At 55.9% G+C, this 277225-nt stretch overlaps 8 protein-coding genes and 2 long non-coding RNA genes across 38 annotated transcripts; 5 read left to right on the top strand and 5 right to left on the bottom strand.

The window, feature by feature from the left end:
- Positions 1 to 10026: 10026 nt before the first annotated feature.
- Positions 10027 to 16304, bottom strand: CBX4 (chromobox 4). Its single transcript, XM_032456686.1, has 5 exons — positions 16027 to 16304; positions 15837 to 15880; positions 14634 to 14699; positions 12480 to 12546; positions 10027 to 12213 (listed from the first exon to the last, which is right to left on the bottom strand). Exons 1-5 carry the CDS (start codon positions 16093 to 16095, stop codon positions 10807 to 10809), a joined length of 1653 nt encoding a protein of 550 aa, XP_032312577.1. The 5' UTR covers positions 16096 to 16304; the 3' UTR covers positions 10027 to 10806.
- Positions 16305 to 76354: 60050 nt separating this feature from the next.
- TBC1D16 (TBC1 domain family member 16) lies at positions 76355 to 151172 on the bottom strand. Of its 5 annotated transcripts, XM_032456681.1 has the most exons (13): positions 151065 to 151151; positions 136576 to 136815; positions 133043 to 133640; positions 91856 to 92017; positions 90704 to 90851; positions 89624 to 89791; positions 89021 to 89169; positions 88250 to 88384; positions 87323 to 87509; positions 85232 to 85411; positions 82567 to 82713; positions 81438 to 81686; positions 76355 to 81285 (listed from the first exon to the last, which is right to left on the bottom strand). In XM_032456681.1, exons 2-12 carry the CDS (start codon positions 136751 to 136753, stop codon positions 81438 to 81440), a joined length of 2301 nt encoding a protein of 766 aa, XP_032312572.1. In that variant the 5' UTR covers positions 136754 to 136815; positions 151065 to 151151; the 3' UTR covers positions 76355 to 81285. The 5 variants fall into 5 exon arrangements, with proteins under 5 accessions (XP_032312572.1, XP_032312573.1, XP_032312574.1 ...); XM_032456682.1 differs by having other exon boundaries at positions 76355 to 81686; positions 136576 to 136811; positions 151065 to 151172; XM_032456683.1 differs by having other exon boundaries at positions 76355 to 81686; positions 89624 to 89788.
- Positions 116769 to 122484, top strand: LOC116656705. 2 transcript variants are annotated; one of them, XR_004311601.1, is made up of 4 exons: positions 116769 to 117345; positions 120287 to 120479; positions 120682 to 120912; positions 121545 to 122484. It is a non-coding gene; the product is annotated as an uncharacterized LOC116656705 (long non-coding RNA). The 2 variants fall into 2 exon arrangements; XR_004311600.1 differs by lacking the exon at positions 121545 to 122484 and having other exon boundaries at positions 120682 to 120951.
- Positions 151173 to 151309: 137 nt separating the features above from the next.
- CCDC40 (coiled-coil domain containing 40) lies at positions 151310 to 188095 on the top strand. Of its 4 annotated transcripts, none has more exons than XM_032456653.1 (20): positions 151310 to 152092; positions 156581 to 156644; positions 157091 to 157528; positions 159669 to 159792; positions 160792 to 160955; positions 161781 to 161864; positions 161938 to 162157; positions 166152 to 166309; positions 166447 to 166569; positions 169460 to 169581; positions 174305 to 174548; positions 174622 to 174804; positions 178630 to 178875; positions 179765 to 179978; positions 180426 to 180595; positions 180743 to 180834; positions 182054 to 182174; positions 183929 to 184117; positions 185537 to 185695; positions 186713 to 188095. In XM_032456653.1, the coding sequence occupies exons 1-20, from the start codon at positions 152064 to 152066 to the stop codon at positions 186956 to 186958; spliced, it is 3390 nt and encodes a 1129-aa protein (XP_032312544.1). In that variant the 5' UTR covers positions 151310 to 152063; the 3' UTR covers positions 186959 to 188095. The 4 variants fall into 4 exon arrangements, with proteins under 4 accessions (XP_032312544.1, XP_032312545.1, XP_032312547.1 ...); XM_032456654.1 differs by having other exon boundaries at positions 185494 to 185695; positions 186713 to 186894; XM_032456656.1 differs by lacking the exons at positions 183929 to 184117; positions 185537 to 185695; positions 186713 to 188095 and having other exon boundaries at positions 181733 to 182170.
- On the bottom strand, positions 168868 to 172048 carry LOC116656704. Of its 2 annotated transcripts, none has more exons than XR_004311599.1 (5): positions 171130 to 172048; positions 170750 to 170821; positions 169956 to 170310; positions 169709 to 169834; positions 168868 to 169273 (listed from the first exon to the last, which is right to left on the bottom strand). It is a non-coding gene; the product is annotated as an uncharacterized LOC116656704 (long non-coding RNA). The 2 variants fall into 2 exon arrangements; XR_004311598.1 differs by lacking the exon at positions 171130 to 172048 and adding an exon at positions 170994 to 171093.
- Positions 188096 to 190850: 2755 nt separating the features above from the next.
- GAA (glucosidase alpha, acid) lies at positions 190851 to 203797 on the top strand. Its single transcript, XM_032456672.1, has 19 exons — positions 190851 to 191414; positions 192259 to 192404; positions 194026 to 194191; positions 194275 to 194371; positions 194876 to 194995; positions 195069 to 195187; positions 195272 to 195403; positions 196363 to 196473; positions 196903 to 197016; positions 197114 to 197198; positions 197678 to 197795; positions 198162 to 198295; positions 199011 to 199162; positions 199318 to 199466; positions 200469 to 200610; positions 201051 to 201200; positions 201614 to 201778; positions 202113 to 202265; positions 202693 to 203797. Exons 1-19 carry the CDS (start codon positions 190884 to 190886, stop codon positions 202750 to 202752), a joined length of 2844 nt encoding a protein of 947 aa, XP_032312563.1. The 5' UTR covers positions 190851 to 190883; the 3' UTR covers positions 202753 to 203797.
- A 1722-nt stretch (positions 203798 to 205519) lies between these two features.
- EIF4A3 (eukaryotic translation initiation factor 4A3) lies at positions 205520 to 216472 on the bottom strand. The gene is given in 13 exon segments (XM_032456680.1): positions 205520 to 205725; positions 205907 to 206034; positions 206333 to 206440; positions 208262 to 208377; positions 209002 to 209140; positions 209548 to 209689; positions 211262 to 211342; positions 211561 to 211693; positions 212517 to 212579; positions 212980 to 213046; positions 213882 to 213954; positions 216303 to 216453; positions 216455 to 216472. Coding segments are annotated over 13 exon segments (1236 nt in total). The 3' UTR covers positions 205520 to 205708.
- Positions 216473 to 216600: 128 nt separating this feature from the next.
- CARD14 (caspase recruitment domain family member 14) lies at positions 216601 to 248610 on the top strand. Of its 15 annotated transcripts, none has more exons than XM_032456658.1 (25): positions 216601 to 216715; positions 219042 to 219265; positions 222018 to 222391; positions 226455 to 226651; positions 226779 to 226950; positions 228528 to 228754; positions 229982 to 230119; positions 231174 to 231499; positions 234322 to 234489; positions 235570 to 235689; positions 236322 to 236447; positions 236852 to 236995; positions 237997 to 238098; positions 238611 to 238753; positions 238842 to 238936; positions 240213 to 240273; positions 240498 to 240690; positions 242130 to 242247; positions 242418 to 242655; positions 243627 to 243690; positions 243962 to 244076; positions 244951 to 245124; positions 246856 to 246977; positions 247637 to 247752; positions 248368 to 248610. In XM_032456658.1, the coding sequence occupies exons 5-25, from the start codon at positions 226871 to 226873 to the stop codon at positions 248573 to 248575; spliced, it is 3078 nt and encodes a 1025-aa protein (XP_032312549.1). In that variant the 5' UTR covers positions 216601 to 216715; positions 219042 to 219265; positions 222018 to 222391; positions 226455 to 226651; positions 226779 to 226870; the 3' UTR covers positions 248576 to 248610. The 15 variants fall into 15 exon arrangements, 14 of the variants coding, with proteins under 14 accessions (XP_032312549.1, XP_032312554.1, XP_032312557.1 ...); XM_032456663.1 differs by having other exon boundaries at positions 216608 to 216715; positions 219148 to 219265; XM_032456664.1 differs by lacking the exon at positions 219042 to 219265 and having other exon boundaries at positions 216615 to 216715; positions 221935 to 222391.
- Positions 248607 to 256074, bottom strand: SGSH (N-sulfoglucosamine sulfohydrolase). Of its 2 annotated transcripts, XM_032456678.1 has the most exons (8): positions 255927 to 256074; positions 254608 to 254768; positions 252983 to 253088; positions 252541 to 252691; positions 252031 to 252187; positions 251613 to 251694; positions 250551 to 250754; positions 248607 to 249892 (listed from the first exon to the last, which is right to left on the bottom strand). In XM_032456678.1, exons 1-8 carry the CDS (start codon positions 256021 to 256023, stop codon positions 249333 to 249335), a joined length of 1518 nt encoding a protein of 505 aa, XP_032312569.1. In that variant the 5' UTR covers positions 256024 to 256074; the 3' UTR covers positions 248607 to 249332. The 2 variants fall into 2 exon arrangements, with proteins under 2 accessions (XP_032312569.1, XP_032312570.1); XM_032456679.1 differs by lacking the exons at positions 254608 to 254768; positions 255927 to 256074 and adding an exon at positions 253358 to 253863.
- Positions 255422 to 274201, top strand: SLC26A11 (solute carrier family 26 member 11). Of its 5 annotated transcripts, none has more exons than XM_032456673.1 (17): positions 255424 to 255637; positions 257260 to 257495; positions 258042 to 258234; positions 258675 to 258760; positions 260692 to 260771; positions 262076 to 262218; positions 264139 to 264314; positions 264730 to 264802; positions 267028 to 267078; positions 268150 to 268210; positions 270108 to 270163; positions 270357 to 270497; positions 271370 to 271497; positions 271803 to 271902; positions 272341 to 272474; positions 272741 to 272813; positions 273377 to 274201. In XM_032456673.1, exons 1-17 carry the CDS (start codon positions 255475 to 255477, stop codon positions 273466 to 273468), a joined length of 1986 nt encoding a protein of 661 aa, XP_032312564.1. In that variant the 5' UTR covers positions 255424 to 255474; the 3' UTR covers positions 273469 to 274201. The 5 variants fall into 5 exon arrangements, with proteins under 5 accessions (XP_032312567.1, XP_032312564.1, XP_032312566.1 ...); XM_032456675.1 differs by lacking the exon at positions 255424 to 255637 and adding an exon at positions 256111 to 256238; XM_032456674.1 differs by lacking the exon at positions 255424 to 255637 and adding an exon at positions 256117 to 256200.
- The last annotated feature ends 3024 nt before the right edge of the window (positions 274202 to 277225 follow it).

Genomic DNA, 277225 nt, shown 5'->3' with positions numbered 1-277225 from the left:
CATTACTGGGAGGCAAGTCAGAGAACTGACAGGCTTGATTCTTTTCTAGAAGGTTCTGCAGTCAAGATGGGAATCCCCAGGTCAAAACGAAGAGGGCGATCTGGGGTCTAGGAGTGCTTTACTTTGAAAATCTCTTCATGAAAAACGTGAATGAGTGTTTCTGGGGCCCACGTAGTCTCTGGGAACTGGACCCAGCCTTGCGCATCAGCCCACCTCTTTTCGCCAAGCTCCCGGCTTGCGAGGTCTGAGCGCAGAGGCCAGGAGACCTGAGCTCCAGCACTGCGCCCAGCTCAGAGCGCAGAATGAAACCCAGTCACACACACACCCAGAAACCCAAAAACAAAAAAACCAAATGACGACAAAATAACTCACCCCTTCCAATTTACCCTCCCCCAGACGTAAGAAAAATGACCAGGTGGCTGGATTAATTACCAAATGACCAAGCAGGAATGTGTGGGCTGTGATTAGGCCTGAGACAGTCATCGTAACAATAGAAAATTCTCCCTGCGCCTTCTGGGCTAACACCACCCTGGGGCATCCTTAAGCCTATATCCAAGCAAACCTTACCAGGAACCGTCACCTCCAGTTTCACCAGTGAGGCAACTGAGGCTCAGAGAGGTGCAGGGACTTCCCTCACCGCCTCCCCCCACCCCCTTCCTTTCCCTCTTCCTTGGACAACTAGCTCTGGTGCACCGGCCACGTTCGAGGACCTGAGAATGGAGCGATGAGTACGACGCTGATTTGCTGTCACTGCGCTTTCACTCTGTGGGGGAAGCTGGGAAGCAGACAAGCAAACAAATCAAAATTTCAGCTAAGGACTCCAGTTCTCAAAAAGAAAAACAGGGTAATAAACGGAGTCATTGGTCAGGGAAGGCTTCTCTCCAGAGGTGGCATTTAAGAGACCTAAACTGTAAGAATGAGCCAGCCTTGGGGCGCTCTGGGGGACAGAGCCGCCGGCCCCAGGGCACAGAACTGGTGAGTGCCGAGCGGCTGGCACAGCGGGCCTGCCCTCTGCCTAATCCTCCCTCTTTCTGCCACATCCTGCTTCCTCCTGAGGCCACAGTGAGGCTGGGCTCTGCTGTGCGGTGTCAGCGGCCCCGGGCTGAGCTGGGTGCGGGGCTTGGTGACTGTGGGCCCACCCTCCTGGACCCCTACTCATTTGTGTCGAGGTCACGGGGTGGAGAGTTGGAAAAGAGCCCTTGAGGTCAGCGGTGAGGGGCGGTCCAGCTGCCCGGGTGTTCTCAGCTGCTGGAGAGCCGGGTCCCAGCCTCGCCCCACCTCGAGGCCGGTGCCAGGCAGCACCTGTCCCCAGCCCTGACAGGGAGGCTCCAAGGACCTCTTTTTAAGTCTCAACCCAGCATTTTTGGCCAACTTACAGAAAAATTGCAAGAATAGTAAAGGAACCTCCGTTTATTCTTTCTCCAGATTCACCAATTATTTACAGTTTGCCCCATTTGTCTTATTATTCTCCCTCTTTCTCTCTCTCTCTCTATATACACACATATATATTTTCCCCCATATTTTTTCTGAGCTATTTGAAAGTAAGCTGGAGGCCTCGTGCCCTTTTATGCCTAAATACTTTAGAATAATGTGTTTTTCCTTAGAGCAAGGACATTCTCATACGTAACTACTGTATGATTATCAAAATCAGGACGTTTACCTTGGACCCAATACTGTTGTCTAACCCACAGTCTGTATAAAAATTTTGTTGATTTTTCTCACTGATGCTCCTTAGAGCCAGGTTTTTTGCTTTTTGTTTTCTATTTTGTTTTTAGTTTTCCAAAAGCCAAACCAGGATTGTGAATTGCATTCGGTGTCATGTCTTTTTGGTCTCCTTTAAGCGGGGACAGGGCCTCCGTTTTCTCTGGGTTCCTCAGCCTTGGCGTCTCAAAGAGCGTGTGTCTGGTACTTCTGCGTGGTTGGATTCAGGCGCTGCATTTGTGGCAGGAATGCCCCGGAGTGACGCTGCGTTCTTCTCGGTGCTTCATGTCAGGAGGCACAAGTCAGTTTGTCCCCGTTTTGTCCAACCCAGTGTTTTTGAACCAGTTTCTCCCAGTCTTATTTTGGCTCTTGTCTCTCTCTCTCTCTCTCTTTATCTGGGGGCTTTCTCTCCTCCTCTGCTCTCTGTCTCGCTCCCTCTTTCTGTTATGATCATTCTTCATTTCTTTGTCCTGGTCCTTTTGTCTGCGCCTGTCTCTCTCTTTTATCTCTGGTCCTCTCTGATTTCTTTTCTCCCTGCTGCTGCCTCCTCCCTTAATTTTGGTCCCATGTCACCATTCTCTCCCCAGAGAACTGAAACATATGCAGGACCCCTTAGGCCTGCCACCAGGCTGACCCACAGCTGAAGGCTGGTTGCTTTCCTTTTAGGAACGAACGAGAAGTTAGACTGTTGAGGCATCATATTCTACCCAGGTGGCACCTCATTGTCCTGGAACTCATCTCTGGGCCCAGGAGAAAGGGAAGGCTCCAGAGGAAAAGAGATCCTGCTGGAAAGTCTCTCTCCTCACTGTCCAGCTCCCTTCTGCCCACCCATAGGTCCTCTCCCATGAGACAGTGCACAGACCCCAAACTGCCCTCTAGACCCAGAGCTGAGGCTCACTGTGGTTTGGCCAGGGCTGAGCAAATACCATCTTTCTGCCAAAGCAGAGCCAACTCAAAGTTCTGAGGTTAGCAGGTTTCTTGCCACCTCAGAGAGCTTGCCACCACAACAGACTTCGTCCCCACTTGGTGGTCACTGGGTTGGAAGAAGCCCAGACGCTCCCCTCTTCTCTCTGGGTTAGGCCCCAAACCACAGCTGGAGAATAGAAGCCAGACCATGGCACTCAACAGCAGCCTGCGGCCTGTCCCTCACAGCTGCGGCGCCGAATTTTGAATTGTGTTATCATCATTCCTGCTGATAAATCCAGCTTTACGGTGGGTGAATCGGTGAGCACTGCTCCTTGCTGGGATGCACAGACCCACACGGGGGTAGAGGACAATCAATAACTCACCTTGGTGTCGGCTTTGGTCTTTGAGGGGCCCAGCTTCTCCGTCTGCAGAGTGAGGGTCTTGGAGCAGGGACTGCCAGGCCCCTCTCTGCTCTGAGCTTCCAGGAGCCCACGGCCCCATCACCAATGGGCCAATCTGTTCCTCTCTGGAGGCCAGGTGTCCCCGTCCACCCGCCGTGGAGCTGACCCTGCTCTGGCCCCGTTCACCACCAGGAAGGTTACTCCAGGTGTTGCCATGTGTTTCTCTCCTGGACCAGCCCCAGGGACTTTCTGCCCTGGCGTCTCCCCCTCAGACATTGGTTTTCATCCTAGTCTGTGGAACTCGGCTTCACTAAGGATCAGCATGAAGCAAAAGACGAAGGGAGGAAGCATGACTGGCTGCCCTGCCGCCCCGTCTAGTTCTTCCTGTCGGATCAGAGCCGGGCAGTGCCTTCTCCACCCTCCAGCCCTCGGCAGCCGCAGCATTGCCAGGCTCAGGTCAGGGAGCAGCGAAGAGGCTGGCGCCAACCTCGTCTGTGCCTCTTTGGGGGTCACAGGCCCAGGGGACATCAGAGCCACCAGGACCCTCGGCGCTCAGAGGCCACCCAACTCTCTCATTTTGCAGATGAGAAACCAGAGGCCCGGGAAGGGGAGGTAATGGCAGGGCAGTGGCAGAGCTGGGACCAAATCCCAAGGCTCATGACTTACACCTCAGTGCTCCTTCTGCCATTACCCCTGGATGTCTGAGCTGCCGGCTCAATAACTCTCCCATCCCCAGACCTGTTGGCAGGCGAGAGGAGTAAGTCATGTGAGTCAAAAGCAATTTGCAACATAAATAATTTTCAATGCCAGGAGAGGAGACGGTGGGAAGACACATTGAAGGCTGAGAGGAGCCGGGCCAGTCCTCAGCCTCCATCGCCCTGCCCCGTGCTTCCTCTCCCAGCTCAGCCCTGGTGGGAGAGTCGGGGAGCAGGAAAAACAAAGCAGGAAATGGCCATAAGGATGCTCACTTCCGTTGCTCATAGGAGAGGTTCTGCTTGCCAGGCTCTTCTCTCCCCACCCCCCCGACTTTCACATGATTTTGTAATCCCACCTCCTTTAGAGAGTCAGAGGGAAATAGATGGTCCCCTGCTTGCATCTGGAATAGCCCAGGCCTCCTCCAGCAGGGCTGTATTCCTCCTTGTCCTCCACCCCCAACAGCACGACTTCAACAAAGAATGGAAGACATGCCATTATGCTGTAACATTACTATAACCTCAGCGTTACAGGACAAAGGGGCTGAGCATGACAGACCCTTTGCTCAGTTTGGATGCAGCTTTACAGAAGTGACCATCCAAGACCATTCTTTGATTTTGTGATCAGCATTTGCTCATCTCCCCAAGGTGTGATGGCTTATATTGCCCTGACAGCCAGCGAAGCTCCTTGTAAGAGGTTCTGGAGGATGGTGGCGGGCGTGGGGGAAGAGCCCGTGTCATTTTGAAGGGCTGAAAGCATGAAGCACACCTTTCCTAAGCCCACCCCAAGGGGCTGTAGAAAGCAGAGAGAAACAATGAGAAACCAGACACCATGGAATTAGTGAAGAATTCCTCGGATGAAACAGGAAAGGGAGGAAACGCAGGGAGGTGTACATTACACCTGGCGCAGGTTGAAAGGACTCAGGGCCAGTTGTTGGCAATATTAAACTCTAGGGTGTGTTTGAAAGGATCTTCACTCGAGCAGCAAGTGGAAGGCACTCCTGCCAGTACGGGATGCGCTGCCGCCACCCTCCTCCAGCCCTAAATGCACGTGCACACGCACACTCGCTTGAAAGCACGTGTGCCATGGACATCCTTTGGCAACACCAGCTCTCTGCCCCTGCCTAGATTTGAGAACTTGCAGATAATTGGTTAAGCAAAATAACAATTACAGGCAACATTTGGTGAATTCTTACTATGTGTCAGGTAAGGATCCACACAGATTACGCAGAGACCACATACAGATATAAAAGAGGGGTGTGTGCTTTGTCTTCTGCTTGTCCTTAATAGAGTGTGTGTGTGTGTGTGTGTGTGTGTGTGTGTGTGTGTATGTTTTGGAGTCACAGACCCATGTCTCTACTGTTCCGAACTTCACGTTAAAACTGATACATAAGGATGAGGAGGTTGCTGTGCTGTCAGGAACCTCATAACATGTACCAGTAGCTAAACACGGAAATTAAACCATGAGTCTTCCTGGAACTGACTCTGGGATTATCCTTAGGGTCTGTTTCCCTAAATTCAATTACCACGTAATTACCTAGAGTCTCCTGAAACTCACATAGATGGATCAGGTGACGGGTGAAGGGGCAGAAGGAACCCAGAGCAGCTGAGTGCCCGAGTGTCTGACATCCACTGGTGGCAGGGCAAAAAGCAGCAGCCTGAGTGCGGGCTTCTGCGGTGCAGCTTCCGTGGCCATGGGAATTGAGCCCCTGGGGGCAGCTCGGGGGTAGCGTGGGGGAGCTTTCTTGTGAATCCTGTCAATGGCTTTTAGTGCAGAAATCAGCATCATTGTCCAAAAGCCCCCATCCCCTACACACACACACACACACACGATTCTGTACACATACACATCAAGACCTCTGCTTCCAAGCTGTTTATCTGGAAACTGTGCGCAAGCTATGAGAGCGCATGAAATACACAAGACACACCCCCTGCCTTCCAGGCACTCAAGTTTTGGGGGGCGAGGGCAGGAAATACTTCAGGAGTTCAGGCATAGCTGGCCCTGGTAAAGGCTGGAATAATCTAGAACAACCTCAGGGAGGGGATGGAACCTGAGCTGGCCTTTGAAGGACATGCAGAATCCTGGAAGCTGGGAGCATGGCCCCTGGAGACAGACAAGGCTAGCTCAGAACCCCTGTCTTTTCCCCTGTTTACTGATGTTTGACCTTGGATGGGTTACTCTAAGCCTTCATTTTATCATTTGTGAGATAGGGACAGGAACAGGACCTACTGCATGGAGACAGAGAGAACTAAATGAGATGACGCCCTGATGTGCCCCACAGGTAGTGGGCACTCAACCCATGTTAGCTGTTAGCAGTAACTACAAGGGGGAGAGGAAGAGGGTGCAGGGGTGGGGGTGGGGTGGGGTTCTAAACTACGGCTGCAGGAAATGGACACTTGCATCCCAGAATATCCACCTTCAGTATTATTTCCTCTTCAGTCTTCACCTTCTCAGATGAGCAGCAAACATAACGTGGAACCACGGGAGAAACTCAGTTAAAAAAGCACGAGCATTTGGTTCTGTCCAAGTGCAAGCTTAGCTCCTAGCTCTCTCCTGTCCCAGTGTCATCCTGTCCCAGGATCAAGCTGAAGAGGCTGAGGCTGAGGTCCCAGATCAACTGGGTAATCCACCAAATGGATAGTGAGGACCGAAGGCAGGGTGGGGCCCGCTGGGTTATGGAGACGGAGGGGTTGGGGAGGGAGACCCAGCAGTCAGTTCAGAGGTAAACATCACTGGATGTCTGTCCCTCGGTTGAGCTGAGCCTCTGGGCCAGAGTTGTTAGAAGGCATTTGGATCTGACGTGGGATGTTTAATGTTCCCTGGTAAAAAAAAATAACTCATGTGTTTACTTAGGGGGTTTTCCAGAAGCACTCAAGGCTCTTTCCCGACCCAGTTCACCTTCACTGTCAGGGCATGTCTTTGAAGGTGCTAAGGAAACTGAGGTTCAGGAAGAGAAGGGTTTCGGGTGAGGGTAGTGGGCACTGCAGCCGGAGCTCTTCTGCCTTCCTTGTATGTTCTAGACTTTGCTCTGGTGGTGGGGAGGGCAGGATTGGGGAGGAGCCTCAACTCAGGAGCCCCAACTCAGGAGCCCAAGGTGGGCCAACAGATGAGGGGACTAATTCTGGTCTTTCATCACCCCTTTGTCGAGGTCTTGTCACATGTCACACCACCCCCACCTTAAATCACAAGCGAAGGCCCCCTGGCATCCAGCAGCCATTCCGTGCCATGCCACCATACTCAATATCACTACAATCACTGCCCTCACAGGACCCATGGGGCTCAGTTCTCTGCACCTTCTCTCTCCTATGGGACTGAAACTTCCCTGAGGGCAGAGGCTGCCCAAGTGGACTATTCAGGATCAAAATAGAGTCTCCAGATAAAATCCAGGATGCCCTGTTAAATTTGAATTCATACAAAGAATGAATTTTATTTTATTTTTTAGGATTAGTGTATCTCAAGTATTTCATGAGACATACTGAAAAATTGTGCATTGTCCATCTGAAATTTAAATTTAACTGGGCATCCTTGATTTTTATGTGTTCAATCTGGCAACCCTAGCTCCAAAGCACCCTGGTGGGAGCCAAGGATGGCGCAAACACTGTAGGGCTGAACTTGGCTCTTGTGAAAATGAATTGGGGGAGGAGGTACAGGGAGACCAAAGCTGGAGTCTGGGACCTGGCTGGTGCAGGAGGGACAAGCTTCTGAAGGATAAATGGATACACAAGTGCCTCTCTTCGAAGATGAATCGGCCCCAGCCTCTATACTCATGGCTTAGCCTCATTAGAAAGGTTCATTTGGAGAAAAATCAGAGAAGTCTGGGTCTCCTAGTATGCAGGGTTAAGATCCCAGCTTCCCGCTTTCTTTCTCTCCCCTAAACTTGGGCTCAGAGAGAGGGTTTTAGACCCTTTGCCTGTGAAGTGTGGGGCTTCGACAGACACCTTGATCCCATGTTAGGAAGAAGCAGTCTGCACCCGCAAGACCTGGAGCTGCTGGACTCTCCTCCTCTGTCCCAATGTCAGGGCCCTTGGCCTCCTTTGACTGTTCCTGAGCCTTGGACACATCTGCGTCTGAGAGGTTGGTGTGGGACAAGTGGTTGTGGGGTACCTCTCTGCAGGATGATAGCAGACCACCTAGTTAATTCTAGAATCAGCACAGAGCTGGGCAGTGGTCTCGTGACCTGGACAGGCTGTTCTGCCATCAGAACCTCAGGTTCTCATCCCACAGGGAACCTCAATCCCTGTGGGGTCTGAATGGAACGAGAAGCTCAGGGGGCCCCTGGCATGTCCGAGGAGCCCAGCTAACAAGAGTTCTGTTCCTCCTGGGCCAGAAGGGGCCTTGGACACTTTTGAGTCTGATGCCAGGTGGGCGTCTTTGCAGCTCCTCCCGACCTACCCACCAGCCTCTGCCCCACTGCCGACCTGACCTCAAGTTCCAGGCTCTTCCTTGGACCATCCTCCTTGAAGACCCACTCCAGGAGGCCCACCACCAGGCCCAGTTTTCAAGGCCTCAAGTCACCTGAAGTCCATACCTTTCTGCAAGTGGTAGCAGACCAGTTTTCTTTCCTGCCCACCAACAGAGCCCCAGGCTCAGCCTGGCAGAGGCCACCCACTGGGCAAAAGGGGCACTCCAGGGGCTAAGTCTCAGTCCCAAGTCACCAGCTGTGCAGACCTGAGAGCTCCCCTTCCCACCCCTGAGTTTTTAGTTCTCCTCCACCAGAAAAGCAGGGAGACAAAATCCACGCCTGGCATGTGCCTTTGTGCACCAGCCAGTGAAGGACAGGCCCAATTCTAGTGCTGAGCAGGCAGTTTGCCAGGAGCAGTCAAGATCACCCCTCCCTCCACTCCCAGGGTGGCAAAGGGCATTCATTACATTGAGGGGGGGAGGGGGAGTGTTTAACTCACTCTAAAGGGGGCTGGGGTGATGGGGGTAGTGGGAGGGACAATTCACAAAAGCCAGGGCTAGAAACTCCCAACGGTTTTTTTTAGACCTTCCCTCTCCTCCCTCCCCTCCCCCCCGCTGGGCTCCCCTCCCCCACCTCCAGCCGCTGGTGGCCTGCAGCCAACACTGGCCACACTGTCCGCTTTCAGGCCTCCCGCCCTCCTGGCCCTCTATCTCTTCGCCTGGCCTTCTCAACACTGCGCTCCCTCGCCACTTCTCCCCCCGACCTTCCCCCCATTATGAACCGCGTTGACCTCTTGAGTTCCGACGCCCTGCACAAGCTCGATCCCTCAGGCCCGGACGGGCAGGCAAGAGGCTTGGCAGCCGGGAGCAGCCCCGCGCCTACCAGGCCCTCCGTCCCGTGGCCCCTGGCCGTGCTCGGCCACCCCGGCCAGGAGGAAGATCGCTGCGTCTGCAGAAAGCTGGCCACGGCCACTGCACACCCCGGTGGCGGCTTCCCGGCCCTGGGGAGCAGCACCTCGGAGTTCGGCCCACTCCCTTCGCCCCTTCGGGGCCCTTAACTCCTTCCTGCCCGGCGAAACCAAGGGGCCCAGCTTTGCCACCCAAAGCAGGATGGGTGAGATGGGGGTCCCACATTTTCCGGCTCACTAAGGAAGTGGGGGCAGGCAGGCCTTGCTCGCCAGGCCTGTTCCCCCTCCCACTCCCCATCCACCACGCAGGAAGCCACCCCCTACCCCCGCCCCCTGCCCGGGCCGCGCTCGCGGCGCCTCCAGTCGGAGCCTCTGGCCTGGTGGTTTCCGGGGAGAGAGCCTGGCAGAGAAAGAGCCTCGGCAGCTTCCTCGGTGGGGCGGGGCCAGCGATGCCAACAAGGGACGCTGGAGAGGGTGGGAGGGTCCCCTCCCTGCTGAACCTGCCCTACCGGGCAGGGGTTATTAGGAAGGAATACCTCTGCCCCACCAGGGCCAGCGCCTAGGTGTGTTGCGCCCCGGGGGGTTGGGGGGCGAAGACCAGCAGGTGCGGGGCGGGCTTGGCCCAGGGGGCTAGCCCCACCCACGTCTCCGCGCCGCTCGCTCCCCCGGGCACCCCTCCCCCCACAGGTCCCGGGCTTGCCACTGCGGTGGGCACCGAAGGCCTGAAAGCCCTGGGGGCGGGAGCGACGCCTGCACACACCCCCCCGCAGGAATTCCCCTCTCCTTTGGAGAGCCTCTCGACTTCCGGGGAGCGGGGTCACTCTCCGGGTGCGGGCGCCTCTGCCCGCGAAACCAGTCCCCTGTGCTTTTGCAAAGGTTTAGCTCAAGGCATGATCTGTTCTCCCCTTACCTCCACCCCCATCTAAGGCGGAAGTGGGGTGGGGAGAGGGGTCCAGTCGCCTCCGAGCCTCCGGAGCCTCCGAAGTTCCCTCTGCGCTAATCTCCAACAGCGAAAGTGCACCTTCAACATCTCCATTTAATATTTACATTCAAGCAGGTAATAATTGGAAGCTTATAGTTTAGACATTTCTAGTAGCAGCAGTTTCTAGAGAGCTCGTTTAGCCTTTTAACAAACTTTTTTTTTTTTGCACATAGAAACAACACATCCATGTGTACAGTATCAAAAAATATATACCAAGGTTACTGGTATTACAGTTCCTGGAAGGGGAGGAAATGAAATCAACTGAAATACTGAATGAATGGGTAGAAAGGTCAACAGAAAATAGTTTGTCTGATATAGAATATAACATGATCTAGAGGAAACTCCATAAATCTAGGTTTTTATATTTCAATATATAAATACCTACAAATAAATATATATATATCAGCCCGAAGGGGGTGGTGGGCCTTTTGAGCTCAAACAATACATTTCAATAATAACACCACGTACAAACGGGAGTAAAGTCTGCACTTGACAAGTTAGCACGGTTAAAATATAATACTATAACTCTGAGACCACCGAGTGTGGCTGCCCTGTCAGTCCCGGAGGTCCACGGGAGAGGGGATGGGGCAGGTGGGGGGCGAGACCCGCAGGCACAGCGTGGAAGGCGCCAGTGCGGGCCGGGCGCCCCGGCCAGGACCCTACAGCGGGACGCAGAAGGACGCGGTTGCTGCGGCTTTGGGCATTTCGTGCTGGGGCCGGCCGGATCTCCCGCAGTTGGAGAGGGAGGAGTCCACCCCCAGGCCCCAGGTGCTAAGCTCCCAGGGACAGTGCTTCCCCTTCCGACGCCCTCCGGCTACACTGTCACGTACTCCTTGAACGTGACGGTGAGGCAGTTCGCGGTGACGTCGGTGATAATTATATTCCCAAAGAAGGGCTTGAACTCGCTCAGAGGCTCCTCGGGCTCGTCCTGGGCCTCGGCCGGAGGCTTCTCGGCCGCTGTCGCCGGCGCAGCTGCCACTCCCGTGGTCGCAGGCGCCTCGGGCTTCACATGGAGGGCGCTGGGCGGCTCCCCGGCCTCGCCGCGCGTCTTGACGCAGCGCAAGTCTATGGGCTCATCCAGGTCCGAGTCCAGCAGGATGACCTCCGGCTGCGGGAGGGCGGCAGAGGGGGGCACGTCAGCGGGGCGCTCGGCAGCCGGGCTGCCCCCCAGGCAGGTGGGGGTACTGATGCTGCGCGCCGTCAGGCGCTTCTTGCAGGGCTCTCGCTCGCTGTTGGTCTCCGAGAGGCAGCGCTTGCGCGCGTGGGAGAGATTTAGGTCGACAGCGTGGTGGTGGTGATGGTGGTGGTGGTGGTGGTGATGGTGAGAGGGCAGGTGGGTGCTGCGGGTGGGGTCCCAGGCCAGCAGGTCAGGCTTGGTGGTGAGCTGCAGGGGCTGCTCGCTGAAAGCATCCTTGGTAGGGGAGAGCTTTCGGGAGCCGGCCTCCTGGGGCTGCGGGTCAACGGCTCGGGGCACCTCCTCCTCCCTCCTCTTTGAGGGCGCTTCTGCTTTCTTTTCCTCAGCTCCTGCAGCCTTTTTGAAAGTCCTGTCGGCCGGGGGGTGACGCTCCTCAGCAGCTCGTTTCTTGTGGCTGGGGGAGCGCGCCTCGCCCTCGGCTGCCTCACCGGACTTGATCTTCACCGCCTGCATGCCGTTCTCCATGTACTTGCTCATCACGATCACGATGCGCCCGTTCTTGTTCTTGTTTTTGACGATCTTCATTTTGCCCCCAATCCCGTTGCCCGTCACCGCCTCCTTGGGGGCGGGCGTCATCCCGTTGGGGGGACCCTTCTCGGAACCCTTGCCTGGAGCCCCGGCCGCACCGGCCAGGGGCTTCACAGCTCCCAGGTAGCCCTTGGCCCCCCCGCCGTGGGCCCACTTATCGGGTGGGTGGCTTTTGGCGCCTAGGTCCGGGCAGGTGGGGCTGGGTGCCTCCTTGTGGCCGCCCTGGTACTGCAGGTCATACATTTTGGGGTCTGGCTGGTAGGGGTGGTGCTTTTTGCTGTTGAGCTGGTAGTAGTATTTGCCGCTCTTGCCGGGCGGTGGGGGCTTGCCCGCCCGCTCCTTGCTGTGCGGCTGGTACTGGTGGTGCTTCTTGCTGTTGAGCTCATACTGGTGCCCTTGGCCCTTGCCCTGACCACCCAGCTCCAGCTTGGCACGGTTGTCAGCCGAGGAGTCCTGGAGTCCGGTCAGCACATTGGAACGACGGGCAAAGGTAGGTACCTGGGGGAACGGGGTGGGATGCAGGGGGAAGTGAGAGGGGTAAGGCCAGCCCCAGAGCAAGTCTCGAGCATCAGGAGTGTCCCAGCCCTCACCAGGTCGCCATCTGCGTTATGGGGAGGGGGCGGGGCAGGGCATGGGAGGTCGATGAAAGGAAGTGGAATTGGGTGTGTTCTGGAGGAACCCCCCACCCCCGCCTTCTGGGCCTGGTGGGAGTTCAGGTGGCACTGTCAAGGGAAAGACTTGCCAGGGCCAGCGAGTGTATTCACCTGCACCACCAGCGGTTTGGGCTTCGGCCCTCTCTTCCGATATCCCATCAGCTGTTCCTGCCGTTCCCTGCGGGGAGGGAACAGAGGGCAGCGCTTTTAGCCTCAGGGTCATCTCCTCTCTCGCTATACCCCAACCTGTGGTGACACTCCCCCTTCGGTGAAGCACAACCCGGAGGAATCAAGAGCTCAGGACAGAAGGTCGCCTCTGCTGCCAGCTGGGCACCTCGGTCCAGTCCTAGAGTCCTGCTTTATGCCAGCACCAAACCTTATCTGCCCAAAGGGCTCCTCCCCTCGGATGTCTGCACCTGAACTGGCGCTCTCCACAACCCTGCCTCTGCCTGCAGCCTGGGGCTGGGTCGCTGGCACTGGTACCCACACCCTTGGGCCCGAGGCCCTGCACAGAAGGGGTTCAGGGGTTGCAAGCAACTCCAAAAGAGGTGTGTGTGGACCCGGTGCCTCCCCGTCAGAGGCAAGGGATGCTAATGACCTCATTAAGATTCAGATAACGAGTGCCGCCGGCAGAAGGGAGGACTCGTTTTCTTAAAGGCCAGTCTCTAAACAGGGGGAGGGGCTGCGCCCTTGTTTACACAGCGGCAAATGAGCCAATTAGGGGCTGGGGGCGGGGGCCAGACTCCGAGGCCGGGCCTGGCCAGGTTCGCAGCCACCTGGTGAACCGGCTCCGGCGCAGCCGGGGCGGAGTCGCTGGCCGGGGCGGGGCAAGGCGTGGGCGCGGGGGGCGCAGAAGCACCATCTCTTGTTTGAACGGGGGCTCCCAGACTCCTCCATTTCCAAATTATTAATAAAGCCCACGGGCAGTGGCGCCGGTCAACAACGGTTGCCAGGCTTCCCCCTGCGGCCTGGTGGAAGGTGACCTGAGGCTGGAGAAAGGATGGTCCCAGCACTGTCCAGCCCTCCGTGGGAGATGGGAGTGCCTTTCCAGCGTTGGCCAAAGTTGCAGCCCATTCCCGGGCCAGAAACCCGCTCTCCAGCGACCCTAGGCATCCCCCCTGGACCCTGGGGGACCAGGCCAGGGCCTGACTCTGAAATTGCATGGCATTGCAACAGCCTGCGTTTTAATTCTTCAGGGACCCATTATGCAACATGGCATCAGCCGCTGACATGGTTACAGGGTGGGGAACTCCCAGGTGGAACCAGGGCAGGATCCCTTCTCGGCGCCCCCCTGCGTCGCGGGAGAGCAACTTCCTTACTGGTCGCTCGCTCCAAGGGTCTAGGGTTTACAGTTTTAGCGCCAAACGCGCCACAGGAAATAATGCAAAATAAAAGGGGGAGGGGGGATGGAAGGCAGCGGGGTGGCCGAGCTCTGCGGGCTCCTGTCGCTCCTCCCCTCCTCGCTCGCCCTTCCCCCTTCTCCCCGAAACAGAGAACCACAGCCACCGGCGGTGTATCCAGCTGCAGCAGCTGCAGCGTGACAAGCATCTGTGCACACGAGGATGAGCCCCTCGTCAGAAGCCACCCCTCCACCATCAGGCAGCGCCCATCTCACGCCCTTTGGGCCAAGCTTCCCCTGCCCTGAGGATGGGAGCCAGACCCACCAAGTGGCCTAGTGGGAGGTGTGAAGGGCAAGAAGCACCAGACAGAATCTGCCCCCTGCCAATCCCAAACTCCCTGGGGGTGAGGGTGGTGGCTTAAGGCCTCGTCAACTTTTCTCCAGTCCCCAACAGGTTAAGTTCAGTTCCGTGACGTCCGGCGGTTTCACAATGCCAGCTCCCTCGGAGCTGCCCCGAGAGTTGCCCGTGCCAAGTGGTCAGTGGCTGCAGGAAAGCAACACCTAGGCTTGGAGGTGGGGCTCCAAAGTAGCGACGGCAGGGGCCCCCGCGGGGAACCAGGCGCAGTCCCGACTTCTCCGCGCAGCTGTGGGGCCACTCACACGCACTCTTCCCGCAGTTCCCCCCAAACACAAGCCTCTCCTTCTCCGGCCCTGCCCCGCCCCCACACCCAGGCTGCAGCAACCGCCAAGGACGTTGGTTAGAGGAGCCGAGGCCTCAGCCGTGCCCGTTCAGGCCCGTCGGGGGGAGGGGACTCCCGCGGGCCCCCTCCCGGCCCTCTCCCCCTTTCCTCTTGCAGCGTTGGCCCACTCTCCCATTCCCATATACGGTCACGGCTGCGGGCGGCGGCTGCTTGGGGGACGCTCACCTGTTCTGGAAGGCGATCAGCAGCCGGGGATCCAGGATGTTCTCCTCGGGTTCCCACGTGTTATATCTTGCAAGGGAAAAGGGAGGGGGACACGGCGTAAAAAAAAACCGAGCCAGCTTTGCGGCCTCCAGGTGGGGAATGACATAAGGCCCTACTCTGTCTTCATGAACCGAAAGCTATTTAGCTGTGGATGTTGGGGGGGCGGTGAGGGTAAATTTCTGCAGGCCTGACACAGTCCCTGATACACCCTCCCCAAGTCAAAATAAACACACAAGAGCAGGAAGAAAGGGGAGGGGTAAGGAAAATGAAACTAGCAGTTTATTTTGCAGTTGTCAAGAATTTTAAGCATGTTACTGCGACATGTTCCAAAGCCACTTTGCTCACCAGGAACCCTGCGTGCAAAGCAGCCTAAATGCAAAGTCTCAGTCCCCTCCTCCTCTCCCCAGCCCCGAGTCTCCGCGAGGGCTTCAGCCATTCTCCATTTGACCCCTAATCCGATAACCGTCAGCCAAGCTGCCCCCCCACACCCCCTCGCGCCCTGGAGCCCGCTGTCACGGGCAAGCACCCCCAAATACTCAGCAACACAAAAATATGCCTCTCTCTCTCTGTGTGAGTGTGTGTGTGCGTGTGCCTGCGCGTCTGTCTCCATCCGGTGCCTTCGCATTTCAAATTAAAGAAAAAAAAAATCCCCCACCAAAAGCGCCGCAGTGACAGTTCCCAACATTTTCAGCCTTTTTTCTTCCTCGCCCTGCACCGCTAGGAGGGAAGAGGCACACAATTGCATTTTCGTCGCTTTCTAATTTTTTTTTTTTTTTTGGTTTTGCAATATGGAGCCGTTCGGTGGAGGGAAAGGGGAAAGGAGCCATTTTCTGCTGCACATCAGTCAGTGCCTGCGCCCTCCCTCCCTCCGCCGGCCTCCCCGGCTCGGCCCCGCGTCTCTCCAGCTCCTCCGGCTCCTTTTAGTGCATAAATTAGTGATGGCATTTCCCGGAGAGCGGAGCACAACACAGGGCGCCGGGCTCGGGCTCGGCGGCTCGGCTTCCCCAGTGCCTGCCACCGACTTCCCCACCCCCTCCTCCCTCCACCCCACCTCCACCCCGCCTCCCGTCCGCTCCCCCCACCACCCCACCAGCCCGGCGGGTCCGGAGCCCGGGAGCCCCAAGCCTCGGCACCAGGCTCCCCCGCCCCTCGGCCGCTACTTACTTGGGGGACCAGCCTCTCCATTTCACCAGATACTCCACTCTGCCCTGAGGGGGGAAGAGACAGCACTCCATCAGCTTCCGCGGGATCCCCGGCTCCGGCCCGCAGCCTCCCCACCCCCTCTCCGCCTCCTCGCGGGCTGCTCCGGCTGCCGCTCCCCCGCCGCCTCGCCGTCGCCCCCGCGCCTCCCTACCTTGCGGATCCGCTTCTTCTCGATGCTCTCCACTGCGAAGACGTGCTCGCCAACAGCTGGCAGCTCCATGGCCGAGCCGGAGCGCGCCGGGGCGCGGACGGCCGGCGCGGCTGCAGACGCTGCTAGCTCCCTCCGGCGCCCCGCTGCCGCCCCGGCCGAGGCGCCCCCGCTGCCCGCGCCGCCGCCGCCGCCGCCGCCGCCGCTCGCCCAGCACAGCCCGGCCGCCCGCCACTGCCCGCGCCCGCCCCGGCTCCCGGCTCGCGCTCGCTCAGACAACTGAGCCCGGGCCGCGGCTGCACAAGAACTCATGCAAATCCGGACGTCAGCGGGCGGGGCCTCGCCAGGCCCTGCTCGGCGTCAGGGGGCGGGCCGCGGCCGGGATTGGCGCAGCCGGGCCTACCGGAGGCCCCGGGCCTGGGCGGCGGGGAGGGGTGGGGGGAGAGGAGGAAGGGCGCGGGAGGGGGCCCGGAGGAGGAGGGCGCCGGGGAGGTGCAGGGGGGAGGGATCCAAGAGCCTGGGAGAAGGACGCTGGAGGGAGGGAGCGGGAGCGGGACCGGGCCGGAGAGGTGTGTCGGCCGCCGAGGGCGGAGGGGGGAGTGGAGAGCTTGACAGGGCCGCAAGGGTCTGGCAGCGACCCCTCGCCTGCGGCCCAGCGCCTCGGCCTGCCCCCTCGCCTCTCAGTCTCTGTGTGCACTGCCCAGGGACCCCTGCCGGGGGCCACGGAAGCATCCACTGCAGTTTCCATTTGCACCGAATTGCGTCCTGTGCAGACGCCGGGGGAACGGCCGGCAGGGGGCGGAATCGGGGCAGGGGCAGGTCGCACCCCGACCTTCTGTGTCCCGCCGCCCTGCCCCGCCCCACGAGGCTTGGGGCATTTAGGAAGGCGAGGAATGGAAGAGAAAGGGCAGGGAGAAGAGAGAGGACTAGGTACAAAGGATCCCCAGGGTGAGCGCGGAGAGGAGAAAGCGGACAGACGAGCAGCCAGCCTGGGGCCCAAGCGTTCAAGAACCTTACCAGAGGATTCTCCGACCCCATCCCGGATCCTGATAGGATCCTAATTTACCCTTAGCCCTCTCCTTGGCGGGGCGAGGGCTGGCTGTCGTTTCCAGCAGCACCTCCCAACCCCCACCCTGAAGCCAAGCAGGGCGAGAGGCAGGGAGGACAGCGAGGAGGCGAAGGGGATGTCCAGTCAGCGTGGGGGCCCGAAGGGACTTCGTAGGGTCCCAGAAAGGGCTTCGAAAGAGGGAATGGGAATGGCCAAGAAGAGGTTGAAGCGGAGCAGGGCACAGCGGGGCCGCACGAAGGGGAGGTGAAAGGAATGGCTTAGGAGCCAACCATTCGTCACGAATTCGCGCTCCCTGGTCCCCGACAGGCAGCCGCGGCCCAGCCGAGGCCCTCCCTACGCGGCCGGAGAAGCCGCCGAGTGTGAAGTTTAGCACCTCCGGCGGCGAGACGGCGCGTTCCAGCGTGCAGCTCTAGCGTCCGGCTGGGGGAGCTGCTGCGCCCCACGCGGCCTCCCGAGGGCGCCGCCCGCGGGGCCGCGAGCTCTGTGGAGTCGGAATGAGGAGTGAGGGGGCCTGGGGAGGGGGTAGGGAGACCCGAGTGGCAGGGGCAGGGGCGCGCCTCTATGGGGGTGTGTCCGGGCCCCCAGCTCGGGGCCCTTGAAGGACTGGGAGCAGGAAGCTTGCGCAATCCTTTGGCTGAGCGTCCATGGAGAAAAGAAAGGAGCAAAAGTCGAGCGAGAGTGGAAAGAGCGAGAGGGGCGGGCAAAGAGCCATCCGGGTCTCCGCTCCCGCCTGGACACACGTCCCGGAATGCTGGGTGGGGACTGCGCGGGGACTCGAGGGAGCGGGGGAGGGGCGAGGTGCGGAAGCGAACCCCCAAAGCATGCGCCGGGCTCATTTTCTCCTAGGAATCCTGGGGAAGCCTGGAGACGGTCTGGTGTTTAAAGGACGCATACGTTGACTACCATTTCACCACTGCCTCGCAGCTCCCGCGGCTCGGTGGCTCCTGCTGCCCAGGCGGCTGCTGCCCAAGACGGCCCGCGTGGCTCCTCCCCTGGAGGGGTTCTTAGGGGTGGGGGGTTGTCTTCTGGCAGCCCCAGAGAGGGTCTCGGTCTGCAGCGACTGCCCTCTGACAAGCTTGAGGCACAAACCCAAGATTCCTCCGAGAAGGGGTGGGGTGGGGGTGGGGCGGGTTTACCAGCCTGGGTTGGGGTAACCAATGTCTGTTGTCCTGGGGGACAGGGGCTGTCTGAGTTTATAGAACTCGAGGGAGGAGAATTCTTTGGGAAGGGGACACAGGAAAAAGTTTTCCTTCTCCTGCTGTATTTTGGGCTTTTTTCTGACACTCGTGTCCAGAGCTAGGAGCTCTCAGGTGGGACAAGCCGAACGTAGAAGGGGAAAGGTCCCTGAGGCTGGCGGGGAGGGGGAAGCGCTGTCAGCGCGACGGTCACATTTCCATGCTGATCCTGCCAACTGCCAGGCCGTGGACTCTGTCAGTCTGTCGGGAGGTCTGCAGCGACCTTGTCCTGGACATCCCCTTCGTCCAGGGAGGGTCTGAGCTTCCCGACAACTCCGCCTGCCCCCTCGCTAGAAAATCCCCCGGAAAATCTGTTTCCAATGGGTGTTTCCGAGGCGTCCCGGACTAGGGGCGCCGAGCGGCTGCTACAGCCTCCGCGCCACCAGGGGCGTCGGACTCTGCAGGCCTTGGCTCCTCTGGCTCCAACCGCGCCCCTATGGGGCCCGCGCTCCAGATCTCAGGGGCCACGCGGTGGCACCTGGTGCCCCGACGGCGAGTTTGCGCAGAAGCCGGGCTGGGCCCGATGCCAAGCTGGGGAGGAATGGTGGCTCCCGCCGGCCAATACAGCGGGTATTTTCTGGAGCGGCCGGTGTGGCCGTGAGAGCAAGCGCTGGCTCCCCAAGACTGCAGGAGGGGACGCCCCCAAGCTCCTCAGAAGCCGCGGGAGTCCCCGGCCGCCCCCGCTCCCAGCCTTTCTATGGAAAGTGGCTCAAATACACAAGTACCCCCCGCCGAAAGCGGAGACTCGCGTTGTTACTTATTTTGTCCTGGTGGAGGTTGGGCCGATAGGGAGAGAGGCCAGTTCCCAGGACCCTAGCCTCACTTCGCGGCTGGCCCTAGACCACCCTTCACTTTCAAGCGGGTGTAGGGAGTAGCTCAGGTCCATGGGACGGTGAATGGGCTGCAAGGAGGAGGCAGAGACAGAATCTGAGGGGTGGGGAACAATGAGCGCCCTGGAAGCTCCCCTGATGCGCCCAGCGCGCCCCTCCTGGGAAGTCTCCCATGGGGCCTCCCCTACCGCCCCACCCCCTGTCTTGGTCCCTCCTAGGGAGCTGCAGGCGAGTGGAGCTCTAAATTCGGGATTCCCAGAGCCTTCAGCTGGGGCCCCTGCCTCCGACCTGGGATATCCCGAGTCCCAAGGGAAACTCCCGAGAGGGGTCGCCCGTCTGCGCATTTGACGCTGCCCCCTCCCAGCCAAGGGCAGATTATGCCCTTAGGTTCTGCTGAGGGGCCAATCCTTCTGGGTGCCACCTCAGTCTGGGGCCCCTAGGGGCCCTCAAGGGCCCCAAGAGAGGAGCGATGCTCTCTCACCGAGCCGAAGGCTCCTGCTGAGAGGGGAAAGGGCCAAAAGAACGGACCCTGGAGAAGCCAGGAACTTTTTAACGTCCCTGGACCCGAAGCTGGTCACTGACAGTCCGTGTCCCCAAGGGGCCTGACCCGCACCAACCTGGGGAAACAAACGACTTCTTAAAGAAACTCTCTCCCTGAATGAATGCTGCCTGCCAGGAGATGCCACTGCCCGCCCACGGAGCCCAGGTCTGGGCTCTGCCGGGAAGGGGCCGACTGTGACCTCCCCGGGCTAGTCCCTGACTAAGAAAGCTCTCGAGTGGTGTGGCATTTTAGTCCCCCAGAGGTGGATTTTAAGTGGCTGAGGGAGCATTTACTAGCAACCACTACAAAATCTGCCCAAGCTTTAACAAGAGCTCGCTTCTCTCCTCTGTTCTTAGTATGGGAACTTGTCTTCCACTTAAGCTCTGGCATATGTAATTTTGCATTTTAGCGCTGGCTTAAGGGAAGCTCACCTGGTGGGACTGTGGGGGAGGGGGAGAGATGGGGGGGCAGTAAAGGGGGTTGGCTGTGTGGGAGCCCCGAATGCCACCCCATGCACCTCTGATGGCTTTGTCCCTAAGGGTGCCTCTCTGCCTTCTGTGTCCCCACCCCCATGTTTCTGCTCTTTGTTACACCTCCCGTGAAGTGTCGGCTTTCATTTGGGTGGGAAGCCCCTGACACGCCGCGTGCCTTTGCAGAGGGCCGCTTGGGGCTGATGCTGGGGTTCCAGGTGAGAGGGCTGGGCCGGGTGCGCGGGCGGGAACCGGTCCGGCGCGTCGCAAGGCCGTGGCCCCTTGGCAGATCCCAGGCAAGTCTCGGGGCCACACTGGCGCCCGCAGGGCCGCGCTTCTGAATTGCGGCACGCAGGGGTCTCAGGCGCGGAAGCGGGTAGCGTTTTTTTCTACGACGTCGGCTGGTCCACCCACTCCCAACGTCAGGGCAGCTTCCCAGGCTCGCCCGAAGCCTACCCGCCTCTGGCCCAGGCTCGGTCGCAGGGCTTCCGCAGGCCTGGAGGTATGCGCCCCCAGGATCCGTATTTCAAATATGATCTTTGGTGTCTTTGCCACCGCCTGCCGCCGCCGCCGCGCACTCACAACGGCTTCTGCGTACTGTGTGTTTTTCATCTGGGGTTCGTTTGCCCAAGGCCTCCCCGCGGGCCTCCTGTGCCTGTGAGGTGCGGCGTGCCACGCCTGCCCCTACATTTTGCTCTCGGGTGCTTCCCTTGAGCCCCTCCACCCCCCCGAACCCGGCGGGGCCCACACACAGGGAAGCTTGCTTTCTTTCCTTTTTCCAACCAGGAGCTGCTGCAGCAAATCCGGGAATAAAATAAAAATCGCCAGGCGGACCCCGAAATGGTCGTCAGCCGACGCGCAACTGCCTCCCCACCCTCCCCACGACCCAATGCGCACCCCCCTCCCGGCCTCGCGGCGCGCCGAAGGTTAAGCGCGTGCCCGAGTGGGTAGTTGGCGACCGCGGAGGAGCTGGGGTTGGGGGGGGGGTGCCGAATGCCGCCAGCGGGGGAAGCTGGGCTCGCTCGCTCTCGTTCCCCACGTCGCCCCCGACTTCGCTCCAGCCAACCCTGGAGGGGCGAGAATCGGAAGGGCCCAGTGAGCCTCCGCCTCCCCGGCTGGCCCGAGCCGAGTCCGGCCTTGGCCCGGAACCGCGAGGACGCTGCTCGGAGGCCGCGTCCTGCGTAGACCGGGCGGGGGAGGGGGCGCTCGCTCCGGAGCCGCGGCCGCGCGTCGCCAGCCAGCCGATCGATCCCCAGGGGCGGGAGCACAGCGAGCTCCGCTGGACGCCTGGGGTGGGGGTGTCCAGGCAGGATCGAAGGGAGAACGGAGGGGGTGCTCAGGGATCCAGCGACCGTGGGATGGCGGCCGGGAGGGCCCAGCCAGAGCACAGCTCGGCCTGTGCTGCGGGGCCCGGGGGATACGGGGGGTAATAAGGCCTCGGACACCCCCCAAATCCCATATTGTCTATGTTGGGGTGGCTTTGGCCACTTCCGGAGCTGAGTCTGGCTGCCCTGAAACTTCGTCCCTCCCTGTTCAGGCCCCCATCACCGCCCAACCCCCACTCCCGATGACGAGGTCGTCGGATATGGTCACCTAGTCCATCCCCCTCGCCCCGCCCTCCTGAATCCTGATAGAAATGGGTGGGTGTCCCATCGACCCCACCTCCGGAAAGATCCCCCGGTTTTGCCCAAAAAGTGCCCCTCCCTAGCTTCTTCCGGTGGACCGTTTCCTGGGATGGTCCCTAAGGGCCCCCCCAAGGGACCCACTTGGGTTCCCCGGGGACCCTGGACCCCACCTCACCTGCGGGCTCCGAGTACCCGGGCGGGGCCGGGGCAGGGGCGCCGAGGAGCCTGCACTCGCTACGCCCTCCCCTAGGGGGCGGGCTCCCCTAGGGCTGGCAGGCCTCTGGGCCCTGCTGGAGCGGGCCGCCCTCCGCGCCTGCTGGATTGGGAAGGTGTGCACGTGGGGCAAAATGAGGGTCTCGCTGCAGTGGGGGGTGAGCAGAGGAACCCGGCGCCCTGCCTCTGGCACAACCCCACCCCTCCCCCTCACTCTGCCTCCAAGGAGGCTGCAGCCTTTCCAGCCAGAAACAAACAGCCCCAGAGCTGACTGAACCTTAGGAGTCCCTGCACACTCAGGACTGAACACATCTCAGTGGCCAGGGCCATTGTTTCCCAAACCGGCCCCTTGCTCAGCCCCCTTTCACTCGCAGACAGAAGTCGACAAGAAAAGCATATATACATTTTTTTTTAATTTGAGGTTTTTAAAGGACATCTCAGGTCAAGAGCATCACAAAGCCCCTGTTCTGCTATCAAAGGGCCAATAAGACGTAAACTGATGTTACAGTGCCAGATTTCTCCAGAGAGCCAGCTGGCTTCATGGAGGAGTTGGGAGTGGGAGATTCAGGAACTCTCTTCCCTAAACTGAAGTTCACTAAAAAAATTGGGCTTGGCTGACAAATTCCACATCTTAAAAGTGCTCTGACACGTCCCTGTAAGGGTTACTCTCCTGGGTTGCTGATGCTGAGTGTAGCTGTATGAGTGTGGGATTGACGAGGGGCCTGAGTGGGTGCCCAGTGGCCAGCCAGGCCATGTGCTTATGGGCAGGGCCACTTCTCCATCAGCCCGGGAGGCTCAGTGCCAGGGCCCACAGTACTTTTAGGGGCCCACAAAAATGTTCTAATTTCTTTCTGTTGTCATTTTTAAATTGTGGTAAAATATACATAACATAAAATTTACTATTTTAACCATTTTAAGTATTCTGTGGCATTAAGTCCATTCACATTGTTATGCAACCATCACCCCCATCCATCTCCAAAATTTCTCATCTTCTCAAACTGAAACTCTACCCATTAACCAATAACTCCCTACTCTCTCCCACCAGCCCCTGGCAACCACTATTTTACTTTCTGTCTCTATGAAGTTGACTACTCTAAGTTCTTATCTAAGTGGAATCATGTAGTATTTATTATTTTGTGTCTGGCTTATGTCACTTAACATAATGTCTTCAAGTTTCATACATGTTGTAGCATGTGTCAGAATTTCCTTCTTTTTAAAGGCTGAATAATATTCCATTGTATGTATATCTAATTTCTTTTAAAATCAAAAGAAAAAGTGGACCTGCCACTTCAGGGTTCCTAGCCCCACCTTCTAGAGAAGAACAGGCTTAAGGTAGAGTGTCTACCTCTTAAGTTCAAAGAAAATATTTTAATACAGAATATTAATGTGTTCATCTTTATATCAATGCAGTGATAAACTATAATTTTTAACACTTTTTTATGGAGGGTGGGGTCCACAAAGACAAGAGTGGCCAGGGCCCTTAGAATGTGGTCCTGCTTCTGAGAGAACTTTCAAGAATGGCAGGTCTGGGGAGACTTGGTATGTGGGGACCACTAGCTCTCCCTGTGGAGGGGTGCAGGTGCATCAGCTGTTGTCCTGGGGTGCATGGCACTGGGGGTCCAGAACACTCACCTGCATGTGTGCCTTACTGTCTGTAGGCATCCTTGGGCCCCTTCTCCTGCCTTGAAAATGTAGAAATGTCTGATGCTACTGAAGTAGAAAGCATACAAAAGTAACAGGGAACACCAGGAAAAAAAACACAAGGCCTGCCTTTCTTTCCTCCTTTGATTTAAAGAGTTCAGTTCTGCAGGGCTTAGAACCAGCTCTGCCTCTCTGGATTCCCCCCGGATGTCCATCTGGCCTGTGTCAGCGAGTTGATTGCCCTTGATTTGACAGTAATGATCATAATGGGGTGATTTTGTATTCTTTGACTCATTCAGATCGGAAGGTTCAGGAACGGACCTGTACCTCCCACCCCCCACCCCCTTGCTTGAAACTGATGTTTTCTTTGATTCCAAAGAAATGGCAGAGTCTTAGGGAGAAGATCCGTGTAGAGAAAGGGTCCTTCTCTTTTGGAACCTATTAGGGATTATTGGTTTCTTTTTCAGCGTGGAGACCAACAACAAATGCCACGGAAGCCAAGAATATTCCCCAGGACCGGAGAAATATTGCCGCAGAAGCCTCCGTGGGAGAGAAGTCTTTCTCAGAATTTTGAAAGCCAGCTACAGCTGTTCCGTGCACGGAGCTAGCTGGGGCTCGCTCCCTCCCACACGGCTGCTGGGACTGCTTCACCTTCTTCTCAGCTACCCACCGCTGGCAGAGATCCATTCCCACTGACACTGAGCCTGCCTTTCGCCTTCTTTCTCCAAATAGGCCCTGACAGACACACAGACACACAGACACACAGACACACACAGATGCAATGCTGCCGGTGTTAAAGCCATTGAACCGAGGGTAACTTGGCCCCTGATCACTTCCCACTTGCTTCTCAGCCTGAATCCTGTCTTGGCTTTTGCTTGTGAAGCAGGAATGACAAAGAAGCCCTGTGCTCCTCGGTGGGACCTGTGTGTGTCCTGGATGACGTTTCCCAGCTCCAGGGCAGCTCTGGTTTTCAGGAAGGCCAGGCTGGTGTCTGTGCACAGTCTGCAGAGCTGGTGCTCACTGCCCCTGTTCCACATCGATTATGCTGTTTTTCACGGCGCTCATTAGACGCCGGGTTATTCGCACACCAGCGATTTCCCCCTAAACTCAGACCCTCCAACCTCCCAGAGGAGTGCCCAGACCTGCCACTTCAGGGTTCCTCAGCCCACCTTCTAGAGAAGAACAGGCTTAAGGTAGAGTGTCTACCTCTGTCACCCCAGCCCCAGGGAGCCAAGACTTGCAATTTCCTGGGATGGGATGGGGTGCATCCAGAAGGAGGTCCCCATGCAGCATGGAAGTGGGACTGCTGGCTGGATGCAAGGAGGCCCCCCATCATCTGCTCGTGTCATAGCCCAGTGCTCAGCGCAGCCCTCTGCCCTGGGCCCTGCACCCTGCTGGGAGGGAGGGAGGTGTGCCTTTAAGACCAGAGACAGGCAGTGAGGGAGAGGTGCTCACGGAATTGCGGGCTCCAGGTTGCCAAGGTGAATCTGTCAATAGAGTATTGAACAGGCTGGTCTAGTGGCCGGAATTGTCTCTGTCAAAACATTCAGTCTCTGGCCTCCCTTTCATGGGCCAGAGCACTGCAGACAGGATCCCAGCTGGACAGCAGTCTCCCGGGACAGAAAGCCCTCCCACCCCCAGGACACATTAGCCAGGAAACCTGGGTTTCTTTCCTCCGACACTCCTACGCGCACGTGTGGAGTGGCACAAAGCACGTTCTTCACCCAGAGAGCCACCCCTGGGAATGACCCCCTTGTCAGACCTGCCTGCCAGCCTGTCAGATGCAGGCAGAGCTGGTGGACTGCTTGGCCACTTTATGGGGCAAACGAAGATGTGGCGCTCTTCGTTAAAAAGTTATGAACAAATTCAGGATGGAGCATGAAACCAGTGTGGCGCCCTCCTGGCCCTGTCCCCACCCCAGTAGCTCACTGCCCAGTCCCTGCTGGTTCTCCACAGACACCCATTTCTCTAGTCTCTAGTTCCCTCTGGGTCTCAGTCTCTGGTCCCCCAAGCCCACCAGACCAGCTCACTCCAACAGTCAGAGCCTGAAAGGTGGCCAGCTGTCCAGGTCGTCCCCCCATCTCCGTTCGGGGAGGCTCTCACGGTGGCCCTGTGGCCAGGTGTCCAGCTCCGGCCAAGATGACCAGGCTCTAGTGGCAGAGGGAGTGTTAGGAGGGGGCTGGGCCAAGGCAGGTGTCTGGGTGCGCCCTGTTAGCCCACAAGCCTGCTAAAACCCTTCCAGCTGGCGTTTACACACCTGGTCGCCCTCACCCCTGACACCTGAGGGAATGTGTCTCCTCCTCCCTGCGCGCCCCGCAAGCTGCCCAGCCAGGAGCGCGGAGATTCAAGCGGCTCCGGCTCACGGGGCCCTCAGACATAGCCGGTTAGGGCTGTTGGGATGGGGAGGGCCCCGGGCACCTGCTGCCAGTCCCTCTGCCGTGAGGAGGGAGGAGCGCAGAGCGACCAGGACCGGACACGCCCTGGCCTCTGCTGGCAGTCCCACCTGCTACCTGCGTAACTCCAGGTCTCAGATTCTTCATCTGCAAAAAGGAGACCTCGGCTCAGCGCCCCTGCAAAGGCTGCCAAGGCCCCGTGTGACCTGCCTCCATCACCTCCTGCCTTCCTCTCCTCCCGTTCTCCTCTCTGCACATTCTGCTCCAGCCACAAGGACCCCTCCACTGATCCTCAAACACTCCAGGCACGCATATGCCTCAGGGCCTTTGTACTCGCTGTGGCCACTATCTGGAACATTCTTCCTCAGATAGGTGCATGGTTTTCTCCTTTTCCCTCAAGTCTTTGCTTAAATGTCACCTTTTCAACATGCTGATCCTGCTCCTGACCGCCATGTTTCTATGTGCCCCTCCCCCCACCTGCATTGCCAGTCCCGCCTTTTCCTGTAGCGCCCCGTTCGCCCGCCAGCAGGCAATGCCCTCTGTGTATCGGTGATGCCCCTTTCTCTCTCCTGCTGGAACAGAAACCCACAGGGGCAGGGTCCTGCTCAGCTGCTTTCTCTGATGCATCTCTAGCCTCTAGAACATGGTCTGGCACATAGTAGACGCCAGGAAACATCTAAGTGACTTAAATAAATAGGATTTTTTCCAGGAATAAAATGCTGCCGACAGTGGCGTGCTGGAGCTGGCTCGTACTGCTCTTGAGAGCCAAGGGTTTAATTTTCAGAAATTTTGTAACCCAGTTGTTAAACACAGGCATTATTAAAAATTAAATTATTTAAATGTATAATGAAATAAATTATGTTAAGAACAAAGCCAATAAATGCGTAAAACTGATTTCTTTCTAATGATTTCACTCCACTGGCCACTTACCTTGTTCTTGGGGTGATTCACATCTATTTGCATCTGATAGTGGAAGTGCTGGATAATCGTGGCTGCCGTCACATCTTGTCCCAATTCCCTGTTTGGTGATTTCCTGTCGGCAGCTTGAAATCAGCCATGGTGGGAGTATTTACACCGCAGAAACGGGCAAACACTGCGAATCACGGCTTGCTTCACTGTTTTGCTGATGGTCTAGACTTAAGAAAATGATGGGAAAAAATGTTAATTATGTAGATTAGATTTATAACTGTGTCATGTCTGTAGCCATTGCATTATGAATGGCAAAAAAATTGAGGAAATATTCTTCCAGTATTAAAAAAAAAAAACCTCTTATCTGATTCAGCGATGAAGTTGCTCACATCGCTATGAACCAGTGAAGTTTGATTTTCTTCTTTGTTGTTTCACTTTCATTTTACTGGTTGGCTTAACTATTAACTAATGTTCGTGTCAGAACTCCATTCATTCATCCACTGCAAGCACAGGTTGGCTGCCTGTTTGGCCAAAAATGATGAAAGCGTTCTGTGGATCAACTGGTTATGCAGAGTTTACAGTAAAGAATACTGTATATTGCATTATAATTTGTAAACTGTATGAGACACATCCTTTATGTCAGTAAAATTATATCTATCTATGTTCCATCCCCCGCTCTGGAACTGGGTGCCAATACTGAACATTTATCAGGACCTCATACAGGGACCAGCCCAGAGGAGGCATTTAGCTTATTGTAAATAAACATACATTTATTTAATACATATATTTAATAAAATGGGGCTAAGGGGAATAGTTCAGCTCCATAGGTCACCTTAAAGAAGGCCAGGAGATGGGAGGAAAGACCCCGGCCTGGGACAGGGGCTGGTAGGAGCGGGGACCCTAGAACATCACGAGAGGACCCAGATGGGTGTGGGACCCAGGGAGACCTGGCACATTGAGAGGACCGTAATGAGGGAAGGCCCCAGGGATGGGGAGCCAAGGCCTTTCGGGAAAGCAACCCGGGAGCTTCTCCTCCCAGGACGTCCCCTCCCCCTCATGTAGGCTGCACAAACCCCCAGGATCTCAGACCCCTAAGCCATTGTCCTAAAGGCAGATGGCCACAGACTGCTGGACAAATGTTTTCCTCAGGGCTGCTCCATCCTGCTCTCTCTGTCCTTCCAACTTGTTAGTGGACCTTGTGTCCTAGAACTGATCATGTCCACATTCCCAGCCTCAGTATCTGCCAAACCCAAGGAGGGGCTGTTCCAACCCCAGCCTTGACCCTCCTCTTGCTGGTGGGAAACAATTATCCTTTTGTTTTGTTTTGTTCGGTAACTGTGTTTGCAGAAAGTGTGCTTCAGACTAGGGGGTCGGGGAAGGCCTCACTGAGCAAGTTGCTTGTCAATGATGACCTGTATGTTGAGAAGGAAACAGCATGTAAAGATGGGTAGGGAGGTTCACGTTGTTCCAGGAGAGGGGGAAGCAGGTGCCAAGGCCCTGAGGCAGCCACAGTCTGGGTTTGTTTGAGGACCAGAGGGAAGGCAGGAGACGGAGACAGTGTGGACTGGGGGATCAGCGTGGGAGAGCAAATTGGAGAATGATGGAGGCTGTTTGCCCTAGTGGCTGTGAGGAAGAGTTTGGACTTGATTCTAATTGTATGGAAGTCCTTTGGAGGTTTTAAGTGGGGAGACTGTGACATGCTGGCCAGATAACCAGGTCAGGCCTAGACCCTGGGGACGCCGAGCAAGTTCCCAGGCCTTGAGGAGAGCTGCAGGATTAGGCTTCACCCGTTCTCCACCTGGTCATCTTTTAAGAAGCATCCAGTCATGGGGGAGGGCATAGCTCAGTGTTAGAGCACGTGCTTAGCACGCATGAGGTCCTGGGTTCAATCCCCAGCACCTCCATTAAAAATACATAAACCTCATTCCTGTCCCCACCCCAAAGAAGCATTTCAGAAGTACCCTCTCTCCCCAGTAAGCAGCACCCAGGGCAGCCCCGCCCTGACAAGTTCAACACTTCCAGCCGGAACACGAGCTCCAAGGGCCTTTCCTTCATTCCCTGGTCATAACCAGGCCCTGGGTCCTCACACCTTGTGCCCAGCCCTCAGGAGGGGGCTGAGGGCTGGCCGATGGCACCTCTGGTGACTTGGGCCCACCAAGCGGTGGGCTGGGGCCTGGTGAACACACGCTTTCCTTATCCACGTGATGTCACTACCCTCGGTTCTGCTGGGGAAACTGAGGGAGAGAGTGAAATGATTGACAGAAGGCACAGGAGGTGAACGTGCTCTGCATGTGGGATGGATGTAAATTTGGGGGGATAAAGGGTAACATAGTAGCCCCCCCATGTATGTCGGCCGCAGCCCCCATAGTGCCCCTCTAGACACATGAGCCCAGGGAAAGGTCTGGAAAGATACACCTCTTGGGGTTGTTCTCGGTCCTTCCCTTCCCATGGCTCCTGCCCTGGGCCCGCCCTCACCTCCAAATGCCAGGCTTAGAGCACGCGCCGTAGCTCTGGTCTCTGTTCCTGTCTTCCCTCCCGAACATGCCCACATACCCACTTCATTACTCATTCTCGCCTGATCCACCCCATTCCTCTCGTCAGAGTACCGAGGGCCTTCTCCGGGCACCGGCCGGCTGCCCGGCCCCTCCTCCTCAGCCCTACCCGTCGCGATGCCCCCCTCAGGGGACACCCCCCGTCCCAGCAGGCAGCCTTCCCTCACCCCCGAGCTCAGGCCATGCCCCTTCCCTTTTGGGGGTGAGGAGAGAGGGGAAACACTGACCGAGCACTCCCTGCATCCCGGGCTCCCTTCACTCACAGGCTGGCCCCTCCGAAGAGCCCTGATGTTTAATCTTATCCTCATTTCACAGACGAGAAAACTGAGGCTCAGATGCCAACTAAATGGCTTCACACAACCGCTATGCTCCAGGCTTGGGGTGCCAAACGCCCGGCAAAGCTCTCGCACCTACCGGGCGCCGGGCCGTCAGATGGGGCGCGGCCGCCACGGAGGCCTGCCCTGCGGACGGCCCGCAGACCGGGGCCGCGCAGACCGGGGCTCCGCCCCGGGCCCTCACATCCGTGGCTCTGTGTTGACACTTCGGCACGCGCGGCGCGGGGGCGACGTAGCGCTTTCACGTCTGTGCACATGCAGGCCTCAGCTCCCCGACTTGGCTGTGAGTTTGGGGCTGGTGGGACTTGCCTAGTTTCCTCAGCATCTCCAGTGTCCCCTGCAGGCTTCAGGCCCGTCGGGGGAGATTCATTCTGAAGGAATGCGTACAATGTGAAGTAAACAGTGACACTGACCTCTAGGGCTGAATTTCAGGCCCAAATGCCTTCACAGGGCGTTGTGGCGCTTGGTGCGGAGAACCTTACGAAACCCCTCATTCCTCGTCCCCGGGCAGAGCGGGACCAGAGGGGCCCGGCGAGCCCACGCCCGCGGCGCCCAGCAGGCGGCGGGCTGGCGCCCGGAGGCTGGCTGCTCTCGGGGAGTCCGGACGGCTTCCGGGCTTTTCTATGTATCGCGAGGGTCTAGGCCGTTCAGCAGAAGTGTCGTGGGAGCCACATCTGTAGTTTCATGTTCCCTGGTGGCCACGTGAAAAAAGTAAAAGGAGACTTAGTGAAATTAATTTCAATGATATATTTTATTATCCTTTTATACCCAAAATATTGTTTCATCATGAGGTCAGTACAAAAGTTATTAAGGAGATACTTGACCTCACTTCTGTGGTTGTTCTCCGTCCTGGAAATCAGGCCTGGATTTTGCACTTTGGGTGCCTTTCCACGGGCGCTTGCTGCATTCTGAGCACTTGAAGGCCCCGTGTGGCTTGTGGCCCCGTACTGGACAGTGGGCCTGGGGCCGGATGTGGTAACTCCTAAACTCTGGCTGAGCAAACCCCTCTGGTACCGACCTGTTAGAGCTGTATGATACTTCTGTCCCTGGCTTACGTTCCTCGAAGCCCTGGGGGCCTGAGGCAGCACCGGCGGCTGGGCCCAGTGTCAGTGGTCCTGAGGTCATTTGTGCGCCTCGTGTGGTCAGGCCTGGAACCAGGCTTGGCGAGGGGGCTTCCTCTGGGCCAGAGCAAGTGCCGATCAAGAGCACACCTTCCCCTGGAGGGCCGCCCAGGCTGACTTAGAAAATGAGGTCAGAGTCGTCGGGGTGGGTGGTGGCCTTCAAAGACACCTGTGGGGCTGGAAGTGCACATCCACGATGTGTCCCCTGCACACCCAGCCCACTCTGAAGGCCCCTCCGGGGACACGGCAGTGTTCCAGTGGCTTAGGAGGCTGGCTGGCCGGCGGGGGGCGCCTGGGGTGTGGGTTCCTCTGGGGAGGGGTTTCTTCTTCCCGGGTGCTGGTCTGGGCTTCTGTTACAGGCAGGAAGCCGCTGATGTCAGCGGGACAGGGTGCACTCCCAGGTGTCTGTAGGATGCTGCCCGGAGCGGACCCGGGACGGGCCGTGAGCATCTGCTTATCATTTACGTGGATGCTGTCTGCTGGCAGCTGAAGGTAATTACGGGGCTGCATCCTTGAGGATGGGTCTGCGCATGTGTCTGCTGCAGGGCTGGTGGCTGTCAGCTGCTCAGTGAGCTATGAATCGCTGGGACTCCAGGCAGGGCCTCCCTTCGCTGCACCCGGACACCCGAGAGGAAAACACCAACTCTGTCTGAGGTGGAAACATCGCTCCCCTGCAGGGCCGGCGGGGCGGGGCCACCGGCACACAGTCCTGGTGGTGGGCACCTTCTGCCTTCAGCCACGGCCTCTGCCCCCAGGATGTCCTTCCCTGCCAGCCCCCAGCTGTCCTTGTCCCTCTGCCCTCTCCCACAGTTTCTGTCCTCAGTTCTCTCTCTGCCCTCCACTCACAAGCCCCAGCCTCCTCAAATTCTCCCCACCCCCTCCCTTCTCTGGGCCTCTCCTGGCCGTGTCCGTGAGCCTCGTTCCGGGCCTCCCATTCCGTTGCTGGGGCAGCCGCAGTAGCGATTGAATAGCGTTCTCCCCCCCACCCCCACAACTTTGTGCCCATCTGGAACCTCAGAATGGGAATGTGTTTGGAAATAAAGTCTTTGCAAATGTAGTCAACTTAAGACAAGGTCGTTAGGATGGTCCTAACTTACTATGACTGGTTTCCTGATAAGAGGGAAATTTAGAAACAGATGCACACATAACTGGGGAGGAAGCCGCCTGAAGACAGAGACAGACACTGGAGCGATGCAGTCACGAGCCAAGGACTCCAAGGTTTGCCGGCAGCCACCAGGAGCTGGAAGAGGAAGGGAAGGGTCCTCCCTAGACCTTCAGAGGGAGCCCAGCCCTGCTGACACCTTGATTGTGGACTTTTGGCCCCCAGAACTGTGACAAGCAATTTCCGTTGTTTAAGTCTTCCAGTGAGTGGTCCTTCGTCACGGCAGCCCCGGGACTCCCTCCGGCCCTTCGCTGGGCTAGACCCCAGAGCAATAGGGGAGCCCCAGCCAGCCCCACTCTGGGGCTCCTCCAAGCCACAGCATGTCCTTTACACCCAGCGCTGCCTGCAGAAGCCTCCAGCTCGCACACATTTTCAGGGATAATGGGCTTCAGAATTCCAAAGGGTTTCTTTGAGCTCACCAGACGCTGACCACAGCCAAGCCGCAACCCCACACTTGACAAGTGATGCAATCAAACGCCTGACTCTCGACAGTGTTTTCGGGAGATTAATTGGGAGCAGAGGGTGGGGTGGACAAGAACAGGCAGACAAGAGCAGGTTATTGCAACAGTGCAGACTAAAGCCATCCTGTCTGAGCAGGGTGATGGTGTGGGTAGCAGGCCCTGGGAACCATGCTGGCAGAAAGGGGTGGCAGGGAGGTCACCAGGAGGGCACGTGCCCTTGGGTGGGTGGCGTTGCAGTGACCGGGCAGCCAGCAGTGGTCAGCGGGGAAGGCTGTGTGGCAGAATGGTCAGGAATCATCTGGGTTGGAGTCTCGGCTCTGCCCTGACCACGGGTGGGGGTCCCCAGGCTCTTGTCTGTAAAATGGATGGGATGGGGTCCACCTTCCAAGGGCCCTGAGAGACTGAGAAACGGGAGATGGTAAGCCCGCGGGCCCCTGGGGACTCTTTGTTGCTCTATGCTATTGTCTGAATTCCTGAGCAGGTTGAAGCTCTAGACTGGGTCACTTTGCCAAAAGCAAGGAAAGAGGAGACGCCAACAGCTGCTGGTGGCCGGGGCCACCGGGCCTCAGGATCTCGTTCCCTCTTGCTCCTCCGAGGGCTTTGCCCTTCGCCTACACTCTCATCTGCGTCAGCCGTACCTCCCAACAGAAGGACTCTCTGTTCACAAGCTAACCTGCTCTGGGGGTCTCCTCCTGTCACCCCATGACCCTCTCTAGCCATCTGCCCTGATTCCTCTGCTTCCTCCAATTTCTGATTCAGCTCATCTCGGGGTGGGATCTGGACTTTGGGATTTGATAAGCACTCCTCAGGGGACCCTCACATGGAGTCAAGGTGCAGACCCACCAAGCTCACAGCCTTCTAGAGATTTCACCCATCCTCATTGCCTGAATCAATGATGTGCCCGTAAACGTTTAATAATCATCTCCGAGGGAGGAGGACAAAAATCCCAATTTATCACGTTTGCCAGTTCCTGGGGTGTGAATATTTCCACATGGCCAGTTCCAAACTACCAACGTGAAGTTAACCAGCTGGCAAATTCCTGGAAATTTAACCTGTGGGACGGTATCTCCCCATGGCCTGACTTTACTGGGAGCTGGCTCATCCTGCCCTCTGGATCCTGGGTCTGCAATGAGTGGGAGCCAGGCAAGATCACACAGCGAAGGGATTACAGGGGCAGCGACAGGCCCAGGTGCTCTGAGCAGCAGCCCAGGGCCGCCCCCACCTCCTGAAGGTCGTTTTCTGGACTGGTAGATGGTCGACTCTGTCTCTCAGTCCTGCGCTCACCTATGCCTCCTTTCCCAAACCTCTGTGCTGGATGTGCCGGCTGGCTGTCTCAGAGAGGATGCTAAATGTGGCATTCCCAAGGTTTCTCTGCCACTCAGGTTTGGCCAGTCAGATGCATTCCTGGGAATTTGGAAGCGGGAAGCAATGGAGAAGCCACACTTGAGCTCGTTTCTCTTGGCGGTGGGCGTGCTGGGGGGTCAGTGGCCCTGGGGGTATTGAGAGGCAGGTGAGGGCTGCCTAGCTTCTGTCCAGGGTGGGGCTACCAGGTGTGGCTCTCTGGTGCTGCAGGTGCTCTGAAGCCAGTGGTCCCAGAGCTGTCCTCTTGGTCCCCCACCTTCTTGATGGAGAGGGAGAGGTGATCAGTTTGGTGGTGTCCTGGGACCCATTTTGGAAGCCCCGGTTTATAGATAGCCTGCTTCTCCAGTCCTCCAAGGATTGTAGAAGCACCTGCTTTCATTTTTTGTTGAAAGTAGCCAGAGTGGCTTCTGTTCTCTCCATCTGAACCCTGACCGACACACCTCCTCACCTCGGTCACCTCAAACCATGTCCTGTGACTTTCATTCAAGTCTGGGACTCCCACCCAGCTCCACAGGGTATGTCCAGTGTGTTTTCATCGCAGTGGGATTTGGTGATGCATCTAAAAAATGCAGGCTCTGAGGTGGGGCCTAGAAATCTGTTCGTTATGTCCACATATCGGGCAAACACTTCCGGAAAAGCACAATGAGCCAGCACCTCAGAGAACTCGGAGCCTGCTGAGGCGGGTAACCGTGGCGCTGAGTGACCGCGGAAGCCCAGAAGGGCCCGTGAAGTTGTACCCCCCGCTCCCCGACTTTTCTCCTAGGAGGGCAACCATGCTCCCACTCTGAGCCCGAACTTCACACACCGTCTTAACCACAGAGTTCACCAAGGGCTGGAGGGAAAACACAGAAGTGAGTGTTGGGGGCCGGCACGTGGGCAGCAGTGAGCAATGACAGTTAACAGTCAGGGAGGAAACTGAAAACTATAAAAACAAAACAAAGTGCAAGGCTCAAAAGGCACAGGCAGGCGTGGGAACGAGGGTCTGGGTCTGGGAGCACAGGGTGAGCCCCTCGTCTTCCAGGGGCCTTAGGTCTTCCGCAAGGACCAGACCCATCAAGGGCAGGATGAAGCACGCTGGTGTCCATGTGTCTACGGTTGGGGCGGCGCCGTGCATCTTATAGGGGTGTTTAGGATGTGCCAGGGTGAGAGGACGCCGTGAGAATTTCTTTCTTCTATTTGCTCACCCCTTAACAATGCAATAGCAATTTTAAGGTTCTCCAAATAAGGGATGGACTTAAAATGTACTTTTTTTCAAGTAATACTTGTTTCCTGAAAAGTGCTGGAAAAATTTTAAAAAGTGAAAGCAAGAAATCAAGATTGCCTAGAAACCTGCGATCAAGAGGTGGCCACCGTTAACCTACCAGAACTTCCCTCCCAGCCTTTCTTGTGTGTCTGTCCGTCTCCTCTGTCTCCGTCTCAAGCTCGGTTGGTGTCTGTCTCTGGGTTCCTCTCTCTCTACACGAATAAACATTAAAATTTAAAAACATGTAATGATGACAGTGTATTTATAGATCTGTATCCAGCTTTTCGCTTAACTTTCTTATCTTGCCTCCTCCCATCCGGGGATTTAAAAAACTAAAACCAAACCCCTTGTTACTGGAGATCCCTCAGTTAAAAATGGGCAGATTTTGCAAATAAACCTCTAGAACACCCAATTAAATTTGAATTTTGGGTCAACAATGGCCGTCGCAGTCACATCCAGGACATACTTACACTAAAAACGGGTTTGTTGTGTATCTGATGTTCAGGTCTAACGGTGCTCTCTGTCTTGTCTGGTAGCTCTGCCTCCTGGGTGCTGGGCGACTTCAGACACTGGGGCTCAAGTCTCCTGGGAGGACCGAAGCTGCCGACACCTGGAGGTCAGATACTGCTCACACCATCACTGATTCCAGGGGGCTCTTTGCTTTGGCCTTATACCTGAGTACCTGCCAGGGGCCAGGCCCGGGTAGCACTCATTTAACCCTCACAAGGGCTGTGAAGTCTGTTCAGTAGAAAAGGAAGTAATTGCCCAGGGAAGTAACTGGGCTGAGTAATTGCTCAGGATTTCTTGGCCGAGGAGGGGATTTGGGTCCAGGTAGGCCCAACTGGGATCCCCTGGATTGGGCCAAAGAGAATTAGAGAAAGCTAAGCTGGGTGGACACTGAGTGGGGCCTGAGAAGCCTAGAGTAGGCTTTGGGGTACTGAGGCCCCCTCCTGGGAGAGCTCCTCCCCTGGCAGGCAGGGCCTCTGAGCCATGGGAAGGCCACTGGAGACAGCCTGGAACCCAGGGCAGCGGGACAGAAAGCTGCTGACTGCCTTCAGGGTTCAGGGCTTTTGAACTGCTGGCAACAATTTCTTCTAAGCCCTCAAGGGCTTATTTAAATGGAGTTGAAGTGCCCGGCCCCCGGTGGGAAAGGTTAAGTAGCAGAGCTGAAGGATTAAGTGCTGGCTTGGGGGATGGGCAGAGCCTTCGGAAGGCTCTGGAGTCGGTCTGTCTCCCAACTCTTCCCCACCCCCTGCAGCCCCTCACCCTGCTCCCCCCAGCAGGCAGACCCCTGGGGTTCACCCCTTTCTCTCTGGTCCTCACCAAGGTTCTTAAACACAGGCGTACCTGTGGATCACCTGCAGAGAGGCAGGTACAGTGCGAGCCAGGAAAGCCCGGAATTCTGCGTTCACAGCACCAGGGAGATGCCAGGCAGACTCGCTTCTTCATTAAGAGCTTGTCCCTGAGACCCTACCCCACAGAGCAGCTCTGGGATGGGGTGGAAAGAAAGAAGAGGGGGTTACCTCTATACCTCCACCCACCAGCCCACCTGGCTCCTTCCTCCCTCCTTTAGGGACATGGCCACCCGCTTCTGAGGACTGTAGGTCTCGGGGAGGAGGGACGGCTGGGTGGGTACCTCCTGAGGAAACCCTGGCCTGGCAGTGACTGGAGCTGGGCTCTCCTCCCAGCAACTGCTAAAGAGGCAGATGGAGGGGGTCTAACTGTGTCAGCCTCTCCCTGCCCCACGCCCGCCCCTCAGGCACACACACGTCCCCGGCCCTCTGCCAGCCTCAGCCTGGAGGAGCAGGGCAGGAGGGACCTTCTACAGGTTGGAAATCAAGGAGCCAAACAGCCCAGCTCCAACTGGGGGTCAGCATGGGGTTGGGGCACGGGGGATCGGTCCTTTGGTCTGGGGCCATGTATCTTGGATCTTTTCATCCAGGGCCCTGAAAGTGAGGTCTGTGTCAAAGTGCTTGGAGCCGGAGTGCTACTGGAAGACATTCTAGAGGGATAAGTAAGGGAGGTGGTTAGGCCACATGGCAACAGCTCGGCGTGGGAGGCTGCTGGCTGGGACCCAGTGTGGTGGTTGGGGGTGGAGACGAGTGCAGGCGGGTGGGTCCTCCTGCAGGGTTTGCTGATGAGGAGGTGGCGAGGAGGTGCGGGGGTGCTGCGAGCTGTGGGCGGGGGGGGGGGGGCCCTTGTGCGCTGGGGAGGCGCTGAGGGCTGAGGTCCGGGCTCAGGACGAAGTGGCCTGACAGGCGCGGTGAGAGAGCCCCGCCCACCACTGGGGACGCAGCAGAGGGTGGGTGTTGCAGCAAGAGGGATTTGAACGGGGTCAGGGAAGGCCTGGCGTCCTGGGCCCCTGTGTCTAGAAGACGGGGCCCAGGTGTGGTTTTCTTCTTGCCAAGTCTCCTTGAGGACCGTCAGGGTCTCGAGCGCGTCCGTGAACAGCTCCCCTCTGTGCCGCTTACACTGCGTAAACCAAGAGTGAGAGGCAGGGCTCTGAAAGGGGAGGGGGCGCCGGGCCAGAGAGGGGACTGGCTCTGCTTGTGGCTCTCTCTCCGCGTCACTGGCTGAGCTGGACCCCTGGGGCTCCCCCTTGGGCAGGGCGGCCTCACTGCAGGCGACCCACCCAGCGGTACAGGCACCCCCGCCCTCCCCGAGCCTGCTTTAGTGCTGGGCCACCCCTGTCTTGGAATTTTTAATAATCTTTGAACAAAGGGCCCCAAACTTTCCTGTGCACTGGGCCCCACAAATCGCTCAGCTGGGCCTGCCCTGAGGGCTGGGCCGGGCGGGCGAGAGTCAGTGCCTGGTGCAGCTGGTGGGTCCCGCAGAGGGAGGGCGGAGGGAGTCAACAGCGTTCCTCTCTTTCCTCCAGAGTCACCAGCCAGACCGCCGGCTGGCGGGGAAGGCAGGCCAGAGGCCCCGGGGGTTACCCCAGAGAAGGCTATCCAGTGGAAGGTGAGGCCTGAGCAGCCCCTGACACCAGCCATGCCTGAAGGCCACCTGGAGGCAGCAGCTAGAGCCCCAGAGGGGGCAAGAGCCTGGGGAGGGGAGGAAGTGGAACCCTGCTGGCCTCGCCTGTTTCTGCCTTTTCCCCTTGAGGCCCTTTCACACCTTTGGCCTCATTTAGTGCTGTGAGGTCATTGCTATCACCCCATTTCCCAGAAGGGAAAACAAAGGCTTTGAGCTTTAAAGTTGTGGACCCCAAGCAGAGGGCATCTGGCTGACTGCCTCCAGAACCTGGTGTTCTGGTTAAAATAGAAATGCTAGGATCCTGCTCCAGGAGAATCCTGACTGAATAGGCCTGGAATGGGGTGTGAGGGTCCTATTTTTAGAAACTCCCCAGATTTGGGGTCTCCTATGGTCTTTGCCCAAGGTCACCCAGCTGGAAAACAGCATCGAAGGATTTGAACTCAGGGCCGTAGGTTCCAGCTCCACTATAGCATAGCTGCCTCAGAGGCCAGGACGTGCACAACACAGGGGAAGAACTTTCGGGGGACGGGGAGCTTGTTATGGGGTCCCTGCTGAGGCCCAGACCCCACCAGGGTTTTCCCACTTGCTCCTCATGACATCCTTCTGAGGCAGGCGTCGTGCTCCCATTTTATAGATAAGCATGTGGCGCTCCGGAGAGGTCATGGGTAACGCGGTACCAGGAGCTCCCACTGCGACGCCCCAGGGGATGGGAGCAGGGTCACCGCCTGGGCTGCGCAGTAGAACCAAAGGGGAGATTTAAAATAACGCCAGGCCGGGCACCGCCCAGACCAACTGTTTCAGAATCTGGGTTTTTTTTTTTCTTTTCTGTACAGAATCGCCCAGGCGGTTCTGATGGCACTGAGGGCAGTGAACTGTGATTCAGATGAACTAGAGGAACAGATTCCCCATCCCTACGTGAAGATGGGGGTGGGGCGGCAGTCTAGATCACCACCTGCACCCCACCCCCGCTGTGGCCTTGGGTCGGGACTCTGGTTTCCTGGTGGCCTGAGAACTCCACACAACCCTTCTTCCTGGGTTTGCAGAGAGATGCCTGGGGAACCCTGGCGCAGCTGGAGCCCGGGGTGGAGTAGAGGCCCCCTCCCCTCTCAGGACACACATGCCCACCCCGCTCATTCTGGATCAGGGCCAACTTCACCAAGCTCCCCAAGCCCTGGTTGCTGTGCTCTGGGGGACATGGAGTCTGGAAGACACCAGGCCTAGAGACAGACTCGTAACAGAAGCCCGAATCCTGCTCAGCAGGGCTGGACACCTGCCACAACCATCCCGGACTGGGAGGAAGGCCCAGGGCTGTGACCTGTGACCTGGGGGGCCCCCAGGCGCTGCAGAGCCACCACCCACCCTCATCCTAGACTGGTACACCTTGTAGCCAGCCTTGAGGGGAGGGCTTGCCAGACAGACCACGGGCGGAGGCTCCCGGGGTGCCACTGGGGGCTGAAGAATCGGAGGCTGGAGGCGGACACAAGCCCCTCCCTGGACTTGGAATTCTGGCTCCTCTCCTTGCTGTCCAAGGCAGGGGAGCCCGGGGAGCCCCTCAGCACCCAGGCAAGTGCACCCACAGGTACGCCCCTCAGAGTCACCCTTGACCGATGGGGTGTCGCTACCAGCAGACGCTTCTCCCCTTTGTGCTCCGCAGACCCCCAGGTGCCCGCCCCGTCGCTCACAGTGGTGGCAGCGCCACAGAGCACCCTCTCGCTGCTTCGCCTCCTTCCCCGTTTCGTGCTCTCTTCTCTTCACTCCTACTCCCTGGATCATTTCTCCAAATAAACCACCTACAAATCAAGCCAACCCCGTTGCAGCCTTTGTGTTTGGGAGAATCCAGGATAAGCCATAACCTTGAATTTAGTGCCATACTGTAGTCACTGGGGGCTGGAGCGCTGGCTCTGGGAGTGGCCAGGGTGCGACGCGGGTGGGAGAGTCGGGGAAACAGCCTGACGGCAGGACTGAAGCTCAGCGCAGTCTGGGGGGAGTTTGGTTTTGTTTTGTTTATTTTTTATCCATTTATTTTTTTAAATAGACCTTTTAATGTCGCAATAATTATAGATTCTCATGCTGCTGTAAGAAGTAACATAGAGACATCCTGTCTGCCCAGGGTCCCCCAACAGTATGATGTCGCAAACAAGGTATCAACGTGGGTATAATGCCCCACCTGACGGATGCTTCCCCAGTTTTGCTTGCGCTCATCTGTGCGTGTATTTGTTGTTGTAATGGAGGGACTGGGGATTGAACCCAGGACCTTGTGCATGCTAAGCATGCGCTCTACCACTGAGCTACACCCTTCCCCGACCCCCAGTGTGTATATGTAGTTTCTATAATTCTATTGCCTGCGTAGGTTCATCTATCTGCCACCACAGCCAAGACAATGAACGGTCCCGTGGCCTCAAGGATCTCTTGTGTTGTCCTTTTTATAACCACTCCCACCCCACACCCCTCTGCCTCCGGAACGCCCCCCCACCCGGAGCCACTCGTCTGATCTCCACTTCTATAACTGTAACTTCAAGAATGTTGTACAAATGAGATCGCACACAACGTAACCTGATGGGACTGGCTTTTTTCACCGAAAATCAGTCCCAGGAGATTAACCCAAGCTGTGCGCGTGTCCGTAGCTCTCTGCGCTGCTGAGCGGCATTCCGCGGTGTGGCCATACCGCTCTGCCACGCGCCCGCCGGGGGTCGCCTGGGTGCTCTCGATTTCTGCCCATTAGGGACGAGGCTCCCGCGCACATCTGTGGACAGGGTTCTGCGTGAGCACAAGCCTGCACTTCTCCGGGACAAGCGCTGAAGGCCGCGGGTGCTGAGCCACGCGGCAACTGCGTGTTCAGTTTTGTAAGAACCCGCCAGTCCATTTTCTAGAGGGCTGTGTTATTTCACATTCCTGCTCACAATGCGGAGTGGCCCAGTGTCTCCGCAGCTTTGCCAGGACGTGCTGTGCTCATTATTTTTTATTTCAGCAAGATGCGGTGGCCAGGGGTGCTGGGGTGCTGGTGTGCGGGGGTCTCAGGGCCTCACTGTCTGGGTGCCAGGAGGTGGTGGGGGCTGTCACAGAGCACCAGGTCATTCTCAAATCCTTTCCAAGGGCTGAAGTGGCCGCTGAGCCCACCCACCACCCATCTGCTCACCCTCTGCTTTCCTGGGGCCCCACCCTGCACCCTGCGCAGGCCCTGGGTCTTCCTGCTGGAACGTGCCCTGAGTGCACTCCTATCCCCACAGTGTGTGACGTGTGTGTGTGTGTGTGTGTGTGTATGAGTGTATGATGCGTGCGTGTATGTGCATGCAGACATGTGCTTATGCATCTGTGTACTGTATGAGTGTGTGCGTGTGTATGTGTGGGTACATTCATGAATGTTTATACTTGTGCACGCAGTCACGCCTGTGACATGCAGGCGTGTGTGTATACTGGGCATGATGCATGTGCAGGAATCTATGTATACATGTAGCTGTGTGCTGCATGTGTGTGTACAATGGTTGTGCACATGCGTGACACACGTGTTTTGGGTTTGCACGTATGTGATGTACGCACTTATATGTTGTATATATGTGTATCATATGTTTAATCTCAATATGTGAAAAGCTAACACAATTTGATAGGAAACAGCTAAACAACCCAACAGAAAACTAGACAAGGGATATAAACAGGTAATTCATGGAAAAAAAGATTTAAATGGTCAATGGAATTTAGAACATATGTAAATCCCAACAAAACAAAACCGGATGGAAGGAAATGATACAAGGCCCGCATTGTGTCTAGTGGGCAAAATGAAATAAGGTTTCACCTCACTGATAGGAGAATTCAAAATGATACATTGTTCACTCTTGAGGTTGCTAAAATTTAATACAAACACTCAGATCCACTGAGGCAAAAACATGGGGGTCAGAGACACCTCATATTGCGCCTGCCTAGTGGCAACGTGAATTGCAACTGTGAATTGCAACAACTTTCGGGGAAAGTAATCAGGCAACATCTACCAAGAAGAAAATAATACGCATACCTTGTGACCCAGCGATGCCGCCGTGGGAACCTCTTCTACAGAAACAAAAACAAGTCTATGAAAAAAGACATAAAAGGATGCATTTTAGCATTGTTCATGGAGGGCAAAACCAAAGCAAAACAGAAACAAAAAACCGGAAGCAACTAAAAAGCACATCTTTAGGGGAATGATTGCACAAATTCACACGGTGGCTTATTGTGCAGCCCTGAAAAGGAGTTAAACCTGCATAGGTTGAAGTGGAAGATGCCAGAAATTGACACAACATTGTAAACTGACTAATACACGTCAATTAAAAAAAAAGATACTTTACTTTGTAAAAATAGCTTTAGTGATGTACAGTTGGCATACGACGCTCACGTTAATATCTAAAGGGTACACTTCGACTAGTTTTGAAATATGTATACAAGAGAATGAACACATCCGCCCCCTTTCCCAGTCCTCCCCCTCCCCCTCTCCCTGCTTCCTCCCGCCCTAGCCTTCCCGGGGCAACCCCTGATCTGCTATTTGTCACCACAGACCCGTTTGCATTTTGGAGAGTTTTGTATAAATGGAATCCCACAGTCCGTACTCTTTCGTTTGGCTTCTTTCCCTCAGCCCAGTTTTAAGATTCATTCACGTTGTTGTGTGCACGAATAGCTCTTTTCTTTTTATTGCAGAACAGTGTTCCAGTGCACAGAAATAACACAATTTCTTTATCCAGTCACCTGTTGACGGCTTGTTTCCAGTTTTGGGGACTTACAAATAAAGCTGCTAAGAACATTTGTGTGCAGGTTTTTGTATGGACTTACGCTTTCATTTAAATACCTAGGAATGGAATGGCTAGATCATATGATAAAGGTATCTTTAACTTTCTAAGAAACTGTCAAACTTTTCAAAGCTATTGTGCCCTTCTGCAGTGTCACCGTCCGTGTATGGGAATCCTAGGTCCTGCACAGCCTCATCAAACATTCGTCGCCATCAGACTTTTAATTTTAGTCCAAGAGGCGTATGTGAGCGTGGTTTTGATTGCATTTCTCTAATGACTAATGACGTTTGGCGCCTTTCATGTGCTATTTGTCATACACATATCTTCTTTGATGAAGCGTGTTCACATCATGTGTGTGGATTTTTGCAGGGGTGGGTGCGAGGCGGAAGGGGGTTTTCTGTTTTCTGACTATTGAGCATTGAGGGTTCTCTTTATATTCCTCACACACATCCTTCATTTGGTGTATGGTTTACAAATATTTTTCCCTTGTTCGGGTCTTTCCATTCTCTTAACAGACTTTCAAAGAGCAGGGTTTTAATATTCTTTAAAATTGTAATAGCTTTATTGAGATGCACTTCACACACCAGGCAATACCACTTGAGTGGAACAGAAGATGTTTCCCAGATACGTCCCAGTCAGCTTCAGAATGTTTAGAACATTTTCATCGGGTCATTCCTGCTAGCAGCCCCGCCCCCCCAGCCCCAAGCAACTTCTAATAAAAGTTTTGAACTTTGATGATTCCAATTGATCCCGTTTTTCTTTTGTGGATCCCACCTTTGGTACTGTATCTAAGGTATCTTTGCCTAACTCAAGGTCATAAACTTTTTTCTCATGTTTTTTTTTCCTGGAAGTTTCACAGCTTTAGGTTTTACATTTAGGTCAATGATCCATTTTCAGTTGCTTTTTGTTATGTGGGTGGGTGGAATGAATTGGAGTGGTCTTTTTGCATATGGATATCCAAATGTTCCATTTGTTGAAGAGACTTCTCACTGAATTGCTTTTGCACCTTTGTGAAAAATCAGTTGTTTATGGACGTGCAGCTCTATTTCCGTTCCACCGGTCTGTGCGTTCATCGTCACGTGAGTGCCGTGTCTTGATTGCTGCGGCTTTGTGATAAGTCTTGAAATTGGGTAACGGTAGCCCTCCAACTTCATGCTTTTTTCTTTTTTTTTCCAAAGTTGTTTCAGCTACTAGAGGTCCTTCCATGTTTTCATATGCATTTTAGAATCAGCTTCCCCATTTCTACAAAAAAGAGCCTGCTGGGACTGTGACCGGGACCACACTGAATCTACATACACTCTGGGGGAGAGGACAGCTTAACAGAACTGAGCTACCGAGTCCTCCAAGCTCTCTCTCCACATTTACTTGGATCTCTAAATTTCTCTCAGCAATGACTTGTGGTTTTTAGTGTACGATTCTTAAGCATCTTTTGTCAGATTCATCCAAGTGTTTCATATTTTTGGTGCTACTGTAAATGATATTTTAGATGTTTTAACTTTCTGGTTGTTGCCATTATATAGAATACAGTTGATTTTCATACACTGATGTTTCTCCTGCAACGTTTTCTCCCCTCCGCCTCCCTTCACTGGCTAGAACCGCCCACACAGTGTCGGGTCACGTGGGGAGAGGAGTCGCCCTCGTCTTGTTTCTGATCCTAGGCTTTCGACCTTTTCCCATTTATTCTGGCGCCAGTTATGATGCCTTTTATCAGGTTGAGGAAGTTCCCTTCTTTTCCTAGTTCGCTGAGAATTTTTTTTTTTTTTCGGTCATGAATGGATGTTGGATTTTGTCAAATGCATTTTCCTGCCTCTGTTTTGAGATGATCGGATGGTTTTTCCTTCTAGTCTGTCAAAGCAGTGAACTGCATTGACTGACTTTCAGATGCTGGATCAGGCTTTGTCCCCCACAAACCCTGCTTGCTCGTGATGTCGGATTTGATTTGCTAGAATTCTGTTTAGCACTTTTGTACCTGTGTTGATGGGGGATTTTGGCCTGTAGCCGTCTTTTCCGGTAACATCTTCGTCTGATTTTTGCATCAGGGTAACACAGGCTAATAGGATGAATTAGCATGTGTGACTCTTGGCTTCAGTTTTCTGAGAAAGCTCGTGTCCAGTCGGTATCATTTATTTCTTTAATGTCTGGTAGCCCTCACCTGCGGCGCCATCTGGGCCTGGGTTTTTTGTTGTTGTTGTTGTTGTTTTTGTTGTAACAAGTCCCAGCAGACTATTTCTTGAAGGGGAAATGCACAGGGCCAAACAAACTCATTTTGAAAAATAAACTTTAAGATCAAAGTACTACGTATGTATGGACTTTTCAAGGCGAAGCAGAAGGCCTCCGGTGACCTCAGTCCCTCCTCCAGCTGTTAGGACCCTTAGCCCTTTCTGGCCATGGCTTCAGACGGCAGAGGTGGCATACTCGTTCAAACACCCATTTGACAAATATCTACCGAGGTCCTACTGTGTGCCGGGCATTATTTTAGGCCCTTGTGGGATTCCGTGAGCAAGGCAAAGATCTCTGCCCTCCAGATAACAGATGTGGCTACCCTCATCCTACAGTGAATACAATTCCAGCAGGGGCAGACCCACAACAGACAGTAAACATGAACATGTCAGGCGGACACCATCTGAAAATGCAATAAGCACTCTGGGAAAATACAGAGGAGGTTAAGAGTGGCAGGGATCAGGAGTGCCAGGGAGAGGCAGGTGCAGTTTAAAATAGGCTGGGCAGGGGGCTCTGGATTGAGAAGGAGGCATGTGAGCAAAGACTTGAAGTAGATGAGGAGTAGGCCATGTGGTACTGGAGGCGCAGGTGGTGGTGTTCCAAGCAGAGGAAACAGCCAGTGCAAAGGCCCTGAGGTGGGAGTATGCATGGTGCATTCAAGGATCAGCAAGGAGGCAGGTGGGCTGGAGGAAGGGCTTGGGCGAGGGTCAGAGATAAGGTCGGAGAGAGGATTGGGAGGGATGCCCCAGCACTCAGGTCTGGTAGGCAACTGTAAGGACTTCAGCCTTTTTTTTTTTTTTTCCTGAGTTAAAGGAGGAACTATTGCTGGATTCTGATCATGCACTGACTTGCGTGTTTAGCGTTGTGCCCTGGCTTCTCTGTTGAGGATCGACTCTGGGGCAGACAAGGACAAAAGCAGGGAGACTGGCTAGGGAACCAGTCTGTCTATATTCTGGGCAGGACGATGAAGCCTTGCACAGTGGAGAGGAGAGAGAAGAGGCCAGGTTCTGGGCCGATGCTAAAGGCAAAGACAACAGGCCTTGCTGATGGGTTGGAGGTGAGGAGTGAAAAAAAAATGGGAGTCACAGATACTCCACGTTTAATTTGCCGGGCAACTGGCAGGATGGCGTTGGCAGAGTCAAGATGGAGAAACCTGTGGGTGGAGCCGGTACAGGGAAGACTGGGTGTTCAGTTTTGGATGTGTTGAGTTTGGGTTGCTTCCTCGTTGGCGCAGTGGAGATGTCAACTTTAGCACTGCATGTGGTTGAGTGGAGTTCAGAGAATGGTTTGGTACAAACTTAGAGGTTTAAATTAGGAGTTGATATATAAAGATGCTGCTTAAAGCCATGGGACTGGGCAAAATCACCACTTAGAGCTTATCTCTTAATCCTTGTTGAGACAATCTATTGGGTACTTGCTGTGATGGTTGAGGATTAAATTCAGTTCCACCCACTTTTTCCAATATAGGTGGACCACTGCTTTTAGCTCCCCTGTTACTCACCCAGGTAACTTTGTTCCACCCCATTTCTGGAGCCACAGAGGACACTGCCCCAACATGTCTCGACTTCCCTTTGGGAAGCTGAGGATATGAGTGTTCCTGCCCCGCCCTTCGGGGCTCCCCTCCCGCCGCACCCCCTCCGCAGCTCTGCTTCTTGGGCGTCGCCAAGGCCGCTGGCGATGGTCATCTGCTCTCTAACCACTTACGGTCAATGCCTTCTTTATAGGTTGGTACTAAAAGTGGAAGATCAATAACAGTTATGTTATTACGACTGTATATAAAAATTCAACGCACAGCCGAGCAGCGTATAATGGTTGCGGCTTCAGTGTTTTTCTCGAGCCTCTGTCCTCCCTTTTGTTGGCACTGCCTGCCTCTCTCTCATCCTGGGGCTCTTCCAACTTGTCAATAATAGATAGAGCCTCTGAAATGCCTCTGTTGTGGGAGGAGACCCTCTGGGGTTCTCGCCCTGCTCCGGCCTGGAGGGCTGGCCTCCTGGGAATGGCTTCCCTTCCCGCCTCACCTGGGGGGGCACCGAGGAACCCCGGGCCCTGCTCCTCCTGCCACTAACTAGTACCACCGCTGCTGCTAACACCGCCAGCACCGCTCGCACCACCACCGTGCTGCCGGCACCAGCAGCGCCAGTCCCAGTGCCAGCAGCATGACCACCGCTCCCTTTCCTAAGTGGAGGTGAGAGTCACACAGCATAAAATGAATCGTTTAGAATCGCTGATTTGGTGGCATTTAGCACATCCACGATGCTGTGCACCCACCACCGCCTCATTTTAGTTCCAGAGCTTCTCTTCCCCCAGAAGGAAACCCATTCAGCCATCATTCCCCGTTTCCTGCTCCCCCAGCTCCTGGAGACCACAGTTCTACTGCCTGTCTCCAGAGACTGTTCTGGATGTCCTGTGTAGGATACATTCATATAAAAATAGAATTACACTCTGTGTGGCTGTTGTGTCTGGCTTCCTTCACTCAGCATCACGTCTTCAGGGTTCCATCCGCGTTGGAGCACACGTCAGAACTTCCTTTTTAAGGCTGAATACGATCCCGGTGTGTGGAAGGACCACGTTTTTGTCTCTGTACTCGCCCGTTGACGGACACTTCGGTCATCTCCACCTTTTGCGGCGGTGAATCCAGCTGCTCTGAGCGTGTGTGCACACGTGTTCACCCGCATGCCTGCATTCAGTCTTTGGGGGGACGTCCCTGCGAGTGGAATCGCTGGGTCGTGTGGAACTGCTGGAGGAGGCCCCATTCCCTCTTGGCGCTCCATCACTGGGCCGGAGCACATCTAAGTCTCTTCCTGAGGAGGCTGTGTGGGAGGGGAGCTTTCCGAGGCCTTACATGTGTCCCTGCCCCATCACAGCCTGCCGGGCCTCTCCTCCCCTCCCTGCCTCCTGTAAGGAAGCGATGCCCTGCCCGGTGGGGCTGGGGCACGGAGCCCAGCCCTGAATCCGACACTTCTGGGTACCCCCGCACTCCCGCCCCCCACACTGGTGGAGGCTGCGTCAGTGAGCCTGATGGAAAATCCGACAGAGCAGTGGTTCATCAAGGCCTGCTCTACAGCCGGCCCACGATGTCCCCTGTGGTGGGTGAGCAAAGGGGGCTCAGGGAGGCAGAGTCCCTGCTCTCAGCCCAGAGGGAGTCGCGTCAGAACCCGGGAGCCCTCGCTCCGTGACCCCATGCCAGTGGCTTTCTGCCCGAGGGAGGGGAGGCTGGGGCTGGCTGCGCTCAGCCCCTCAGTACCAGCTTTCACAGGCACAGTGATTTTTCTCTGCTCTCTGTTAACTGAGGACCAAGTCCGGCATCAAACAGGCTGTTGTGACTGATAACTGGGCTTTACCTGGTTCCAGGAGTGGCCAGATGAGCTGCTTGGGGGTGGATCCCACCCGCTCTCCCATCCAGGCCCCAGAGGAACTTGACCCTGGGGCTTCTGGGGGCTTCGGGCTGCGCCAGCTCTGGAGGGAATGTGGCCCAGAGAGGCATTATCAGGCTGGGTTGGTGATCTTTCTGTCCTGCTTATTGGCTGCATGGCCTTGGGAACATATTACTGGTTCCTCCCCTGCATCTCCCCTTCCTCTTTTTCAGCCGAGCCCTGATTTTTTGGGGGGAGCAATGTGCCTAGCTGAAAATACTCATCTTATGAGACTCTTCCACAGCTGGAGTTAGCTGTATGAGAGGTGTGCAGGGCTGTCTAGAGATTTCTGGGAAAGGTTTTGCTTTCCTGCTCTGGTGCTATTCCTTCCTCCTCCCCTCTTCCTTTTTTGCTGCTGAAAGCAGGGACTCAAGACCTGGAGGTGCAGCAGCCTCCTTGCAGCCATGAGGATGTGCTGAGGGTGGCCGAGGAGGCAGAGCTCCAGATGGCAACAAGCAAGTGCTGGATCAGTAGTGCTGCTGCCTGTCCAAGAGTTTCTCGGAGTTTCTTGTTGCGTGCGTTAGCTCCTTGCTGGTCTGAGCTGTAATTTACCAGGTGTCCTGTTGCTTCCAACTGAAGGCACTTCCCCTGAGTACCTTTTGAGCCTGTTTCTTCATCCTGAATATGCTGCTGAAATTCTTTGTCTTGGAGTTATGGTACTGCCAAAATTGTTCATCCTTTTATTCCTTTTTTTCCAGAATAAATATTTACCTATATTTACATATAAAAGTACAAAATATTTGTTTTAATGTTCAAGTTCTTTACAAAGAATTGAAATTGTTATATATGAGTGAGGTGGGGAGCCCATTTCTTCCCCTGTAGATAACCAGTTTGTCCCAGTTCCATTTCCCCACTGATCTGTCTTGTCCCCTTCCTTTACGGCTTGAGCACTCTTGGGCTAGCCTTCAGTCTAGACAAGATGGATCCTCAAGGCTTCTTTCTTAGGACAGATGAGGAATGGAAACAGAGAGTGTGTGTGGTTTTCTCCAGGTCACACAGCAGATCAGTAAAAACCGTGCAATGTCCATAAGTACATAGCTGTACATACGTAATGTCTCCGTGCGCCAGAGTGTCTAGGCAAAATCCTTAGAACTGGAATCACCGAGTCGAAGAGTCCAGTCAAGCTTTCTTGGTTGGTTAGATGCTTTTCTGGTTGGCTGGCCGGGTTAGACGCTGAAAAGATGCTCTCCCAGAAGCTGCGCTAATATTTACGTACGAGAAACTCGCTGACCCACCAACACAGCGTGTGGTCAGAGCTTCTGGTCTCTGCCAAATATACAGCTGAAAAGCTGTCTTTCGGACGGTTTTAACTGGTATCTTTCTTATTAAATGTGGAGTTGACACCAAAAGCATGAGCGACAAATGGAAAAATAGATAATGTGGTGCTCATCAAAATTAAAACCTCTTGCGTAGCAGCAGACATTATCAAGGGAGTGAAAAGGCAACCTGCAGAAAGGGAGAGAAATACCGCGAACCTGATAAGGATCTAGTGTCCAGAATATATAAGGAACTCTTACAACTCAGCACCAAAAAGGCAAACAACCCGATTAAGAAGCAGGCAAAAGACCTGATTAGACATTTCCGCAAGAAGACACACAAAATCACCAGCCATCGGGGAGACGCCAACCAAACCCCCAACTCACACCCACCAAGACAGTAAGGGTTAAAAAGAGGGGGAAATTGCGAGCGGTGGGGGGATGTGGAAGAGCTGGCATGCTCGCTGTCACTGGTGGGAATATAAAATGGGGCAACTGCTGGGAAAAGCAGCCCCGTCCGATCCTGCTGCTTATTATGAGACCTCTGGTCACCTTGCCTTTCAGAGGAGTGAGCACTGTCCCCTGGGGTTCTGTCATCCCCTCTGGCGTCAGGGAGCCGAGGTCTGGGAGGACACCTGCTGCTGTCAGCCCTGCCCTGCGGAGGAGCGCGCCCCGACCGACCGGCACGCACCGCATCGCCCTGGTCAACGGCAGTGTGGCTGGTGGCCCTGCCAGCCTCACACGGAACTCCAGCCTGGCCTCAGGTCCTTCTTCTGCCATTTGCCGGGGGTGGGGGGCAGGGCGGGGGGGGGGGTTGAGGTCTGGCGTTTCCACTTAGCGTAGACTGTGCCTTCCTCCGAACAGGAGCAAAGTGCTGGTAAAGCTACCAAGGTAGAACGCCTTCTCGCTCCTTCCACACAAAGTCAGTCTCTTATCTATTACGGTGTTTTTATTTGCCTTTTAATGCCACTCTAAGGAAAGAAAAATGAAACATTTAAATTATTAGCATGGATTTTACCATCCGTCTTTATATGATGCAATGAGAGTCTTAATTGCAGATAGAAGAACATCTAACTCGGGGGCCAAATCCCTGAAATAACACAATTCATATTTCATAGCTTGTCGCACATATGTACCTTGTTTTTTGCCAGAGGAGTGGAAATGCTGCCCCAAACTAACTCGTCTGTTTTTATTTCACTTCTGATACACACACACCCTCCGATTACCCTCTACCTCCTGCCTTCCCATAGCAGGGTAGGGCTGGGAGGAAAAGGGGGGAGGGGGTACCCTGTCTTCTCATTGCCTTCCACGTCATCATTTCAGCGTAAGTGCTTGGCTGATACAAGGAAGTGACAGGTCAGAGAGGAAACGATAGGGCTTCCTGCTCGTTCTATTTCTTGGAACCTCAGTGCATTCTTTCCGCATTCAGAGTAAGTTCTGGTTCAAACAGAAGGGGGAAGGGGTGGCCTTTTGGAGCCATCCGTGTCCCCCCTCGTCCTCGGCTGCAGGCATAACACACTTGCCCTGTTCTCATGCGGAGTCTCACCGAACTCCCTGTGAGCAGGGTCTACAGAACTCCATGCTCATGTGCAACGGGGTGTCCATCCAAGTGTCTGCCCCTGCGCACACTCCATCGGCCCAAAACTTGACTCGCAAAAGTCAACTTCAAAAATAAAATTATTCAGACCCTTAATCCAAGCCCAGGTCCTTCTGAGCATGGGGCCCTGTACAACTGCAGAAGTCGTTCTCCATGAAACCAGCCCTGCCTGTGCTCACAGGTACGTGTGTGTGTGTGTGTGTGTGTGTGTGTATGTGGTCATGTGAATGTTTCACAACCTGCCTCTTTAAATCATCTAGCTTGGAAAACTTTCTATATATGAATACACTTTATATATTCTGCAAAAAATGTACTTAATTCTTTAAAGTGGATGCATAAAATCCATTAAATGTATCCAAATGTTTTTAATCAATATTCTGCTCATAGACTCTTCTTCCTCAGCTTTTCACGCTTACAAACAATACAGCTTCAAACATCCTCGTGCCCTTGAGCAAATGTTTTCACCCCAGTGTTCCTGGAGGCTGCGTCTCTAGAGGTGTGCCGGCTGGTTCACAGTGAAGCTGCAATATTCTAACAGATACCAACACATTGCCTATTTCTTCATCCCCAACAACACATGCCTGTTTCAGTACACCTCCCCCAACGTGTGGCATTACTGGAGTTCTCACCTGTCCCACAGAATAAGGCAACGCTCTCTCATCGCTGCGTTCACTTTTATTTAGTTATCAGAAAGCTCGAGAATTCTCCTACATGGTTATTCACCCATTTGTGTTTTTCCTTTTATAGTCTGACTACCTGTGCCCTTTGAATGTTGCTCTATTGCTTTTTAAAAAATGAACTTTTCATGTTAGAATGGTTTTAGACTTACCGAAAATTTCAGAGACAGCGCAGAGTTCCCAGATTCCCGACCCCTGGCTTCCCCTCCCGCTAATGCCTTACATTGAGATGGCGCGTCCGTCAGGACAGACAAACTCATGCTGACATATTACTACTAACTGAAGCCCATGCTTTCTTCAGATTTCCTTAGTTTTTCCTTAATGTTCTTTTTTTTGTTCCGCGTCCAGGAGGCCAGGACAGAGGTTTCTCGGGCGTGGGATTTGCAGTGCGAAAACGAGGTGTTGGTGCCCCTCCTTCCACGCCAGCTCCCCTCCAGCAAATGCTCCCGAACAGCTGCAAGGAAGTTATTCCTATAACTTAAATCCTATCTCATTTCTCTTCGGCTCAGACGCCAAAGTGCCTTCGGGATGAAACTACCCAGTAGCACCTGGGGAAAAGGCAGCTTGGATGGGACAGACGGCAATCCTGTGTCTTAAGACCATTTTGCCTTTGAAATTGTGTTGGTTTCCTATGGTCGCTGTAACAGATCACCAGCTTGAAATGACAGAAAGGTATTCACTCACCGTCTGAAGGCCGGAGTCCAAAACCAAAATGCAGGCAATGCTTGTTCCTTCTGGAGGCCCTGAGGAAAACCCTGGCTTCCAGGGACTTAGGCAACCCTCGACGTTCCTTGGCTCTTAGTTGCATAGCCCCAATCTCTGCCTCCGTCTCCGTCAGCCTCCTCTGTGTGTCTCTCTGTCTCTCTGTCTCTCCTCTCCATGTAAGTCATTAGATTTAGGGTCCACCCAAATCCAGGATGCGTTCATCTCGAGATCCTTAACTAATGACACCTGTAAGGACGCTGTGTCCTCCTCTTCTGAGGTTCTGAGTAGATAGGAATTTAGGAGGGACACAATTCAACCCGCTACAGAAGGCCTGGAGGTGGATTTGTTGCTGGGGAAACGGAGGCAGGTGTCTGTGCGGGGCCTCCCCAAGACCTCACACCTGCCCAGCCTCCTGTGCGAGGCCAAGTGGCTCATCCCTGGACCAGGTCCCCGGGAAGCAGACCGAGTGGGAGCCTCGAGGTCAGGAGGTGTGACAGTCTGGGACCTCACCTGAGGAGGGGATGGGAGTGCGAGGGGGTGGAGCTTCGAGGAGCCCTGAGGAAGACTCACCTGGGCTCAGGGCTGTCGGGCTGGCCGGAGCAGGCGGGGCCTCTCTGGTCATCAGATGCCCGCTGCCCCAGGAGGGATGTGGCCCTGGCGGAGGCCCTCTCTTCCACTGAGTGAGGGAACCTCCCCCAGGGGCTGAGAGTGGAGGGCTGTCTGCTAGAAGTCAGCTCCCTGTTCCCAAAGCCGACCTGCCCCCGCTCCCTGAAGCTTCCTGACCCTCACCAGTCAGGCCTTGAGGCCTTTGCTGTTCTGAGCAAATCAGTGTGCTGACCCCTGACCCACAGCCTCAGAGGGCCCTCCCCAGAGGAGCAGGGTCTTCCCCAGGGCAAATCCTTTCCAGAAGGTCCGAGGCCACTGGCCCTCTTGGCCTGCTTCCCAGCAGACCCCGCCCAGAAGCCCCGCTGCAGCGCCGTCCCTCAAACCTCAGTGGGCCAGGAGCTGTGACGCCCATCTGCCTGTCTCACAGAGCAGAAGCTAGGGCCTGGAGGTGGCGCCCCTGGCCCCAGACTCAGCTCAGACCTCGCTGTCTGACTCCAGAGGCCAGGAGCTCCCTCAGTTCAGGCCCCCCCTTAGGGACTGAGGGCCTCTGAGCATCCCCAGCCTGGGTCCAGTTTCCCAAAGACACCAAATTCCCTGGGAATTACAGCAGTGCTGAGTGACCACCACAGGGCTGTCATCCTGGCCCCTTTTGGGAAGCGATGTAAAAATAGACAGGCTGACCTCGAAGGGCAGAGGTTCCTCTCTCCTTGGCCTCTCCCTGAGCCCCTTCCCTCTGCCTCCTACCGCCAAGCTGGGGCTTGCCAGGGTATAAAAGGCCCAGGACAGAGCCTAGAGTACCCCTTCCCACTCCAGTCCTGCTCTGGGTCCCTGCTGACTGGGGAGGGTGCCAGTCTCCAGGAACTAGTGAGGGCCAACCTGGAGGCCGCCAGAGTCAAGGAGAGGGCAGCCATGGTCACAAAGCAAGTGGATAAATTTGAGGATGAAGCAGATAGGGCACTAGGAGCTTTTGCAAAGTCAGAAGAGATTTGGGGGCAAACCCTTTCCCAAACATGAAAAATAGCTTAAAATATCCGAAGTCACCAGGGTTAGGTGTGTGAAAGGGAGAGGAAGCTGAACGATTGAGGAGTGGCCCTGGGGGCAGATCTTGTCTTGGGAGCAGAGATATTAAGACTGGGCAGCAATAATAGTGGTGATGTGAATATTAACTCTATTAATAAGTAAGAGCAACAGGATAACAAAGGCTGCCACGTGTTGGGCACAGACTACATGCCAAGCACTTTGAATACAGTGTTTATTATTATTCTTAAAATTGAAGTACAGTCAGTTACAGTGTGTCCATTTCTGGTGCACAGCACAGTGTCCCAGTCATGCATACATATATACATACATTCGTTTTCATATTCGTTTTCATTAAATGTTATTACGAGATATTGAATGTAGTTCCCTGTGCTTGCATATAGTATTTATTGCACTGAGCTCTGCATGGACTCAGGGACTTGGCATTTTTTTAATTTAATTTATTTTTAACTGAAGTATAGTTGATTTAAAATGTCATGTTAATTTCTCGTGTACAGCATAGTGATCCATTTATATATATATATACATATATATATATTCCTTTTCACATTCTCTTTCATTACAGGCCATTACAAGGTACTGAATATAGTTCCCTCTGCTATACAGTAGGACCCTGTTGTTTATCTATTTTATATACAGGAGTTAGCATCTTAAAATCCCAGAGTTTGAGGCCCAGTATTTTTAACCTCATCTTACAGTGGAGAAGACCAGGGCTCAGAGAGGTAACTTGCCTGAGGCCACACAGCCAGAAAGAGGCAGAGCTGGGCTGTGAACTCAGGTTTCTGGAGGCAATCACTACTTCAGTGGCCTCTCTGTGCTGAGGCGAGCCCGTGGTGAGTTCACACTGAGCTTTCCGTCAGCCAGACCTCCCTGGGCTGGTGCCCGCAGCTGCCTGCACCTGTCATCTCCTGGGCTCCCCTGGGCTCTGGAGGCAGCGGGTGCTGCCAGGCTGCCCTTCCTCTCCAAGTGCCAGCCGGGCCAGCATCGGGGCAGTGGAAGGAGGGCTAATTGTGGCTCCTTATTCATGGTCACATCCCTGTCCGCTGAGCAAGTCAGGGCCTGAGGAAGCGCTCGCTCACGGCACAGAGCAGACCAAGATGCGAGCTTTTGCATCCCTATTAGTGGGACCCAGGTCCTGATATGGACATGACCCCTGGCTGCCCCAGCAGCTTTCCGAAAACCTCCCACCCTGACTCCAGACACCCCTATTCCACTCACTCCAGGGCTAATCCCTGCCTGAGGCCTCATCAAGCCCCCGGGTGGCCAGATGGCCCCCTTGCTCAGCCCCACTCCCGCCTCGGATGTCCTCCACGGCCAGGAATAACCAGTGACTCAGGCGGTGCCAGCGGTACTGGCCCTGCTCCCTGGGCACGTTCCCTTACAAGGCCGCGTGTGCTTCCCGCCAGCCCGGAGGTGACAGGCAGGCCACTCTCCCACTTCATTCATTCATCTGTTCGTCCCCCACTATTTATGAAACCAGCTCCTTTGCAAAGCAGTGGGACACGGATGCTCAAAACAGAGACTTGAGGGGCTGAGGGTTTGCTGGGGGTCTGGACTGAGAGTCAGGCCAGAGCCCGCATGCTGGACCCCTGGTGGTTCCCCCTGGACCAGCCCCAATGCCTGACCCATCCTGGAGGACCATGAGCAGCCCCGCCAGAGCGCACTCCTGGGCAATGCCACCAGGGCACGCCCGGGCGCCGGGGTGACCTCTGTACCTGGGAATGAAGGAGGTGCCAAGCCTCTCCGCCTGGCGGGGTAATTATTGCTGCTCTCCTGCCTGACCTCTCCTGCCTGTCTGCCTGGAGGGGAACCAGCTGAAGCTCACAGCCAGAGTGGGGCTCGTGGACCAGCCTGCCCACCACGCCCACCCTGCCCGCCTCACCTGGCTGCCCCGCCGGCCCTGCAGCATTCCCTCCCCAGGGAGGAGCTGACCCCTGGCTGCCTGATGCCTGATGCATGATGTCTTCGCTGGTGAGTCACAAGGTCCACCTCAGGCAGGGATGGGCTTGTCCAGGGGCTCGGCTCTGGGGCCTCGGTGTCACCCCCAACTCTAGATGCATCCTGCCCCCTGGCTGTTTGTGCAGGAAAAATAAAGCCTCCTCTGACCGCTTTACCCAGACAAAGCCACTGTCAATGTTTTTGGTGTATTTCCTTCCCGCCTTCTCACTACATACACCTGTGCACATATTTTTTTTACAAAGATGAAATCAGATGTGCGTACCGGTTAATACGTCAGGAACATTTCCCGATGAGACCTAAGATATTTAACAGCTTTATTGAGATACAATCAATATATCATAAATTTTCCCATTGAAAGTGTAAAATTCAGTGGTTTCGGTAATGTCACAGAGCTGTGCAACCATCACCATAATCTAATTCCAGAACGTTTTCATCGCCCCCATTAGCAGTCTCTCCCCATCGCGCTCCCTCCCCCCGCCCCTCAACAACCAGTAATCTTTCTGTCTCTATTGCAGTCGTTCCGTACAAATGCAACCACACGAAGGTCTATTTTAGGAAGCCCCACATTAAATGGGTGCTCAGGGTTCTGATCTGGGGTTACACCATGTCTCCTTATGGGGTAGTTCTGTTGTCGCGAGCATTCCTTTGCGTTGGGAAGACCACCCACAGCCCCACTGGAAGGCCTAAAGGCCGGTATAGAGGCTGAGTTGGAAAGAGCTGGAATGAGCTGCGCTCCTGTCTTTGTTCACAGCACATTTACTCCACGGGAGGAGCGCGTGGTCACTTGCTCCTCTGCAGAGAACAGGGACACCCCTTCCCCACTTCCAGGCTCAGGCAGTTACCCCCAGTGCTGCCAGGACCCGCTCAGAGAGGGGCATGACTCATGCTGGCTGACCACATGTAGACCAGGGAAGTCTCCAGCCTCTCCAGCACGCCTGGCTTTGCTTGTGCAGTGCTCATGCTCGGGACAGGTCTGAGTCCCCCTTCCAGAACCCAACAGACACTACCAGGATGGCCTTTCTGGCGGGAAATCATCACTCACTGATGATGGAGATGATGGTCAGGAGACACTGAGATCAGGTGGGAGAAGTGAGCAATGCAGCTTGGAGGTAGAATTTACTGCACAATCAAAAGCCAAACCGAGACAAAGCCTGAAGGAGGCTGCAAAGCAATGGGAGTAAATTCTTCATGTGTCTTGTCAACTGATTCCAGAAGGCAGTTCCCCAGACAGTCTCAGCCCTGGCAGACCACTGAAGCCACTGCAGATCTCCCCAGAATGTCGGCTTCTGGGGGACTCAAACCTGGACCTTTGGGGTTCTATGTCAATGTCTCTCCTGCAGATTAGGTGCAGGGAGGGGGGCAGTTCTGGCCACAGGGCTGGGACCACCTGCCTCTCTGGCTGGACACTGCTTGGGTTCCCTGGAAAGTCCCTTCCCTTGCAAACTGTTTGGTGTGTCTTCAATCTACCCTGGAAAAGTGTTTGCTCAGATGTTGCCGTGTGTGTGCATGGATGCATAGTGTACTCGAGTGCCTGCCTGTGGATGATGTACACACAGGACACCACCCCCCTCCATGGCTGCCACCATCATCCACAGATGTGTGGTGGCCCCTCTTGAAGGCGCATTTCCCCAGGCTGCTCACAGATGCCACCTCCCTTGCTGCACACACAGTGTGGGGTCATGTTCCCTTTCCATCCTCAAAGGGGCAGTTGGTCTGTGCAGTTAGCATTCCTGACTACCCCCTCCACGTGCCACGTGCCATGTTCCCAGGGTCCCCAGCACAGCCGGGACCAATGGTGAGCGGATGGCTCACAGGTCACCACGGGGACAGCCCTACAAAGCCCATGGGGTTTTCCTTTTCCATTAACCTCGGGTGTTGGGGAGAGAGACAAATTTGGGTGGGTGTATTATTTAGGTCAGAGGTGGTCTACTTTCCCCAGAACGGGGCCCATTTAATGTCACAGTCATTGGGATGGCACATTTAGTATCTGACAATGACAAGACCTACTCTCAAGTCCAGAAGACTTTTATAAGAATTGCATTTTATCACAACAGTTTTGAGATGACTGAAACCTGCTGAATGAATCTTCGATGACTGAGTAATCCCAGACCAGATACTTGACATACTAGATATGGCCTTCTCCCATATTTGTGGGCACAGGATTTCTGGAGCCTTTTAGAACCTACCCATGCAAGGATGTTGCTGTGGATCCTGGAGTGGATGCCACTGGCTGGACCACTGGTCAAGACAGGGGAAAGGACCTCCCAAAGCAGCCTCTGCCAGCTTCAGGAGGAAAGCATGAGGGGTTAAAACCTCAGGAAATTGACCTTTTCTCAGCTCCAGCACGTGGCTGGCTGGGTCCCCTGTTTCCAGAGCTCACCATCCTGGAGTCTAGGGCCCCAGGGGCCCCAGCCCCACCTCACTCCACGCTGCCCCCTGCTCCAGGGGAAGAGAAACAGTCTGGGCCCAGGGGGAACCCGCCCAGCTGTACCTGGCATCCAGTCCCAAGAACACTGCCTGCCCAGCCCTCTAGGCTGACCTCTGCACACCCTTCCCCGGAACTGTGCCAGGCCTTATTCATGCGCTGGCAGTGTCAGAACCGCTCTGGGGAGGGAGGCTGGGCCTGCACCCCAGTCACCACTCCCGGATCTAGGAACCGCCTCCTTTTACAGCGGGGAGAGGGCAGCCAGAGAGGACGATGGCCCCGCCCAGGTTCACCCACCAAACGATGGAAAGAAGTGGGCAGCGTGAGATGACTGGGTTCAAATTCCCGCGCTGCGGATGGGCTGCCAGCAGTTAAAACCTCGGGTAAGTTTACGAACCACTGGGAGCCTCAGTTTCCCAGTAAGGAAATAACCCATCTCCTGTGACAAATCCTCTTTCCAACCTCCTGGGACCCTCGCAGGCCAACAGCCAGGAGGATGGCAGCCGGGCTGGAAAGCGCGCGCGGAGTCACAACCGCCTTCTCTCCCGCACTCGTTCAGTGTTGGCGCCCAGGCCGGGAAGCGCAGGGATGGGGGTCCAGCGTTTCTCCCGCGCCCAACTGTGGAATTGGGGCCAGAGCCCCCCCCCCCCCAAGCCGAGAGGGTCGGAGGAGCCCCCGGGCGCCCCTCTCACAGCCCCCGCCGGGCACCCCGCGGCGCAGGCACCCACCGCCCCGCCACCGCCTGCGTTGGGCAGCCGGGGGGCGGGGTGGGGGGGGGAGTGTGTGTGTGCGCGTCTCCACTGGCAACGGCGCGGTCTCCAGGCAACCAGCGCGCCCCAGGCCCGCCGCGCCCCGGGGAGCCCCGAGGGGAGGGGGAGGGGGCGCCCTGCGAGTCCGCACAACCCCTCCCTCCTGTGGTGGGCTGGGGGTGCAGACTGCAAGGGAACCTGGGCCGCCCGCTCCAGTCAGGTGACCCAGCGCTGGAGCTGCGTGGGAGGGCAGGGGCCCCCGGGCGGCCACGTGCTGACACCCAGGGAGGCAGGAAGCCCAGGCCCCGCGGAGACCCCGGCAAGCCCTTACCCTCCCGGGGATATAGAGGAAACAAGGCCTCCCGGCCTCTCCCGAGGCTGGGCGAGGAGCAAGGGCGCCGCAGGGGTGCGTGCCTGGTGAGACACTGGGAGAGGAGGGACCGGCGGGGTGCAGTGCCTGTGGCCGGGGGCGGCGGCGTGTCAGGGTGTGATCCAGGATTAACTCGGGGCTGGTCCCTCTGGGGCCAGCTGGGGGCAGAGGGCAGCCTCGGCGACAGGATCGCTCACAGAGCTTGGGCAGGGTTTGGGTTTTTTCCCCTTGGGATGCCTGCATTTTAGGGTGACATCAAACACTTCCTTCTCAGGCCTGATTTGGTGTTTAGTCACCACTTGAGGCCACACACTCCAACCAAAGTCACAGGATTCCACATCTCAAACCCTCAAACCCAAATCCAGCGGTATGACCCATAGCTGCACTGGGCCAGCGGCTGGGTCCAGTCCCCCTGCACGTCTCTGGCACCTGCAACCATAGCTCTGGATTTCACAGACCGGACTCATGTCATGTTCCCAAGGGCCCCAGTGAGGTAATGGGCTCTGGGCCGTGAGGGGCCAGCAGGCTGAGACTGCCCCACACTCAGGCCTCCACCTGCTGCTTATCTGCCCTGAGTCTCTCACCTGGACATGGCAGGTTGGGGGGGGGGCGTTAGGCTCACAGTAGCTCCTAGGTGCTGGAAGGGTGGGAGCGCTGGCAGTGGTTCTATAAAGGGTCCCCCTCCGGATTCCCCCGCCTGCCCTCAGAGGGCTCAACTGGGCTTGACCACTTCCCAGCTGTGTGACCTTGAGCAGGTGGCGTGAACTCCCTGGGCCTCAGTTTCCTCATTCTGTTAAATAGGGACAAAAATAAGGCTTTGTGGGGATGAGGTGGTCAGGCACAGTCAGTGGCCAGGAGCTAGTCACATCCCTTCTCTCCTTTCCCGTTTTCTTCTGGGTCTTCACTGCCTTCTTCTGGTCTAGCCTAAATCCCCCTTGCTTTGTCGTCTAGGTGTTTTTCTCTTTTTTGCCTCTGCCTCCCCACACTCCTGCTTCTTTTTATTTCATCTTGGGCCCTCGCTTTTTCACTATCAGTTTCATTTCTCTGCCCAAACATTTGGTGAAGCCCTGCTGAGCGTGCGCCAGGCCCCTGCCTGGCCGGCTCTCCCTGCAGCGCTGCCTGCCCGGCTTCTCAGGTCCTGCCCTCCTGCTGCCCAGGGGTTGGGACTGGGGGAGGGGGTGCGTGTGACATCAGGAGGCGTTTATCCGCCCCTCCCCGCCTAACGCAAATTTCATCCTCGTCCTCTCTGAATCAATTTACTTTTATTGCCTCAGCTGCTCAAAAGCAATTTTTCAAGAACAAAAAGGTCAGCACGTCCAAGACTAATCAATTCTCCGAGAGCTCCTGCCGCCACTGCCAGGGGAGCCAGGGACCGGCGCCCCCGCCCTTCCTGCCAGCCCCCTCCCACCAGCCCCATCACTTTTATTGCTTCATGATGCCTGTCATTAGCGGTGTGTTTGAGACGCCCCACAGTGTTCTTACAACATAAAACCTGGCCCACTCACTTTGTGGGGGGGGTGGGGGAGGTGGCGGGTGCATTTATGGCCACTCGCCAGCCAGCCGGGACAGTAACAGCTGAGCTGACGGAGCGCCTTTAAGGAGAGCCAGGACAGGAAGCATCCAGCCACTTGTTCAAAAGCTCGGCTGCAGAGGACAGGCGGGAGGAGCAGGGCCCTGCCGGTCTGCCCTCAGGCGGGGCCCTCTGTCCCTCCAGCCCCCTACTACTGTGGCACCTGCCCACTGCTACCTAATCCAGGCCTTTCCTCCCAAGGACACCCTGGTCCCTACTGCAACCCTGTTCGGAGTACTCCTTCCTGAGCACCCCTCCCCCCACCCCCACCGCATCATGCCAGGTCCTCCCCCCTCCAACACTGTGAGGCCTGCGCTGCTGTTCCAGAGGGGGAAACTGAGGCCCAGTGTCACAGACATAGGAAGGAGCAGATGCAGACTGGAAACACGCATGTGACCTGCACGGGGTTCCACACATGAGCCATGCCCCGTGGAGAACACATTTGCCTTTCCAGGCTTGCTCATCCCACCCCTCCCCGCAGGGTGTCCTGTCCCACACTATCCTGACACCTGATGCTCACGGCAACAGCAGCTCAGATGCACCAAGGCTTTCGGGGGCAGACCCTGCTCTCAGCACACTGCCTCAATGACCCCTCTATGCCCAGGACAACCCTACTATGTGGCATTCTTATGCTTATTTTTCAGATGAGGAAACTGGGGCAGAGGGAGACAAAATGTGCTCTAGCCCAGACAGCTGGAAACACAGGGGACTGGGTCCCAACTCTCTACTTTTTGCTCTTTAAGATATGACTGAGGATATGAAATACTCAGAATGGCAAATCCGTGGATGCAGAAGGCAGTCTGGTGGTTGCCAGGTGCTGTGAGGAGCATGAGGAGACACTGCTTGATGGGCCTGGGGTTTCCTGGGGCGACGGGAATGTTTAGGAACTAGACAGGGGTGACGGTTGCACAACACTGTGGATGTGCTAAGTGCCACTGAATTGTTCACTTTAAAATGGTTGGTTTTATGGCACATGAATTTCACATCAATAAATTATTATTTTTTCAAGACTTAGATTTTTCTGCCACTTATTTGGCAAGAGCCTGGATGACCTGCCAGCTCTGGGTGTCCTGAGGGAGGTATGACAGCAGGAGACTCACCTCTCCCAGGAAGCCCTCCCAGCTGACCTCACCTCCTCTGACAGCTTCTCCCAACTGCAGTGGCCTCTGTCCCCGTCACATCTGGCTCTGCCCAGTGGCTCTACCCTGTGGCTCATGGCTCTGTCCACAGCACACAGGGCAGGGTGCCCTGGCTCCCTGCCAGACAGGACCCACACACATGCATTTCTGGCTTCCCTTGGGCCCCTGTGGGCCTCCTCATCTCCTGGCCCCACCCTGACTTGAGTCCACTCCCTCCTCCCTCGCTCCCAGGTCTGAACTAAACACTCAGAGCCTTTGGTCCTTTCACAAGGCTGGAAAGGTCATCTGGTAGACCCCAAACCTGCTACTCAGAACCTGCTCCAGGCTTTCTTGCTCCGCACAGTGACAGGGTGCTCATGGCTCCCCCACAGGCCGACTCGACCTGAGAGTGCTTTCTTGGCTTGAATTGCCCGCCCTATCCCTGTCGTGCGCCCCTCCCAACCGTGAGCCCTGGCCTGGCCGCCCCCTCTCTGCTCTCCAAAGCTGTGTCCATCAAGAGCCCAGACTCAGAAGGCCCCCTGCTGGGCAGGGTCGCGGGCCACGTAGGAAGATGGCATTGGGCCAGGTCTGTCTTCTGAAGTCCAAGTTTTGGGGACCCTCACCCAGGGTGACAAGGGGTCTCAGCAGAAATACAGCCTGAGACTCGTGAGCCCCCACGGCATGTGGGCCCTGGAGTCACCCAGTTGCTTGTTTAGCTCCTGCCACGAAACTGGAGGCTGACCAGCGACTTGCCTTGAGCAAGTGCCTCCCTCTTTCCAGTCAGATCCTGTGCGGAAGGCTGAGTGGGGTAAAGCTGGTGAGACACTCAGAAGAGGGCAAATTCCAATGTCTTTAAGCACATTTTTTTCTTTAACAAAAATAATGACTCTGTTGTAGGCAGGGTGTCAAACACCAGCTCACCATGTCCCCATTTACCTGGACCAGCCAGCCAAGGAAGAGTTAGGCTTGGAGGTGCCACTTTGCAGACGGAGACCCGGGGTGGGGGGCAGCATGGCGGGAGGCCCGCCTGATGTCCTCACCAAGTGACCGCTCCCAGCATCCACGCCGGCACCACACTGGCCCCGCCGATCTCCCCACCAGGGCGCCTGGCTTCCAGGTCTCGGAATTCAATCTGCTTCCCTGTTCTGGCTGCTGGGGCCCCTGCCAAGTCCCTCTGAACGCGCAGCAACTGCCGAATGTTCTAAGAAATGCCCCTCAGGGTTTTCTCAGGAGCCCGGGTGAGGCAGGAAGTCCCCTGGGCTGAGGGGACCGTGGTCAGGTGGCACCCAGGGCTCTGGGCAGGGCCCTCTCCTGGGGGCCCAGGCTGGTGAACCAGAGGTAGGAGTGTGAGGCCCAGTCCAGGGCTTCTGCAGGTGGCCGTCACCCACACATGAACCGAGGGCCCTGCCAGCAGGCAAGGCGCCCCACTTGCTCCCTTTCAGGCCTTGAGCCCTGGAGCCCAGGGCCGCAGAGCTGAGCCAGCCAGGGGCTGGGCCTGCCTCACTTTCCACGGCCGCCCAGGGCCAACCAAGCCTTCTTATCTGACCGCCTGTGTTCCTTTACGTTCCGATGAATCTCTATCAACTCTGCGCAGCCGAGTCCTACTGACTCAAGGAGGCAGTGAAAATTATGAACATATTCTATTCTTAATTTTAAAAAAATGGTGTTTTGACAAATAAGTACGTATTTTCAAATCCAGCCAGTCCAGGTGTTGCTACTTGCGGATGATTTATGCAGGATAATTTCCTTTAGTTGCTCTAAGAAGATTTCCCTTAATTTTCTCACTGGCTGCCTCTGGGTCCCCCCTTTCTCCTCCTCTGCCCCCTAGTCCCTGCCCCCCATCCTTCATGTTTCTAAACTCAAGGGTCACACTGTCACCTGAACAGACCAATCACAATGGCATCATTATAGTTCCAAAGCTACCAAAAAAAAAAAAAAAAAAGGTGTGGGGAGAGGGGTCCAGGAATTCAGCCGCACCCAGGAGAGCTGCACAATTGGCTATTGTAGCGTCAGAAGTTTCCCGGTGATAAGAAGGGGGTTTAGAAACGCCGCTTTCTGAGCTGATTGCAACACAGAACAGAAAGTTCAAGGCTGAGAGATAGCGGAGGACAGCCAGCAAGCAGCCCCTCCGGGAGGCCCCCAGGGCCTCCGCCAGGCCGAGGACTGACCATCCCCTTGGCGACAGGGGGTGGGGACCGGCTCAATATCTCCCATGTCCTCCGCGGGTTCACTGGGGACCAGGACATGGGAGCCTGCTTCCTCTCAGAAGGTTCTGTCGAAATTCTCTAAAGCGGCTTTGGATCCTTGAGGGTCTGCTCGGTGCCAGGCACCTGCTTTATTTACCTGGATTACTCACTCACTCCTCATTCCCACCCTGTGTGGAAGGTGGTAACTTCCTCCTCCTTGGACAGGCAGGGAAACTGAGGCAGGCAGATTGGGATGGAACGCTATAGGATCCCAACCAGAGCTGTGTGCTTCTATTTTCCATCATGTTCCACTGCCTCCTATTTATCCCATGATAAGCCTGTCCCTTTTGGTGTCCAGTTTGTGGGGAGGACTAGCTGTGCCTTGAGTGTCCTCAGTCATTTCCAGTTGTCCAGTGCATTCTCTCCCTTGGGACATTGTCTGATGGAATCGGGGGGCCCAGGCCAGGGGAGTGGGGGCCCTGTTACCTCCCTGCTCACTGCTCAGTGCTTGCTGGTGCGAGCTGCCCCTCCCCCATCGTGGGACCTGATTTTGGCCAGTCTTTCTTAGTGGTACCTGTTCTCGAGCGCTCATCTTCCCATTGGCGTTAGCAACCTAATGAACGGAAGGCAAAAGTGGGAGGAACTGCAGTGACCCAGCGCTGGCCACTAGGCAGCTGTGTGACCTCAGGCAGTTCGCTTAACCTCTCTGTGTCCTCAATTTCCTAATCTAGGAAATGGGGAGAATAACACGGCCACTGGGAGGAATAACTTAGAGTGCCTGGCTGGTCCCTGTCACATGTAGGGGCCCCGAAAGCATTCACTTCAGCTCAAGCCCCTCACTGTGTAGACTAACCACTGTGGCCCAGAAACTCAAGGCCGCTCCTTGTTCTGAACTGGCAGTCCTTGCCATCAGTTGTGCCAGGCTCTTGGCTCTTCTCCAGTAGGCACAAGCCATCCACTAGAAGTAGCACCTGGGGTCCCCAGACCACCGCCACAGGAATGGGGGACCTCCACTGCAGGTGGAGCTGCTGTGGGGGCAGAGGGGACATTGCCAATCAAGCTTTGCGGCATCATCTGACTTGGGAGGCCAGAAGGGGAGCTCTCACAGTTCAACACTCAGCATCAGCTGCAGCCCCAACAGCAAGAGAGCGCCTTGCATCTCCAACAAGAAGGTCACTACTTGTCCACAGCAAAGGAAGGAAGAATTTCTCTCTGCCTGGCAACAGCCCAGCCAATGAGAGACTGTCACAACTCAGCCAATGAAAAGCCACGACACATTCACCTCCTAGTTTCCTCCAATGAGCGCTTTGTTCATGACAGCTCCTCTCAACCCCATTCTCCTCTATAAAAGAAGGTGCTTCTTTATTCTCTGGACTTGCCTGTAGTTTATCATAGGTTACTTGTACCAAATTGTAATTCCTTTCCCAGGTAAACTCATTTTGCTGGTAAAGTAACTGGTTGTTTTACTGTTTTAGGTCAACAACGGCCTCCCAAGTTTGGGACTCCAGTGCCCCTCCCCCAGCTTGGTGGCCCCTGGCCAGCAGCCCTGTCACTCACCGTGTTTCTGAGTCCCTCCCCCAGGTTGGAGGCCTTGGCCCAGCTCCCCTGGCCCTTCCTCAGGGACATGAGACCCTCCTGGGGAGATGCCCCTCCTCTGATGATCCCTTCATCCTTCCATGCAGCTCCAGGGACCCCCATTCCCCTGCCACCACCTCCCCCCAAGCCAAACCTCCAGGGTCACAGTGCTTTGACAGCCCTGTCCCGCAACTGAAAATAAGACCCGTGAAAGACACAAATCCTATGAGGCTATGTGGGAGGCCCTTGCTCCCTGCCCAGCCCGGGGTCACATCCAGCAGATGCTCATCTACGCTACAGACAGGTCCCGTCTCCTGGAACCCTCAGCCCCTCAGCCAGAGAAGGGTGCATAGGGCCCCAGGGCACTGGTGCTGCCTTGGGGTAGGAGACCCGAGTGTCACAGTGGTCCCTCCCTGACCAAGGGCGCTGAGCACAGGTTTGCAGCAAACCCCAGCTGTGGCCATGCCCAGGTGGCCTTCCCATCTGGAGGACGCCTGTACTCTTTGCCCCTCTGTGTCCACACATCCCCGATTCCCTCTGGGCTGGCCCCAGTCAGGCCAAGTGACATAAGCACGTTCCACAAACTCTGTGTGCCTTGGTTTTGTCATCTGCGAAATGGCCCAGGAACTGCCTGCCTGCCTGCCTGCAGGGTGCCGTGGGGACTGGACAAAGAGTGGACAGAGAGCTGGGCCCACAGTGCAGTCCCCTGTCCCCTGGCCTTTGCCTGTCACACCTGCCGTGGGGCAGGCACTGAGCCCTTGGAGGGCAAGGCCCAGAGGTGGGGCTGTGGGTGACAGGGGGCTTGTGCACGGCAGCAGCACTGAGGACAAGGGACAAGCCCCTCACCCTGTCCAGCAGCTGTGTACTCCGTGTGCGTGAGGCAGGCCCTAACGACAAGGCTGCCGTCTGAGGGCTTCCAACAGGCCAGGCGCATGTGACACGTTCTGCGTGTTACCTCGCACTTACCACTGAACTCCCTAAACAAGTGTGAGAGGTGGGCACTGCTATTGACGGCGTGCGACCGGCAGCAGAACGAGGCTCAGAGAAGCTAAGCGATCTGCCCAAGGTCACACAGTGAGAGACACTGGATCAGAACCAAAGGGCCCTCGATGCACAGAGGATGCCGGGGAGCGGCGAGAAAATTCTCAGACTCCGCCCTGTGCACCCCTCGGTGACCTTCTGAGCCGGCCTCTGCATCTGGGATCTAATCTTATCGGCCCCCTCAGCACTTGCCACAGCCTCTTTTATGGTCTGTGTACTCTGACATGTGTCTGTATTGGCAGTGACGTGCCTTCTTCTTGACAATATTTGCTGAGCGCCAGGGAGGGGCCCTTGTTTATTAATTTATTATTCAGCAAACACCAGGAGGCTGCTGCAGGCAGGGCTCCGTGCTGGGTGTGGGGGCCCTGGGGCCGTACCTCTGACACACTGCCTACTGTGAGGGTCCCAGAGGGCAGTCCCAGGTGTGGTGGGTGTGGGGAAGCCAGCTCTGGGAGGTAGAACCAGTGTCCAGTTGCTGGCACTCAAGTTCAGAGCCATGTGATGTGCTGAAGTCTCACAGTGGATGCAGGAATGTGGGGTTCAAATACAGATGCAGCCCCCCACCCACTCCTTGAGTCAAAGTCCGAATTAGGGGAGACCCGCGTGGCCTCGGACTAGGCCCGGGCTGACAGCCGCCATGGAAGACGGCCTTGGAGCCCCAGAAACCCAGTCTCTCTCAGCATTGCTCTTCCTGGGGACCAGGGCCTGAAGCTATAGGGTGCTATGGGGTCACAGGACGAGAGGACAGGCCGTGGCTGTTAGGGGCGTGTGGGGCCCAGCTGAGTGGAGGTGAGAGCAGCCCCACGCCCCCTGGCATTGCTGGTCCCGCCTTGTTCCCCCAGAACATGCTACAACCCAGGAGCCCTGCGTCGGTGGCCCCAGAGATGGCGGAAGGCCGGGGCGGGCGGGGCAGGCCTGGCGGTGCTCACTGGGGCTGATTCTTCTCTCACAAGCGATGTGAGGCCTCCGGCGGCCACATCAGCTCAACGCTGTGGAAAGCCAGCAAGTTGGGTATCTGTCAAGTTCTAAGCTTGCAGGTGCTGGCAACCTCTGTGGTTGCCAGAATATACAAGCAGGGGTGTGGGTGAGATGAAAAGAGCCCTGGGGGTCCTAGGTGTCGGAAGATCCCACCCAGGGCCTCCCCAGGGGAGGAGGGTGGGTACCTCCAAGCAGCCCCAGAGGTCAGACTGGGTTCGGGGGAGGGAGGGGCAGGGAGGGAGCACCAGGCTTCACTGGGGAGCAGTCCCCTTATAGGGCAGGGCTGGGGCGTCCACTCCGAGGCTGCAGGGGACCTTCAAACAGATGGGGCCTCCTCCATTTCCCCGTGCATTTGGGAGGGGTCTAGGCACCCCTGGTTTCAGGTCCCCAGGAGATTCTCATGTAGGGTCAGGGCGAAGACGCCACAGAGCCGCATGACCAGTGAGCATAACCACCCTTCGTGCGTTCTGACCCTGAACTGACCTCCTGGTACCTGGGGTGTGGCACCCCTTTAAGGCAGGTGGGTGGGCCTCCGTTCCTGGGTGGCCGAGCCCCGTGGGGTGGGGTGCAGGATGCAGACATCTTCCAGGTGACAAGCTGTGCCCCTCCATCACAGCCCCCGGTCCCCCGCCTCACTCATCACTCCCTCTGGGCCTCCGTGTCCTCAGCGGAGTTGTCAAGCTTCCTGTATGTTCTCTGTGTGATTTTTGTGATGACCATCTCTCAGGCTAGCCCACATCTCTTCCTTCCTGGCCCTCGACACAGCAGACCTGACCTGACAGTGAATTAGGAGGGAGGGCCCTGGGTGGGGGAACAAGGGAGCGGGGAAGGGGTGCAGAGTGTTGTGAAGAGTCCACCCTACAGGTTCCGAATCTGCCCGTGACTCCTCTCTGTGGATTCGAGCAAGCAGCTCCCCTGCCCCAGTCTGTTTCTCCCCTGAAAACACATCCTTTACCTGGACTAGGCGTTTGGTATACAACAAGCGTTCAATGCACGGTGACTGCTAATCTCCCTGAGAGGAGCGCACGAAGAGCCCCACTCACAGCTGAGGCGGTTAACTGGGGGACTGCGGCAGAGCCCAGAGCTCACTCTCCCCGACTCCCCACTGCACGCCGGGCGGCAAGGCCGGGGCTGGAGCTGACAGTGGGGTGAGAGGCATGGCCTCTGTTACTTAGAATTAACACCGCACAGCCCTGCTCTTCCCCATTTCTGCCCCCTGAGACCCTCTGGCTCCAAGTGGGCCTGGCCTCGCTTCCCCTTTTTTAAGGGACCGCCTTCCCTGCCTCAAGGGAAACTCTGAAGCTAGGAGCCCCTCCTTCCATCCCAGAGCTGCCCTCTGGGCCCAGGCTTCGGCCTCCTCCCTGACCTCAGGACCAAGGCCAGGGCTGCATCCAACTCTGGGTGTGTCTCTCTACCTCGAGGCAGGAGACTCTGTATTTCTCACCCACCTGCAGGGGATGGAACTCCCGGATGCAGCTCCTGGCCCCTAGAAGAGGTAGAGATTCTGACCTCTGGCTGGGGTCACACACCAACCTCCTGCCCCACAGACAGAGGCCCAGAGAGGGGAGGCATCACGCCCGAGATCACACAGCATGTCCAGCCCACTTGTCCTGCCCCTCGTCCCCTGGGTGGGCATCAGGGAGAATCCAGAGAGAGCTTGGGCATCCCAGTGCAGAGTCAGGTAAACTGAGACTCATGGTGCTTGCTGGACAATGCTCAGGGTGACCCCTTCCCTAGGGAAGGATGGTCCAAAGCTCTTGGCTGGAGACTGTCCAAGCACAGGGATAGGAGAATCAGAAAGATCTGGGCACCAGTCCTGGCTCTGCTGTCTGCCAGCTGGGTGACCTTGGGCAAGTTATTCAACCTCTCTGTTTCTTGCTCTTAGAAATAGGGTAAACCCAGCACTGCCCCCATCTGGCTGCTGTAAGTATTAAGTGCTGAGATGGATGGAAAGGCCTCTGCAGGGTCAGTGTTCCAAATGCCCCCATCCTCGGTGTTCACTGGCTCACCTCAGGCCTGTCTAGTCCACGGAGAGGTCCCATGACTCCCGGCCAAGGAGTAAGTTCTCCGTCATGGGGGTTATTCCGGACTGACAGGATGTGTGTGGCTAGGAGGGTTGAGCCCCTGCCGGGAGCGGTACTAGATGAACTAAGCCCTTTCCTCCTGGGCATCCCCGAGGAGGCCCCCCCAGCCAGGTGCCCCACCCCTCCCAGGGGCTTCCCCTGCAGACAGTCCTGCGGGGGAAGTGGGGACTGGAGAGAGAGCTCTGTTTACCCCAAAACACAGACTAAAGAGCTAGTGATGCCGCTGTTTGGGTCCCAGAAGCTGAGTAGCCTGTCCGGACAGGCCGTCCATCTGTCTGCCAAGGGCGTGGCCGGGGCCACGGAGGGCAGGGGCTGGGCTGCCGCGTGGTGGAGCCCAGGAGGGACCTCGGCTGCGCTCAGGGCCCTACTTGTCCTTGTCCACGGCTGCCCCAGGCCCAGCTCCTCCTGCTCCAGCTGAACCAAGCCAGGGCAACGAAGGCCACAGAGCACCATTAGCTCACGCCGGGGGGGGGGTGGTGGCAAATAAATCTTGATTTCAAGAGAAAATGGGCCCTGGGAGCCTGTGAATCCCATGACAAGAGACCCACCAGGCAGACCGACACTGCCAAGCTGGCTGGTCATGGCTCGGGGCCAGTCTGGATCGGGGATGAGGACTCTGCCCAATGCAAGAACGGTCATCTCTCAGCGGATAGGGCCTGGCCCCCATGGGGGACGTCAGGTCTGCATTACTGAGGGACCTCAGTGCCCCCCGGAGAAACCCAGGTACCCAGGGAGCTCTTTTGAGGCTGAGGAGCTGGAGGTGAACGTGCTGGGATGGTGGGGGGTGGCCAGGTGCCTTAGCCTCAGGCTAGCACCCAGGGTGGTGCTTGGGAGGGGTGGGCCAGGGCAGGGGTGGGCAGGGGGCCTCGAAGGGCCCTGGAGCCAGGCACCCAGACATCATGTCCTGCCGTGGGCAGCTGTGGGGGTGGGTGGGAGGTTTCCTCTTCCTCTGAGGGCCCTCTTCGGGGTTCCCTGTGTGTCCTCTCCTGGCTCTTGGGTTTCACCGGGAGTGATTCCTTAGTAAGGCTGCCAGCTTACATGGTGCCCTTTGAATTAGATTCTCCCAAATTCCCTCTGTCACCGGGTTATTAATATTTATCTGGAGCACACCTGGTGTGATTAGATCAGCGGGCCCGGGAGGGATGGAGGGGCCCCCCTCCTGCTCCCTTCGCTCCTGCCCCTCTTCCCCACTCCCGTCCCAGTCCCCGCCCTGTGTCCCCTCCACTCCCCGCGCCCCCTCCCTCCGGAAGCCCCAGCCACTGTCGTGTCCTGTGTGCCTCTGTCCCTTGGTGCCTTTCCCTGCCCTCAGTGTGTCCCCGAGGCGTGTGCCGGGCATAGGGCAGGACCCCCACTCGGAGAAAAGGCCCGCTGGGTGTGAAATCAAAAGAAGGAGCAACAATGCCCTTCTGCAGAAAGTGGGATGGATCTGAGTGACGCCAGCCCTCTTCCTGGGGAAATGGGAATTAGCGCTGAGGATTATTTTTGAGGACGCGGGGCCCCGCTGTGACCACACACGCCACCTTCTGACCAGGCCCTGGTGGGGCTGGAGGCTCGGAGACCCCAGCTCCCCAGGCCTCTTATGGGTGGGGCGGGGACGGGAGCGCCTGCCGCCTCCCTTCCTCCCTCCCCGGAGACCAGTTCCTGGTGAGAAGCCCAGACTTTGCAGAGCGAGCCAGTGCTGCTGGATCCCACAGCCGGGTCTGTGTCTGGGATTCATCAGGACAGCTGAGAACGGGAGTGGGGAGGCCAAGCAGCCTGCCTCCAGCCTCCTGCAAAGCTCCTCAGGGGTCCCAGGGCCTAGGGGGCAGGCCATGCCAAGCAGGTCCCGACCCAAACTTTGGAACCTGCGTTCTAGAAAAGAAAGCCCCCGCGGGGAGCCCTGTCGTGCCGAGGCTTTGCCAGCCTCTTGGGTACCCGTTATTGGCCGGGGCGAGAGCCGCAGGAGTCTGTTCTCGTCCCTGGGACGCTTTCTAGCAGGGTGAGACCAGATTCTGGGGGCCCAGAAGGCCATTCGCCAGCAGACCTCGGCATTCTGGGTCAGCTTCAGGCTCACAATGGGAGTGGAGGGTTGGTGCGGGGACCCAGGAGGCCAGGCTGGTTTGGTGACCCAGTAGCTGCATTTCAGACTCTGGGGGCCTCTCCCTCTTTTGGGGACCTGGGAACCTCTTTGAGGCGACTGCACTCTGGCCCAGTGGGTTGAGGGTAAGGGCAGTGGTCTTTTTTGGCAGGACTCAAATCTGCAGAATCCTTCAGCCACTGCATGGGGGAGGGGAGATGCCGCAGGCTGGGGAAGGGGAGGCGGAAGCTGCAGGGAGGCGGGTACCAACTCCCAGCCTTGCTGCGCTGTCCCACCTGCCAGCTCCTGAAGAAACGCCTGCGGGGCAGCTCTGCACTGGCCGGAGTCCGGGTCCTGGGTCTCACCCTGGAAGAGCCTGCCTCCCACTGTCAGCTGTGAGTGTGAGTCCCGGGCACTGTGTGGAAGAGCTGAGCTCTTTGTCTCTCATCCCTGTTCGGCGGTAGCAGTCCACCTCCCCTGGAAATACCCTCACCCCTTCATCCTCGTGCCTGGACACCTCCCACCCCCTCCTTGCCACTCTGCTCCAGGCTGCTGACTCCAAGCCCTAAAAGTTCACAGCTATTTATCAGCCTGACTCAGGCAGTCATGTGGCCCAGTCGAGCAGTAAGATCAAGAATGGCGGGGGGGGGGGTTGTCGGCGGGGGGGAAGGGGGGAGCTGGGAAACTCCCATCTAAATTAATCACTCATCAGAACCTGGGGATTTATCAGAAAATCCAAAGGATGCCCAGGCTTTGGAGAAAGGCAGTATGTGCTTGAAAATAGAAATGTGCCTGCCATTTGGGGAGGCGGGTGGGATTCCCCCAGAGGGCTGAGGGTCCCAGCACCTTTTTTTCCCTAGTTTTCCGAAAGGAGCAGGAGGTGGGCAGGAAAGAGGGCAGGGCCCGGACACCTGACGCTGCCCCGGGGGACTGGCCTCACAGGGCGATGCCGCCTGCCACCCACCTCACAGTGTATACTCCCCGTCGGCTTTCCATCTCAGCTGGTTGTCGTAGCACGCCTGGATTTCCTTTTACAGAAGGACACTGAGACCCTGTATCAGAAAGCGGGCTTCCAGCTGCACTCATATGAAAAGCCAGAACTCCTGACTCACACACCTCCTGCACTTGAGCACCTTGGACAGTGAGGACTCCTGTGAGGGACGGGCCTCTCCCACGAAGGATGGGTCCACACCAAGAGTCCTGGAGGGTAGAGGGGATGGGACACCAAGAGGTCGGTGACTCAAGAGTGGCCCTCCTGATGCCCAGCCCCTTGGCATCACCTCCAGGGACCGTGAGCGCCTCTTCCCAGCTCCTCCCACCAGAGAAGTGGGGCACAGCTAGTTGGCACTTTCATCACTAAGTCATAGGCCCTGGATCGCATCTACTATCTTTCAGTCTTTATTTTGGACAAGGTCCCATCCTTTGTCCTTTGAGGTCTTTTTAGTCTTCAGAATCTTCTACCCATCCCCCTGCAGCTGGCATCCAGACAGGCACTGGCCATAATTCTCCAGTGACCCAATCCAAGGCTCTGACCTCCTACCCCAGAAGGCTTCCTGGGCCTTGCCCATTGCTGTATGCTACTATTAGGTTTTTAAACTGCCAGGCTATTGTGCTCACTCACCATTAACTTGTGGCCACTAGGACCCTTGGTGTCTTTTTCTATTGTGCTTATTCATGGCCAGGAATCAATGAACTCAGGGAACGCTGTGTCTGGTCTCCAGTGAAAGTGTTCCACTTTGTTGCACTACACACATTTCTTGTTGGTTGAGGGGGTTTTGGACCTGCTCCTCCCTTCTGAGGGGCTGCTATACCCAGACTGTGGCACTATCCCTCTGTTGTACCATCTTAGTTTCAGCATCCAAGCATCCATTTAGAAAATCATTCAGCCATTCGCTCTAACAACTCAAAATATAAAGTGCCTTCTTTTGTTCAGTGTCAGATTGCCGGTGATGTGACCTATCAAGGTGGATGTATTATCGTATTTGGAGAATGAATGGCATATTTTCAAACCGCTTTGTCTAAATTACACAGTACACACCCCAGGAGCCCAGAGATCTGGTTACTCTCCTGAGATACGGAGAGAAGAGGGCCTCACCTGAGGGGGCGGGAGTGGATTCAGGAGGATGATGACTTCAGAGGTGTCCGGGGACCAACATCTGAATTTGGTCCGTGAGGCCACTGGCAGGTGTCCTCCAATCTGCAGAGCGTGTGACAGTGGCTGGGTGTGACCCTCAGGTGGCAACCTCCCCGATGGCAGTGAGGAGGTTGGGGTGTGAAGACACATGCCCACAGGAGGCCAGCTTGTGTCCCCTTCAATAACAAGACCACTCGTGTGACCTGATAACTCGCAGAGACGACTGGGGCTCTGTTCTCACTGTGGTTTTCTTCCAAGCTTCTCCCAAACTTGTCAAGCCCTGGTGCTCCTTCCCCTCCAGAAGGTTTCTGCTGATGGAAGGGGCTCCCTTGGGGTGATACAGGCGGCCCACCCACGCTGCAACAGACAAGCAGCCCCCAGGCCCAGACCCAGGACTACAGGACAACAGAGGGCCAGGCCTGTTCGAGGGGTGGCACACGACTGGGGCCGTGACCACATGGCTGTTACTTATGGAAGAATCAGAGCAGAGCAAAGACAAACGCTCAATGGAGCAGCCTGGCTGGACCAGACCCAGGGAGCCTGCTGCCTGACAGGTTTGAAAGGCCCTCCTGGGCTGGCCCATGGCCTAAGGTGGAGGCCATGATGGGCCTCACCCCCTGCAGGGCTGATCTGAGGGGCAGGACCGTCCCTTCCTGAGGACAAACTGACCCATGGCTGTGTCCTGGAGGGTGGTAATGGGGGCTGGCTCCAAGCCCCCTCTCTGCCTGCACTCACCCCTCACCGGCCATTATTGACGCTTCACATCCTGTGTTAGGGCCACAAGAGGGAGAAGCAGCGCCTCTCACCCCTAAAAGGACAGATAAAGGACAGATAAAGCCACCAGCCATGGACTGCGGCTGCTGCATCACTGGGTCTGCTGCCCCTCCCGGCTGCATGGCCACTCAGCCTCAGGCAGGGGCACCCTGGCCTGCAGAGAAGGGGCGAAGAAACTCTCCACGTCTGGGCCAGGCCCAGAGGGTGAGGGTGGAGGGTGAGACAGATCCCGCAGACAGCAGACCCCTAGCAGTGCAGACATTCGGGAGAGCTGCCTGGGCCCTCCTCCTGTCGCAGGCAGAAGGATGGAAAGGCACACACCAACCGGCTCTCAATCAATCCCACAGGCACTGGGCTAGGGCTGGGAGCCCACCCCCACCACGCTGCAGGAGAAGCAGGCCTGGCCCAGCCTCCTCGCCCACCTCCCTGTAGCCCTCAGGGCACGCTCCCCCCAGCGGGGCTCCAGGGCATGGAGAAGCTGATGTCTGAATTCTTCCTTTAATTCCCACCCCTAACAAGGTCAAATTCATCTTGTTTGCCTCCTTAAAAAGTTCACAAATGCAAGACTCCAGCTTTTCCTGAAATCGGAGCCCTGACAGCTAAGTCTCAATAAAACACTGTGTTTCCAGGCACTGGGGCCGGTCTCGGGGCCCCTGGTTGCTGGGGTTCACGGGCATTTCCCAGCATTTCCCAAATTCTCCTCCCCGCCGCAGGCCAAGCGCCTGTCCCCTCTGGGCGCCCGACAGACCCTGGCCCGAAGCTCCCCAGAGCAGGGCCTGCCTGCGGCTGGCCTGCCCCCCGACCCTCCTTGCTCTTCCCTGGGGGACCCCTTGGCCCAGCCCTGGAAGCTGCCACATTTTGACCTTACAAAGCTCCCGGGACCTTCTCCTAGAGGTGCCACAGAACATACGTTCGTTGTCAATGTGTTTTTATTTACTTTGCTGTAGAATCCGTGAGAGCCGGAAGCACTGTGGTAGCTGTGGCCCAGGGCTCAGGGTGGCCAGTCCCCAGCCTGGGGCACAGCCGGACCAGCGGGCGATTGTAGTAAAGAACAAAACAAAATAAAATGCAGAGAATAAATGACTTGCCAACAGGACACTGGTAATCTCTTGGTAGCGGTGGAAATTTCATGAAACTTTCCCTTAAACAGAAACCCTGCCCTCTGACTAACCCAAGGCGCTGGAGAGAAGACAGCCGTGTGACTCGGTCTCTGAACTTGAATGCTGCCTTCCTACCTAGAAATTCAGCACGCGTTTTGGGGCCAGGTGCTGGCGGGCTGCGTGAACGCCTGCCTGCTCCCCCGCCCCCCGGGGGCAGCCGTCTCTGGTCCCCACAGTCTGACCCAGGAGGCCGGAGCCCCCCTTGGGGGGTGGGTCCCAGCCGTGGGGGAGCCCCTGAGGCACGGACCGCGTCCCTGCTGCTGAGTGAGGCACGCCGCACACAGACACATCTTGAGGGCTCGCCAGGGCCAGTGGTTGGCCTTCCTCGTGGCAGGAGTGGGGCGGCATGGGGTGAGTGTCACACAAGAGGCACAGAGAGGCCCCCCTCAGCTGGGGACGCAGCAAATTGGATGTGAGGAAGGAAGCGAGTTTGCTGACTCCCAAAGCAGGGCGAGCTCTCGGGTCGGGAGCACGTCGCCTCTCGGCCAAGTCAGTGGTCTCTTCCCTGAGTGGCAGGTGAGGTCCCTGGGGCTGGTAAACCATCCTCATGACACCTTCACCCGGAGGGTCCCCACGCAGTCCTGTGAGCTAGGCGGGGAGGGTGGCACCATTCTCATTCCAGGACAAGGGAACTGAGGCTCAGGGGGCAGGAAGGTCATGCACCTGGGAAGGGTCAGAGGAGGGCAAGAACCAGGTTCCTGGCCCCTAGGTAAGCCTTCCTGCTGAGCAGTGCTGCTCACCCACTACGGTAGAGTCCTGTCCTCAGGCTTCACAACTTTGGGGGAAGAGGGATGAGCTGTTTAGTTTGGGGGCAGTTCCCTCAGAGCCAGGGACGACTGGGGACAGAATGCTTTCTCTTCGAGGGACAGCCTTGCAGCCTGCCTTTGCAACGCTGGGCTAATCAGATCCTGGAGAGTCTGGTCCCCCTGGGTCTCCAGGGAAGCGCCCAGCCTCAGGCCAGACCCGCAAGCTCCCTCCCTTGCTACAGCTCGAAGGCCAGTCCTGCACCCCTGCATATGTGTGGGGTTCCCCGGGGGAACTCCTCCTCCTTCCTCTGAGGCAGGGCAGCCTCCACGGTCCCCTGCTGGGCAGACAAACTGGAAGAGGCTCCCTTCCCCTTGCCCCTTGAACCCAGGCGTCCCTGCCACCCTCTAGCCTCCCGGCACGGAACCTATTTCTACCGAACAAGAAGCAGACAAGAGCTCGGGGGGCCTCACAGGAAGCAGAGGGGAGAGCCCTAGAGCCCCCCACCGTGGTCCACAGACTCTGCCCCGTGTCCTCCGTCCACCCATCAAGGGTCGGAGCTGGGTGGCCCCTGCCAGCTACTGCCCTCGTTTCAGGACCAGCGCCTTCATCCTGTCCAGCCGCCTGCCCCCAGGAGGCTTTTACGGAAAATTCAAAGGTCCTAGGTTCAAAAACCTCCATCCCGCTTGAGAGCTGATCAGGACAAGGTTGCCAACGGAACTGCCCTTCTGGGCCGCAGACCTTCCTCCTCTGCAGAGGTGGGCCAGGGGCCCCTCCCCAGCCCATCCGTCCCTCTCACTCTAACTGGCGCAAGACCACCAATTCCCTTGACTTGTGAGTTCTAAGTCTTCCCCGCTGGGACTTAAGGCAGAACCTTCTGGAACAGCACACCATTTCCCTCTGCACCTAACCAGACCCCAACCCCGACTGTTTCCCTAGCTGTGCATCCCCCACCTCCGAGGGTGCAGCTTCGTCCTGACATTGTCCCCTCCTTCCTGGGAGAGTGAACCCCCCAGGGCTGGCGAGGGCGCCCCGCTGCCCTTCCCGTGCCAGCAACGTGCGCATCAAAGGCGCCCTCTCTTCTCAGAGGCCCCGGCGACCCCGGGAAACACCAGCGCAGACATTAGTGCTGGGGAAACTTTTAAGCATGCGTGCACATGCACATCAGGCCAATAACATTAAGTGTCATTTAAAAAAAAAATGGGCTAAACAAGCAGCATCGCCGAGGACGGCCGGGCCGGGTGGTTGGTCCTGTACTTGCACGTGCTGGCAGGTGGGGAGGCTAGAAGTCTAATGACTGAATTATCACCCTGATGCCTGTTGCTGGCTGGGAAGAATCCTGGGGCAACAGCTGCCGCAGGGTTTTTGGCTGGTTTCCTCTAATTGCATCCAGATTAAGGGAGCCGTGCAGGGGCGGGCCTTCTCATCCCTCTGGAGCAGTGGGTCCTCCAGAGCCCACGCATCCACGTCTTTGGCTTTCAAAGTCCCAAGAAGCCCAGATCTCAGTGGGGCCTGGCTCAGCCCACAGGGTGAGAGGGGGGAGCAGTGAGGGTGGGGGTGGCACTTGCTGCAAGGTCTTGGGGAGCTGTGGGAGTGAGAGGCCGTGGGAGCCAGGAGATTCAGGAGTGCTTTCCACCCAGGACCCTTCAATGTGGGGGAACCCGGGATCCCCTCCCTCTCCCCCACGCGGTCACAGCAGCCCAAAGGCACAAGGTTTCGTAGTAAAATGCACGGACGCTCTCCTGCTTCAGAGCGTGGGGAGGGGGGAGCACTCTTTCCCCTCTGAGGCATCTCCTGTGTCTTCTGGGGAAGTCATGCCCCTGCTAGAAGGCAAGTTCCAAGACAGTGCTATTTGGACCAGGGCTACCTGGTGGTGCTGGTAGGCTGTGCCAGCTGCCCGGTTCCGCGTTCCCTCGTGAGTTCCCAGCCCCTCACCACGTCACTGTGCAACCTCTCTTACTGCAAGGGAGGGTCCACTTCTCCACCCCTCTAGGTGCTGGGTCAGCGCATGTGACTTACTTTGGCCAAAGGGATGGCAGCAGGGGTGGCATCTGCCAAGGTTTGGGAAGGCGCCTGCACACTTCTGATTCTGCACCTTTGCCTTGGCCAGGACTGGCTTGCGGGGAGGATGCAAGAGCCGTGGAGGAGAGCCAAGTCCGGCCTCTGTGAGCGTCAGCATTCTGCTGGGCTCAACAGCTCCAGGCATGGGAGTAAGCCCAACCCAGCCCAGAACCGCCCAGCCTGAGCTGCTGACCTGCAGACTCCTGTGCTAGGTGCGTGCGTGCTGTTTGGGGCCACCATGTTTGGGGGCTACTTGCTATGCAGCTTTACTGTGGCAATGGGTAACTGGTATGCCTGTTCATGGGGAAGTGGTCTCTAAAGGAGTCAGCAGAGTGTCTGGGTAACTCGGGCCAATTCCAGTGGATCAGGAGCCAACATAGAAAGGCAATTCTCTTTCCCCAGAAGCAGAGCAGATGAGAAATCCACCCTCATCCAGCCTGGACCCTGCTGCTGGACTATAATGGTCAGCACCCCAAGATCTGGGCACTGACAAGGCTCCAGGATGGTTTCCCCAAAAGGCTCTGGGACAGAGGGCCAGGAAACTTGGAAGTATCAGTCTCAGTCTCCTGCCTGCTGGAGGACTTGGGCTCACGGAGAGAAGAGAAGCTGAGAAGGGAGGAGGCTGATAACTTCCTCTTTCCTGTTGATAAACATCTTTTTAAAGTGGTGCCACTCAGCAGCGTCCACTCTTGGTGAGAAAAGCTGAGAGCAGGAAGCAGCCTCATGTGGTGGGGCTGTGTCTCCACGAGGACTCTCAGCACTTCAAGGATTTTTCTCCCCAGAAGGATGTGCAGGAGGATTCAAGGCTCCTTGCTCTCACCAGTTCAAGAGGTGGCTTCCTGTGCAAAGGGCCCCACGCCTTTACACTGGCTGGGAGCCCTCCCACACCCTTGTCTGTCCTTCTCTAAATCCAAGAAGGAGCAACTGATGAGAATCTTGAGGAGGAGGGAGAGCGTGCTGGGAAGACCTGGTTCCCACGCAGAAAGCAGAGGTGCCCTGAGTGACTGCGACTGTGCTGTGGTTGCCCCGGCGTCCCACCACCTGAGAAGCCACTCACAGAAGGCCTGGTTCACAGCAGACCGCAGGCCCTGCAAGGAGGCAGGGGTCTTTCTAGCACGTGCAGGTGCCTTTGTCTTGGTCGGTCAGTTAATATACTGTCCCTTGCCTCAAACACTGCAGACTCCCTTCCGAGGATTTTCTGTGCACACACACACACACTTCGATCCTTCCAGCCCCCAGCTGGCTCCTGTACCTGGTGCGGGTGGCCTTAAACAATGCCAGAGAACCACAGGTAGCAATTCCCAACTAAGGGAGAGGAGTCCAGCACTTCAACAGCTGGTGCTCCGGCTCACGGGTGGCAGAGTCCTTTACATTCCAGGAGGACAGGATGTCGAGGTGGACAGTGTTGAAGCCCCAGCCCCGCTGCTCTGACACTTCTCTACCCTGAAATCAGCGGGGCTTTTCTTTCTTTTGGCAGATGTCTTCACATCAGCTTTGCAGCTGCATCTGGAGAAGCTGTGGAGTGTGACTGGCTCACTCAGAGAAGGCCTTATGAGGTGTGTCCGGCTTGCAAAGATGTCTCTGGGCCTGCAAGGACCCCCTTGTTCTGCGTTCGCCTGGCACTGGTGGGTGAACAGGAAGACCTCTCCTGTCCCGCCTTCCCCGATGCCTGGCAATGCCCTTTAGCAGCTGATGAAGCTGGAGGAACTCCTGGGACGCATCCAGATCCATCAAAGGCAGGTAACATGAGAACCTGGCCCGCGTGTGTCTCCAGGTGGGGTGGCCATGCATTCTGGTCCCGCTGGGTTTTGGGAGCTGACTTTTTTCTGGGCAGCTGGCAGGTTTTACTTCTGTCACTTCTGGACTCAGCTTTTGTCCTTAATATGAAAAGGTTCCCTTCATGTCGCCCGAGGGCATTTTCCTTACATTTCTACCATCCCATCCCCTCCATGCCCATCCCCACCCACTCCCACACGCTCGAGACCTGGCTGAGGTCCCCTCACCCCTCGACCAGCACAGGGAGCCCAACCTATCTGCGGAAACCGAAGCCTTCCCGAGGCGTCTTGGGGCCCTTCCTGCCTTCCCTGGAGGGCTTGGGCGAAGGTGTCTCCACGGTGCCCCCAAAGGGGCAGCTCTCTGACCCCGGATGCTGGCCGGTGCACTCCACGGCAGGCATGTAACCGCTGTCCCACATGCCCGTCCCACACAGCTTGCACAGGTCATGCAGGCTGCAGGGGATCCGCGGCAAGAGGCGGAACTGGTACAGCAAACTCCTGGCCTGCAGACAGAGAGGACGGGCTGTGAGGAGGGGTGGGGGGACGGCCCAGAGCTAGGGCAGCAGTAGCCAACGCCCGCGGCTCACCCTGAGCCAGGTCAGGGTGAGGGCTCTGCCTGCCCCGTCCCTTCAGCCTCCCTGGTCCGGCTGAGACCCACGCGGTTCTCTGAGCAGGACTCCCATGGGGCTTGGGACAAAGAAGGCTCCTCCAGTGGCCTTCATACGGAGGATGGACAGGGCAGCCAAAAGCGGCGCAGGGCCTGCCTGTCCCTCTGGGCTCAGCTTGGCCCCATGGCTCCAGCCCTCTGCCCTGCAGGGTGTTTCCACCACCCTGTGGGGGACAGTGACCTCTTCAAGCCCTCTTTCCACCCACCTGGCGGCTGGCCCCGGGCCCCTCCTCACTGCCCTGGAAGGCACCAGAGAGCTTAAGAAGTGGCATCTCCAGCAGGAGGCTGGGCGGTGGGAGGCTGAGGAAGCTCTCCTTTGTTTCTCTGACCTTGGATGAGAAGTAGCCACCCTCCCCTCCCTAAGCCTCCTGCTCAGTTTTCGGGCTGTGGACGGCGAGCGCGATGCCCCAAGGAGGAGGACCTACCTACCAACCCAAGGGATCTATTCACTCCATGAGAGGGAGGCTCAGGTGCATGGCCTGATGGGTGCCCCGAGCAGCGGACAAGCTGCCCTCTGGGCCCCCTGGGCGTCGGTGGGGAGCATCCAGAGTGGAGTGTGGGGGCGGGGCCTGCATTCCAGAGGGGCTGTGTGGGGTGGGCCTCTGCATACATGGAGGGCGGAGCCTATGTTGGGGGGCTGTGGGCGGGGCCTGGAAGTGAAGGGGCGGGGCTCTGGAAAAAAGGGAAGGCAGGGCTTCCTGCAGGGCCATGCTCACCTTCCTGAGAACGAGCTCCCCATTCATGTGCATGGCCAGGTTTCCAAAGTGCAGGAGCATCTGGTCGGTGGCCAGCTGCTGCTCAATGACGTCATCCCCGTAGATGGCCACGATGGCCACACAGATGAAAAGGTGGAAGTAATCGGTCTGGCGGGGTGGAGAGGGCGGTTCAGATAAGGCCCCTGACCCTGCAGACGGAGGCCGAGTGCAGAGGTGGGGGGGTGAGGGCTCTGGGGTGTCTGGGTTCATGTGGCCCAGGGCAGGCCCAGCAGCCTCCTTCCTCCTCAGTTTCCCCACCCGCAAATGGGCCACCATCAGCACCTACATCCAAAGGCTACTGTGACATGCAAAGGGGTGACACTGGGGCTGGCCACCCATGGGCTGCTGTTACCCTTTGGGGGGCTCTCTGGGGGGCTCTCCGTCATGGGGGCAAAGAACATGCTCCTCTGAAGGCTGGCCCACGCCCATTCTGGGGTCTTGAGAGATGGTGCATCAGAGCACACTCCGGCAGACCGTGGGACATGCCAGGGAAAGAGACCCTTCTGGCAGCCTCCCACCGGTCATTGTTCTCCTGTCTCCAGGCCACACATCCCAGCTCATGTCCCAGAGCAGAGCACGGCAGCTCTGATGGCCCCCACGGAGGGGCTACAGGAGCCCACCGTCTTTAACCAGCGTTTCAGAGCCCATGGAGGACTCTGCTGCCCTCCTTGGAGGCCACCGTGACCTCGCCTGCTGCCCAGCAGGGCCTGGCCCGGGCAGGAAGTAGGCACTAGGTCCTGGCGGGATGCATCCTGTGCACTCTCTGACCCGGACTGCTTCGAGGGCACACTGTCTTTGAGTCACACTTGCTCCCGGGGGCAGAGGAAGGACAAGGACCACCAGGAAGCCTGTGTTTAGTCTCCTGACCTCGGTCTCCCAGCCAAACAGAACCGTGTTCCTTCCCAAACAGGGCCAGGCGGAACCCTGCATGCTGGCAGAGGTTACGGGCAGTAAATGCCCCCCACACGACCCACCCTGGAGAGACAGTCCTCAGCCTGCCCGGCCCCTTCCTCTGAATTGATCCAGAGTGGTCTCACTGTGGCTCAGGACAGTCCTCCTGCACCTGCTTGAACTGTGGCCAAGGCTGAGGTGGGAGTGGGGGGGCAAGACGGTGCAGGAGTTCCTGGAAGGTGCATGTCCAGCCGCTCTGGGAGAGGACTGTGGGGAGGACAAGGTGGGGCGCATTCTACATGGGGCTGGACAGCAGTACAGGACTAGTCTCAGTTCACTGGACAAGGCCCTGGGCAGCCCAGCCCCCGAGGGCAAACTAGAAGTGCACTAGATGGGTAAAATAGAGCCTTCTCACTCAGGGGACACTTTAAAAGTTGAAGCAGCTGGTAGTGACCCCCCTCTTTCCACTGAGCTCACTCTAATGAATTAACCTACGTCCACTCTGATCATCCTACCATCCCCCTTCCAATCGTCTGCCACTAATTTGATCGAGGTGGGGCCAAATGTGGCTAAATTTAACCTGAGAAATGGCCCTGTCTGTTGGGTGATGCTCTGAGCCCCCTTGTAAACATTAGCCTAAACATGATGTAATGAGGGTGGCAAATGTATTGCTGGAAAAACAAGCAATGCGGCTTTGCAAAGCGGACATGATTTTTTTTTTTAAATGTGATCCAGCATTTTGGACCATCTTTGCTAGTGCTTCCTTGATTCCATCCCGCAGTGTGCATCGAACACGCTAATCCAGGCAGGAAACAGCCCCGACCCGGGCCAGGGTGGAGCAGGAGGCGGGCGGGGCGGATGGATGAACACAAAGACAGCCTTGTGGCCCCTGCACCGTTTTTTAGACTCACTACTGTCAGGCGGAATGGTCAGGACGGGAAACGCTGACACACACTTCCCAGGGCTGGTGGGTGTGCCATCTGTCTGCAAGGTTTGTCTACTCCAAGCTGCTCCAACTGAGGCAAAGAGGATGGAGCCCACTCTTGCCCAAAGGGTCCTGGCCGCCTCCCAGATGTGTCAATGCAAATTTTTTTAAGGCTGACGGATTCAGAGAGACTTGCCTATCCTTTAACATCACCGGCTTGTCGCTAATTTGGGCGTTAAAGCCATGTGACAGGGCCAGCGTGATGCTCTCAGGGGAATCTGTTGAGGAGACACTGATGACAGTGGACGGCAAGTGGAAATCAACATCACTGGGAGGGGACGGCGGGCTGGGCCCGGGCTCGCAGAGGGGCTGATGGGGGAAGCAGGCTCTCGGGCCCTCTCCCTGAGCCATCCAGACGGGGCGGGCGGGCGGGCGGGCGCTGGCTCCAGCACGTGGGCACCGACGTCCCGCTTGGCCCTGCAACGTCTTTCACGCTGATTGGTTGTGACAGGAGCGTGCTCAGCCCCAGAGCGTGGTAATGAGCACAGTCAGCGGGCAATTTGCATCGATTTCAGTTCCTTGGGAGGTGAGCTGCAGGTCCGAGGCGGGCCACGTGGGGCTGGAAGGCAGTTGCTGGGTGAGGGGCCGACTCTGGCTGGTGGGGGGGATTCAGGGGTCGTGGAGGAGGGAGACCCCAGAGGAGGCGCACCATGGTGCGGGCACCCTCCCCTCCTCGGAGGCGGGGTGCAGGATGGTGACGTGGCTCCGGGGCTGCTGTCCGGCCTCAGCCCTCGCCACCGTCTGGCTCACCTGGTAGTGGGCCCAGCAGGCCTCCCAGATTCGCAGTGCCTCGGCCTCGGGGAACTCCCGCTTGAAGCACAGCAGGAGCCAGCGGTGGCAGAAGAGCATCTGCAGGCCATCCTCGCCCAGCGAGACCAGGTGCTGGTAGAAGCGCAGGTGTGTCAGCCGCAGCAACTCCCGCAGGTACAGCTAGGGGCGAGGCCAGGATGGGTAAGCCCCCGGCCCCCCGGCAGGCCCGCCTGCCTGGCCCAGGAAGCCCACTCCCACTGGGGCCCTCCCTTGGCCCATCCCCACCCCCAGAAGAGCATGTGTGCCACGAGTGAGATCGCCACCTGCTGTGTGTGTCTGCACCCACGTACTCTGTTCTGTCGCTGGAATCAGATTCACAGCTGTTTTCGTCAGTTCACCCCAGATTACAGACTGTTTTGGAGACTGTGGCGTGGCCCAGGGCAAGGCAACGTGTACACCCTGCTGGGGACCGAGTGGCTGGTGGCAGGTCGGAGGCTGGGAAGCCCTCCAGGCCTCAGGCACCACGTGGTGCTGTTTCTGACACCCCCTCCTTCCTGGGATGTGGAGCAGAGCCTCCACTGACAACTCACCCCCCCACACACCCACTCAGCCACCTTCCGCTCTGATCTCCGAGATGCATCACCTTCCAGGGCTGATTTAGAGCAGGGAGGGGGCGTTTCTGAACCCCAAGAGGCTCGATGCCTGCACATGAGGTCACCACCCAGTGACGTGGGACAAGATCGAGGCTATTTCTGGCAGCGCCCAGCTTGGGCTGCTGACTTCACCAGCTCCGTTGTAAAATCAATCTCTGGCAACTAACGAGTCACGGGGCCCTTCGCGTCAGAGCCTGTAATTGCCTCCCCAGGTACCACGGAAACCTGACATCACAGGGCCGACGCAGAGAACAGAGCGGAGAGCGGGCGGCTCAGCTGAGCGCAGTTGGGGGATCCTGTGGTGGGGGTTCGGTGACTCACAGGCCCCTTCCCACACAAGTGGCCCATTGTTCCTACTTGAGACAGCCGCTGGGGTGGCACAGGAATTCATTCTGAGGATCCTGCCCGACTGGCCAGTTTCTCCTCCCTGTGGCTGACCCCCTCCCACCCTCACGGATACCCCCCACCCCCACCCCCGTGCCCCTCAGCTTCCAGTCCCCACCTCCCAGCTCCTGCCTCCGTCTCCTCAAATCCTGTGCTGTGTTCTGCTCTGCCATCCAGTCTTCAACGGCCCCTAATACTTAGGTCACAGGATGTGCTCCTTGGCCTGGCATTCAAGGCCCTGCATTCAGCTCTCCCCTCATTGTATGTGGGCCACCAACCTGACCAGTGTCACTGCCCAGAATGGTCTCCTGAGCCAAGTCCCAGTGGGCTGGCAGCATCCAGGACCTGATCCCATATGCCACGGGGTCGGCGTGGTCCAAGGAGACATTGGGATGCTTGCCTTGGTTCCCACTTATCACCAGGGTGCTTTCTGTGTCACTCCCTGGCACCCAGCATCCTCTCCTTCCACTATCAGCTTCCAGGCCGAGAATCTCTCCGACGGGGGACCCGAGGCCACATCCCAGTGCCAGCAGCACCTGCCAGGTGCTTGGAGTGCACAGGTGCTAGGTAGAGGGAAGGGCGAGTACTCCTGGCCCCACCATACTCACCTTTGCCTCCCCACCCCCACCTTTCAGTGCTGCCTGGTCTGTGTAGCTTAGGGGAGGCCCCGAAGGGAGGGGTGCTGGCCAGGCACAGCAGGGAAGGCCCGCTGCCCTTGAGGTGGGTGTGTGACAACTGTCCATTGGGCCTCAGGATGCTTCAGGAGCCCCTCCCATTCCCGTCCCCACTCCTGCGTGGAGCAACCCAGATGCAGCTGAGGACGCATTTCGTAAAGCACAGGGCAAGTGTGACAGATACCCCGCTGGGGAGCCCGGGCTGGGGATGGAAGCACGTACGCTGGGACTTGGGAGCAGGCTGCGTCCCCCCTGGGAGAGTTGGCCCTTCCCCAGAGGCCCAAGGCTAAGCCCCCAGAGCCCACGGGCAAGGCCCACATTGGCTTTTCTGCTGAACCCTGACCCACCGCAACCAAGCCGCACACATCCGAGAGCCTCACCAGCTGTTTTTCCATGTCCTCATCCCGAGGAGAGCTAACGAAGATCGTGTTCTGCATCAGACCCACAAAGCACCAGAAGGTGTCTGACTCATCCAGGACCTCGGCCAGGATGGGCGCCACCAGGTCCGACATGCCCTGGGAGTACCCGATGGCGGGGTTGTACACTGCGTAGTTCAGCAGAATCCTCCTGAGGATGCAGTGCAGAGGGCAGGGAGGTCAGCAGAGGGTGGCCACACAGCAGGGTGTTGCCCAGTGGAACCCCAGGCTGGAGACCTTGGGCTGCCCATAGCCCCATCCTTCACCTTGATCTCAGAGGAAGGAGGGCAGCTCTGGGGACTGGGGAAAGGTAATGGCCTGCAATTAGGCACTCTCCAGCCTGGCCCTCGGCCCTTAAGAGCAGGGAAAGGAGGAATGTGGGTCTCATTTTCTTAATGGTCGACTGCCTATGACAAAGAGTGGGCTGTTTTTACGGGCTGCTAATTTCATGCAATTATTTGCCAGGAGGCAGCAGAATGTCAAAGATGCCAGCCTCGGCCTGTGTGGCTTTATCACCCTGAGGACCACCCAGTGGGAGACAGAGACACTCAGCGGGAGGCTGGTCCACAGCTGGTGTGAGCCAAGCAAGCTTAGGCTCGGTGGATGCTCAGGGGGTGGAGACCTTTGCTGGCACCCTTGGGAGGGGGCCTATGGGCTTCCCTGGGTGGCTGGGACCATAACAGGCCCACTGATGTTCCCTAAGGATGCTCTGATTCGGGGGCATTGATTGTATGAACCTGGAAGAAAGACCCCTGACCCCAGCAGAAGCTGCTGGTCCACTTCCCAGAGGGTCAGCTGAGGCCTGAGAGGTGAGATGAGGCTCCTGGCGTGGCAGACACAGAGGGAGTGAAACCAAGAGGGGAGGAAGCTGTTAGCGGGGGGAGGCGGTACCTCATGCACTCCACGTTGGGATTGCCTTCGCCTCGGAAGAACTGATGGCTCCTATCTGTCCGAACCACATCCTTGTCCACAGTGAACTGCACATTTCGCCAGAACGCTCTGTGCTCCTCAGGGGTCATGGAGAGCCTGGCACGGAGCAGAGCGCCCGCCGGGGTCAGCCAGGCACACGCTCCAGGCCTGCGGGGCGTCCCTCCCAGCCCGGCTCGCGGTTGGCAACTAGGGCCGCTGGCAAACCCTCCAGCTCCCACTGACTTGCAGGGGCGGGGGCTGAGGTGGGATAGGAGTCCAAGGCTTTCCCAGCGTGAACACGGCCTCACGCGTCCCAGCGTCCCAGCGTCCCGGCGGAGAGCTCACCGCAGCCCCCGCTCGGCGAGGCCAGAACAGACCTCAGCAGTCCAAGCTCCCCGCCGACCCCGAGGCCCCGCTGCCACCCCGGCGTTGAGCGGTGGGATGTCAGCGCCTCGTTAAGTCTGTTGAAAAAGAATTCTAAAACCTTGACATGCGAGCTAAAGAGAGCCAGTCCCGGGGCCGGGCGCCGGGGTAATGACGGCACTTATCCTGCCCCATCGCTCACGGTCCTGGGAGACCCATTTTCCAAGGAAACTATGGGTCACGGAACATATTATCAATGCTGAATTGCGCCTCAAATTGCCTTTCCAAATGGCATTTCCCTCCGCGGCTCGGGGTGGGTTTCCCTCCGCGGCTCGGGGGGTGGGGGTTTCCCTCCGCGGCTCGAGGGGCCCGGCCAGGCGCCTCGGTCACCTCTTCTGCTGGATCTCGGCGTACTCCCTTCTCTTCTGCGCCCGCAGCGCCTCCCTCTCCTCCGACGTCGACTCGTGGCTGTAATAACGCAGCAGGAAGGGCCAGACCTCCCCCCGGATTGACACATCAATGCCGCCGAAGAAAATGGCCTGGAGGAAGCGGCAAAAGTTGGGGAGGGGCCAAAGCAGGGCCGCTCAAAGCACCCCCAAATCCCCGGAGATCTGTGTTTTGGTGGCTTTGCTTCGCCTTCTTGACAACTGACGCCTTGATTCAGATCGCTGCAATTTGCACATGTTTGGAAGGGGAAAGTGCCGGCCCCCCATTCCCATACAGGACACAAACCAGGCTCATTTCAATGTCAATGCCCCCCCTGGTGCGGCGCTCAGATTAACCTGTCGTTCTCACGTCAGGGCCTAATCCCGGTTTTGGAAACGCGGCGCGGGCTGCGAGCTCTTCTATACAGGCTGGCGCGGGGTCCCCCAAACCCGCTCCGGAGGCGGCTTTTTCATCGCAGCGGCTTTGACTGCTCCATCGGCCGTGTTCGCACAGCCCCCGCGCCCGGGCCCGGACCCCCGCCCCGCCCGCGGGCGCGCCGGGCCTCACCTTGCGCAGCTTGTACTCCTCCTGCACCTGGCCCAGCGCGTTCAGGTGGCGCAGCCAGGCGGCCACGTCCAGCCTGCGGTACATGCTCTCCTCGGGGTGCGTCTCGGAGGACGGCAGTTTGGGACGCCGGATGGAGAACTGCATGCACGTCTTTTCGTCGGCGACCTGCTGGACGGGAGGACAGCCGCCGGGGAAGATCAGTGTCTCGGACGCCCGGCTTTCAAGCCAACCGCGCTCTTGGCGGGATGTAAAAGCCTCCCTCTCTCTTCCGAAGGAGGAGGACGCTTCTCCCCTGCACACAAACCCCTAAATGGCAAGTGTAATTAGACGCAATTACAATGAAAATGCCATCCTCTTACCACGGTCCCCTCGCGCTCCCGGGTCCCGGCCCACTCCCACCAGGCGCCGCCCCCCACTCTCGCTCCAACCCGCCGCAAAGACGGAATTAATGCCTCGGACGGCCAGCTTCCCTCTGCCGGGAGGGCCTGCAATAAATTACATGTGATTGGCCACATACAAAGGGATGGCTGTTTTGCGAGCGGGGAGCCCGCCTGTCAGGTTGTCTCCATGGGCAGTCAGGGACCCAGGGCAAAACTGCAGCTGACATTTAATTCAAAAATCAAAGGTTGTGCAATGTAGGGGGAGAAAAAAGCCATGCTACTGTAATAAGGGAAGCCAGCAGGAGGCTCTGTGGGAAGGAAGGGAATTTTAAAGTCAGCCCATTTCTAATAAGCACATACCGTATCTTAAACAGATAATTAAAGAGCTTTTATTACGTTTGTATGTAGATTGAGCAAAATATGGCGGGATGCCTTGTCAAAACATGATTTTTCAAGTGCGGAGTACTGCCTTTACAAGAAGCCTGGGCGCATGTTTCAGATCCAAAGTTGCTGCTCTGTGGGCCCCCAGCGACCACGGGTCACACCCACGAGGCCTGGGACTCCCGGGAGAGGGCCCATGTCCGAAGCCCCTGTTGCAGGGGAGGGGGTTCGGGAGAGGAGGGGGTTCTCAGCAGCCAGGTCCCTCCAGGGGCGGGGTCTCCCTCCCCTGCGGGCAGCACCCATCCCTCCTCCGGGCTACCTGGTCTTTGAGGTGCGTCTCTGCGCAGTATTTCCACTGCTGAAGGACGTCGGGCAGCTTGTCCAAGCCTCCGTGGTGGAAGTGAAAGACCTTGTACTGGCTCTCCCGGCTGGCGACGACCAGCTGGCCGCTGGTGCAGGCCTCATCGCTGGGCGGCCATTGGAGGCGGGGGAGGAAAGACTGATGAATATGTAAACACCGGTTTGTATTTCCAAGTATAATCAGAGGCTGCCTTCGCTGACCTCAGAGGCAGGAAACGGAAAGTCCCCCTGGAGTTTGGCTGCTGGCGGCAAGGGGACAGAATTACGCCCCAACAGAAGCCATCACCCCCTTTGCTGAAGAAGGCAAAGCAGCTGCCTCCTGGGAAAGCCCTGGGTTGGACTATCCTGGCTCTGGGAGACCTGCCAGAGGGGCCTTCTGCCCCCACTCCTGCCCGCCAGGCATCCTCCCTTCTCTCCAGGAGACCCCAGGGTGGATGCTCTGAGGTGGAATCCACTAAGGGACGCCCCTCCAGCGGGCTTCCCCATCCAGCACGTGTGGCACTTTGGGAGAATCCTCCAGGGAAATTCACTACACATGCCTCAGGGCGGTCGCCTGAACTTGGCTGCCCTTCCGTGAAAGGCGGGATGTGGCTCAGGGTCTGGGAACCCCACGGAGACATGCCTGCTTCTTCTAAACACAGATCTTCGGCTGGTGCTGTTCTGTGGCTAGGACACCCTGCCTTTTGGGAAGAGAGACTTGAGGTGGCTGCTAGGCAGGGAACTAATAGGGGTGTAAGGAATCATGAAGGAAATGGTGCCTCCCTCTAGAAAGCCACGGTCTGTCCTGGGCACTCACCCAGCTGTGGGGCCGCTGGGTGGGTGACCGGGAGCAGCCTGCAGCTCCCACTCTCTGGGCAGCCCTGGTTTGTCGTCTTCCCCAAACCAGGGCTCCAAGCAATAGCTGCCACCATCACCCTGAAGGCAGAGGAAGGAGTCTGGGAGCTACCCAGACCCGGCTCCCGTGGGGCAGCCGTAGTGGGGCTCCACTGCCGACCAGACTGGTGATGTTGGGAAGCAGGTGTTTGGGAATCCCAGGGCCCTGGACCCAAGCACGGCCCCCCAGGACATGGCACACAGGCAGCTTCCAGGATGTGGCCCCAAGGGGCCTCACCTGAAGAAGAGACGGAGGGAACGCATCTGCCCCAGGTCCACTCGGAACACGCCACAGATCTGCTCCAGGGCGCACGCCCGCTGCGGCTCGTCCCAGCGCGGGGGCTGCAGGAGGCCGCTGCCGTCCGGGAACTGCAGGTGGGCATCCGTGCTGGAGGGAGAGCTGGTGGAGCGAGTCATGTGAGGGCCGCACAGCCACGGGGGAAAGGCAGGGGGGCGTGGGGAAATCATTTAAACACGCGTGCAGGCTTAAACATACTTATAGACATGCCTGGACACGCCAAGCACAGAGGCTCTCCAGGGACACCCATGAATGAACGAATGAAAGAGTGAATGAATAAATCCTATCACAGGTCATGCCCAATTATACTTTAATGTGGATGGGGAAGCATTTTCATGATTAAATTCTGTTCCACCTCAGTAGAAGCATTAGGTTGTTGTGATGACAGACAAGGTCCTACTGACTGGGTTTGCGCCCTGGCTGTGTGACCCTGGCAAGTTACCAAGCCTCTCTGAGCCTTTGTTTCCTCCTTTGCAAAGTGAAGACAGTAACAGAGCTTTGTGTGGAATGAACGGCTGTACAGCGCTCAGCGCTGGGCACCCTGATTTTCAGGGCTTACTAAGAGAAGCTGTTTCGTGGCCATTTTAGATAGCGTGGGGCTTCCGTATGGGTTCAGACTGGTTCAGTATTTTCCTGAAAAAATATTGGTTCTATAAGGAGACGTTTGGATTATAAAACTATTAATACTAAGAGTACACACTTCTTTGGGCCTGGCCCTGTGTTAACCACTTCTCCTGTGCTTCTATCACGTGTAATCTTGACAGTAATCCTAGGAAGTGAGTAGTGTTATTACCCTCATTGTACAGAAGGGAACTGACGCTCAGAGAGGTCAAGTAACTTGCCCAAAGTCACACAGCTAGCAGGTTGTGGAGCTGGGATTTGAACCCAAACTTTGTGGCCTATGTCTTCACCAGCGTATTTTACTGTCTCTGAGTTCAAAGTTCAGCAACACAACCTCATTCTTTCATTCTGCTCCTTTAAAAAAAAATTCAAAAAATTCATGATTTTGTTTGGCTCCCCAGTTACAAAATATTTTATTACATAGATTCAGCTACACCACAGGTTAAATGCTCTCTCTTGAGATTTAATGGTAACATCCAGCAGATGCCTGCTACAATAGAGTCAGAGCGAAGGCAACCATGGGTCTGGACCCCAACCCCAGTATCCTGCAGAGCGAAGACTGCAATCACTTCATCCCATTTTCCTGTTTCAGCTGAGAGCATAAAAGTATCGGAGGCAGTGGATCATGAGGCAACTCTTGCTCAGATGGGCACCAGGTCTCCAAATGAAGCTACTCTGGACCGTTTAAGCACAATGCCTCTAACTCAGAACTTCCTCAAAGGGGAGGCCTGGCTTTTTTAGAACCTTTGCTGCTTCCAGAACCACACGGGGCCTGGAGTGCGGTTCTCCCCTACCTGCCTAAGGAAGTGCGCTGAGCAGGTCCTCCCATTTCTGAAGGGCACCTGGGCTCTCTCAGGAAACAGAGAAAGACAGCTGGAGGGGAAGGCAGGTGGACAAGCTGAAGCATACAGCCACACGGCAAACTCGGGCCCAAAAAAGGCTGAGAGATTCCCAGTCCTCCCAAGGGGACCCTGACCGGGCTGCACGATGCAATGATTGTTTGCAAAACAAGGCAAGCTGCAGGTCTGAAGCCAGCCCCCCACCATGCCGCTCCACGCAGCATTCCATAATCTGCTTATTGAACAATGAGGCCACAGCGGCCGGAGAGCATGTGCTTGGCATGCTTTCCCGGCCGGGCTGGCCTATCCGGGCTCGCCTCCAAGCCCAGCCAGAGGGGGCCACCAAAGGGTGGCAGTTTTTCCAGCCCCCCGCCCCCAGTCCTTCCCACCGCCACTCCACACACACACAGGACAGTCCTCCAAAACCTGCACACCCTTCCCAACACGTGGCATCCTGCTCACCCCAGGGGCAGGCCAAGGTGTGCAGAAACCAGAGACAGGATGGACACTCACTCTGGCAGAGCTCTGGGTGAAGCCACTGCTCCCCTGCTGTGGCGGGAGGAAGGAGCCCCGGAGAGCGGCCCCCCGCACCTTCCTGCAGCAACTTGCCCCAGGCAGAAGTCTGCCTAGACCCTTTTACAACTCCTGAGGGGGAGATTATTTGCATTAATTAATTGACTGATTAATTCAAGACATTATGTTGGGCCCTACAGCTGGGGTTCCACAGTTCAAACTAGAGCAAATTTGATGGAAGCCTTGATTCTCTGTTACTTAGGGCTTGTCATAGCAGATGACTGTACGGTCATCCAGGTCACCTAGGACCACATCTGTTTCCACCACAAGACCCGTTGCCACGGGGTTGAGGGCTGTATCTCATCTGCTCTTCTGAATCCCCAGCTCCCAGGAACAGGCCTGGCCCAGAACACAGAGATGTCATACTCATGTCTGGGCTGAAAATACAAAATGCCTGGGAATCTTGGAGTCATAGAAAAAAAGAGTCAGGAAATAAAATCTCAGGAAAATTGAAATGTGTGTAGTTTTTATTTTTTATCTTTTTACACATGCAGAGCAATTTGGTTTTAAGACTATTCATATGTGCTGCACAAAATTTGGCTTGTTCGTAAAATTATTATTTGTGTTATGTTAAAATTATAAGGAGGGTTTATTTAGGGCAATAACTCCCAATATGCTAAAAGGTAAAAATGCACTACAGACAAACCTAGAAGAAGCTAAACGCTCAGAAATACAGCGGTTCTTGGTTTTTGTTACTTTCTGAGGAGCACTGAAATGCAAAAACAGAAATGAGTAGGAAGAGCCAGCTCTGCCACAGCAAAACATGGCAAGTTTTCTTAAATGTGGCTTCTAGTTCCCAGAGTGGTGCCCATCTCCCCAGCCCTGACCTGGGCTGGCCTCGTGCGTGGCTTTGGCCGACAGGATGTGGTGTGAGTGACGTTCTGTGAGCTTCAGAGCCTGGCGTCAAGACGCTGCTGCGTTCTCACTCTTGGTGCATGCCTGCCGCCGTGCACGGAAGCCCAGGTGTGAGTGACGAGAGACAGGAGGAGAGGGAGACCCAGCGGACGGCACCAGCGTCCCCAGGCCTTGTGGATACAGGCCATTGCAGACCCTCCACCGGCCTTGCCCCCGGCTGGTGGCCCCTGCTTGAGGAAGGCCAAGAGCACCAGCAGAACCACCCGACAGGGCCCAGTCCAACCCGAAGGCCTGTGAGCAAGTTAAAGGCAGTGGTCTGGGGGGAGGGTGCAGCTCAGGGGCAGAGCACATGCTTAGCATGCACGAGGTCCTTGGTTCAATCCCCAGTGCCTCCATTAAAACACATAAACAAACCTAATTATCTCCCCCTTCCCAAAAAACTAACAAGAAAAAAATGAATGTAATGGATTTTTTTTAAAGGTGGTGATTTTAAGCTGCTAAGTGCTGGAGTTGTTTGCTATGCAGCGGTAGGTAACTGAAACACACAGGAAGTGTCTGTTCTCAGAAAATGCTTGTGGGGAGGAAGAAACTTCCAAAATTACTGAGCTGTGGACCTCACGGCCAAAGAGACGTTGCAGCCAGACTCTAACATTTTTAAATATCCAAACTTCTAAGTTGGCTCTTGCTTTTCTTCCTTCTGATCCTTCTGGGTCAGCGGAATAGTAAGTCGATAGAACCCCAGCTGTAGGTCCCAAGTATAGTATCTTGAATTAATTAGTTGATCAATTAATTAATGCAAATAATTTCCCCCTCAGGAGTTGTAAAAGGGATTAAGCAGACCTTTGCCTGGAGGCAAGTTGCTGCAGGAAGGTGTGGCGGGGGGGGGGGGGCCCTCCCTGTGGGGCTCCTTCCTCCCGCCACAGCAGGGGAGCAGTGGCTTCGCCCAGAGCTCTGCCAGAGTGAGTGTCCATCCTGTCTCTGGTTTCTGCACACCTTGGCCTGCCCCCTGGGGTGAACAGAGCATGTTGGGAAGGGTGTGCAGATTTTGGAGGACCGTGCTGTGTGTGTGCGGAGTGGCGGTAGGAAGGACTGGGGGCGGGGGGCTGGAAATAATGCCACCTTTGGTGGCCTCTCATCATTGCCAGAACTTGGAAGTAACCAAGGTATCCTTCGGTAGGTAAATGGATAAACAAACTTTTAGTACATCCTGACATTGGACTATTTGGTGCTAAAAAGAAATAAGCTATCAAGCCATGAAAAGACATGGAAGAAATTTAAATGGATATTACTAAGTGAAAGAAGCCAATCTGAAAAGGCCACATACTGTACGACTCCAACTATATGAGACTTGGAAAAGGCAAAACTATGTAGACAGTAAAAGAATCAGCGGTTGTCAGAGGATGGGGAAGGGGGACGGGTGACTAAGTGGAGCAGAGAAAACTTTGAGGGCAGTGAAGCTACTCTGCAGGACACTATAATGGTGGATAAGTGTCATTACAGGTTTGTTAAAACTCATAGAATGTACACTGCCAAGAGTGAATCCGAATGTAAACTGTGGACTTTGGGGTATAATGATGTGTCACTGTAGGTACATCAGATATAACAAACGTGCCACTCTGGTGGGGATGCGGGTGACGGGGGAGGCTTTGCATGTGTCAGGGCAGAGAGTATATGGGAAATCTCTGTACTTTCCCCTCAATTCTGTTATGAACGTAAAACTGCTCTGAAAAATAAAGTCTGTTTTTAAAAAACTAAGCAAACGACATGAAAAAGCCAAAGAACAAACTGGGACATATATATGACAAGGATTAATATCTTTAATATAGAAAAAAGTATGTAAATTAAAAAAAATCAGTGTCCAACAGAAAAATGGCAAAAGGACAAGAAAAGACAAATCACTAGAGAATACATACAAATAAACAAAAAAAATTTTCATGTCCAGAGGAATGAAATGAATGCAAATGGAAACAAGATACAGTTTGGCGGGGGGGGGGGGGGGCGGTCTATGAAATTGGCAGTAACTAAAAAGTTATAAAATGTAGTGTAGGTAAGGGTTTGGGGAAACACTCTTGCACAGCTAGGGGCACTGTGTGCTGGTCAAATTTCTCTCAATGGCAATCTGGAAATAGGATGCAAAAGTCTTAAAAATGTTTATGTATTTTGACCTTTTAATTTCATTTCCAGGTATTAATCCTGAGAAAATAGCCAGAGATACCTACAAGAACCATGTACATGAAGAGATACAGAAAAACCCTACTAACAAAAATCTACCACTCATTTGGGATAAAAGCTGTCAGTGATCTGGGAACAGAAGGATACCTCCTCAAATGGATAAAGGCACCTGCAGGCATCCTACAGTTCACATCATACCTACGGTGGGAGACTGAATTGTTTCCCCCTACGAATGGGAGGCTCTACTCTCAGCAGAAGGCAAGAAAAGAAACCGAAACACACAAATATTGGAAAAGAGGAAGTAAAACTGTTACCATTTGCAAATGATGCAATTGTTTACATGAAAAATCCCATGGAATTTACAAAACAACTATTAGAACCAACCAGTGAATTTAGCAGGATTATAAAAGGTTAATGTAGAAAATTAATTGTATTATTAAAGACTAGTAACACATAATCGGAAAATGTAATAAATAAAAATTCTACTTATAATAGCAAAAAAAAAAAACCCTCACATAAAATACTTAGACTAAGTCCAACAAATGACATTCAAGACCTTTACAGTGAACAACACAAAACCCTGCTGAGAGAGATTAAAGGAAACTTAAATAAATGAAGAGATATACCATGTCCATGGATTGAAATAGTCACATTGTTAAGATGGCAATCTTGCCAAACTGATCTATAGATTCAACACAATTCCAATCAAGATTCCAGCAGGATTTTGGGGGTAGAAATTGACAAGCTGACTCTAAAATTCATTTGGAAATGCAAAAAACCACTAGAATAATCAAAGCAACTATAGAAAAAGAAGAAAGTTGGAGGACTTACCTGATTTTGAGACATTATAAACCTACAGTAATCAAGGCAGTTTGGTATTGGCTCAAAGGTAAATTTTAAATCAATGGAACAAAATAGGGAGCCCAGAAACAGGCAAATATGATGAGTTAATTATCAACAAAGATGCAAAGGCCGTTCAATGGAGAAAGAATGCCTTTTCAACTTTTCATCTTCTTCTCTTAACAAGTTTTCTAAAAGAAGTAACATATCATTTTGATCATCAGAAATAATAAACTACTCTCCTATACTTCTATCTCTTTTAAAACAAGAAGCTCATATTAATTTTTATATTGCAAAACCAATGAGGATAATTTCAAAAAGAAAGGAAAAGAAAAGGGGAAAGTGAGGTATAAAGGCCAATCAGCATCGCGGTTAACATCTATGGGCAGCTTCCCATGTGTCAGGAGCTCTGCTGATCGCTTTAAAGCCTTTCCCATACCCATACTATGAGGGACATATGATTTACCCCATTTTATAGCTAAGAAGACAGAGGCCAGGAGCAACACCCTCAATTTCACAGATGGTAAATGCCAGAGCAGGGATGGACCAAGTGTGGCTGATCCAAAGCTCAAACTCCTGACTCTTATGATGTGTGGCTTCCAGAAACAATGGCAACAACTTAAAAAAAAAAAAAAAAAAAAGGACGATACAGAGGAAAATAAAACTCTTCTAAAAAGCATCTCTTAAAGGATGCCCCTGAAAACAAACCTAGGGCCCCCCATTGCCCCATGCTCCTGGATCTGAAATCGTCAGTGGTCAGGTTTTGTCTGCCAGTAAAGCATCAATCCTCAGCCTGGCATGTAATATGCCCCACGAGTTAGCATCCGCTCACCATTGCCCGATCCTCCTTGTATCAGTTTCTTAACACATTGCATAGCTTCAAACAATAAAAATTTCTCTCTCCCTGTCTCTCCCAGTCCTGGAGACAAGGAGTCCGAAATCAAGGTGTTGGCAGAGCCGAGCTCCCTCTGAAGGTCTAGGGGAGGCTCCTTCCCTGCCTCTTCCAGCTTGTGGTGGAATCCTTGGCTTTCCTTGACTTGGGATACCTCACGCCAGTCTCTGCTTTCGTCTTCACAAGGCCTTTTTCCCTCTGTGTGTGAATTTCTACGTGTCCTCTTCTTGTAAGGACTCCAGTCAGTGGAATAGGGCTCACCCTAATCCAGAATGACTTCATCGTAACTAATTACATTTGTAAAGATGCTCTTTCTAAATAAAGTCAAATTCTGTGGTTCCAGGCGGACATGGATTTGGGGGACATTATTTAACCCAGTACACCTCTTCAGATGTTCCCACTTGCACTGTAGGCAAACTGGACACCCCAGAGGCCCTCCCTCCATGCATTTGCTTCCTTGGGTCCCTTCCCCTGGGCTGCCTGCTTTCCCTTCTCTATTCCTGTTCTTTTCACCCTCCAAGACCCAGTTTCTCTGTGTTGCTTTCCCTTGATCTTTAGGGAAGCTGCTAAGCAGAGTGCCTGATGTATCACGGGTAGTCAATATATGCTGATTTTCCTTAATTTCTTGCAAAATCCTTAGAAATTTATCGTTCTCTTCTGCATGTTTTGCTTTGGACTCTGTATTAACTCACTTGCGGATGCCCAAACCAGACAAAGACATCATAAGAACATAACATCCTAGGCCCTAATGAATATCCTTCGTGATAGAGACACAAAATTCTCAACAGAATACTAGCAAACCAAATCCAACAATATATAAAAAGGATTATACACCATGACCAAGTGGGACTTATGCCAGGAATGCAAGGGTGGTTCAACATATGAGAATCCATCAATGTAATGCACCGGATTAACAAAGAACGAAAACCACATACCCATCTCAACGGCTGCAGAAAAAGCATTTGACAAAAATCCAACTCCTTTTCATAACAGGAACACTTACCAAACTAAAAATAGAAAGGAACTTCCTCAATCTGATAAAGGGCATCTATAAAAACCCACAGCTAACATCACACTCTATGGTGAAAGACTGAAGCTCTCCCTCTAAGATCAGGAACAAGATAAGGCTGTCTTCTCTCACCACTTCTATTCTGCTGGAGGTTGCACTCAGGGCAGTTAGGCAAGGAAAACCAAACTAAAAGCATCCAGATTGGAAATAAAGAAGTAAAGCTATCTCTGTTTGTAGATGACATAATCTTGCACATAGAAAACCTTTAGGAATTCATACCCACACAAAAAACCTATCAGAACTAATACATGTGTTCAGCAAAGTTGCAGGATACAAGATCGATATACAAAAATTAACTGCATTTCTATATACTAGCGATGAACGATCCCAAAATGAAATTAAGAACACAATTCCATTTACAACACACACACACACACACGTAAAAGACTTGGCACACTAAAAACTACAAAAGCATTGTTGAAACAAATCAAGGAAGACCTAAATAAATGGAAAGTCATCCCATGCTTACGAATTGGAAGACTTAATATTATTAAGATGGTAATACGCCCCAAATTGATCCACAGATTCAACACAATCCCTATCAAAATCCTAGTTGCTTTTTTTTGTAGATATTGATAAGCTGGTTCAAAAATCATATGGAAGTGCGGGGGGACCCAGAATAGCCAAAACAATATAGAAAAAGAAGAACAAAGTTGAAGGACTCACACCTCCCAATTTCAAAACACACTTACAAAGTTGCACTGCCGTAAGGACAGATACATGGGGCGACGGGATAGGACTGGCAGTCCAGAGGTAAACCCACACATTTATGGCCAACTGGTTTTCAACACGGGTGCCAAAACAACTCAACGGGAGAAAGAATAGTCTTCAATAACCGGTTCTGGGACAACAGGACATCTACATGCAAAAGAATGAATCTGGACCCTTATGTCACACAATATACAAAAATTAACTCAAAATGTGTCAAAGCTCTACATGTCAGAGCTAAAATGGTAAAACTCTTAGGAAAACAACATAGGCATAAATCTTCATGACCCTGGACTAGCCAGTGGTTTCTTCAACATGACATCAAAAACACAAGCACCCAAGAAAAAATACATAAACTGAACTTCCTCAAAACTGAAAACTTTTGTGCTTCAAAGGAAACCATCAAGAAAGTAAAAAGGCAACCCACAGAATGGAAGAAAATGTTTGAAATCAAACATCTGATAAAGGACTAGTGCCCAGAATATATATATTTTTTTTAAAACAAGCATTTAGAACACAACAATAAAAAGACGAGCGACCCCATTCAAAAACGGATCTATCTGAACAGACATCTCTCCAATGGAAATACGCTCAGCATCCCTGGCCATCAGGGGGATGCAAATCAAAACCACATCCGCTAGAATGGCTACAATAAAAAAGGTGGAAAATGTAAGGGTTGGTGAGGATGTGGAGAGCTAGAACCCTCATCCATTGCTGGTGGGCATAAGAAATGATGCAGCTACTGTAGAAAACAGCTTGGGAGTTCCTAGAAAGTTAAACACGGAGTTACCGTGTATGACGCAGCAGCAGCTCCACTCCTGGCTATTTACTCAAAAAAACTGAAGCTACATATCTACACAAAAACTTGTATATGAGGTCATGTTCACAGCAGCATGACTCACAACAGCCAAAAAGGAGAGATGCTTTAAATGTCCATCAACTGAAAAAGGGATAAACAAAATGTAACATGTCCATATAATGGAACAGTATTCAGCCGTTAAATCAGTGAAGTACTGACACACGCTTCAACGCAGATGAATCCTGAAAACGTGCTAAGTGAGAGAAGCCAGTCACAAAAGGCCACACACGTGTTGTACGATTTCATCTATAGGAAATATCCAGGGCAGGTGAATCCGTAGAGACAGAAGGCAGATGAGTGGTTGGCAGGGGCCGGGGGTAGGGGGAAATGGGCTTTAACTGCAATGAGTATGGGGTTTCTGTTTTGGAGAGATGCAAATATTCTGCAGTTAGACTGTGGCAATGGTTGTACAACTTTGTGAAGGTACCAAATGCCACAGCACCGTCCACTTTTAAAGAGTGACTTTTGTGTTATGTGAGTGATACCTCAATAAAGAGAAGCCCCACCCTCCCCTCTCTGATTCCACCTGCACGTGCCCGGGCAAAGGCTTCTGCACGAAGCAAAAGTGCCTCAGCCAGTACTTGTGTACTCAACACAAAGCTCTGAGTGCCTCCCGTGCCGTCCCCAGCCACATGAGCCTTCATTCTGGTGGAGAATGAGGGGCAGACGTGTAAGGGAGTGACTGTGTCATGGGGCGTGGGCACACAGGCAGGAGGTGGAGGGGCTGCGACCAGCCACTCTTGGGGGTGGTCTCGGGGAGCCTGGGTGAGGCCTGAGCAGGGAAAAGAGCACAGGGAGCATTAATAGGTAACATGAGCAGCGCACGCTGGGAAATTTGGCGCCCATCCCTAGCTACATCCTTCGGGGGAACATAGCACCACCCTGGGAGCAGAAATTCATTTTGCGCCTACATTGTTGAGTTTAGCTTTCCTCCTAGTGAAGGAATGGAAATGATCTCATATTGCAAATAATTTTACATTAAAATATACTCCCTGTATTTTTTTTCTAATTTAACACTTACAAGTAATAAATGCATTCAATTTTGTGGTTAAAAATTCAAAATAGGGGGGAGGGTAGAGTTCAGTGGTAGACTGCATGCTTAGCATGCAGGAGATCCTGGGTTCATTCCCCAGTATTGCCATTAAAAAAATAAAAATAATTAAACCTAATTACACCCCCCTCCAAATTCAAAATATACAAAAGTGTGATCACTCATATGTGGAATCCAAAAAAAAAAAAAAAAGACACTATGAACTCATCTACAAAATAGAAACGGACTCACAGACATAGTAAACAATCTTATGGTTACTGGGGAAAGGGGGTGGGAAGGGATGAATCTGGGAGTTTGAGATTTACAAATGTTAGCCATTATATATAAAAACAGATTTTTAAAAAGTTTCTTCTGCATAGCACTAGGAGCTATATTCAGTATCTTGTAATAACCTTTAATGAAAAAGAATATTAAAACGAAAATATGTATGTATATGCATGCCTGGGACACTGTGCTGTACACCAGAAACTGACACATTGTAGTTGCTTATACTTCGATTTAAAAAAAAGTGTGCAAAATCAGCAGTGGAAGCACCTCTCCCGGCAGCTCTGCACCCTGTCCAGCACGCCCCCCAAGAAGCCGTCCTTGTCTGCAGTTTGGCGATGCTTCTCCCAAGCCTTGTTTGGCTCGTTCACGTGTTTGAAGGAAGCTTTAGACACCATTTTGGAAGGATGGCTCAGGCACAATTCAAAAAGAACAGTCTAATCTTTCATTCAATTTGACTCATGAAAGTAAAATCACTTGCTCTTCTAACACTCAACTTCATTCAAGGAGGACTTGAGGACCAGGAGATGGGATCTCACAGGAAAGCGAAGATGAGGATATGGATACGTGGGTGGTGACACCACGTGGACCGGGCACTGCCGTCAGAGAAGAACGAAGTGCTGGAGGGTGACAGAGGTGACAGAGGAGGGTGTCACCCAGGGCAGCGGGTGAGGTCCCTGGAAAGGCTCCGTCTCAGCGGAGGTGGCCTGGGGGCCGGTCCTGGGTGTCTCTGGGTGGGAAGAAGAGCCTGGGCAGGTGCAGGGCGTATGTGGCAGGACTGAGGAGGAAGCCGGAAGGCCCAGCTGGAGCCATTCTGAGAAGGGCCCTGGCATTGATTTTTTTGAACAGGTTGTCCCCAAGAACTGAAGCCGGGAACTCAAACAGATATCTGGACACCCATGTTCATAGCAGCATGACTCACAACAGCCAATTCTCTAAGATATGTGGAAACAAAACAAGTGTCCATTGACAGACGAGTGGATAAACAAAATGCGGTCTATACGTACAGCGGAACATTATTCCATCATAAAACGGAAGGAAATCCTGACACAGGCTACAGAATGAATGAACCTTGAGGACGTTGCGCTCAGTGAGGTACGTCAGGCACAAAAGGTCAGACAGTGAAGGATTTCACTTACAGACGGTCCCCAGAATAGTCCAACTCACGGAGACAGAGAGTAGGTTAGAGGTTACCGGGGGCTTCAGTTCTGGACGACGGAAGAGTTCTGGAGATGGACGGTGGAGACGCCGCACAACAGTGCGAGCGGGCTTACCACCACTGAACCTCCCCTTGAAAATGGTTAAGATGGTAAATTTTACATTATGCGTATTTTACCCTAATACGGGTTACTGATATGGAATTTCTCCGTTTCCTCCATTCCAAATGACGTTGTCTCATCTTCCCTAACTTGTCCTGCTTCAGGCCGGGCAGGACCCCGGGTCTGGATCAGCTGCAGGGCTGGCCAGCCCAGGGGCCCATGCGAAGGCACGCAGACTGGCAGGCTCTGCTCACAGACACTTTGCTTTATCTTGAGGTGAGATTGTGGAGTAAGTTCAAGAACATGGAAAGGCCGTGGCCACCTTGTTTCCAAAGTGGCCGTGTGGCCGTCTCCCTGTCGAACTCTCACCTGCCTCCATCTTTGACCTGGATTAGGGAGGTGGTAACATCTGTAATGAACCTGGGGCACCGTCCTGCAGCCCCTTCCTCTCCAGCAGAGTGGCCAGTGTACTTCAAGACACGCTCTGTCCCCAGGGGCTCCTGAGAGAAAGCAAAGCCCAGAGAGATACAGAACCTCCCCCCGCACCAGCCCACCCCGGTCTGTGCAGCATTCCCTCCCCACAGCAGGGCTTTGGGTTTGGGGAAGGCACATTTTTGGTTTTGTTTCTTTGTCTCCCCATTTGGTAAAGTCAATGTCAAGAAAGCCGCCTGAGGGGTTCGAGAAAGAACAAAACAACCGGATCTTGGGTAATCCACCCGGTGGGAGCACTCGGCCAGCTGGCTCTGCTGCCACGCCCGCCCGCCTGCCCGGCCAGCCGAGTCACACGCTTGGCCCCGAGGGCTGCGAGATTTTCTCGGAACTCTGGCCTCCTACGGTGCCTACTTAAAGGGCTACCCCGAGCCAGCCAGGTGCTCTTGAGAAGATTCCTTGATTGTTAGACAAAAAGATGGTTCAAAAGAACAAAACCTGGGCAACCAGGATGCCCTGGGTGCCCCGGCTCCTGATTGCAAAGGCTCAGTGACATAGGAGGGCGCATTCAGAGAGCTGCGGCCAAAGGTCCACTCTGCCTGGGGAAGACTTAAGACCATTTTCACCCCAGTCTGCCACCAACCCAGCCGGCGTGTCACTAACCCTTCACAGGTTCAGGCCCCCAACCACCCAAACCTGCCGCTGGCAGCCCAGGGACCCTGGCCCTGGAGCCCTGAGCACAGGCGCAGTTTCCGGAGAAGCCTCCCTCTGCCCACGCACCAGACGCCTGAGGGCCACTTTGGGCCACGGTGTGGGTGGGCTGTTCCTCGGCCACTTTGGATTGGACAGGGCTCTGCAGAGACCTGGCTGAGCTTCTGAGTCTCAGAGTGACAGTGGCCTCGGGGGCGGCTAGCTCGGTCGTAAGGACCAATGTCCTGCACCCCCGCATCCTGTGCCTGTTCCCAGGCCAGGTGGCCAGCAAGGGTGTCCAGGACATTGCGCCGCGACAGAGGAGCCGGTACGTGCTGCTGGCCTCACCATGCTGGGCATTTCTGAGTTCTGTTTTGTTCCTGCAAAGCTAGTCCACACACAGGTCAACCTGCGATCTTGACCTCACTAACTGTGCCTTGCCCAGACAAAGCCGAGAGGGCAGGAGAAAATAAGAACCAACACGCACAGAGCAGTTGAGATCCTAAAGGTCTGTAAAGCAACCCCACCACATCTCTGCCAGCACACCCACTTTTCAGATGTGACAACTGAGACCCAGAGAGGCTCGGTCATTGCTCAAGACCACTCTGTGCCCTAATCGCTACACTAACTTGTCTCTTGTGCAGCAGAGAAAACCTCTACCGCATCCCAAGCAAACGGCATTTTCTCATGTAGGGCTTCCAAATGCTGGCCGACTGGCAACTAAAAATACAGGAAGAGTTCTCAAGAGAAAAGGATACTGGGAGACGGGTCAGAGCAGCATGCACACACATGTGTGTTTAAATACTGAAACATGAATGGCCACTGCAGGCGCATCTAGGGTGTGGCTACATCCTTCCCGCCAAAGACAAGCCCCATGGGAAATCCTCCCTCTGCTCAGCATGGAGCCCTCAAGACCTGGGACCAATCCTGGCTTGGCCCCCTATGGGGGGGTTACCCACCTCTGCTGGGCCTCGGTCTTCTCATCTGTAAAATGGGATGCTGGGAGAGGCTGCACTGGGACAGGGCTGAGGGGCTGAGCGGCTGAGCACAGCAAGTGGATGCTGCTGTTCTAGCTGCCTGCTTATCAGGTGCAGCCGACGTCCTGCTGTTATACGTGGTTGCTGGACAGTGAGTCCCGGGCGGGACATCCTCTGCCTTCCAACACCCCAGCCAGTCCTGTCATGTCCTCCAGGGTGCCTGGTGTTCCCACCCCAGTCCCACACCCGCATCCTCGGCTTTTGTCCGCGTGCCCACTGCACTGCACCCTGACGTCCTCCTCATCCTCTGGATTCTCACTTTCTGCACCTTAATTTCTAGTTCTGTAGAGTGGGAGTGACAGCGCTGGGTTCTGATCTCTGAGACCCTGCTAGGCTCTCTAACCCTGGCAGTTTCTAAGGTGCAGACGAAGCTGCCTGTTCCAAGCAAAACCATAGGCATGTCTGCCATAATTAACATCACACACAAGCGCACACAAACACACGCACGCACACAGTGCTGGCTCAATCCACCCCTTGGGCTGGACTCTGCCCGGTTTCTGCTGACCACGGATGCTGTGGGGCCCTGCTCTGGGGTTTGCTGGCAGCACCCAGCCCCGCTGTGCACCCAGAGGACAGCCAATCAATGTTGCTTCCGAACAGCCGGCTAGAGCACTAGACCCGGCGATTGTGGCGACATCCCTTTCTAAGCCTTTCGGAGACCTTAGTGCTGAAGATCACCACGGGAACCCCGTTCTGTTGTGCTCAAGGGGTCATTTCTGACGTAAGTAGAAATGGGAAGTTATTACAGTGGCCCGGAAGATTCTGTTATTCCAGCCCCCAGAACCTGCTGCGGCTGAGCTCGGGGCATCATCAGCCACACCTGAGACCAACCCGGCTTTCCCGTCCAGAGGGACGCGAGAGTCACCGGCCGGGAAAGACAGGCCGGACCCCGCTTAAGTCACGGCTCTCGGCCAGGAGCTCAGCTCTGCTGGGAGCCGGCAGGGCAGCGGCTGGGCTCGGGCCATTAACTGCTGCCCGGCGCCCTGACACCACGGAAGCAGCGCGGGCTAATTATGAAAGGTGTAAATCGCGGGGAGGAGAGCAGGCGCGTCCTCCGCTTTATCACCAACACAATTTAGGGAAAGATAAGCAGGCCGGGCCTCTCTTCCTTTTGCAGCCAGCAGGGGGGAGTGGTTCTGGCAGGTGGGGGGCGAGAGTGCAGCAGTCCTTTGGGGGCTGCTTTTATTTTAATTTTTCCTGAGTCAAGTGGAACGGCATCGTCAGATCTCTAAGCAAAACTAAGAAAAATTTCAGCCGAGCAGCCTGACTGCTGTCCTGGGTCTGGGAGCATCCATGTGTCATACACATGTATGACTGCTACACAGGTAGACCCAGGCTGTCCCCAGGATGCTGTGTGGGGCTTGTGCCACTTAATGTTATTATACGATATTATTCATTATGGGCTGGAGACGCTGATGGCAGGGATCGTTTGTTTTTCTTTTTCCCTTAAGGCATTTGCAAATATGCTTGGAGGCTAAGGGATGCAGGGTACATCTAATAAATAAAGCAAAATAATTAATAGCCCAAGCAGCCTGGAGACCGCTCCTATCTGCTCCCAAACTAGGCTTCTGAGCACCAATTGTTCTGCTTCATCCCCGGCTGACTCCACCCTTGAGACAGACTTCACTGAGAAGACACCAGCAGAGAGAGCTTTCTGACTCAAAAAGAAGGAAAAACAGAGGCACAGAGCTCCCTCAGATTTTACAGGAATTTAGCATGAGTAAGAAATGAGATATTTCTAAACCAAAGCGTGCGCTCAGCATGGTTGCTCCTGGAAGTTTCTTAGGACCGAGGGAGTATGAGGAGTGACACAAGTTCCGGCAAGAACCAGACTCTGATGGAGGCAAGGCCCATGCGGGCCACCGGGCAACACCCTGAGCTGCAGAGACAGGCAGAGAACACACGGTCCTGGGTGGGGCACCCCCAGTGTCAGGCCCGGCCCAGCCCAGCCTGCACTGGCAGTCAGGTGACCCTTTTGAAATGAAGTTAGGACATCAGCCCAAACTAACAAGGTGGTGCTCCAGGAAGACAGGAGAGGGTGGGGAGAACAGAAGAGGGAACACAGGTTGTGACAAACACCTGGGCGTGAATGTTCCTATCTTCCTTCTATGGGAGCAAAATTCAATTGTGATCTAAGTGCTAGCTGGGGATGGGAAGAACCCTGCAGGTCAGGTTCTTTAGTACTATAAAAAGGCACCACATAAATTGGTGCAGCCACTGTGGAAAACAGTATGGGAGGTTCCCTGAAAAACTAAAAATAGAACTGCCGCATGACCCATGATCTAGTGCTGGGGATATACCCGGAAAAAACAAAAACACTAATTCAAAAAGATACACGCACCCCAAATGCTCACAGCAGCACTATTTACAATTGCCAAGGCCTGGAAGCAAAGTGCCCATCAACAGGCGACTGGATTAAGATGTGGTATACACACAGTGGGATATGAGCCATAGAAAAGAATGAAATCCTGCTATTTGCAGCAATGTGGATGGACCTGAGAATATTACGCGAGGTGAAATAAGTCAGAGAGGGAAGGACAAATACTATGTTATCACTTATATGCGGAATCTAAAAAATAACACAAATGAATGTGTATACAGAACAGAAACAGATTCACAGACACAGAAAACAAACTTGTGGTTACCAAAGGGGAAGGGGAGGTGGAAGGGAAAAATAAGGGTCATGGGGTTAACAGACAGAAACGACTGTATATAAAATAGAAAAGCAACAAGGATAAACTGTATGACAGGGAATTATAGCCATTATCTCATAATAGCCCACAATGGAGTTTAATCTGCAAAAATTCTGAATCCCTATGTGTACACCTGAAACTAACACAATATTGTAAACCAACTATACTTCAGTTAAAAATTTTTTTTTTAAATTTTAAGACACCATGTTGGTCTTTTAAAAAAAATATTTCGGGGGGGCAGATAGTTAGGTTTATTTTTCAGTGGAGGTGCTAGGGATTGAGCCCAGGACCTCGTACGTGCCAGGCACGCACCTGCTCTCTACCACTGAGCCATAACCTCCCCCCAAAACCGCGCAGGTCCGCGTGATTTTTCTGCAAAAGTGCCTGGAATGAGCCGTTAGCCCCACAAAGTCACCCCCCACCTGTTGGGCCCCGAGTCACTTGGGCCTTCCGAGGGGGAAGGGCCTCTGCGCTCCTCCTCCCAAAAGCCCACCCCAGATGCAGAAGCAGTGGAGGTGGAGGCCAGAGACGCGGCAACAGGGGCAGACTCTTGGGAGTGGGCGGAGGCTGCTGACCAGGGGCCTTGCTGTGGTGGCGGGGGGTGTGGGGCGTGCGCGTCCCAGTTGGTCAAAGCCTGGGGCCGAGGCCTAGGCGGACGTGAGGCCATACGCATCTGTTATGGCCAAACACAGACAGGCTTTCTGACCCATCGTGGGCACCGGCTCCGCCTGGACCCTCTGCATCAGGCACCCCAGCACCCAGAAAAGTGGTTCACAGTGCGGTGCTGGGGGCCATGGCCGTGCGGTGGGCCGGGACCCCTCAGTACCCTGGCAGGTCCCCCAGGTCTGCAGAACAGAATCATCACCACCCAGGCTGTGGTTTCCCAACTTTTCAGTGACGTTCCCCTAGGCAATTTTAAAATGGAATGAATACTAATAATAATTTGCCTAAATTTAGGTGTTCCCCTTAGGCATCTGATTAAATTTCATGAACTCTTTTTCAGGCTTTCAGCCCAAATCTGCCTTCTCTCCCGGCTTCACGGCAAGGACTGCTTGGCCATCACATGGGTCAGTGGCCTCCCCCTGTCGGGCTGGAATGTCCCTCTGGAAAGGGGCTTCTGGGGAAGGGCAGTCGGGGTTTGCAGTGCTGTGTTGTGAGTCAGGGGAACCGAGGTCCATCCAGAAAAAGAGCATGTAGTCACAGAAGCACCTCAAAGACCGGGAGACGAATCGATCTGCTTCCCTAACGATGGACTGGCTGGGGAGCACAGCCCATGGGAGGGAGGGCGGAGCTGGAGCCAGAGCCTTCCGGATTCTGAGCTCTGGGCTTTGCACCCTCCACGCAGCTCCTCTCCACTGTCAGCCTGTCTGGGTTTGTGTGAACCACCCGGGAGCCCCATTAGCAGAGGCGGCCAATCCTGACGGGCTCTTTCCAACATGCCATCTAGGATGCTCAGAGTAACGGCCCAGGGACCGCCCTGCTGTGCCCTCCTGTGCTCAGCCGGGCGCCCACAGTCCCTGCAGGCTGGAAGGGGAGCCGTGAGCACCGTGGGAACCCCACCAGAGCTGACCTGGAGCTGCTGGTATTGAGGGTAGGGGTCAGCGACTGGGCCCAGGGTGCTGGGGGGGGGGCGCTCTGGGGGGACTGCTGGTCACTCTCTCCCACTCCCAACCCCAAACTGCAAATAATGATGACAGTAAGTTAGAAACCTGCCTGCATTCTTGGGTGGTGCGCTGGCTACTCATTTATGCTCATTTAAATTCCATCCACAAGGTTGACGCCACAGACATGAATTCCGTGTACAGCGCCTCGCCCCATGAGTGATGTCACAACGGAACTTGTTTTGGTTCCTTTTCCTCCCTCCCTATGACACCCCTTACACGCCACTCTTGTTCCTTCGTCCCTGGGCCTGGTTCCACGCTGACCAACAGCATCCTTGGGCACCGAGGCTTTGCTCGCTTGACTCAGGGCATTTGAGGCAAGCCAGGATCGGGACGCTGGCTGACAGAATCTTCTTAGGGCAAAATGGTTATTCACCAGCCCGGGGAGGACGGGCATAGAATGCTCTGCTTCTTGGGGTGGCATAGCCGTCCTCCCATCAGACTGACTCAGCCCCACCCCGAAGCTCTCAGTGGGCCTCGAATGCCAAGCAACTGTCCATCCTTGGAGCTGGTTTACAGGGCGGCAGGAACAGAAACTCCAGGGTGTGCGCAGTGGCAGATCCCAGGGAGACAGCGCATCTCCCTGCCTCCTGGTCTCCGTGAACACAAGCCCCAAACATTGGTCCTGGCAGGAAGATTTGGGGACCCTCAGGTGAGGGCTTTCTCTTTTTGATGCACTTATCTATAAAATCACAAAGACCCAGGAGATAAACAGGCCCATAACACGTCGCAAAAGAAGAAACAGAGTGAACAAACATACAGGAATACATTCAAAATCGTCGTTGGTCATAAAGAGATGCATACTAGTGTGGTTTTTAGCCCAGGGATCAGCAATGATTTATTTTCAAAGGGGTGGAAGGCAACGTGGGGAACACTGGGAGGTACCATGAGGCCGGCACCTCCTCCCGCCCCAGGCGAAGTGAGCAGTCAAATCTCTACCCTCTCCATGAGCCCTTCTTTCACCGGAAAAGGAATGAGCCTGTTACAAATTGAGACACTGAAAAGTGTGTAAAGTAAAACTAAAATCGCTTGTTCCTTTGCCAGCCTCAGCCCAGACTCAACCCTGCTCCTCCGCGGTAACCCCAGGTAACAGCGGGCCACGCAGTCCTCCGCGGGTGTTTACCCATGCGCGCGTGCGCGCGCACACACGTATTAAAGCAGAAATAGGATCGTGCTGCCAATACTGTGTTACAGCTGGGTCTTTCCCAGTTCCCGTATTCGCAGCCTTTGTCCTGTCAGTGTATCCGGCCGGCTGCACCTCTTCTTAAGGGCTGCTTCGGGTTCTGTGTCTTTATTTAAACAGTCCCTATAGACAAAGACTTGGGAAGTTTCCTGTTTTAATTTTTTATAAAATAAACAATATCACATTGAATTTCAGGGTGTGTGAACGTGTACGCGTTAAACCTTTGTACATGCATAAAATTACACACCAGACCTTTGTGCACATGCAGATGTGTACCTCTGTGGGTACGAGTGTGTGTACGCAGTATCCATGCCCTGGTGCACATCGGGGAATCTGTCCACAACCAAGGCTCAAACCTCTAAAGCAGCAACTGGCAACATGTCTCAAGAATTGAAAACATGCCCCTCTTTGACTCTGCTTCTGGGAACTCACTGGAGGAATAAACCCATCTGTGCCCCAGCACCAGACACATGCAGGTTTCTTATAGGACGTGCAGAAAACTGGGAACAACTCAATGTCCATGTAAAAATGTATGGCCAAGCAAAATGTCATATGTCTACCTAATAGGATATTATGCAGGCATTTAAAATGACGGCCGTTAAGAAGACACGGGGAGAACTTCCAATAGGACATGAATTGAAAATAGCAGGACAGAACACACACAATCCTGGTCGGGGGAGGGGGAGGGCAAGCCGGCCCATCGCCCCAGTAAACAATGGATGTGTCTCGTGATGCTGAACACACATCCCAGAGGTTCGCGCCCTGCACCAAAGATGGGCGCAAGAACTGTCACAGAGAACCCCCCCAAACACACCACATGGCGACTGCCAGGAACACAGACAGACAAACTGGGGAGCAAGTCACAGCTCGGGGTACTGCACGGCAGTCACAAGGAATGAACCGTGTGATCTTAGACACAGAGTTGGTCACAGAAGGTTGCAAAGGCTGCTGGCAGGTTAATAACGCACAAAAGCAGTCAAAGCTAAGCACCTGTCACTGGGAAAGATACACAGATGTGGACAACCTGCCTTAAAAGGGGGAGGAAATGGTGCCCTCGGCATTCCAGCAAGTGACTCCGGAGCCCGGCCTCCAGGGGAGGAAGGAGCCGCGGTGGCTGGGCCAGCTCAGTCCGGCAGCTCTGCGTCCGGTAATGACGGAGCATTTTGTTTTTAGGCTGTGCCATTTACATTCTATGTATGTTTTTTGCATGTATCCAGTAGAATAAAATTTAGAATTATTATTTTTAAAAATCAAGAGACCAAATTTTACGAACAGCACGTCTGCAACTCTGAAATAACTTAGGCATCAGAAACAAAAAAATAAAAGTAAGTGCAAAGCCGGAGGAAGTCCACCAGGATGCTGACTGGTGCTGCGCTGGTCACGGGGGGGGGGCGTCCTACCCCCTTGCTTTATCTTTTCCCTAGTTTCCAAAATTACTTTGGGAAGCAGGTGTTACTTTTATAATTAAAGAAGAAAATCATTAAAATCATGAATCCCTCCAAATAATTAAAAAACATCAAAGGCAAAAACAAACAAACCAAAAAGAGTGAAAACCTACCCTCTACAAACAAAAAATAGCCCCAAGCAATCAACCTGCGTTTTCCGAGCAGGTCAGAGGAGCACCCGAGTCAGTCCTGGGACGAAAGCAGAGCCCACAGGGACCCTTCGGGGACCTTGGTTTTCCCCTGGCCACCAACCCACCTCTGGCGTCAGATGCCAGCACCTACGCGGGGCCTCCCACGGGCCAGCGCAGGGGCTCCAGTGTGGCCCTACACTATTCCTCCTCCACGGCTGCCCTAACAAATCCCCACAAACTGGGCGCCTTAAAACAACAGGATCTCTTCTCCCACAGTCCTGGAGGCCGGAAGTCCAAAGCCAAGGTGTCCCGAGGGCCATGATGCCTCGGAAGGCTCGAGGGCAGACGCCCCATCCTTGGTATGCAGCCTGCATCACTGTGATCTATCTCCGCGTCACCCGGCCTCCGCACTGGGTCTGGGGGTCCTTCTCTGTCTTTCAGAAGAACACTTATTGGGTGTAGGGCCCACCCTAATCCAGTCTGACGCACCTTGATCTCTGCCTTAATTCCATCTGCAAAGACCCTTCCCAATAAGGTTCCATTCTGAGGTTCTGGGGGAACACGATCTGGGGGGAAACCATTCAACCCAGCACACACAGCTCCCAGTAACGGAAGGCGTTTTGAACTGGCTTCTACAACTGGGAAGCTGGGCAGTGTGTGTAAGACAGGACAGCTTCTCCAAGGCCAGGCGGATTCCTGGGGGGCGGGGGGGGGCATCAAGCTGTCCGGTCCTGGGGTGCCTGGCTCTCACTCTCAGAGGGGACAGCTCCTGGGCACCTGGGCCAGTCCATCTCGGGTTCCTTCCCTCCACGCTCGAGGGAGCGGGGGCTCCGTGCCCCGAGAGCCTGGCACTGAGTCAGGCCCAAGGGATGAAGTGTCTGCAGCCAGGACCCGGTCCTTGTGGTCATATCACTCCCCAGTCTCCATGTGCTCCTCAGACATGTACTTCCCACCATAAACTGTGCTAAATGCTGTTTAGTAGCTAATTAACTTTCTGTGTGAAGACCTCTCTAATTGCGCACTCTCCCCCTCCGCTGGGGTCCTCGGGGGACGCAAAGCTATCCTAGGGCATTTGTTCTGCTGCTCCAACCTCGCGGGCACGACTTCCCGCCCGGCAACAAACTGCCAATCAAGGCAGCAGAGGTCAAGGGGGACCAAATTAGGAGCCCTCCGCTGCTGCCAAACTTGCTTGGCGAAGCTTAATTTAAATAGAAAGCAAAAAGGTGGCGAAAAATAATTTTTCCCAATGAAACTCTTTGCCAGGCGGCAGAAGGGGCACCATCCTCTCCTCTCCAGAATGGCTGGTTTCTCCTTTGAAATGTTCCGACTGGAATCTGTTTGTATTTTGAGTGCTCCGGCATCTGTCATCCATCAAACGGAGAGATAATCAGAAAATAAAAGCTTTTGATTAGCACGTGCAGAAATCACGGCGGCGCCAATTACTGCGTGGTCCCCATGCAGGGGTGCGGGGTGGAGGCAGCAAAGGTGCTGCTGGGTCCACATCCACCCACCTGGGGCCAAAGGCCATTACTAGCTTGTGCGCTGGTCTCAGACTGTACTTCTAGGGCACGTGGGGCACAAGCTCCACATCACAAGAATGCGTTCACTTCTCCACTGCAAGGATGTCTCTGATCATCCTCCCAGAGAGACGTCCAACCCAAGCGGGTGTTTCTGATTGTCACAAATGCATGGAATTTCACATCAGAGCTTAAGGACAGGCCCCTCAGCCCTGCATCCTCAGCATCACCAGGGCGGCCCCACAGCCCCAGGACACCTTCCAGGGCCCTCACCTGCAGAGCGTCCTTGTGAGGCCTCCTCACCCTGAGACCTGCACAAGACAGAGCAGAGGACAAAGGCTGCCCCTGCCACCTGGGACAGCAGGGGCTCCGGGCGGCAACTCCTGCTCTGAAGGACGGGTGGGGCCTGGGTGTCCACAACACCCCACTCCTCATGTCTTACGAACGGGCGGGCCCGCTCTAGGGGGTGAATGGGTTTAACCTTGGACACCAACATCCCAGCTGGGTCTCCCACTCACCAGGAAGGGCTCGGCAAACCTGCCCCTGCAGGAGGCTGTGGCTCAGCCCCACATTCCTATCCTGCGTCCTCAGTGGGCCACATCGCCCTGTCAAGTCAACGGGAAGGTTTGGCTGAGTGAGAAGCCTGCGGTGCATGGGTGTCTGAGACCCTGCGGGGTGGGGCGGAGGCTGTCCTGGTGCGCCCTGGGCTGCCTCCGCCGTGACCCCTGGGAGGAGCTGGGCTTGGGGCCAGCTGTGCCGTTTGCCCTGTGGGCTCCGCTGCTCACTGTTCCGGGCTCCCTTCCCACGGTGGCCTTAGAGCAAAGCCACCTGGGGTGTATTCTGCTTCCACAGAGGCCCTCGGAAGCGAGGTGGGGCGCCAGCATTGCTGCCCTGGGCGGAATCGGGCCTCCAGCCAGAATCAGACACACCAGAGCATCTTCTAGGCTGTGGCCACATCCAACCAAGAGCGGGAATTATCCGGAACATCTCGGTCTGGGTGGGGTGAGGAACAAGAATTTCTTTAAGGATGGTTATTTTAAAAACAGAACAAACAGGCACAGGCCTGTGGCCGTGGACCAGGGTGGAGGCTGGGGGCGCGGGGTCCTCCAGGGAAGCGTCTTCCCCCCGGTTTTGTGGACGAGGCCTCACGCTGCCAGGGGAGCCCTGGGTGCTGCGGCAAGCGGGCTCTCAGGGGAAAGATCATGTGGGAACAAGGAGATGGGGTCGGACGGGCCTGACTTAGAGGCGAGCGAGGAATTTCCCTTTGTGGAGCTTTTAATAGGGGGCAAACACATGTGTTTGGAGGCCCACAGGCTTGGAACCCTCTGAGGGTCTCGGATGCTGAGCCTGCATGAGATCTGGAGGGTATACAATCATCCCTCAGGACCCATGAGGGACTGGCTTTAGGACCCCTACCGATACCCAAATCCATGGACGCTCGAGTCCCTTACATAAAATGGCATAACATTTGCATACAACTATGCCCATCCTCCCGTAGACTTTAAATCATCCCTGGGTGACTTTCAACGCCTAACGCAATGGCAATGTCATGTCAAGAGTTGCTGGCAAGTGGCAAATTCAGGTTCTGCTTTTTGGGACTTTCTGGAAATTTTTTTCCCCGAGTATTTTCAGTCTGAGTTTGGTGGAATCAGCAGACGCGGAACCTGTACATACAAAGGGCCGACTGTACCTTACACTTGGAAAAACTAGCCCAGCCATTCTGAAGGTGATTAAAAAACAAAACAAAGGGAAACCTAAACAGGTAGAGGAAAATGAGAGGATATTGAATATTTTCTTCCGACTCAAACAAAACACTCAAGTTCTTCTCCCTGAAACTGTGTGTGTGTGTGGGGGGGGGGGGTGCATATATGTGGTATGAATGCATGCCTGTGTCTGTGTATGCGTGTGTGTGTGTGTGTGTTTGAAGCCAGGATCCGTGTTCCCATCCAGGCCAGGCCAACCTTCAGTTATGAAAGGACTGGCGTTTCCCTGCGGGGTTCCAGCCCCAGGCGCTGGGACTAGGAAAGCGAGGGGAAAGGTACTACACGCTCCCAGAAATCACTGTATTTATTTACTTTGAACGTTCTTCCCTGACACCTACCAGGGAGGTGCTGGCCTGGCCACCAGCCCTGGCCTCCTTGGTAAGTGGGCGTCTGCCCAGTCTTTCATGTTCTTTCCAAAGTCACAAAACAAAACACCACTACCCGAGAAGTCACACCGGCCGACGGGCCCCTCTCCCAGCTTCAGCAAAGGCTGCGGCCAGTTTGCCCAGACTGGAGCTAGCTTTCCTTTGTCACCTGCAGAGAGCTGGGGGTGAAGTCCAAACCCCATACCGTCAGCTCCCGAGGGGCACGGTGGGCACCCCTGGATGGGGCTCCCTGGATCTGCCCGGAGTTAGATGGTGGAGGAAAGTTAGACGCGACCAGCCGGGGCTGCTCCCCGCGTTCCAAGAATTCGTCAGCGCACACCAGCAGCTCAGCACACGCCTTCCACCGCAGAAGGGACAAAACCCAAATTATTCACTTTAGGGGTCAAGGGAGTTTCTCTGGAAGGTTCTACAGTCACACAGCAAAACTCGGCGGCCCCTGCTTGTTTTGCCTGGTGAAGCCTCACAAAATCAAAGCTCAGCTCCGCCAAGCGCAGTAAGTGTGCCCCGGCCAGCCCCGCAGAAAGGCGCTGGCGTGGCCGTGCCTCCAGCGTCGCCCCTCCCCGCCCACGCCGGCTCCCCGCTCAGGCCCTTTCTGTGGACCCGACACCCTCCGTCCTGTCAAGGACAAGCCTTTCAATCAATAAAAGGGAAAAAACTTTCCCCAAAGGACATTTCTTTAAAAAAAAAAAAAAAAAAAAGCGCTGGGAGGAGTGGGTACATCTCCTGCCGTCCATCACACCACCTCCAACTCTGGGTGACCTCACAGTGCGGACGGCCTGGCGGCCCCACTCACAGACGGGACCCAAGGTGGCCCCAAGGACACCCAAGTGTGGGGGGCCAGTGAGACCCCCGCGGGCAGCACTGCCTTCCCCTGAGGGAGAAGCGCCGTGAGCACAGGAGTGGACTCTGCCTCTAAGTAATCAGAGCGGAGCCCTCAATGCTGGGGGACTACCGCTCTGTACGGGGTAAATGCCCGAGGCCTCTTCACTGGGTCCCCGCGGTTCGGGTGGGGCTGTCATCTCTATCGGTGTGGCCTTGAGTGGGTGACCTTTCCACTCTGAGCCTTGTTTGAGTGACAGAGGGGCCCCCCAAAATAAATGCGGTGCTGGATGTTCTCAAGGACACCTTGTTCTAAAGGCTTCTCCCCGTGTGGGCGGGGCTGCTCTCGGCCTGGGCAGACGGGCAAGTCTGTACAGACAACATCTGCAGGGTGGCCCTGTCCCGGCAGAGGTGACAGGTGCTGAGTCATCAGGGGCTTGGGCTCCCAGCTGGGCCATCCCGTGAGTGATGACCCCAGGCGTGGGTTCCCAGGGAGGCCTGAGCTCCTGACCTGTGCCGTCAGGGACACTGGCCATTCAGGGCAGGTTCGTGTTGATCTTTGGCCAAGCACCCGCCAAACTCAAAGGTCACCCCGTGTATTTGCTGTTTCTGGACGTCTGGACTTGGCGTCTGGGTCCCTTTGAGAAGGCAGGCGTGCCCTCCAGGGGACCACCCCACGCAGTACCCTACCCCTACCGCGTGGCCCCAAGGCAGGAAGGAGAGGGCTTTGGGCTCCGAGGGCGGCCACCACCATTTACACCAGCCCGGCAGGCTAACGGGAGGCGGGGTGAGAGCAGGCCGGCTTCTCCAGCCCAGTTCCCACAAACCTGCCTCCCCAGTGGCCCTTGCTCACTTCACCCGTGACCTGAGTTGCCTTTTGCTTTGCTGTAGGCTGGGAGGGCTCTGGAACCTTCAGTAAAATAGAAAAAGCAGTGCTCAGCTACAGGAGGGCATGAACACTGGCCTGGCCAGCCTCATACGCGTTCCTGGTAGAGGTTTCTGCGGTGTGGGAGGCGGGCTGCTGTGCCTCACCCAGCCAGCCCCTACCTGATGCCCCTTTCTGGACTCCCAGTATTAACTCCCATCCTCTGGGGGGCACTTGGGGGCTCGGGGTCACGTGCAGGGAGACATGGTGCCTTCCCTTCAGTGGCAGGCACCCCGAGGGCGTGCTCAGTTTCCCAATTCTCAGGAGACACGGGGAGAGTCTAAGTTCTGGAAAAGGCTGGGGAAGTGGAATCTCCTGACCTGACCTTGGCAAACCTCTGGGGGCTTCCTCCAGGTTTCCCCACCCACCAGAGTCTCGGAAGAACCAGCTTTCAGGGTCTAGCTCTGGATTTGACTTTCAGCTGCTTTCGTTTTGTGTGGAACACCCTGTGTTGACAGCAGGTGTGCGTCCCTCTTACAGGGAGGCCTGTGTGGTGACCAGTCTTGGCCTTGGTCTCCAGGAGGAGATCCAGTGGTGAGAGCCTGGCCGCAGTCAGCCCTCCGGCCAGGGTGCCCTGGCCGGCCACACCAGCTTCTCCTTCCAACCCAGGCAGAGGGACTCCCCCAGCCAGCAGCCTTGGGCCACACAGATGTGGCTGCCAAATGCCTGGAGTCCCAGATCAATATTGGGGCAGGGGACAATCAACACAGGCTTACAGACTAATCTGAAAAAGCTGGTTCTTAGAAGGCTGGGAAGATGTGCACCCAGGGTGGTTTCCCACAGTCCTGTTACCCTGGGTGATCTCAATTTCTTTTTCCTTCTCTTTTTTTTCTATTATGGCAAAATAAACGTAAAATGTACCATTTTAGCCCCCTTTAACTGTACTGCGCAGTGGTGCCAAGTACGGTTACACTGCTGTGCAACCATCACCACCACCCATCTCAGAACTCCTTCATCTTTCCAAAAGGAAACCGTCCCCATTAAACACTAACTCCCCATCATCCTCGCTCAGCCTCTGGTAACCTCTGTTCCTGTCTCTATAAATGTGGCAATTCTAGGAACCTCATACAAGTGGAGTCACACAGTGTCTTTTGTGACTGCCTTATTTCACTGAGCGTAATGTCCTCAAGGCAACTCCATGCTGTAGCAGGTGTCAGGACTTCCCTCCTTTTTAAGGATGAAAACTATTCCATTGTGCGGATGAACCACACTTTGTGTATCTGTTCATCCATCGATGGACACTTGAGTTGCTTCCGCCAATTGTGAATGATGTTGCTATGAACCTGGATGTGCAAATACCTGTTTGAGCCTCTACTTTCAGTCCTCTGGGGTACCATCCCTTTATTTCTAACACTTCTCTATTAACCACGTATTATCTATATAAAAATCATAATTTTTTTAAAAAGAAAGGGGTCCAGTAAATTTCAGACAAGGCCACCCTTTAGACTCAGCTGGGCTGTCCTAGGGGTCAGCATGTCCACAGGCGCAGTGAAAGGACAGAAAGCAGGCCGTATTGGGGTGTGCGGCTGACCGCTCCCTCCCATCCCGGGTCTAACATCAGCCCTGCACTCCTCTCTGGGGCCAGAGGCCAAGCCTGTCTAAGATCCGTCTGGTCTCTGGGGAGGCAGTGGATTGCACAAGATTGGGGGTGAGGGGGTCATGCTCATGCCTGCAACTGTCCACCCACCAGACCCCCAGAGAGGAGGCAGAAAGTCAGTGAGGAGACGGAAGCCAGCTGAAAATGGAGACCGAACACAGGAAAAGAGTGTCCAGCAGCCCCACAGTCGAGGGAGCCTGGCTTGGGTCTGAACTGGCGCTCCCTCCCCAACGCACACCCCCAGGCAGCCCCTTGGGAGGAGGCAGTGAGAAGAGACGGGGGACAGGTGAGCAACAAAGGGCAGATGGAACTTCCTCTCTGGGGACCCGGGCGGGGGTGGGGCGGGAGGCGCGGTGGCTGCGGGCGGGCAGTGGACACCCCTGGCTGATCTGGGGGAAGCCTGCCATCTGCTGGGCACGCGGAGAGCCCTTCTCAGCCAAAGTGCCACCTCCAGGAAAATGGAGTTTCAAAGGTTTGGTGTTTGCCAGCCTCCTTCACGGGGAAGCGGCAGGGCCGTGATGCCTGGCCAGACTCAGTTCTGAGGCTGGAGGAGACGGGCCGCCACGCGGCAGATGGCCGGGCCCCGGTGGCCCTCAGCGCCCCACGTCCACGCCCGCCGGGAGCAGGCTCCCCTGCACGTCTGCCCTGTGGACCCTACGAAGACGGCTGTCTGCAGCCCCGCAGCTCTGCGGGGCACACAATGCGTCCTTTCACCCCAGGTGGGTCTGGCGGAGCGTGGCCACCTCCCCGGGGGTGCCCGGCCGGCGGCTGGCCCTACACTTCACTGCTCGCGGTTTGGAAGCTCAAGGCACTGTCACTTTCAACGGCCGTCAGGGAAACTTCTGAGCTGACATTGTGTTTGTCACATCGATCTCACCCTGAAGGGGAAAGCTTAGGAGCCCGTGCCTGTCCTCACCCTCCCAGAAGGGGGGGACCACGGCCCCAATTAAATCGTGGCGTTGTGACCGTGAGCACGCGGAGCCCGGGGGAGCCAGCAGGGAGCCCGCTGTCACTCGACACCCTCCCCGGCAGCCCGGCAGCCCGCCAGGCTCGGAGAGAGACCGTAGCTACCAAAAATAATCCTCCCAGTGTTTAAATATTTACAGAAGCAAGACAGATCCTGATGCCTTTACCATCCACAGGGTCGGCCCTCCCCGCCAGCCCTGCGGCTCCTGGGAGAGGCCACGTCCAGCCCCGCCCCCTTTGCTCGGTCCCAGGTTTCCTCCCCTTCCCCTCCCCCCAGACGTGTGCGGGGCTCCTCTTCCCATGACCCATGAGACAGTCACCCTCCCCTCTTCCAGAACACTTCCACTCCTGACTTCTTCCTCCCATGTTACCCTGACCCTGGCAGGCACCTCCCTCCTACAAGCCCTTTCTGGCCCCACAGCCCCTCTGGAAAGGCCCATCCTTCTCTAGAGGGTCTGCACCTCATCTGGGAAATAATCACACAAAATGTGCAGAAGAGGTGTGTGGCCATCTGAGCCCTCAGGCTCGTCTCTGTGCCCCGCCCTGGAGACCTCCAGTGTGCTGACCAGCCGTGCCTCGTGATGGCCTTGTGGGCATGGACGGTCACCGTCCCACCGTGTCAGGGAGAAGCTGGGGCAACGAAGGTGGAGACTTGCTGGGGCACGTGGCTGGGCAGAGCTGGGAAGTGACAAGGGGCGCGGCTGCAGGGCAGCCACACTGAGGGACCATGTGCGTCATCACCTACAGCTAAGGAAGGTCTGAAGCTTGTCTGAGGCCACCTGCTGGCACTAGAGTCCAAGTCTGCTTCCACCGGCCCTCAGCTTTCAAAGCACAGGCGGTTTGGAGTGACCAGCATGGCTGGGCTTCAGCTGTCAGATCGTCAGGGAGACCACACTCTCAGGTTCCCAAAACAGATCCCTCGAAGCAAGGAAGCACATTCTGGGTACAGTGAAGGGGCCACCAGGAGCCCTTTCTCCCAGTACATCACAGGCATTTAGGGAACACTGGCTGAATTAAATGAAAAACCCAAATAAAAATGCCTTGTTTACTCTGCTGGGAATGAACGCTAAGGCAAATGGCAGCAGATATGGAAGGTTCCAATCAACAGACAAAGGTCGTTTGCCAGCCCCTGCCGCCTTCAGGGAGGATTTCATCAGGTATTGGGTTACGTTGCAACAGCCAGGCGTGGGTCTCCAAAGGCAGAGCACGGGCTCCCTGCTCGCCTGGGGGGCACTGCCACGTCACTGCTCCGTGACCTCACGCTCAGAGCTCCTGGAAGCTCACGTGGGCCCCACAGAGCGGCCGCCAGGGCTGCTGATGCAAGAGCCCGGCCCCAGGGCCTCTGGCTTCCTGCTCCCGATGGCGGCTCCGAGCGGTCGGAGCAGCCCAGCCCCCAGAGGGCATCCCTACAGCCCCCTGCAATAAATCATCGAGGGCTGCGTCAAGGACCCCCTGAGGGCTGTCATGGTTCAGGAGCTGAGGGGGAGAGGCGACAACAGTTTCATTTCCTTGTCCTTCGACAGCCATCCTGCAGTGGGAGCGCCACGTCCCTGGGGAGCATGGCCTCGCCCAGAGCCTGAACTCCTTCTTTTCACTTCAGGAGGGTTGATGCACTTATTTCCTCCCTGTCCTGACAGCTTTAATAGAAAGAGGTCAGCTTTCTAAAGAGCTGACAGTCCTTGGGAGGGCAGTCAACAATAGCGTGCTTCCAGGGAGACCCGCCCGTGCGAGGGCTCTGCCAGGAATCTCTTTGGAATGTTGCTTCCGTGGGGGACACACCTGGCTGGTGACTTCCAGAATCTCTGCTCCGAGTCAGGGAGGAGTCAGGGCTACAGAACCCTCCACCCCCCAAGCTGGGATAACAGAACACTTTTCCAGAATTCCTCCTAGAAGCCATCCAGCCATCAAAGACAAAGGAAGAGGGCTGGCCAGAGAATATTAAAAAAAAAAAAAAAAAAAAAAAAAGGAGGCTACCAACCAGGACAGACTAGAGCTGGCCAGCGCAGCGGCCCCATGCCACACGTGGCATCAAGCACTCGAAAACGTGGCGAATGAAAACTGAGCTGTGCTCTGGGGTAAAGCACGCACAGGAGTCCCAAGACTTAGTACAAAGATAGACTAGTTAAACGTCACTCACCAATTCTTAACACTGGTCACGTGTTGAAATGGTAATATTTTGGGTGCACTGGGTAATTACTCAAATTAATTTTACATGTCTCTTTTTTTACTTATTAAAATGTAGCTGTTAGGCCGACGTAAATATCCCCTACTGATTTTTGGCAAAATGCAAAAGCATTTGTACCCACCTTCATTTCCTGGTTTGGGATGTGTACCATGTAAATTTTAGGCAGGATGTAGCCATCCTGGGAGGTTGGGTGTATAGGGCTTCCCTATATTTTTTTATTTTTTTGCAACTTCCTGTGACTCTATTGTTACTTCAAAATAAAGTTTTTAAAAGCGAGACTCCTAGAAAATTTTAACTCACACGTGTGGCTCTCATTACATTGCTACTGGGCAGTGCCGGTTTAGACCCGAAGTAGGCACATTATGACACGCTGTCTGTCTTTGCACAACCCATGAGCTAAGAATTTTTTTTTTTTTAGAGCAGTTTTAGGCTTACATAAAATTTGAGCAGAAGGTACAGAGAGTTCCTAGAGTGGCGGCTGCCCCGCCGACAGCATTTCCCCTGTTTTTAACATCTTGCCTGGCGCACCTGTTATGATTGATGAAGCAATAGTCACGCATTACGGTGAACGACTGAAGCCCACGGTTCACACTGGGGCTCACTCCTGGTGGTGAACATGCTGCGGTTTTAACAAACGTACGGTGAACGTTCCAGTGCCGTCCAGAATGGGTGCACGGTCCTAAAACTCCCCTCCCCTGCTCCCTGGCAACCATGATCTGCTGCTGCTGCCTCTACGGCTGTGCCTGCCCCAGAAAGTCAGATAGTTGGAATCATACAGTCTGTAGCCTTTCCGGACCGGCTTCTCTCACTTAGCAACATGCATTTACGCTTCCTCCATGTCTTCTCCTGTCTTGACAGCTCATTTCTTCTTAGCACCAAGCAGAACCCCTGTCTACATACACCAGCTTATTCCTCCACTCACCTCCTGAAGAATGAACATCCCAGCGTCTTCCACACCCTGGCGTTTATGAGGGAAGCTGCACGAGCACCTTGTGCCGCTTTTGACAGCAAGGGTGGGCTTGACCATTTTTACACGTTGAAAAAGTCGAAAGGAGGGGAGTACTTCATGACACACGAAAATCATACAAAATTCAGAGAGTCCATAAATAAAGTTTTGCTGGACCCTAGCCACACTCACCCCGTCCATGGTGCTAGCGGCCGCTCTCTCTCTAGGGGCAGAGCCAAGAAGCTACACACACTGTGTGACTCAGAAGCTGAGAATGCCTACTATGTGCCCCTTTATAGGAAAAGGTCTGCTGACCCTTGGGATGGATAATTCCAACTCCTGTCTTTGAAAGGCCAGAGAAAGTAAACCAAACTATAATAGCAACACTGGAGGCAAACAATGGCCATAAATACTCTCTTTATGCCTTTTCTCCCAAATTTCTAAGATGGACATATATCACTCTTCTGTCCTTTTTTTTTTTTTAAGAGGAGGCACTGGGGACTGAACCCAGGACCTCATGTTAAGCATGTGCTCTACCACTGAGCTACTTCCCTCCCTTTACTTCTGTCACTTATAAAGCAAATTTCCACAGCATCTTTGCTCAGGCCCCCCAGGCCTCTTTGGGCTCTTGAACAGACCCCGGGGGCTGACAGGGCTGGGCCAGGAGGGGAGGCCGACTGCCAGGTGATGATGGGAACGGGCCTCACAAGGGCCTGGCTTTGTTTGGATTCTTTTGCTTTTTGTTTTTAACAGAGTTGGTACCTCAGCCAGGAGCCCTTGTGCTGGGACGCTAGGCCTCAACCTTCTCCCCCATGGGGTAAGAACAGCCCTGACCTTAGGCAATGTTTCAAGGGTTAAATGGCCAGTACCCACAAAGCGTGTGCGGGGTTGAATAGTGTCCCCCAAATTCACGTCCATCTGGAACTTTATTTGGAAACAGGGCCTTTACTGATGTAAATAGCTAAGGCTCCCAAGATGAGCTCATCCTGGATTGAGAGTGGGCCCTAAGTCCACGGACTGGGGTCCTTACAGGAAGAGGCGAAGCCAAAAGAGACAGACACTGGAGGGAGGTGGCCCCAAGGAACAGCGGGGGCCCCAGGAGCGGGAAAAGGCAGGAGCATCCTCCCTGGGCCTTCAGAGGGGGCCCGGCTCTGCCGACACCCTGACTGAGGGCTTCTGGCCTCCAGAACTGTGAGAATCCACCTCCGTTGTTCTAAGCTGCCCGGTTTGCAGTCCTTTGTTTTGGCGGCTCCGGGAAGTTAACACAAAGCACTTAGAATCAGGCTGGCACACTGGTAGGTGCTATAAAAGTGCCACCTTCATTTTTATCACCCCGGTAAACTCTGCACTGAGTCCTCTGTGGCGCGCTTTCAGTCACAGCATCGCTTTGTCCTCATGATGGCCCCATTTAACAGATGAGGAAGCGGAGGCACAGAGATCAAACACCTTGCCAAGCTCATGCCCCAGGCATCACGGCAGGGCTTGGTTCACATCTGGACATCTGACCGTGGAGCTCGCCTGGTCCAGCCAGCCTGCCCCATCCTGCCCCAGACAGTGTGTCTGAGCCAAACAGCCGCCCTGAGTCTCACATCAAAGGACTGGGCACTGTCGAGACCCAGCCTGAATTCCCTGGCAGCCCCTCCAAGCTCCTGGAGCCAGTGGCAGCCGCCTGCCAACGCACTTCCAGAGCCGTGGGGCAGACGGCAAAGGGCCCTCAGCCCCAGGCAGTGCCTGGCTTCCTCCCCTGGCAGGGAGGCTCCCGGGCTGTTTCCAGCCTGGAGGCTGTGGACCGGTCCAAGGGCTCAGTTCTGCCAGCTGCCCTTCTCGGAGTGGCTTCCTTCGGACCCCTGGTATCAGCCACCCCCCAGGCACAGGGGAGCAGCGGGTGACTACCACCTTGACTAGGGGGGTGGCGGGCGGGCGGCAGAGTAGGCAGGCGGGGGTCGTGGAGGGAGAGATGCCGGCACAGAGTCTGCCGAGTGCTACAGAAACACAAGACAAGATTTGTCTTCACGACACACAGAACAGATTGCAGGGTGTCGGGAGATGGGATGTTTTAAAGAAATAAATCTCAGCTCCCGGTTACAGAAGCACAAACAAACCCAAACAACAGATCTTTGGAAGCTGCCAGCTTCCCCGCTGCCAGGCTGCTGCTGGGGGCCCCGAAGGGGTGAGGGTGGGTGTTCCCGGAGCATCCTCGGGGCATCCGCAGCACCTGGGCTGGCCCACAACCGGGCTCAGAGGTATCTTACTGAAATTTGGGGGGGCAGGGGGTGCACCCCGCCAGCACTGGGCCATCCCATCTCTCACCAACTCCTGGCGACTCCACCTCCTCTCTCTCTCCAGAACCCATTCACGCCTCAGTGCTCCATCCCATGGCTGTCCTGGGGGGTGGCAGCCCCTGGCCCCTCCCGATGAGCCCCCTCCTTGTCTTCCTAGGGCCCGTCCTCTGCCCCCCCCCTCGGCCCCACCCCTGCTCCCCACCTCTGGGAGAGCGCTCTGGATGGGAAAGCGAGAAAGGCGTCCCCCTCATCCGTACCACACTCCTGCAGTTTCCGTCCTCTCCCGTTTCGGGTTGGACCTCTCACTCCCGCTGGCTCGCCCACCTGCCCTGAGATGCTTGGACAGAAGAGGAGCGGCAAGGCTATTTATGAAAACCGCCCAAAGCGACTAAGAATCTCACGGTACAGTCTGCCCCTCACCACGCTTCAGGCGACCCTGGACGACACCCTCCGGGCCCCTCGTGGCAGCCCCGCGGCAACGACACTCAGCACCCGGACCTGGCCCGCTGAGCTCACTGGCTCCGGGTCCTGCTCCGCGGCTGGATTCTCCCCAGAGCCGGGTGGGGCGAGCAGGACCAGTTACACCAGCAATGACTAGAAGGTATGAATAATTCAGCCTTTACCGCCGATACTCTGGTGTCATCCAGCCTTCTCCTCCTAAAGGCAAAAAGCACTTAAGATGCCATTTATTTCAGCCTGGCTCCCTCTGTCCCTCTGCAGGTGGGCGCTGGCATGCTGTCACGGTAACTGCCCTCGGGCCTGGCTCCTCACTGGCTTCTGCCCGTGACCCCTCCTGCCACCCACCCCCCAGGAAACTAGCCCCTGCGTGGGGGCTGGGGGCACCTGTTCACTCATTCTGGTCTTTTCCCCTTTTCCTCTTGACAGAGCGTTCTGAGGGGCTACTCTGCCAAGAGGACAATTACACCCTCCACGCCCCTCCTGGCCCTGCGGGGCCAGCATGCGCGCCCTCACCACGCGCGCCCTCACCACCCGTGCCCCCTCACCACCCGCGCCCCCACCACCCGCGCCCCCACCACCCGCGCCCCCACCACGCGCGCCCCCGCCACGCGCGCCCCACCACCACGCGCTCCCCCCACCACGCGCTCCACCCCACCACGCGCGCCCCCACCACGCGCGCCCCCCACCACGCGCGCCCCCTCACCACCCGCGCCCCCACCACGCGCGCCCCCTCACCACCCGCGCCCCCACCACGCGCCCCCCACCACCACCCGCGCCCCCACCACGCGCGCCCCCACCACGCGCGCCCCCACCACCCGCGGCCCCACCACGCGCGCCCCCACCACGCGCGCCCTCACCACGCGCGCCCCCTCACCACGAGCGCCCCCACCACGCGCGCCCCCCCCACCCGCGCCCTCACCACCCGTGCCCTGACCACCCGTGCCCTGACCACCCATGCCGACTGAAACTCACACTTGTTGAAGGGGAATAAACTTAAAGTCCAGTTGCTCAGTTGCCAAAGCCACACGTCCAGGGTTCCATAGCCACACGTGGCTAGCAGCTACTGGACTGGGCAGCCCTCATGACCACAGAAAGTTCTATAGGACGGCACTGGTCCAGACGACCAGTAAGTCTCACGGAAATGCAACAGTGCAAGGCAGCATACACCAAATGCCACACAAACGAGAGGCTGGGAAAAGAGGCAGGAGCTCTGCAGGGCAGGTGGGGGCCACAGAGGAGACCCACAGAGGAGACCCAGTCGGCTGGGGTCTCAACAGTAGGGGGACAGTGCTCTACCTGGAGGGCGGCCAGGAAGGGGAAGTCTGCTGGGACCCACCGGCCGAAACGCGGTGAGCAAGGTTAAGGAGGAGACGGAAGTCGGGAGGCAGCTGCACATCCCGGCGGGACTCCGAGGGCCAGTGCTCCGCGCCACCCCCACGGCCGAGCCTGGCTCTCCTGGACCTGAGTCGGGGCTGGCTGGACCACTGCACCAGGGACGCCACGGCGAGAGGCCCCATGTCGAAAGGCACCCAGCCCGTCCTGTAACCTGAATGCCACCCTTTCCTTGGGACAGCTGCCCTGAACAAACACCAGTAATGACAAGAGGATGGAGGGAATAAGAGGAGAACTCGCACACGTTTACCCTGGGGGGTGGGAGCACCGATGACGACGACTCTGGGGACAAGGGTGGCTGGCCGGTGGCATCAGCTTCACTGGAAGGCCCTCACACAGCCCTAGGGGGCTTGTTAATGTCTCATTAACAAGCATGCAAGACAGCAGACAAGGGGGAGCTATGCAGGCGTTTAACTGGCTATTTTTAAAACTTGTTGTCATCATAAGATTAATAGAATTACAGTGTGACATTTCTGAAACATGAGAAAAGAAAAAAAATGACACGTAAGCACACTGTCCTAACATACTGGCAAGCTTCCTTTCAGTCGTGCTGCCTGGTACGGTAGTCACACGTGCCTCTTAAATTTACCTCCATCAATGTTATGTAAAATCAAAAATTCATCACCGGAGCCACTAGCCACCTTTCAAGTGTTCCCTAGCCGAGTAAGGCAGTGTCGCTCCCTCGAAGGCACAGATCTAGAAAGTTCCACTGAGCTCGGGTAGCCTCACTCATGCCCCAGGCCTTCCCATGGATGCCAATCAAAATGTGCACGTCATTTGCTACCTGCTTTGTTTCTGATACACATGAACTTCCACGCTGCAGCACAGCCTTTACAAATACTGCACATTCTTCCGTCTGGTAATTCCAAGGTCCTGAGCCTTTTGGGGAGTCGGAGGACGCCCCCTCCTCAGGAAAATGCACACCCATCACCACTCATGTAGCAAGTAGCGTCGACCTCAGGAGGCTCTCCGGCCCCCATTAGATCCCTTGGATCTGGAAGATGAATCGTAATGGATGAATCCTCTAGATTCTTCTCCTTTTTCCTCCATGATAAAGAATAGAATGATGAACATCTTCATGCAAACGTGCTTAATGTCTCTGTAATTTAGATTATTTCTTAGGATGAGCTCTGGAAGAGCCCTTTTGATTTGGGGAGGAGGAGCTGTGTTTCATACATATCGCTGCACACTTCCCCAAGGCGGGGGGCAACTGACATGTCATATGGGGGTTAGGTGACACCCTCACCCAACTGGCCCTTGAGACTGGACTGGGTACCTTTCTGGACAGAAATGAATGACAGGCTGGCCACTGACCTTGCCTGCTGGTCATCCTCACCTTCATCGCAGTCCAAAGCTTTGATTTCTGACCCCATGGAAGGCCTGGGACTAAGAGAGCCACAGACCCTCACTCCTGCTCCTAGAACTCAGACCTCAGTGAGACCAGGGCCCGTGATGGCGAGTCAGTGGCACAGCTCTCCTTGTCCATCCATCTCCCAATAGGACTCGGACATTCATAAGGTCAAGGGTTTCCAGCCATCACTGCTGGGGCTGGGGTGGCCATGGCAGGTGGCCTTACCACCCAGGGATGAGTCCATGCCTGGCCATACACCACAGGTAGCACACAAAGGGGCACTGCCGTTCTAACCACTCGGCCCTCTGTGAGCCGCCTGCCACATGACGAAATGCCTGGGGGGCTCCTGGCCGGGGGGGCTGCTCTTCCTCCTCTCCCTTCCCAGCCACAAGCTCAGCCTCCACATGTAGTTCTTCGGTTCTGCCACCAGAGGGATCCCGCGAGCCTGCCTGCCTGCTCCCCTCCTGGGGACCAATTCCAAGTTAAATTAGGAGCCTCCACCTGCAGCCGCTATGGCCACATTCAAATCCCAGAAGACAAGCTCCCTGCAGGGTGTCTGGTCCAGTGGATGACGGCACTTCGGGACCTCGCCCCAGACTCCCTCTGCCCGAAGCACAAGGCCCACGCCCCTCTCCCTGTGGTCCCAGCCACAGGGACAGTTATCAATCCCTGCCGCACTGGGAGTGCCCTGGGGAGTTCAGACACTGCCCATGGCAGGCCCCAGCCCAGCCATTCTGGTTCAGTCGGTCTGGGTGCAGCCGGGGCACCAGGAGCCTTCAAAGCTGCCCGGGGCATCCTCACTTTTCACCAGGCTGGGAACGCCAGCGTCCAGTACAACTGACCATTTAGTCCAGCTTTCCAGGCCCACCACCAGGAGGGAGCAGAGGAGCACCCGCTTTGCTTCCAGGGGCTCGGCTGTGGTGGGGACACAAAACTGCAACTCAGCTCCAAGAGAAAGCAGCAAGTAAACGTGCACTATAGGATTCCAGGACCCACCCAGCCCCTTTCAGAATCCATGTCTGCTTTTCTTTCTTTTTAAGCTCCCAGCCACCTGTCAAGCACGGCTGGGTAGGGAACCAGGGGGTCTCCATGTAATACCTCTCATGTTTCCTGAAACAGGTTATTTCTACATCAACCCCCAACAGAAGCACATGCTCCCGGGGGTCAGGAGCCACCCCATTCCATCTTGCCCCAGCCCAAAGCCTTGGCTGAACTGGACTGATGGGGCCAGAAGAGTAAGCAATATGGAATTGCTGGGGCTCCATGGCTAGGGAGGGACTGCCCTGATGACACCGCAGTCTTCCGAGCGCGCCCAGGAGCTGCCGCACTGTCTGTTAGGCAGCTCTACGCAGACACACGACCCCTAAACCACACTGGGTGGAGCAGGGAGCTGAAGGTAAAACTAGGGCTCCCAAAGCATGACCACAGGAGGGACTCGTGACGGGGCGGCCAAACTCCCACACCTGACAGCCACCGCCCAGCTCTGCTCAGAAGTCTGCACACAGTACAGAATAATGCTCCCAAATCCACCCTCAGGGGGAAATCGTTGGGAATATTAGCCAGCCATAAAAATGAACGAAGTCCTGACACACTTGGACGGGCCTCGAGAACATTATGCTCGGTGAAGGGAGCCAGACACAAAAGGACACAAGTTTCAAGATCCCACTGGTGTGAAATGTCCAGAATAGGCAAATTCATAGAGACAGAAAGTGGGTTCGTGGTTTCAGGGGCTGAGGGAGGGGGATGGGGAGGGGCCGGCAACGTGGCACCACTAGGGGGAGCTCTGACCGCGCCCCGCCAGCAGCGGGACCCAGGGGAGGCCTTGAGTTTCCTTCCCAGCCTGATTCCCTGATCAGAAAAAAACACAAGGCTCAGTGAACCGCATCGGGCACTGGAGTCCTCGGACACAGCTGACCGCTTTTCTTACACACGCCCTCCAGTCCTTGAGACAAATGTGAGCTCACCCTCGGGCTTCAATGGACCATACCTACGAAAACAGGAAAGAATCCATCTCAGATTCCTTCCCACTGGAGCCAGCAAAGCGTTCCGCATTCCTCTGCCCGCTCCTTGTCTCCCGGGCTTGTATCAGTGTCGGGTCTCATATAGACCCAGCTGGGCTCAAATCTGGCTCAACTCCCATACTGGCTGGGTGACCTCCAGCAAGTTCCTTAACCTCTCTGAGCCTCGCTTTCCCATTCTATACACAGGAGTTATGTTAGGACCCACCTCACAGGGTGTGGGTGGTTGTGAGCATAAGAATAAGTAATCCATGGCACACACACCCAGTGTCCAGGCAAAGCTGGGACCACGCCCGCTCGCATCACAAGCTCAGTGATTGTGCACTGACTGTTTGTGATGTCAGTGCTTACTGTCATCATCGTCACCACTGTTAGCCTGGAAGTCTAATGAGAGCAAAGACCACAGCAGAGCATGGGAAGGGGCTGCAGAAGTCAGAGGTGGCCCATCCCGCACCTGCTTAGCTGCTCTGGGCTATCGCAAGCCCATGGTTCATGAGCCCTGTGCACACCCACTTCTGTGAGGCCTTGAGGACCCCTAACAACACTGCATGGTGGCTAACAAGGCATTATGACAACCCTCCCCCATTGGGGAGGGTGCAGGTACCACTGCTGCCCCTCCTGGCCCCTGCGTGTGTGGCCTGGGCCCGCGAGCCCACCGTGTCCGGGCATCTGGCTCCGCTGGGCTCTCGGGCTGTAGAGTAAATGCTGCCATCTCCCCTGAGGCTGTGCTCCAGCCTCACGCAGCTTGCAGGTGTGAGAGATTGCAAGGCTCGGGACCCCTCGGGCGGGATGGGCCACGTGCCTGGCTTGGCCACAGGCAGAGCACAGAGCCTGCTGGAGACCAGGCCTCCCTCACAAGCCCTCTGCTGTCACCCAGGCCTCCCAAGCTTGCCCGGGGGTTGTGGCCAACCACCTCCTGCCCGCCCAGCGCACAAGACGCCAGGACTCCCGGGGGCCTGGCCCCGGGGGGGTTTGGTCTGCGTTATGCCAAGGTCAGACCTGGCGGGGACTGCTCAGTCCTAGGGAAGGGGAGAGAAGGAGGCGGGAACCCCCAGCTCCCCACCCCAGGCTGCACGTCCAGCACAGTCCCCTAGGGTGGCGTGAAGTCGGGGACAGCGTGCGGAGGCTCTGACATGGGGAGAGCCGGGCGCGGGCGGGACGCGACGCCTGTCCTCAGCGCTCAGTGAGCAGAGCAGGGCCACGTGCATGGCTCGCGGCCCCAGAGAAGAGGGTCGGAGCCGGGAACTCACCCACTCTCGCTCTCCAGGAACACGGAGCTGCTGCTCTCCGCCAGCGCCGCGCTGATGGGCGAGAGGCAGAAGGGCGAAGAGAAGGCCTCCGAGTCCGAGTCGAAGGAGCTGGCCCTGCTCACGCCCTCGGCCGACAGCTCCAAGGAGCCCTCCTCCTCGCCGGCCTCCGGCCGCGACTCCCGGCCCTCTTCCGTCCCGTCCTGCGAACTGACCGCCGACAAGATTCCCGAGTCGCTGTGGGCTGGCTGCGAGGCCGGGAGCGGGCCGTCCACCCCCAGGCCCGGGGCCAGCTTCTCCCCGTCCTCGGGCGAGGGGCTGATGTGCTCCGGGTCCCGGATGCTCTGGGCCGCCACCAGGATGTCCTCGTCTCTGGGGGTCATGGTGGACCTGGGCTCCGTGGGGGACGGCTGGTGGGGGGCCCCTGAGCTGGGGGTGCGCCGGCCCCGGGGGCGGGGAGCCTTGCGCACCGGGGAGCTCTCTGGGGTGATGTAGCGCAGCGCCTCCTCGTCCTGCTTCTGGATCCGGGAGTTGGGGACCCATGCGAGGATGAGGGTGGCCCCCAGAAGCTCATCCTTCTCCATGTACAAGCACAGGTAGCCTGTGAGGGGTCAGGAGGACAGGGGGTTGGGGGTCCTGCCGGCCGTGCCTCTGGCTGGTTTCTCACAGGAGCCACAGCTTAGTAAAAGTGTGGGGGTGTGCAGACCAGCCGGGCTCCAGACACAAGAAAACACCCGAGGGACACAGCTGATCATGGGATGGATGAAAGCTGTGGGCACTTTCTAAGCACACACACAGCAGATCCAAGGGGCCCGGGCCCTCATGCAGCATCCCGCCCTGTGCTCTCCCTCCCGCTCTCGCTCGGAGCCCCACCCTGTCCACCGACTGGGGGCCCCGGAGCTTCCGCACCGCCACCAGCCGCCCCATCTGGGTGAGCTCGGGCAGCCGGGGGGGAGCGCAGGGGCCCAGGAGCCCCGTGGCGTCACGGCCTCCCCGCAGTCTCAGGAGTGACGCAGCCTACGGATTTGACTGCTAAGTCAGAACAGGAGTCAGCCCAAGATGAGTGGCGTTTGGGCCTTTTCCAGTTGGCTGTATCTTCCTAGCATTTCTTCTCTAACGCTGCTTTTTGGAAGAAGGGGCCATCTTCGATGTCACGCCCTGGACTGCTGACAAAGACGAGGAGCAACTTCTCCAGGGCCGCAGTGTGAGAGGGCCCTCCCGGCCCCCGAGTGCTCAGGCTGGGGGAGGGCGGCCTTTCTCCTGCAGCACCGTTTCAGGATGTCCTGACGCCCGGGCCTACTGCACCAAGTTCCCAGGCCTCCCGGTCTCTGTTCTGAGAACCCCCGGGGCCAAAGTGGGGCCCCTGCATGCCCCAGGGCTCGTCCTCGACCCTGAGTCCTTGGTACAGCTCCTACTACCAAAAGATGAGGCGAATGCAGGGGCTGCCAGCCAGCTGTGCAGAAGGGCAACGTTTGGCTGAGGCCAAGGGTCTCACACCCTCTCATCACATGGCTTTGGGTCGGGAAGAGAGCCTGAGACCTCTGCCCTCTTTCCCTCATCTTCTCTCACAGCAGGACGACACCAGAAGCCCTCCAAAATCTGCTGCTGTTCTTTTGTTTATGCCCGGAACACGTAACACCCTCAGACCCTAGCCTAGAAGCTCTGCCCCCAGCCCCTCGAGTCCTCGGAGTCAGCCCTGAGGTCAGGCTCCACAGGGTCACGGTGACACGCCACCCAGAACCTGGACCCCCTTCCAGAGCACCCTCCGGGACCAGGACCCTGGAATCTCCTGCCACACAGTCCAGTCTGCTTCCAGCGCCTGCTCGGGGCTTCCAACCTGAGCTGTAAGTGGGGGCCGTGGACGGAGCTGCGGTGCCACAGCAGAATGCCTGGGGCCCCTGTAGTGCAGGGAAGAGCCGAGGCTGGAAGCTGGCTCTCCTGCTTCGGAACCTGGAGGAGCCAATGATTCTAAATCTGCACCTAACTCTCCGGGCGACTATAAAGATATCAAGGCGAAAGGATAGAATGCTTTTCAAAGAGCTTGTTAGTGGGTGGGGAAGTAGCTCAGTGGCAATGTGTGTGCTTAGCATGCAGGAGGTCCTGGGTTCAATCCCCAGCACCACTATTAAAGGAAAAAAAATGGTATCAAAGAGCATACAGCCCAAGTGTGGGCTGGTGACATGTTGAAGATAATAAAAATTGCTATTTAAAAAAAGTTTATTAGCATGACTTAAACACCTTGTCTTTTTTAATTAATTTATTTAACGTTTTATTGACATAAAATTTGCATGCAGTGAAGTGCCCAGATCTGACCGTAATCCATAACTTTCAAATGTACCGACGTCTGGCGTGGGGCCTCTGTCTGGACTCAGGCGGGCCCCAGCCGGGCTGCAGGTGCACTGGGACTAGGGACCCAGAAGCACTCTTCAGCAGCCTGGGGAGGCCATGGGAAGAGTCCAGGGTCCTCACCCCACCTCCACCCCAGGCTGGGGTTGGGGAGCATCTCTGACCACAGGCCTCCTGGTCCAAGACAGAGGCCTGCCCAGGCTCTGGCTACTCTCATGAGGTTGTCATGCAAATTAAATAAAGCAATACATTTATTTATTGCAAGTCATTTGCAGAATGACAAAGGACCACACAGGCTTTGGGTATCACTAATCCGTCTTTTGTTTTTTAACCAATTTTTTCCCTCGGGGGAGGTAATTAGGTTTATTTACTTATTTATTCATTTTTTTAAAGGCACTACTGGGGATTGGACCCAGCACCTCATGCATACTAGGCACGCACTCTACCACTGAGCTCATGCCCTCCTCCTGAACCGGTCTTCCCGATGCTTCCTCGGGACAGCCAGGCTGAGGGACTCAGGAGTCGGTGCTGGGCTGCTGGGACCAGATCGAACACCCCCAGGCCACCTGAGCCCAGGGCTGTGGGCTGGAGAGTTCCAGAAAGGCCCAGGGCCATGCGGGGCTCCCTGCAGAGGGTCAGGAAAGGACCCTCCTCCATCTGCATCCCTACAGAGTCTGAGAGTTTTCTTCATGATTTTGAAACGGTGAATTAAAGGACAGAGGGTGCAGAGGATCTACGATTTCCATATCCCCTGATTCCCAGGTGGGCTTCACACCCCACTCGGACCTCACTCCCACCCTCTGGGCTGCAGGAAGGGGGCCTGGGGGAAAGCCCCCCATTAGGCAAGTTCCTGCAGAGGAGGATGCCCCTCCCCGCCACCGTGGGCAGGGGGCTCCCTTCTCCCAGCACCCCCGTAGTGCTTGACTGCCCTCTTCCACATGCAAAATACAGGCTAATTCCCCTTAAACTGTCCTCCCCCCAACTCCCACCCCCGCCTCCATCCCACCCCATCAAAGGTCACTGGCCTGCTTCCCAGATGGGGCAATTCGGGCAAACGGGGAGATGACCCAGGAGCCTTCCAAAGCTGGGGCTTGCGAACTTCAGCGAGATCAGCTAGCTCTCCCCAGGCCTGTGACCCCAGCTCTTCCTCTCCCAGCCTGTGCCCTGGGGCCTCCCCGTCCCAGGCTCACCTGGGTGGTGCTCTCCCAGCCCCTGCAGCCCCTCCGGTGGGTGCACACAGACATTGTTCTTGGAGAAGATGATCTCCCCATCCAGGACGGAGGGGGGCCCGCCGCCGCCACCCGGGGTGAGGGTCAGGAGGTCCGAGGCTTTGGAGGAGGCCCGGCGAAGGAGGCGGCCCAGAGACATTGCCGGGGGGGTGTTTCCATCCTCTGTGCACTTGGGCCCAGGCGGGGCTTGTCCAGACCTGCCTGGGTGAGGAAGAGAGAGGAGAGGCATGGCCCAAGGTCGTGGACTGGCACTGGGGCTGCTCCAGCCTCACACCAGTGGGCTCAGAACGGAAGCTGAGTGACCACAGAAGGGGTCCTGCTAACACAATGCCAGGCCATAAGGCCACAGAGAGGGCGAACTGAGTTCTCAGTGTGGCGCTATGGACACGTGGGGCCGGGTCATTCTTAGTGGGTAGGGGGGTGCTGCCCTGTGCACTGCAGGATGTTTTAAAGCATCCCTGGCTGGCCTCCATCCACAAGATGCCAGGAGCACCCCTTCCCACCATGACAGTGCGAAGTGTCTCCAGGGGGCAAAACTGCCCTTGAGAACTGATCTAGAAGACCCTGCTCCCACAGCGGCAATTTCCTAAAACCTCCAGGCTTTCTCTCTGCTCAGGGTTCACCCCGGTGCCCCTGCCTTCCTGGACTTCTCAGCTCTCTGCTGTGCTTCCCAGGGAAGGTCCTGGCTCCCCTTCCTCCTTCCCATCCTTCCCGCCTCCTCCACGGCCGCCGGCCTATGTGGCTGTCAACCCAAAGCCAGCCCGACATCCCGAAGCACACTGGCCGACTCAGCTGGGAAGGGTCGCAAGTGATTCATGAGGAACCCGAGTTTACATACAATTTATTCTTGAAAAAAATAAACTAGAAATCAAAGGTTCAGATCCAGAAGATCTACAGAACTCTTAAAGATTCTCTGCAAAAAGGAGCAATATCCCAGCAGAAAAATCTGGACTCACAGACGGGGAAACGGAAGGACTGGGAATATGAAATGAAAAAGCAACTCTAATTCCAGCAAAAGCAAAACAAAGAGCCAGGCAGCAGTTACGTGGATCAACCAGACGTTCCCATCAAAGGGGCTCAGGAGGGCCACCAACCAAGCTGGGAGTGGGACGACTGCACACATGATGTGCAAATGAAAAGATGCGTGTACAGCTACTTCCCAGTCAGAGGTCACGGATGTCCGAGACTCGGGCCACGCTGGGCCGGGGGCAGGCCAGCCTCGGGGCCGGGTGTGGGGCTCAGATGGGAGCACCACAGAGGAGCTGCAACTCAATCTCTCGGAAAAAAACAAGAAAGACTTGAAGTCAATGTAATCCAAGCATCGATTGGAAATGGATAAACACGGTGAGGTCCATCCGTGTGATGGATTATTATTCAGCCTTAAGAAGGAGGGAAACTCTGACACCTGCTACCACATGGATGAACCTTGAGGACACTGTGCTCAGTGAAGTAAGCCAGACACAAAGGGACAAATACTGTTGAATTCCACTTATATGAGGTCCCTAGAATAGTCAAATTCATAGAGACAGAAAGTAGAATGGTGGGCGCCAGGGGCTGGGGACGGGAGTGAGTGTTTAATGGGGACAGACTTTTCGTTTGGGAAGATGAAGACGTTCTGGAGGCAGATGGGAGTGAAGGTTGCACAACACTGTGAATGTACCTAATGCTACTGAACTGTGCACCTAAAAGTGGTTAGGATGGTAAATTTTATGTCATGTGTTTTTACCACAATAAAATTTTTTTGAATTATCAACAGGTGGAGGTTCTCAGGGTATATTATATTGTTCTTTGAATTTTCTGCATTTTGTACACTTCCCTCCACATCCAGAGCTGATTTAGGATGTTCCCTAAATGGAGTTCTTTCTGCCTCCAGCACTCGGACAGGCTCTTGGGGCAGAGGGCAGGGGCTGGGGGTCCGGTGGGCTCAGCAGGGGAGGGGCGGTCTCACTGTCCTGGGACCACGCGGCTCAAGGCTGGACCCCCAGCCGCTTCTGGCTTTCTGGGTGCCCCTCCATGGCCCCCAGCTCTGATCTCCCGTCTCCCACGGCTCCATGTTCCAGTTGCCTTCGTGGCTGCTAACTCCCAAACACAGCATCCTTCCCACAGCTCCTTGTTGGCCCAAGAGCCGCCCTGCGCATTTACCCAGAAAGATCCACCACTCCCTTCTCTCCCTAACTGCTAAGGTTCCCAGCGTCAGCATGACCTTGAATCACCAGTTTTGGGGGGCCCAGGCCCAGCCGGGGTCCTCGTCTCCTCAGCCCTCAGCCACACGCAGGGCACCCGAGTCCCCACTTTTCAACGTGGGCTACAGAATCAAGTGACCCCTCGGCCGAGGGGTAGGCCAGCTGGCTCTGTGAAGGGCCAGACAGTAAACATTTTTGGCCTGATGGTCACTGTTGAGACTGTTCAACTCTGCCTGACGGTGCGAATGCAGATGTCACGTGGCAGGTGTGCTGTGCTCACACGAGAATTTGGTAACAGGTATTCATGCCAATTTCATGTCATTTTGACTTGTCACACAAAAAGAATTCTTCCAATTTTTTTCAACCATTAAAAAACATAATAACCATCCTAACAGCTAACACTATACAAAACAAATGGAAGGCTGGATCTGGTCCACAGGCTGCACATGCCGAGCCCGGCCCGGGCCACCTCCTGGATACTCGAGGCAGGGCTATTCCTTGCTACCCAAATCGCCCCCAGGCTGACCTCTCGAGAAGCCTTCTAGCCACCCCTGGTCGTGAGGGTGTCCCTCCCTGTCTCAACCACTGTCCGGACACTGTGAGGCACATGAGGCCATCTGACAACCAACATATGAAACTTAAAAAAAAAATCACACACATTGCCTTTCCAAGTAATAGTCTGGAAAAGCTCTATTCTCATTCTAATGATGACTCCATTCCATTGTCCAGAATATTTTTAGAATTCAAGAATCATTCCAGAATTTCAAGGTCAGTTGATGAGCCCACACAAGAAAATGAATTCCCTTCTCCAGACCAGCGCTGCCCAGGAGATACATGCCGCGAGCCTCGTATGCGATTTTCAATTTCCTAGTAACCACAATTTTAAAAAGTAAAAAAGAAATAATGGAAATTCACTTTAATGATATACTCTTATTTAACCCATTATATCATGTTAGCATGTAATCAATATGGAAAAAATGACTGCTGAGCTATTTGACATGCTAAATCTCCACAGGCTGGTGTGTATTTTGCACTGAAGTACACGTCAGGTCAGACCAGCAAGTTCCAGGTGCTCAGGGGCCCGTGGCCTCCAGGCGGGCGAGGCTGGGGCCAGGCTGAAGCCCCACCTCCTTTTGAGCTTCCAGTGGTATTACTTGGTGTAACTGGCCTAACCACCAGGATGCGCTGCAAACAACACTCAGCTGGGTCCAACAACCACACCATTTTTAAGTGAGGATGGTTTGCCACCTTTCAGGATAATCAAAAGAATATGCTGGAAGACCTGAAGGGGATTCCAAACTACAAGCGTTCACAACAGAGCGTTTTCCCACCCACCAGCCGTGAAGCCCCCTCCCGAGGCTCTGGACGGTGCACCCTAGAAGTGTAGTTTTGCAAATGAGAGAACAGGTGCATCACAGCCCAAGCCGCCCAGGGGGCGGCCACCTGGACGCGAGACCTTTGTCCTCCGCACCCGGAGTTCTGGCTCCTGTCCACCCCAACTCCGCCACTAGGGTGAGCAAGGACAATCCCGCCGCCGGTTCCAGGGGGTGGACACGCCTCCTGGTGGGTCCTGTACAGCTGTTAAACATTAGCCATGAATATTTACTCTCTCCAACCTCATTTACTTTGTAAATGTATTTGTTCTTTTATGAGCCTATTTCATCTCAATGAAACCTGGTTCCCAACCTCTGCTATCAAAGTAGAAGTAGAGAATCCTTGACCTAGTTTTTAAAGCTTTTTCTTTTTTCAAATTATGGAATGTGTTTGGAGACGTATAAAGAATACATGTGCCTTAGATCACACAGTCCAAAAATATCTGTGTATTTTCTACTATCTTCTGTGTCTATCTTTCAAAAGCCACAAAGCCACCCACTGGAATGACACCATATCTTACTTTCAATTACAACATAAATATATTTTTCCTTCCGATACAGGTTGAAGTCTGTCCTCCCAAAATTCAGCTGTTCAAGTTCTAACCCCCACACCTCAGAATTCAAACTTACTTGGAAGTAGGTTCTACACAGACATAATGAAGTCAGAACTAGATCATTAGGGTATAGAGGCCCCAGGTCCGTGGGCCTGGGTTCCTGAGGGAAGAGGGAGTTTGGAGACAGACACAGGGAAAAGGGGCGTGAACAGGAGAACAGCCGTTTTCAACAAGCCTGGGAGAGACACCTCAGGAGGACCAAGCACCCACGTCTCTGGCTGCCAGGGCTGAGAGGAAAGCAAATTTCTGCTGCTTGAGGCACCCAGTCTGCGGTGCTTTTTATGGCGGCCACAGGAAACCAATACACCATGTTATTAACAAATTTAAAAATTCAAAACGTCAACCTTCCACCTTAATTGCTATTTGTGTGTTACAAGGACGCGCCATTCTTGAACCAGCCACCATCACTAGATAATTTGGTTTCCAAATAGTGCTATTTAAATAATAAACTTCACACTTTAATACACAAATCTTCATCCGTATCCTCACTGTTTCCTTCGGATAATTTCTGGGAGTCTTGACTATTTCCTTGGGAGGATAAACTGGACCCCTGACATAGAACAGCCAATAGATTTCCAAAAAGGTACCAGAATTTTTAGGGAATTGGATCTTTGCTAATTTGGTAATTGGAAAGTGGTTTTCCGATGATCGATTCACTCGAGCAGGTTGTACTATGTTTCTTAAACATTTGTGTTCCTGTCAGTGTGCTTTGCCAACTTTTCTGCTGGGGTGTTGGAATTCTTATTGATATGAAAGAACTCTTTATATAGAAAAGATCTTAATCCTTTGCTATGGCTGCTGCATGTATATTTTTCCTAATTTGCTCTTTGCCTTTTAATTATATTATCTATTTTGAAGTATAGAGGTTTTAAGCGTCATGCAAATTGATAGTACCTTTTCCTTAGAGATTTCTTGACACTTTTATACTTTATATCACTCTTCCCAAGACAAATATCCGTTCATTGTTGGCTTATATTTATATCTAATTTTCATTCTTTTAAATTTTTTTATTGATTTATAATCATTTTACAATGTTGTGTCAAATTCCAGTGTAGAGTACAATTTTTCAGTCATACATGAACATATATATATTCACTGTCACATTCCTTTCTCTGTGAGCTACCATAAGATCTTGTGTATATTTCCCTGTGCTACACAGTATAATCTTGTTTATCTATTCTACAATTTTGAAATCCCAGTCTATCTCTTCCCACCCTATATCTAATTTTCTTACGGTTTCCATTTGCAGTGAACTACTTTTGATATTTTAAAAAGCCTCGTTCAAAGCATACATTCACCTGAGAAGGCCATCCATGTCAACTAGTCAGCAGCTCACTGAACGAGGGTTTGTGTTGTTTCTATCGCTAGTTCCTGTTTTTGATGTATACTCAGTTGTTTGATAAAAACAGGGACATCAATTATAGCTTAATACAGCTGGGATGCTTGTCATGTGAAGCTTCACGGGAAATTTTTAAAGAGGGGGCCCCTAGCGGCAACCCAGAGACCCGTGTGGCCTGGCCCGTGTTCTGGTCTGCATCCTCTCGGCTTCCCCACGCTGCACACGTGACGGACACATGTGGTTCATCCGCCATCAACACGCTCCAGCAAGAAGCAAGGAAGTGGGTCATTCAACCTCTTCCCCTGGGAACCACCCGACCCCCTGCAGCACCACCGACAGCAAGTTCTGGAAATTCGCCAGCCCTCAATTACACCAGCCCCTCTCCCCAGTGGGATGGGCCGCCCCCAGGGTGTACTGTGAACCAGGCTCTGCTCATGGGCAGCTGAATGGTGACCGCGCCCAGCCTGAGCCACCTCCCGCCACCAGGACCCAGCTGTCCCAGGGGCCCCCCGGCCATAGCTTCCTCACTTGGGACAAAGGAAGGAGCAGAGAGCAAGCTCCCCAAACACACCCTCATGGCCTGCATCCCCAGCCCCTGCAGGACTTTCCCCTGGGATCCCCTTTCCCAAATTATTTTGCTTCGGTTTAAAGAGATGGTTTGTTGCTACTGAGAAGGCAAGGCTTGTGCGTTCAGGATGCCTCACACCAGCGGGGCCTGTCACCTCCATCCAAGCCGAGAGTGACAACCACCTCTCGTCCACTTCACCAGGTGGGGCCACAGCCCCCCAGCACCGTCTCCACTCCACCATCCCCACTCGGGTCCGGTGGCGACAGCCGCGGCGGGGAAGCTGGGCGGCACGTGAGTCGGCGGAGGCCGGGTTCCTCACTCCCTGTGAATTTCTACGCGGCTCCCACAATCCAAGTTGGCAGCGTCCTACCTTGGCAGTTCCACCCGAGCCCTCCAGCTGGTGAATATAAATCTGAGTTTACCCCCACCTGCCAGAAGAGAGGGGAGGAAAAGAACCCCAAAAAGCACAGTTGCAGGCCACCTCCGGGCGGGACGATGCCCTCAGAGGTGCAGTCCCCCAGAATCAAGAAGGACCCCTGAGAAGCAGCAGCAGAGCGGAGGCTCAGCTCTCAAAGAACAGCACTGGGCCAGAGGCTCTCAGGCCACCCGACGCGGTGCGTCTCCAAACCAGGGGGTTTTAAAGAACTCAGGGCAAATCCCTAACCCCTAGGCTCTGACCCAGGAGGTCCCGGGGAGAGGGGCTCCTGGAGGGAGAGGCAGGAAGAGTTCTGGGGATTGAAAGGCTTGACGCTCGCACAAGGATGTGAACGCACTTAATGCTGCAGAACTGTGCACTTCACAGTGCTCAGAGTTCAAAATCCTGCTGTGTGTGCTTTACCACAATGAAAACATAATAACAGTGGAACCTGGAGAGGGGTGTGGACTCTCTGTACTAACTGCTCAATTTTCCAAACCTAAAGCTGCTCAGTTCTGTAAATCTGAAACTGCTCTGAAGAATAAAATAATTTTTTTTTTTAAAGAGGACATTTGATACCAGGAAGTTCACACCCAAAGAGGCCAGGCCAGGGTGAAATCACGTGGATGGTGGCAAGGAAAAGGGCTGGAGGCCAGTGACAAAGAGAACTCGGGTCCCTGCACTGAGGGCAGGCTGCCAGCAGCAGTGCCAGGACCTGGCAAAGACCAAGCGACCTGATGGGAGATCTTCCTAATGTCCTTGAATCCACAAAGATGCATGACCTTGAATGGTTCTCATTCAGATGTGCACAGCAGTTTACAACTGTGACCTTAGGGACTGGGTGTCCTATGGGGTCAGTAGGAACAGAGATAGCCCCTCCCCTCCCCCCAATAGACCAGAAATTGTGCTCCAAAAGGCCCAGGTATAGAGCCCTGAGCAAGCAGAATGCCCAGGTCCCCTTCCCGGATCTGGGGTCTTTCTATGGGCCAGGCGTATTCTCCTAATTACTCGGAAGTGGGAACCAGGGAACACTAGCACAATCTTTAAATGCCATCAGCAGAGGTCCTAAGGCACAAAATCAGTGAACACTCGAAAGGGAGCTGAGAAGTGTAGCCAGGAACAGCTATTTGACTTTTCGCATCTCTAGTAAGGACTTAAGAGTTAATTGAAATCAAAATTGAAATCAAAATAGCAGTCCAAGATGCTTAAAGCACTTTGTACGAGGATTATAAATCCTCTCCCCAAATCCTGAGAGATGAAAGTGGATAGAGAAACAGCTCCAGGTAGCTCTCTGACAACAATAAAACCTCACTGAACGCATTCACTTAATTATCGTTCCTTTAAAATGGGTACATCCGTGTCAGTATTTTTTTTCAGTATTGCTGATTTGAGATTACACACTCCTAAATCCAAAACATCTCTGAGAAGTTCCTTTTAAGAAGGGCCTACCAGAATGCCATCTTCAGGAGAGTTCCAAACGCCGTGTTTTTGCTGATGGTAAGGAGAGCAGTGCCAACCTGGCAGCTGGCACAAGGATACAGTGATGGAGTCAGGCCAAGATCTAGAATGAGCATCAGCTTTGGGTGTGCAAAAAAAAAAAAGGTAATGATTTTAAAAGGTAGAAAATGAAAATGCCAGAGCTGGCTCTTAATCATCTCTGATCGACGCACATTATAAGTTAAATTTTGTGCTGCTCCGAGACATCAGCAGCCACTAGGCAGGGCCACATTTTTGCAAAACAGGCCACTGTGTAATTCGAAAGGAAAGACTTGGCCTCCCCCCAGAAAAAACACACACCCTTATTAAACAAAAGACTCTCTGCAGAAACCCCCAGACTAAGGACTCCTTCCTTCCCACTAACCTGACTCCTTAAGAACCAGCGCGCCTCTGACAACTAGACGCGTGGCCCTCCACGGCTTGCCGCAGTGAGTTACACTGGTGACCAAGGGAACTCAAGGCTGCTTCCAGGAAGAGAGGGGTTTCGGGGTGGCTGGAGAGTGGGAGTGGGGGTGCCTGGAGGAGAAAGGTGTCAGAAACCACAGCAGCCCCAAGAGAAGGCGGGCGGGGCTGGGAAGGAGAGCAGATTTCTTCCTTCACAGCCTGTTCAGATCCAGCCCTGCTGCTGGGCTGGAGCCAGTGGGCAGCAGCAGGCCTGCTGTTAACCACATGTGTCCCCTCCTCCCTCCCACTAGGAGCCACGTCGCCACTGACACTTGGCCCAGAGGCAGTTACAAAAAACCCCGTGTAGCAGTGGGGGGGCGGGGCCTTCCTCTAGCTAATATTTACAGGGGTGAAGTTAAGACATGACCCCAAATTCGTTCCCCAAGGTTTGGTGATTTATACCCAGGGAAAGAGCGTCCTCTTAGGTCGAGAGGCGAAATCACCGATAAGCCAGAAATGAGCAAACATGGATTAAGAAATGACGCCCTTTAGAAAAGACACACGTCTCCCCTCTCACTTCCTTCAGGAAGTGCTTCCACCCCAAGCATATCAGTTTCCCACGGCTGCTGTAACAAGTCACCGCAAACCCAGTGACCTAAGACAACACAGGGTATTATCTGGCAGCTCTGGAGGACAGAAGTCAGCCCGGGTCCCACCGGGGTAAACTCGGGTGCCGGCCGGGCTGTGTTCCTTCCTGAGGCTCCAGAGGGAGAATCCGTTCTTCTACCTTTTCTGGCTTCAAAAATCCACCTGCATCCTTTGGCTCATGGCCCCTTCCTCCTCCTTCAAAACCAGCCATGTGGGGGGAGTCTTTCTCACAGGGCACCACTCTGACACTGACTCTGCCCCGCTTCTCGTGTTCGAGGACCCTGTGATGACACGAGCCCACGAACAGTCCAGGACAACCTCCCCACCTCAGAGTCGGCCGATTGGCAACCTTAATCCCATCCCTTTGCCACGTGACCTCGCAGTCACAGGTTCCCAGAAGTAGGAAGTGACACCTGTGGGGACTTTCCTTCCGCCAATCACATCACACAAAGACACAATGTAAAAAGCTGACTTCTGACTCCCAGGGGGCTCTCCATCTCCACTGACCACCAAACCCTCATGCAGAACAACCACCCTTTAAGCAACATGATGAGGACCCCAGCCCAGACCCAGGAGAGGAGAGAACCTGGCCTCCAAGCCCCCAGGGGGCAGCAGAACGGGACAGAAAAGCGCTGCGCACAGACTGGCACGCGCCCTTGGGCGGCTTCCTCGGCCCAGAGCCTTGGGTCCGGTGCCAGTACACGGGGCTCCGCCAATTCCCAAACGGGAAAACAAACAGCGCAAAGGAGCAAACCTGGAACCTTCCTAGGAAGACCAAAGGAACAGGGCAGCCCGGAGCCAGCAGGCGGGAGGCCTCGCCTGGACTTCTCCCGTCCACGGCTCTGTGCCGTGTGCCCGCCTCGGGCCACCCTGGTCCTGGCACCTCACAGGGCCGGCAGTTCCCACACACCTGAGGGACGCAGCCCACGCCCATTGTGACAGCTGCTCGCTGCAGCGAGGAGGAGGCAGGCAGGGAATGGGGCCACTGGACCCTTGGCGGGGCATGTCATGGGGCAAAGCCCACAAGTGCATCTTCCCCAGGCCTTGTCACTGTCACGCTGCTCAGGAGCAAAATGCCCTGAGCCCTAGTCACCTGCCACGTGGCCAGCAGAAACTGGTTCGTCTGCTTTGCCTTCAAAGCCCAGTCAACACAAAGCCGGGACTAGGCAATGCCATCTCAAACACGGGCCAGACACATGCACACAGGGACCGCTTTCCTCCCACAGAAGTATCAGCTGCCAGCACACCTCGCAGGAGGCCCCAGCTCCCTCTGCCGTCCCAGAACCAGGCATGTGTACCGTGGTCTTTTTGGGAACCCCCAACTTTGCGGTTCAATCGGTGATATAAACCCTGAAGATCAGGAGCCCCATTCTTTGGGGCACACAGTTTGGAGAGGTCGGGTCTCCTTCAGTCTCATGGCCCAGATAAGACACCTGTGAGCTGATAGCACCCCTCCTCTTAGGTGACTCTAACTTCAAATTAGGGGATTATTGCAGAAGAGAAATATACTTGCTGCAAATACGTGGCATTCAGGACTCACAGGGAAAAGGCTGTGGCCCAAAGGTAGGGCCCCCATGCAGAAGTGAGGACAGGACAAGCAACTTGCATTTAAAATGAAGGAACGAAATTTAGGGCATGGAGCTTAGAGCTGGCACCTTGCACCATTTGCCATAAGGAAAAAGGACCTTCGAGAGGCCGTAACTGGACAAGACGGTTAAAAGAACGAGGGCGCGGGGAGATCTGGTGGTCTGCTTAGCTGTGGCACTCCTCTTCCAACTGTCCAGCTGTCACTTCAATTATCACCCACTGCCTAGAAAGCCCCAGAGCTTCTGTTTTTCAAGGCAAGGACCATCTGCTGCCCCTCGACAGTGAATACCCCAATACCATCTCCCCTCAAAGAGCCAGGGAAGTGGGGCCTGCAAGAAGAAACAGATGTAAAGGTGAGCCAGGACTGGGGACCAAGGAAGGACCATATCCAACAGGCAAGGGTGTGAATCCAGCCAGAAAACCAACAACCGACCCCAACGTGGATGAGGCGCACCTGACCTCTGTATTGAGCCTGCAAACCTGACCACACAGACTTTCTCACTGTCTGCAGTAAAGGAGTAGCTAATGCACCGCAAACCAGAAATCAAACTTGGGGGAAATGTATTGACAACACCCCTGGAACACAACATACGTGGTCTCGCACAGGGAAAGCACTGTGGCTGCAGAAATTGAAAAACGAAAGGGTGTCAAATGCCATGTGTTAAGAACGCCCTTTGCTCCGAATCCAACACCGGAATGCGTAACGGCTGGTCTCTCAGACTGCTGAATGCACGGTCACTCAGTGGAACACCAGCACAGACACCTGTGCGTGCCAGTGGACACAGGCTCAGGATGCACCCATTCCGTGGTGGTTTCTACAGGAGCCAGTCCAGAAAGAGCGTGGAAAGCATACAGCCACATCTCTCTGTATGCGGTCAGGCGGGTCCACGCAGATCCCTCATCTCATACATCAACTTTAGACACCTGGACAGACTCGCCACCTGAGGCTCAGGCAGAGGAGGGCAGACCATTCAGACTGGACAACCGATGTGGGTTCTGGTCATACAACTGAAGCAACTCGACACTGAACTTAGTCTTAAGTGGTCTGATTCCGCCCCTCAATGAGGATGGCTATGTTCGTTCAGAAGATGGAGTAAAGGACAGACTTCAGATCAGATACCATCAGACAGCTCATCAAAGCAGACTTACTAGAGATGCAAGAGTGGGGGTGCAAACACGCGAGGGGGCTCAGCAGCATCGAGACCGCCCGCACTGCAGTGGGTGGGAGAAGACTTCCTGTATCATTTCCTCGTATTTACTTTTTTTGGGAGGGGAGGAAAGTAGAGACTTGTGCCTTCTTTTCTATGGACTGGCCTCGTCAACCTTCGTCAGGCTAACACAAGAACAACAGAACAACATGCAACACAGCGCACGCCAGTAAAACCAGCCGCCACACTGCACATCCTTCCTGCCTAAGGCCATCCTCCCCAGCTACACTGCTGTGTGAAACTAACCCGCTGATCTCACAGGAGAGGATTCAGGCCTGTGAAAAGATCGGGGATCCTCGCCCTGGTGAGGGGCAGATGCTAAAATCTCTACTCCAGACCTGGTCACTCTGTTCCCCTAACAGCCCTCAGGTACCCAGCACCCCAAAAAGTTATAAAGAGCATAAATATTGATGAACCAAAAACCAAAACCAAACCTTTTTTACCAATCTAATTAAAAGTGATAAATCCAAATGATGGTCATTAATAACAATAAAAAATTTATACTAATACACACTTGGGATGTGCCTGGTACTACTAGGTGCTTTAGATAATCGTTGCAACAGAACTCTGTGGTAGGTAGTATGCCCCCCACTTTACAGATGGAGAAACCAAGGTACAGAGGCATTAAGTCAGTACTATGTACTGGGGTTGGTGTTCGAACCCAGCAGTCTACCTTTGGAGGTATGGTTTTAGCCAGTGCACTGAGCTACCCACAAAGGCAGGTAGAGGTTCTGCAAGTCCAATGTCTTCTCAGATACCTTTAGTTTTTGTTCTGTTTTTGTATTATTTATTTTATTTTGGCAGGGGGGAGGTAATTAGGTTTAGTTTTAGAGGGGGCCCTGGGGATTGAACCCAGGACCTTGTGCATGCTAAACATGTGCTCTACCACTGAGCTACACCCTCCCCACCTCAGACGCCTTTACACTGAGGTCTGGGGAGCTCTTTACAGACAAAACTGAACTGATACTAGCGAACAGTTGTGACACGGATTAGTCCCCTCTCTTGCATATTTATGAATCACGTGGCAGAGGGAACCATGTTATCTTATCTGCAAAAAGGGGACTGGGAAAAGTCTGTGCATGTGAATTGTTGGGGCCAGTTATAAGAGGGGAGGCAGTGTGGTACAGTGGTTTTGGGGGCCTGAGGCTTCCAGTTAGTCACTCCTAGCTGCTTGGACTTGGGGAATTTACTTCTCTGTCAGGGTTCCCACCTGTAAAATGGGGATAACCTCAGTCTTGACTTTATGGGTTTGTTTAGTGGGGTAAGTGAATTCATGCATGATAATCAGAAGCTATTTACACAACTGTCAGGGCTGGAGGGTTAAAAATATCCCACTGATGAGAACTTTCTTCAGTCATATTCTGAGGCTCTGCTCACCGTAAACACCCTACAAGCCAAGCACACTTGGCGTAGAACGCGCCTTCCCATACCAACAACTACGGCTGTTAATGAACTTGACATTTAATACTAAAAGGCACTCTTCACCTTAATAATCCTTTCCTTGCAAGAGTTTCCTGGTTTTTAAACGTGTTTAATGTTTGCTAATCAATTAAACATGAATGCTTCCAAGGAGGAATTTCTAAAACTAACACACAGATTTTTAAAAGTTCTCTAATCAATCTGTGACAGATTAGGGATGGAATTCTCTAATCTGGGCCTTTGCACCTGCCCTTTGATAATATGCTCCACCGTATGGCCATTGTTTGAGAACCATTTCTCTCTTCTTTCCAGATACAGGAATAGGTGCCTTCGGGTGGTAAAGAAAGATGTGTGGCACCAGTCACAGGGGCTGGACAGCCAGCCCAGCTTCTCCTATGAACTTGGGGAAGCAGCAAAACAAACTTCACCGTGTGGAAGGAGAGCATATCATGTTGTTTCCTATTTCTGAATAGAATCTGAACTAGATTGTGGCCAACATACGACACCAGCTTCCAAGTGTGGGAACAGGATTTCAAGATTCACTGGCTTTTGGCAATGATCCTTAGCTTACATTTAGCAATCTTAAATAGCCTATTATTTTTCTTTTTCCTTTTCCATCTGTCTTTATTCTTTTCTTTTTCTTCTTTCTTTCTTTCTTTCTTTTTTTTTTTTTTAAGAAAAACACAGGGGTAAGAGTCCGAGCCTAAAGGAAGTGAGTTTCCTGACGTGGGGCTCTTAAACAGTCAGACCAGGACCCTACGGCTGGGAATGCTAAGAGCCCGCGCGCTGTGGGGGCTGAATACACACTTTGGGGGGCTGTGTCGGCAAACGGCGGTCCCCTACAAGTTCTCATTCTCGTGCTCTGACGATTCAGCCAGACAAAGACCGCAAGTTCTCCGGTCCAAGGCTCCAGACAGGAGGAGACTTGAGTCTCCCCGAATAAGGCCCACTCCCGGCCCCGGGTGCCTGCACCCGCTGCGGAGGGGCGCCCCAGGGAGCTCCTCGCGTGATTGGGGTGCTTCTGCCCGCCCCGCTCCAGCTCCGACCCCGCACCTCTCCGGGCTGCGGCCGGATCCCGGGCCCTCCCGGGCCCCGCGGCTGCAGGCCCACGCGCCCGCACACCCCCAACCCCGTTCTGCCGAGGGGCGCCGCCCGGTCCCCAGCGGGCCCCTCGGACTCCGCCCCCGCGGCCTCCGGCCGGGCCCCGATACCCACCCGGGTCCCGCAGCGGGGGCCGGATACGCGCCGGCTCCCGGAGCCGCTGCCGCCGCCACTGTCGCCGCCACCAGTGAGGTGCGGTGGGGCGGGGACGCGGGGCGAGGCCCGGCCCCTGGCCCGCCCCCCAGCCCCACGCTGCCCAACCCCGGCCCCCGGCCCAACCCCGCCCGCCCCCGCGCCCCAGCGCGGCCTCAGGTCGGCCCTCCGCCTGACGCCTGACCCAGCCCGGCCCAAATTGCGCGCAAACCCGGCCCCTGGTCCAACCAGGCCAGCCCCGCCCCCGTGCCCCAACCCGGCTCCCGGCCAGTCCCCTGGCCCAACCCTACTGCGGCACTGCCCCAGTCACCTTGCGCCCTCGGACCCCGAGTCCCGGCCCGGACGTCCCCACTCCATTCCGGGCCTCGCTGCCTCGCGCCCCTGGAGTGAAGGCATGACCCCTCGGACTCTCCAAGTGGGCGCTGTCCCTCTCCCACCCTCTGCGCTTATATTTTTACTATTTTGAGGTTTGAGGTTTTTACTACTTTGTTAAAGACAGTAACACCCACCAGGAGGCCACGGGGCATCCTTCTTCCGCCAAGGATTCTTCTCAGGAACCCCAGGATGTGGGTGCTGAGCCCCCCAGGTCTGGAGGCGGACGGGTGGGCACTAGGCGGGGGTCTCGGCCCCACAAAGTGAAGCCGGCTCCAGAGACCCTCGCGCCCCAACTCCTCCTGACACCCTCGGGCACTTAGCCGTCCAGGTCCCCCGGGGCGCCGGACTTGCCGGGTTGGACGCACGTTGACACGGTTGTCGCTTTACAGAAACTGAGCCAGGCGGGGTAGAGCTCGGACTCAGAGATAGAGATGGAAAAAATGCGTATGTATGCTTTAACATATTTGCATAGTTAGGTGTTTCGTATTTCTAGTGCACATGAATGGCACAAAGGCCGCGCGCCTCGCACGCCCGGCGCGTGGTCTTCGCCCGCCGGATGTTGACGGCGTCGCCTAGCAACGAGAGATGGCGGAGCCTGACGGCGGGGCCCGCGGGTAAGCCGGCCGTGGGACCGCGGGTCTCGGGGCGGCCCCCACGCTTTCCCCTTTACGTAGCCTCCTAGGCGCCCCCTTCCCCTCTTCTCTGCCCTTGTCATCCCCACTCTCTGGGCCTTTCCTGCCCTCCCTTGGCCATCCCCCAACCCCCTGCGCGCCGTTCTCCTTTCTCACCTCCCTTTGTCCTCTCCCATACCCTCCCTCTTTCCCCTCTCTCCGGGCGCTCCACTCTGAAACCCGGGACTTGCTCTCCCGCGGTAACCATGGCAACCACTATGCGCGGTAGTCCGCCCAAGAGCCCCTAGAGCTGGGATCTCTGTACGGGATGCTGCCCCTGCCAGGCGCTGTGAGAGGGAGACCAGCTCAGGCCCGTCTCCCTCCCCCTCACCAGGTTTGGTGGGTGGCAGGCAGCCCCTCCGTGAATGCCTTGAAAATACAGATACACCGCAGTTAAGTCAAGACCCTGCCACCAGGCCTCTGCTCTCTTACGCTTTGTTTTAAAGGACAGAAACTATTTTAAAGACTTAAGCCTTTTACATTAGACACTTTTGTATCGTTTCATTTTTTTTAAAGGTAGGTCTACATGTACTGGAGAGAAGTCCAGATTACACTAAAAGACAAGACTAAATGCAAATCAGTACCTATATAGTGTCATCTCTAATTTGGGTGGGTGGGTGGGTATAAATGCATAGAAACGTATTTGAAAGAATATACCTTTAATCTCTTACTATTACCCTTGGTTATCTTGAGAAGGACAGGAGAAATAAGAGAGGATTTCCATTGTCTGTGTCACACATTTCTGTATTGGTTTGACTTTTTAAAAAACTAGCAAGCTTGTATTTTTTTAAACTTTTTTTTATTGAGTTATAGTCATTTTACAATGTTGTGTCAAATTCCAATGTAGAGCACAATTTTTCAATTATACATGAACATACATACATTCATTGTCACATTTTTTTCACTGTGAGCTACCACAAGATCCTGTGTATATTTCCCTGTGCTATACAGTATAATCTTGTTTATCTATTCTACATATGCCTGTCAGTATCTACAAATTTTAAACTCCCAGTCTATCCCTTCCCACCCCCCTCCCCCATGGCAAACACAAGTTTGTATTCTATGTCTATGAATCTGTTTCTGTTTTGTATTTATTTATTTATTTTTAGATTCCACATACAAGTGATCTCATATGGTATTTTTCTTTCTCTTTCTGGCTTACTTCACTTAAAATGACATTCTCCAGGGACATCCATGTTGCTGCAAATGGTGTTATGTTGTCGGTTTTTATGGCTGAATAGTATTCCATTGTATAAATATACCACCTCTTCTTTATCCAGTCATCTGTTGATGGACATTTATGCTGTTTCCATGTCTTGGCTATTGTAAATAGTGCTGCTGTGAACATTGGGGTGCAGGTGTCTTTTTGAAGTAGGGTTCCTTCTGGATATATGCCCAGGAGTGGGATTCTTGGGTCATACGGTAAGTCTATTCCTAGTCTTTTGAGGAATCTCCATACTGTTTTCCACAGTGGCTGCACCAAACTGCACTCCCACCAACAGTGTAGGAGGGTTCCCTTTTCTCCACAGCCTCTCCAGCATTTGTCATTTGTGCACTTTTGAATGATGGCCATTCTGACTGGTGTGAGGTGATACCTCATTGTAGTTTTGATTTGCATTTCTCTGATAATTAGTGATATTGAGCATTTTTTCATGTGCCTATTGATCATTTGTATGTCTTCCTTGGAGAATTGCTTGTTTAGATCTTCTGCCCGTTTTTGGACTGGGTTTTTTTTTTTTTCTTATTATGTCATATGAGCTGCTTATATATTCTGGAGATCAGGCCTTTGTCGGTTTCATTTGCAAAACTTTTCTCCCATTCCGTAGGTTGTCGTTTTGTTTTACTTATGGTTTCCTTTGCTGTGCAGAAGCTTGTAAGTTTAATTGGGTCTCATTTGTTTATTCTCGCTTTTATTTCTATTGCTTGGGTAGACTGCCCTAGGAGAACATTTTTGAGATGTATGTCAGATAATGTTTTGCCTATATTTTCTTCTAGAAGGTTTATTGTATCTTACTTTTAAGTCTTTGATCCATTTTGAGTTTATTTTTGTGTATGGTGTAAGGGAGTGTTCTAGGTTCATTGCTTTACATGCTGCTGTCCAGTTTTCCCAACACCATTTGCTGAAGAGACTGTCTTTATTCCATTGTATATTCTTGCCTCCTTTGTCGAAGATTAGTTGACCAAAAGTTTGTGGGTTCATTTCTGGGCTCTATCCTGTTCCATTGGTCCATATATCTGTTTTTGTACCAATACCATGCTGTCTTGATGACTGTAGCTCTGTAATATTGTCTGAAGCCTGGGAGAGTTATTCCTCTAGTCTCTTTTTTTTTTTTCTTCAGTGATGCTTTGGCAATTCTAGGTCTTTTGTGGTTCCATATAAATTTTATTATGATTTGTTCTAGTTCTGTGAAATATGTCCTGGGTAATCTGATAGGGATTGCATTAAATCTGTAGATTGCCTTGGGCAGTGTGACCATTTTAACAATACTGATCCTTCCAATCCAGGAGCATGGGATATCTCTCCATTTTTTAAAGTCTTCTTTAATTTCCCTGATCAATGGTGTACAGTTTTCTGTGTGTAAGTCTTTCACCTCCTTGGTTAGATTGACTCCTAGGTATTTTATTACTTTGGGTGCTATTTTAAGGGGATTGTTTCTTTACTTTCTTTTCCTGTTGATTCATCGTTAGTGTAAAGAAATGCAGCTGATTTTTGTACGTTAATCTTGTAACCTGCTACCTTGCTGAGTTCTTCGATTATTTCTAGTAGTTTTTGTGTGGACCTTTTAGGGTTTTGTAAATATAGTATCCTGTCATCTGCATATAGTGACACTTTTACCTCTTCTTTTCCAGTGTGGATCCCTTTTATTTCTCTCTCTTGTCTGATTGCTGTGGCCAGGACTTCCAGGACTATGTTGGATAGGAGTGGTGAGAGTGGGCAGCCTTGTCTTGTCCCAGATTTTAGTGGGAAGCTTTTGAGTTTTTCAGCGTTGAGTGCTATGCTGGCTGTAAGTTTGTCATATATAGCTTTTATGATGTTGAGATATGTTCCCTCTATGTCCACTTTGATGACAGTTTTCATCATGAATGGATGTTGAATTTTATCAAATGCTTTTTCTGCATCTATTGAGATGATCATGTGGTTTTGTCCTTTCTCTTGTTGATGTGATGTATTACATTGATGGATTTGCATATGTTGAACCACCCTTGTGTCCCTGGGATGAACGCCACTTGGTCATGATGTATGATCTTTTTTATGTGCTGTTGGATTCTATTTGCTAATATTTTGGTGAGGATTTTTGCATCTATGTTCATCAGTGATGTTGGTCTGTAATTCTCTTTTTTGGTGGTGTCTTTGCCTGGCTTTGGTATCAGGGTGATGGTGGCTTCATAGAATGAGTTTGGGAGTGTTCCCTCCTTTTCAGTCTTCTGGAAGAGTTTGAGAAGGACTGGTATGAGTTCTTCTTTGTATGTTTGGTAGAATTCCCCAGTGAAGCCGTCTGGTCCTGGACTTTTATTTGTAGGGAGGATTTGTATTGCTAATTCGATTTCATTTCTAGTGATCAGTTTGTTCAAATGGTCAGTTTCTTCTTGGTTCAGTCTTGGTGGACTGTATGTTTCCAGAAACTTGTCCATCTCCTCTAGGTTTTCCATTTTGGTTCCATATAGTTTTCCATAATATTCTCATATGATATTCTGTATTTCTATGTTATTTGTTGTAATTTCTCCATTTTCCTTTCTTATTTTGCTTATTTGTGCTCTCTCTTCTTTCTTCTTTATGAGTTTGGCCAGAGGTTTGTCAATTTTATTTAATCTTTCAAAAAACCAGCTTTTGGTTCGATTGATTTTTTTCTATTGTTTTTTAATCTCTATTTTATTTATTTCCTCCCTGATCTTTATTATTTCCTTTGTTCTGCTGACTTTTGGGGGTTTTTTGCTCTTCTTTTTTTAATTGTTTTAGCTGGTGGGTGTGAGCTTGTATTTCTAATCTGAAAAAAAAAAACAGTTTAAGAATGTGACCTTCTTGTACTGTCTAAATTATGGGAAAATTAACCAAGAGTTTCTAGAGTATTTTGTCCTTTTTGTGCAGTTTTCTCTTATTCTGTATTTATTTTCCCCAGTTTTGTCACAGACACAAGTATATTTAAGGTGACTCTCCTGGTGTAATCTACTTGTGCTGTTCCTTTAATGTTTCAATCACTGTACTCTTCATTCATTCTTGGAGCAACTCTTTTGGGGCACTCCCACCACATGACAAGCATGACCTCGTGCCGGTGTTAGTGACAAACATGACTAAGTCATGGCCAACAGCCTAGGGGGAAAGGCAGATAATTAACAAGTAAATAACTGGATATACAGACATCAAGGAGGTGACAAATACCAACTAAAAGAAATATGTTACCTGAAACTGTTAAATTGTTTCTCTGCCACCAGGTCTCACCCAGAAGGCCGATCATCTTCTGAAGGAGAAGAAGGCCAGAATGACGGAGGCATCAGGGTACAGTTCCTGAGGGAATGAATTACTCCGGGCTCTGTTTACTAGGGATTAAAGAGACTTCAGGCTTGCTGAGAAAATTGCACGATGATCCTGTGACCTTGATCTAAAACAGATTCAATCCAGTTGCAGAAGAACTCAGTTTCCTTCCACTCCATTCTGAAGTGTTTGTGGCTCAGCAGGAATGACTCACATCTCCTAATACTTAGACTGCCCTGGGTTTTTCAGAGCTCACTTCCTGTAACAAAGGATGCAAAATAAATGCAAAACAAACAAAAAACAAAACAAAAAACCAGAGCAGATAAATTAAAGCAGGACACAGCCTCTTAGTGACGCTCAGAACCGCACAGGTTCAGTCTTCTCATCAGTGTAAGTACCCTCTATTCAGAATCAAACCTCAAAGAGCCTTATTCTTTGTTTCCTTATTTTTCCCCTGCCACGTGGCACAGGTATCACCAGTAGCGGGGAGCAGTGACCAGAGAAATGAAGAAGCGGAGGGTACTCCAGAACACTCTGGAGGAGAAATCGAAAAAGATGGGGAAGCCACAGCCCAGGAGGAGGCTGATGACGATGAGGAAGTCGAAATCCAAGAGGAAAAGGAAACCAATGGCGAACTCGAATTTGAAGAGGAATTAGAATCTGGTATGGAAACCCCGTCCTCTGAAGGGAAAGTCAGTTCCACAGACGTGGCTTACTCCGACATCAGCCCTGGCGAGGTTCCTGGAGATGAAGTCGGCCCCACACGCCTACATGACAGAGCAAGGGGGAAAGCGAGTCTTGAAGGCAGGGAGGGCCCCGGCTCATCCCAATCCGGAGGACCGGGGGTCACCTCCACAGAGCCCTCCCAGCGAGCTTCAGGCTCACCCGAGCAAGTGGACCAGGAGTCGGTGAGTGGCCTGAGGTCTGCTTCACCCAGGTGTTTCACTGCTCGTGAGGCTTGCCACCCTACATGAGGGAATCAGGGCACGCTACAAATAATTCACACTGCAACCCCTGTCAGAACCGTCTCGGCAAACTTGGGTCTCAGGAGCCACCGTCAAATGCCGAGAGTTTCTAGACCCTCCCTCTGTGTCCCAAACACAAGGTGGGAAAGTGCCATCTGAGGGCATCCGGGTGTCCAGCACTGCCCAACAAAGCTTTGCATGATGATGGCAATGGCTCTGTCTGCACTGCGCAGTATGGTGGCCGCTAGTCACATGTGGATACAGAGCACTTGAAGCCTGCCCAGAGGGATGAAGGAACCAAATGTTTACTTTTTTAAAGATCCTAATTAATTTGAATTTATATAACCACCTTACAGGTGGCTACCATCCTGGACAGTGCAATCCTAGATAGTAATGACAATGGTTACGTTCCTATAATTTTCATTTTTTATTTTTAAACAAGCATAGACTTACAGAAAAATTGACATACCATAAGAACTGTGGGGGTTTTTTTTAAGCATTTGAGAGTAAGTTGCCAATCTGAATCTCCATTGCCTCCCAGTGCTTCCGTGTATGTTCCCCACAAACAACAACAGTGTAACTATCAAAATCAAGAAATTGTGCGAATTGTTCTGGAAGGGAAGTGAGCAGCAGGGCAGGGCAGGAAGAGAACGCATTACATGTGTCCTTCATGGCCCTTCCAAGGGCTGGACAATTCCATGCCCTTGACGTGTGCTGTCTCAATGAATCCTGACAACAACCCTGCGAGGTGGGCATCAGTATTACCCTTGCTGTACAAATGGGGAGACTGAGGGACGAGGGGCTTCCTCGCCCAGAGGCACCCAGCTGGGATGGCAGCTCTCTGAACCGTGAAGCCAGGATCCCTCCCCAGCCTGTGAAATCTAGAAGAGTTAATAACTGTGCAGAATAATACAACTCGATACTCATTGAGCCCTAATTAGCTTTACGATGACAAATGGCAAACACATGATCAAAATCACCTTTTAGAATTTTATAACAGTGCCCCACCTTCTCAAATAGCCTGGAAGGGTGAATTATAGGTCACTTGTTGAGCTGTACACCCAATTTCCATCCTGGCCTCCAGTTTCTAGAAACTCACTAAAAAACAGTCTCCATATTTGATCAACCAGAAGGGCAGAGACAGACCCGAGGAGAGAACCCTGTTCCCCTCCTCCCGGCCGGGGCCAGGCTTCAGAGGAAACAGAACTGGGGAGTTGGGGCCCCTGTGCCATCGGCGTGTTCCAAAGCCTCGCTGACTTCCCGTCAGGAGAAGCCCTTTCTGGACACCCAGAGGTGGGCTTTTGTCCCTGGGCCCCGTCAATGTCAGTGTGGTTCTGGCTGCCTCAGAAATCACTTCTAGAGTCAGCATCACCTGAGGACGGTCGGCAGAAAGAGCAGGAGCGGGGGGCCAGGCACGGCCCTTGGCTGGCTGTGCGAGCTCCGGCAAGGTCTTGGGGTCCTGTGAGCTGCTTCCCCACAAATGACAGAGACGGCTGGCACCGCCTCGCAGGGTCCCCGTGCAAGGTCCTTGCCTGTTGTTACGAATACTCACCAGTTCATCATCAACAGTAATTACTGTCCACAGTGACCAGGGCAAGAGTCTCCTTTAGAGCTGAAGTGGAGCCAGGTGTTCCACTGAGAGAACACTCTTAAGGAAATGTCTCTGAAGTGGAACAGTTGGAAAGCAGAGAAGCAGCAGCAGCCCCCTGGTGGACCCTGGCCGGACTCAGGCTCCCCCACATCCTTTTATAAAGAGGATGCTCGGAGGTGCTGCGTACCGTCCGCGGGGAGACCAGCGCTTGGGAGCGAGGAAGCCCGCGCCCAGCGCAGCCCGGGCCTCGGCGCTTGCGCCCCGCTGCAGACCGAGCGGGCGGGGCGCTCCCGGACTCCTCGTGGGGGTGGGGAGAGGTGTTTTCTGCTCTGACCATTTGCAAAAGCCAGGTGATATCCAAACCATTTTCCACTGTTTCAATAACTAAGTTGAATTTTGAACACTGGAATGAATCAAAATCGAGTAACTTCTCCAACCCAGTTGCCCTCGTTAATTCAGGCTTGGTTGTTTTTCCTCTAAAAACAATCTCAGGAAGCGCCCCTCTTTCCTCTGGGGCAGCAGCACCGCCGGGAACACAGCCAGGGGAGCCGCTACGCATCCGTGGACTTGGACCAGCCGTCTCCGGGCGTGGAGGGCCCCTCCGCACAGGAGCCAGGTACCACAGGATGAGCCACCTCGCACCCCCTTCTGCGCGAGGGCTGCCCCTCATTTGCCACCTGCTACCTCATGCCCGTCAGGCTGCGAGCCTAAAGATGAAAGAATTTCTCACAGATACGGAGAACACACACGGAGCATTTGCTCTGTCTCCTCTCACTTAATCCTTACACTGCCCACTGAGCGGGGAACCGTTCTTCATTTTACAGACCCTAAGAGTCATTAAGCAACCTGTCCCCGTCCGTGGCAGGACCAGGCCTGGCCTGAGATCTGGTGACACCCCAGCCCACAGCGCTGGCCACACATCCCACTGCCTTCTGGTCTCAGAGGGGAGCTCCCCGCAGACGTGCGTCTGTCTGCTGAGTTCCCAAGGCTCTCCCGCACACCCCCGTCTTTCCCCTTGGCTCCAGTAGCCCAGTGTTGTGTACCTGGGAAAATGGGTCAGGGCATTTCTTATGCCACACGATGAGGGTGCACGGGTGGTCCAGCTAACAAAGCCTCATGTCACTCACAAGCGACACACAGACACACACCCAAACGAGTTAAAAACGGAACAGGATGTCTCCGGCTCGGGCGGCAGGGAAAGCTGAAACTAGAACCTCACTGAGACGCCCCTGCTGCTCAATCTTACCAGCTGTTTCCCATTAAAAAAAAATCAATCTAGTCCTTCGTTAAGAAGCCACCTTCTACTCACTCTTTATATACAGATACATTTAAAAAGTACCTACAAAATGTATTTCCTTCTTGTCTACTTTTAAAATGTGATCCTTTCTATGGAACATGTTCAGTCAACTAGTAGGAACCCTAACCCTAACCCTAACCCTCCCACCCAGCTGACCCTGTGAATGGCACGTGTGAGCACTAACCCAATGGGCGCTTTTTCTCTGTTTCCCACGATGTTGCCTGAGGCTAAATGTGTCCGCTTTGCCTGATGACACCCCCAGAGAAGCACGCTCTCTACGCCTCTCTCACGCCTCAGTGATGTCTGCTGTCCCCCCAGAGCCCGCTGCCCCCCCCGGAGAAGGAGCTGCGCCCTCCTTCCTGGACAGGATCCAGCAGCTAAGCATGGCGGAGGAAGGGGGCCTGGGGGAGAGAGTGGAGTCTGAGGGCAGCGACGAGGCCGAGGAAGACAGGTCCCAGCTGGTGGTTTTGGACCCAGACCACGTAAGGAGACGTCCCCGGGTTTTGCTGTTGCCCCACACAGATGAAGAGGGACTCCGCTTCTCCTGTACCTGCCCCGGAGGCCCTTCCCACCCTGCCCTCCGCAGACCTCCGCCACCCCCTCAAACGCCACGCTCTCGTCTCTCCCCCCTCAACGGTTTTTCTGCAGGGTTTGGACTGCTGCTTTGTAAAGTGTATTCTCCCTTTAGGTTCATACGCTGGGTCAGCATTTCTCAACCTTGGCGCCATTGATATTTGGGGCTGGATCACTCTTTGTTGGCGGGGGCTTCCTGGGCACCACAGGGCAGCATCCCTGGGCTCCACCCACTAGACGCCAGTAGCACCCCTTAGCTGTGACAACTAGAAATCTCTCCAGACTTTGGGTGTTGGGTGGGGACAAAAATCACTCCACTGATGACCACTTGAGTGTCCCAACCCTCTGGCAAGCAGGGAGGGCAGGTCTTGATTGGATGAGCCCCTGTGGAAAGCCCTGGTGCTCCAGGCACCGCCGGAGGGATCGGGTTGTGCTGGGAAAGGGGGCTGAGCACTCACTCGGTGCTGGCACCCCACGCGCTGCTCATCACTGCCCTCTGACCCCCGGGGAAAACCAGAACCACTGACCCAGCTCACCCTGTCATTTTGCCAAAATATGCACTCAGGTCCTTCAGTGCTTAGGATGAGACCACGGGCGCTTTGACTTTGTGGCTTCCGGAGTAAGAATCCCGGGCAGAAGTGGGGAGCACCCGCCTGGAAGTCATTCCTGTAGCAATTTAGGCTAAGCCCTGGAGGGGACAGGGCAGTAACCGCTGTGCTCTTCCGTCGTTTTAGCCCCTGATGATTAGATTCCAGGCTGCCCTGAAGAACTATCTTAACCGGCAGATAGAGAAGCTGAGGCTGGAGCTTCAGGAGCTGGTGCGTACCTGTCCCGCCTTCCACCCGGCTGTGCGCCCGCGGCCCCGTGACCCAGCTTCTCTCTCTGCTGCAGGGCGTGGCCACCAAGCAAGGCCGAGTCCAGCGGCAGGAGCTGGGGGTGGACCTCTACGGGGTCCAGCAGCACCTGGCCCGCCTGCAGATGCAGCTGGAGAAGAGCCACGACCGCCACTCGACCGCCGCGTGCGCCAGGCGCCAGAAGGAGGAGGAGCTGCAGAGCGCGCGCCTGCTCTACGCCAAGACCTGCGCCGCCGCCGGCGAGGAGCGCAGACAGCGTAAGGCGCGCGCGTCCTCGCGGGTGTCCTCGTGGCGCGTCCCCGCGTGCCTCTGCAACCGGGTGGGGCGTCCCCGAGGGCCGTCACAGGGCATCAGGAGAAGCAAGATGTGTTCGTGTCCTGGAGGAGTTCCCAGCCTTTGGGGGGAGGGAAGACATAAATGTCTTAAAAGGGACCTAATTAGGCAAAGCAGCAAACGCTGAAAGCTGGCAGGTGGGGTACACAGGTCAAAGCAGGAGAGGCTGGTGGCATCGAAGGTAGGGTATCCAGAGGGCAGGAGGAGCGGGAAGGGACAGGCTTTGAATAGGTGGGGAGGTATGGGTGAGGCCAGTCCCAAGTGCTCTGCAGCCCCGGGTTGTGCGGCAGATTAAGGGGGGCAGGGGACCTTGGAGCAGAAGAGGTAGTGGGACTACCACTCGTCACCGTGCACTGTTGCCACCAAAGCAGTGGCCCTGCACAGAGCCCAGGCCGTGGGTCACAGTCAGCAGTGCGGTCGCCCCAGGTTACTTTAGTCTTTGTGCTTTTTCACGTTTCCAACTTCCTTTATCAACTCTGTATTACTATTATAACTGGGGCTGGGGGTGGGGGGGGACCTAAAAGAATCCGAAAGAAAACGGCATCACACGTTTATCTCAACTATGGCTGGAACGAAGCATTTGGGGCCCTGAGAGATGCCGGGGAGGTTTCCAGATGGACAGAGTTGGGACATGTGCTCACTTCTGGAGTACCCCTCCCTGACTACCGCCAAGTTAACAGAATCTACCAAAAAGAAAGGAGCGGGGCATTCACACCAAAGCAACAGAGCCGCGTCCTCTGGATGGAACAGAATTTAGACCAACCTGAAAGAGGACACAGGTTCTCCCACGCCCTCCACACAGCAGCAAGTGCCAGCCAGCACCCCTCACCAGAGGCTCAAGGTGTGGGTGGGCTTCTGGAAAGCTCTAAACGTCTTTGTGGACACTGCATCCTTTCTAGAGGTCACCAGGGAACAGGAGCAGAAGGGGGTTCCACCAAGCAAGGACCCCTCTAACAGCGCCATTTCCCCCTTCTCCAAACTAAGGAATTCGGGGAATGGGCCCAGCCCTGCCCACCAGGTGCGGTCCCGTAGGTGACACGTGGGGCTTTGCCTGTGGAGGACTTCCGTGGTTGGCCGCCTCACCTGGGAGGGAGGGGAAGCCCAGCAGCCAGTGGACCTTCTCGTCCAAGTGTGAGGCGGCAGCAGCAGCCCCCAGACAGGAGAGCGGGCAGGGCTTGAGCGACAGAGCGGACGCCTCCACAGACACAGGCCAGTTTCTGGAAACGGCACGCGTCCGCTGGCGTCCAACTTGAGATTGTAGAGGACGTCACGTGGGGGAAATGAAAGCGAAGTGTTGTGGAAAAGGATCCTTGGAATTAAAAAACAATCATCATCTCCCACCCAAAAAAAAGAAAGAAAAAGGCACTAAATAGACAAACCAGCACTGCTGGAAGCAGAACTTGTAAACTGACAGGCCAGTTGGGGGAATTCTGCCCAGAGTTCAGGGCAAAACCCAACATGATGGACACTTTGAGAAGGAGATACAAGATGTGGACAAACAGACCTGAGAACGTCAGTGTCCACAAGACAGAAATTCCAGGAGATTAGGGGCATTAGCCAGTGACATCAGACGGAAACATTTGCATGAGTTCTCAAAAGGTGAATCTTCAGTTATAAAGATTCACAGAGGGCCAGACAGGTGGAAGGAAAAACAAACATGCCTTGACACAGTTGGTGGAATTTTTAAGTTCCAAAGGGAAAGGGAAAAAAAATACCACAGGCTTATAAGCAGGTCGAAGCCAGACACTTCCTGCGTTATTAACCCTCTAGGGAGCTGGGTGGAAGATTTGGGAAACTCTTCCCAGGCTTATTTTATAATACTTGGTGTAATCCTTGCTGATAAAGCTTACAACCTCCAAAAACAGAACACTATAAACAGGTCCTACTTGTGCCATGTGGAAATCTTGAATAAAATATTAGCAAATATTAAACTTTCACTCAGTGACAAAAAGATTAAGTTCAGCAATATAGGAAAAGAAAGATACCTCTTAGTCGAGAAGAGCTTGATTCTGGACTAGTCTGAAAGTCGGAAATCTGCTAACGTATTGCATTAAATTCATACATTAAAGGAGAGAGGGGGGAGAAAAGATTCTCTGCGGGGATGCCAAGTGGGTGTTTGGCTAAAACTCATTGTCCACCCTAAACTATGGAAGGAAAGCCCTTTGTAAGTATTTGCCAGAAACTGACAAGAAACTGCTGCTCCAGGGAGAGCCCTGAGCCATCACAGAGAAGATCGGGAGTGAGATGGGAGTCTGCGCTGTTTTGGAGGTTCCAGCCATGCAAGAAGACAGAAGCAAATGAGGTGTAGACTTTGGGTGTGAATCGTGAAGCTCACTCTCCACCAATGGTATGATTGTTTACCTGGAGGAGTCAAGATTACTGATGGAAAAAGAAAAAGCTAATTAAAAAGAAATCTAGAAAGTAACTGGATACCAGAGCTGTAGTTGTCTACCAGTAATACCCAATTACAAATTATAATTTAAAAAAAACTCATCCATAACAGCGATAGCAACCATGAAACACTTAGGAGGAAGTCTAACAAGAAGTGGGTCTGCCTGTCTGGAGAAAACAATAAAACTTTACTAAAGGACCTAAAACAGATTTGAATAAATGGAACAATCATATTACCAGGATGGGAAGATACAACCATGTGAATATGTCATTTGTCTCCAAGTTAATAAGTAGTTCAGTGCAATTCCAGTTACAATCCATGACGGGATGTTTTGGGTGAACTTGAATTAATTTAACCTATTTATTTACTTATTTTCAAGAAGTAATTATTCAACATTGAAGCCCTCTGAAGTCTCCCCATCTGCCCCCACCTCCAGCCCCCTCCACAGAGGCCCTGGTGGTATTGATTCCTGCGTGTTCTGTTGAAGATATTTTTGCACATAAAAGCCAAGTTACAAGCGTGCGGGGTTTTGTCCTGTACCTTTTACACAAGTAGCTGCGCGGTGTGCCCACTGCTGTTCCTCGCAGCTTTTTCCCCTTATCAGTGCATGCTGGGGACTATTCCATCTCCCCCCAAGAAGCGCTCCATTCCTGACAAGTTGATTTTAAAGTTCACTTGGAACACTAAGTGCACAAGAATATCCAAGAAAATTTTAAAAAAGAAGGATTATGAAGGAAAACTGTCCATTAGCTGCTTACTGCAAACTGAATGTGCCGGTGGCATTGTTAGATCACTCAATATTTTTTGATCATTTGACCACCTGAAAATAAACACTCAGACCCCTACTTCACACTAAACAGATCCTATTGACCCTGCAAATCTCTCCAACTTCCTCTTCTGCCACCAAGTCGAGAAAACTCACCTGCTTAGATGAGGCCCACCTTATAATGTCCCTTTTTGCCACAAAACACTGCCTAATCACAGGAGTGACCATGGGGGCAAAGGTCATGGGAAGCGTATAAAATTCTGCCCACCCCGTCTTCATTGCATAAATGACCCTTCAAGCTCTGCCACCACAGGTTGAGGTCTTGCCCTCTAAATACACTGGTGTTCTGGCTTGTAAATCAGTCTCACGTGAGTTTTGTTAAAAGGAACCCATTCCTCCGTCCCAGGGGCTTCAGTGGCGCTCAGCCCACCCATCAGGCTAGTTTCTTCCTGAGGGTTTAGGTTTGTCCCTGAGATGACCAGCCTCTGAGTGAGCAGAAATCTGTAGAACTCATACGAGGCCCCGTAATCCAGCGCTGTTTCAGAACATCCTTAGATGCGGAGGGTCTCGAGTTCATGGCTGGGATGCTGGGCCTAGATTGCACATATTTTTGTCTCTCCAACTTTGTGAGGTCTTTGAAGGCAAGGTCCGGGACTTCGTCGTTTGAGCGCCATTTCTCAGGCCCACCCACCTGGCGGGGGGGCTGCGGCCTCCCCGTCGTCGGGGTGCAGTGCTGGGACGGCCCTCTTGTCTCCCGCAGTGGCGGCCCTGCAGACGGAGGTGGATACCCTGGCTCTGCACCTCTTCTACGTGCAGAACGTGGACCAGGACGTGCGTGACGACATCCGTGTGATGAAGCAGGTGGTGAAGAAGTCGGAGGCCGAGCGGACGCGGGCCGAGCTGGAGAAGCAGCAGCAGGTGTCCTGCCAAGAGGGGGCCTGCGCCCACCTGTGATTCCTCTGCGGGAACCTGCGGCCGCGGGAGCTGGGCCCGCGCGCCTGGGTCGGGGTCGGTGGAGACCCACCTCACGACGTGTCTCCTCCCCTCGCTTCCAGGACCTGCACATGGACCAGCTCACCGTCCGAGCCAACCAGCTGGAGGAACGGACCGCCCTGCTCGAGGCTCAGTACCACGCGCAGGCCGAGGACACCCGGACGCTCAGGAAAGCAGTGAGCGAGGTGAGGGCTCAGGGGCACGAGGCCGTCCGGCCGCCGTGCCCAGGCTGCGCCTGCTGAGGGACTGACTGGCCCCCGTCAGCCAGCCAGCCCTCTGCACGTCTGTGCGAACCTGTGAGCATCTCAGAGCACCCGGCGACCCAAGGTGGGGACCCAGCCGATACCCGCTGACTGATGGCCCGTGTTCTTATCCTGTCGGAGCCAGTGATGGACTGAAAGTTCTCCAGGAGCTGGGACGTTCTGTTCTGCTTGCCGGGGGATCCTTAGCAAGTGTATTAGCGACCGCGGGCCTCTTCCGGGGAGGGCCGGGGTCTCCCTAACCACTCAGCCCAGGCAGCCGGCGCCCCAGGGCAGTGCCCACATCTCTGCTCCATGCGGGGTAAGGCAGGGCATGGACTCAGTGCCACACCAGACTCAGTGGCCGCCCTGGAAACCGAACGTGCCATGACTTTTCTTTTTAAATCTGTGACTCACCATCTGCAGTGATGGCACAAAGGAAACAACACACTTTTATTGAAGGCAAGAAAGACGGGCTCAAAGAAATGAACAAACACACCTGGGTCCACGTGGGGAAACACCTGGGTCCACGTGGGGAAGCACCCGGTTCTCTCCAGCCGGGGGATGTCCTTAACCCAGCTGTGCCCCCGGCGGAACCCCTGGGGAGCCGGGGAACTTCTTAGTTAGTGAGGCGATTCTGAACTTTATCTGGAAAATAAATTCAGAGAACTAGCCGAGAATCGTCCAGGGAGGCGCTGATGGGTTTCCTGAGAGGTGGGACTTCCTGGGAGAGTCCTGGACAGGCCGGGCTGGTGGGTCCTCCTAGCATTACATACAATAGAGGCTAGAATAATGAATTGCTGGAGTCAGGGTCCGAGGTGGGCCGTGGGAGCCTGAGAGAGAGCTCAGAATCCAGGAAACGTTTCTATAGAAATTTCATGGATTATAAATTAATGGAGAGCAAGTCGATTGTGCACCCAGGGGCATTGGGACATTCAGTTAATCATTCGGGGGGAAAAATAAATCGTTTCCTCATTCCACATGGGACGAAGTATTTAAATGAGGGAAACTGTACCAGAAGGAAAGAAAAAAGACAAATATTTATAAAATCCTGGGCTGGAGAGGCGTTTCTGTAAGTGTGGTGGTGCGGAAGGTTTGAAAGTCAGTCCGGACTCTCCCGTGCACGCTTCTGCACTGTGATGGCTGTGCTCACACGCGATGCTGTGAACTTTTCCTTCGTTGCATCTTTTTGTGCCTTGCACCCCCCTCTGCCAGCTGTGTCGCCGGGGCAGGGCCGTCGTCCCCCATTTTGTTCATCCTGCATTCCCACACCCAGAACAGCGAGGGCGCGTGGCAGGTGCACCACAGACATCGATGATGGAAGAGGACGAGATGGGGTTCTCCCACCGACTTGGCAGAATGAACAGGAGCAGAAGTGGGGCCCCCAGGCTGGGAGGTGCACATCCGGCTTTTCCGAGATCTTCGTTCCAGGGCAATGTTGTACAACGTGTCAGGGCCACCCCCTCACCACCCCGCCGCCCCAGCGAAGTCTCCCAAAACATCACTGCTTGGACTTCACTCCAGGGAAAGCAGGCATGCATATCGAAGTTTTATACATTACGGACTCCACGGACAAGGTGAACAGAGAGTCACGGGGGACCCAGTGTTGTGTGTGACAGCCAAGAAAGATTCCAAGAAGAGGGCATCGGTTACACAAATTATGATACATCCATGCACGGGAAGACTGTCCCACCAATGGAACAAATACTTACCAACGTGGAAACCCATTCACAACGTGTTCATTTTTAACACTAAGTTACAAAGCGATGTATCCATGATTACGCACACACACGCACACACACGCACACGCAGGAAGACACCGCCAGGCTGTCAGGAACAGTGAGCTCCGAGTGGTGGGGTTATTTCGATTTTCTTTCTGTTTATCTCCATGTTCTAATTTGCACAGAGTGAATACTTTTTTTTTTAATGGGGAAGGTGTTTAAAACATTTAAATGCTGAATTCAGCCTGAATCTTTGCATCTCAGCCTGCACCTCGGTCAGCAAGCCCTGGTCTGGCAATGAGCACCGTGGCGGGGCCCCTGCCTCAGGCCAGCCAGCCCCACGCGGCCCAGCCCCGAGGAGCCCGGTGGTTCTGGTGCCTGCTGTTGGGCAGTGCACAACCTGCTCCTTGGCACAGAGCGGCCTCCTTGGTTAATAACTTACCCAAATCCAGAAATGTCTCACCAGCCATAGCACAGTTAATCCATACCACTTTATTCTCTATAATAATAATGAATCGGCGGTATTTTAAAGCCCTGACAACCAAGAAGGGAATCCCCATGGGTGTGATGCTTCCTTCCACACCCAGCTCCGCCCTTGCACCGTCACTGTGAGTGTTCAAGGCTCCTCTGACTTCCTCCAGCGTCTCCCACGCACGTCCACCAAGAGCAAACTCTGCTGGACTCGGCTTCTCCACAAAGGTGCTAGTGCCACAAGGAGGGTCTCACCTGAGTCCCCACTCGGTGCCCCTCCCGGGAGTCCAGCACACGGCCAGGTGCGGTGGTTCCAGTGGAATGATGAGACTCTGAGCATCACGGCGTAGCAGCCCTGAGCGAGCTGAGGACAGGCTGGACAGGCTGGGCATGCAGGCACCGTCTCGTCTGACCTGACGGCCCCAGGAAGGGGGTGCTGGTACTCGGGACCCGGGACCCTGCATGAGGATTTAGGCAGGTGTTGGACGGGTCTTTAGAGCCGTGTTTAATTACACACAAGAAAAGCAAGGGTAGCAGAGAAGGAAGGTGACCCGGAAAGCTTGGGGCTCCCCAACGGCCTTCTGGGGCTCTGAGCATTAAGGGCACGAAGGCCAGCATCCACATCACCGGACTCCCCCCCGCAGGCCTGCGCGGAAATAGACACCATCAACATGGAGAAGAGGCGCGTCCTGCAGCAGTGGGCCTGCAGCCTGCTGGGCATGAAGCACCGCGACGAGGCCCACAGGACCATCCAGGAGGCGCTCAGGTACCCCGCGGAGGTGGCGGGAGAGCTCGGGCATGTGTGGGGACGGCGGGGCGTGGGCGCTGTGCCTGCCTCCTCCCGGGCGGGAACCGAGCACCCCTCCCCGGCCCCCCTGGGACGGAGGGTGCACCTGCGCCCCCAGCCCCCGCTTCCGTCCTGAAAGCCCCCTTATTGTTCTCCAGGATTCCGGTGTTTCTTAAATCCTTTCAAACTTCCCGTGGCACCGGGAGCAGCAAATCTTTCGTGCTCAGATTTCCTGGGAGGATTAAGGAGAAACAGTGAGAGAGAGAGAGAGAGAGAGAGAAGGGTGTTTATCTCGGGGAGATGAAGGTCCCTTTGATTTGTAGGCTCACCACCTGTGTGCACAAACGCCATACCTGCTCCACTGTTCTGCCGGGGGCCAGGTTCCAGCGCCAATCCGGCTTTAATCTCCCCGCAGAGGCAAGGAGGAGCCCCTCACCCAGCGTTCCCCTCTCAGGGCTCAGGGCGGCTGGCCGGCTGGGCGTGTGGCCCGGGCCGGGTGCTGGAGGCAGGGGGCTCGGGGCCCAGATGTGGAAGCCGGTTCTGGAGCGAGAGCACCGTGGCCTGGACTCGGCCTCCATGCCGGGGCCTGGTGTGCAGCCTGGCAGGGGCTGTGCCCGGGAGCGCCCTGCCCACCGTGCGGAGGAGAGAGTGGGCACTTTGTCGTGGCCGCCGATGGTCCGACCGCTCGGAGGTGTTTCCTTCTTGGTCCTGTGATTAAGAAAAACAAAAACGGAGGCATAGACATTCGACTGCTTTTAAAGCAAGCCATTTTCATGGACAGTGGCTGGATTAAAACTTAGACGTCCAGTTAAAGACCTGCCTCCCCCTTAAACACTTGGGTGGCGGGACCAAGCAGTTGCGGACTCGGGGCTGCGGGCTTGGACGGCTCCCTGCCCGGCCCCTGGGGACTGGGTCCCGCTGCCTGCAGGGCGGCCCCGCGTTTGGTGCAGCAGAGGCCTTGGCGGGTGGGCCGCTTTTCCCTCGCCCCCGACGTCCACCTCGAGCAAGGTCGAGGCCGGGGGTCGCACGGCCTGAGTGCCCCCACAGGGACCCGGGGGTTCAGGGACACCTCCGCGACCCCCACCGTGGTCCTGCGCCCTGTGCCTCTGCGCTAACCCGGGTGTCCCTCCGCGACCTTCCTCCTCACCTCGGCTGTTCCTACGTGTCCTCGGAGACAGGGCTTGGCCGTTCCTCCTTTTCTTTTTTCCGAACTCTAATCCTTTGAACAGATGATACAGCTGCTTGGTTAGAACACCTGAGACTCAGATGCAGCGAGGCCTCCCCCCCACCCGCGTCCTGCTCCACCCAGAGCCCCTTCCCGCAGACGTGCTCCCGGTCCCCTGGGCCTGTCTCCCGCGACCGGCCGTGCCAGCGAAGGAAGATACACATACCCGTGCTGGCCCCTCTGCTCTGCGTTCATTCAGAAAGCATCCTGGAGAGCTTCCCACAGCAGAGCAGCAAGAGCGTCCCCTTCCCCCCCCCCCCGTCCCCCAGCAGCTCCTGGGGGCGCTGAGGTCACCCGCACACCTGCCCCACCCCAGGGCTGCCGTCCACGCCCACGCCCGGGACTGCTGTGTCGCAAGCACACTGTGCTGTGTAACCGTGCTCCCTGTCAAGCCGGGGAGCTCTGGGCTCCAGGGTCTGAGCACCGCAGGTCTGGCAGGTACTTCCCGGGGGCCGTGACGGCCACACCCCCACCGGCGGTGTTCCAGAGTCCCGCGACAGCTCCCGTGGTCACACGTTTGGACCGTTCCAATGATTGACAAAAAACAATGGTGTCATGTTTTGAAAACAGACACATGGAATGTTCATTTTATCAAAGCACACGCACACACACACACACACACACACACACACACACACACACACACACACACTCCTAGCAGGCAACGGCTTGTAGCGACTCTGGCTCGGCTTTCCTTCCGCAGCTCTAACCGCGCCAGCCACAGAGGCGTGAGCGCCCCCGCCACCCAGAACGCGCTGCCCGCACGGGACGCCGTGAGAGCCGTGCGCTCTGGCTGCGGAGCTGCGGGGAGGTGTGAAGGAGGAAACCGAGACGGGTCAGCGAAGGTCAGGGCGTCGCAAAAACAAAGTATGGCATCGCCTGTGGCTTCCAGGCCAGTTCAGCAGCTGAACTAAATACTAAATGCCAATCCGTAGCATGTTGGCCATTTTAGAAAATGAACGAAAATGGTGATAGTCCGGGCTGGTGGCCCGGACGTGGGGCACGAGGCCAGCCCCCCGCAGCTGTCTGGGCTGGGCGGGGATCCCTCCCCTGTGGAGAAGAGGGTGAGTGGGTGTGTGAGCTGGGCACGGGCACTGCCACCGTGCCCAGTGGGCCTCCCTCAGGCCTGGGGTCTGGCAGGAGGTGCCCCCTCCCCACCAGCCTCCCCTGAGCCCAGGGGTGCCTGCAGCCCTGAAGACCTGGGGCCACAGCCGCCACAGAGGGCACTGGTTAGAAATGTGTCCCCGGACGTGGGGCGTGGGCGAGGCCCTAGGGGACTGATTGCTCCGATGACGCACTGTGTCCCGTCCCTCCTCCCCACTTGGGGAGGCCGAGCGGTGTCCCTCCCTGGGCCTCCCGAGGCTGGTGGACGTGTCCTGCTGACCAGGACCCAGGGAGTGACCTGAGACCAGAGAGGTCCAGACGGGTCCCCGCCACACCCAGGCTTTAAAGACGGCGCCTCCCACCAAATCTTTGCAATGTTAGCGTCAAAGTCGCAGTGGGGGAGGGGGGGCGGTCACAGCCCCAGCTGAAGGGTCACGTGGGAGGCTGGAGCAAACACTGCAAGTCATACATTTGAAGCAAATGGTCATTTTCATGTGAAGTGTCTCAAAATAGGCCAGAAAATACAAAGACAGTACTGTGCTGAGCTCGGGCGGGGGGGGGACACCCTGCCCAGAACTTACACCCCCGCAGGGAGAGGGCCGCTGTGCCCCGCTGTCTGCCTCTGTCGGACCTCCTGGCAGGAAACGCGCGGGGCGGGCAGGGCTCAGGCCTTGCCGGGTGTTAATTTGTCAGCTTCGTCACCTTGAGATCCTGTACCAAGTTCCCTCTTAACTTTCAGACGGGCTAGGCCAAGCCTCAGGCATCCTCGGAGTCCACCAGCTCTTCTGGGTTCATTTGTTTTCTATCGGTATCTGCTAATCAAGGAAATTTTGAAAGTGTCTTCTTTAAAAGTAATTTTTATCAAGGGTAGGTAAGTGATCATGTTACTGGAAATTAGAAAAAGCGACAAGGATGTGAGAGTACCCGTGGCTTTCCACTTTTGTAATGGTGACAATTGATCGGCTGGCGTCCCGGTGTCTGTTCCCCCGTGGGTAGATTTCAGCGAGTGTTCGGACTTCTGTCATACAGATTGGATGTGTTTGTTTTATTGTCATTTATGAGGCTGCTACTTCCTAAAAGAGAAAATGAGTAAGTTTTTAACCCATCAGTTGAATTGAGGATAATTTATGTGGAGATTTATGATGCACAGAAGTTACCCTGTTCCAGTGCACAGTTTGGTTCAGCAAATGGACAGAGGCAAGTGAGCATCGTGCCCTCAAGGTCACAGATGTTCCCTGCGTCCCCAAAAGTCAGCGCGTCTCCCCACCGCCAGCCCCCAGCAGAGCCTGCCCTGCTGTCCGTCCCTGTAGGCTTGTCATTTCCCGAATGTCTTGCACGTGAAGTCACACGACACGTGTGACTTCCTTGCCTGGCGTTTTGCACTTCACATGACGCTTTGAGTCGTCCTCGTGTTGCCAGATCAATGGCGTATTTGTTCTCATTGCCCGTGCTGGCGACGGTACACCGGCAACTGGTTGTTTCCAGTTTGGGGCCGGCGTGAAAGCCGCTGTGCACACTGGACGGGTTTTGGTCTAGACGACATTTCCATGGCGTTGCTGGTAAGTGTGTATTTTACTTTGGAACAAACCGCCAAAATGTTTCCCAGAGTGGCTCGTTCCAGTCTGCACTCCCACCACAAGGGACGCGAGTCCCCGTCGCCCTCGCCGTCGCCAGCACTTCATGATAATGCCATTTTCGTTTTGGCGCTTAGCAGGTGCGTCTTGGTGTCCCATCGGGAATTCGGTTTGCGTCTCCCCAGGACTAGTGCCGTCGCGCACCTCTCCGTGTGCTTGCTTGCCGTCCATAGATCTTCCCCGATTAGCTGTCTTTTGCTCATTTTTAAGCCAAGTGACTTATCTGTTTGTTGAATTATGAGTTCTCATGTGTTCTGGATACAAGTTCTTTTGTCAGACATGTATTTTTAAAACACGGAGGGGCACGCTGAGGGGGTTTGAAGAGACGGCCGCCTGCGCTCCCCCCAGTCCCGGCGGTCACTGCGGCCGTGGGGAGAGAGCCTCGGAGGCTCGGGGCTCAGCGTGCATGTCTGTAAACCCGGGGTGACGGCATTTCCTTTCCAAGGTGATGGTCACGACCGGAGGGGAGGGGCTGGCGGCGACCCCCGCCCCGCCCAGCACAAGTCAGCAGCTTCCTTCCATCTCCCCCTCCCACAATCATAACATCCCAAGAGTTTAAGACTTGAATTTGAAATGGGTAATAGTTCTAATGTGCTAGAAACCAGTAGTCAAGGTTCGGCTGCTGTGAAGAGTTGGCCTCCTAATTTCTTTCTCTCTACCCTGTGGGCGTCCTCCGAGCGGGGTACCACCGTCCGCACTGGTGTTCTGATGTCCTATTTTACCCTCTCTGTGTTGGCAGTGAATGCCAGCACCAAGTCAAGTCCATGGACGGCGAGCTCGAAGCCTGTAAGAAGTCCATCATGAAGGAGGAAGAAAAGAACGAGAAGCTGGCCAGCATCCTGAACCGGGTGGAGACAGAGGCCAGCCTAATGCAGAAACTGATCTTGCAGGGCCTGGCCAAGGACGAGGCCCTGCAGAACGAGTTCAGCACCTACAGGCTCACCTTGCTGGACACGGAGGACGCACTGGGCAAGGCCCACGTGGTACGGCCACGTCCCCCCACCACGTGCCTCCCGGCCGCCTGCACAGCATCCACTTCTGACTCTCCCTTCCCAGGAATACACGGCGACCCTCGGCGAATTGCAGACTCTCCAGCAGACCGTCCGGCACGAGGTGGAGCAGAGGAGGAAGATGGATGTCTGCATCGTGGAGAAGCTGCAGGAGCACATGACCTCCAACAAGATGACCAGGTACTTCCACCAGCTCATCCTGAAGCTCCAGAAGGAAAAGACCAACCTGGTACGTCTCCTGCACACACCCGGGCCGCCAGAGGCAGGTGCCCCCGGGGAGAAGGGGTGGGGGCGGCTTCGCAGGGAACACACCACACGCCGCGGAATCAGCATGAGCAAGGGACATGCGGCGCGTCTGTTCACCTTTCGTGGTTGTTGTTTTTTCCTAGTTGTAAAAGCAATACATTTTTATTGTAGAAAACCCAGAAACACAGAAAGGCATGAGAGGAAAATAAGACAGCCACAATCCCACTGTCCAGACACAATCTCTTCTGAAATTGTGGTATATTTCCTTCTGGAAAATTTTCTGAACACGCACAGTCATATGTGCAAAGACACACGCATGCACACACACACGCCCCCCCCCACGTGCCCAGACACAGATGTTCACACACACACATGCAGACACGGCCTCAGAGGACACGGCTCTTACTGTTTATCAGTTTTGGAACCATTCTGATCCATTTTTCCTCATTTTTTACTGAAAATATGACACAGAAAAGTGCACAAAGAACAAGTGTAGGAACTGACGAATTTTTCAGTATCTGCACAGTATTTTATTTTACATTACTGGCCATATTCAGCATAACGGTTTCCATTAAATGTTCTTAGGAAAGGAACATGACAGTTCATGCATCACAGTTCATCCTATGAGTGCATGTGTTTTGTTTAGCAATTCTTTCATTAGACGTTTCAGATTGTTTTTAGGTTTCAAACATTATAAACAGCTCAGCACCGAACTTGCACGTTCACACATCTCTGTCTGCGTGTCTGAGGATAAACTGCAGCAGAAACCCTGGTCAAATGGGCAGGAGCACTTTAAATGGATTCCAGAGCTGCCCAAGCCTCTGCCTCTGCCCAGGGTGTGCCTGGAGGCCCTGAGTGACTGTGACTGGCCCTCCTGGCCTGGGGACCCTCTCCTTTCCCCTCCCCCTACATGAGTTCTCTCTTGCTTCCCCAGGGGTTTTGCTTTTCTCAGGGAGTGGGGGGGTGTCCCTGTGTCCTTAGAAAAGCAATTCATTACTTGAATTGTTTCTCCTTTGGCTCTTTCCATGATATGACCCCCTGCCTCAGGGCCACCATCTACCTGGCTGGCAGCCCGAGGCACCTCACCCCTCTCAGACACCTGGGAGGAAGCCAGTTCGCTCTTGGCCTGGTTGTGCCACGGGACTGGGGAGACAGGGCTGGAATCCAGACTGAGCGTGGCTGGATCTCCTTGGGATGTCTGGGCTGATGGTGGTGGAAGAGGGGCAAGACTCCCTGCTTGGAACAGAAGTAGGGGTCCCAAGGGTGCACTGTAGGAGCTAAGGAGCATGGTGGGCGTGCAGTAACCTGCCAGCTCTGCTGCAGCACTGCAGAGGCAGGTCCCCAGGCCCCCTGGCAGACCCCTTCACCAGCTCCCAAAGTGGGTGGCTCATGTGCTACCACTGATGTCCAGCCGAGGGCAGTAAAGAGTTCTGGACCAGCATTTGTTACAATTGGTGGGTGGCGCACATACTACTACTAATGTCCAGCAGAAGGCAATGAAGAGTACTGGTCCACACTTGTACTACCACTGATGTCCACCGGAGGGCAATAAAGAGTCCTAGTCCAGCATTTGTGAACAACGGTTGGTGGGAGGCGCGTGTACTACCACCGATGTCCACCGGAGGGCAGTAAAGGGTCCTGGTCCAGCATTTGTTGTAACAGTTGGTGGGAGGTGCGTGGACTACCACAGTTGTCCACCTGAGGGCAGTAAAGAGTACTGGGCCAACATTTGTTGCAACAGTTGGTGGGAGGTGCGTGGACTACCACAGTTGTACACCGGAGGGCAGTAAAGAGTCCTGATCCAGCATTTGTTACAATTGGTGGGCATCACGTGTACTACCACCGGTGTCCACCGGAGGGCAGTAAAGAGTACTGGGCCAACATTTGTTGCAACAGTTGGTGGGCGGCATGTGTACTACCACCGATGTCCACCGGAGGGTAGTAAAGAGTCCTTGTCCAGCATTTGTTACAATTGGTGGGTGTCATGTGTACTACCACCGATGTCCAGCAGAGGACAGAAACGAGTCCTGGGCCAGTGTTCGTTGCAATAATTGCCAGGAGATGCAAATCCAGCTCTTAAAAGGGGGCACTTTGCTTGAACTGTTCAAAACCCCCTTGGGCTGGTGGCAGGGGGTGTGGGCATATCTGGGACAAAGGGCAGAGTTTGTGGATGGGCAGAATCATTAGGAACTGGGTCCAGAGGGAGGGCGGGCACAGGTGAACAGGGAGGGCAGGTGTGGGTTTCCGCTGTTAATCCAGGAGCCGTATTGACATCCCAGAAGGATGCCAGGGTGAGCAATGCGCCAGAGTGTCGCTGGAGGGAGGCCATGTGCTCTGGCTGGCCTGGCTGGTGGCTGAAAGGGGACTTGGGAACTGAAGCCCTCCCCTCCAGGGTGGAGCGCTGGGGCAGAGAGGAAGGTGTGCCCCTCTGAAGACCTGGTGAACTTGGGTGGTCTTGGCAAAGAGAGGGATGGCATAACCAGAGCTCAGAGGGACCAAGGCATGACCTTAGGGGCTGGGTGACTTGAGATGCTGGCAGGATCTGGCTTTATATCTGGGGATGTCCTGGAAAGCCGTCCACAGCACCCAGTCAGACAGAGTGTGACAGAGCTAGCTGGGGTCACGTGGTCACGTGGGGCGAAACGGAGATGACCCTGGGGCTGGGGGTTGTTGGGAACCGCGGGCCCGGAGAGAGCTGAGGATGTGCCCGGCAGGAGCTGGTGGGCAGCCAGTGGCGGGGGGCTGGCAGGGTCAGGGCAGAGCCAGCGCCCAGGGAAAAAGGGCCTGGTCCCAAAGCCAGAGCTGCCCTGTTGCTGATTCTCACAAGTATCCTTATGATCAGCCGTCTTTCGTGGGAAGGGGCAGAACGAATCTGTCTTCTGAGCCGGCAGAGAAGGCAGGGTGGGCTGGTCCCGGCTTCAGGATGGCAGGCGGCCCCGCAGGGCCCAGGCTGCTCCACTCTGGGCAGATGCTCCTGTCCCCAAAGCCCAAGGCTGGCGAGAGCCCCAGGGTCACGTGCCCCTGGCTGGTGGCAGATGGCGCCCCACAATACAATCTCCTCTCTCCAGGACTGCGTCCAGCTTTTCAGTAAAATGTAAGGATATTTGTCCCATCGAATAGAAATGAGCAGTTGTTAAGAGCTTGCCACAACATTATTCAGAGTAGGAACACCAGTAACAGAGGCACACTCACAGAGGGCAGGCATCTCGGTTTCCTTCCCCCGAGCACACGAGCCGCAGGGAGCAGTGCCTGTGATGGCTGTGGAACAGGTGGGTGCGCCCAGGACAGCTGCGACCTGCTTCCTCAGCTCTGGGACAGATGTGGTAGAGCACCGCAGCCACTAGCAATGATGTGATGTGAGAACATCAGATGTGTCAAATTGAAAAGCGGCTACAAACCTACACGTGGAGTGTGATCCTGTTGTTGCTTTTGGAGGGGAGGAAGGGGGTTTGTATACAAAGACTGGAAGGCAGGGTAGATCTTCAGCTGTGATGGTGGCCGACTGTGCAGCAGGTTTATAGGTAATCATCTGCGTTTTCACGTCCCCCATGATGTGTGTCACTGTTTTCTGATAAAGGAAAACAGTAATGTTAACTTTATTTGTGATAGATCATCTGGGTTCCAACATGCAGGTCCTTTGACAGGTCCTGAGATGGGGAGGAAGCCAACAGCCCCCTCTTCTGATCAGGTTTTGCAGTTTCTGCAGGTGCACACCCAGATGTTCGAGGAAACGGGCAGCCAGCCCGCTCCTCTGGAGCCTTCCCCCAAAATAGAGAAAGTTCATTCATGTTTCCTTCTGCCGATTCAGGTGACACATCTTTCCAAAATTGATGGCGACATTGCTCAGGCCACCCTGGACATCACGAACACCAACTGCAGGCTGGACATGCACCAGAAGACACTGGCCGAGCTGGACACGGAAGTGAAAAAAGTCAACGACCTCATCACCAACAGCGAAAACGAAATCTCCAGGCGCACGACCCTGATCGAGAGGAAACAAGGCCTCATCAACTTCCTCAACAAGCAGCTGGAGCAGACGGTGTCGGAGCTCGGGGTGAGTCCCAGGGCCAGGAGGGCCGCTCTGGCTGACAGGGGAGCTGGCCCCGGGGGCTGTCCTGCATTTAGAAGCGAGCTCGCACAGAACCTGGGCAGCCCGTCCCTGCCCGTCTCCCAGGTGAAGCACACGTGTGCGGGATGCCGTCCCGCAGGCCGCCTGCGACCCTCTCTGTCGGGCTGGTCAGTCCGTATTTCAGCGCTATGGCCCGATGGTCCTGTCGCAGCCCCTCCTCCCCGCGGTGGCTGCACATGAACAGACGGGCATAGCCGTGGGCAGGAAAAGCTCACCCCGGGGCCCTGAAGTTTGAAGCCCGCAGCCTCCACCTGGCATGAGCTCCTCCTCTTTAGAATGTCGTGTGGCCCACGGGCTGCGTGACGACAGGCAGCAGGCAGGGTGCCCCCGACCGCTGCTCTAGGTGAAGCCGTCTGTTGAGCTTGGGGCTTGCAGTCCTATAGGTCCTCCAGGCACCCCAGACCTAAGGGCCCCACCGACGGCTCCAAGCCCCAGAGCAGGACGGGCGGCTGGGGGTGCACTCTTAGGGAGACCCCAGGCACCAGAGAATGGTCTCAAAGCTGCAACCCGCGAGGATTCTAAGGGAGTGAAGACCCTGCCCCGTGACAGTCTGCTGTTAAAAGGCAACTTGCGAAGTCCCCTTGGGTAATGGAGGCCCTGCCGCCCCTGCTCCTGCCTCTGCAAGGCTGGGGGTGGGAGGGCCGAACCAGCGCGGGGGCGGGGGCGGTAGACCCTCCAGACCCGAATCTCCCACAGCGGGTCTGACCAAATGACCTGGGCCTTCATGGGAGAGATCCCATGACGGGGTCCCCACCCTCCGCAGCCCGCCCTGACCTAGGGGCTCGGTCTGCTTTCTGGCGAACATCACTTTCAGGGGGAAGAAGTGGGGCCCCTGGAGCTGGAGATCCAGAGGCTGACCAGACTGCTGGAGGAGCACGACGCGAGCATGACGCAGGCCCAGGTGGCCTGGCTGCGGCTGCAGCAGGAGATGGTGAAGGCCACGCAGGAGCGCGAGGAGCAGCTGGTCTCCCTGGACATGGCCAAGAAGGAGCTCCACATCCTGGAGCAGAAGCAGCTCAGGATCGAGAGTGAGTGCCCCTGCCCAGCCCCCCACGGCCCCCTGCTGAGGCGCCCTGGCCCCCACCTGGTCCCACCTGGTCAGCCCCACCCACGGCCCCACGGGAGGTGCTGCCCAGGTATCGGGCCCACTCCGCCTGGACGCCTCATACCCCGTTTCTTCCCCACGGTTCTTGCTCTGCCCTGGGGGCGCCCAGACCCGCCTGTTGGAGATCAGGGTGGTTGCTTCCAGCCCCTGCCCCTGAGCTTGGCTGGTCTTCCTGGAGCCTCAGTGTCTGAAGGCCGAGCATGTCCCCTTCCGACTCCTCTGACTGGGCCGGACCGTCGTTCCCACGGGGCCCCCAAGGAGGACGGCGAGGAGGGCGCAGTGGGCAGAGACCCCGATCGCTGCTCTTTGGGAAGGTGGCTGCCCGGCTGGCGAGGGCCTGACGGCCCTTCCCGCTCCGCTCGCCCCGCAGACAAGATTGACCAGGAGAAGAAGGAGCAGAAGCATCTCCAGCGCCACATGAGGGACCTGGACACCGACCTGAAGAAGCTCAACGTGCTGATGAACAGGAACCGGTGCAGCTCCGAGGAGCTGCGGCAGGACAACCTGGCCACCGAGAGCGAGTTCGTGCACTCGCTCAGGGTCAGCGCCCGGCCCGGGGAGGGGGCGGGGAGCGGCGGGGGAGGGGGTGGGAGCAGGTGCGCCTCCCCGGCCCGGCCCCGCCCACAGCCTCCGCCCGCCCCGCCCTCGGGCCCGCCCACAGCCCGCCGCCCGCCCCGCCCCACGCAGGCCTCCGAGCGGGAGACCGTGGAGATGCAGGAGAGGCTGAGTCAGCTCGGCGAGGAGAAGGCGGCCTTGCTCAACAGCCTGGTGGAGGCCGAGTGAGTGCGGGGCGCGCATCCTCCCGGCGGAATCCGCTTAAAGCCGCGGGCGGGATCGGGGTGGGTCTGGCCTCCTGCCCTCCCCGCAGTCGGTGACCCTTGGAAATGGCGTGGCTCCCTTTGAATCCAGCTTTTATAAGAACTGTATGATCTTTCTGGTGCCTGGTTATGAGCATTTAAAACCGTAGCTCTGTGTGCAGAGTAGGAACGAGAATCACACGTAACCCAAACCTCTTCCTTCACCATTTTCCCCGCGCATTTGTTCCTTGTTTTTTCCCCAGCATAAATGGGATTGTTCTTGTGTCCCCCGTTGAACAAGCCTTGCCTTCTCCGTGGCTGTCCTTCCCGTCGGTGCACGTGGGTCTGCATCTCCAGCTGGAAGAGCTCCTAATCGGTGCTCTCCACGGGGCTGAGATGCAAAGGCCCGTCCCCTGCCTGGGGTTTGACAGAGTCTACACGTGACACCCGAGCCTGGTGCTCTTCCAGGGCATCTCAGCCCCTCCCAGCGGCTGTAACGGAGCAGCAGGCACTTATGGCTCCCAGTTCTGGGGGCCGGACGTCGAGGTCAGGGCGCCTGCCTGGTCCACTGAGGGCTCTCGTCTGAGCTGCAGATTCCTGGCTGTGTTCTCACAGGGTGCTCAGTGTGGTCCCTTTTATGAGGGCTCTAATCCCGCTCACTGGGGCCTCCACCCTCATGACCTCATCACCTCCCCAGGTCCCGGCCTCCTGACCCAGCCACATGGGGGTCAGAACTCCAACAGGTCGGACACGGGCATTCAGACCACAGCAGGGGGCATGTATCTTTGCTAACATTTTAATAGCTTTCAGGGTCTTGGTCTATTGGGGTTTTTTCCCTTTTTTTATGTCAACTCCTATCATTTGTATTTGCTTTTCTCAGCTTCTCCGAAAGTTACATATCTGCTTCTCTCTCTCTGGGTGAGGGTTTTGGGCCCTGGGGTTGAGTTGACCCTCTGGTCCCAGAATGAGGGACATTTGATTCCATTTAAGCCCATGCCTTCCTGCCTGCAAATTAATGGTGCCACCTGCCAGGCGAGGGCACCCCTCGTGGAGGGACAGGGGAGGGTCTCCGTCAACCCACCACAGACACGGCCCCTCAAGCGGAGAACCAGTCCCAGGCACAGCACACAGCGCCCACGGGAGCAGCAGAAAGAAAGCCCGTCCTCCTCCAGCTCCCACACTGCCTCTCCTGCCCTCAAAGGCACCAGATCATGCTTTGGGAGAAAAAAATCCAACTGGCAAAAGAGATGCGTGCCTCAGTGGATTCTGAGACGGGCCAGACGGAGATCCGGGCCATGAAGGCTGAAGTCCAAAGGATGAAGGTGGGTGGGGGGAGGGCGGTGTTGGGGGGCTGGGGGCTTGGGGCCCCAGGGAGGAAGCCCCTCCCGCACGGCAGCCTGCAGCCCAGGCACCAGGACATGCGCTGTTGCCCCGGCTGGCCTCCCACATCAGGGTCTGTCCGGCTCTTGTTCTTGCTGCCCCGAAGCAACAACCGCAGCATGCACAGCTGCCTGCTGAGCGCTCGCCAGGCACCGCTTCACCCTCGCTCCGTGTAACCAGTGCCCTCTGATATTTTTAAATGCTGGCTGTGACTCCCCCAGCCCCACGACCGAATTGTGAGGTGTACCCCACCACTGGACCAAAAAGCCTCACCAGTGACAGGAGTCAAAGAACACCCCACCTTGCCCCTCCGAGCTGTGTTTTTCTCTCCGCTGTCGTTTTAGCTGGACTTCACCACCTTAAAAAAAAAAAAAAGGCCAGTAATTAAATCACAGGCTGTCACTGAGCCAAAGATTCTGGGCTTCAAGGATGTGACATCTCTTGTAGATGCCATGGTTAGTAATAACCCCACTGGCTGTGGCATCCAGAGAAAATCAAATGCTTATGCTGCTGATAAGTTTGAAAAACGCTCCATTTAACTGATTTTTCAAACCACAGAAGCCACATGTGTTGCCGCAGCAGATCAGACCCTGCACCACAGAGCTTACACACACATGCACACGCACACGCACACGCACACGCACCCGCACACACAGACAGGGCTGCCTCCTCCCTCCCTCCTGTTGTGGTTTGGTTTGGTTTGGTTTTCCTTGAAAAATAGTACATATAACTTAGCAACTTGTATTTAGAAAAATAATATGGACATTAACTCATTCTGTAAGCGTTGCGGAATACACTATGGATGTAACATAATTCACTGAAACGTTCTAGGGTTAATGAAGATTCAGATTGTTTCCAGTGTGGTGGTGTTCTGTCACCATAAACAATGTTACAGTGACATCCTTGTGGAAGGCAGTTGACCATATTTGTTTTCGTGGGTCTGTCTCTGGGCTCTGTGCTGTGTTCCTCTGGTCCAAAAGCCTGTTCCGTCCCAGTTCCATAAAAATTTGAGAATCAGCTTGTCAGTCTCTGAAAATCCCTGCTTGGCTCACGACTGGCATGGAGTCTGCAGATCCCTCCAGAAGGAACCTTAGCTGTGTTGCCCTTTCCAGTCCGTGAGCAGGCATCTGTCTCTTCCCTGGGTCTTGCTTGGCTTCCCTCCTCAGTGTTTTCAGCTTTCAGCATCTGGCTCTTGCACGTGTTTTGGTAGACTTATCCCTCAGCAGAAGCCTCCCTCGTGCCCCTCAAAGCCCATCTCCCCCAACAACCCAAGCCCCAGCTCCAGGCCCCACAGACCCTTCATGCCACCATCTCACAGAACACGGTACATTTTTCCCAGCGAGGAGATTAACCTCGGTGCAATGCGGTTAACCAAACTACAGACTCTAACCCGAGTTCACCGTTTTTTTGGCTGATGTCCTTCTTCTGCTCCAGGACCCCTCCCTGGGCTGCGCTTAGTCCTCATGTCTCCCCACCTCTGATGTCTCTCAGTGTCCCCTGTTTGCCGGGTGTTCTTTATATGGCTCTTAAATCATTCTGATCAAGTGACAAAGTCCCCAGACTCCTTTGTACCCTGGGGCATCACCCTTGTGGGTTCCCTGCGGGTGCCGTCAGATGTTGGCCGGGTGTGGCACTGGCCCCTCTCCTGTCTAGCGTGGTCCTGACTGCCGACCGGCCCCTCTGCCCCATGCCCCAGGTCAAGCACGGGCAGCTCCTGAAGCAGCAGGAGAAGATGATCCGGGACATGGAGCTGGCTGTCGCCCGCAGAGAAACCATCTCCACCCGGGCCGAGGGGCAGTGCAAGTTGGACAAGAAGCTGCTCACCCGGACGGACTTCCACCACAAGCAGACCGAGCTGCGGCGGAAGATCAGGGACATTCGCAAGGTAGGGGAGCCGAGCCTTGGGGAAGGGACTGCGCCCTGGGCCACCTGCCCACAGATGGTCAGCGTGTGTCACCAGCCCCGCCGCCAGGCGTGCCGGGCATCACTGGCCAGGGCCATCTTTCGGATGCACCTGCCCCCACCTGGGCTGCGATTTCAGTCTCTCCTCCCCACCCTACCTGCCTCACCACCTTTCTTTCTGCCCCTCATTCCCAGAGCTATAGTCACAGCTGCTGTGTTGGGGACTGAAAGGTGACAGTGGGGGGTTAGGGGGATGGAAGGAGCTCAGCTTTGGAATCAGACAAGCTGCTTTCTTCTGTGCTGGGGACAAAGCCCGAGCCGCATGCACCACGTGCCGGCTCTGGGTCAAGATGAGGGGCCACGAGCGCCCCTAACGGCCTGCTGGCAGGGCCTTGCTCTGGGAGCTTGCCGTGGGTTTAACAGGAGGTCTGCACGGGGTGGGGTGGGCTGCAGCTCAGGGCTGGAGGCTGTCCTGTTCCGGCCCCTTTCTGCCAACAGAGGTGGCATCAGGGAAGGGCGTGAGCCCCATGTCACTGCCCCCAGTGGGTGCTGGGGACAGGCCGATGAGAACGGGGAGGGCACCCTCTCAAGCCCGTGTCCCCGTCCCCCAGGCCACGTCAACCAAGCACGTGACGTGGGCCCTGCCCTGGGAGGGGACCAGCCATATGGCTGCAGTGCTGTCCCCCTTAGCGATCACCAGGCTGGGCTCTGGGCTCAGACCTCCTTCAGCCCCGCTGACCGCTATGTGGCCTCTGGGGTGTGTGGAACCTTCCACGCCCACATCTCCTCATCTGCCAGTGGAAGTGGGAGCAGTAACCCCCTCCCAGAGTGGTGAGGGTCACGTGAGACAGAATCCACCGCGGGGGTTCCAGCCCGAGGCTCAGGCGCGTCGTCCGAGCTCCCTGTGCCTCGGCTTACTGACCCGTGACACGGACCCTCACCTCGCAGGGTCCCGCAGAGGGCTGAGTGGAGAGTGTTGGGTGGCCCCTATAGGGGGAGCCCTGTATGAGGAAAGGGTAGCCGAAAAAGACGGACTTGACCCAACTGCTTGTTTGGACGTTACCCGGGGTGTGGCCATTGGAGGTGCAGGGCAGCGGCCTTTTCTGGTCTTGGTTTGTGCATTTCTCTGCCACGTTGGCCTCTCCTGGCATCCGTCCCTCTCCACTCCTCCTGGCTCCCCCGGGGGCCTCCTCGGCCCAGCTTGGCTGAGGGCTCCTCTCTGTCCCGCCCCTACGAGGGTCCTCTAGGGCTCCCCACCCCATGACACTCTCCTGCACCCCCTCTTTGGGAACCCTCTCGTATTGTGTGCACAGAGGGCTGTGGGCCCTTCCGGCCTGACGCTTCTCTTGTCTGCTGAAGAGCAAGGGGGCAGGGTCCCAGGAGGCTCCTGTCTACCCCCCAGGCCACCGAGGAGTGCAGCCAAACCATCCTGGAACTGGAGGAAACTCAGAAAAGCGTGAGCGACTCCCTCCTGGAGAAACAGGAGCAGCTGTCGAGGATGCAGTCCGAGGGGGACGAGCTCGAAGCCGACCTGGAGAGGCTGGCGGCCCTCAAGCAGCAGGTAGGCAAGTCCCCAGGGCCACTGGAGCTACAGGCGCTAAGCCTGGGCAGATCCCAGCACTGCCTGCTGCTTCCGTCCACCCCACGTGGCTCCACCGGCCAGCACTGTCCTGGGCACCAGGGCTGCAGAGCAGAACAGAAAAGGCGACAATCCCTGTCCTCCTGGAGGCGACCTTCTGAGGGTGGGAGAACAGATGATACACAAACTTAATAAGAAAAAAGAGACCCTGTATCCGATGGTGATAGATACTCTGGAGAAAAATGAAGCAGAGAAGGGACATCAGGTGGTGGGGACAGCGCTTGTAAGTAGGGTGGTCTGGGACGGCCACACAGGAGGAAATGACCTCTGAGTCAAGACTTCGGGGGTGAGGGAGCAAGCCGCCCCAGGCTGAGGGGTAGTGGGGTACAGCAGGGGCTAGAGCCTGCCCAAGGGCCAGCCAGGGGCCAGCAGGGAGCGCTCCCAGGCCTGCAGGGCTTTGGGGGACACCAGCATGACCTGGGTTTCTCCCTCAGGGAGGGGGTTCAGGAGGGGAGTAACTTGGGCTTAGCGGAATCACTCGGCTCTGATGCTGAGTGCAGAATGGAAGGGCCAGGGGTGGACACAGGAGCCTGTTTGAGGCCATCCTGGTACTTAAGGAAGACGGGGGCGCACAGACCAGGGCAGCCTCAAGCTAGTGAGAAGCCATCAGATTCCGCACATAATTTCAAATTTGCCCCAGTGGAATTTCCTGCTGGATTGGTTTGAGCAGAAAAGAGGAGGCAAGCAGGGCTGCCCGATCAGCCGAGATGGGGGGATATTTAAAGGGGGGTGCTGGGCCTGGCACCTGGCGGTTAGACAGTGCGTGAGGGCCCAGGCTCCACCCCGGATGTGGTTTGTAGACCGAGCACCGTCGGCCTGAGTTCCCGCACCAGCACAGCCGCCCGCTGGCTCGTGCTCAAGTCTGAGTTCCTGCAGGGCCAGTGGGTGTCCTCTTTTTAATGTGCATGACCTGACATGGGGTCTCTCGTCTCACCCAAGAACCTTTCCACGCTCGTGGCCCTGCAGACGCGCGTTAAGCATCTGGAGGCCGTGAAGGATGGGCGGTACGTGTTCCTGCTCCGCAACAAGCCAATGCTGCTGGCTGAGCTCAAGCGTCTGGACCACCGGCTGGCCAGCATCAACGCCATCCTCCACCATGTGAAGGACGAGTACCCCCAGTTCCAGGAGGCCCTGCTCAAAGTCAGCCGTTCCATCAGCAACAGGCTGGAGTCACCTTGGCCCTAGAGAGCCGCCTGAAGCCCACCTCCCGGCCCCCAAGTCCAGCCCTCTGTGTCTTATCAGGGACCTCGAATCTTTCTGTATCACCAGAAGCCACCTCTACCCTCCAAGAACGACACGGCTTAAGAGAAATAGACGGCCAGCACTATAGGAATTGTATCTTTAGCCACCCAGCAGTGTAAACCAAGTCAGCTCCCAACATTTCCAGTTACATTTAGGTGCGGCTTTCATTTGCAAAAGCAGTGCCTGTGAAGGCAAACCCATGTTCCAATGGCTTACTGGTCCGAGTAAAACTGGAAACCCAGGTCTCTGCTCCGGCACCCACTCCCAGCTCCAGTTAAATCCAGATTCACAGCTCACAGGAGTAAGTCCAAAGGGACATGACCCCCGGGCTGTGTCGGTGGAGGCCTGACATCCGAGATAAGAGTGTCCAGCCACATGAACATGAGCCCCCTCCTGGCCTGTCCCCTTGTCCCACAGCCCTTGTCCACCCGAGGGCTCCTTCGCCCACTGATTCCTGAGTACCTGCTACCTTGTGGCTTCTCTGCAGCTGAAAGGGAAAATGTTCTACAAAATAATTTCACATTTTTCAGCAGGAAAATAGATTTTTTTTCTGAATATGAAAGAAGCGTATTTATTGTAAAACATTTCAGAACTACAGGAACCACAAAGGGGCGGGGAAGCCCCCGATCCCAGCCCAGGGATTTTTTTTTTTTTTTTAATGCACACAAACATTTACTCCGTCCCTGCCTGGGGGTTGCGGGAGGGGGTCCGGGAACTGGGGGGCTGTCGGGCTCTGACGCGGCGCTCGGCGCTCTCTGCGCGCGGTCCCGCCTGACAGGGTCACAGGCTTCGGCTTTTGCAGTTCGCTTTGGACAGCTTCCTCATCTTAGCACACGCCCTTTCTCAGTGTGCGGAAAGCCCCTTGTCACCGACAGTTTTCACAACAGTCGGTCTTACGGGTTATGACAATGTCTTCCTTTTCGGAATAAGTGTAAGTTGCTTCCAGATGGTCGCTACTTTCGCCGTCTGGGTGCTGAACACCTGCGCCCGCCCTCCTGGCGAGATTCGCAGTCTGGCCTTGGGGCCTGCCTGAGGGGCTCCATGAAGCCGAGGGTGGCGGGACGAGGAAGGAGGAGGGCGCGCCCCTCCCGGACCCCAAAAGGCCCGGCCTCTCCCCTGAGCGCTTCCCCAGCACGTTGCCGCCGCGCCGAGGCCCCTGAGCGCGAGGACGTCCCGACGCGCCCCGCCACCAGAGGGCGCACCTCACCAAGGGCGCCTGCGCGGCGACCTGTCACGTGACCCGCCGCCGCCGCCGCCGCCGCCGCCGCGCCAGCCCGCGAGGGATCCCGGGGGAGCCGCTGCAGGCCCAGCGCGCGTGCGCGGAGGTGAGCGGGCCCGGCTGCGGGTGGTCCCAGCGCGCGCCGGGGGCTCGGGAGGTCCGCTGCAGCCCCGCAGACCGGAGGCTTGGCGGGTCGGGGCAGTCGTGCCGCCCAGCGGGGAGGGGTCGATCTGTCTATTGATTGGTCGTCAGAGGTTTCCTTTTGGGGGAGTTGAGCGCTTCGTTCCGGGGGCCGCGCGCGGCGGTGGGCAGCGGTAACGACGGGGACCCCGGAAGCTCCACTGTTCCCTCGAGCTGGGCGAGGGAGGCTGCGCTTGTCCCCGTTCACAGGGAGGAGGCTGAGGCACAGGAAGTTACGAACCCTTTACTCCCCTCTCCCAGCGTGGAGCTGGGCTTTGCTCGCGGCGTGTCTGCACCAACCCCTCCCCCCCGGCCTGGGGAGCGGCGGGTCCGAGCCATTTCCCTGAAAGCGCAGGGACAGGCTCTCCGGGTCAGCAGCGCCTCTTGCCCTACTGACCTTCAGTTCTTCCCCATTTTCTAAGTTGTCGAGCGCTCTGAGGGCGGCTCTCTCCACTGTCCGTAAAATGGGAGCGGGGTGGGGGGTTGTGATGCTGCCCTGGCTGCCCCCCTGGCCGTGCCCCTGGCCACCTCTGCGGCTTCTGAAGTCTGGGTGGGAAGGGCCATGGGAATTGCCCAAGGGCTCCGGAGCAAGGACCCCTGGACTACACTGAGTTCCCCAGTGTCTGAACCATCATGATCACAAAGTCAGATGTAGGCAGCATGATCAGATGGAGCCAGGACACTGATAATCTAATTGAGCTAATCACCGGCGGTCAATGATGTCATCAGTCGTGCCTACATGATGACCCTAAACTGGCTGGGGTTTGGAGGGCTTCCAAGCTGGTAAACACATTTGTGCTCGGAGGGCAGCCGGCCCGGAGAGGGCGTGGGAGCTCTGCATACCCTCTCCGTACCGCGCCGTCTGGATTTCCTAGGTTGTGTCCTTTATAATAAACAGATAATAGTAAAGCGCTTTCTTGCTTTCTGTGAGTTGTTCAAGCCAGTTGTTGAACTTGAGAAGGTGAGCGGTGTTGTGTGAATCCTGGAATTTATAGCCTCTTAGTCAGAAGTGCCAGCGACAACCTGGGGCTTGTGATTAGTGTCTGAATTGGGGGGGGGGGGGTCTTGGGGGCCTGAGCCCGCCACCTGTGAGGTCTGCGCTAACTTAACGCTGGGAGTTGGTGTCAGAACTGAATTGCTGGGCACCTGGCTGGTGTCTGGAGAACGGGGGAATTGATTGCTGTGGAAAATCCCCACACTTTTGGTGTTACAGTGTCATGAATAAAAACAATTCACTCTTGCACCTAACGTACCAGGGACCCACACTAGCCAGGCCGTGTCTGTGAGAGACTTAGACTGTCTCGGTGACCTGGGCCCACTTCCCCGTGGCATGTGACTTTTTCCCAATACTTGCATGTTTCTGGCGGCTGAAAGAATTCACAGACCTCCTGCCACAGACAGAGGCTCGGCTGCTGTTCCCAGAAGTCCATCACTGCATCTCCTGCGAAGCCAGGCTGCCTCCCAGCCATAATCCTAGGGCCGGCTGCTTCTGGGAGACTGAGACCCCTCTAACTGCCAGCTTTTGGCTCAAGGACCCCCCAGCCCTGTGGCCTTGCCCAGACTTCCTTAACCTGCACAGCTGTCTGCAGCGCTTCTTGGACCCACCACCCTCCCGGGGAGGGAGGTCAGACTTGCGTGGGTGTGATGGCTCTCCCAGCCCTCCCCGGCAACCTCCCCATTTCCTCTCAGACATAAAAAGGACTCCTCTAGTAAAATCTGCACATGTTTAGTCCCATGTGGATGTCTGCTGCTCCTTGGAGGAGCTGGACCAACAGTGTTCCCTATAAAGTATTTAGAACGTGCAGGTGAGCACAGCACAGGTGGTAACAGCCCTGGCACGGGAGTCACCAGGTGAGGCTCCGGTGCAGCTGCTGCGACAGAGACCCCGAACCAGACCCGCGTGACAGGTGTCTCCCCCACTTGACCGCAGGGGCCAGTCCTGGGGCCATCCACGAGTAGGCCCCCGGGCTGCAGTGGCTGAGACCCATCACAGGCTATGTCCACATCCCCGTCAGCCGGAGAGGCACGGAGCGGGCTGCGCTTCCGCCCCACTGGCCAGGACGTAGTCACCTGGGCCACAGCCTCCACACAGGGGCGGGACTTACTCCCTCTACTGTCGGAGCTTGTTCGTTCCGCTTGTCAGCCTGTCCCGTGGGTCTTTGTGCGTTATTAAGTCATTTTTACAGACGTTCTAAATGTGTTTTGTTTGGGACATATCTAAAGATTTCAAATCCACTGCCACTACCCTGTTTGGGACTTTTCTCTTTTTCCTTTTTCTTCCCTCCCCCACGTCGGCCCTGCTTCCTCAGCAGACCTCACCTCCGCCCTGGGGGCTGTCCATGGGCCACAGGTTCCTGTCTGGAAGCTGCTTTGAGAGGCCCCCGAGGCCCCAGCCACCCCTCCTGCCATCCCATTGAGCCTGGTTCCTGTCTGCAGGCCTCCAGGACCCGCTGCCCACAGCACCCAGACATGAGGTGGCCGTCCTGCTCCCACACCCTGCAGGGGGTCTGCGCCCTTGCCTCCTTGGTCCTCCTGGGGCACATCCTGCTGTACAGCTTCGCAGTGGCCCCCCGAGAGCTGTGCAGCTTCTCCCGAGCACCCGAGGAGATGTACCAAGCTCGCCAGCTGGGAGCCAGTGGCCTAGGGCCCCGGCCCGCCCCAGGGCACCAAGGCAGCCCCAGGGCAGCGCCCACACGGTGTGACCTGCCCCCCGCTGGCCGCTTCGACTGTGCCCCAGACAAGGCCATCACCCGGGAGCAGTGCGAGGCCCGGGGCTGCTGCTACGTGCCCGCGAGGCAGCGGCCTCCCGGGGCCCAGATGGGGCAGCCCTGGTGCTTCTTCCCTTCCGGCTACCCCAGTTACAAGCTGGAGAACCTGACCACCACGGAGACGGGCTACACAGCCACCCTGACGCGCACCACCCCGACCTTCTTCCCCAAGGACATCATGACCTTACGGCTGGATGTGCTGATGGAGACGGAGAGCCGGCTCCACCTCACGGTGGGCGGGGGGGGGGGGCGCAGAGAGCGTGGGCCGTGGGTGAAGACGGGCTCTACCGGGTGTTTGCTCACGCACAGATGTGTGTGGTGCCCTCCCCTGGGGTCCGGGTGTGAGCAGACACACACTCAGGGGACAGGGGTCACTAGGACAGTGACTAGAAAGTTCCAGAACTTGCTCTGGAGGGCAGGGCTCAGGATGTGGGGGTAGGAGGTTAGGTCTCCCCCAGGAAGTGACATCCCAACCGAGACCAGCAAGGGGAGAGACACTGGACAGTGCCTGGAGCAGGTGCTCAGTAAAAACTCGTCAGCCGAGTGTGAGAGCCTGCAGCACGCGGCGCAGTGCGACTCCGTTAGCTTAACAAAGTCATTGACGACAGCCCGGGATTCCTGAGTGATGACTGTGCACCAGACGAGGGTTGGGTGCTCTAGTTATGTTTTGTCACTCCCCCTGTGACAAGGTGTGCCAGGCAGAAGAGCATTGCCAGGGTCAGCAAATACCAGCACGGATTTGAACTCTGCATAACTAAGGAATTGGGGGTGGCGTTAGTGTGAGTATGTCCCACACAGTATCTGAGACATACTTACACTGAAGAAATACTTATACAGATTTCCTGGGCGTTCTGTATCTTACCTGGCAGCCCACAGGGGGTGCGCTTCTGGCTCTGTAGATAAGGACGCAGGCTCAGGGATGTTGACCAGTCCATCCACGCGCACACGCTGCATGCAGCCATGCTGGGACCTGAACTGACCCCTCGCTCCTCTGGAGGGTGAAGGACAGAGTGGGCAGGTGTGCAGGGATGGCCGGCCACCAAGGGCCTCGTGACAACACTGCTCTCATCTTCCAGATCAAAGATCCCGCCAACAGGCGCTACGAAGTGCCCTTGGAGACCCCGCGTGTCCACAGCCGGGCGCCGTCCACGCTCTACAGTGTGGCGTTCTCGGAGGAGCCCTTTGGGGTGGTCGTGCGGCGGAAGCTGGATGGACGGGTGCTGTGAGTGCCCTGGTCTCTGTGCCCTCCACCTGGTGGGAGGGTCAGGGAGCTGGAGAACGTCATCTCTGACCCCATGGTGGTCCACCTCCCCCTCTGGCCACTCTGGTGTTCCTGACCCCTGGGTCGTGGTGCTCACTGCTCCCTCCAACTGGAGCCCTCAGGGGCCCCTGCAACCATCTAGCCCAGGGTTCCCCTTGGGGTGATTTTCCCCTGGGGGACATTCGACAACAGCTGGAGACATATAGAATGTCAGTACTGGGGGTGAGGGCACAGGGATGCCACTCAACACCCCACAGTGCGCAGGACAGCCCAGAACACGGAGCGGTCAGCAGAACGTCAGCAGAGCTGGGCCGAGGACCCCTGGCTCAGCCTAGAGTGCTCCCCAACCCCGGGCAGCACCTTACCCTGCTTTATCCTCATTTATGACTTACCACGTGTCACACATCCAGCATACCAGGCACCATGGCTATTCACCCTTCTAACCCCCACGACGCCTCGGATGTAGGTGCTGTTTCATCCCCACTTTACAGGCGGGAGAGCAGAGGCAGAGAGAGGCCAGACCCTTGCTGGCAGTGAGAGAGCCAGAGCCAGCGTCCATGCTATTGGCCACTCTGCTCCGTGTCCCTGTAGGGTTTGTCCCCCTGTGGGATCTTACCCTTGCTTGGATCAGGGCTGCCATCTGCTGTTCCCTCCTGAGCCGCCAGCTCCTAGAGCAGTTCTGACCTGCAGCAGGGCCTGGCGGATATTCGTGGAGAGAACAGGGCAGTGCTTGGTCTCGCCCTCGCCTCCCCCTCCGCCCACCCCCCAGGTACTGGATGCAGGAAGCATCTCTTAGACTCCAGTGCCGTGGCTGTGAGTCCGAGTGTTGGGTGTGTCTCGGGCCCAGAAGCGGCCCAGTTCCCCCAGCCGCAGGGCCAGCGGTTCTTCTGCGGCTGCCTGGCCTTGACGCTGGACTGTGCAAGGCCATTTCCCAGGACGCACCCCGTGCACTTCACCCACAGGGTCCTACCTAAATGTGTGCCGACCGACAAGGCCCTGCTTTGCACTGAGCTCAGCCACACACTTGAAAGGAGGGAACTTGAATGGGCCCTGATCTTCAGAGATCTGGCCTTCTGAAGTGCATTTCTTGCTTTTGTCACCGTCCACTTCTTGGCTGGGCCTGATGGACCTGCTCCTGGGGCTGAGCCAGCAGGGAGCGGCAGCTCGAGCCCACGGCAGGGCAGTGCCAGGGCAGAAACGGGCTGTGCAGGCGCAGCGGGGCGACCTGGGAAGCTGACCTTCAGGCAGAGTTCTGAGAGAAGTTTCTAAGCATTTATCAGGTCTTGGTCTTGAAAACACACCCGCACGCAGGTGAGCAGAGTCCCGCCCGGTGTGGGTGGGTGGTGCTGGAGCCCATCCCGTGAAGTTAGCCGTGACTTGTCTTCCAGGCGGAGGGGGAGCTTCGAGGCTCCCCAGCAGCCCCTGGCTGGGCAGCTCCACGGAGTCAGGAGCAGTCTGGCCCTCTCGGGAGGTGCTCGGGGCCACGACTCCCAGGACTAGGAGGGTTTCAGGCAGCCCCTACCCAGTGTCTGCGCACGGTGAGGGCTCCTGGGGCCATTGGCCTCTCGTCTCTTCCCGGCAGGCTGAACACCACCGTGGCTCCCCTGTTCTTTGCCGACCAGTTTCTGCAGCTGTCCACCTCCCTGCCATCCCAGCACATCACAGGCCTTGCCGAACACCTCGGGCCCCTGATGCTCAGCACCAACTGGACCAAGGTCACCCTCTGGAATCGGGACATCGCCCCCGTGGTAAAGGGGCAGCTAGGGCGGGGCCTGGGATCAGAGGGGCCGCATGGGCCGGGAACTAAAGCCGGATGTCCGCTGTGTCCCAGCCTGATGTGAACCTGTACGGGTCCCACCCTTTCTACCTGGTGCTGGAGGACGACGGGTCAGCTCACGGGGTCTTCCTGCTGAACAGCAATGCCATGGGTAAGCCAGCTGGCACCGGGGTCCCCCATGTCCCCCAGCCAGTTCTGCTTCTGAGCCCCCTGCCAGGGTTTCCCTGGTGTGACTGCACCCCCTCCTTCATAGAGGGAGGTGGAGCTCTCTACCTGCCCAACAGGCTGAAGATAGAGGAAGAGGCAGGCGGGTCTGGGCTCGTTCACTCTTCTGAGAAATGACCAGTGGGTTGTGGCCTCTGCCAGCTCTGTCCTTCAGTGCCCCTGAAGTGGGCTCTGGGACTTCTTCCCAGGGCCAGGCCAAGGCCAGAAAGAGGGTTCTTGGGCCTAGCTGCTCAGCCTCCTCCTGTCCTGCTCCAAGTCCCTCAGCAAGCTGGGCTCAGAGTGACTTCCCCAGGGCCCCCAAGCTCCCTGTGGGAGGACCCCACCTGTCCAGTGGTGCTTTGGCCCATTGATGCAGCTCCGAAGGCCGTGGGGGTGGGGGAAGGGGAGGGGGCGAGTATGTGTCTCAGAGTCTTGGGGCTGCTTCCCCCAGACGTGGTCCTGCAGCCAAGCCCAGCCCTCAGCTGGAGGTCGACAGGCGGGATTCTGGACTTGTACGTCTTCCTGGGCCCGGAGCCCAAGAACGCAGTGCAGCAGTACCTGGACATCGTGGGTAGGCCTGCTTCCTGGCCCGGCTCCGTCCTCCCGGGCCCCTGCTGTCCACTCACAGTCCCTTTGGCTCCCAGGCCACCCGTTCATGCCGCCGTACTGGGGCCTGGGCTTCCACCTGTGTCGCTGGGGCTACTCCTCCACCGCCATCACCCGCCAGGTTGTGGAGAACATGACCAGGGCCCATTTCCCCCTGGTGAGTGCCGGGGAGGGGCCTGGGGCAGCGGCCGGCCGGGCGCAGCGAGCCTGGGCCCCGACCGCTCCTGTGCTGTGGCTGCAGGACGTCCAGTGGAACGACGTGGACTACATGGACGCCAGGAGGGACTTCACTTTCAACAAGGACGGCTTCGGGGACTTCCCGGCCATGGTGCAGGAGCTCCACCAGGGCGGCCGGCGGTACATGCTGATCGTCGTGAGTGCCCTGTCCCTCCCACCCCGTGCCACGTGGAGCGTCTTCTTTGGGAAGAAGAGGGTCCCAGTGTCTGGTAGCTCCAACTCTGGGTGGCATCGTCTCATCCCAGCCGCGGTCACTGAGGACATTTATGAGGGTCTCCGATGTCGAGGGAACATCAGATTCACAGATTTGGCCCCTGCCGTCTGGGGATATCCCTGGAAACCTCTGTCCATTGCTCAGGACCCCTCCAGCCGCAGGTTACTTGCAGAGCTTAGAGCAAGCTGTGGGGGTGGGGGCGTTGCTCAGCTGACACCTGTCAGCATGGAAGGCCCGTGGAGCTTTGTGCCGGGGCCGCTGGCCCTGCCCCCACCCCCACCCCCAGTCAGCTCTGTCTTGTGGGAAGGAGGGCAGGGCCTGGGCAGCTCAGCTCAAAGGCTCGTTCCCCGGGCCAGTCCCCGCAGCCAGAGGGGGTGCGAGCGATTCCGGGGCTGGTGTGGCCGGGCCAGCCTGCAGCCAGAGAAGGAGAAGGTGGGGAGTAGGGGCTGAGATGACCAAACGGTCACCACCGTGGATACTCTCTCAGGACAGGAAGTGCGTTTGGAGTTAGGCTGATGGTCATTTCCATCCTCACAGCCCCTCTGAGGGCAGCAGCGTCCAGGGGCACTCAGAGCAGGGAGGTCAGATGGAACCTTTTCCTTTTTTTTCTAAGTGAAGTATATGCTCACCGTAGAACGTTTGTGAAACCCTAGACCCTTAACACGGCTTGCATCCGGGTGTGCCCCCGTTGGCCACAGGCGCCCCTGCTGCCTCCAGTCTCTAGGGGAGAGGTCACGTGCACCTCCACACCCAGCGGGCTGGCTCGTGCATGGCCGCTTGGCCTATTTAACATTTGTTGAGAGCGTTTCCGCGTTTTCCTGGCGATGGTGCCAAAGCTTCAGGCGTTGTCTTCCCGTTCTGACTGGTCCCTCTCACCCCAGGATCCTGCCATCAGCAGCTCCAGCCCCGCCGGGACCTACCGCCCCTACGACGAGGGCCTGCGGCGGGGGGTCTTCATCACCAACGAGACCGGGCAGCCTCTGATTGGGAAGGTACGGCGGGGCCTGGAGGCAAGGGTGAGAGGGCAGGGGTCTCCGGCCAGTGGGGCTGAGAGGGGGTCACACTGGGGGTGACAAGGACCAGAAACGCCACTTCGAAGCCTTCTGCCAGGGACCCTTGTTCGCGGGCAGCTCGGGCACGAGCTCTGCAGACCCTCAGGGGCCTGGGGGCCTCCACATCGTCCCGACAGCTCCCGGGCAGAGGCCAGGCCTTGCGCTCCAGGCTGGGCCCGAACCAGGAGGAGGGGGTTCTGGGGCCTCGGGCCCCCGCCTGAAAGTGGCCTCTGATGAGGTTTTCCCTGCAGTGTGTCCCCCCGCTCCTCCCCTCCGCCGTCCGCCATCGCCGGGGAGGTAGTGAGGCTGCGGCCCTGCCCACGGCCGGAATGCCCCGGGCCTCCATCTCCCCTCTGGCCTCTCGTCCAGGTGTGGCCCGGACTCACCGCCTTCCCCGACTTCACCAACCCCGAGGCCCTAGGCTGGTGGCAGGACATGGTGGGCGAGTTCCACGCCCAGGTGCCCTTCGATGGCATGTGGATTGTGAGTGTGGCCCTGCCCCTGGGTGTCCTGTGGTCTCGGGGACCAGTCCCACCCTCTGTGCCAGGCCAGGCGCCCACCCCCAGGGGCTCTCTCACAGGACATGAACGAGCCATCCAACTTCGTGAGGGGCTCTGTGGACGGCTGCCCCAACAGTGACCTGGAGAACCCGCCCTACGTGCCAGGTGAGCTGCCCCACCTGCCCACCCACCAGCACCAGTCGGCTGAGGGTTTAATGGCTCAAATAAGGGATTTCCCTTCTCTGGTTTGGGAGGCTCAAAGCTGTGGTTTCTGAGAAGCCAGTGGACAGCAGCCACCCCGGGAAAGGCGAGGGGAACCCCAGGAGTAAGGTTCAGGTGGGGAGACCCCAGCCACGCAACGCTGACCGGGCACGTGCAGCAGAGGCGAGACCCTTTGCGGGGGAAGAGGGGCCGGGGGGATTTCAGACTTTGGCAGCTGCACAGGGCAAGACTTGAAGTGGTTCAGGAGCAGGCGGATGTGCGGTCTGGGGTCTGCAGGGGCCAGCCTGCAGCGTCACCTTGTCCTGTCCTTGGAAAAGTGGAGACTTCAGGGACGCACCTCAAATCCTAGAGGGGCTCCCAGAATGTGAGGGGCACCAGCCTTCCAGGTAGAGGCTCCAAGGAAACTGCCCCCTCTCCTCCAGGGGTGGTCGGCGGGACCCTCCGGGCAGCCACCATCTGCGCCTCCAGCCAGCAGTTCCTCTCCACGCACTACAACCTGCACAACCTGTATGGCCTGACCGAGGCCTTCGCCTCCCACAGGTGAGGGGCTCCAGGCCAGGTGCTGTGAGGGGCTGGGTACGGGAAGGAGAAGAGGAGGCCCCAGGTCCCCTGCCACTCCAGCCCCCTCCCCCAGCTCCACACCTAGTGCCTCAGGAAGGGTGTGGTGCCTGGACAGCAAGGTCAGGGCTGACCAGCACCTCTGGCTCCCGTGGGACTCGAGGGACGCTTGTCCTTCCCGTGACACATGCATCTCTGAGTGTCATCAAGTGGCAGAGCTGACTGCCCAGCAGACACTGGCGGCGGCCTCAGCCGGCTAGCTCCGTGCCCCCAGCTCGTCCACCCTGCTGCTTCCCCGGGCTCCCGGTGACCCCCGCTCACACAGCCCTGTCCCCCTGCTCCGCCCAGAGCCCTGGTGAAGGCTCGGGGGAGGCGGCCCTTCGTGATCTCTCGCTCAACCTTTGCTGGCCACGGCCGATTCGCTGGCCACTGGACAGGGGACGTGTGGAGCAGCTGGGAGCAGCTCTCCTACTCCGTGTCAGGTGAGCGCACCGGTCAAGAGGGGTGTGAGGGGGACCGTGGGCCACTCTCTGGGGAGGTTTGCCCAGAGCTGGGTCCTCAGACATGCTGCAATGGCGTGGGGTCCACCACCAAACCCTGTGGGGCATGAGGCCCACCCCGGGCCCTGTGCACCCATGCAGGGGGGCTCACTTGTGCAGGGGCTCACCTGTGGTGCCCCTCTTCCAAAGCTTCCCATCTCCGTTTCATGCTGGCTACTGTCTGCCAGCAGAATGTCCCTTCTGGTGACCACATCCTGGGCTGTGTGAAACTGCATCCGAGCTCAGTCAGGGTACCCCCCACCCCTCATCTCAGTGCCCGGCTCCACCCTGCGAAGAGGAATTTGATTTTTGTTCTGAGAGCTCTGATGCTGCAGACACGTGTTAGGCCCAGAGAGGGCTCGGGAGCCCTGGGGAAGGGGTTAGAAGTGACCCCCTGGGCCACAGCCAAAAAGAGTCTCCGCCAAAGCCCCAGCCTGGATGTGCTTTCATAGACTTTTGCTTCTGTGTGGGAGCGTCTGCAGAGCCTCAGGCCACCGGGAGTCTGCTGAGCTGAGCTCTCTGGGGAAGGTGGGGCCTGGTGGGAGGGCTGTTGGGAGGGATCCTTGCCTCCAGCCAGCTCAGCAGACACTGTCGGTCTCCTTGGCTCTGGACTGGTCCGGCTGTGGCAGCCTGAGACCCGTCTGACTCTGCCTCCCAGCCATCCTGCTTTTCAATCTGGTGGGGGTGCCCCTGGTGGGGGCGGACGTCTGCGGCTTCCTGGGCAACACCTCGGAGGAGCTGTGCGTGCGCTGGACCCAGCTGGGGGCCTTCTACCCCTTCATGCGGAACCACAACGACCTCAGCAGCCTGGTAGGGCACGGGCCGTGCTCTGAGAAACGCCCACTTTCTGTGCCAGCCAGCCTGACACAGGCCCAAAAGTGCCCGGTCTCCAGGGTGGGGGGACCTCAGGGTCCTGGACCCCAGATCCTAGGTGTTTCCTCTGCTCCCTCCACCCACCGCTGCAGCCGCAGGAGCCGTACAGGTTCAGCGAGACGGCGCAGCAAGCCATGAGGAAGGCCTTGGGCCTGCGCTACGCGCTCCTGCCCCACCTCTACACGCTGTTCCACGGGGCCCACGTCAGGGGCGAGACCGTGGCTCGGCCCCTCTTCCTGGAGTGAGTGTCTGGGTTGGGAGCGATAACCTTGGGCCCCCTGACCCCAGGGTGGCCGTCCTGCCACAGGGGGTGTACCAGGCACCAAGAGAGGGAGGAGGTTGAAGCAAAACCTGGGCCCTCTCCCTGGGGTGCCCACTGCACCCCCAGTCCCCACCCCTTAGATTCCAGCCCGACTTGGGGCACTCCATAAAGAAAACCTAGGCTGAGGCACACTGAGTACAGACCAGGCCTACCAGACGGTCAAGCAACTTGCAGACTCCCATGATTGAGTCCATTTGGGGCTTAAGAGAACAAGACCACAGAAGAATCCAGTAGACGCCCCCAATAGGACGTCGTATACCTAAGAAGTACTGTACCGGCCGTCAAGTGGCACCTCAGATCATTGGCTTAAGGATTCTCCAGTAGTAAGGTCATTAGTTAGCTGTTTGCAAAAATCAATTTATTTTCCCCTCACGCGGCACAAACATAAATTCCAGATGGATTAAGTAATTAAATGTCAAAAATTAAGCTGGAGAGAATGCCACAGGAAAACGGAAGTGAGTGCTTCTCTATGCTCTGGCAGGAGAGGGCTTTCTAAGCGTCAAAAGCAAAAAGCAAAGGGAAGGAGGTGTAACTTAGGGGGAAAAAAGTGACACTTCTCCGAACATAAACAGAAAAGTATTAAAACCGCTCTGAACGTAGGTTGCCAAGGGGAATGAAAGGGAGAAAACATTGTCAATGAAGTGGTGCTCACGCCCCCTAAATGCCCAGAACCTCAGACCAGGGGTAAAAGCAATATTAAGAGCCAAGCAGACACGTGGGCAAGGACACAGCTTGCAGACGGCAGGTGTGAGTGCATCGCGCCAGAACGCCGGGCCCGGGCGGGGTCGCTCTCGGCTTCTGCCTTGACTTCAGTCAGCCAGAACCAGCTCTGCCGCATGTAACCCCGGGTCCCCTGGTTCCTTTCCGAGTCCCCTCAGAGGTCACTAGCCTCCCCCTTGCCTTGGTCCCTCCTGCTTGAAGGTTCCCCAGAGACCCCCGCACCTGGACCGTGGACCACCAGCTCCTGTGGGGGGAGGCTCTGCTCATCACTCCAGTCCTCGAGGCCGGGAAGGTTGAGGTCACTGGCTACTTCCCCCGAGGCACGTGGTATGACCTGCAGATGGTGAGTCTTGGGCCCCTGAAATCAGGGAGGACTGGGGAGCCCGAGGGAGCCCTCCTTCTGGCTCTGTTGGTGTGGGCCAGATGGTGAAAAAGGCACACGTTTGTCGAGTCCCACCTGGTTACACGTGGGCCTCCCCTGGGTGCTCCACCAGCATCATCCCTGCAGTCCTTGCAGGAACCCATTTCTCAGATGGGGAAACTGAGGCTAAGCTGACTTGCTGCCTAGCTGAGCCTGGACTCTAGTTCTCATGCCCTCAAACTCCTGCCCCTCCCTGTGTCCTCTGACCTGCCCCACTGGAGCCCTGGTGCTGTGTCTCATGCTGTATCTCAGGCCTCTCACACTGTCCCCACTGCGTGGCCAGGTCTCCACCCTTGGCTCTCGACAACAGCGCAGGGTCTTGGCACTGCCCAGGACCCTTTGTGACATGACAAACCCTCCAGGTGCCAGCTCAGGCCTTTGGCAGCCATCCACTTCCGCCCGCTGCACCCCTAACATCCATCATCCACAGTGAGGGGCAGTGGGTGATGCTACCCGCCCCACTGGACACCATCAACCTCCACGTCCGGGCCGGTCACATCATCCCCATGCAGGTACCTGGGCCGGGCCCCCAAGCCCATCTGTCCAGCACTGGAGCTGCTGGGACCCCCATGTGCCTCTGTTCAATTGGGAGTCCACCCTCAGGCCCCCAAGCAGAGATGATAGTTCTGAGGGTTGAGGATGAACCAGGCCAGATATATCTGCTGGGGTGGGCAGAGGGGAGGCCAGCTTCACTGGCCATTCTCAGAAAACAGTCCATCAGCAAGCCTCTGTGGGCCTCTTATGTCCTCTGAGGGATCCACCTGGGCCAGGGTGGTCACCACAGGCATCCAGGCTGCTCGGCTGTAGGCTGTCCTGCGGATCCTGGTTTCTTGCAGCACGACGCTGTCACAGCCCAGTGCTCCCCACACCTGGGTCTGGGGGCCTCCACCAGGCTGGGGACAGTGACATGGGCCATGTCCTCCAGGGCCCAGGCCTCACAACCACAGAGTCCCGCAAACAGCCCATGGCCTTGGCCGTGGCACTGACCCCGAGCGGGGAGGCCCGAGGGGAGCTGTTCTGGGACGACGGGGAGAGCCTGGGGGTGCTGGAGCGCGGGGCTTACACGCAGGTCATCTTTCTGGCTGGAAACGTGAGTCCTGGGGCCCGCCTAGGCTGGGGGCCATCTTGGGGTGACCATCCAGATTTGGTGAGGGGCGCTGGCCTGGGGTCCTGGGGTGGACCCCTGTCCCTGGGTCAGCCCAACTGGCGGGGAGAGGGGCTCATGGACTGAGCGCTTCGGCCGAGCCCCTCGCACTGCGCCAGTGGCCCGGGCTTTGTCTGCGTGGGCGTGCTGCTGAGCTGCCCTCCCTGTCTGCTGTCTAGCAGCGCTGGCCCCGCGGGGCTCCCTGTCCCGCCGGTGGGGCTCCCTGCCCCAGGCCGTGTGCTCACAGACCGTGTTCTGTCTCTGTCTCTGCTCCGTCCAGAACACTGTCGTGAACCAGTTGGTGCGTGTGAGCAGCGAGGGGGCCAGCCTGCAGCTGAGGAAGGTGATCGTCCTTGGGGTGGCCATGGCCCCCCAGCAGGTCCTCTGCAACGGCGTTCCTGTCTCTAACTTCACCTACAGCCCTGACACTGAGGCAAGAGGGCCCACATCTGGGGCCAGAGGGCCTGTCCCCAGGGGGTGCGTGAGGGGGCAGGAGGTGCCCGTTGAGCTGGCATCACAGGACTCACTGTCCAGAAGGGGGAGGACACTCAGGCCTCACAGGGGGCGGAAAGGAACTGGCTCCTCAGGGGAGGAGCAGGAAGATCGGCTTCCTCGTACTCTGCCCGTATCTTTCCTCTGCCCGTGTCCAGTGTCCGCCACTGGGTAAAGGGCAGCTCAGCTAACTTCCAAAGCAAACTAAGGCAGCCACTGCCCAGGGCGCTGCGGGGGAAACACACTGAGCAGCTTACAGGGCCGGGAAGGCCCCGTGTCCACCACCCACCCATGTCCAGACTCCTGTCTGCCTCACCTCTGTTGCCAAGTGTTTAGTGACCAAGTTTTCTTCTGTTTCTCTTCCCCAGACCCTGGACATCCCTGTCTCACTGATGATGGGAAAGCAGTTTCTCATCAGTTGGTCTTAACTCAGGGCCCAGTGGTGTGTGGTCCCTTAGACTTCCCAGCGGCTCAGCACTGCGTGCCCTCGGTCAGCCGTGTGAGGGCCTAGTGTCACATGGCGCTGACTTCCCTGAACACCCGAACCTGCTTGTGAGTCTGCTTCCCCGGCTCTGGGCCAGAGGCTCGTCTGAGTTGTTTGCATAGATCCCAGTCAGCACAGGGCCCCGAAGGTGCCGTTTGGAATGCTGCACTGGAAGGTTTGCCTCTCCGGGCGGGGCCTGTCACTGTGACGTGTGCACCGCCAGCCACCGCTGCCTGCCCGTGGCACAGAGGTGGTGCTTGGGATGCGTGTTACCTGCACCCCAGGGTCCCACCACGGGCGGCTCTACTGCTGCCCTGACCTGATGGAAGCAGACCTGGGGCCGCTGCCCCACACAGGTGGGGCTGTCCACCAGTCTGAGGAGGGGCCTGGGGACTCGGCAGAACTCACAGGGTTTGGGACACCCTTCATCTAAAGTGCAATTGTTTTTAGTAAAAGGGGCATCTGCAATGCTTCTGCTGAAGCTTCTGCTGGTCCTTCTGGGATTCGGGGTAGGGAGGCTGTGTCTCCAGACTGACACAGCAACAGCCCCTCCATCCTCGGTGGGCCCTGGACTTGCCTGGGTGGGCGAGTGCTGCGCTGTGCTCTCAAAGCAGCATCATTGTGCGCCCACATCACCGCACACCCCCATGTCACCCGGCCTAAGGTGACTCGAGGACACAGCTGGGCCTGGTGCCACAGGCACAGTGGGAGATGGGCCCCCCACCCCAAGGACCGTGTGGATAAAGCTACCTCCCACCCCCTTCCCCAGGCAACCACTTGGTCAGCATAGTTTATGTTTTCTGGAATTTTGTATAAATGGAGTCGCATAGCATACACGTTTTGTCTAACATTACTCAGAGATTCATCCACGTTGTGTGTGCTTTTTCACTGCCCAACAGCTTTCCACCGCATGGAGAATTTTAACAGACGTTAAGATTGTTTGCAGTTTCTGGCTACTGTGAATAAAGATGTGGTAAGCAGTCTCTGAATGGACATGCTTTTATTTCTCTTGAGCAAATACCAGGGGTGGTAAGGAAGGGGCGGGTGGTGGTTAATGTTTTAAGAAGCTGCTGAGCCGTCTACCGCAGCGGCTGGCCCGCTCTGCGCCCACCAGCCCCGCGTCACTCCGTGTGGTCGCTGCACCTTCAGCCGACCCAGGGGCAGCGGATCTCGCGGCTCTGACGCAGCCCTAGTGAGGGGTGTGTCGGGGTTCTTGTCATGGACTCACGTCGCCCAGAATCTCTGGTGTCTGTTCAGGTGTTTTGGCGACTTTTTACTTGCATTTATTCATCTCATCACTGGTTATAAAGTACGCTGTGGTAACTTGTTATGGTAGCAATGGAACAACAGTCCCAGCAGCTTAAAACGAGGTTTGTTCTCGCGGTTCTGACCTGCTCTCAACTGGGCTGAAGTCAGGAGGCAGCTGGGCAGCTTCCTCTCTGGCGGCTCCGGGGGGGAACCCGGTCCCGGGCTCAGGCCAGCTGTGGCAGGCAGCGTCCGGGTGTGGAGGGGTGGGGTCCACCTGTCCCTGTGGCTGGCTGTATCCTCTGCCTAGTGTCCCCCCAACCCCCACACTCATGCCCTTTTTGCTTCTGAGTATAACCACCTTAGAGAAGTGTTGATTCCTCACCTGATCTGCAACCGATACGGGTCACTCAGCACACAACTTACCACTTTAACAGGCACAGTACTTTCTCGAACATCCACAGAACGTGTGGCTGTTAACCGCTGTCTAGTTCCAGAACATCTTCATGGCCCCCAGAGAAACCCTTTGCCCACTAGCGGTCACTCCCCACTTCCACCTCTCAGCCCCCAGAAAGCCAAGCATCTGCCTGTCTCTAGGGATTTACCCACTTGGGCCATTTCACAGAAACGGAAGCACACAACATGTGATCTTTTGTGACTGGCTTCTTTCATGTCGTGTATTTTCAAGGTTCATGCACCCTAGCGTGAGCCAGCACTGCCTCCCTTTTTACTGCCAAATAATCATCACGGGCACTCACATCTTTCACTTGTGCAGTCTACACTCCAGACTACTGCCCACGGCAGAGTTAACTCCCTCAAAGGGAAGTAACGTCCAGTCGCTCCTACTGCCCAAGGGCCAGGCTGCTTGAGGCCCCCACCACACTCCCACTCTTGCCAGTGGTCAAGGTTAATGGTTATTCCACCTCTGGTGATCACACACCACTCCTGAACCACCACTGAGGACACACACCTCTGTGGACATCTGCACTTCTCTGTAACCCTACTCGACAGCTCCCGAGTTAGGTCAAGTGCTCAGGGGTCTTACCTCTTGGCTCGTTTCCTGCTGGCCCGTCCCCGAGTCACCGATGGTACCGTGTGTGTGAAACCTCCTCGGCCCTGACCGGTGGGCTCATTAACCCAGAAGCCAGACTGGAAAATCCTTCCTCCCTAGGGCTTACCGCACAGGGCTATCTTGCCCCTCTGCACCCAGACACACAGACCCAAGGCCAACCTGGGGACAAGCACTTATGGTCTCAACTTCCCCACCCCCGATCCCCCTGATGGCCCCGACCGGCCATCCCTAAGAAATGGGATCGGGTGTCAACCTGGGAAGTCTGGAGAAGCAGGCAATTTACCACTTCCACGTCACCACCTCACAGATCAGAAGACAGACTGAGGCGACCGCCCAGCACCGTACAGGAGGTCACTGGAAAAGCTGGGGGCACCTTAAAAAATACAATATAGAGTTTATGGGAAAACTTTCCAATGTTTAATGAAAAAGACTCATTTCGAGCAATGCATTATTTACACGTGGGTAAGAAAAGATGGCAGGATCCCCAGACCCTGTCCTGGGGGAGCTTTGAGAGTTCACATAAACCCCATTGTTTTCCAAATTGAGTACAAAAGAGGTGGACAGCCTCCGGTGTGCAAATTCTTCATATCAGATCAGCAACTGAAAGTGAAGAAAGATAGACAGTCAGGAGCAATGCAAACAAAATGAAAATGTGCAAGTTTAACTAAAGGTTCAGGAAAGACTCCCTAAAACAAAGCAGAAGGGGGAAAAACGGGGAGAGCCTCTAGCGGCCTGCGCTAGGAAGCGGCGAGCCCCCTCCAGGGCGGGCCGCCCCGCTCACCGTTCATGGGCATCTCGTCGATCTGGGTGGAGTAGTACTGCTCGATGTCCCTGAGGATGCGGATGTCGTCGTTCTTCACGAAGTTGATGGCCACGCCCTTCCGGCCGTAGCGCCCTGAGCGCCCGATTCTGGGAGACACGAGATAGAGCCAGGTTGCCTTAGCGCACGGCAGGACACTGGGCAGCGCGCGGGGCCCGGGGGGTGTTGGGGGCGGCGCGTGGGGGCTGGGGGGGAGCGCGGCGCGGGTGGGGGTGCTGGGCGTGGGCGGCACGGGGAGGTGCGCGGCGGGGGCGGCGGGGCAGCGTGCAGGGCCCGAGGGGTGTTAGGGCGGCGCGTGGGGGCCGGGGGGGGGGGCGCGGCACGGGTGGGGGCGCTGGGCGTGGGCGGCGGGGCAGCACGCGGGGCCTGGGGTGCCGCCGCGCGCACCTGTGGATGTACAGCTCCCTGTTGTTGGGCAGGTCGTAGTTGATGATGAGCGACACCTGGGGCACGTCCAGCCCCCGCGCCCACACGTCCGTGGAAATGAGCACGCGGCTGCAGAAAGAAAGGCATCTGAGGCGGTCCCCTCGGCGCCAAGGGCAAGAAGGCAGCTGGCGCGCCCGGCCCCTCCCCGGCCCCTCTGCAGCCCGGAGCATCAGGGACACACTGGAAAGCGAGCCGCGTGGCAGGTGCATTTGGTACATGTATTTACTTGGGTCATGTGTGATTTAAAAAAAAAAAAAAGGAAAAAAGGCATTTAGTCTATTACACTAAATTTGTTTAGAGCCCGTCCCATGCCAGTAACTGGAAAGGACATTTTACTTCTGCCCAGCAAAAAACTCAAGTACAACAGCCTCACTGATTTCCATGCAGTGTTTATAGTGTCTTCAAATTAGAACTGCAACTCCCCGCACTCCCACCTCAGGAAACAAGAACAATCTCAAACCACCTCACCTTGCTCCTAAAGCAGCTGGAGGAAGAACAAACTCCAAAAGTTAATTAAAGAAAGAAATCATAAAGATCAGAGCAGAATGAAATAGAGACAAAAACCCCCAGAAAAGATGAATGAAACTAAAAGCTGATTCCTTGAAAAGCTAAACAACATTGATAAACCTTTAGCCAGACTCACGAAGAAAACAAGCGAGAGGGTCCAAATCAATAAAATCAGGAACGAGAGAGAAGCTACAGCTGACACTGCAGAAAGTCAAAGGACCATGAGAGACTCTTACAGCAACCTAGAAGGAACGGACAACTTCTTAGAAAAGTACAACCTCCCAAGAATGAACCAGAAGAAACAGAAAATATGAACAGACCAACTGAAACTAAATCGGTAACTTAAAACCTGCCAACAAAGTCCAGGACCAGACGGCGTCACAGGCGAATTCTACCAAATATTTACAGAAGAGTTAACACCTATCCTTCTGAAACTATTCCAAAAAAGTGCAGAGGAAGGAACACTTCTGAAATCATTCTGTGAGGCCACCATCAATCATCCTGATACCAAAACCAGACAAAAATATCACAAAAGAAGAAAATTACAGGCCAAAATCACTTATGAATGTAGATGCAAAAATCTTCAACAAAACACTATCAGACTGACTCCAACAATACACACACCATGATTAAAAGAAAAACAAAACCCAACTATATGCTGCTGCTTGTGTGAAATCCATCTAAAGCTTGAGTCTACAAACCAGATGTGAAGGGAGAAAGCTGGCGTGGCTGCGCCAGACACAGCAGGACTCAGGACACAGCATTAGGAGGTAAGGGCAGGCACATCCACAGGGACAGCCAAGTCCCCAGAAATCCAGTCATTCTAACCTCGTATGCACGCAGTCTCAGGACACACAAAGCAAGAACGGTCAGAACCCCCACGAGGAAGACAGCACCCTCAACACTGATGAAACAGAGATAAGGAAAAAAGGCAAGGATGCAGAAGATCTGATCAACACTGTTTAGCAACTGAAATCCAAAAGGCACAGCCTGGCGCAGGGCGCCAGTGCTGCTCAGGGAACATCTATAAACTGAGCCGGTTCTGGGCCACAGGAAAGTCTGAACACGCTGACAGGGTGAAATCACTCAAAGACTGCTCTCCAGCCACAGCGGGATTAAGCTAAAACCAATACAAAAAGAGAAGTAGAAAATCCCCATTTATTTGGAAACAGAGAAATACACTTCTAAATGCAGCAACCGACCTATCTAGTTAAGGCTAGGTCTCACCCCAGCCTAACCTGTCACACCAGGGGGGGCCATCTGCCTGACGCCCTGAGCTCAGCTGCGGGGGGGGGGGGCGGGGGGCAGGGGGGAGACTCGGGGATGCCCCGCACGCGCTGGCCAGCGGCAGCGGCACTTGCGCAGAGCGTGCAGCCGGCCCACCTGGCGCCCGACCGGAACTCCTTCATGATGGATTCCCGCTCCTTCTGGGGCATGTCCCCGTGCATGGACGACACGGTGAAGTTGGCTTCCCTCATCTTCTCTGTCAGCCAGTCAACCTACGGATCAAATCAGCAGACGCTGCTGTGAGCTCGTGAACCAAACCAGAGACTGTGCTCAGGAGTTCACATCAATTATTTGCAAAACCGATATGGGTACTCATAAAGCAAGTGCTCTCAACACTCAGACTAACCGTCTTAAGATTACTTACGAACTTAACTTAATTTTACCCAGCAAATCTTGGGGCAAAAATTCTCAAAAAAAAAAAGACAGTATGTCACTGTTCTCATTTGAAAGTTAGATTTGAATCTTTTTTTAATGTGAGTCAACTCCTCTTCCTTTTCCAAGGAGAGCTGCCAGGGTTCTCAGCTCTGCCTGCCGTCAGCATCACCTGGAAGCACAGAACCCAGGCCTGGGTCCCACCTGAACCAGTGACCCGGAGCCCTCAGTCGCGGGCCCAGGTCAGTACTGCACACACTTTCCCAGGACATGGTCACTTGTCCACCCATCGTCCATGGCAACTTTGAGCTCAAAGGCAGACCCAAGCGGCCGCTGCAGAGACCGTGTACCCAGAGCCTGAAGTGCGCACTCCTGGGCCCCGACAGAAACCGCCTGACCTAAGTTCTGCGAGAACCTGTCTTCGTTTTGGCCATAAGAACATTAGAGCTGGGACGGCCACGCACCTTCCTCTTGGTGTTACAGAAGATGACGGCCTGGGTGATGGTCAGCGTGTCATAGAGGTCACACAGGGTGTCGAACTTCCACTCCTCTCTCTCCACAGCAACAAAAAACTGCTTGATGCCTTCTAGAGTCAACTCATCACTGGAGGACAAAGACAATCCTGTCAACTCCTTCCAACCCAGACGTGAGGGCGTGTGCGGCTCAGGAGCCTGGCCATGAAACCCCTGCCCCTCCCTCCTAGGAGTTGCCCCTCCCCTGCACGGGCCCAAGCTCTGGATCAGTCTGGACTTTTAACAATTACTCCACCTTGTATACGGTTCTAAACAAAATGTTCAGCTCTTCAACAGTATATTTTACTCCCAATGATAAATAATCTCAGTGAAAGTAAATACTAGGAGCAAATTTTAAAATCTGGAATTACTGGATCAAAGGAGAAAGTAGAAAAGCTGGCTTTTTGAAAGAGAGAATTAGAAAGAATTTCTGCATTTTTAAAACCCAAACACCACTGTGCTGGTTTCGCTCCCAGCTGTGAAGCGGGGCGTCCTCACCGTTTCACCAAGATGCGGATGGGGTCAGTCATAAACTTGTTGGTCATCTCCAGGATCTCGTGCGGCAGCGTGGCGCTGATGAGCACCACCTGCGTGGCTGGGGGCAGGTACCTGTACACGTCGTAGATCTGCTCTTTGAAACCTGGGGTGAGGAAGGGGACACGCAGGGGCCTTTTTCTTTGAACCAGAAGTGGCACATCACCTGTTCACACAGAACTAGCTGCAGCACTGGCTGTAAGGTGTAAGATTTCACAAGGAACCTTCCTACAGAGGTGATCCAAATTCTCGCATTCCCCTCTCCTCTCCCTGGTGTGCTCTGGGGATCACAGCCCACCCAAGAGTCCTGGATGCCGCCTGTTAGAAGCAAGAGCAACCCTAGCCCGAGTGGCCCACAAGCTCGGACCCCTGCAGGCGGCCGTGACTCAGTTCCAGCTGCTGCTGCCCTGCAAAGATCTGCATCCGCTGTGGCCACATCTGCCACATTTTAAGTAAATCCAGAGATCTGCATTTTCACCAAAAAATCTCTAATTAAAAACAAATCTCCCACAGATATCGAATCATTATGTTGGACGCCTGAAAATAATGTTACATGTCAACTGTACCTTAATTTAAAAACCTTCCCAGTTAAATAATGCAACAAGTGTACATTATTTCATATGGTCCAGGCTGAATAAAACCCGCTGGCAAGCAGGACCTGGCAGGACAGGGTTAGAAGGTGAGTTGTGAGTGTGGGGCAGGTGGCCGGCTGCGAGGTCTGGACTGCAGATGAAGCCAGAAGCTGCGTTCTTACCAGGCTCCCAGCTGACACAGATACTCCTGGCCTGCAGGCCTTATTTGACAAGTGCTGCCGAAGGGATACGGGGAACCACTCGAGTGCTCTGCAGAAACCATGCCTTCAACTTAGCTCGAGAGCAGGGCCTCGGGATAAAGGGCCCAGACAGAGGTGGGCTGGAGGGCAGCTCCACAGGACAGCATTGCCCTCAAGTTCCTGACAGAACCACCTGGGAAGAACCCCCGGGGTTATTGGTGACTCCCGGGAAGCAGGATACTCTCTTCACGCCAGGTGACCCCAGCGTCTACGGAGATGGCCCACTGACCCCCTGGTGTGGAGGTGAGACCGGAGGGGTGTGCAGGGAGGGGAGGCGGGAAGACACTGCTGGGCTCTGCCCACAGCTGTTTTACAAGCAGAACGAGGTGACAGCTGTCGCTACGCATTTCCCAGGTGCTGCCCTAAGAGCACAACTGCTATCACTTTCGGGTCCTCATACATTTTGGTAGAAATACATGAAAAGCCTAAACGATACATCCCAATTCTAAACATTTACCTTAACAAGTAACTGACAAGGGTAAAAACCACCTGGACAACCAACAAAACAACTTGTGAAATAAATCATGGAGCATCACACCCCAGAACCCCGCCCGCGCGAAGCCGCAGGCCCCTCCGCACATCCCAGCCGCGCGCCTCGGCCACCCGTGCAGAGCCCCCCATGGGAGCAAAGCCCCTCGGTCCGCCTGAAACGCTGCGGTTCTGGTTGTCATCAGGCTTACAAACCACCACCATAAAAAGATCAAAGTGTGAGTTTTATGTTCGTCAGCGCATCCAAGGCACGACTCTTCTCCAACATGCTGCTGACACACTGCAGCCCGTTCCAGTTTTGCACTGAGAAGTTAAGAACTTACGTCACGAGAAAGCTAATTCCTCTGCTACTCATACCTTTATTCAGCATTTCATCAGCCTCATCCAAAACCAACATCTTGATAGCACGTGTCCTCAAGCTTCTGCGGCGAATCATATCTGCAAAATTAGGTTTTGAAATAATTACACTTCAAGCTTTGAGGAACCATTTCAACCGGTTTTCATAGCATTTCTGGGACCCTCCCTCCACTTCTTACAAGTTACTCAAGTGCAAAAATCCGCCATGCAGCACATCAAACTGAAGACTGACCTGTGCGGTTTAAGCACTTCTCACAGATGCTACCTGCAGCACACTCAGTATGGACAAAAGCAATTACCAAAGACGCGCCCGGGCGTGCCGGCGACCACGTGCTGGCCGTAGTCCAGCTTCCTGATGTCCTCCCCGACGTTGGTGCCCCCAATGCAGGCGTGGCACTGGACGTTCATGTAGTCACCCAGAGCGAGCAGGCCCTGAACAAAACACAGGTTCATGTCCAAGGTCTGCCCCAAGACCACTACAAAGTCAGAAGCAGCTATGTGTCCCAAAAATGAAGATCATTTCGATTTCAATTTAAGATGACCGGCAGCTGTTACTTATGCCATTGTTTCTATCACAAGCCTGCAGAGCTCAAGCCTCCTGCCCCCCCCTTTTCTACACCAAATGAAATCAGTTTTACTGGTTTCTTATTACAAAGCAACATACATTAATTACAGAAAAATACATATAATCCATAATCCTATCTACCCAGAGACAATATTAACATCCTAACATACACATCTCCAAATTGTTTAGACTATAAGTACGAAATAGTTACAATTATTTTTATTAAGGTAATTTTTTTGTTGAAAAAATTATTTTTAACTCTAAGATTGCAAAAAACTACTAAAATAAAACAAGCAACACTAAAAATACAAACCAGCAACTCATATAATATGTGTTTTATGGCAAAATGTTAGGAATCAGGAAAAAAAGACTAACAGAACAGAGAAACAGGATTAGATTAAGTCAATCAGTTGGCTTGAAAAGGGGTCAGGGAGAGGTAGGGCACGTGGGGACGCCAGCTATCCTACTCCAGACACACCCCTCAACCTGGCTCAGTCAGAAATCTGCTTAAACTTTACAGTTGGCCCTCCCCACCCTCGGATCCCACCAACTGTGGATCACGTAGTGCTGTAGTGTGTACTCATTTAAAAACAAAACCTGCATATAAGTGGATCCATGCAGTTGAAACCCACATCGTTCAAGGGTCAGCCGTACTTGCAAATACAACACTACCATCTTTAACTGTCTCACCTTCTGGATCTGCACCGCCAACTCTCTCGTTGGAGCCAAGATCAACGCTTGGGTTTCACGAACCTGGTATTTATCAGAAAATAGAGAATCTCAGTATTTTCAAGGTAGACAGCACTAACTCAGTCTCAGATCTACTTTGAATATTATCTCACGTTAACCACACATCTGATCTCAGATAAGCAAACCTGAATATTACTTAAACCGCAAATCCAGCAATAATGGGGTATACTGGTCAGGATTCTTGTTTGCAGACAAGAATTTCCACTAGTTAAAAGAATCTCCTAGTTTAAGTAAAAAGGAATTTATGACAGGATATTAGCTCAGACACTCATGTGCAATTAAGATTCTTAAAAAAATTTGTTGAGTCAGTACAACTAGAGATGCTCAAGAACTTGAATCCTGCAGTCACAGAGCTACAAGAAGCATGTCCTCAGATGAAAGAGGTGTAAAAGCAGCAGATTACCTGAATGTCCAAACACTGGAGGACAGAAATACTGAAGGTGGCCGTTTTGCCTGTGCCAGACTGAGACCTAGTAAAGAAAACAGATAAACGGGACTTAGAATGAGGGGCTGCCGCCCTGCTCCTGCCCCAGCATTGCGGGCGGGCGGGCGGCGGGCAGAGCACCTGGGCAGCTTCCCCCAACCCCCTCCCCACCATCTTATCTGCAAAGGGCTGGGACTCAGGCACAGTGTCACCATGTGATAATGTGATATGGATCATAAAGGTGGCCTTTGCATTAAGGGGTAATGGAGCTGCAGAATCTGTAACTTCAGTGGGTGTTTATATATAATTTATATAATTCTTTTCTACGATTTCCAACTTATTTTTTTGTAAATGAGTCTAAAAATTAGGCCATGGTGGGAGGGATAAATTAGGAGTTTGGGATTAACACATACACATCACTGTATATAAAAACAGATAAAACAACCAGGACCTATTGTATAGCACAAGGAACTATATTCAGTTTTTTGTAATAAGTTATAATGGAAAAGAATCTTGAAAAAATACACATATATGTATAACTTAACTGCTTTGCTGTACACCTGAAACTAACACTGTAAATTATCTACACTTCAATAAAAAATAAAACTTTTTAAAAAATTAGGTAAATCAGGAGTAAAGCTATTAAAACAGTATTATACACAATTCCATATGCCAAATGATAGATAAGTAAAGCTGGCTAAAAAAACAAAGTGTTTTAGAATTCAGGACACAAAAATAAAAACAGACAGCCAATGGCTGAAGTCAAGGCAAGCGCTGGCAGCAGTGAGGGACTGGGGAAGGCGGCCGTCCCACAGCCCGGGACTTTGCTGAACGCTGCTGTGCTAACTAGCATCTGACTTCCGCTCTGCATGAACACTTACTGTGCGATGACATCTCTCCCTTTAATTATCTGCTTAATAGCTCGCTGCTGGATTGCTGATGGTTTTTCAAAACCTGTAAATTAAAACAAAAAACGAGCTCTAACCACTAGGACAGCATGCTGACAACCATACACTGGAGCTCCTTGGGGCAAGGATGCCATCTTTTTAAAGTCCCCTACCGCCCCCTAACCCAACGTGCAACATACATTAAGCTCTCAAGAAACAGCTGCTGATGTGGAATCTAAAAAAAATGGCACAAATGAACTTATTTACAAAATAGAAACAGACTCACAGACATAGAAAACAAACTTATGGTTACAGTGGCGGGGAGGCAGGGAAGAGGGATAAGTTGGGCGCTCAGGATTTGCAGATACTAACTACTATATATAAAATAGATAAATAACAAGGTGCTTCTGTATAAAACAGGGAACTACAGTCAATATCTTGTAATAACCTATGATGAAAAAGAATGTGAAAAGGAACATGTATATATGCGTAACTGAATCACTGCTTTACATCAGAAACTAACTCAACATTGTAAATCAACTGCACTTCAATTACAAAAAAAAACAGCAGCTGAATGAGGTAGGCTGAAGGGGATTTTTATGCTAACATGTGACCTTATCCCTACAAAAATCTCTATAAAAGGAACATTGTTGCAAAACATAGAAACCCTAGTTAGGTCAAAAAAATGTTAATGGTGGTTACCCCTGGAGAATGTCGTGAGGGAGGCTCATATTTTTCTCCAATTATTTCTGTACTGTTTGACTGTATTACAATAACCTGCACTGGGTTTGTTGTTGCTGAGGCTTTTTTTCATTACTTTTTAAGTTAGAAGAAAGGAAAACAAACCCTTCAGTGCTGTAGTCACCACTCCCTGTCAGCATTAAGTCTGCAGGTGGTTCCCCGACTTAATCTAGTGCTCTTGGTTATACTCCCTCCTGCCTTGATGCAGCTCCATGAAACTACACCACCATCCCTCTGTTTTCCAAGTAAACAAACAAAACTTTATGTACAAATAACATAATAGCAAATATAACGGATGATTTAAACCCCTCATGATGACCCAGCACACGCATGGGAAACTAAAAGAGTGTTTTAGGGCAAGGATGCCTTGGATGCTAAAAGGTAGGTAGAGCTGTCAGCCTCACTACACGGCATCTCCCGTTCCCTCAGCACCTTCTCTTTGCTAAACTGTCTCGACATCAAGGACAGTTGAAGAAAAGATGACCCAGCCCCAGGCATTAAGCACTGATGCTGATCACTCCCATCCGCGTCCCCAACCCCACCTCTTTCCAGGCTCCCAACTTAGACAGACATCCTGACATCTCCAACTTGATGGCTCACAGGTCCCTCAAGTTCCCCGCCTGAGCAGAGGGCAGCATCACCCACTCGATTACTCACACACCTGGGAATCACATGAATCCTCTTTCCCCTGCTGCTCACATTCAACCTGTCAGCAAACCCCGTTAGCACTCTATCTCCACCACAATACCATCGTCTCTCCCTTGGACTGGAGCAAAAACCTCCAAACGTCTCACTGCTTCCTCTCCTGCCTCACCTCCCCCGCATATCCACAGGCACCCAGGACAACCTCTGTAACTGTAAATTGATCCTGTCACTTCCCTGATTAAAACTCTCCAAAGGCGCCCACTGCACTTAGAAATGAAATTCAAACTCTTTATCACCCCACACTATGCTTTTCAAGATCAGGTCCTGCCTCCCTCACCAAACTCACCCCGGGGCTCCCAGGACAGGCGGATTCTTTCCGTTCCTGGAATGCACCCAGCTCTGAGCTGCAAGGCCCTGGCACTAGCTGCTCCCTCTGCCCAGTTCTACCATAATCTTCTTATAATGGGCTCCTCAGCCCAGATCTCGGCTCAAATGTCAGCCCCTCTTGGAGCCCCCTTACCTATTTGCTCTACTGTTCTAACTTTCTCCGCTCCCCCAGTTTCAATTATCCCGCTTTATTTTCTTTGAAACTATTACCACTGCCTAAAGCAATCTTGACTAAATATTATTTTTTCCCCAAATGTAAGCTCCCTAAGGGCAGGCATCTGGTTCACTGCTTAGCGCCCAGTGCCTAGAGCCACGAACGTCCCTAGCACCTAGCAGATACAACAACAAAGTTATCCTCTAAATCAATGACTCCGAAACGCAGGGAGGACTCTGCGCCCTCTCGGGACTCAGCACGGCGCTCTGCCCGGAGGACAACACCCGAACCCGCCGACAGAGAGGCGGGGCGGGGATGCGTGCTGGGGGCGGGGGTCGCCCGTCAGCGGCCCCACGACTCGGCGCCAGCCGCGACGCAGGCCTTTGGAGCCTCCAGACCCCCAGTCTCGGGACCCACCCCCGGACCGGGCTCCCGCCCTCCCTGAGGGCGCCCCCAGCCCGAGCGCCCCGAGGCCCGCGCCCACCGACCGTAAGCGTAGATACCGCGCAGCAGGTCCTCCCGCAGGCCCATGGTGTCGAACGTGGGGGTCACGTCCACCTCCTCGCTGGTCTCGAATTCCACTTTGGTCATATCTTCCTCTTTGAGCAGCCGCTTCCGCGCCGAGCCCGAGGTCGCCATCCGTGGCCGTAGCCGCCATGATCCCGAGCGGGCCGACAACCGAACGCGCGCCGCAGAGGAAAGCGGAAGTAGGGCCCCGCGCCGCTGCCGCCGCCAGGAAATGACGCCATCACGTGCGCGCCCATGCGTACGAGCGTGCGCCGAAGCCACGCCTCGGAGGGGGCGGGGAGTCCTGGTCACGTGAGAGGGAGAGGGCGCTTGCCGCCGGGAGAAAGGCGGGGCTCCGCGGGATGTGGCGGGGCCCCGCCCACACCCGGAAAAGGTGCGGAGGCGGCGGGACGCGGGGTGGTCTCCCGGGTGGGCTCTCGGGCGGAGGCCGTGCTCCCCCAGGATACCGGGCTCTCCGCGCGGGACGGTAGACCCGGAGCACCTGCAGACGGGCTGCGCCGTGCGGGGTCTGCAGGCGGCCCTGCCTCTAGTGGGCACCTGGGCGCGGGTCCCCACCTGCGCCCTTTCCGCCGCGTGTACCCGAGCGCGCGGGGGAGACGCGTTACTCCTCGTCAGTACTGCCAGTGGGTGGGAGTCCTCACTGCATATGTCCACTTTGGGGGCGTCTGGCGTCTTTAACTGCCTGCTTGTCAACTCCCTTGGCCGGTTTTTAACCCCGTCATGGAAAAGCCCTTACCCGGGGTCGAGCGTGTCGGATAGTGGGGGTCCTGCGACGTCCCCGAGCACCAGGGCCCCCAGGACTGGCCGCAGGACCTTGGGCCGAGCCCTTGCTGGACTGTACGTACCAGTGTTCATCAGGGCCCCAGATTGCGCGCGTCCGGTGGAGGCTCTGATACATCCCGCCCTGCAAAAACAGTGAGGGATGGCTTTTGGTTTTCCTGTGGAATGTTAACCAAAGCCCAGCTCCTCAAAACAGGCTTGAACCAGCTTCACCGCCTGACGCGCGTTCCTCTGTGTTGAGTGAGAATCGTGGTTTTAACTTTGTGAAACTTAGACTTGCAGAGTGCCACCTCTGTTCTTTCTCATTGTTTGCTTGGGTCGCATCACTGGGCATATCTTTACCCTACAGCCTCTTTCCAGGAGTTTCTGAGTGCTCTCTTGTTGTGAAGGTTAACTTAGTGAAAACTGGGTAATCGTTTTATCCTCTGGACCAGGCTCGCTGGAGTGCAGTCCTTTGCAGTATGTCGACAGCAAACAAGTAAAGGGAGCCTTACTTGTTGGGAAGGTCCTGCCCTGACGTCGGAGCACGTTCACATCTTACAAGACAATTGACCTGATAAACATGCCTGACAAGGAAGCCGGTATTAGTCTTCCTTGAGATTTGTCTAATCTGGTGGCATGACCCCCTCCCTGCCCCCAAATACAGACAGTGTGGGAAGGGAGACTGGAGAGACCGAGGGCGCTGCACCCAACAGAAGGGGCAGGTCCATGTGAGTGACCAGGAGTCCTCTTTGGGATGCTAGGGAGTGCACCTGCAGTCTTCCGGGAGCTGGGAGCCAGAAGTGGGGACAACAGGTCATAGAGAGCCATGTTTTTATTACGCAGGAGAGAGGGCTCAGGGTAATCGCAACCAGGATAAGAGCTGGTCTCAGGAAAAGACATGGTGCCGGTTCTCACAAGGCCTGTATGATGTGATCCAAAGAAAATGTTATTAAGAAAAGTCATAAGGAAGAGAAGACACACTGTCCTATACTGTATTTGTGATCCCCCAAGTTTACATCGTCATTTACAAGATGAATTGTCCATCTGTCAGCACCCAAGTCAGTGTTGGCTTACGTGACACAAAACACTGTAGATGTTACCCACATAGTGCAAACCACTGTTTGTCAAGAGTCAACTATTCTTACAAAGCAAGAATCAGCAGCCCAGCTCAGCTGTCGGTGACAGTTCCACTCCTGAGACATCCAGATTGGCATTTCAATCCTTTTCAGAAACATCAGTTACATTTCCAACTCGGGGTGCAAACAAATATCTTGTCTTAACCATTTTACTGCTGGGAAAAGTCAGGCCCAGCCTGCTAAGCTAAGGTGACCTCCGGCGCAGCAGCAGGGTAGGGGCTACCATGTTCTGAATACCCGAAAAATTGTGACTTACCACACCTGAGCCCTTTGTCCCAAGGCCCTGCGTCACCCAGGTGGACCCACCTGTTATGTTCAGGCGCAGCCCTCTCTGTCCCCTGCACCTCACTTCCCACACTCCATCTTTGTGGGAGAGAGGTATCTCACCTGATGGGACTAATCTCAAGCAGGGCAGGCCCAGTCTGTGCTGTCCCCACTGCTGTCCGGCATACAGTGGTGCCTGATGCCCAGGGCAAGAGGGCAGGAGGAGCACTGGAACTCTACGAACTCCCAGAGGAGACGTGGACAGACGGGGACAGCTCAGCGGGCTGCACCTCAGGGGCCAACCTGCCTCTTCCCTGTGCCCCGGTTGGACTTGGAGTGTAGATGGTCAAGGCAGCTCGTGCTGTGATGGACGGGAAGGGCTTTGGGTGTAGTGCTGTTGGGCTGAGCTGCGTTTCCGTGAGTCATCACCACAAGAGTTGATGTCCTGGGTCCTAGGGGCTGTCCCCGAAGAGCGACTTCCTGCCAGAAACCCCACCTATCACCTGGTATTAAATGGCAAACACTGTTCCTTTGTAGACATGGCCCTGTCTAACCCACCTGGCTGCGGTGGCACCTTGCTACCACCACCTGGTCCCACCCAGCCAGGCCCGGGGCTTCACACTCCTGGCATCTGACGTTCCAGGGACAGATGTGCCTGGAGCATCTCACTGGAGCAGACGCTCTTCCAGGGGCTGGACGGGGCGGTGAACAGGACGGACAGCGCTGCCCTCAGAGCTTGTGTTCCAGTGGAGGGCAGTAAGGTAATTATAGGTTTTATAATTACTGTGATTCAAACAAAATGAGGTAAAGTGACAGAGTTAGTGGGTTGCTGATTTACCAGGTGACTGGAAGAAGGTGCCACGTGAATTTTGAGAAGAGGTGGCTACGGTCACGCCCCACTTTCCAGGAAGGATGGACGGGGTGTGCGGAGGGCCCCAGGTGGGCAGGAGATTGGCACAATCCAGGGACAGAAGGCCAGCGTGGTTGTAGCATCGGCAATGTGGGCAAGAGAGGGAGTAGGAGAAGGGGTGAGCAGGGCTGTATCATGAAGGTCTTACAGTCTACGAAGTGGAGTTTAAATGCATCATGGTTGCCAATAGGAGCCACTTCAGGGTGGTCTTTCTTTGCGGGGAGAGGAATGCATTCTCACAGTTTGGAAAGATGATCTGGCTTGTCATTTCTCACCCTTTTGGCTAAGATCAAGTGACCTGGCTGCAGCAGGAGGTTGAGAGATTGGAATGAAGGGGCCAGAGAGGGTCTGGAGAGGTAGTGGCAGCCGCTGGAGCTGATGCAGTGGAGACGGTGCAAGGAGGGCTCAGGACATATTTGGAACAGGGCTGATGTATGGCGTAGAGGGGGCTGTTAGGGTTTAAAGGACAAAGATTGGCTCCTGGGTTTCCAGTGTGAGCATCTGGGTGGCACCATCATGAGATGGGGAAGCTGTAGGGCAGCAGCGTTGTGGTGATTTGGGGGCAAAACCAACAGATCCAGCAAATGCATGTGCCCATGTGTTCACAGCAGCGGGATTCACAACAGCCAAAAGTGGGGACAACCCAGCATCCCCCGGCAGATGAGTGGATAAACAGCGTGGTCCGTCCACACAGTGGGCTCTTTCTCTGTCCTCGTGCTATGTGAAAGCAGCCAGACCTCCACGGTCGCGCGTGTGTGAGCCCTTTGATATGAAATGTCCCGAGTAGGCAAGTCCATAGAGACAGAAAGCAGCGGTTGCCGGGAAGGAGGAGAGGCGCTGCTCGATGGTCACAGGGTTTTCTTTTGGGGTGACAGAAATGTTTTGGAACTAGACAGAGGAGATGGTTGCACAGGACTGTGAATGTGCTAAATGGGACTGAATTGTTCACTGTAAGATGGTTTTATATTATGTGAATTGTACCTCAATTCACAAACGTTTTTAAAAAATGGATCTGATGTCACTGGGTTAAGTTTGAGATGCCTGGGTATCCAAGGGGAGTTGACAGGCAGGCAGTTGTGTGTTGGAATGTGAAAAGCCACAGGGAATGGCCAGTCTTCCACGCGCCTGTGGAAATCGCTGCTTCCCAGCCTCCCCTGGCCACTCCCCACATGGGGGTTGTCCTGAAGACGTCGTGGTAACTAAGGGTTTTGCCCTCAGAAAGCTCACAGTCCCTCAGAGGCTGGGGCTTCCTCAGCTCTGTTCCTATGACTCTCGGTATTTCTGTTCTTAGCAGAGGCTTAGCAAGGCTCTGGCTGCCTTCAGTACACTCGTCTGGCCGCTCCTTTTACCTGGAATGACAGTGTTTTGGGTTTTTTAGAACTATCTAGAAACTTCCATGTGTCAGACACGGGGAGAAAAGCTTTCCCGCCGTGAGGTGCCGCCGTCAGCCCCACCGGAGAAGTAAGAAAGCTGAGGCTTAGGACTGTGAGTAAGCCGCCGCAGAGGGTTGCTGGTGTGCGGCTGGGTGGGCCTCCGCGCTGGAGCTTGAGTCTGGTCGGAGCCGAGCTCGGGCCTGCGCTCTCACCTGCTCTGCGGGGCAGTGCAGCCCAGCCCCCGCCACTCCCAGGAGGGGAGGCCTGGGTGCTGGTTGCTGCTCCTCCATCAGTTAGCTGTGCGACCTTGGAAGTTGACTTTTGTCTGGCCGGTAAGCCTTAAGGCCCTTCCCACTCAGACCGTGGGGGAGTGCCCCTTCTTTCCTGACCACTATCTGCATCAGTGGGAGCCAGCGTTTGTTCATTCACCTAACCGGTATGCGTGAAGTTTCACTGTTCTCTGGGTGGGGACAAAGCAGAGAACAAGAAAGGCAAGAATTCTTGTCCTCCGGAGGTTTCAGGCTTGTCATGGGGAGGCAGGCAAGAAACTGATACATAATTAGACTATATAATATGTCAGGGAGCAATGAGTCCAACAGAGAAAAATAAAACAGGGAAAGGGGGAGGGGGAGCCAAGGTGGGAGTGCTACAATTTTTAAATAGAAAGGCTGGAAAGGCCTCTCTGGGAAGGTGGCCCTTGAGTGATGTCCTGAAGGAGGCAAAGGAAAGAGCATTGCAGGCAGAGGGAATGGCAAGTGCAAAGGCCCTGGGACTGGCGTGTGCCTGGAGCATTCAAGGACTAGCAAGGAGGCCCCAGGTGTGGAGCAGATGAATGCAGATGAGGTCAGCATGTGCTAGAGAAGGAAGGCCATGTGTGTGGAGCACTTGAGGACTTGAGGACTTGTAGAGCAAAGGGAGTGACACGATCTGATCTGACTCATCCTTTAGCAGGATGGCTCCGCCTGCTGCGTTGAGAACCCGCTGTGGGGGCATGGAGAAGGCAGCTAGGAGGTCATTGCGGAAGTCTGCGTAGGTAGATCACCGCAATGCAAGTGATGAGGGCGATCAGATTCTGGGTACATCTCAACATGGAAGAACCAAGACTCTCGCCTGAATCTAACTAGTAATTATGAAATGTTGATTTTAGATGAATATATTGGGATTATTTAGCAACTTCACAGAACTGCTCATGAAACCAAAGAACTACAGAATTTATCCTAAACTTCCTAGGATTTTTCTGAACTATTTATGATGAACTGGGCTGACTGTTTACATAGGAAGAGAAGATTCCATCAGCTTCAAGATTTTCCACCATCATGTCAATTACCGCCTTCTGTGGGTTGACCAGATGCACAGATGGTTCCTAAAGGTTCCTGTGGTCCTCATGAGGGCAAAGCAGACCCTTCACAACCCATGCTCCCTGCTGTGGGGCTGTACTGGAGCTTCAGGGATGAGGGTGAGGCACTGCTCCGGGGGCAGGCCCAGATGGACGTGCCTGCGAAACCTGCTCGTCTGCTGCTGCTCAGCCGCGACTGTGGCTGGCCATCCGTCGTTTCTCGAGGACGAGGGAGACGAGTGCACGGAGCCTGTCCTGAGGAGAGCAGGTCAGCACACCTGGGGAGGGTGGGCAGGCCAGGAGTGGGGGCCGAGAGCTGTCCACAGGGGAGTGAGGGGCCCTTCCTCTGCATAAGGTGTGGAGGTGGTACCTGGCTTGGGGGTGGGACAGGAGGAAACAGCTCTTCCCGTTTTGCTCAGTTAAGTGACTTTGATACTCTTTGGCTGCTGTGTACCCCCGTGAGACAGTGCGGCCCTGCTAGACAGAAGGAATGCCCTCTTTCATACTCTTATCTCTGCATCGCTGCCCTAGGGTGAAAGAACAGGAAGGAAGGTTTCTAAGTTCAGGTATAATGTGAGTACGACCAGCGGCCTGCTGTGGGTGGTGAGGGCACAGCCAGGCGTGACGATGGCACTGTAGGACGGGATTGCAGCTGAGGGTGCGGGGCGCACCTCTGCTGTGCTGGGTGACCCCGCCCCGTGTTTGTGGATCATCAGTCCCCTTTCTCTAACTCACTCTTCCCTGTTCTGGAGTCCAGCGTGTGCCTGTGCCTGCGTGTGTGTGTGCGTACGTGTGTCTGTGCATACACGCACTGGCCCCTTTTCCCCGACTTCTCAGGCAGGAGAATATCTGCCCTCGGGATGTGAGAAGACTGTTGATGTGGGGAGGGGTCATGTAGGAGGACCCACATCTTAGATGCTCAGGACCCTTTGATCTCAGGCTCTCTAGAACTGCTGTAGATTTAGAAGACGTTTATAGTTTAAAACATCCTGAGCCATCTCTCGGCTAAATTTTCTTTACTGTTAGGATTTTTTTTAATTTTTAATTTTTATTATTTTTATGTTTTGTGGGGGTCTTTTGGGGCGGTAGGTAATTAAGTTTATTTATTTAATGGAGGTACTGGTACCCAGAACCTCATGCATGCTAAGCATACACTCTACCACTGAGCTATACCCTCCCCCCAAGCCCCTATTTAAATGGGGGCTGAGTTGCAAGGAAATGCCTATATTTTAAATTGCCATTGGGGTCTGTTGTAAGCTGCCCAGCTGCATGAAGGATGGACTAGCATGGCATCTACTCGGCTTCGCCCACGTATAGCCAAACCCTGTGTGGCTGATGGCTCCCAGGAATCCCAACCCTGAGTTGGCTGGGGTTTAGAGTCCTGGAGAGACCTGTCTTCAGCTGCCCCCGTGAGGCAGCTCATTGCCTGAGCTGGCCCTGATTTTCTGAGGTCACTTTGATGGGAGTGGGAGTCTGTGAAAAGCTGAGTGCCCTGAGGCCTTCCTTGGAAGTTCTGTACACTCTGGGCAAGCAGGGGTGGGGCTGGCAGTCAGACTGGAAGACACTCCCAGGGCAGACTGGCACCTCCGGGACCCAACCCAGGGGAAGCACCTCTGGGGCTGTGTCCTGCCAGTCCTGGCCATCAGGGCATCCGTGGAGACCTGGGCGTCTGGAGCTCCCAGAGCGTGAGTTGCAGGCTGGAGACGCAGCCACCACCTCCACCACGACCTGTGGCGACCATGTCCTGTGACACCAGGCAGCATGCCAGCGAGTAACGTGCTGAAATCAAAAGTTAATACTCCGTGAGCCTGAGTTTTTGGGTCACTGTCTCCTGGGAGCCAAGTTCAGGGCCAGTGTGATTATTTCCCATCTGCTTTCGAGCCTACAGGTTTGCGTTCGATGCGTGTTAGAGGGGATGTTTTATGAGGAATTTGTGGGGAAATGCTGGGTTTTACAGAGATGCTCCACTCTTCTTTATTAAATGGAAGGTTAAGAAATCCAGTCCTGGGAACAAGAAACAGTTCTATTCCCCACTGACGCAGGACTGGTCCAACCAAGTCTTTTTCCCTCTGCCTTTTCCAGAATTGTCCCCACTTCAGCCAATGCCCGTCATGCTGGTCTGCTCCCGCCCTCTCTGTGCCCTGCACACGTTGGGCTGGCTCTTCCTGGGAGGCCTGAGGGGACAGCAAGAGAGGGGACGCCTCTGGTGGTGTCCCCACTGCAGCATGAGGTGGTCATGTGAGAAACAAGAGGGGAGCCCCCAGATGCCTCCGAGCATGTGGAGATGCATTCCTGGGGGGTCACGGGGTCAGCCAAGGGGAACAGGAGGCTGGAATGAGCAGGTGTTAGGGGTGTAACGGAGGAGGTCAGCAGGGAACGCACAGCATCCCGAGGGCAGAAGCACTTGGCTCCTCTCAAGGCCTCTCGGGCAGAGGACGGGAGCTTGGCTGGGGGCACTGGATGGTCAGCTGCCTGCGGGCCCAGCCTCCTTGGCCAGGCACCAGGACTGGGCACCTGAGATCCTATTGCCCCCACACCCAGTTTCCAAAAGGACCTGGGCAGGACTTGGGAACAAAGACTGTGGCCTTTGCCTGTAGGACTGGATGGGGCTCGGAAGGAATGGTCTGGAGTTGATCCTCTGTTCTGGGTCCTTGGGTGGTTGACCAGTTAGAATCCTCTGCTCTGGAGATTCAGAGGTTGAGCCATTTCTCTGTGGTCACAGGGTGGGTCCATCTGGACTCTAGCCCTTTCCTGACCCCCAGGCCACCAGCCTGGCAGCCATGGAGAAGGCGGGTCCCATTTGGCCCTCCACTTCTGGACAAGTCCACCCCCCGCAGGCGCCAGGGAGTGAATGCTTGTATCTTCAGGGGTAGTTAAAAGAAAAATACACAGAAGGGCAATGGTCATCGCAAAAGAATCACTTGGAATTTAGGCATAAATTAGGTAGCTACTGGGGGCCTGGAGACCCCTTGAGCATGCAAACAGAGCCAGCTTCGTGGGTGGAACCTGTCCCCAGGGCCCCACGCTTGGTTTGAAGCTCTGCTGTCACCGTCTGGAAATTCTGGGTGCGTTTTAAACAAGGGGCCCATATTTTCATTTTGTACGGCTCTGTGGACTTGTGCAGCTGGTCCTGAGGCAGTAGGGGGAGGCCATCCTGACTTGGAGGGCCACAGCCTGTGGCACAGACTTCTACGGGGTGGAGACCCCAGAAGCTCAAGAGACTTCCGTTCAAGTGTATGGCTGACGACTGGGACGTGGATGGGCCCTCCAGGACTTGGGCCAGTTTCCAAATCCCCTTTGTCCCTGTGTATTCGTTTCCCAGGACCACCATAACAAATTACCACATTGCATGGCTTAAAACAACAGAAATTGGGGGAGGGAGGGTATAGCTCAGTGGTAGAGTGCGTGCTTAGCATGTATGGGGTCCTGGGTTCAATCCCCAGTACCTCCATTTTTTAAAAAACCCTAGTAAAAAATAAATAGACTTAATGACCCCCCCCAAAAAAATAAATAAAATAGGCTTTCTACATGAAAAAAATTTTATTTGCTCACAGTTCTGGGGATTCAGAGGCAAGAAATCCAAAATCCAGGTGTCAGCAGGTCCAGGCTCCCTCTGAAAGTCCAGGGGAGAGTCTGTTCCATGCCCTTCTCTGAGCCTCGGGGGTTGTTGGCAATCCCTGGCGTCCCTTGGCTTCCACAAGCCTCGCTCCAGTCTCCGCCTTGGGGGTCCCGGGGCTTCTCCCTGTGTGTCTGTCTCTGGGCCTCTTCTCTTACAGGGTCACCAGTCATATGGGATTCAGAGCCCACCCTAACAACCTCTTAACTTGATTACATCCGCAGTGACCCTGTTCCCAAATAAAGTCACAGTCGCAGGTGCTGGGAGCAAGGACTTCAGCATGACTTTGGAGGGAACACAGTTCAACCCATAAAACCCTGATTTATGAGCCTCCATCAACTGTTCCCCTGAAGAAACCAGGAATGGGCCACTTAAGGACAGAGCTCCTGCTCGCAGCCCCTCCCTCTCCTCCCTCACCCAGTGAGGCCTTTCCCACCCACACCCCTACCACCAGGCGCCTCGCTCTGGGTGCAGGACTTAGGAGAAGGGTGTTCGTGGGGGCTGGCCCCGTGATGACCAGGACACACCAGGGTAACTACTACTCCTACCCATTCTCCTTTGTATTCTAGGGTTCAAAGCCCAGTTTCCTTCTAGAAACCTGCTTTCAAACCCTGAGGAAGTTTTTATAGTTACTGACCCAACTGTAGGAGCCAAAGATCTGTTGAATTATTTCCTGGATCAGAGTCTGCTTTTTTTTTTTTCTCCCCTGTATTAGTCTTTGGTGCCTGAACTTTGAGTTTGGTGCAAGTCACGTGGCTTGAAACAGATATGAGTTCATCTTAGCACTGGTTCTGGGGCTTTTCCCACCGGCCCCGCCCTGCCCAGCGGCTGGCAGCACACCTGGCCTCGAGGGGGACTCGGATCCCATCCCACTGCGAGGAGTTCCTGCACAGGCGCACGTGAGCAGCCTCGGTGAGTACTGGCTGGAGACCAGGCCCCTGGTGTGGGTTGTCGGGGGGCTGTCCGTGCGGACAGGACCCTCCGTGACCATCTTCTATTTCTCTCAGTTTACAAGGGTTGATTTGCTCTGATTTTCAAGCGTTTTTAGCACACAGACCCCTTCCAGAGGTATTCGACTCTGGCCGGTCCATCCTGTCATTCCAAGGGAAGAGAACCCGATCCCAGGACTTCATGGGCCTGACAGGCTCCCACCTGTGCCCAAGTGGATGCACAGGGACAGTCACTGGGGCACCAAGAGTGCTGGAGAAAAGGTAGCGAAGGCCTGTGCACAGGCGCATCGGCTGTGGTTTATTCGGGTAGCTGAATCCAGCACCCAGGTGAAAATGTATCAGGCGGCATGTACCCATCTGCTAAACCTCAGAAACAGGCTGAGCGTGGAGCCCCGCCCCAAGCGGTTCATGAACCACACAGAGACAGGTGCCCCGCGCTGCTCACAGTGAGACACACTAAATGCAGGACGTGGCCCAGCGGTTCCCTGGGGGGTGGGGGAGGGCAGGGCCTGGAGACCGCGGCCTGGGCTGTGTCAGCTGAGCCCTTCCTTAGAAAGGAGGCCCAAGTGCTCGGTGTTAAGACAGGTTGCGTCTGTGTGGCAGGGACCAGGATGTTTTACATCATCTGCAGGGGTTTTTTTTTGATATGCTTGAAACAGGCTGCAGGTTTAAAGCATCTTAGAATTATTTAGATGGATCAGTGGGCTGATGACCTTGTGCTGGGGCTGGAGGGAAGAGGGGGGCTCAGGTGGGAACACAGCTGCAGGTGTGCTCGTGGCTGGCAGACTGGGCAGGGGCCCTCTGAGCCCCTCCCAACAGAAGGTCCTGGGTCCTAGACCAGCGATGGTGCCCCCTGCCCACGCCCCCTCCCTGGGCAGCTGCTGTCCTGGAGCTCTGAGGGTGGCTGCTTCACCAGTTCTGTCCCAGGATGGCCGGGGCTTGTGAACGCAGCCCGTCCAGGTGGGGAGGCGGCCCCTCAGAGACCTGGCCGCCACTATCAGACCCTCACACCCCGCGAGCCAAGGGGCCAGGCCTTTGCCACTCACTCAAAAGAGCCATTCCGTTGAGTCCCACAGTGTTCTGCAATACGCTTTACAAAGCACACTCCCTGGTGTCTCCGGACAAGTGTCCTGGGGCTGCTGGAAGATGACAGGTGTCCCCCACAGCAGGTAGAGCCGGTGTGCTTTCCGTGCCAGGACCCCTCCCCCAGCCCGCTTCCCACCACAGTGCCCCGCCCCCACGCTGCTGGGTGGACCGTGGGCGCCACCTCTGGTGGCTGAGTGGTGCGATCGGCCATCCAAACCCTCGAGGTTCCTCTAAGCAGTTTCTCATCACCTCCTTTCAACACTAACACCTTTTCCTCTCATGAAATATTAATATCACAGGTGTGCTGTGTGCCTGGTTATGCACATTTGTGCTTTATACTGTAAAAGAGTAAGAATTTTTGCTCAAGAACCAGTTTTTGGCCCCTTGGGAGCTCTGTCATTCCTGTGAAGAATGAGTATTCTGGAGCCATCTGGTTTTTAGTATCTCGCTCATTCGGTGAATCAATTCCCCAGGCTGGGGGGCAACTTTCTGGGTTTTAAAGGCACATCCAGTCTCCTGGATCCAAAAGAAACCCAGTTCTCCTTGCTGTGCCCCAGGTAGAGGAATGGACTTGGCAGCAGTAAGGATAAAGAGTGTCCTCCCGCAGGTCACAGGACACCAGGGCAGAGTGGGTGCCGTGTCCTCTCCGAATGGGTCATTTCCCCCTACCAGTGGCGTGGGGAAGAGGGTTTTGGGTGGAGAGGCCTCCCGGACAGGAAGCCGCGTCCCTGACCCCAGCCTTTCGCGTCCAGGTGCTCAGGCCCTGTCATGGCGGAGCTGTGCCGCACGGACTCCTCGCTGGCGGCCCTGGACGAGGAGGTGCTGTGGGAGATGCTGGAGGACCACCGCTGCAGGATTGTGTGCAGCATCTGCCCCAGCCGCCTCACCCCCTACCTGCGCCAGGCGAAGGTGCTGGGCCAGCTGGACGAGGAGGAGGTGCTGCATGGCCCCAGGTTCACCAACACGGCCATGAGAGTCGGTGAGGCCCGGGGCAGGCCTGTCCCACGGAGCCAGGTCCTTGCATGTTGTGCTGGAAAGGCTGGTGTGGGGGTGGGAGTGGGCGGGACTCTAAGGAGCAACACCAAGGGGGTGTGAGGTCCCCACTCGAGGACACTGTGTTAGTGTCTCAGAGCTGCCGTCCACAAACTGGGTGACTTAAAACAGCAGAAATACCTTTTCTCACAGTTTGGAGGCCAAAAGTCTGAAATGAAGGTGTCAGCTGGGCCGAGCTCCCTCTGAAGGCTCCGGGGGAGAAAACTCCTGCCTCCTCCAGCTGGTGGCGGCCCCAGCGTCTTTGGCTTGTGGCGGCATCACTGCAGTCTCTGCCTCTGTCGTCGTGCGGCTTCTCTGTGTCTTCTGCCTCTAATGAGGATGCTTGTCTTGGATTTAGGGCCCACCTGGATAGCCCAGGATGATCTCATCTTGAGGTCTTTACCTTAATTATGTCTGCAAAGGACGTGTTTTCCAAATAAGGTTCTGCTGGCAGATTCCAAGTGGACATAACTTTGGGGTCCACAACTCCACCCACCCCGGGTGTCTCTGGAGCTGATTCTGTCTGGCTAACTGCATTTATTCATCCCAGAACAGGGGAGCTAACAGTGCCAGCATATGAGGTTGTTTGCTAGGAGAACTGAATGAGTTACTGCTGATCAGATACTCATTCTCAGGGCCTGGGCCACAGAAAGCAGGCAGTGAGTGGTAGCTGTCAGCCTGATGCCGTTTGTGCCTGTGGCCTCACGACCATCAAATACAGAAGAAATGAATTCGAGCTACTAAATCGAGCTAGAGTGATGGGATCTGGGTGGGCGTGGCAGGCGCCCAGCCTCTTGGGGACCCGGGCCCTGGGCCACTGCTATTTGCTTCCTTCCTCCCACCTGCTCCGTACGCACGTGTGTCTGCACAGGTTCACCACCACAGCTGGGAGGTCTGAGCGCAAAGGTCCGCCTCCTGCGTCTTTTATCCCCAATTCTTAGCACTTGGGTTGTACCAGTTCCTCAATAAATATCAGCCTGGCCCTTCTGCAGACTGACTGCCGTGGCGGGAGGACAAGGAGCCTACCAGGGCTGCAGGGGCCCCACCCTGGGGACCCTGGACAACTGCTTTTGCCTCCTGACTGCTAGATGTGCAAAGATGCCCCTCCCCACAGCCTGCTCCCCTCCCGCGGAACCCGCCCAGCACCGGTTAGCTAAGGCCATTGTCTCCCAAGGACATTTGCTGGATTTGCTGAAGACTCGAGGGAAGAACGGGGCGCTCGCCCTCCTGGAGAGCCTGAAGTTCCACAACGCTGACGTCTACACCCTGGTCACCGGGCTGCAGCCCGCCGTGGACTTCAGCAGCTTCAGTGGTGAGAGCTGGGTCTTTGATGTAACCTGGAGGGGGGCAAGGGGAGTCCTAGGGGGGCTTGCCTCGCCCGCAAGCTGTTCCAGACGTTTCCCTGCCCCCTCCAGGCAGAGGTTCCTGTCCCTGTGCCCCTTGCACTCTGGGGGTGAGGAGGCCCCCCACCACTAACCATAGTAGGGGTGGGTAGGAGGAGCCCATGACCTTGGGTTTTAAAAGAAAAGATTTGGGTGAAAGGGTATAGCTCAGTGGTAGAGTGCTTGCTTAGCATGCACGAGATCCTGGGTTCGATCCCCAGTACCTCCTTTAAATAAAAATAGTAAATAAAACTAATTACCTACCCCCCCCCCAAAAGCAAACCAAAAAAAGAAAGAAAAGGTTTGTCCCTAATTACCCAGCACCAAGAGATGACCCCTCGGGGCGTGGAATCTGCACTTCAGAGGTGCAGGCAGAGGACCGGTGTCCTTCCCTAGAAAGCCTTTGCTTGCAGCTGCTCTGGGCCTAAGGTGGAGGGGACCCCGGCCCTGCCCAGCTCCTGCTCCTGGGAGAGGAGCCTGCAGCCTCCTGTGTGTCCACTCAGCCCGCTGGGTGAAGGCTCCCAGCGGCTGGGTGGGAGAGGAGCCTTTACATTCACTGAGTGGTTTCAGGCTGCCCTGGAGTAGCTGCGGCGGCAGCGGGCCGGCTGGCTCACAGCTGTGGCTGAGAGAGCAAGTCTGCCTGTTCCGCATCACAGCCGTATTGACGGGACTCAGGGTCCGTTATACAGATCCACATTCTTCGTTATGTTTTCCTTAGGGTGACCTGAGAATGAACCTCTCGGCTGAGGGGGTCGGAGGAGCTGTGTCTGAACAGCAGGGTCCCACGGGAGGCTGAGAGTGGGTAGTCCTTGTACCAAAATCGCCTGCCGTGTTGTTTATTTAACCAACACATCGAGTCCTGCTGAGCCTGAAAGCTCTTAAGGCAACCAGCAGATTGAGAGGCATCCTGCTTGAGAGTCTGGGTGCAGGAAGCCAGACCCTGGAGCACGAGGAGCCCCCGGGCCCACCTGTCCCCTCCCGCAGGGCTCATGGAGACGTCCAAGCTGACCGAGTGCCTGGCGGGGGCCATCAGCAGCCTGCAGGAAGAGCTGAGCCAGGAGAAGGGGCAGAAGGAGGCGCTGCTGCAACAGAGCCGGCGCCTGCAGGAGCGCCTGGAGCAGGCGGAGGCCCGCGAGCGGAGCCTGCGCCAGCTGGAGGCCGAGCACGGCCGCATGCAGCGCGAGGTCAGCGCCCGCTTCCACGAGGTGCTGAAGCTGAAGGACGAGATGCTGGGCCTCTCGCTGCACTACAGCAACGCGCTGCAGGAGAAGGAGCTGGCCACCACGCGCTGCCGCAGCCTGCAGGAGGAGGTAGCTGGGGACCGCGGGCTGCCCTCCCCGGTCCAGCTCCTGAAACTCCCGCCCCTCCCTGGGATCCCCCTGCGGGAGGCTGACCCTCCTCCTCCACCAGGGCCCTGCCCCCGCGTGGCCTGCACTGGCGTTGCCGTGGACCGGCTGGCCTGTGAAGTGCCCGCTGCAGGGAGCCCCCCCCCCCCGCCTGTGTCTGGGGGCCCGTCTGGCTCTCCGGGAGCAGTGGCTATCATGGCCTGGGGTCCTACTCCCCTCTGGCTGCGTCAGTAACCAGGGGACGGTGGACGTCTGTCGCGCCTCCTTTGTCTCTCCTGGCTGGTCCTGGATTCAGGTGGGAGAACAGGAGTGCTAGCAGTGAGGCCCCCGAACCCCAGCAGTCTTTCAGCCGTTTTCCTGTTGGGGTGATTACCTTGTTGAGCCGCAAGAGTCCTTTCCTGAGGGTGCTCATTCCTTGTCGTTTTGGCATCTGCTTTTGCTTTTAACTATGGCACTGTTTCTTGTTTTTTTATTTTAAACTTTATTTAGGAAGAATTTCAAATCTACCCCAAAATATATGGCTAAAAATACAAGGGACACCCGTGTCCTCACTTTATCACTCGTGCTCGCTCTCTGTCTCTCTCTCTCCACACACGTGCGCGCTTTTTCCTGAAACACTTGAGCTGCGTTCATCACAGCCCTTTACTCCTAGACGTTTCGGTGTGTGTTTCCTAATAAGCAGATATCCCCTCAACGGCACTCATTACATTGATACAATCTTTTCAATCCAGTCTACTGTCAGTGTCCCAGTTTTATCTGTTGACCTAAATTACACCCTTTACGGCATTTTCCCTCCAGTCCGGGGTCAGGTGCTGAACCAAAATCACCAGTCATGCCGTTACTCCCGGCAGCTAGTAAACAATCTGGGGGTGGGGGGGGCGCTCTGACACCAGCGGGCACCCTGCTCCTCGTCAACACTTCCCCCTGGACTTGCCCAAACGCCTCTTTACTGCGGTGGCTGCAGAAGGATGAGCCCCGCCTTTTGGGCGCCCTGTGTGACCAGGTGGCCCTCGGCATCCTCACCCCGAGGAGGAGCCCTTCCCTCTCCCTGCTTGTACACCCATTCATGGGACAGACGCCTGTACTTCTGTTTCCAGTGGTCGGTGACATACTGCCCTTAATGAGTTTGGTGCTAAACGTGTCCCACATTTGGCCAGTGGAGGCCCCTTCAATCTGCGTTGTGTCCTGTGACATGACACGCCCCACGTTTTCTTAGCACTGACTCTCCCTTCCTGGCATCACAAAATATTCTGGGATCATCTCGTAGCCGCCCGGCCCCAGCTCCAGGGTCAGCCCTTTCTTGGATGGGCCCTGCTCCTGCTGGAGACCACGATCTGGGCTCTAGGTGTGCTCACTGCTCCTGGGTGTCTTTGCTCCTTTGCCCTTTCAGTAGGCAGAGCTAAGAACGTGCACGTGAATACACAGGTGCACATGCGTGTACAGACACGCGCACACGCAGGTGCGTGCCAGCACCCACGTGCAGACACGTATTTTAGAAATCATGAGTTCACACCCAAACCTCTAATTACAGCCACTCCCCCAGGGTTTCTCCTCGCCACCCCGTTCTTTGTGTGTGCTCCTTCCCCGGTGAGAGCCCTGGCTCCCGCAACATGGGCATGGTCCTCGCCTGCCCAGCCCTACGGCACCTCTGAAATAGTGTCAGAGTCACTTTGCCCACACCGGTAAAATGGACAAAACTGGGGTTTGCAGTTCTCCCCCTGCCGCCACCCAAGCTTCTGTGGTTAAAGGCTATGTTCATGAGTTACTGTATCTGCCCTGCCTCCTCTCTTTCTCCCTGCACTGAATCCCTCTCCCCCTTCATTGTGGTTGTGGTAATAGCTGGAAATGTAACTAGGTTCAGCTGTTTGAGTTACTTTCAGTGTTAGGTCTCGCCCTTCCCTTTTTGCTTTTTGAATCTGGAGACTGTGACATGCTGAATCCCGGCAGCCCGTAGCAGGAACGCGGGAACGGCTTATGGAAGGGAACTAGGTGTCAGGATGGGAGAGTGCGAGCACAGGGGTTCTTCCTTCTCCACTTGACCCAGGCCCCAGTGTGCGTGCTGGGCTCTTCCCCGACACCCACGCTTCCTGGCTCTGCCTCTGGGGAAATGCCCTCTCCCCAGGGGCACCACACCTGTACGCGGAGAGGCCAGGCCCGCTGGCTCGAGGTCCAAGTTTCTCTTGGACCACTACCCAGCAGAGCTGAGGCCGCAGGTCCTCACCAGGTGGTCTCCGGAGCCCATGGCCCTGGGCACGCAGCCGCTGGGTGCGAGGTGGCTCGCATTAGCACGCGAATTGCAGGTGTGTCCGAGCAGACTGGGTCCTGTGCTCCCAGGCACCTAGGCTCCATCTGACTTGCCTTCCCCTTCTTTTACTTACTGATTTTCATGAACCCACGTTCCCTTCACCTGACCTGTTTAGCAAAATGTTGGAAGGCAGAGAAGCCAGGGCCGTGCTGGAGGAGGCTTGCTGGCCGTTCACCCGGCTGGAAGGACCGTCAGGTCCAAGAGCTGGTAGTCAGGGCTCCTTGTTCTATTCCTGGGGGCTCTAGGCCAGTGACTTAACCCCTGCACCTCATCTATAAAATAAAGCCAAAATGCTTTTCTCCCCCTGGCAGGGGTTAGGACTAATACAGGTAAAACCCGTTCGTGGATTTTGAAATCTCAGGAGAGGGACCTCTTTGAGTACGAACAGCAGCATCCTTAAGGAGAAAGGTTGTGAACAGATGTGATGCTGGTCTGGTGGAGAGGCAGCAGTGACATCCTTCCTCGCGCCTCCTCCCTGCAGCTGTATCTGGTGAAGCAAGAGCTGCAGCGGGAGAAGATGTCTTCTTCCTGTGAGCGGGAGTCTCGAGAGCGGTCGCTGAAGATGGCGAGCGGCCTGGAGCCTGAAGACGAGGAGCTGAGCCGCCTGAAGGAGGAGAACGAGAGACTCCGCTCCCTGACGTTCAGCCTGGTGGGTCCTGGTCCCCTCGAGATGCAGCCCCCCGCCCTGGTCCCCCCGAGGCTCAGCCCCCCACCCTGGCCCCCCTGAGACTCAGCTCCCCCCCCCCGCACCCCCCCAAGACTCAGCTTCCTGCCCCAGTCCCCCCAAGGTCAGCTTCCCACCCAGCAGGGACTGTCCTTGGTCTCAGCCTGTGGCCTCCACACTGTGGATGGCTGACAGGTGGTCCCGTTGAGGTGTGGCGAAGGACTGGGTGAGATGAAACCCAGTGACTCACCCCCACTGCTCCTTCTCACGTCCCTCCGTCCTGCTCTCCCCCGGCCCTGAACGTTGGGAGAACCCACAGCTATTGCAGACGAACTCAGAAGCCTCCCTCAGCTGGTTTGCTGCCGTGTTGTTTTCAAGTAGATGGGGCTGGTTATAAAGGATGAGATTAGCTTTAAGGGTGTGTGTGTGGGTGGGGGGCGGAAGGGAACCTTTCTGCCTGAAAAATATTCTGCCGTCCTGCCCATACGGGCACAGGGGTGTGGGGATTGTAGGATGCAGAGAATTTAGTGACCGAAGCCCTGGAATTATGCAAACCCTCTGCTTCTCCTCTTCAGTCCCTTTCAATCAAAAGTATCTATTTCTTGAGCTGGTCCTTCAATAGACGTTCACGGGGTGCGGGGCAGCCCGCCGCCCTGGCACTGCCGTCACAAGGCCTGGGTTGGGCCATTGTTCATTAAAGTGGGCGTGAGAACTGAATGACATGCTGCTGGCGTTCCCGCTGCTGGAAGCTCCGGGGGTGGACTTGTCAAAGGAGCGGGCAGAAACTTCCTAGAGGGAGGAGGTGCGGCACCCCCCTTGGCGGCTCTCAGCCTTCTCTGCTCCGTGCCCTCGCCACGCGCGTGTGCAGTGGAAATGCACGTGCCCCATCCCGGTTGCTGAGCTTGCCTTTTCTCCTGCCTGCCGTGCAACAATAAGGCTAAACCCACCCACACACCCAGCCTCGAAGCTTCCTGCCTCCTACCCTCAGGATGGGGTGCCACGGTGCTCCTTCAGGGCCAGGCCTCTGGGGAGGTCTGGGCCCCTGGGCTGACCTGTCCTTGCCAGGCGGAGAAGGACATTCTGGAGCAGAACCTGGACGAGGCCCTGGAGACCAGGCAGGAGCTGGTGGACCGCATTCACTCTCTGCGGGAGCGGGCCGTGGCCGCTGAGAGACAGCGCAAGCAGGTGAGCCTCCGGGCTGTGCGTAGGGCCGGGACTGCCCGTCGGGCCGGGGCAGGGTGGGTGGGGAGGGGAATCAGATTCTTTAATCCACACTGAGCTTAAAACCAACTTTGCCTAATGAAGGTGTTGGCCCTTTTGTTTATTCCTCCATCAAAGCCGTACCGTCACAGTCTGACACTAGAGGTCACGTCTACTCGCGGGGTGGTCAGAAGACAGGCCATGCAGACACATGATTAAAGCACAGAGTGATTTCAAGTGTATGGCGCCCCCAGAGGCGAGCCGGAGGTTGATTTAGTTGCTATAAAAGGCACAGGGAGGACAAGGAGAAAGAAGACGGTGGAAGAGAATGCGGCAGGAGGAGGGAAATTATTTATGGGTTTGGGACGTGGAATAAATAAGACACAGTTAGGCGTGCAGCGCCCGTGTGCACTTTGATGACTAAATTAAAATACGACCAGCGCAGCAGCTCTGTAGATGCGCCGGAAATCCAGCACTTAGGAAGCGAGCATGAATTCGCCTAAGTTCCCTCTAGAGCCTCTCCCCACCCTCTCCCTGAGGCCCCCACCACACCTGTCCTCAGTCCCCTCCCCAGAGCCACTGACCTCCGTGGGCCGGCCTTGTCCCCCTCTGCCCAGTACTGGGAGGAGAAGGAGCAGACCCTGCTCCAGTTCCAGAAGACGCAGGCGGACTGTGAGATCTACAAGGAGAGGCTGGGCGCCCTGCAGAGCCACGTGGTCGAGCTGCAGAAGGAGCGGGACCAGGTACCGGGAGAGGCATGGCTCCGAGAGCAGCAGGTGCCACCCCTGCGCGCCTCGCTCAGAAGGGCCCTCTGGGCGTGGCCGAAGGCTGGCCAGCCGGGTCAGCCACCCTCAATGGCAGCTGGTTCCAGACTTGGGGTCTCTCTCCTTGGTCCTGGGGAGGTTTCTTAACTCCCTGCGGCTGCCGTCTGGTGCCACGCTCGCTGTACACTGCCCTCCCGCCTTCCTTTCCGGCACAGGGTGTTCGTGTGCACCCCACCCGCCGTGTGTACTAAAGCCGCACGGTTTACATGAAGAGAGCATCGGAGTCCAGGATAAACGTGGGCCAGAAACGGGGGCCCTCTGGCTGGACTCCTGCGTCGTGGTGGCCCCTCCGCTCTGGACATTGGCTCTGTCTCTGCCCGCAGGCCTACTCAGCAAGGGACGGAGCCCAGGTGGAGATTTCTCAGAGCCTGACGGAGAAGGACGCCCTCCGCAGGAAGGTGTTTGAGCTGACAGACCAGGTCTGCCGGCTGCGCCAGCAGCTGCAGGCCAAGTTGCTGCCGCCCGGGGTGAGCGCCGCCAGCTGAGAGCGGGGACACGGACGTGCTCGGAGCGGGACGGAGCTGGCCACCGGGCCCAGCTGGCACTACCGGGTCCAACTGCAAACACCGCGCGGGCTCCCGTGAGCGGCCCGTGTGGCCGGATGTTGACGGGGCCCAGCTGGGCAGGCTGCGTCTGCTCCTGCACCTCTTTTATAACAGTGTGCACCTCATAGAAGGGGCAGCTTAGCAGAAGGTTCTGGAGACTGTAAAGGGTGGTGTTTGATGAAGAAAGAAAGCATAGGAAGCTGTACAGGCAGCACTTACTCTGGTGGGTGAAACCTCCGTGGGAGGCTTGCAAGTCAGTTATCTGAGCGCCGGGTGACAGACGCGTGGTGTGGAGGTCTGCGTCTGCCCGGAGCTGACACGACTGTAAGGCCTCTAATTAGAGCCTCGTCAGCAACGCAGCTCCAGGCAGCCTGGCAGGCGGGCGACACTCTTCAGAGGTGCCCGGGACCCGGGTGGGAGGCACAGCCAGACCCTCCCCTCCCCGTGCAGCGGCCCCCGACCTCCCTCCCCCCTCACCACAGCAGCCATGTTCACAAAATACATAACGCGCATAAGAAGGACTGACGGACGGGCAGCAAGCTGCTAGCCGTGCCGTCTCTGCATGTGGGAGGACGAGCCCACTTTGTTTTCTTCTCCAGTCGCCTCCCCCGCCGCAGCAGCCTGCATAGACGTGTTATACGTTAAGTGTGTGCCATCTGTCTAACCAGGAGAGTATAAGAGATATCACCCGAAAGGAGCGAAGTGCAGGCGCCAAGCCGCTTGCTCTGTGTCCCCGTGGTCGGTGCCTGCAATGCCGGGCTCCCAGGCCAGGAGGAGGGGACGTACCTGTTTTGTCTGGAAGCCAATGAAAGGAAACCTCCTGGTGGCTGGAGGCTGGAGATGGGGGTTAGGGCTTGGTAGAAACCCCAAGGGCATCCGAGGACGTTCCCTGAACTAACCAGCCGTGTGGCTGTCTCTGGCAGCCCAAGGAGGAGGTGGGGCCCAGGGAGCCCTGTCCGAAGGGGAAGCAGCGGCTGACGCGCACGTTTGCCCTCTGCCCGCGGGACGACGGCAGCCCCTCTGAGGTACGGCCAGTGCCTCTGGTGCCACGGGCGGGGCCCAGACCAGGTGCACCCTCGCCTCTTGGGGCAGAAGGGGGCCTGGCACATAGCAGATGCTAAAGAGATGCCTATTAAGTGAACGGAGGGGTACACTCAGATCCACGCTGCACGCCTGCGTCCTCCAGCGCCACTCACTGCTCTTGCACGTTTACACGCCACCAGCACGTGACTTGGCTGCTTGGGGCGTCGGTTGCTGTATGTGTGAAGTGGGAGACCATATACACCACCGTGTAGATTTATCATGAGACCTAAGCAATGGAAGATACAGAACGCAGCTAATAGCCTGGCACATAGTAGGTGCTTGATTATTGTGACCTAGCTCTGTGCTCCTCCCTCCCCTCTGTCTCACTGCCTCTGCCCTGTCAGGGGGAGGCTGTGGCTTGTTATGACTCCCCTTACACACTGGGGCAGCAGGGAGGTGTCCTGGGTGGTCCCCGTCTGAGCCCCATGCTGACCTCTGCTCCCACCTCCTGCAGTCTCAGCTCTGCTCCGACCTGAGCGCCACGTCCAGCCGCGAGCTGGTGGACAGCTTCCGCTCCAGTAGCCCCGTGCCTCCCAGCCAGCAGTCCCTATACAAGCGGGCCGCGGAGGACTTCCGGGAAGACCCCTGGTCTTTCAGGTAGAGCAGGACTGGTAATGGGGTCCCATGACTCGGGCCCCCTGGCAGCCCACTGGGATGCTGACTTCCATCTTCTTACGTGTTGTAGTAGCTGCCCGGAAATCCTGGAGGTAGACCAGGGGAGCTGCCTGGGTGCCAAGGTGGACGACGCCGACCTGGACTATGAGATTGTAGACCGGGCAGGTGAGTGCACCCCCCAGCCTCTGCAGCCACTTACCTCCCCTGGGCTGGGGATCTTCAGGAAGGTGGGTGAGGCACCTCAGGCTCTCCAGGAGATGGGCAGAGAGGAGTGAACTTGACTGCTGCCCTGCCCGGGCCTGTGGCAAAATCCAGGCTGCCTGGCAGCTCAAACCAGTGTCCAGATACGCTCTGTTTACTGGGTGTGCTTTTGTTCCTCCCCGGAGGCCAGGGGAGTTGCATTCACCTCCATGTCCAGCTCAGCACTGACGTTCAGCAGCCCCAGGCACGCGTGTCCTCTCTCTGTCCCTCCCTGCTCTGACCCGTGGACACTTGGGCCTCCTAGTGACATCAGAGGGCATCAGGCTTCTGAGCTCACTGCTCCTGGCCAAGGTGCCTGCTTCTGACCTGAGTGGTCCTCCCTCCTGAGACCTCCCATCTCTCCTGCGGCTTAGTCCTCATGCTTCTGACTCGAATCAACGGAGAGGACCCGCCTAAGGCAGAACCGACCTGGATGTGAGATCAGGAGCAGGGGAGTCGTTGCTCTTTATTGTCCTTTGTATGATTCTGCGTAATGTCCTGATTCACATGCTTTTAGTGGAACTGACCTCAAGTACGTCAGGAACACATAATTTCACTCGGCTTTGAATGTAAGCATGAGTGGACATGTGCCTGTGAGCTGGGTGCAGGCTGCCGGCCCCTGGTCCTCGGGAGCAGCTCGGGAGGTGAGGAGGGGAGCCTCACCTGCAGGAAGGCTGATGCCTGGGCTGAGGGCTGCCTGCCTGCCTCACAGGCCGCATACAGGCCTAGGTGAGACCCTGGGGCCTCTAGTCCTGGGACTGCCAACTCAGGGGCCTGCCACGGCCAGCTGGGTGGCAGTGTGGCCTGGGGCGTGCTGGCGATGGCTGCCACACAGAAGTAGGGACCCAGGGCTACACTTGATTTGATTTTCCAAGTGAAACCAGAAATCCACGCTCCAGAGTCCCTGTCTTATAAAATGTTGGCAACTCATTTGAATATCGCAAAGGGACACGACGTAGGTCAGACCCTGGTGGGTGCAACTCTCCATGAGCTACTCCTGCTCTGAGGGAGGTGAGTCAGGATTCTAGACATCAAGGAAGGGAGGCAGAAGAGAAGGTTCAGCTTCCCTGAAAGGACAGGTAGGGGGTGCTCGTGGCTAGGGGTGGGCACTGGAGCTGCACAGGTGAGCCGGGGCTCCGTCAGGAGTAGGGAGACCTGGGGGGCCAGCCTGGCTCCGTGTCTAAGCCCAGCTTCCTCCTAGACCTTCCAGAGTCTGAGAACAGCCTGCAGCCGTCCTCTGGGGACCCCTGCCTCTCCACCAGGTGAGCAGAGGGCGGGGGCCAGGGCCAGCAGGTGGCAGAGCAGAGCGAGGGCTGTGTTCCACCACTGTTGGGAGGTGACAGCCTTTCTGAGGATGAGGTCAAGGAGGGGGAAGGAAAATTCCAGAATGCTGGGCTAGAGGGCCGATGGGGAGGCGGCCTCGCCCGACTGCCTGGCCCCACTCCTGCACTGGGCCTTGTGAGCTCGTACCCCTCCCCTCCCGCAGCAGCATCCCGGTGCGGCGGAGGCCGGCCCGCAAGATCCTGAGCCAGGTCACGGTGCTGGCTTTCCAGGGGGATGCGCTGCTGGAGCAGATAAGCGTCATTGGTGGGAACCTCACGGGCATCTTCATTCACCGGGTCACACCGGGCTCCGCGGCCGACCAGATGGCCTTGCGCCCTGGCACGCAGATCACGATGGTGAGTGTGCCCTGGAGCCCGGCATCCTCTCAGAGGCGGTAGCGGCAGCCGCAGACCCAGCTTCACGAAGGTGTGGTGTTGGCGTGGCCCGAGCTCCTTCTCGGGCTGATGGAAATCAGAGCGTCACACCCACTTAGAGGAGAGCCCCAGGGACTCGCCCCAGGGACTCTCGCCAGGCCCCTGCACCCTCCTGCAGGCCGACATCCTCGGGCCCGGAGGGTGGACTTGCGAGCCGAGCGAGGCTGGGCCCGCGCAGTGAGAGGACTATGGGCTGCGGCAGTCTTGACCCAGGGATCTTTCGACAAAGGCCATGTACGATTCTGATGGGGGCTTTTTTTTAAACTGTAAACTGTTCACTGTCATTGTGTGTGTGCGTGTGTGTGTGTGTGTGTGTGTGTGTGAAAAGACACATAACAAAACTCACTATTTTAACTATTGGGGGCATTTTAAAACTTTTTTATTGTAAAATATTCATTAAATTGCAGAAAACCTAAGTGTACAACTTAACTAATTATAGTATTAAGCAGACACATGGACAGGGAGGTGACTTTGATGGCGCCTAAAAGCAGAATCATTAAACTTCAAGCTTTTAAGAATAGAAAGAAATGAGCAAACAGGCGTCACCCATTCCTGAGGCCCCACCGGGGGGTGGGTCGTAGGGCGTGAAGGCAAGTGCTGAGTGGACAGGGAGGGGCTGTGCCCCCGGTCAGGAGTCCTGCGAACCCCACAGCTTCCCCCTAGCTGTCCACATGCCAAGCCGAGCTCTTGAATGGTCACATGTGGAGCTCCTGATGTGTCACCCGGTAGGTAGTCTGACCCCTCTCCGCCCCACGACACAGGCCCCTCGTCACGTTTCTGAGAGTCCTCGAGGTTCGCAATTATCAGCTCACGTTGTGGTTACAGCAGTGGAGCCCCTATATGAGACAGTCCTGATATCCCAGTGGGGCCAGTTCAGTTCTAACGGTGTTAGAAACACATTTTTTTCTCATAAAAACATGAACTCTCCTAAACTGAAACACCACCAGGAACGAGTGAGTGGACGAGAGCCCCGTGGGTTTCACAGCTGGGGACGTGGTGGCCTGAAGGGTGCCCTGGCAGCTGGTGCCTGGAGGCCAGGGATGCCACAAAACATCCTGCAGGGCCCAGGGTGGCCCCAGATGTCAGTAGTCCCAGGCTGAACACTGCCCTGGAACAGAGCATGTCATAGGGCAGAAACTCGGGGCACAGGGGCCATCTCAGTACACGATCTCGGGCGGAAGGTGTGTAGCCTGGAGACGCTGTACCAAGACGTCCCGACGCCGGGCGGGTGATGGACGAAGGCTCTGAGGGCGCGTGTGGGTGTCCGGGAAGGCGTGGGTCTCCTGCGGGGCACACGCCTACACTCAGACTGTGGCTGCAGAACCCTGATCAAAGCAGTGACCCTCGAGATTTGCCCTCAGGTGGAAACGGAGCCCTTGTCCAAGGCCGTCCTGGAGGGCATGACCCTGGAGCGAGCCGTCAGACTTCTCCAGAGGGTGAACGGCTTCTGCTGCCTGTCTGTGAAGGTCAACGTGGAAGGTACACAGTCCTCAGCCCCCTCCCCTTCCCCCAGAGGCCACCAATGCCAAGGCTCCCGGCGCATTCCAGAGCCAGGCTGGGCCCCAAGTCTGCAGAAGCTCTCGGGGCAGAACCGTCCTCTCGGGGGATCCGGCCCCAGGGTTACCTGTCCTCATGTCCTCTTTGATTAGGTTATAAGAAGCTGGTCCAGGACATGGAAGCCAAAGTGGCCACGTCAGGGGACTCCTTCTACATCCGGGTCAACCTGGCCATGGAGGGGCGGGCAGAGGGGGAGCTGCAGGTGCACTGCAACGACGTCCTGCACATCACAGACACGCTGTTCCAGGGGGGCAGCTGCTGGCATGCCCACCGCGTCAGCCCCCAATGCACCAAGGGCACCGAACACGGCGCTGTCCCCAACTACACGAGGTGAGTGGCCATCGTGGGCCCCACCCCTTCCCCCAGGGGGGTGGCACTGCGTGGTCTCACTTAGCATGGGGGTCCCCTCCTGCCCGGGAGGGACAGCCTTCCTGAGGCTCCCTCCACTGCCCAGGGGTAGAGGGTGGGGTGCCTCAAAGAAGTGGAATGCCACGTTCACTGCTTAGACGGGGCTTTGTGAGAAGGGATGGACCTCAGTCCCAGAGCACTCTAGAGCATTCAGGACCAGTTTCTCTCCCTCAGCAGTACTGACATTTGGAGCTGGCTCACTCTTCGTCCTGGGGGGCCGTCCAGGTCACTGCAGGATGTTGAGTGGCATCCTGGCCCCCACCCGCTGGGTGCCAGTAGTGCCCCTCGCCCCAGGTGTGACAACCAGGGATGTCTCCTGTGCACCCTGGGGGTAGGTGACCCATCGAGCTGGTGTGTCCAGGGCTGTCTTGGTTTTAGCACAGAAAACCCCATATCCCGGGCAACCCCAAGTCCTGGGCCAGCCAGGCCAGCCGGTGCCCTCCCTGGGAGCAGCGTCTCCCCCGCGCAGAACCACATTCTGGATCAGCCATGGGGCACAGAGCGCAGTGTCTTGTCCGGCTCAGTACAGATTCTGTCACCTGGAGGTCAGACTCAGCGGGGGCAGGGAGAGGCCTGAGACTGCATTTCCAGCACGGTCTCTGGGTGATGCCAGGCTGAAGTCCACAGGCCACACCGGGAGAAGTGAGGGTCTGGAGCACTGGCCTCCGGCCTGCTCACACTGCGTCAGCCGGGTCCCACCTCAGGACAACTCAGCTGGCATCTCCAGGGTTGGGTGGATGCTCTGCAGGTTTTTACAAGCCCAGAGGGCTGTAGTGGCCTCCGGGGTGGAGAACTGCGGCCTGTGCAGGGGGGTGTCCTGGGGCACTGGGCCGGGGCGTCCTCTCCCGCCCAGCCCTCCCTGAAGCTGGGCCGGGGCGTCCTCCTCTGTGCAGGGCCCAGCAGCTGCTCATCGGCCTCATCCAGGACATGGCTCATCAGAGCACCGTCGCCCGCAAGGTGAGGCGGCGAGCTCACCCGGCCAGCCCAGATCCTGGATGCCGGGTCCCACTCGGGTGGGCCTTGCCTCTCTCCCGTGGCCTTCCTCCTCCCCAGGCTCACATCATCTGGAGGCAGGGGCCCAGTCGACCCTGCCTTCCACTCAGAGGGTCCCACCTGGGGTGGGCTGGAAGACAGGCACAGCCTGGAGGTCCAGGGACCACCCTGGATTTGCCGGGGGTGGGGTACCAGGCCCCCAGTCCTGTGTGGACGTCCCTTCTCCCCCATCCAGCAGCCTTCTGGGGGAGCCCGAAAGTTGGTCCGCATCGTCAGTGTGGACCGAACCAAGGCCAGCCCTCTGTGGTCATCCTTTGATGGGGGCCAGTTGGACCCAAGCTGGGCAGAAGGTGAGGTGGGTGGAGCTGGTGGAGGGTCTCTGGGAGTTGCTCTGGTTGGTCAGCCGGGTCAGGGTGACCCCACTCACCTAGGCCAGAGTCAGTGTTTTAAGAATCATAACTGATGTCTGTGTGTCTTTCTGGAGAGCAGTTGAGGTGCACAACTTCAATGTCCTTTAACCAGCACTCCTGTACTTCTGTAACCCGCCCTGATAAAACGGTCTGAAGCCACTGGTATGATCACGTGGTCAGCAGTCCCTTTAGAATAGTGCAGCGTGAACTCCCTCCAAGTGCCCAGCGTTGCACAAACCAGTGGACCCCTCAGACAGCTGCTGAGGAACGGGTGTGGGCATGAGGCCGTGACAGAGGCCAGCACAGCCCGGACCCCCGAGCAGGTAAAACTGTGCAGGAAGATGAGCGGAAGTGAATTTAGAGGAAGGTGAATGTTCTCCTTGAAAAGTTTTCTGAGTGCATAATCTAACCTGGATGACCAGGAGCGAAGAGGAGGGACTCAGGAGGGAGGGAAGGACTGGGGTTGAGTCCTTGGAGGCCAGGGCTGACAACACAGGAGGTTTCCAGATCGTTTAGAAGGAAGAAAGTGGGCTTCTATCCTCTTTGTGGGCCAAATGAGGAGAACAACTTGAACTGCAGCTTGCGGAGCTACTTCTGGGGAACCACAGGGCATCTGGTCAGCCAGCACAAGGGAATCGCTCAGCCAGGGTGGGTGTGGAGCGCACAGTGCATCGTGCCAGACTCCATGTGGCCCTGCAGTTGCTGGGGCTGTACCAGCGCGCAAAGCAGACGTGTCCCTCCGGGGGTGGGGCCGGGGACCTGGTGACGCGAGGGAGCAGCCTGGCCCAGCGGCTCACAGCTCTTCTCCCCGCAGAGCCCCCCACCATGGGCTTCTGGGCCGAGAGCTGCTTCACCCTGGTGCCCTACACCCTGGTGCACCCCCGCCGGCCCAGCCAGGCCCGGCCTGTGCTCTTCGTGCCCGGGGTAGTCGGGAAGATCCTGATCAAGAAGCTGTGCCTCCTCCACGGGTTTAAGAGATGCCTAGCAGGTAGGCGCTCAGCTGGGAGTCCCGCCTGGCTGGTGGCTGGCGGAGCAGGGCCTCGGCAACACTCCATGCCTGCTTTCAGGAGGGCAGCATGGCCAGAGGAGGTCGCAGGGAAGCCGTGACAAAGGACCACCAACTAGGGGGCTGGAAAGGCAGAGATTTATTGTCTCACGGTTCTGGAGGCCAGAAGTCTGGAATCAGGATGCCCCCGCAGGCCGCCCTCCCCCTGAAGGCCCTAGGGGCGCGCCCTCCGGCCCCTTCCTGCTCTGGCGGCTTGGGGTTGCATCGCTCCAGCCTCCGCCTCCTCGCCTCTCTATCTTCACACGATCTTCTTACAAGGAACCAGTCACTGGACTTAGGGCCACCCTGCTCCTGTGTGACCCCATCCTAACTAGCTCCGTGTGCAAAACCCTGTTTCCAACAAAGGCTGCCTTCTGAGCTTTCAGGCGGACGTGGATTTTGGGGGGCTGTCATTCCACCCGGAGCGGCTACTGGCGGCAGATAGGCTTGTAGTTAACCGGAGCTGTACGACCAAAGGGCTCTGTCCTCCTGCCCAAAGCCACTCCATGTAGAGCCATGGAGACGGACCGGCCACTGGGGATCCTGGGTCCCAGGGGACAGAGCCTGAGTGTCCCTGCTCAGCAGGAAAGGTGGTTTGGCAGGTTGGAGAGTGGGAGTTAGCTCCTTGTCGCTTTCATCTACCCACCCACTGCCCCTCCGTGGTGGCTCCAGGGAGAGCTGTGTCACAGCCTGAGTGTGAACAGGGCCTGCCCTTCCCTCCTGGAGTCCAGAGGGGACAGAGGGCAGCGGGCTTGGTCCACGAGGTTCCTCCGGCGAGCACCGGCTGTGTGCCAGGCTCTGTGTAGGGGGCTAGAGACAGGGAGTTCAAGAGGCCCTCGGAGGTCTGTTCTGCCCTGCTGGAGAAAAACACCTAAAGACACGGCGTAAGCTCCGTGATGGCCAAAAGCGGGAGTCCTGGGAGGGGGCAGGGATGGAGGCTGTGATCTGATGGGCAGGCAGGAGTTTGTGAGCAGAACAAGGCAGTCCAGGCTAAGGGAGCAGAATGTGCAAGGGCACCGAGGCACAGGTGGCATGACAGGGGCGGGGGCAGGCACCCGGACGTGCCATGCTATGTAACAGGCAGGGAGACATGACCGGGCCTGGTCCTTGAATGCCTGTGGTGAAGATGGCTTGGAGAAGGGGCGTGGCTAGGGGCTGGGAGATGAGCTGAGGACCACCAGAATGCCGGGAGCCAGAGGGGGTGCAGCAAAACCACAGTCAGGAGGAAAGGGCAGCCCTGAGAGCCATCTGCAGGCTGGGATCACCAGGATCTGGGGGCACTTTGGAAGGCGGAGGCCAGCAGGAGAGCACGCTGGGGACAAAAGTGCCCCTGGATGAGAACCAGTGATTTGAAATCAGAGGGATTTCTGGATGCAGGAAGTTGGATATGTGAGTTTGGAGCCTGGAAAGTGATAGGAGAGGGGTTATCTACATCTGTCCCTCCTTCCTTCCTTCCTTCCAACCATCCACCCATGTCCTGGCACTGACTGTGCACCTGCTGTGTCTGATGATTTAGGGTGAACGTGCCGGGCACAGACCCCTGGGAGCGGGAAGAGCAGGGGCACACAGGACGGGCTTCCCAGAGCTGGTGGGGGTCCATGGGGGCAGGGGTGTTTGGCACGGGCTCCTGCGGGAACAGCTGGGTGTGTGACATCCATCAACTGTCACCTGCAGAGTACCTGAGCCAGGAGGAGTATGACACCTCCTGCCAGAGAGGGGACATCATCCAGGAGAGGGAGGCACCCGGTGGCCACTACTGTGTGACCCGCAGAGCAGTCGAGTCCCTCATGGAAAAGGTAAGAGGTAGGGGGGGGCTCCAGAGGAGGGCAGTGGGAAAGGGCAGGAAAGGCCAACCGCTAGGGCCCCCGGACACCCCAGGTTAGTACTCAGCTCGTGTCTGGTTCCATCCCAGGAAGACACACCCTGCTTCTGCCACCTGGAATCCACGTGATCTTGGGCGAGCCTCTTCGCTCCCCTGAGCCTCTTCCTCTGCAGCAGGGAGCGTTCAGTAAACACCTGTAATGAGTAAGATGGAGACGGCCCTCCTAAGGCCCAGCGCGTGCGCTAAGCAGCTCGCTGGAAGCAGTCGAGTTTATATGAACTCAAAGAGCCAGGGCAGCTGAGTCGGAGGCGGGACAGCCCCATCCCCCCCACCCCCGACTCCCAAGGGGGTTGACAGAGCCGTCCGGCTCCTAGGGTGTGAGCTCCACGCGGTCTCAGTCCCAATGGCCTGTAATGTCTAGACTTCCCAAGTGAAAAATCAAATGGATGGGAACTTTTAAAACTGTACAGGAAGCACCCTTGCACAAAGGGGCATTCCCGAATTCTCTTCCTGTTCTCCTTACAAACCTCCGTCCTACCTGACCTTTCGCTCCCCTCTCTCGGCGCCACTCCCAGGTGTGGGCCCCCCTTCTCCCTCTGGGGCGCATGATCTTGACCCACTTCTCCCCTCCAGAACACCCACGCCCTCCTGGATGTCCGGCTGGACAGCATCTGTGTCCTGCACAAGATGGAAGTCTTCCCCATCATCATCCACGTCTCCATCAACGAGAAGGTGGCAAAGAAATTCAAGTAGGCGCCCCCCTGGAGGCTTGTGGGGGGGTCAGAACGGGCACCAGACCTCACTGTAAGGCCCACGGTGAGCACGTCCAGAGCCCATGACAGTTTCCAGGAACTCACCCATGCCAGCCCCTGAAGTGTCACAGGGCAGTTCCCCCACAACACCCAGGACAAAGGCCATACGGCCCACCCTCGGGGAGCAACCCAGAGCGAGGTGAGACCCTAGAACCTGCCTGACCTTGGCCAAGGCCACACGTTTCCTGGGGCGCAGCTGGCAGTCCATCCGTGTTAGGTGAGGACGAAGGCTGAGAGCCCCCACTTGGATCAGGGCTAGAACAAAGCCAGATGTCCCGCTGCCCTCGTTATAAGGTTGAGAACTGAGGCTGTAAACCAGACCCCTGCCCCCAGTCAGAGCATGTCTTCTGGGGCCTGAGTCACATCGTTTTCATGAAGCACTGGGTGCCCTTGAAGCAGGCTGCTGGGTCCAGGGGCGTCTGGGCAGCTTCTGCATCATTGGTCTGTCCGGATCCCGAGAATTCCAAGCCAGTGTCCAATTCCTGGGGCTCCGTGCTGGGAGGCCAGCGTGCTGCTCTCCCCAAGCTGCCCTCCCGTCTCCGGCCCCTGCAGGAAGGCCCTGCAGCGGCTTGGCACCACGGAGGACCAGCTCCTGGAGGCCGCCAGGCAGGAGGAGGGTGAGCTGGACAAAGCGCCCTGTCTGTACAGCAGCCTGGCCCCCGACAGCTGGAGCGACCTGGATGCCCTGCTTGGCTGTGTCCGCCTGGCCATCGCAGACGAGCAGAAGACAGTTGTGTGGACAGAGCAGAGCCCCCACTGATGCCCCCCGAGGCATAAATAAATTTAGAAAATGAACTTTGGCATATTTTATTAAAATAGAAAGCTTTTACAATGCTCTGGCCTGCGGCTTCCTCCCCATGCCTCCAAGGATGGAGTTGATGGGGGTGGGAGCCCACCCACTCAAGAGAGAAAGCCCTCTCTCTGGGTTTTCCCTGGCAGAGCCTCTGCTCCCGGGTGGATGGAGGCAGGGCAGGTCTAGAGCATTCCGTGAGCCACGTCTGTGCCACAGACTTGTGTTCATCCAAGCAGAACTGGCCCAGCCAGAGGATGGGGCGTTTTCATCCCTGGACTCTCAAAAAGGACAAGCTCGGCCATTACAGACCCCAGGCTAGAACTCAGCTCTCAGGGAGCCCGCCAAGAATCAGCGGCCTCGGGGAGCCCAGCCCGAGGGGCGGGGCCGGGCTGTGGGCAAGGCAAAGGACAAAGACAAGCCCCGGGCTTGTCAGACCAGGGCTGACAGACAGACGCTGTCCCCACAGTGAGTACGGTCTGCACCCACCCTCCACCCCTGTGGCACACAGAAGCCTGCATCCCCTTAGGTGAAGGGCACAGGAGCGTCTGTGGGTTCCAAAGAACCAAGAGGCTCTGAAGCCCCTTCTTCTGCAGGCCCCCAGACCGCCCTCGCCTCGTCATGGGGTGGGGACCCTGCACCAGCCGGGTGCGCCCTGAGATGCCTGTGCCGGGACATGGCTCAGACCCAGGACAGCGGGTCCCCGGCCGTGGGGGCGGGCTGGGCCTCACAGCTCGTTGTGGAGCGGCCGGCACTGCGGGGAGAGCTTCTCCTCCAGCACGCCGTCGGGGGCACACACCCAGGGGTCATGGGTCTCCCACTGCCACTTGGCCAGTTGGGTCTGCAGCAGTCCCAGAACCTGGGCGTAGCGCGGGTCGGCGGCCAGGTTCTGGGTCTCGCGGGGGTCCCGGCCCCTGTCGTAGAGCTCCCAGCGCTCCCGGTAGTAGTAGCGGTGCAGGTCCTTGTACCAGCCCGTGGGCCGGCCGGCCGTGCTGCGATTCAGGAGGTCCTGGAACGTTGGCGACACGTAGAAGTCCTGGTCGACGGGAAAGGGCATCTTGAAGTGGAGGTTGTGCACGAGGTGGAAGTTCTGGTGGTACACGGAGCGCATGGGGTAGGACATGGTGACCTCATGGTGGCTCTGGCTGCCAAAGACCGTGGTCCAGAGGGGCTCTGCCTCCAGCGCTGGCAGCAGGGACCGGCCAGTGAGCTGGACGGTCTTCAAGCCGAAGATGGCATAGCTGGGGTAGGGGATGGAGAACCAATCCAAGATGGTGGGCGTGAGGTCTGGAAAGGAGGCAGCATCTCAGGGGGTGGGCCCTCCAGGGGCAAGGCCCACCCCCACAGAAGGGCTGCATCCCAGCCACTCTGGAAAGCTGGTGGGCCGCCTCACACACCATGTCACCAACAGGGAGAAGCTGCCACAGGCCAGCCTGTCACTGCTGCGTCATCTCTGGGCCGTGGTGCCTTCGACGGCATAGGGAGAGGCCCACCTTGGTGGCACCCAGTACCCCTCTAAGACTCTGAGGACCGTGCAGGGGCCGTTCCCATGCTGTGCTGTGGCCACAGTGCTCCCCGACTTGTGCTTTGGGGCCAAAGGGAGATGTGAGCCCTGAGCCACAGGGGCCCAAGCACCCTGCTGCCCTGACCACTCAGAGTTGGGTGGAGGGGCCTGTAGCATCACTGTCACTTAGAAACTCGTCAGAAATGCAAATTCTTAGGCCCCACCCCACACCTACTGAACCACACCCTGGGGGGGACCTCTGGATGCTACCAAGGGCTCCGGGTGGCTGACGCCCACCAGTGGGCCAGCCGAGAAACAACGGGCATGAAGGCGGTGAGACCCAGACCAGAAGCCAAGCTCGGTGCTTGTGAGCTGTGCGGCCTTTGGCCGTGCACTTCACCCGAGCCGCGCATCTGCACCTGTAGGGAGGCGCAGTCGTACCTAGCAGGCTCACGTAGGCCTCACTGGCCTGGCCCCAGCGCTGCGGGTGCTCTGGGGACGACACCAGCAAGGGCTCCGCCGTGCCCGGCCAGTACAGGTTGGTCCTGCCGCTGGGGAAGGGGACTCCGTTGTCGGATGTGAAGATCACCAGGGTGTCATTCAGGACGCCCGCTCCACGCAGCTCCTGGAGCACGAGTCCAATCCCTGCGGGGTGCGGAGGGGGAGCAGCGCTCAGCACAGGCAGGCGTGGTGGCACGGGAACATGCAGGCACTCGCCCGCTGCACCATCAGCCACTGGACCCCATGCCGTCATCTCCCTCGATCACCCGGGCCATCCTTCCCACCCGCCCAGGCCTCCCGCCCAGCACTCTACCCAGTGCCCTGTCCTGGAGCAGGACTTGCACGGCCTCCACCTGAGCGCCCTATCCAGGGACCCCAGCCATCCCCTGGCACTTCCGTGTAACCCTCACGCACCTGCTACCTGCCACACGCTGGTTTCCGTGTTTCCTGGAGTCTCACGTCTACCCCATAGAGCTAACAGGGATGGTCTTGGGCGAGGCCAGAACACGGGATTCCCTCTTGCCCACCCCCTTTGCAGGTCCCCGTGAAGTAATGGCACCAACAGGAAAACTATAAAGGCACCAAGCACCTACAGGCGGTTGAATGATGGTCCCCCTGAAAGGCATGTCCACCTGGAACCTGTGAATGTGACCTTATTTGGAAAGAGGGTCTTTGCAGATGCAGTTAAGTCGCAGGTCTCAAGATGTCACCCTGAAGTACCTAGGTGTGCCCTAAATCCCATGACAAGTGTCTCTACAGGAAAAACCGAGACAGAACAAGAGAAGACACAGAGGAGTCACGTGGCGACAAGGCACAGACTGGAGGGATGCAGCCACAGGCCAGGGAGCACCTGGGCCACCAGAAGCTGGGAGAGGGAGGAAGGACCTGCCCCCAGAGGCCCCAGAGGGAACACAGCCCCTCGACACCGTGACTTCCGGCTTGCAGCCCAAGACGGGGGCCAGAGCTGCACCCTATGCCACCGCCTGCGCTCCTTGACCCCACCTTGGTCCATGCGGCCGATGGTGGTGTACTGAGCGGCCAGGTCAGCTCGGGCTGCCGGGGTGTCAGGGACGAAGTAAGGCACCTGGGACGGGGCAGGTGGGTGGAAAGTCAATGTTACAACAGATAGGTTGGGGAGGACAGTGACTAGCCTTTGAATTGGGGCAGGAGAGGCAGGTGCCAGCCTCCCTCCCGGGGCCCGAAGTCATCTTCCTTCTAGAATGGATCAGCCCGGAATATGCTCTTCTGGGTACCACCCCACAGACGGGGGCCTGGCTGCCGTGAGTTGGAGGGTCTCTCATTACACACCTGGGGCCAGGCTGCAAGCCCACGGGAGGGGTGCTGGTCCCCAGATTTACAAGGCCAAGGATGCAGGACGGGTGGGCATCTTGGGAACATGGTGAGGGGCTGGCCCTCCCACCTGCACATCCTGCGGGTCGTAGATCTGGGGCGTCCAGTCTGGGATCCGCCCCATGCCGCTCTCCCCGTTGCCAAACTTCTCACAGAAGGCCCCATACTGTGGCTGCGAGTGCCCACAGCGGTGGGGGTCGTGGAAGGCGACGTAGAGGAAGAAAGGCCTGCACATGGAGGGATGGGCTTGAGCATTGAGGTCAAGGTCAGACGGTTGACCCACTATCTGGCTTCTACCCTGGGGAGCCCCATCCTTTGGGAAGGAACACCCCTCAGTTTTGTCTCTCTCCTATAACTGAGAGCGTCCCCATGATCGGCACTGCCTCATTTTCCCCACATCCCCACCTCCTCTGGCCAGATCGACTTGAGTATCTGGAACCTCCCCCACCTCACCCCAGCTGTCTGGGGACTCCACGAGACCCAGCCAGACTCCAGGATCTGCATCACGTACTAAGTGCCCAGAGGTCTGGCTGTGGGAGGGCGGGGAGGGGTCAGGAATGGGGCGGGGCCCTCCTCGCACCTGTCGTCCTGAGTCTGCAGGAATTTCTGGACCAGCAGTTTAATTCTAGTGATATTCCGCCCCACCTGGAGGACAGAGCCATTCTCCTCCGTGTACGCAAAGTCGAACGGGTACACCGTCTCTGGCCCCACGTGCTTCTTCCCGATGATGCCTGGAGCCACGGAGACAGGCCTGTCCTGAGCCCTTCGGTCTCCCACTTCCTTCTGCTCTCTTTTCCACCCCCCCCCAAGTCCTGGGCCTAACCCCCCACCCCCTGAGCCATGGCCTCCACGAGGGCAGCTGGGCCTTTGTTCTCACGTGCCCGTGGTCCAGCCAGGAGGCCCAGGCTCCCTGGGGCCTAGTGCTCAGAGCAGGGGTCAGTGGGAGCTCAGGACAGGCCTCACTCCTCTAGGGCAGGGAGGGAAGCTGCTCTCCGCCCCCATGGCCGCCCGGAGCCCCTCACCTGTGCGAATGCCGGCTCGGCCCAGCAGCAGCGGCAGACTCTGCACCCGGTCGAATGAGCTGAAGTGGTGGACATCCTGGTGCAGGCCATACATTCCGTTCTGATGCTGCCGGCAGAGACGCCGTGAGGCAGGGCACCACCGGCGGCCCGGCCGGCAGCCGCCGGCTCTCGCTCTCCCAGCCTCGCCAACCCCACCCCTCATGGGCCGCCCATTTAGAACCATTAGAGAGGCTTTCTCCCCGCCTCAATCCCTGCCCGACAGGCCCCCAGGCCCGTCCTGTGGCCCTCAGCAGGAAATACAGTAGACTGGGAGGGTGCAAATCACGCAAGTCAGGGGCGCCTCTTCTCTCTGGGTACCTGTGCCTCCCCACTCACCTACTATGAGCACGTGTCGTGGAGCGGAAACCACAGCAGCAGGTCTCTCTTTATTAACGAACTTTCACGCAGTGTGAAAAAATTGCTGTGCGTGTTACAAACCCAGACCGAAAGATGGAAGAAAGGAAAGCCCTGCCCTTCAGCTGCAGCCCGCAGCCCGGAGTGAGCGCGGCTCGCACGCCTCGTTATCCTCTCAGGAAGCGCCCGTGTACCGGCCGCAGTCTCCCCTGTACGGGCGTCTCCTGCGCGCTGCCTGTCGCTCAGATGGGGATGCACAGAGCACACCTGCCTCCCGTACGTTAACGTCGTGAGATAACACGTCACGAATAAGTGTCTGTGTACGCCCAAGTTCACTGCAGCAGCATTCCAACAGCCAAAGGTGGCAGCGGCCCAAGTGTCCACCGACAGACAGCTGCATAAACAAAACATGCTCTCTCCCTACAATGACACGTTACTCCTCCTTGACAACGAGTGAAGTGCTGACGTGTGCCGCTGCACAGGTGAGCCTGGAGGACGCGATGCTCAGTGAAATCAGCCAATCACAGAAGGACAAATCCTGGGTGATTCCCCTTATGTTGAGGCACCCAGAGTTGCCAAATTCATGGAGACAGAAAGTAGAATGGCGGTTGCCAGGGACGGGACCCGGGGCCGAGGGGAACAGGAAGTTAGTGTTTCATGGGGACAGAGTTTCAGTTTGGAAAGAGAAAAAAGTTCTGGAGGCAGATGGTGGTGATGGCTGCACAGCGTGGATGTAATCAATGCCACTCAACTGTAGCCTCAAAGATAGTTAAAATGGTAACTTTAACTACCCACCTTAACACAATAAAGACAAAGTAAGTGCCTTAAATGGCAGCTTTTATGGTCACACAAGCTCCTGGGACGATATCACAACAGGAGTTAACACTATTGCCAGGCGAGTACGTGCCAGACACCTTGCTATGTACTTTATAAAGTATTAACTTGGTCAACCCCATCCTAATCCCATGAGTGAGGTGTTACTGTGACCCCATCTTACAGGTGAGGGGACTGAGGCACACAGAGGTAAGTGACTTGCTCACAGTCACACAGAGTGGTGGGGCAGGGCTCATGAGTGGGTCGTCCAGCCCAGCCTGCACTTCCACCATTTGACTGGGGGTGGGGGAGGGAAGGCAGGCGCATCCCCAGGGAGAATAGGGAGGGGTTCCAGGCTACAGAGGCCGTGGGGGCACTCCCTCCCCCATGCCCTCCTCCTGCCCCTCTGCTGCCCTCACCTGAGGCAAGCCAGTGAGGAGGCTGGCGCGGCTGGGAGAGCAGCTGCTGACGGAGGTGAAGGCATTGCGGAAGAGGAGGCTGCGGCGGGCCAAGGCATCCAGGTGAGGGGTGGCAATGGCACTGTTGTTGTAGGCGCCACTCTCAAAGCCTCCGTCGTCCGCTACAGAAGGCGGGAGACAGAGCACACGGTGGGCTGGGCTCAGAAGAGCAGCTTGTGGGAGTGAGGGAGACCTGGGTCCTGCTGCGTGGCCTGAGCCAGTGATGCCCAGGCAGATATGATGCCCAGGGGGGCATAATATTCAGCAAGCGTGATACCTGAGTGGGAAGGCCACCAGGCATGTATGCAAACTTGGTGGGCATGCTAGCAGGGAGGCATGACTCTCAGGCGGGCATGAGACCCAGGCAGGCTTGCATGATGCCCAATTTCATGACACTCAGTGGGCATGCTAGCAGGTGTGACTGGGCAGTCCTGGGCTCTGCAGACACTGCACAAGGATGTTCTCCCCCAGTGCCTCTGGGAGAGGGGGAGTTGAAGAAGTCCCTCAGTGGAATACTGTTTAAGTTACAATTAGCTGAAGGGCCTGCCTGAGACCACAAGTTAATCAGAAAGTGACCCTGGCGAAAGGCCAGACCTCAAAAGAGGAAAAAATCGGGTTGCCTTGTGATAGCCAGGCCGTAGTCACTCACGCAGGAAGTCTTGTGAACAGCAGGGCTTTTGAGGAACTTGGGGTTTGGGGAGGTCACGGGAGAGGGCGTGTGGGTGGTAGGGGGCTGCTCCCTTCAGCCAGGAGAAGGAAAGGTGAGCCACAGTGCTCCGGGGTCTGATAAGGGAAGGGCAAATTTAGGGGATTATCACTGCTGTGGAGATGAGAGCCCCAGGGCCCCGGGGCTGGTCTCTGGGGACTTGGACAGCCAGCCCCTGTTCTGGAATCCCCTCTACGATCTGGGCACTGCTGGGTTCTAGAAAGCCGCCCAGCCCCTCAAGGCGGGGCCGGGACCGCAGGGTTAGCCTCGCAGCTCTGGTCACAGGTAAGGGTGCAGGGTCAGAACAGGGGCAGGCATTGGGTGGGAATGCTGGGGCCGACACCGCCAGACCCCGCATGGTCGCTCCTACCCCTCTCCAAGGAGCGGACCACGAGGAGTCTGGGGGCAACAAAGAGAGGAGACAAGGAATGAACAGCAACAGGGACTGCAGGGAACAGGAGGGTCAACACTGACCGCTGGTGGGGAGGGGCGAGTGGCCGCGTCTGGGGGCGACAACCGGCGGCCGTGGAGGGCAGTACCCAGGGTGGCGGCGGGTCGGCAAGGATGCACTCACCGAGGATCAGCAGCACGTTCCGGGGGCGCGCCCGGTGCGCACGGCAGATCCCCAGGGCGAGGAGCAGCGCCCAGCAAGCCGGCACCGGGAGGCGCATGGCGGCGGCTCCGGCCGGGCCCCGCCCCGCGGTCACGTGAGCGCCGGGCCCCGGCCCGCCCCGCCCCGGGTCACGTGCACGTTAGGCCCCGCCCCGAGCCCGCCCCCGCTCCCCGTCTCTCTGCGGTTTCTGCAGACCCGCAGCGGCTGCCGCGGGAGACCCCAGCTGCGGCGTTCGGTGAGTGCGCGGCGGACGGCGCCGAGGCCCGAGGCGAGGTGGGCGAGCTGCCAGAGACGGGCCGGGGTCGCTGGTGGGCGGCCGACGCGGGGGGCGGTGCGGGGTCCCAGGGTGCGGGCGCTTCCCGCGGGGACCCCGCTTACCCACCCACCGCGTCCCCATCCAGGTTTCCGCCACCTTCCGTCTTGCTGGGGCCGGCGGGCTGCGGACTGTCAGCTAGCCTGGGGTCCCCACCCTTAGACCTTAGCGTCCGGGCAGTCGGCTTCAGGGGTGGGGGACAGGGTCTGTCCAGAGCCACCCCGCCGGGGCAGTGGGTAGGGGGTCGTCTGGGACCGGCTCTGCGCGCAGGGGGCGCCAGGGCCGTAGAGGATGCGCACCCTGAATTACTGGTGGAGCCTCTGACGTTTTCCCAGAACCTACTAGAATCTTCAGAGCTCCTCTAAAGATGTGAACGCCACAGGTGGGGGTTGGGGTGAGTCAGGATGGGAGACCCCCCCCACTCCGCGCCGCAGTCTGCCGTAGTGGGTGGAGCCTGCTATAGTGCGCACTTGGAAAATCTCGGGGCGCTCAGAGCCTCTAGTCTTCCCACCCACACCCCGCCAGCCAGACTTGGGTGCCCCCCGTGGACCCTCCTTTTCTCTGCACTGCTCCCCTTTAAATTCTCGGGGTCGGGGGGAATAAAAACGGAAACAGTTCCCTCGGTAGGAGAAACCTTGAGTGCAATTAGCGTTTAGATTTCTCACTGAGAAACCGTTTATTATTTTCTTCCAGCCACAGTGGTTGAAGGCAGAGAAGGCACCCAGGGTCTGGGCAGGTGGGATTCAGGGAGAGCAGTGGACAGGAGGGGGTGCACTCCACCTTTGATTGAGGCTTCTGCGCAGGCTGTTGGCTTCCTGTCTCAGATCAGCAAGGTGCGAGGAGATTTAACCCATCTGGCTCACACCCTTTGTTGGGGAGACCAATTGTGCGTCTTCTGACGTCCCTGGACCCCCACCCTACTGCTGGGTTTTCTGCAGCCTAGGTTCTGACTTCTGATCTGTCTCCCCACGCCCACCCTAGACATGCCGTCTTCTGTGGACGCGCTGAGTCCGGCCAGGCCCCTGCCTCCGGGCCTGGCCCCGATGTCCTGCTGCTGGTCCACTGAGACCATGCAGAAGTGGTTGCCCTTCCTGGCCTGGCTGCCCAACTACACCTGGTACGCGCTGAAGATGGACTTCCTCGCCGGGATCTCAGTTGGGCTCACGGTCATCCCCCAGGCCTTGGCCTATGCTGAGGTGGCTGGACTCCCTCCCCAGGTGAGATTTCTGCCCTGCTGTCTGCCACATCCCCTCCCCTCAGCATGACCCCACTCCAGGCCTCAGCGCTGGCCCCAGAGCAGATGGAAATGCACAGTATTTCCTCCAGGCAAAGGGGCACCCAGGGCTCCAGTCCCATGGGGCTCAGGAGGCCTTGGCTTACAACCTAGAGCATGTGACTGATTTGGGGCAGACCTGCACCTCTGTGACTCCTGTTGTCACACTTGTCACACGCGGGCACCAAGCTAGTTCTGGATTGCCTGATGGGGCCAGTGGGATGACTCACCGTGGCTATTAGACACTTTCTCAGACTCAGATTCGAACATCAGCACATGGGGCCCTGGTTGGGTGTGGGTGGAAAGGAGGCCCCTCATCCCTGCGGGCCCACAACCATGGTAACAGGGTGAGCACAAGCCCTGCTTGTCCACTGCTGTGCCCAGGATCCATCGTGGGGACCCCAGGTCCCTGCTCTCAGGTGTCCACTCCGGGGACCCCGTGGGTGCACTGAGTCCTTCCTGGCTCTTCAGTGCTTTCTCTGCCCAACAGTACGGCCTCTACTCTGCCTTCATGGGGTGCTTCGTCTACTTCTTTCTGGGCACCTCCCGAGATGTGACTCTGGGCCCCACCGCTATCATGTCCCTCCTGGTCTCCTTCTACACCTTCGGCAAGCCTGCCTACGCTGTGCTGCTGGCCTTCCTGTCAGGCTGCATCCAGTTAGGCATGGGGTTTCTGCGCTTGGGTAAGCCTTTCAGGCCTTTCTGCCATGGGGGGTGGGCTGCAGATCTGCTCTTCCTGGGGTACCTACCGAGGCACCTCCTCCTGGAGATGCCCTGCCCTCAGCATTTCCTTCTTTGCATCCCAAGGGCTGTCCGTGTGTGTGTGTGTGTGTGTGTGTGTGTGTGTGTGTGTGTGTGTGTGTGTGTGTGTGTGTGTGTCTTGGGAGAAGTGGCCCTCAGTCCTCCCCTATTGTGCTTCGAGGCCAGGACATTTGGAGAAGTGCCTGGGACCTCAATCCCTGGCCTCTCTTTCCTGTTCTCCAGACTAGCTCAAACAGGGCATACCCCCCACTAGTCCTTAGCCCCAGTCCCACCCATACCACCTCTCCCAGCCCACATCCACCTGTTTCCTCTGGGTCCCAGTGGGGCTAGGCCAACTTGGTGTTCGCTCTTGGCTGTCCAGGGTTACTGCTGGACTTCATCTCCTGCCCTGTCATCAAAGGTTTCACCTCGGCTGCCGCCATCACCATCAGCTTTGGACAGATCAAGGTAGGCACATGAGTTGGCCCCGTGGGCACCTGCTGGCTAGCAGGACCAAGGTGGGGTCCTGTGTGTGCTGGCCAGTCAGGCTCTTGCTACTTCAGGGCCCAGAGCCTGCAGTGCTGGCCTGAGTCTCCAGTAATAAAGTGACCCCTCAGGAGAGGTGCTGAGCAATGGCCAAATTCCACAACAGGTGATTTGGGGAACCAGTAATGACAGCCCCTGCTCTTGCCATAGTTTTCACCCGAGTGCTTGGTTCACCTCGCAGAGTCTTGCTGCCTTTACCTCACGCTCAGCCACTGGCCTTCACAGGTCACGAGCATCCTGCCAAAATTCCAACAAGCAAATTGTCCCCACATGCTAACTTAGCTAGGTGATTTCATTTTTATGTCTTTTTTTCCAACTTTTGTTGTTTTCAAATGCCAGTTCTTTGTGTTTCTGTTCACACACCTACAAGAGCCGGAATCAGTGATCATGGGTTTATCCCCCTCCCCCGGGTCCCGAGTGCCTGGGGGGCAAGCACTGTTCTGCTGCCAGTGTGGCCCCCATGCCCTGAGCTTGGGTGTTCTGAGTGGAACCCAGCTGAATGGGACAGACTCGGGGCCTGCCCCAGCCCCGACCCCAGGGCTCTCCAAGGCGGGTCCGTGACAGGCTTCCCTGATGGAGGCTGAGTGAGAAAGTGAGAGCGTTGGGCCCAGGGCGCTGTGGGGGTGGGAGGGTAACGCAGCTGACAGGTCACTCCATGCTGGGCGACCGATGAAGCTCGCCCTGTGTTCCATGCTCACACGTCCCCCTGGGAGGTAGGCTGATCATCATCCCCACTCAGATGAGGGAGCAGCCCAGAACAATGTGGGTAAACTCGAATTACAGATTATGTACACACATATGTCGGGGTGTGTAAGCTTGGCGAGTTCTGTTCCGTGGGATGAGCTGTCCTTTATTCTGGAAACATCCTTCATTTTTAGTGTCAAGAATGTTCTTTTTTCATAGTGCAGGGAGAGGGTACCTTCTGTATGCATTCATGTTTGGCAGCCCGAGGGTCAGGCCCTCTGAACCTTGACTAGGTCATGATAGCCATCTGAGAGCCTCTAGGCTGCGGTGGGTTTGGGGGTCCTCCTGACCTGCCCACGTAGGTGCCCCCTGCCTGGGACAGAAGCCCCTTGTCCATGTCTGCCCTTCCCCACCCGGGCTATGAGCTGGGCGGGTTTTGGGGGTTTTGGAGCCTGACCATCTTGGGAGTCTGGGCCTCGACTTCCCCTTCAGATTAAGAGCCAAATGAACTAAAGCACAGAGTAGCGCCCCCTTACCCTCCCGAGGAACCCCGACATGGCCGGGGTCCTCCAGCGCCCTTTCTTGGAAGCCAGTGGAGCCCACTCTCCGCGCCCCCGCGCTCGCCCCCGCGCGCGGCTCAGCCTGCCGCTAGGCGAGATTTTTCATTCTGGCAGGGGGTGGTGCTTGGAGGGCGGGCCTCTGAATGACGGGCGCGGCCTAGGGCCAATGGCGACATGGTCTGTCCAATGGAGGGCGGGCCAGTAAATAATGGATGGGGCCACGAGCCAATAGCGGCCGGGCCTGCGGGGAAGCGACAGTAGGTCCGGAGTTCCGGACCCTGGACGCCTGGCGAGGGCGCTGTCGAACGGGTGTCCGCTTTGTGGTCGCCTACGTTGATTCTCCTCGAATAGAAAAGTAATTTGCAAAGACATGCCATTGATCCCCAAATGTGAAATGCCCTCTCCGCCCGGTCCTCCCCGCGGCTGCCCTTGGGGGCTTTGGGAATGGACAGATGACCTCTGGAGAGCCAGGAGATGTTCCTCGAGGAAGGGCTTTTGGCGGGGTAAGGGATTCCAGGTTTAAGACTTGCTGAGATGCTTGCTGTAAGGGAGTGGCCTTAGCTTTTTATTTTGGGGAAGGTTGTCTAATCAGAATCTCTGTTTGAACAGAACCTGTTGGGATTGCAGCACATCCCCAGACAGTTTTTCCTGCAAGTGTATTACATCTTTCGCAACATCGGAGAGACCAGGTACCTGTTGGCTATTTTTCAGCCCCCTCTTAAAGAAGCTCTTCCTTCATGGCTCCTCTGTTGGCCCTCTACCCGTTTCCACTCCCAGGTGGCATTTATTCCAGACCCCTGGAGCCTTGCTGCTCAAGCAGAGGTTCCCTGAGTAGCACTGTGGACTTCACCTGGGAGCTGCTTAGAAACGCATGCTCAGGCTGCTGTCAGCCAGCTTGGGCTGCTGAATCAGTCAGGTTAATGAAAGCCCTATGTGGTCAGAATGCACATGGAACTTTGAGGAGCTCTGCTCAGGTGGCCTGAGTTGGGGTTAGCGTGGCCCCATGCAGAGCTTTCTTGGGCAGTTGGAGTGGGAAAGGACCATATAGAGGAAAGGCAGGCAGGTTGTCACAGACAGGGTTCCTGGTTCAGTGAAGAAGAGACAACCCAGGCAGGGGCAGGCGGGCAGGCAGGCATGCAGGTGCCCGGGGGACAGTGGCAGATGGAGACGATTTCCTGCAGCAAGCACTTCCCTCAGACAGTGGGGTCCCTCCAGAGGGCAGGCAGGGTAAAGGGACAAACAGGAGGTGCTCCTAGGTGCACCCAGCCGGGGACCAGGACATCTCTTTGGCCGTAGTGACAGGAGAAGAAACTCATCTGGGCGGGCTGTAGGGTGAGCTGCCTGGCGGGAGCAGTGCAGGAGGGACTGGGGGAGACCTGTGACCGTTGTCTTCTCCCCTTCTGATCTGCTGCTGAGACTTCCCAGGGGCTGAACCCACCAGAAGTCAGGGGCTCTCCGGCCCACGAGATGCACCTGGGGGGGGTCAGCCTCAGGGGGCCAGTGGAAACAGCAGTAGACCAGTCAGAGAGCATCATAGGAGGTCAGAAGTGAATCTTCTGGACCCAGCGAAGCACCTGTAACTCAGAGAGCTAGACTGAAGACGTGGGCTGGTAGCTTGGCTGCCCCTGTGACCTGGGCCTCAACTCCCAGGGCCTGTGTACCTACTGAGGTTTTGTATGTTCATTTTTGGTTTTGTTTTTTGGGGGGAGGTGGGAGGTGATTAGATTTACTTATTTACTTACTTTTTAATGAAGGTAGTGGGGATTGAACTCAGGATCTCATGCATACCAAGCACACAGTCACTGAGCTATACCCTCCCACCTACCCGACTGAGATTTGAATTAGGTTTTGAAGAAGAACAGGGACATAAATTTCTCAGGAAAAAGCAAAAAGAGTGTTTGAGAGAGGAAGCTTTCCAGCAGATGCAGCAACCAAAGGCCCGAGGGCCGGTGCTGTCGGCGGGCTTGCGCACTGACGTGGCATCTGTCTGCAGGGTGGGCGATGTGGTGCTGGGGCTGGTCTGCATGCTGCTGCTGCTGGTGCTGAAGCTGATGCGGGACCACGTGCCTCCCGTCCACCCCGAGATGCCCCCCGGCGTGCGGCTCAGTCACGGGCTGGTTTGGACTGCCACGACAGGTGAGGGGCCTTCTGGCTGAGGGACCGCTTCCACATCTGTCCTTGCAACCTGGGCTCATGTGTGGTTACCTCAGGAGCCCGAGGCCCCCCTGACTAGAGCCACTCACGTCACTTGCCAGGTGGTTCTGATTTGCAGCCAGGGTGGGGAACGCTGCTTTGCAGCAGCAGTCAGCCAGCATGGATTTTGCCCTCCAGGGGATATTTGGCAGTGCCCGGAGATGTTTTTGGTTGACCCTCTGGGCGGGGCTGTTCCCGCTAAACATCCTGCAGTGCACAGCGTCCCACGGCGCAGGGTGATCTGGCCCAAAGCGTCAGCATTGCCAAGGTCAAGGAACCCAGGCAGGTTCCTGGGGGAGGAAGCAAACTCTCCTGAGGCCAGCTGGTCCTGTTTTAATTGTGTAGGTGGCAGGGGTAAACATTTTGCTTTGGGCTTGCAATCGAATGAGTCAGTTAACAAGAGGGTCTGTGAAGAAAGGCTGAAGTAAAAGGCTACAAGATGAGGAGGGTCAGTGAGACCACTGGCTGGCTCAAGGGCTGTCTGGGGGGCAGGGGAGACAGCTGGAAGTCTCTCCACTGAGCTGGCCTTTGGTGACACCGAGAAAGGAAGGCAGGTACAGCAAAACAAGAAAGTGTTAGTGTCTCCTGGGCCTTCCCAGAGCTGAGGGGAATGGAAATCACCCTGCGTGGCCCTGCTTCTGAAACCCAGCCAGCTGTGGGAAGGAGAGTTGGCTAGACTTCAGCCCTTAAGTTACTTCCAGCTGCTCAGGGTGGCTCCCAGTTCCTGGAGTCACTCACCAGACCACCTCCTGCAGACTGGAGGCCGAGGGTGAAGGCTGAGCAGTCAGGAGTGGGGCAGAGCGCAGTGGAAACACCCGGCTTCCAGTCCCAGCTTTCTGCCACTTGTCTGGCTCTTGCACGTGTCACTTGCCAGAGTTCCTGAGCTTCAGTTGTCACCTGTAAAATAGTGGAAACAGGCTCTGTCCTCTAAAACCTTGACACTCAAAGTGTGGCCTCGGACCATCGATCTGGGCATCCCCTGGGAGCTTGTTGGAAATGCAGGTGCTCAGACCCACCCAGCCCTCTGACACGGAACCTGCACGGCAATGTGCTCACCGGGCGACTCGCAGGCGCGCTGAGGTCTGAGAAGGGCTCCTCCGAAACCCTGCAGGTTCCCTGAGGGCTGCTGTCTCCTCTCTCCAGAACACATAGCATCACCTTAGGAAACTAGTTACTGAGCTCCCAACTGTGCTTTTTCAGAAAGTCATCATTTCAGCTTATATTCTAGTTGAGTGAGTACAGGTTAATCTACAGCAGAACCTTGCATTTGTTCAGCAATTCATAGAAAAGTCGTTTGGCCCCCGAACACCCTTGTTGGGCAGATGCAACAGCCGTCACGTCTCCCTGTTTGCAGGTGAAAAAGCGGACTTGCAGGAACTGAATGAGCTGTGATCCCACATAACGTGTTGGGCGCCTGGGAAGCACGTCGCAGGCGTCACTGCCTTTGATTCCCATGAAGATGGGATATTATTTCCTCTGCTTTTCTAACAACAGACAAACCAGACCAGACTTCCCGAGGCACACGGCTAGGATGAGGCAGAGTGGGGCCTTGCTCCCAGGTCACCCACCGTTCTCTCTCATCAGTTGATTTGGAAGTGTGCTGATTTCACAGCCGTCTCAGAACCCACTTGGATTGCATTGGTGTCTCTGTTGGGTTTGTTTTCTAGTTCGTTGGTTCTGCTCGAACCTTTATTATTTCTTCGCTGTGGCGTATTTCGGGTTCTGTGTTCACGCCTGCCACGTGGGCGCTTGTGTCTGTGCTTTCTCCCAGGCTGGGGCGGGCTCTTCCGCCTCCTGAGGCATATTTGTCCAGGGACCCGGAGGATCCAGGTTTCACCGACGGTCTCTCCCTGTCTGTCCTAGCTCGCAACGCCCTGGTTGTGTCCTTTGCTGCCCTGGTCGCGTACTCCTTCGAGGTGACTGGATACCAGCCCTTCGTTCTAACTGGGAAGACACCCGAGGGGCTGCCTGAACCCCACGTCCCTCCCTTCTCAGTGACCACCACCAACGGGACAGTCTCCTTCACCGAGATGGTGCAGGTGAGTAGAAGCAGGGAGCCGAGGTCACAGTGGCCCCTGAGCCTGGCTCTACGTCCCGGATACATCGGCTTAGTGACAGGCATCTCTGAGCTCAGCAGTAGCTGCCGTGTCCTCCCCAGGGGCGGCTCTGGTGCAGAGACAGGCGTGCAAATGAATTCTAGATGAGGCACAACCTCCAGGGACATCGCATTTACTTTTCTGCCTGGAGCCCAGGGGTCTTACGCCAGCCGAGCAGGAGCGTGTCCTGTTCTGCTCAGCGTCGCGCTGCCTGCGGTGTGAGCTCGCAGCCCTGCGGCTGAAGGACGTCTGCTTCCGTCAGACGAGGAGTCAGCACCTGACCCAGCGGGTCACTGCCTGGTCAGACCCCTCCTGGCTGTCCCAGGGGGTTCCTCACCATCCCTCTCTCCTCTCTCAGGGCATGGGGGCCGGACTGGCCGTGGTACCCCTGGTGGGTCTCCTGGAGAGCATCGCGGTGGCCAAATCCTTTGGTAAGATGCCCACCCGATGCCCTCCCTGGCGTCTCAGCCCAGAGCCCCACCTGCCTTGCTTCCCTGCTCTCCTGCTTGCTTTTATCTGCTCTGATTTTTAAAACTTTGAATTTTTATCCCAAGTGATTCATGCTCATGTTAAAACAAAATCTATAGTAAAAATGGGTTTACAATGAAAGATTCCTTACAGCGTCTGGAAACGTTTGGCAGCCTGCTCTCTGTGGACATGAAAGGTCCTGTGTTTAGCCTCTGCCAGTTGCACTCTGTGTGTGTGGTGTAAGCACTCCCCCGGACCAGCTGATTGCAGGCTGACCACGGAGGTTGAACTTTGGGATGCGATGTGAAGTAGCCACCATCCACCATCCACATACACTTAAATAACCTCACCGGCCTTAATCAAAGGCAGTAAAACAAACTGGGAAGCAACACGCTTTAGGCATTGTCTTTGTTCTTAAAGTAACTTACTTGATTGAAAATTTTAAATTGGTAATAATGGCTATTTTTGGTAACTGGTTTGCAAAAATTCCTAAAAATTTTAAGAAGTGTCTTTTCCAGCTATCTGAGCACACCTGGCCGGCCCCCTTTGTACCCAGGGAGGCTGGGAGATGCTAATCTACTTACGCGTGTGTGGCTCTGTTCTCTGGTTCCCTCCGCGTGAGCTGAGGCTGCCAAGCCCTTCACGTGTCCTCCCTTCCATCTTGGGTCCCTGGGCTTCCAGCTTTGTGTTGTCCAAGAGGATGACATGGTCATTCTGTTCTGTAACAGGGTTAAGTCCTCCTTTGTTTGGGCCTAGGGTGATTCTAAAGGTAAAACTCAGATACACAGAGTGTGTTATTATGACGACATAAGTCATAGTGTTCACTGCCCAGCCCAGGTTGTGCCAGGGGTACACTTCCTTCTCTGAGGTTCTGGCGTGTGGACCAGCAGAGTATACCAAGGAGCCGCTAGGCCAGCGTCCGTTCTAAAAGGGTTTCCCTTCCACACGCCAGCAGTTACTCAAGATCACACTGCAGTTCAGTCTGTGACCTGTTCAGCTCACATCTTTCTTGTTAAGTTTTTACTTTTCTGATATTTTTTAAAATGTCTTTTTGGTGCAGGTAATTTTTAAATTCATATATCTTTTAATAGGTATACTGGGCATTGAACCCAGGACCTTGTGCACGTTAAGCACGCACTCAACCACGGAGCTGTACCCTCCCCCCTTAATCTGTTTTATAACTTGGGGGAGGGTATCTTGGAATTTGCTTCTGACAGCTGTTACTTGTTTTGTCTGTTGGTTAGAAAACTGTTTTCTTTTGAAGTCAGCCGCCCTCCTGTTTTCATTTGTAAAGGTTGTCATTCTCTTAAATAGGGGTTTAGGAAGCCGTGGCCTGCTGCTCATGACCCTAGAATGACTTTTGTGGGTTTGTTTGTTTATTTAGGGGGAGAAGAGGTAATCAGATTCATTTATTTTTATTTATTTTTTCACAGAGGTACTGGGCCTTAAACCCTGGACCTCCTTCATGCTGAGCACGTGCTCTACCACTGAGCTACACCCTTCCCCTGGCTTTTTCATTTTTAAGTGTTTGGAGGGAAACTCTGAAGGAGATTGGAATTTGGTGAGATGCCCACAAGTCAGGTTTTACTGGAGCACGGTCTCTTGCTCGCTTGTTTCTCGTTCTACGGCTGCTTCGAGTCACAGCGGTGAGCCGAGCAGCCGTGACAGCGTGGCCCTCGAGCCTAAAATAATGTCGTCTGGCCCTTTACAGGAAGTTGGACAACTGCTGTCCTAAATTCATACCCCTCCGTGGTTCCCCAGAGCTCCCCACTCCTCTCTCTGGGCCTCACATGAGACTTTTCTTGTCATCTCGACTGTAACCAGGAAGTTTTTTAGTTTTAAGCATCTTTCCCTTATTATAAAAGCAGTAGGTTTTTGTTGCACCAAGTATTGAACGTTCAGAAATGGGTGAAGGAGAAACAGAGCACCTGTGGTCTCCCTCGCTGCCCCAGCTAACCGCTGCTAGCGCTGCGCTTGACGTCTTTCTACTGTTTTTTTTATTGTAAGCCCACAGGAACACTACTGCATTTTCACGTACGTGTGTATTTTGTCCCTGTTTATACCTTATATTTACAAAACACAGACAATGCTGTAGGGAGAAACCTAGGTAACCTGCTTTCTCATTTCGTAAACAGCCTCCTGATGGCATACATCTAGTGACAATGTTTTTATTATCTGTTCTCTGTAGCCTCTCAAAATAACTACCGTGTTGACGCCAACCAGGAGCTGCTGGCCATCGGTAAGACTCCAGCAGCGGGCAGGCAGCGGCTCTTGGGGTCTGGGTGATGCTGGTTGTGCTGAGGGGCAGGTAGCAAAGGTGGCCTGAGGGCGGCCTGTCCTCCAGTCCCGGGTGGCTCTGTCCATTCCCCAGGAGCAGGGAGCCGATGCCAGGCGTCCAGCCTGCCTCAGGCTTATTGAGCGCCTGCTGTGCACCAGACCCTGAGATCTGTGGCTGTTCTGTGGCGGGGAACGCCCGAGTGCTCCTCGTGGGCTGGGCTGGGAGCTTCCTGGGGTGATGGTCAGATTACTGAGGAATGCGGCCAGGTGGGGTTTCAGGTGAGCTGCTGATTGTGCAGGCTCTTGGCTGCCTTTGCCCCACCCTGGGCCTCCCTCCAGGTGGGGCAGGTGGATGAGTGAAGACTCAAGTGGATCCCAGGCCACCTGACTGCACACAGGTGTGTCCTAGGTGTCACCTGAGTTGTCTTGAGGCCTTGAATCTGTGACCGGTTGTGGGTTTTGTGAAGACCCCTGGGTGAGGCAGGTGCTCACGGAGCCAATGGTGGTGAACTTGGGCTGGTTATCTCGGTTTGGGCATGTTCGTGTCCAGTGCAGATTAATCAGAGGCACGTGGGGAAGGCAGCTTACTGGCCGTGACCTTCTGCCCCTCCCCTCGGCTGGTCATCTCACGAGGGAGTGTAGGTTTGAAGGAACTCAGAGTGCGGGGGATGCCAGCGGACTTCCTGGGCCCTTTGGGCCTGTCTGTGCACAGTTGCCATACTCGGCGAGCCCCCTTCTGGGCAGGTGGGGGTCCTCTGTCTCATACACGGGAAAAGGCGCGTTTAAGTCACACAGGCAAGGCCAGGCTCAGAATTACTTCATTGCTAGAATCAACCTCAGGGAGCTTGTCAAAGATCGTGGTTTGTCTTGTCCCTCTGAGAGAGCCGGCCGCGTGCAGGACGCCTCCTGGCTGGCTCCTCCCCTCTCTGTCTCCGTTTCCTTTCTGGTTTCCCCTCCTTTCCTCCCCAGCTCCTTTCCCCTCTGTTCACGCCCCTCTTCCTGGGTAAGCCTTTTGCCTCCATTCTCTCTCCAGGCCTGACCAACATCCTGGGCTCCATCTTCTCTTCCTTCCCCGTCACGGGCAGCTTTGGACGGTGAGTGACCACGTGCTTCCTCCTCCGAGTCTCTGGGGACGTCCTAGCCCAGGCAGAGGGTCCTCATCGGCTTGACGCAGCAGCTTCCCCTCGGGGCTCTTGCCTCCACCCCGAGGAGGCCGTTCTCCTTCTTGTCCGGCTGGGTCGGAGGTCCGAGGGCGGGGCGGGGGGCTGGCCCTGCCTCCCTTCACATCCCGGCTGGTTTTCCTGCTGGCCTTTGACTCAGAAGTCCCCGCATGTGGAAGTGCTGCCCGCGTCTCCTCTCGGCGCAGGAGTTAATTCCTGAGAGAAAGCTCCTGAGAGAAAGCGGGGCCAGGAAGGGCGGGGCTCTGCCTGAGGACGTGGGCCCGGGGTCGCATGCAGACTCTCGGGTGGGGTCGTGTGTGCGGGTGACTCGTGGCTGGAGGAGGAGGCGTCAGTGCCCAGCCTCCGGGCCGAGGTCCTGAACCCTGACCAACCCTGTCTGGGCACCAAACTTCCTGCCACCCCAAGCCACCGTGTCCCGGAGGGTGCAGGGCACACTGCCCAGCCTCCGCACCCCAGTGCCCTCGTCTGTAAAACGGCTCATGATGGGCCTGTCTCAGAGTTATTTAGAGAATTTAATGAAAACCACATAGAACAATGCTGGTGGCCCGGTAGGTGCTGTGTTAGTGTTCGTGAAATAGAACCTCTGTTTTTCAGTTTTACTTACTTGTTTTTGTTTGGCATAAGCAGATTGCCAGCCTGTTCAGTCAAGGTCATATTTTGTATTTCTCAGTATCTAGCACCGTTCCTTGTGTATAGTGGGTCCTGAAATAATTGTATAGATATTTAATGAATGAAGTTTCTGCTTAATTCCGTAGAGGTTAAAGGTGACTTAGGAGAAGGCCTTCCGGGGAAGCGTACAGACAAAATTTATTTCTGGAGGAAGCATGGGTGGGCACAGAGCCCGGTCAGGGCGTTGGGAGGCGTGGAGGAGGCGGGGCCCGGTGCTGTTCCCTCGTCATCTTGGTGGTGGCAAACGGGAACATGGCCTGAGGACCACATCTCTGGCAGAGAAAGCTTATCCTGGCACTTGGATCTGAAAGCATTTTTGCAGACAGGCAGTCCACTCACTGTTGGAATTGTGTTTCTCCACGTAGGTTTTTTGTGTTTGCACGTGCACGTATATACACGTGTGTGCGTGCACCTGTATGTGATCTGCCTACATGTACACACACACATTAAGTGGGATTCCCCCACTTGACAGCTTTTTTCTACGTCAGTAAAAGTGAGCGTCTGCATCATTTCTCACCGCGGTGGGGATTCCGTCGTAGGGTGCTGTGTTCTTTCACCAGAGACGTTGTAACAAAGCACCGCAGACGACGTGGCTTCAACAGCAGGCGTTTATTTCTCACAGTTTTGGGGGCGTCTGAGATCAAGGTGCTGGCAGCTCCTGAGGCCTCCCTCCTGGGCTTGCAGATGGCCGCCTGCTCCCTGTCCTCACTTGGCCGTTCCTCTGTGTCCCAGTTTCCTCTTACAAGGGTGTTAGAGGAGGGCCCACCCTCACATTAACTTAAACACCCCTTTCAAGGCCCTTTCTCCAAACTCAGTCACTTCCTGAGGGGCGGGGCTCCGGGCTTCAGCGTGGGGATGGGGCCCGGCGGTGGGATGCACTTCAGCCCGGGGCAGCGAGTTTTAATTTGGCTCTTCTGTTGGGTATTTGGGTTTACGTCCAGGCCCCTCTCAGACATGCTGATCGGTTATTCTGGGTTCACCGAGAAGGCCCGGGAGTCCCCCGTGGAGAGAGGTGCTGACGTCGGTGGGGCCTCCTGTCCCCGCCGCCCTGGTCTGGGACGCCAGCCACAGCTGTGTGGACCGACGCCTCCCGTACTCACCTTGGTCCGACAGCCACTAACGGGTCTCTGTTGCCTTCCAGGACAGCTCTGAATGCCCAGTCGGGGGTGTGCACCCCTGCAGGGGGCCTGATGACGGGTGAGCACCCCTCGCACACACACCATGTCACCCCCACCCCCGTGTCCGCAGCAGTAAGAGGAGGGGAAGGGACGCGGGGCCAAGGTGCAGCTGCGTCCCCCAGAGCAGGGCTGGGCCCTGCCCAGGTGGGGCTCCTCCCAGGGGGAGTCAGGTGGCCGGACTGCGAGGTCACAGCAGCCCCCCCCCCCCATAGGAACCCTGGTGCTGCTGTCGCTCGACTACCTGACCTCGTTCTTCTACTACATCCCCAAGTCTGCCCTGGCCGCCGTCATCATCATGGCCGTGGCCCCCCTGTTCGATACCAAGATCGTCCGGACGCTGTGGCGCGTGAAGAGTACGTATGCCCCATCCACGCCGAGCGTAACGCTCCCCCGCCGACGGCCGCTGCCAAGCCGGCCGGGCTGCAGAGAGACCGGGGCTTCCCAGGGTGACCGGCGGGGCCAGCGTCACAGCCTCCCCTTCCCCGCCAGTCACAGCGGCTCCAGGGACCCCGAACCTGCAGGCCCTTTACTGTGCTAGTTTTTGTCTTGTTTCTCAAAGCAGTGGAGGGATTTACGTGACTTCTCAGGCTCCTTGCTAGTCGGCCCTCACGAGTTACAGAGAGAAGGGAACCGTGCCATGTGCTTGTCGGCACCAGGGCGCACAGGTGTCATCGCATCCCATCTCAGAGCAGCCCCGGAGCGCGCGCTGCTGTGCCTCCGTTTCCGTGCCACGGGGCACACAGCAGATACCCCTGGCAGACGCTGAGGCCGGGGCGGGGGGCTTGGCCGAGAGGCGTGTGTCTGGGGTGGGCTCCAGGGCTGACCCCCAAGCACACCCGTTTTGCTCTGTGATACCTTCTCCTTCTGCAGCTCAGAGACGTCCCAGTGCCTCCCCCAACCCCACATCCCAGGCCTGGCCCTGTCCTCATATCCCTTCTTCCTTGGTCTCCTGAGAAGGGCCAGCCAGGCAGGTCTTAACTGTCCCTCAGCCCAGGCAGGGCGGGACTTGCTGCCTCTGACATGCCCTGTGCTGGCATGGCCTGTCAACAGCATCGGTCCCCAAGGCCCCAGATGCAGGGGCCCCTCAGGGGCTACTCGGGGTCCATGACACCTTTATTCAGTATGTGGAAAGTCACATACAAGGGTAGGTCTCCCTGGGGACTTGGGTGGCTGGGAGCTGAGCTCGCTGAGGAGGGGCGGCCCCTCAGCTGGACCCCTCTCCCAGGGCTGGACTTGCTGCCCCTCTGCGTGACCTTCCTGCTCTGCTTCTGGGAAGTCCAGTACGGCATCCTGGCCGGGACCCTGGTGTCTGTGCTGATTGTCCTGCACTCCGTGGCCAGACCCAAGATACAGGTAGCCCATCGGGCCTCCCTGAGGGGGACCCACTGGCCTCAGGGGGCCCGGTGGGGGAAGTATGCCGCAGGTGGAGCCCTCGGCCCCACGGTCTGGCATTCTGAGCTCTTGATGTAATTGTGGCCCGAGGGACTGCTGAGTGACCATTCACCTGGTGGACGGTGTAGCCTTCCTGCTGTAAACCGGTGCTTTCCCACTGCGGGTGGGGCACCCACCAGCTCCGCGCTCCCTTCCAGCCTGTGCCTGGCAGAGCTGCCGGGTCAGACTTGCCTCCAGTACTCACTGGCTTCCCCTCACGTCCCCAGGTGTCGGAGGGACAGGTGCTGATCCTGCAGCCGGCTGGTGGCCTGCACTTCCCTGCGATCGACAACCTCCGGGAGGACATACTGAACCGGGCTTTGGGAAGTATGTGGCCAGATGGGCTGCGGTCACCCCCCAGCTCCCCGCCGCCCTCTCTGCGCCCTAGCCTGGCTGTTGCTGGACCCCAAGACCCTGCCCTCAGCAGTCAGAGAGGAGCTCGTCCTCGGGTCCAGGGGTGTCTCTGGTGTCTCAGAGCAGTGTCCACTGGGCCCCCCGTCTGCATGCAGTAAGGGTGATGGTTCACCAACATTTGTCCCTAAGGGCCTGTTCCTTCTAAAAGTTGGTATTTAGGGGAGAAAGGAGACTATTCACCCACCTGCAGCAGAAATGGACTGCTGTCCCCAAACAGCTAATGTCTTTGGTCCCTGTTCCCTCCTCGTCCCCCTCGGGGAAGAGAGATTGATGGCATTCCTTGGCCTGCGCCCCTGACCAGGGCCTCCCCTGGTGGCCTCCGTCCAGTGTGACCTCTCCCCTGTCCCGCAGCCTCCCCGCCACGCTGCGCCATCCTGGACTGCACCCACGTCTTCAGCATCGACTACACCGTGGTGCAGGGGCTTGGGGAACTCATGGAGGACTTCCACAAGCGGGGTGTCACCCTTGCCCTCATTGGCCTGCAGGTGAGTGTCGGCAGCCTGTGAGGTCGGTGTCATCACGGTCCCCATGCTGGGACGAGGCCCAGAGAAGCTGAGCAGACTGCCCAAGGGCACACAGCGAGGATGGCAGCCGGGCTCCTGTCTTGCGGTGTCTCGCTGCAGAGCTCAGCATCCCGCGTTGTGTTTGCAGAGCGCTCATCTCCGTGTTCTTACGGAGATCTGAGGCAGTCTGACATGGGCTGCTCTGGCAGGAGCGTCCCCACGTGGAATCACTGTTTGTCTGCCCGCAGGTCCCCGTTCTCCGTGTCCTGCTGTCTGCTGACCTGAAGGGCGTCCTGTACTTCTCCACCATGGAAGAAGCAGGTGGGTGCAGCCAGTCATCAGAGAGAGATCCAAGGCAGCCCGGCTGCCCACACCCCATGGGGTCAGGATGGCAGGACGGAAACCCTGAGAGACAGGAGGGTCGGTGCTTGAGTCCGAGAGTCCTCACGGTTGGGTGCAGCCAGGTGTCCACTAATCAGGATGTAGAACGTCTCCCTCATTCCTCGTTCCAGTGGCCCCCTCCCCACCCTGGGGTTCAGCACCGCTCTGACTCCCCCCAGCATCGGTCAGCGTAGCCTGTTCTAGAACTTTATGTGGCTGGATCAAAAGAATGTTTTTGTACCTGGCTCCTTCAGCTCAGCGTGGTATCTGCTGGATGCACCCACGTTGCTGCTGGAAGCAGTGGTGGACCCTGCCCGGCAGTGAGGAGGGCTGTTGTGGCTGGGGGACTTCGGTGAGCCCAGACCAGGGCTAGGGACACCGGTCCAAGGACCTCAACTCCCAGCACATGAGTTCCCCAAAATGCCGGCCTTTGATCTCATTCTGTGAACTGACCCATCCTCACTTTGCTTTTTTAGTGTTTGAAAACCTTGTGTTTTCTGCAGAGAAATACCTGAAGCAAGAACCTGGGGCTCAGCCCTACAACGTCAGCGAGGACTCTGTTCCGGAACACAAGATCGCCCTGCTGAAGGCCTGACTGGGCCTCTAACGGGCGCGGGCAGAGGGCCTCACGGAAGGTTCTTGTCACTGTGGTGCCGGATGCCGCCTTACGGATGGACCTGAGAAACTTGAGCAGGTGACCCGGAGGAGGGGAAGGGAACTGGGGATCCACAGGTGGGATTCCTCCCTTCCCCCGGGGTGACTGATAAAGGACCTCCCTTCTGCTGTTCCCTGTGTGTGAACGCTTTTTTGAAGAGTGGTTTGGAGAATGGCAGATCATGTGAGAAAGGGAAGGGCAGGGATTTCAGCCTGGTCTGGGAGAGGAGCCCTCTCGCCCCAGCGCCCTCCTGGATTCCGGGGGAAGGTGGGGTAAGCGGGCACCTTGCAGCTGGGTGCCCTTTCTGATGGCGGCGGCTGTGCTGTTGCTGGGAGGAAAACCAAGGTTTGCCAAACGATTTAAAGTTTTAAAAATAACTTTGCTGTTTGTGTTTTCTAAAATTTAAAAAAAGTGATAGCTTTGGTGTTTTTGTAAAATTCATAAATGCTTATTGTAAAATCTACAGGACACCATCCCCACTCCCCCTTCCACTCTGGCGATAGATCCAGACCCCCCCCTCCAGGACACGCACACGTGTGTACGTGAGCACGTGGGTGTGTGTTTACAGTCGTGTAAGTGGGACCATTCCATCCACGGTGCTCTGTGACGCACATTTTCACGCGGTCATTGCTGTGAATTATCGTTGTGCTAATAAACAGAGAATATGTGGTTATCAGTGGCCACGTGGTATTTTATTCTCTCTGTGCTTCGCAGTTTACTTAGCAAGCCCACCCCACGCGGACTTGCCTGTTTTAAGTTTCATTTTCGTCGTCATTAGGGGTAAGCCCCAGCCGAGGAAGTCTTGGCTCCTGGACTTCCTTTGAGGAAGAACTTGCTGTGCAGACAGTCTTAGAGCAGGGCCCCCTAGTGGCTCCTGGGCAGACCTGGCCGGGGTCTGGGCCAGCCCTCGAGACAGCCCAACTCTTTTCAGATTTCTTGTCCTCCGTCTTCTGGGGTTTCTCCTTCCAGGCTCCTGACCAGCCACCGAAGCCAGTCACCCCTGGCCCCCTTACCTGCCTTTCCTTATTTAGGGCAGCGTGTCCCAAAGTTCTGCCCACCAGGCCACCCCTCCCCAGAGCTATGATGGAGGTGCGGTCCCTTTTTGGCCTGCACCCGTGTGCTGAGCTTACCCATTCTGGAACCCGGAGGTAGTCCCGTTCACGGGGCTGGGCAGATCGGTATGCTTGGGCAGGACCAGTGTTATGGAGAACCTATCACCATCTGTGACTCGGCAGCTCCTTTCTCGGAAGCCACGCCAGCAAAACACGAGCCTGTCTCCTGGGAAGCAGGCTCAAGGGTGTTTATCGCTACCTCGTTAGCGATCTTCGTAAAGGACAGCAACTCAAGTGTCTCTACTTGAGAGAGTCTTGACCATGGAACCCACAGACTGTGGAATGTCACGTGGCAGTTAAAGAAACGAGAGAGTATAGACACTAACATATTTTTGAGTTAAAAAAGCAGGTTGCAGCATGTTACCCACCTTAAGATACCATTTGTGTGGACACACCCAGTAAACGATTCTATGGTGCATGTGTGAAGGTTTTTAAAAGTTCTCGAAGGATAAACATCAAATTCGTAACTGTGATTATGTCTTGGGTTGGTAGGAACCATATCCGTTTGGGTTTAATTTTTCAAAGAACAATGCATGGATATATGCTTAAATTATAATAAAAAAATTAATTTTAAAAAGGAAAAGAGAGGTATGGAGAACTGCCTGGAAAGAATTTGGAATTTGACGTCAGAAGATGCAGGGCTGGGTTCCAGCATTCTCTCCCGTCAGCCGGACAAGCCCTCTGAGCCTTGGTTTAGAAACCGGGCACCCACGTGACTGCTGACGACACAGTCAGTTAAGCCCTTCCTCACCACCGGCTGGCGTGGTGCTTACAGCTGACCAATGGGGCACTGATGTCACCGACACCATCAAGTTCCCTGCCTCCCCTGTAAGTGTGGCCGTGTGACTGAGATCCAGTCAGTGGCATCTGTTGTGGGTTGAATTTTGTTCTCCCCTCTGCCAAAATTCACGTCTTGAGTTCTAATCTTAAGGTCAGAACAGGACCTTATTTGGAAATAGGTTCATTGCTGGTGTAATTACTTAAGGTGAGTTCACATTTGCAGTAGGAGGAGGCCTAATGCAACGTGGCTGTGTCCTTATAAAAAGGGGAGGTTTGGTACAGACACGCATAACAGGGAGACCACCCTGTGAACATAGGGCGGACACGGGGGGGTGCTTCTGCAAGCCAAGGAGCCCCAGCCGTCACCAGCAAACCACCAGAAGCCAGCATGCAGGCCTGGAGCAGGTTTCCCCTCACAGCCTCGGAAGGAACCTGCCGACACCTGTTGATCTCAGACTTCGGTCCTCCAGAACCGTGAGGCAGCAGGTCTCTGCTGTTTAAGCTGCCCAGTCTGGGGCACTTGGCTGCAGCAGCCCTGGCAGATTGCGTGGGGAGGGTGTGTGCCACTTCCAAGCTGGCCAACAGAGCTTTCCATGCTCCCTCCTCTGAGTACCTGCCCCGTTTCTGGCCGGCTGGCATGGAGATGATCTTCTGGAGGTTCTTGGGAGCCACAGGTTGTGAGTGGCAGAGTTACGGTCAGCCGGAGTGCAGGACGGCACCTGCTGGTACCGGCCACCACTGTTACATGGGCCAAAAGCAAGCTCTGAGTGTCCACTTTTACGGCAGCTGGTGGAGCCCTGACTACACAGATGACGGCCATAGAGATAGTGCTGTCCGACAGAAACACAGCGTGAGCCCCTAGTGGAAGCCACGCGGTCACTTTAACATTTCAAGAAGCAGTATTAAAAAAGTAAAAAGAGACTGGTGAAATTAACATATGTATGTATGTAACTGATTATATCCAAAATAAATATTTTCAGAGAGAGGGAAATAGCTTAGTGGTAAAATGCGTGCTTAGCACGCACAAGGTCCTGGGTTCAATCCCTAATTCCTCCATTAAAAATAAATATTTAAAAGAATATTTTCAATAGGTGACGTGTATAAAACTTATCAATGAAATATGTAACATTATTTCTGTCATACTAAATCCCGGTGTGAATTATACGCGCACAGCACATCTCAGCCTGGACCAGCCACATGTGGAGTCTTCAATGCCACCTGTGTCTCGGGGCTGCTGTGTCCGATGATGCGGGTTTAGAATGTACAAACCTAAAATGGTTAGGAAGGTACATGTTGTCTGGGGGCTGGGCGTGTGTTTTTCTCCCCTGGAACTCGAGATAACTGCAAGAAACTCTGAAAGTCACGGCTGAGGAGGCAGCATGGTGTGGCGGGCTTGGAGGGAGCTGAATCTGAATCCAGGTTTTTCTGATTTCTCAACGCATGCCAGGCATGCACTCTTCCACTGAGCTGTATACCTTGCCTCCCGATCTCCTTCTTGGAAGCCTCATCCAGATACTTCTGGTGATAGGCCACCAAGGCTTTGGGATGGACCACATGACCACCACCTTCACTAGCACTTGGATGTCCACACCAGCAAATCACTCCTTGCCCAGAAGCCAAACGGACTCCTGTAGTTTGTATCACAGTGTGCACAGTTCAGTCATCCCCAGGGCTTGCCCATCACCTTGATGAGGCCGTCCCGTCACGCGCAGTGCACTGCAGCTGTAGGCACCTTCCTGAGTCCGCAGACCTGCACCGACCGCGGAGGGTCCTTGGACGGCAGGGCTGCCAGTCTAGACAAAAGC

Source organism: Camelus ferus, chromosome 16, assembly GCF_009834535.1.
Source record: "Camelus ferus isolate YT-003-E chromosome 16, BCGSAC_Cfer_1.0, whole genome shotgun sequence".
NCBI classification, from domain to species: Eukaryota; Metazoa; Chordata; class Mammalia; order Artiodactyla; family Camelidae; genus Camelus; species Camelus ferus.
The sequence above is the reverse complement of the archived record's forward strand: the minus strand, read 5'-3'. Positions and strand labels throughout refer to the sequence as shown.

Bases quoted from the DNA above. Each gene is read 5' to 3' on its own strand.
- GAA (XM_032456672.1), top strand. From the start codon at position 190,884: ATGAGGTGGCCGTCCTGCTCCCACACCCTGCAGGGGGTCTGCGCCCTT. The intron at 195,188-195,271 runs GTGAGTGCCGGG...CTGTGGCTGCAG, and splicing joins CCAGGGCCCATTTCCCCCTG to GACGTCCAGTGGAACGACGT. The intron at 201,779-202,112 runs GTGAGTCCTGGG...TGCTCCGTCCAG, and splicing joins TCATCTTTCTGGCTGGAAAC to AACACTGTCGTGAACCAGTT.
- SGSH (XM_032456678.1), bottom strand. From the start codon at position 256,023: ATGCGCCTCCCGGTGCCGGCTTGCTGGGCGCTGCTCCTCGCCCTGGGG. The intron at 252,692-252,982 runs GTGAGGGGCTCC...CCGTGGCTCCAG, and splicing joins CCGAGCCGGCATTCGCACAG to GCATCATCGGGAAGAAGCAC. The intron at 249,893-250,550 runs GTACGACTGCGC...CCTCCTTTCCAG, and splicing joins GGCCTACGTGAGCCTGCTAG to ACCTCACGCCCACCATCTTG.
- SLC26A11 (XM_032456673.1), top strand. From the start codon at position 255,475: ATGAGAGCCCCAGGGCCCCGGGGCTGGTCTCTGGGGACTTGGACAGCC. The intron at 270,164-270,356 runs GTGAGCACCCCT...CCCCCCCCATAG, and splicing joins TGCAGGGGGCCTGATGACGG to GAACCCTGGTGCTGCTGTCG. The intron at 272,814-273,376 runs GTGGGTGCAGCC...TGTTTTCTGCAG, and splicing joins CTCCACCATGGAAGAAGCAG to AGAAATACCTGAAGCAAGAA.
- CBX4 (XM_032456686.1), bottom strand. From the start codon at position 16,095: ATGGAGCTGCCAGCTGTTGGCGAGCACGTCTTCGCAGTGGAGAGCATC. The intron at 14,700-15,836 runs GTAAGTAGCGGC...TTCCCTTGCAAG, and splicing joins TGGAGAGGCTGGTCCCCCAA to ATATAACACGTGGGAACCCG. The intron at 12,214-12,479 runs GTGAATACACTC...CCGTTCCCCCAG, and splicing joins CCAAACCGCTGGTGGTGCAG to GTACCTACCTTTGCCCGTCG.
- TBC1D16 (XM_032456682.1), bottom strand. From the start codon at position 136,753: ATGTCTCTGGGCCGCCTCCTTCGCCGGGCCTCCTCCAAAGCCTCGGAC. The intron at 92,018-133,042 runs GTGAGTTCCCGG...TCGCTCCACCAG, and splicing joins TTCCTGGAGAGCGAGAGTGG to CTCTCCCTCCAGCACGGATG. The intron at 85,412-87,322 runs GTGAGGCTCTCG...CCTCGCCCCTAG, and splicing joins AGGACATGGAAAAACAGCTG to CTGTACCTGCGGGAGTTGCT.
- CARD14 (XM_032456658.1), top strand. From the start codon at position 226,871: ATGGGCCTGACAGGCTCCCACCTGTGCCCAAGTGGATGCACAGGGACA. The intron at 234,490-235,569 runs GTGGGTCCTGGT...TGTCCTTGCCAG, and splicing joins GCTCCCTGACGTTCAGCCTG to GCGGAGAAGGACATTCTGGA. The intron at 236,996-237,996 runs GTGAGCGCCGCC...TGTCTCTGGCAG, and splicing joins CCAAGTTGCTGCCGCCCGGG to CCCAAGGAGGAGGTGGGGCC.
- CCDC40 (XM_032456653.1), top strand. From the start codon at position 152,064: ATGGCGGAGCCTGACGGCGGGGCCCGCGG. The intron at 166,570-169,459 runs GTGAGGGCTCAG...TCCCCCCCGCAG, and splicing joins TCAGGAAAGCAGTGAGCGAG to GCCTGCGCGGAAATAGACAC. The intron at 185,696-186,712 runs GTAGGCAAGTCC...GTCTCACCCAAG, and splicing joins TGGCGGCCCTCAAGCAGCAG to AACCTTTCCACGCTCGTGGC.